The sequence below is a fragment of the Bos grunniens genome, chromosome 11 (assembly GCF_055505025.1).
Source record: "Bos grunniens cultivar Pamir isolate PY7600 chromosome 11, Bosgru_T2T1.0, whole genome shotgun sequence".
In the NCBI taxonomy this organism is placed as follows: domain Eukaryota; kingdom Metazoa; phylum Chordata; class Mammalia; order Artiodactyla; family Bovidae; genus Bos; species Bos grunniens.
This window is the reverse complement of record NC_141175.1, coordinates 106,416,883-106,705,240: the sequence shown is the minus strand read 5'-3', so window position 1 is coordinate 106,705,240 and position 288,358 is coordinate 106,416,883. Positions and strand designations below refer to the sequence as shown.

At 47.0% G+C, this 288,358-nt stretch overlaps 6 long non-coding RNA genes and 1 other non-coding gene across 11 annotated transcripts; 5 read left to right on the top strand and 2 right to left on the bottom strand.

The window, feature by feature from the left end:
* Positions 1-64,461: 64,461 nt before the first annotated feature.
* On the bottom strand, positions 64,462-68,948 carry LOC147363807 (uncharacterized). Its single transcript, XR_015137449.1, has 2 exons — positions 68,215-68,948; positions 64,462-67,623 (listed from the first exon to the last, which is right to left on the bottom strand). It is a non-coding gene; the product is annotated as an uncharacterized LOC147363807 (long non-coding RNA).
* LOC147363806 (uncharacterized) lies at positions 65,826-128,419 on the top strand. Of its 5 annotated transcripts, XR_015137444.1 has the most exons (5): positions 66,030-66,222; positions 123,484-123,680; positions 124,331-124,417; positions 127,246-127,372; positions 128,143-128,419. It is a non-coding gene; the product is annotated as an uncharacterized LOC147363806 (long non-coding RNA). The 5 variants fall into 5 exon arrangements; XR_015137442.1 differs by lacking the exon at positions 124,331-124,417 and having other exon boundaries at positions 65,912-66,222; XR_015137443.1 differs by lacking the exon at positions 124,331-124,417 and having other exon boundaries at positions 65,977-66,222; positions 123,484-123,691.
* A 9,717-nt stretch (positions 128,420-138,136) lies between these two features.
* Positions 138,137-260,810, top strand: LOC147363802 (uncharacterized). The gene is made up of 5 exons (XR_015137446.1): positions 138,137-138,256; positions 154,142-154,203; positions 191,860-191,967; positions 259,650-259,770; positions 260,484-260,810. It is a non-coding gene; the product is annotated as an uncharacterized LOC147363802 (long non-coding RNA).
* LOC147363805 (uncharacterized) lies at positions 161,989-200,270 on the bottom strand. Its single transcript, XR_015137450.1, has 2 exons — positions 199,969-200,270; positions 161,989-164,740 (listed from the first exon to the last, which is right to left on the bottom strand). It is a non-coding gene; the product is annotated as an uncharacterized LOC147363805 (long non-coding RNA).
* Positions 196,462-200,390, top strand: LOC147363804 (uncharacterized). The gene is made up of 3 exons (XR_015137448.1): positions 196,462-196,538; positions 197,197-197,294; positions 200,268-200,390. It is a non-coding gene; the product is annotated as an uncharacterized LOC147363804 (long non-coding RNA).
* TRNAD-AUC (transfer RNA aspartic acid (anticodon AUC)) lies at positions 231,297-231,369 on the top strand. Its single transcript has one exon. It is a non-coding gene; the product is annotated as a tRNA-Asp (tRNA).
* Positions 260,811-277,807: 16,997 nt separating the features above from the next.
* LOC147363801 (uncharacterized) lies at positions 277,808-287,351 on the top strand. Its single transcript, XR_015137447.1, has 3 exons — positions 277,808-282,865; positions 283,681-286,342; positions 286,629-287,351. It is a non-coding gene; the product is annotated as an uncharacterized LOC147363801 (long non-coding RNA).
* The last annotated feature ends 1,007 nt before the right edge of the window (positions 287,352-288,358 follow it).

Below are 288,358 nucleotides of genomic sequence, written 5' to 3'. Positions count from 1 at the left end.
GACATTCATTTAAGGCTCCAGACTCAGTGTGCGCAAACAGAAAAATTTGAGTTGAGAAAGCTCTCAAGGACCATGGATTAGATACCCTCTCAAACAACAATAACAAGAACCATAACCATTGAGAGCTATACTTACTGAAGAAGTCTAACACTTCCAGAAGAACTGTGGGGAGCAGAGTTGGTGTACAGAAAACAAACTGTAACTCAAAATGTCTTTTGGAAAAGGAGCTGGCGTGGGCCAGCTCTAGAGGCACCTCAGCGCCCACTGAATGAGTGCTTGTGATAAATTCTTCTCTTCTGGTGCTCTGCACTGTTTCTGATCCACATCAACCATGATCCAGATTCCAAAGCAAACTCAGCCTAAACAAAGCATCCGAACAAAGAAGATAAAGATGGTTGTAACCCAATTCAGCTCCATTTCAAAGAAAAAAACAAAAGGAAATGGTCACTATTGCTTGCAGAAACAAGACAATTTTTTAACAACTGGAGTGTAGTTGACTTACAGTGTTGTGTTAATTTTTGCTGTACAGCAAAGGGATTCAGTTAAATATATATATATAATCTTTTTCATATTATTTTCCATTATGGTTTGTCAGAGGATACTGACGATAGTTCCCTACGCTATACAATAGAACTTGTGTGTGCGCTAAGTCTCTTCAGTCGTGTCTGACTTCATGTGACGCTGTGGATTGTAGTCTGCCAGGCTCCTCTTTCCATGGTATTCTTCAGGCAAGAATACTGGAGTGGGTTGCCATTCCCTTCTCCAGGGGATCTTTCCAATGATCCAGGGATCAAACCTAGGTGTCCTGCATTTCCTGCATTGGCAGGTGGGTTCCTTACCACTAGCCTGGGAAGTGCCACCTGGGAAGCTCAAGCCTTTTGAGTCAAGTCATTCCACTTTGTGGAATAAGAAACAAACACACTTAAAAAAAATGAATAAATGTAGCATTAGATATTTCCCACCCATTACTGGAGAACATTAAAAAAAAAATGAACCAAAAGAACAGCTATAATTATGACATGCTTCTCAGAAGGCATTTGGGGAAAATAATGTGGTATGGATGACAGAGCAAGTCTTCAGCATAAAAAAGTCCAGAAATGGAGCAAAAGCCTGTATTTATTTCAGAATCACCCTGTATCCTCCAAATAATGTGTTGCATGTCGAGTCAAGTTGAAATAGATGGGATAACAGAGATGAGCATGCGGCTATCTCCACAAACTGATAAACGGGTCCATTCTTGATTTTTTATTCAATTAATTTTTGTTTTGGGCTGTGCTGGGTCTTGGTCACTGCACATGGACTTTCTCTCGTTGCAGTGGGCAGGGGCTACTCTCTAGCTGTAGTGCTTGGACTGCTCATTGCAGTAGCCACTTGTTGCGGAACGTGGCCCTCGGTGCATAGGCTCCGGTAATTTGGGCTCACAGGCTTAGTTGCCCCATGGCATGTGGGATCTTAGTTCTGTGACCAGGGATTGAACCCATGCCTCCTGCATTGGCAGGCAGATTCTCAACCACCAGACCACCAGGAAAGTCCCATTCTTCATGTGTTTTAGTATGGAACAGTTATAACCAACAGTGACGTTGAAGCACATCAGCCAGTGACGCAAGTTTCTAATTGCAGTTGGGAGAGAGTGCATCTCACCTTAAACGAAAAAGCAGAGACCGTGCTTCCTCCAGAAAGGGAACTGAAGAAAAATGACCGTCATTCCACATTTACTTGTGGTTCTGATATAACAGCAAAACCAGGTCACAGAAGGCCACCTAAAAATTCAGAGACCCTGCTCCATATTCCTCCTGAGCATGCCCTGTGAGAAACTCCCATGAAGTTGCATTCAGAGAGGGAAATGTTAGGAAGAAATAGAAAGGAAAGCCTGAAACCAAATGTGAAATTAGACATGAGCTAGAGAACTCATCATGAAAGACAAGGCATTAGTGGTTCACCAGCGCATTCCTGGATGGAATGATTCCAAGCTGATTATGAGAATTCCAAATTTGGAGATTCCACAAGCTACACTGAAGCTAGTTCTACCTATGACAGAATTTGAGGTGTAAGAAAATTAGTGTGTGGGAAAAATGTCTTCCTCTACAACTTTAATAATTGCTGGGCTTTAGTTTTTTAGGAAAGGGTTGTTTATTTTTATTTACTTATCGGCTGTGGTGGGTCTTCATTGCTGTGCGTGGGCTTTCTCTAGTTGCGGCGAGCAGGCGATGCTCTCAGCGCCAGTGGGAGGGCTTCTCGCTGTGCTGGTTTCTCTTGTGGAAACAGGCTCTGGGGCACACGGGCTCAGAAGTTATGGCACGCAGGCTTAGTTGCTCTGGGGCATGTGGGAATCTTCTCAGACCAAAGACTGAACCTGTGTCCCTTGCGTTGGCAGGCAGATTCTTAACCACAGGACAACCAGGGAAGCCTCCACCCCCAGCTTTCTTTAAGAAGTATATTTGGATTTCTGGTTCTGGTCAAAATGGAGTAGATCCATTCTTTCTAGGTCCCTTCTCTTAACAGTAACAAAAAAACACAACTCCGGACATAACACAGCAAACAGAGGAAGGCTCTGAATGGGGGAATGAAGATGAACTGTCTAGGGATATCAAGACTTGAATAATAACATGGTGGGGAATCCTCTGTTTTATTTTTAATTTTTTTTGCCTCCTACATGGGATGAAGTGTTGGAAAAGCTTGTAACTCAGAACCACGAACAGATATAAACAAACAAAAAAAGCGATAAGTAAAACCTGTCTCTTGTAGCCAAAAGACTGAGAAGGGGGCAGTCCAGTAGAACAGAAAACCTTTCGATTGTACCACCTCTATATCAATCAAACACCAACAGGAAAACTGCCCTCATTTCAGGTAGAGAAGAGAAAGAATCTTCCACACATTCCCATGACCTGTAGATGGAAGCAGGTGATGACGCTATGATTCCCCTGCTGGGTGATTGGTCTTCTACCCAACCCCCCACCCCACCTGGTAGAGGCAGGTAGCAGCCCAACTCCCCCACTGGGAAACCAAAAAGGAGGCAGATTGTCCACTCCCCTCTCAGCAGAAGCAAGTAGTATTCTGATTTTCCCACGAGGTAGTGTCAATGGAGACCAGTGGGACCTGAGCCCCATCCTCACCTAGAAGCAACGAGACTGAATGAGCCTGCGAGAGAACAGGGTCAGGACTGCTCCCTGCTGCCTGGCATCAGTGAGGCACATCAGTGATGCAGAACTGGGCTGTGCCAAATGGTGGGATTGGGCTTTCCACTCCCATTCCCTACTCCAAAGCAGTGGAGCCCAGCAGAGCTCACATCCCACTCAACTAGTCAGGGCTCATAGGAGCAGGGCTGTAAAGCCATTTTGTTGTTGTTTAGTCACTAAGTCCAACTCTTTTTTGACCTCATGAACTGTAGCCCGCCAGGCTCCTCTATCCATGGATTTCCCAGGCAAGAATACTGGAGTGGATTGCCATTTCCTTCTCCAGGGGATCTTTCCCACCCAAGGATCGAACCTGGGTCTCCTGCATTGGCACATGGATTCTTTGCCACTGAGCCACCTAGGCGGACCCCTAAAGCCATTTTAGAGGCTTTAAAAAAAACTTAATTTTACTTCTCCAGATGTTACATCATGAGCACGTGTTCCTTTGATTACACAAGAGTAGAGCAATGTGAAAAACAGTTTTACATCTTTTCTTGATTTGGTCCTTGGACCCCAGTTTTCTTGTCTACATGAGGCACCTGGGGCAGGGGCAGAAACATGCCACAAGTTCACACGGATGGTGGTTGTCCTTGCAACCCGTCCTAAGGCATGAAATGAACTGTGGGCCTAAAGACTGTGGGATACCACACAGCCCATGATGCCCAGCTTCATCTTCCTTTCAGGCGAGAGTGTGGCTAACATGCAGACGGGCCAGGTAACAGGGATGCACTAGACCCATTTCTAGGGCTGTTAGATTTAGCAAAGGACAAACAGGACAGTCAGTGAAAAGTGAATACTGACAAGCAATGACTAACTTGGGGTACAAATATGACCTATGTGGGGACTTCCTTGGCGGTCCAGTGGTTAAGATTCTGTGCTTCCAGTGTGGGGGACGTGGGGTGGGGTGGGCAGGGGAGCATGCCAGTTGGATCCCTGGTTGGGGAACTAAGATCCCTGAAGCCAAAAACAAAAGTGTCCTGTGCAACATTTAGGATATGAGTATACCAAGAATCATTTGTCCTTAATCTGGAATTCAAAGTTAACTAGGCATAGTGTACTTTAGAATCATTTGTCCTTAATCTGGAATTCAAAGTTACCTAGGCATAGTGTGTTTCATCTGGAAGCTCTCCCATTTCTCAACGCCACGAATTTGCTTGTCTCAGCCCCTGCTGTCACCTTCTTTGCTGGCTGCAGCTGTAAGGATGGAGGCTTGCTGATTCTCCGAAAGAATCTAGCCCAGCTCCCTGCTTCTGTGTTCATGGTGGAGCCAGGGCAAGGCCAAGCTAGAATGAGCCCCACTTCCCTCATAACCCTCTTTCCCTGACGCCTGTATGAGTCTCGCCATGGGGCACTGTTTACTGTTATTGGCCTAAGGCAGGGGTGGTGTGGTGGTGAGTGTGAGGGTGTGTGTGTGTGTGTACCTCCCAGTGTCCCTGCTTCACCAAGGTGGGAGGCCTGTGAGGCACAGTTCAGAGCAACAAATGTGGGGAGTCAGGGCTCCCCCTACCCCGCTGCCTTTCCTCTTCCCCTTCTCTTCCAAGGCCCTCTGACCACGACCCAAGATTTTCAGCCCTTAGAAATTCCAAGTAGTCCTTTGCTGAGTGCTTGCATTGGAGAAGGAAATGGCAACCCACTCCAGTGTTCTCGCCTGGAGAATCCCAGGGGCGGGGAAGTCTGGTGGGCTGCCGTCTATGGAGTCGCACAGAGTCGGACATGACTGAAGCGACTAAGCAGCAGCAGCAGCAGCAGCAGAAATCCAGCCGGTGGTTCTGAGGCGTGGGTGGGACCAGCTGCTGCTGCTGCTACTAAGTCGCTTCAGTCGTGTCAGACTCTGTGCGACTCCATAGACGGCAGCCCACCAGACTTCCCCGCCCCTGGGATTCTCCAGGCAAGAACACTGGAGTGGGTTGCCATTTCCTCCTCCAATGCATGAAAGTGAAAAGTGAAAGTGAAGTCACTCAGTCATGTCCAACTCTGTGCGACCCCATAGACGGCAGCCCACCAGACTCCACCATCCATGGGATTTTCCAGGCAAGAGTACTGGAGTGGGGTGGGACCAGAGGCACCGCCCATTTCTGGGTCTTTCCGGTAGGTTCCACTCTCCCGCAGCCCCTATCTTGTGCTCCCACTGCTACCCTAGGACCTTCCCACAGTTGGATTCTTTCATCTCCCCTTGTAGCAACATCCCTGAAACTCCCCAGGGCCCCTGTCTGGCCAGCGAATTTCCATTCTTCTAGTATCCGTGGGAACAGGAGCTGTCTGCTAGGATGCACAGTGCACGTGACTTCCGGGATGCTTAGCGTCTGCTTCCTGTTGGGAGTGCTCGAACTCTGAGCCTCGTGGCTCCCACGTGACAGCATGGGCGTGGCAGCGGCTAGGGCCGGGCCCCTGGGCCCCGCTTCTCCCCTGCTCCTCCGAAGACAGACCGTGGAGCTGCCAGCAGGCTCCCTAGAGTCTACTAGAAGATTTTCAGGAATTTGGTGTTCTGGTTGTTAACCACAGCTGCTGTTAAAAATTCTATACATATTCAGTTAATTAGATTATACCAAAAGCAGAGGTAGTAGATGGTAATGAACCCAGAGCTTACTACTTCTAATCATTTTACTGCAGGTTACTATTCAACATCTCGAGATTATTTATATCTATTGCATCCATATGGTGAAGATGCTCTGCTATGTGATGGTATATGGCGGCCTATCTCTTGCTCATTCTGCTCTTCAGAGTGGGGTTGTCCCTGGAGCCCAGTGTTCTACTCAGGGTGCTTTGAGTGCTGACTCGGGCCCTACTCCCTCTGGGCTGCTGCTAACGGTGTCCTCGATGGAAGAGAAGCAGCTGGGTCCTGAAACCTCAGGGCCCTTGGCATGGCTCTCAGCTCTGCTTTTTGCTTGTGTGTGTGTGTGTGTGTGTGTGTGTGTGTGTGTGCGCGTGCGCGCGCGTGTGTGCGTGTGTGTGTGTGTGTGTGTTTCCTTCTCTGTAGAGTCAGAATGATCACATATACTGGGCCGTTTGCCAGGAGAATTAAATGATGGTGGAGATGGCCATGGTGATGAATAATGGGGTGTTTGAGTGTGTAAAGCTCTATGGCCACAGAACTTAGATTCTAATAGGATGAACAGACAATAGACGAATAATCACAATATAATATATTGAGTTGGCCAAAAAGTTCATTTGGGCTTCCCATAGCATCTTGTGCAAAAAGGGAATGAACCTTTTGGCCAACACAATAATGTTGTTTAGTCACCAAGTCATGTCCGACTCTTTGTGACTGTGACATGCCAACCTTCCCTCTCCCTCACCATCTCCCAGAGTTTGCCCAAGTTTCATGTTCATTGATATCAGATGGCAATAAGGAAAAGTTACACCAAGGCAAGGGGCCAGACAGGCAGAGTGGTCAGGCCAGCATCGCTGAGGGTCCCTCTGGCCTTGAGTCTCCTCCTACTGTGTCCAGAGCCCCAAGAGGAGTTTGCTGACTGCTGTGTTGCCACCCGAGCGCCTCCCCTCCCACAACCCCTGCTGTCTTCCAGCTCTTTCCAACTAGTCTCAGTCCTGTTTGTCCCCCTACCCCAACCCCCTTTCTCTGGAGTGTCTCCTGCAGCACAGTTCACAGCGACTTCCTGGCAGGAAGTTAAATGTCCTGGCAAAGTTTCAGGCCCAGGGCCTAGAGCTTCTGGAGAGACAGTTCTCTTGTAGGCAGCGCCTCCAGCCAGGTGCCAAGTGAGCCAGGGAGTGTTTCATAAGGGAGTCAGCCCTGGGATGCAGAAGACTCTCCCACTCTCCCAGAAGACATCATCATTTGCAATGATTCCTTAGAAGCTCAAAGACAAAATATAAAAAAATTTTTTTTGATGTATAGTTGATTTACAGCATTATGTAGTTTCTTCCCTACAGCAAAGTGGGTCAGTTATGCATACACATATATGCACTCTTGTTTTAGATTCTTTCCCCATGAAGGTCATTAGAGAGTACTGAGCGGAGTTCCCTGCGCCACACAGTAGGCTCTTACTAGTTATCTGTTTCACACATAGCAGTGTGTACCCGTCAATCCCAGTCTCCCAGTTCATCCCCCACACCTTACACTGGTAACGATAGGTTTCAGTAACAAAATTTTTAAAGAAAGTATTGATGGATAGTATTTCTTTTCATTATACATTGGTGTGTAGAGATCATGATCCTATAAAAAAATATGTGGTAACACCGTACCCCCAGATAAAAGGATACATTGTGCAAGTTTAGGGGAGAAAATTGCAGTTCAGTTCAGTCGCTCAGTCGTGTCTGATTCTTTGTGACCCCATGAACTGCAGCCCACCAGGCCTCCCTGTCCATCACCAACTCCCGGAGTCCACCCAAACCCATGTCCATTGAGTCAGTGATGCCATCCAACCATCTCATCCTCTGTCGTCCCCTTCTCCTCCTGCCCTCAGTCTTTCCCAGCATCAGGGTCTTTTCAAATGAGTCAGCTCTTCACATCAGGTGGCCAAAGTATTGGAGTTTCAGCTTCATCATCAGACCTACCAATGAACACTCAGGACAGATTTCCTTTAGGATGGACTCGTTGGATCTCCTTGCAGTCCAAGGGAGTTTCAAGAGTCTTCTCCAACACCACAGTTCAAAAGCATCAATTCTTTGGCACTCAGTTTTCTTTATAATCCAACTCTCATATCCATACATGACTACAGGAAAAACCATAGCCTTAATTAGATGAACCTTTGTTGACAAAGTAATGTCTTTGGTTTTCAATATGCTGCCTAGGTTGATCATAAATTTCCTTCCAAGGAGTAAGCGTCTTTTAATTTCATGGCTGCAGTCACCATCTGCAGTGATGTTGGAGGCCCCCAAAATAAAGTCTGACACTGTTTCCACTGTTTCCCCATCTATTTCCCATGAAGTGATGGGACCGGATGCCATGAGCTTAGTTTTGTGAATGTTGAGCTTTAAGCCAACTTTTTCACTCTCCTCTTTCACTTTCATCAAGAGGCTCTTTAATTCTTCTTCACTTTCTACCATAAGGGTGGTATCATCTGCATATCTGAGGTTATTGATATTTCTCCCAGCAATCTTGATTCCAGCTTGTGCTTCCTCCAGCTCAGCGTTTCTCATGATGTACTCTGCATATAAGTTAAATAAGCAGGGTGACAATATACAGCCTTGACGTACTCCTTTTCCGATTTGGAACCAGTCTGTTATTCCATGTCCAGTTCTAACTGTTGCTTCCTGACCTGCATACAGGTTTCTCAGGAGGCAGGTCAGGTGGTCTGGTATTCTCATCTCTTGAAGAATTTTCCACGGTTTGTTGTGATCCACACAGTCAAAGGCTTTGGCATAGTCAATAAAGCAGAAATAGATGTTTTTCTGGAACTCTCTTGCTTTTTCCATGATCCAGCAGATGTTGGCAATTTGATCTCTGGTTCCTCTGCCTTTTCTAAAACCTGCTTGAACATCTGGAAGTTCACGGTTCACGTATTGCTGAAGCCTGGCTTGGAGAATTTTGAGCATTACTTTACTAGCGTGTGAGATGACTGCAATTGTGCAGTAGTTTGAGCATTCTTTGGCATTGCCTTTCTTTGGGATTGGAATGAAAACTGACCTTTTCCAGTCCCGTGACCACTGCTGAGTTTTCCAAATTTGCTGGCATATTGAGTGCAGCACTTTCACAGCATCATCTTTTAGGATTTGAAATAGTTCAACTGGAATTCCATCACCTCCACTAGCTTTGTTCGTAGTGATGCTTCCTAAGGCCCACTTGACTTCATATTCCAGGATGTCTGGCTCTAGGTGAGTGATCGCACCATCATGATTATCTGGGTCATGAAGATCTCTTTGTATAGTTCTTCTGTGTATTTTCTTAGTATCTTCTGCTTCTGTTAGGTCCATACCATTTCTGTCCTTTATTGAGCCCATCTTTGCATGAAATGTTCCCTTGGTATCTCTAATTTTCTTGTAGAGATCTCTAGTCTTTCCTACTCTGTTGTTTTCCTCTATTTCTTTGCATTGATCACTGAGGAAGGCTTTCTTATCTCTCCTTGCTATTCTTTGGAACTCTGCATTCAGATGTTTATATCTTTCCTTTTCTCCTTTGCTTTTCGCTTCTCTTCTTTTCACAGCTATTTGTAAGGCCTGCCCAGACAGCCATTTTGCTTCTTTGCATTTCTTTTTCTTGGGGAGGGTCTTGATCCCTGTCTCCCGTACAGTGTACTTGCAGTAGGTTTCTTTCATACATCGTATGAGCCATATGGGGCTTCGCAGGCGGCACTGGTGGTAATGAACCCACCTGCCAGTGCACGAGCATAAGAGATGCAGGTTTCATCCCTGGGTTGGGAAGATCCCTTGGAGGAGGGCATGGAAACCCGTTTCAGTATTGTTGCCTGGAGAATCCATATGGACAGAGGAGCCTGGCAGGCTACAATCCATAGGGTTGCAAAGAGTCAGACACGAGTGAAGTGACTTAGCATGCATGCATGCGTGAGCCACGTAACGCTGATGCTATGGTTAGAATAGGTTTCATCAGTACAGTTTTTGTTATTAGAAAGCTATGTTGTTAGGGGCCTAAGCTGCAGTGGTGTGATGAAAAAGGACACTTCTCCTGGTGGCTCCTGGCGGCTCCGCTTTTCTACAGAGGCACAGATCTCCATGCAGGATGGCTGTGATGGACTGCTCACTGCCCAGGCTCAGATGCTGCCAAGGGCCTCCCCCAGACAGCATAAATCACCTCACCTGTGGAGTGGCCCTCGGCCGCCAGGTCTCCCTCTCATCAGCGGTTTCCTGGACACCCTGCTGGCTCTAGCTGTTAAGTGTCTTCTTCAGAAATCCCCACTGCCCCTCTTCTCTGGGGCCCCCTTCCCCTAAGCCTCTCCTCTTTCCTCTGGCCTCTCTCCATGCTCCACCCCAGCATCACCACCTCTACCCCACCCCAGGCTCCTGCTTCCTAAACCAAACTGCCAGCTCCTGCAGGTCTTCTGCTTCCCCTGAGCTGTCAACAGGTCTGTGACGCAGATGCACCCTGGCCTCAGCCTGAACGGTGTCAGTATGCCGTGGCTCCTGGAATTAGACCCGCACGCATTCCACATTTGACTCAGACAATATAAGAATCTGCCTGCAATGCGGGAGACCTGGGTTTGATACCTGAGTTGGGAAGATCCCCTGGAGAAGGGAATGGCTACCCACTCCAGTATTCTATGGACAGAGGAGCCTGGTGGGCTACAGTCCATGGAGTCACAAAGAGTGGGACACGACTGAGTGACTAACATTTTCACTTTCATGTTCCAATTCCATGGTGGGAATTGCCTGCTCCCACCCAACCTGGTGTGGTGGGCCCGGGAAACCTGCCTCTGACATGGTACCATTCACACTGCAGACTTCCCTGTGGACGGCTGATGTCTCTGCAGAAAGTTGTAGTGGAAAAATGCAAATGAAGATGTGAACATTAAACAAAGAGAAAGATTTAAGGGGCTTCCCTGGTTAAGACTCCATGCTTCCAATGCAGGGGGGCATAGGTTTGATCCCACGTTGGAGAAATAAGATCCTACATGCCACTCGGTATGGCAAAAAAATAAAAATAAATAAGAATGACAAAATAATTCTTTAAAACAATACATATATATATATATGTATATATAAAGAGAGAGAAGTGTTTGTGACCCCATGGACTGTAGCCCGCCAGGCTCCTCTGTTTATGGAATTCTCGAGAAGGGGACAACAGAGGATGAGATGGTTGGATGGGATCACTGACTCAATGGACATGAGTTTAAACAAACTCCAGGAGATAGTGAAGGACAGGGAAGCCTGGCATGCTGCAGTGCATGGAGTCAAAAAGAGTCAGATATGACTTAGCAAGGGAACAGCAACAATATATAGAAGAAGAAAGAATTAAACCCTCCATAGCATGTACCGCAGGAACAAAGAGAGAATCAAAAGCAGACTGTTTTTGGAGAGAGATGGGGAAGGTGAAGGGCAAGGGGGGTGGGAGTGGGTGGGCTCTGAACCCAATGCCTGGCATGTCCACAGCTAAACTGGCCAGGTGGCAGGTGCCAAGCTAGCACTGAGCAATGCTTGCTCTGCAGAGTGCCTGGGCTGGGCAGGGCTGGGGGCTGGGGCTCTGGGCCCTGCAGGTCAGGCTCCCTGGGGCCACCTGATTCCAGACAGGAAGGCTTCACAGCTGGGAGCTCTTGGGAGCAGAGCCTCGCCATGAGCCATATTCCTGTTTGAGGGAGCGGTGTGTGGCGCACCATGGGGCACAGCTGTCTCCCCAACACCCTGTCCCATCCAAGGAAGTCCCACCATACTGGCCTGAGTGGGTCAGTCTAGCTTCCCAGGCAGCCTCCTGGGGTGAGCACGCCTTCCTTGCTCATGTTCTGATAAGTGAGGGGCCACACAGCCGGCTGACAGAGGTCTGGGGGTCGCATGTTGTAGAGGTACAGGTGGGGGTGAGTGGATTGCTTCCTGTCTCGGAGGCGGGAAGGCAGGCGGAGGTCCCTCTGGTCTCAGCTTTCTGGGTGCGAGCCACACTGTCCGTGCACTTTGTGATGTTTGTGCCTTCACAGATGTCATTTTAACTTTGGCTGTGTTTCAGTCTCTAAAACAAATGGCATATTCTGAAGTGAGATCACCTAATTAAGGGACAATCTTGGTGTTCGTGTAAAAAAAAGACACCCACAAGTCAACAACTTTGAGATGAAAGATGAGATAAAATGTCATGAAGAAGACCCTGAAACATCAAGAAATGCCAAACTGCTACCTTTACAACAAGGATCCTAAGAGATATTGGAGATGAGAAGGAAGATAAAAGTAGCATTCAGATCAGATCAGATCAGTCGCTCAGTCGTGTCCGACTCTTTGCGACCCCATGAATCACAGCACACCAGGCCTCCCTGTCCATCACCAATTCCCGGAGTTCACTCAGACTCATGTCCATCGAGTCAGTGATGCCATCCAGCCATCTCATCCTCTGTCGTCCCCTTCTCCTCTTGCCCCCAATCCCTCCCAGCATCAGAGTCTTTTCCTATGAGTCAACTCTTCACATGAGGTGGCCAAAGTACTGGAGTTTCAGCTTTAGCATCATTCCTTCCAAAGAAATCCCAGGGCTCATCTCCTTCAGAATGGACTGGTTGGACCTCCTTGCAGTCCAAGGGACTCTCAAGAGTCTTCTCCAACACCACAGTTCAAAAGCATCAATTCTTTGGCGCTCAGCCTTCTTCACAGTCCAACTCTCACATCCATACATGACCACAGGAAAAACCATAGCCTTGACTAGACAGACCTTTGTTGGCAAAATAATGTCTCTGCTTTTGAATATGCTATCTAGGTTGGTCATATCTTTCCTTCCAAGGAGTAAGCGTCTTTTAATTTCCTGGCTGCAGTCACCATCTGCAGTGATTTTGAAGCCCAAAAAAATAAAGTCTGACACTGTTTCCACTGTTGCCCCATCTATTTCCCATGAAGTGGTGGGACCAGATGCCATGATGTTCGTTTTCTGAATGTTGAGCTTTAAGCCAACTTTTTCAAATTATACTTGTTTTTAATTGTCACATTTCAGTTATTTCTATTACACGTACATTAGTTTCTAAAGTTAAAAAGTTTTAAAATTAATGCGAACTTTATTTAAAGACCTTATGTTGAATTAGAAGCTAATAATTACAAGGAAATTCTATAGATAGAAGAGCCTGGCGGTCTACAGTTCATGATGTCCCAGAGAGTCGAACGTGATCAAGCGACTAACATTTTCAATTACAAGAAAGGTTTGTCTTTTTGTTTTTTATCCAGAAAAGACAATGAAAGGGTGTTTAAATTTTGATGTGAATGTTGCCTGTGCTGTGCTCAGTTGCATCTGACTCTCTGCGACCCCATGGACTCTGGTGGCCAAGCTGCTCTGTCCATGGGATTCCCCAGGCAAGAATACTGGAGAGGGTTGCCACTCTCTTCTCCAGCGGACCTTCCCGACTCAGGGATTGAACCTGCATCTCCTGCATCTCCTGCATTGGCAGGCAGGTTCTTTACCACTGAGCCACCTGGTTAAGATATAAACTGGAAAGTCGATAATTTTGTGTTGAACCATGAACTGACAATTTCAATGAATGGGAGTTTAAAAGTACATCCCTTCTGTATTTTAAAAATTATTTTCTTAGGCAAAAGTCACTTGTCCCAAAATCAACTCCTTTCTCTTAAGTTAGAATTGGATGTATTTTATGTCTTACGTAGAGTAACACGCAATTGCTGTTACTGCATCACGGTTTCTAAAGACCCTAGCACCTAACCTTCCCTCAGTGTGAAGGAAAACCTCTGCAGCACGACGACGGGCCTCTGCAGCCCATTTCTGCTGTAGAATTCCCCACCCAGCACCCTTAGGGTGAAGGCTCCCAGAGCTCCTGGGGGGGCGTGTATTTCCTGACAGCTGTAGCTGTATGAATAGCCCAGGGGGCAGCAGCCTCTCATTGTCAGTTCCTTTGAGAGAAGGGTCGAAGGAGCTGTTGATTCCCAGACCCCATTTCCGTGCCTCCAGCCTTGGCTGCACCCACTGAAAGTCACAGAGACGAGGAGGCAGCACCACCGCCTGCTGACTGCTGGCACAGCTGCGGCATGGGGTTTCGAGGAGGAGAAGAGATTCTGACCTTTCACCTATACACCTGGTAGATGTTGAACTTTTGCAATTTTGAAAAAACAGCTAATTTTAAAAAATGAAGGAAGAAGACTTTTCTGGCAGTCCAGTGGTTAAGGCTGCATACTTCCAATGCAGGGGGTGTGGGTTCGATCCTTGCTCAGGGAACTAACATCCTATGTGCTGCATGAGTGGCCAAAAAAATAAAATGAAATATTAAAAAAACAAAAAAAGGAAGAGGGACTTCCCTGACAGTCCAGTAGTTAAAGGCCCCATGCGCCCAATGTAGGGATTGAGGGTTCTATCCCTAGTCAGCGAACTAAGATCCCACATGTGTGGCCAAAAAAATAAGATAAAAATAAAAGATTTAAAAAGAATAAGGAAGAGGAAGTGAGTTCTGCTGTGGACATTAGGCTTTGCTAGAAAGCAAGGAACAGGTCCTTGGGAAGTCGAGATGTGAGATGGTCTGTGTCAGCCCAATGCCGGCCGCTGGTCCTGCTCCGCAGCACACTCACCTGAGCACAGCAGCACAGCCGCCCGCAGTCCGCTCCCCGCCCCTGACAGTTGCCATCCATCCTCCAGGAGCCAGGGGAGTACAGGGCTGCGTTTGACATCTTCGTCTACTCAGGCTGTGCTCACCCGAAACTGTTGACTAGTGTCAACTACAAATCAGCACTTGCCCTGGGTGCTCGCCATCTCCCTCCTCAAGGATTAAGTCATGAGCTGCTGCAGTGCTGACCTTCAGCACCCTGAAAGGAGTTCAGGGTGGAGGGCGGGAACGAGGCACTTTATGTTGTGGGGAAAAACTGGCAGGACAGTTCTTCACAAAATTAGATATTTTTAGGAATTGATTTTATGAGTCCAATTCTTGTTTCTCCCCATATCTAGAAAAGCACTAAAATCCTTCATGCTGATGCAATACTTCAGGAGACTAGTAGAAACTTGGAAAAATAAAATCACATATATATTAACCTCCTCTCCGTACCCCCAGCAATGTCTCAGAAAAAGGAAGCCAGGACCCATTCTCTGAGGCTACAGAGTGCACAGGAAACACTCAGAAGGGGTGATAGGTAGGGAGTTAAGCCCCCTCCAGCAGGACCACTCCCAACCCCGCCTGTGGTGGCTCCACATTGTCCATTCCCCATGCACTCAGGGGCAGCTCTGCTGGGCTCTGCTCTCTAGAGAGGCCACCACCTCAGTGCCTCGGATGGGGGGCTCAGTCTACAAGCTGGGGGCAGAGAGCACATGTTAACAGCATTTCCTGACTCTACCCAGTCCTTCCCTGGCCCATGCTGCCTACAGCCCATCCTAAATCCAATCGCAGCTCAATCTCTTTGAAAATGATTTTGCCTTTGGAGTTGAGCAGCTCAGGGCAATGCAAAGTCATGGTACCTCAATGCAGACCAGCCTATACTTCTCAATTCCACGATGAGCATTTCCATGACACATTTTGGGCAAGAATGGAATCCTGATAAATGTGTTGTCTGTTTAGGAGGTCCACACATTTCCACTCACTGCATCAGCAGACATCATTAAGAAATGAAATGTAAAAAGATTATTCATTGTCTTTTTTTTTTTTTTGCAAAAGATATTACAAAACAGAGCTCAGTCTGAACCTGAAAAGAGTAATTCTGTGTTAGCCTGCTTTTACAGCTTTTAGCTCCTGTCTGTGGGCAGTTTGCAAGAATTGCCTCCCTTCTCCTCATTCATTTGTAAAGCTGCCTCCTACACGGTGCGATTAAAATAAAACCTTACTCAAATGCTTAGTCAATGCTGAGCAGCCCTTCTTTCATATGTATCCTATGAATGAGTTCTGAAGTAACAGGCCTAGAAAACGAAACTTCTCAAAAAGAATATGAAAATGATTTGAAAAGGTGCCAGAAAATACTTTGAGAGTGTGGGTGGATATCTGCTCATGGGAGTCTCCCAAGACCTCCAGATGGTGATGGCGAATGAACAGCCTTGAGAGCTGACGTGGGATAAATGACCCCAGTTTAAACTGAGAGGCCCACCCATTGTGGACACCGTGGGGTGTCTGCTCTCAGTGGACAGGCCACTTCTGAGTGCATGCACTCTTGGCTCCCTGTTGGTTACATCAGTGTCATCAAGACTCTGGCTCTACTGCTTATTAGCTGTGTGGTCTGGGGCAAGTTGCTCAAGCAGTCTGAGTTTCCTTGCCTGTAACATGTAGAGAAAACTAGCACTTACCCCACGGGGTGCCCCCTTCCCCCCATCCATCAGAGCTCACAAGTTAGATTAATCACAACCCTTGGTTATAGCAGTCTCCCCCTGTGATCTGTGTGTGGTTTGGTCATTTATTTAACTGTGTAATGAGTTATTTACCATAGTGTGATGGGCACCCATGTTTCCAACACCCCCAATGAAAACCACGACCAAGACATAACCTACATCTCACTCTGTCCCCTGTGTCTCATTAACCCCTTCTCTTCATCCTGAGGTCACTATCATTTTGAGTCGTATTCCTAACACCCTGTTTCCCTTTATTTAGTTTTCAGCTTCTGTATGTATTTCTAGAAGGTTTCGTATATTCTTAATTGTTTTTAACTTTGAAAAGAAGTGGTATGCTCCATGTAACTTTAGGGGATCTTACTTTCTTCACAATATGGGAGACCAGGCTTGGATCCCTGGGTTGGGAAGATCCCCTGGAGAAGGAAATGGCAACCCACTCCAGTATTCTTGCCTGGAGAATTCCGTGAACAGCGGAGCCTGGGGGGCTACAGTCCATGGGGTCACAAGGAGTCGAACACGACTGAGTGACTAATACTATCACTCACTTTTTTCTCTTAACATACTGCTAAGAACCATCCATACTATTATGTATAACTGTAGTTTCTTTGTTCTTTTTTTAAAGAAAGTATTTATTTATTTGGTCTTAGTTGCAGCATGTGGATTTTAGTTGCGACATACAAACTCTTGGTTACAGCATGTGGGATCTAGTTCCCTGACCTGGGTCCCCTGCACTGAGAGAAGAGTCCTTGCAACTGGACCACCAGGGAAATCCCAGTTTATTTGTTCTTGATCTTGGATGGCCTCGGCTTGTGTGGGCTTGAATCAAGAGTTTTCAGTTCCTGGCCAGAGATTGAGGTTGGGTCATGACAGTGAGAACACTGAATCCGAGCCACTAAATCAGTGGCCAGTGACAAGGGCCCTGGCCCTTCAGCTTTGCAGAAAATAATTCCCACAAATACCGGGATTAGTGAAACAAGTTAAGTCTTTACTGGGAGGAAAGAGAGTATGGTGTGTGCGGATAGACAGAGTTGTGCCCTCGTGGTAGTTTAATCACTTACACGGAGCGTTGCTTCTGAGTTCTCTCTGGCCAGTCTCAGGATCCTCCCGTGTGTGAGTGCACATCTCTCAACCAAGAAGGACTCCACCAAAGAGACCCAGGGGTGGCTTGGTGTCAGTTAGCACCACTCCCCTTTTGACCTCCTAGTTGGGAAGGTCTCCTTGACTTCAAGAATGAGAAATACATGGTCTTGATGGTGAAAAGTTTTCAACCGTAATACTTTTCAACTGCATTGTTTTTTCATCCATAATGCAACCCTTTACAGGTCTCTGGTCTACCCCAATGGCTGTCATAATGATTGATGAAGCTGTTGCTTGAAAAATATTTAGGAGTTTAGGTCCAGAGGTTTCTGGAAAAGGGAGCAATGAAAAGCCCTTTGAACATGGCTATGCGAAATTCCTGGTGGGCCAATAAGATTAGAATTTGTATAAAGTATTTATTGAATAAAATAGTAGTCAAAAGTAAAAAAAAAACAAAACAACAAATATGTGGTCTTTTATCTGGGCAGGGCCCAGCCTCTTCTCTCAATTGTCCTTCTAGTTTGAAGCTTCCATGTTCGCCTGAAACTATCATGACATTGTTCATTGGTTAGACCCCACACGAAATAAAAGTTTTTAAAAAGAAAAGGATAGTTTATTTCATTTAAAAAGTCTGCTAAGGTGATCTCATCACTTCCTGCTGACAGTTGTTGGATGGAGGAGAACTTAAACTTGCCTGCTGAAAGCAACTTGAAGTCTTTGGGTTTAATTCACTTTGGGGTAGATACACAGCTACATCAAATTTATACTTCCATCTGAAAAGGTGACTTTTCACCCACCTCTATCCCAAGTTGGCAGCCGAAGAGGGAGAAACTGGTGGATTCCTGTCGTGTGTGGTGTGGCCACTGAACTTATCCAGCCTTTGGGACATAGTGGCTGTTGGCTATGCTGGAGCTAGCTTGGCCCTGTCTTTGAAGGTCAGCACTGGTCATCACTGGGTCTGGCTGACTTTTCTGTCTTTTGGGACTATCACAGCTCAGATCCCCTTGGCCTCATGGATCATTCTCAATCTCAGCCCTGTCTGTCACCTGTCCCCAGGCTTTGCAATGGTGGCCTTACAGCAGGCCAGCTCCCAGTTGCCCCTGCTTCTCTGCTGTGGGCACTGAGGAACAATGGGTCTTCTCAGGCCATAAGGAAGCATCAGGAGAGGCAGACAGGTTTACCTGGATGTACTTCATCTTCCCTAGTGTGGATGGAAAACAACCCAAAGAACTCAGCCTCTAGCTCAGGGCTTCTTCTCAGGGCCTGTCCCATCTCACTGAGCTGGGGGTTTCTCCTACCTCTCCCAGGAGGGACTGTAAGGAGTTCTTTGCAGGAAACTGCTCTCAACAGGAAGCCCCTGTTCTTGTTACTGTGTGTGTGTGTGCTAAGTCACTTCAGTCATGTCTGAGCCTTTGCGACCCTAAGGACTCTAGCCCAACAGGCTCCTCTGTCCATGGGATTCTCCAGGCAAGAATACTGGAGTGAGCTGCGCTCCTCCAGGGATCTGCCTGGCTCCAGGACTGAGCCCACGTCTCTTGCGTCTCTTGCACTGGGAGGGGGATTCTTTACCACTAGTTCCACTTGGGAAGCCCTGTCCTCGTCACTTTAGCAAAGCTGTACTCTAACTAACTGCTAACTGGGCACCCTTATGCTCTGCATCTCCAGCTGAGCAAACCTTTCGAATCTGTTTTAGATTTTATTCTAGTTTTAATTGGCAGATAATTACTTTACAATGTCGTGTTGTTTTCTGCCATATGTCAACATGAATCAGCCATAGGATACATATGTTCCCTCCCTCTTAAACTGCTCTCCCACCTCCCTCCCCATCTCATCCCTCTAGGTTTTCAGAGTACCAGCTTTGGATTCCCTGCATCGTACATCAAACTCCCACTGGCCGTGTATTTTACAAATGGCAATATATATGTTTCGATGCCAGTCTCTCATTTCTCACCCTCTCCCTCTCCACTGTGACCATATGTCTGTTCTGTATGTCTGCGTTTCCTTTGCTGCCCTACAAATAGGGCATCAGTACCATCTTTCTAGATTTCATATACATGCGTTAATGTGTATTTGCCTTTCAAATCTTTTAATCATACAATATCTTTCCTAACTTGTCAGGTTCTTTATGTAGATCAGAGAAGAAGGGATGAAGGATAAGTAATTAACAGATGACTGAATCTCTTCCCTAGCTTCCCCTTTAGCAATCTCATGAACAAACAGCATGACCAGACTATGTGAACAAGATAACATCTAGAGGAAGATCCCAAGGATGAGCTTGCATGCAGGAGGGGCTGGTGACCCCCTACCTCAATGCTTAACTGAGATTGCTTCTGGTCCTTCCTTAAAAACCTTAATAATCTAGCAAAATCTTGGGAGGTGATTCTTTGGGGACACTGAGTCCACCATCTCCCCAGATTGCTGGCATTCTGATTAAAGACAACTTTCCCCTCTACCAATGCTTATGAGTTTGACTTTGTAAGTGGCAAGCAGCAGGACTCAATTCATTCGGTAGCAGGGCTGGGACACATCCCTCTTCTCCCTGAGTCTCTCCCTCAGTCCTCTCCTCTCTGCCAGAGGGCATCTCCCTGCTTCCCAAAGCTTTGGGAAGCTTCCGAAAGTACCAAAGTCCTCATCTGCTGTTCATTCAGGCTTACAGCCAACTCCACGCCCAAGTTGGCCAGATCTAGCTCTTGATTCACTCAGGGAGCTTTTGGAATCTAAAATAATGTGTGTTGGACTTCTCTGGTGGTCCAGTGGTTAAGAGTCCACCTGCCAATGCAGGGGATATGGGTTCGACCCCTGGTCCAGGAAGACCTCACATGCCTTGGGACAACTAAACCTGTGCGCCGCAACTACTGAGCCCGTGCTCTAGAGCCCGACCTTTGCTGCAAGAGAAGCCATGGCAGCGAGAAGCCTGAGCACCACACCTAGAAAGAAGCTCCCACTCACCACAACTGGAGAAAACCTGCACGCAGCAACAAAGATCCAATGCAGCACACACACAAAAAAGTGTGTCCCTCTCCCCAAAGCCTGACTTTAACAATGTTTCCCCATCACCTCTGAAAAACGTCAGTTTTGACATGCAAATATCTGCCACGCAGTTTCCTAACGACCCACAGTGACGGCCAGCTCTGGGGTCATGACTCAGATGCAGTTGTGCAGAACAAGTCACGTTCCTCTTGCCTGTGTGTGCGCGGAGGTGACTGTCTTTGTGGACGAGGCACTCTGTTCTCCTTCTTGAGACTGTCTCTGTGCTAGTGAAGGCCAGATCAGAGATCAGACCGTCCTCAGCAGCCTTTCTGCCCACCACTGCCCAGAATGCTGTAATTAAACAGGTCCTCCAAGAATGGCCTCCGACTCACCCAGCAAATCCTTGTTCGTTCACCCACAGGGCCACCATGCAGCCTGTGTTGAAGACTCACTGTGGGAGAGGCTGTGAGACCCAGAGATTAAGACACAAGAAGGCCTGCAGGCTGCTTGCAGGGACACAGGAAGTAGCCACTGTACTTAAGGGGCAAAATCCCACATAACTGAGAACAGGTCCCAAGAACCAAGGAAAAGCAATACTTGGGGGGCGGGGGGCGGGGTTCTAGTTTCTTGGCTCCCACATAGAAGGAAGCTGAGCAGTATTTACTCTTGATAAAGGACACAGGCTTTGCGCCCAGTAGGAGTCTGAGATTTTGCCTCTGGGGACCAGGGCTGGGGCCTGAGTGTGCTTCCCACCCCTGGGTGCCTGGCTGTTGTCCAGGAGGTCGGGTTGCTGTCCTAGTCCACCCCCTGACGTGCTCTATGGATAGCAGGTGCCCTGGATGGAACAGCTCAAACCATCAGATGCGGCAGGCCTGCTTTGCAATGCCAACAGTAGCTAAAGAAATTACAGAGGGCCCCAGAGGAGCTCTTTGAGAGCTGGTTTATTGTGAAATGCTAAGTGGGGCTGCCTCCAGGCAAAAGCTAAACGAAACTTGTTTCAATTTTCTTTGGCCTTTGGAAGAGGCAGCCTCAGCATTCACTGCTGCCAAGGTGGGCTTCCATTGAGAGTGAGAGCTGGGTTCCCCAAATCGTGTTGAAAGGTAACAAGGTTTTCCTCGGGCCAGCAGGGCCTTAGCCTGACGCTCTGTGTGTGTGTGTGTGTGTGTGTGAACGTGTGTGTACTGTGTATGCATGCATAAGGTACACATGGAATTCATTTTGCAAACGTCTTAAACATGTTCCTCAACACAGATAGGTGTGAGTTTTTGTGTTTTGTGGTTGTTTTTTTTTTTTGCTGCTGTTGCCCCCGCTGCTTTTAGCCTAATTATTCCATGGTTTTAAAATATGTGTCAAAGATTTCTCAAAACCCTTTCCTACCAATTCTGAGATGTTCATCAGTGGGCAGTTGTGGATGTGGGTAGTGGTAAAGACGCATGGAAGCATTTATTGAGGATGTTAGTTCTGAATATTGGAAAGATTGCACATTCTAAAATATGTCTTACCATTGCTAAAACCACATAGCGTATGCTGTATTTTAAACATTTTATATTATTAAAAATACAAGTAAATATTAATGTTTGTATATTATTAAAATGTTATTAAAATATTCTTAAAAATATTTGCTGGGCTGTGTCAGTAGAATTGACAGTGTCTTACTATTACTTACTTACCATTTTTGCTATTAATTTTTTAAGATAAAACTTAAAGTCTTAATATGGCCAAGGAAAGGATGTCCTAGTGAGATGATTACCTTTTCCTGATGGTCCTGCTTATAGAACTTGATCTTCTTTCCTGAGTTTGGTGAGAATAAGGGAGCCTATCTTTCCTGTAACAAAGGTCCCTGTGTTTCACGGCCACAGGGACCTAGAACAGGAATGGTGTCAATCAGAAAGTGAGATTTGTGAATTTATTCACACTAACCCCAAGAAGCCAGGTGGTTTTGGTCACCATATATGAATCAGAGAGGAAAAAACCATCTCATCTTCTCAGTCAGTTCAGTTCAGTCACTCCAACTCTTTGTGACCCCATGGACTGCAGCACGCCAGGCTTCCCTGTCCATCACCAACTCCCGGAGCTTGCTCAAACTCATGCCCATTGAGTTGGTGATGACATCTCATCTTCTGGCTAAAAGTAAATGAATACATAAATAAAAGAGTGCCTTCAGTCCTTTGGACCAAAAAGGACAGCTAACTTTATTTTTTGATTGCCTTTCTGTGTTCTAAGGGCTACGCACAAAGTCACGCATGCCTTCTCACAAGTCCCTTCTGTGGTCCAGGGTTGTATTTTTGGGTTGGCCAAAAAGTTCGTTTGAGTTTTTCTGTAGTAGCTTACAATCCGAACAAACGTTTTAGCCAACTCAGTTTTTTCAGCCCCATTCTACAGATAAAGCCATGAGTGGAAGACCAAGCTGCCCACAGCTGCACGGCTAAGAGGCAGCTCAGCTGGGACTCTCATCCAGCACCGTGGTCCAGGCCTGGCTCCCTTCTTGGCAACTTCCTTCACAGAGGATGCAAGAGGCTAGTGCGTTTGATGTCACATTTGGTATTGGGTCCATGTGCATCCACTTCCTCTGAGTTTGTTAAGGCTAGAGCTGGAGAAGAATTCTCTAGTTGTCTTTTTAGAGTTCTAAGAGTGGTCATGGCGAGTGGTTCTGGTGACTTCTAGATGGCTACTTACCTGCAGCACCCCCATGGTCCATTCTGCCCCTGGGGTGACTGCATAGAGCTTCTGTACCAGCAGGACTTGGACAGACCACATGTGAGTCAGTGGGGTGGGGTGCTTCATCTTTTATGCTCTGGGGCTCCTGATAGATTTCTTTATTTTTAGTGCTTCTCAAATCTTTTGCATTAGGTTGTATATGAATAACAGTAATAATAATAAAAAAACTTTGTATTATTCTTCTGGTCCACTTTTGGAGACTGGCATGGGTGATCTGGTGACATGTGGACTGACCTGCAGAGTGTGCTGGGGCACCCAGGATGTGGCAACCAGGACACATCTCCTTGCCTCAGGGGTCTCCCTCTTCCCCCCTTCCAGGAACAGGCTGGCTCTGGCCTCAGGACATAATGTTTTCAGAAAAGGGGAAAAAGGATGCTTGATTCAGTGCAGAAACTCCCAGCATGGGGGAACACTTACTTCTTTGATATCTTCTTATGTTTCAAGTAGAGAAATTCGAATCTGCTAGTCAGTCTTCCTCCCAACTCCCACCCCACCCCCAACTCGGCCCACCCCTTCAACACTCCGGAGGGTTTTTCCTGTGCTCCTGAGGCTGAGATGGGGGCCCCAGGCTCTGTGCTGGCACAGCCCACAGAACCGCATGCCACAGCTGCCCTGGTCAGGCCCAGATTTGTCCCTGTTTGCATCCCTCCCCTCGTAGAGAAGAGGTGCAGACACAGACGGTTGTGGCAAATGCTTGTGAACTTGGCCATTGTCCTCTAACTCCAGTAGCCAGGGTGTGTGGGCCACACAGACTCCAGATCCTGGGTCCTACTCCCACAGGTGGTGACCACAAAGCAAGGTGCTGTCCATAGCTGCAGGATGAAGAATGTTTTTATCCACCACCGATGGTGCTAGTGGTAAAGAACCTGCCTGCCAATGCAGGAGATCTAAGAGACATGAGTTCGATCCCTAGGTTGGGAAGATCTCCTAGAGGAGAGCATGGCAACCTACTCCAAGTATGCTTGCCTGAAGAATTCCATGGGCAGAAGAGCTTGGCAGGTTACAGTCCATGGGATCACAGACAGTTAGACATGACTGGAGCTACTGAGCATGCATGCAATGGTTTAAGAAGAGAATTCACTGGCTCTGCTGCTGCTTCTTCATGACGATGCCGTCTCCTGTGCCCCTCTGCTCCCCTATCCCCCAGCCCTCGTGTAAGGAAAGGTGCCCGCAGACACTGCCAGGCCCCCTTTCGGATGTGCATGAAGCAGCTCAGCTGGCCTTTCAGCAGAAGCAGATTTTGTAGAAAAAGAAAAAAATGCAGAGGATTTGAGGGCAGTGCAATTATTCTGTGTGATACTCTAGTGATGAATATATGTCTTTTTACGTTTGTCAAAGCTATGAACTTTTGTTAATAATAATAATGCTGTTATTTACTTGCTAAGTTGTATCGGCTCTTTTGTGATCCCCATGGACTGCAGCCCACCAAACTCCTCTGTCCATGGAATTTTTCAGGCAAGAATACTGGAGTGAGTGGCCATTTTCTACTCTAGGGGGTCTACCAGACCCAGGGATCCAGCACACATCTCCTGCATTGGCAGGTGGATTCTTTACCACTGAGCCACCTGGGAAGCCTAATGATGATAATAATAAGGCTCATCATTGTAACAAATGTCCCACATTCATGCAAGATGTTAATAATAGAAGAGACTGGGGAGCAGGGAGGAGGGTGTTTATAGGAAGTCTTTGTATTTCTGGTCAATTTGTCTGTAAACCTAAAACTATTCAGAAAAGAGTCTATTAATAAAAAGCCACCTAGAGTGAAAAAATCAATTAGTCATAAAGAAAGAAAAAAGAAAGAGGAAAGGCACAGGGCACCATCCATTACCAGAAAACTGCTCAAGTGGTTTGGACACGGCCTGGCCTCCCCAGGGAGCAGGAGCCCTGTGAGTTCAACAACACATGGGATGGGGTGGGGCCTGCTGACAGGCCCCCAGGCCGATGAGAGAGCCTCTCTGGCCCCTGGCAGCCAATGGGATTCCACACGCAGTCCTGATTTGGGTGGAGATGAGACCTGCCAGGCTTCCCAGGTGGTTCAGTGGTAGAGAATCTGTCTGCCAACGTAGGAGATGCAGAAGACTTAGGTTCGATTCCTGGGTTAGGAAGATCCCCTGGGGAATGGAATGGCAACCCACTCCAGTGTTCTTGCCTGGGAAATCCCATGGACAGAGGAGCCTGGTGGGCTACAATTCATGGGGTTGCAAAGAGTTGGACAAAGCTGAGCGACTGAGCATGTATGAGTATGCACGTGAGACCAGCCAAAGGGGAAATATGCTGCCTTCATAAGGAGAGGGCCTTTTCAGGTCAGACTGTCTGTCACACTGTGTGGAAGGGGCCACAGGGTCACACCCAGCCCCTGGTAACCTCATCGCTGATGCACCCTACACCTGTTTGGGGAGGCAGGGACACTGTGTCTCCACTTTGCACAAAAATGATGTCCTATGGCTGGCGTAGTCTGGTCCAGGAGAGCAGCAAATTGAAATGACCAATTCTAGAGTGTTTGCTGGGCCACTCCGAGGTCAGGAGAGAGACTCAGCTCTGGTGAGCTACGTGTTTTTGTTTAGTCGCTCAGTAGCGTCTGACTCTGCGACCCCAAGGACTGTAGCCTGCCAGGCCCCTCTGCCCATGGGATTTTCCAGCAAGAATACTGGAATGGGTTGCCTTTCCCTTCTCCAGGGGACCTTCCCAACCCAGGGATTGAACCCAGGTCTCCTGCATTGCAAGCAGATTCTTTACCATCTGAGCCTTCAGGGAAGCCTTCAACAAGGTTACTGCTTTGAGAGGGTTGTAAATACACGTCTCTCGAGCATCCCATGATATTTTCGTGAGGTTTGCCTTATCCATGCGTTGCTGCAGACTGTTCACTTGGGCATTTCCTGTCTTATGGTTCACTCATTATGCTCAAACAATTGTACTTAGGATGTATACTTTACAGTGCTATCAAAAACGAAAGGCCAGTACCACTTGCCATTGGTGGATGTCAGTCTAAACCATGGGATCAAGTTTAAATTGAAAATGACCGCACTGAGACTTCCACGGTGGCCCAGGGGCTAGCACTTCACACCACCAGTGCAGGGAACCTAAGAGGTGCATGTATCTTTTTGAATTAGTGTCTTTGTTTGTCTGTTTGTTTTGGATAAGTGGAATTGCTGGGTCATATGGTAGTTCTACTTTTACTTTTTTTTTTGAGAAACTGCCATACTGTTTTCCACAGTGGCTGCCCCATTATCTCTTAAAATATTTTAAAATTTTATATCATAGAAAATCTCAATATACAAAAATAAAGAGAATATTATAACGATCTACTTGTTTCCATCACCTGAATTCAATGATCGTCAGCTTGTAGTCAACCTCTTTCCATCTGTAACCCCATCTACCATCCTCTGGAATTTTTTTTTTTAAAGCAAGTCCCAAACATTGTATCATAAACATTTCCTAAGATATAAGGGCTCTTATTTTGCTAAACATGACCATAATGATTATAATTTTAAGAAAAATCAAATCAAATTTGCAAGGTTTAAAAAAGTCCCCGCATTCACACCCTCATTGCTCCTGATTTTGTGATTTATTTATTTGGCCGTGTTGGCTCTTAGCTGTGGCATGTGGGATCTTCATTGCAGAGCACGGACTCTCCAGTGGCATACAGGCTCAGCAGCCACAGTGTGGGGCCTTAGTTGCTCCACATGAAGCTTAGTTGCTCCATGGCATATGGGATCTTAGTTTTCCAACCAGGGATCGAACCTGTGTCCCTTGCATTGCAAGGAGGATTCTTAACCACTGACCACCAGGGAAGTCCCTTATTACCCTTGATTTTAAATGACTTTGTATTTTAAAGTCTGTCCTTTGGTCCCGCTCAGATCCTTCCAGAAGCTACTCCTGGAGAAGGAAGTGGTGCCTTGCGAGGGTGGCTCCCTTAGACACCAAGCTCTGGATTCTGGAAGGAGTTGAGCCCACTCTCTGATTCAGAGTTCTGGGCACAGTTCTGTGAATACACCTGCCCTCTTTCTAGACATCTGTCTGTCTAACCCTCTTACATATGACTCATTTCCATCTGTGGCTATAGAATATCCTCAAGTGTCATGAAGGCAGGACGAAACAGAGCCACTGTCAAATGGTGTCCAACGACACTCTCTTTGAAAGAATGACAAGCTGTCAAAACGCGAGATGCATTTGACATCCAGGCAGTATTAATCTTAGCTGACTGCTTCCCGACCAGGAGTTAGCCATCTAGAGAAATGCCCTCGGCAGGTGATGAGAATCACAAATAGGCTATGGTTCGATTACTTTATACAAGTGGGGATTTAGAAAGTTTGCGTTGTTATGTTCATGCTAGTAAATAGTTTGATTTTGTGTGTGTGGGCAACTGGCTCCAAGATGACAGGCCAGTGTTCTCCAAGGGTCCTAGGGGATGCTGTAGAAACTGTTTCTAAATGTGTGTACACACACACGCACACATGCACACACGCACACACACACACATGTACACAACATTGTAAAGCAACTGTACTCCAATTATAGTTGCTTTACAGGTGCTGTGTTCTGGGGGGTTGGCTTTTAAGCTCATTGAGTCATTTATTACTGAGAAGCTTCTTCACCAAGGTTTACAGTCACTTTCAGAGGTGAATGAACTGTTTCAGATGATCAGAAAGATGTGTTCTTTCAGTATCCTCCAAAAAATAACCTCCCTTCTCTAGTTATGTTAAAGCTAACATCTGCTGATAAAGCAGGAGTCAATCCATGATATTATAATCACTGACATGAATGTTCTGCTCAAGTTCAGGTGTCTAATAAGAGCCATTTTCTTTCCGAGGGCGTGTTACCAGTTTCACGAATATATGCTCTTATTTCATTAGCATTCTTCTAGCAAAACACGATTCTGAGTCATTTCTGAAATATCTGCTCTCGCCTGTACGTTGTTTCTCAGTTTTTACAAAAATTGCCTTTTCTACTTACTGGCAGAAAAATGTAATACCGCACAGCCTAAAATGGATGCGCTGAGAAAAAGACAACACACCTCTGGAGCTGTGACCACCCAGCCCAATGTATTTGGTCCACAACCTTGGTCAAGTTTCATCCACGTCCAGGGAGGAGCCTTGGGTGGAATGCTGAGTGGAAGGGACGGAGGTAAAGTTCTATAATATGGGTGGATGGTCACCATCTGGCTTCCTCTGATTTTAAGCCAGAATAGGTTCAGAGAGCTTGTCAGAGGATGCCAACTGGAGAGAGATGGAGAATTGGAACCAATATGCAAAGAGCTGCTTTATGAATCACAGTGGGAAGTTGTTTGATTAAACACCACTCACTTGCATTCAGTGGAAAGCAGTTTTGGCTCACCCTGGTGCCCTGTTCCAGGGGGATGCTTTCTCTAGGATGAATAAGAAAGATGCTCTCCATTATACTAGTAATTGATGTGTTTCTTTCAACTGGAGACACCTAGGTCCCTCAGTCTATCTCATGATTGTAAAAATGGTCTAGCTCATCCCTTAGACTGATGCTGAAGCTGAAGCTCCAATACTTTGGCCACCTGTTGCAAAGAGCCAACTCATTGGAAAAGACCCTGATGCCGGGAAAGATTGAGTGCAGGAGGAGAAGTACAGGAGGAGGGCAACAGAGCTTCAGCATCAGTCTAAGATGATTGGATGGCATCACTGACTCAATGGACATGAATTTGAGCAAACTCTGGGAGACAGTGCAAGACAGGGAAGCCTGGCAGGCTGTAGTCCATGGGTCACAAGAAGTTGGACTCGACTGAGTGACTAAAAACCAACTCCTTACAAGTCAACCAAAACAGTCTCCTCTGCACTGTGCCCACTGGTCCCTTCCACTGGGTCTCTGTCCCAAGAAATCACATGTGGTTTTACATTTTTGATTTTTGAGTTTTTTTAAGACCATGCTATGTAGCATAGGGGATCTTAGCTTCCCAACCAGGGATCAAACCCAGGACCCCTGCATTGGGAGTACAGTCTTAACCACTGTACCACCAGGGAAGTCCCTGATCACATGTGTTTTCATCACTTGCATTTGAAGGGCCCTGAGTTTCAGGCATTGTTCTATGGCCTCTGGCCCCTTCCATTTCCATGGGGGTATAGACTCTCCATCCCCTTTGAGGTCCATCTGCTTTCCAAAGTGCAGATTTTTGAGATGGAGACCCTGGGAGGGCTTCCTCTCTCTGCCAGTAGAGTTTTCATATCCCATTGTATAGCCACAAAAGATTCCCAAGAGATTCTAGAAACTTCTGATCTTGCAGGCCACCTGAACAGACCCTCCCCAGGCATTCGTGGAGCTGCTTTCAGTGGGTTTGTCCTTGACTACACAAGTCTGCAGTGGGAGGCTTGGTCTCCTCAGGCTCAGACTGAAGACCGGATCTAGAGACTGTGTTACTGGGTCACCACCAGTTTCTCTTGCTCCACAAGAGTGGCTCCTGCTTCTTCTTGGACAGTGGTGAGAAACTGAGTGTGACTGCTTGGAAGTGTCACTGGCAGGCCTGCTGCTCCCCTGACCGGCGCACACCTCTGAGAGCTCAAGGCTGGCAGTACTGAGCACCGAGGACTCATTTCTGCTGGTGAGCGGGACCAAGAATGAACTGGAAGTAGGTGCTGCCTTCAGAAGAGGCACAGGTATCTCAGGGAAGGAGGAGCTCAGATAAGGGGGAAGCAGCCGGGAACCCCTTCACCTCCTCTGTTATCTCCTGCAGTGATGGGGCCCCAAACCTGGGGAGGAAATCCTCGTCAGCCTCGTCATCAGCCACTCACAGACACACTTTCAGGGGAAAGGGCTGGGGTTCCTCTTGAATGCGTGAGTCAGTGCCAGGCTCAAGGCACAACCCAAAATAAACAGGTTTGAGAGAGGAACCAGTGGGCTAAAGGTGTGGGGTGTAGGTAACCGGGGCTGCAGGACTGGGAAGGGAGCCTTGTCCAGGGATGCAGGAGATTGGAACTGCATTCGGCTCCACACGTCTTTTCAGACGCACATCTTGGGCCATTTAGGTGACGGGCTCCTGACTCTCCAGCCCCAGGCCCAGGATGTTCCCTATCTCTCAAAGCACAGCAAGGACTGCTCAGGACTGAGGTCACCAGGCCTGTTGTGGAGCCTGGGACTCACAGCCCAGAAAGGGTAAAGAAACAAAGTCGATGTCAAGTCATTTCAATAACACTTACTTTTGGACATTGACTATAGCAATTATTGTTGTTGTTCATTCTCCAAGTCATCTCTGACTCTTTGCAACCCCGTGGACTGCCGCACGCCAGGCTTCCCTGTCCTTCACAATCTCCCTGAGTTCGCTCAAACTCAAGCCCATTGAGTTGGTGATGCCATCCAACCATCTCATCCTCTGTCACCTCCTTCTCCTCCTGCCCTCAGTCTTTCCCAGCATCAGGGTCTTTTCAAATGAGTCAGCTGTTCACATCAGGTGGCCAAAGTATTGGAGCTTCAGCATCAGTCCTTCCAAAGAGTATTCAGGGTTGACTTCCTTTAAGATTGACGGGTTTGACCTTCTTATATATTTATGTTACTTATAAATATATTATATTACTTCATAGCTATATCTATATTGCTATGCAAAGTCATGTGCAAAATACTATGGAAGGGGACTTCCCTGGTGGTTCAGTGGCTAGGACTCTGCACTCCCAAATTGTGGGGGTGGGGGAGGTGTGTGCTGGGTTCAATCCCTGGTTGAGGAACTAAGATCCTACCCAGCACAACCAAGCCCATGCACCCCAACTAGAGAAGCTGGCTCTGCGACAGACCCAGCACAGCCAAACATAAATCATAATAAATTCATCAACTGTAAGAAAAATACTGTGGTGGAGATGGTGTGACAGATTCTATCTCCCCTCCCCTCAAGGAGATGAAGTTAGAGTGAGCAGCCCAGACTTCCCTGGCAGTCCAGTGTCCATGCTTTCACTACAGTGGGTGAGGATTTGACCCCTAGTCCGGAAAGTTCTGCATGCTAATGGTGCTTTCAAGAAAAAAAAAAAGAGTGACGAGTCAACAGGCCAACTCTGCTGCTGCTGCTGCTAAGTCACTTCAGTCGTGTCCGACTCTGTACGACCCCATAGACAGCAGCCCACCAACCTCCCCTGTCCCTGGGATACTCCAGGCAAGAACACTGGAGTGGGTTGCCATTTCTTTCTCCAATGCATGAAAGTGAAAGTGAAGTCGCTCAGTCATGTCTGACTCTTAGCGACCCCATGGACTGCAGCCCACCAGGCCCCTCCGTCCATGGGATTTTCCAGGCAAGAGTAATGGAGTGGGTTGCCATTGCCTTCTCCAACAGGCCAACTCTAACCAAGGCTTAATCAGATGGAGACCCTCCTGGACTTTTATATACGTCTTTAGAATACACATAACTTTTAAAATGAATAACCATGAACAATCTTGGTCATCAATATAATGGGGCCTATAATAGGGACTTAAATTTGTCCTTTCATGAACTGGCTGAGGAACCCTTCATGACAACGCTACCTCCAGGCCACCAAAGTCAGTTTCAAGAAGGTCCTCCTAGCCATCTTGGTGCAGTTTTAGGAGGGCCCATTGCATTTTGCTTCTGTCATTTTTATCAAAATGAGCAGGAAACAGAATGTAAGCTCTGTATGCTTGTGATAAGAAACTGCCACTGTCAAACGGAGGGAAGGCCAAGTTGAAAAATCACCGGAAATACTAAAGGCTTTCATCCATTCCTTCAGCACACACATGCATTCACCCAGCCAATGTCACCCGAGCACCTACTGTGTACAGGCAGCTCTTCCAGGCACAGACTGAGGTCCCTGCCCTTGAGAACTGCCAGTGAGGGAGCAGGAATCCACAGGATGGATAATACCCCGGTGGCTCAGTGGTAAAGAATCTGTCTGCCAATGTGGGAGATGCAAGAGATGTGGGTTCAATCCCTGGTTTAGGAAGATCCCCTGAAGAAGGAAATGCAACCCACTCCTTTATTTTTGCCTGGAAAATGCCATAGACAGAGGAGCCTGGAGGACTATAGCCCATGAGATTGCAAAGAGTCTAACATGACAGAGCACACACACACACACACACACACGTATAGACAATGAAGACCATGGATGAAAAGTAAAGCAAGAAAGAGGTGAACAAGTCAAATTGGGAGAAAGGCATATTTTGTGAGGGGGTGTCAGGGAAGTCCTCACTGGGAGAAGGTGACTTTGGGATGAAATCCAAAGGAAAAGGGGTGTGACATCCTCAGATTCATGGGAGGAAGCCCACTCTCAGCTGAGAGGGCTACAGATGCACAGGCTCTGGGGCTGGCGCCGACAGTGTGACAGGCCGCTTTGTCCTGGTGCTGTGCCTGAGTCTGTGTTGGTCGATGGCGGGGGGAAGAACACCTGGAGAATGGGCTTATCCTGAAAAGCCTTGGATGAACGTAACTCAAATGAACCTCAGCCCAAATGACCAGTCTGTGAAGGTTGGAAACCAAATGCAATTGATTCTGTTGTGAAACGTTACTGAACATGACTCCTCTTGCTTTGGTGTCTTGGCTAACTTACTCCCTGTGCCTAGAGTGGGGCCAGGTGCATAGTTACAGCTCAGTGAGAATTTGTTAATTTCCAGAAAACACGTGGGAGCCATCAGTATGAATTTATCAGTGGGCTTCCTGAGCCTTAAATAAGTGCTCCATGGGGTCTGCCCTGCCAAAGAGCCATGCATGGGAACCCTTGAGCCAGTCTCCAGAGAGGTTCTAAGGATCCCAGGGGCATGAGGGAGGTGACACTGGCACCTTGCAGTTTCAACCAGTCCAATCTTCAGTAAAAGAGTTTGATAAGGCACCTTAAAAATAATTACTCACCCTAGGTGTGCCACGGAGCCTCTTTTTCCCAGGCAAACTGTTCTTTCTTCCCCTCAGCACATTGGAGGGGAGACTGGATGCCCCTGGTTGCCCAAAGTGCCCTTGCTTCAAATTCAAACCCAAAGCAGCAGTGTGTTTGTTCGTCAAGCTGATCTGTGCAGAGTAACCGCAAATGCCAGCCCGGGTGATGGTTTCTAATTGAATGTGACTTTCTTTGTTAATGCCTGTCCTTGCCCCCAGCAGAGAACTGACAACCAGGACTTGCCTTTGTGAGCTAAAACGAGGTACCTGATAACCAACAGCTTGTATTAATTTTTCCTGATAATCTCACAGTACTTTTAATGAGACCGGTGGCAAACATGTCATTTCTGAGGCAAATTAATCTGTCCTTGCAAAACAGAGTGTCAGCAATTTTTATTTCCTTTGTGTCTGACATAAAACTGGTGGTGTTTTCAACAGCGATTGATACAACCTAGTATTTCAGCTGCACTGTGGGAAGGACAAGATTTTGCCAAGGGCAACAAAATCAGCACAACTGCAATTAAATGTCAGGTGACTGACATTTGGAAAATGGGATGCTGATATTTCTCCCTTCATTCTTTGTGTTGGGACTTAGCAAAGGGTCAGAAAGATAAACAAGGCAGCTCAGGTTGTCTGGCTGCGGAGGAGCAAAGTGGTCGTGAAAGGCAGCCCTCTGTCCTCTCCGTGCCCTCATACTCAGTAGACGGGTACTTGCATTCTCTGTATATGTGCTCTTTGGTGACTTGCACTGATGCTGAAGCCATAAGGGTTGGAATACTGCACCCAACTCTTCTACTCTCTCATTTCTGGCATACTGTTGCCTCCCCTCCAACCAAACAAAAATCAAATCAAATTTTCTACCCTAGTTGGAAGAGTTTTGGCCAGAGTATTAGTCACTACGGCAGTTTCCATCTTATTTGCGATTCACCTTTTTGTTTATCTTTAGCTGCTCTAGGTCTTCGTTGCTGCACATCGGCTTTGTATAGTTGCCGTGAAGCGGGATTGCTCTCTAGTTGTGTGTGGGCTTCTCAGTGCAGTGTCTTCTCTTGTTACAGAGCGTTGGCTCAGGTGCTCGGACTTCAGTAGTTGCAGCACGTGGGCAGAGTAGTCGTGGCGCACAGGCTTAACTGCCCTGTGGCTTGTGGGATCTTCCTGGACTAGGGATCAAACCCGAGTTCCCTGGACTGGCAGGTGGATTCTTAACCACTGGACCACGAGGGAAGTCCCTACTGTACATTTTTTATATCACTTCTTTTCATCCAAGTTAAGATAAAGTTTTGATTTGGGCAGATCATGGAATAATACTGAGAATAAACCAACTCTTTCTTAAGTTAGACAGAAAAGAACTTGCATGGTGAGTCCACCTGTGGCATTTTCTGCTGTTAAGTGATCCATCGCAGAAGAGAAAAGGATGCTCATATCTTCGTTGATGAGCACTGGGGTCCTGAGGGATATTAAAGGCTTGCAGGGCAGAGTGGGGTGTTTACACTGGCACAAGGCAAAGAGCATGCAGGTGTGGTAGAGCTCATTCTACCTTCGATGTAATTTCATTAAAACAAAAAACAAAAAATCCATCAAGAACATGAGAGGCAGTTCCCAGAGCTCCTTTGTCTTGTTAGGGGTTGGCTTCATTGGTGTGGCTCCCTCTGGGCTAGACTATACCTGTAAAAGTCAGCAAAGAAAGGTGATGCTAGAAACCTGAAACGCTATGTGAAAGGGGGCCATGGATCAACTCTTTTTCCTTTCTGACGTTTGATTGACAACTTGGAGCATCCAGTGGTGACAGCTGTGCCCAGAAGGCGAGCATTCTCCCTCGAGCTGAGGTCTCAGTTCCGTTATTCTTAACTTGGAGTTAGAAGAAGCACATCGTACAAGTAAGTGGTTAGGAGGTGGACTGGCTTAGAATCCATTATAACAAACGAAAGCTTGGTGTTTAGTTAACGTTTACAACATTGGCATGAACAGCAGAGCTAAATAGAGCTCTGTAGCCCCCACGTGTTCTTGACTCTTCCTGAGTCATACAACCTGCTTGTCCCCTGCTGACATCCCTGTGTCCTTGATAGAGTTCTCAGTAATCTGTCTTGGAAGAAAGTCTTCCAGCTCAAAAATCATCATGTTCAAGACCCATGAGTGGGACAGCATGCTCAGTCATGAGTCTTACCCAAGAGCTTTGGTTCAAGTGACTTGGGGGTTAACATGGGTCCTTTCAGATATCCACAGGCCATGAGGATAAGTTGGCCATTCATCTAGGCAGTATTAAAGACAAATTATTTAAAAAATTTCAAACCAACCAAACAGCTCTATTCATTTCAAGCAGGCTGGAATTCAGATCCACTGCAAGCAGCACTTGGTCCAGCTACCTACCTGCCTCTTACTCTTTCTCAAATCTTTATAATATGGGAACTCAGATTCCTTTGGCTAGATTCTTCCCTCAGGTAGCATTTTTTTTTCTTTAATGTGAACCTGCCAGGATCACTGATGATCCCACTTGTCGCTTGGAATAAAAAGTGATTTGTGATGCTAAAGTAGGACAGCATAAGACTGTCGATTTTATTTATTTTCATATTCAAGAGAAGGATAAATAAACTACTGCCCTTGCTCAGGGCTTGGCCACCCGGAAAACCAGTATCTGAAGTCAGTTCCCAGTGGGAGGAACTGTTCTTTGCCACATCTCTCTAAATCAGTCTCTGGTGTTCTGGTTCTGACTCAGGATGCTACACTATGAATGCCAGGGTCTTCCACACTAGACAAAGACCATGCTGCTTTTCTCGGCTCAGGGAGTCACATCTGTGACTGAAAAGACACCACTTTGTAACACTGATCATGCTCAGAGGCAAAGAGTGAGGCTTGATATTACACAAGAATGGTATCATTTAAGCTATCCTCCAAGGTATCTTCATCTGGTGGTTAGACTGGGTTCTTTTTGGAATTTCCCCAATTTTACCCAAGCAAATCATATATATTAATGGGCACATCAATATAAATGTATTTTATGTGATAAATATTGATAACTACATAAAAATGTACAAATAAATAAAATGAATATGGCACAAGTAACAAGTACAAATATTTTACATAAATCCATATACTGGGAATATATTGGAATATATTCCAAATAGGAAAAGGAGTATGTCAAGGCTGTATATTGTCAGCCTGCTTATTTAACTTATACGCAGAGTACATCATGAGAAACGCTGGGCTGGAAGAAGCACAAGCTGGAATCAAGATTGCCAGGAGAAATATCAATAACCTCAGATATGCAGATGACACCACCCTTATGGCAGAAAGTGAAGAACTAAAGAGCCTCTTGATGAAAGTGAAAGAGGAGAGTGAAAAAGTTGGCTTAAAGCTCAACATTCAGAAAACGAAGATCATGGCATTCAATCCCATCACTTCATGGCAAATAGATGGGGAAATAGTGGAAACATTGGCTGACTTTACTTTTGGGGGCTCCAAAATCAGTGCAGATGGTGATGGCAGTCATGAAATTAAAAGATGATTACTCCTTGGAAGGAAAGTTATGACCAACCTAGACAGCGTATTAAAAAGCAGAGACATTACTTTGCCAACAAATGTTCGTCTAGTCAAGGCTTTGATTTTTCCAGTAGTCATGTATGGATGTGAAAGTTGGACTACAAAGAAAGCTGAGAGCCAAAGAATTGGTGTTTTTGAACTGTGGTGTTGGAGAAGACTCTTGAGAGTCCCTTGGATAGCAAGGACATCCAACCAGTCCATCCTAAAGGAGATCAGTCCTGACTGTTCATTGGAAGAACTGATGTTGAAGCTGAAACTCCAATACTTTGGCCACCTGATGCAAAGAACTGACACATTTGAAAGGACCCTGATGCTGGCAAAGATTGAAGGTGGAAGGAGAAGGGGACAACAGAGGATGAGATGGTTGGATGGTATCACTGACTCAATGGACATGAGTTTGGGTAAAATCCAGGAGTTGGTGATGGACAGCGTGGCCTGGGGTGCTGTAGTCCATGGGGTCACAAAGAGTTGGACATGACTGAGCAACTGAATTGAACTGAATATATTGTGAATGTGCCCTTCCAAAACAAGTATTAATAAATGTTGTTGAATGAATGAATGAGTCCTTCCCTAAAACAGTCTAAATGTCTTGAGTAGTCACCATAATTCAGTCATCTCTGCGTGTAATCAACACTTATGGAAAATTGATTTTTCTTTTTTTTTAAAGTAACTAATTAATTTTACTGTACAGGGTCTTTGTTGCAGTGTGCAGGCAGGCTTCTCTCTAGCTGTGGTACAGAGACTCCAGAGGGTGTGGGCTCTCAGCCTTAGTTGCCCTGCGACATGTGGGATCTTAATTCCCTAACCAGGGATGGAATCTACCACCCTTGCTCTGGAAGGCAGATACTTAACCATGGGACCACCAGGAAAGTCCTTGATTTTTATTTGTCCTCATAAAATGGTAAATTGTTTTCTGAAATTCTGATTATCCTAAAGTTACAATAGAACAATCCTGTAATCTTAGGGTTTATCATTTTTTCCACCCAAAAAACCAATACTTTCTAAATTCCTGATTTCTCATTAAAAAACATAAACTTATGACAAATACTCCACAATGACTCTTCATATTATATTTAAACACCAAGTTAATAATTAAAGTAATGATGTTAAAAAGTAGTTCCAGACAGAAGAGAGATTTAAATCAGAGGAGATTAATCAGAAGAAATCAGAGGAGACTATCTTCATGGTCTTGGCAAAAGCAAAGATTTCTTAATGCAGACACCAAAAGCACCATAAAGGAAAAAAACAGATAAAATTATGTCATGCATGTAAAGTTGGGTATTGAAATTAATTTCCTCCACCTGGGTGAAAAAGGCTAGGAGAATCAGAAAGAGCTGTGGGGTGGGACATTTTCCTTTTCTTGGAAGGACAGGCTTCAGAGGAGAATGTTAATTGGCAGACAGGTAAACATTCTTGAGGGGCAGAAAGGTTCATTTGCAGCAGCATCATTCACTATCAAGTAGAGGGTGGGGAGCTTGAAATGTGCTGGTTTCATATGCACAATATTTCATTTCATCTTAATGGTGACCCAAGAAAGTAGATGACCTTTCCTGGTGGCTCAGATGGTAAAGAAACTGCCTGCAGTGCTGGGGATGAGGATTTTATTCCTGGATTGGGAAGATGCCCTGGAGAAGGGAATGGCAACCTGCTGAAGTATTCTTGCCTAGAGAATTCCGTGGACGGAGGAGCCTGGCTACAGACCATGGCGTGGCAGAGTTGGACACTACTGAGTGACTAACACAAGGAAGTAGATAAGATGCTAAGCAAGGTCAAGTCACTGGTGCAAGATCAGACAGGTCTTAAGTGGTAACTTGGAAACCTGAGCCCACGTTGGCCCAAGAGGACAGGCACCATGCTGTATACTCGGTAGGCACTGGCTATGAGGCTGTGGCCTCATCCACAGCCTAGTGATGGCTTTCCAGGCTTAGCATGAGTTTACATCAACCCTGTGTTTCTCTGATGAGTGCTCCTGTTCAGCCACGTGTTCTGTTTTGTTTCATTCTGAGTACGGCTGAATTGTTTGATTAAAAAAAAATCACAACATAAATTCTAAACAAAACAGATATTCAAACAAACAGTGCTACTCCCTTTCCTTACTTACAAATCATGTTTTCATGGGAGGTCATTTCAGCCTGAAGATTATGTGCCACAATTGTGTGATGGGGAAACAGTGAGGCCAGCCCCTCCCTGTAAGTTCCAAAGTAATGCAAGGTGGTGGTTAAGCGTGGAATGATTAGAGAAAGACGTGCTGGGACCTGGCCCAGACTTAATGTCCTTGAGTCTCCTTCCTTCTATGGTGTCTCAGACACTTCACATTGCTGGCAGTCAATAGCTGTCTGATTTATGAAGAATGAGATAATCACAGTTATGCGGGGGGATCTCAGTCTATGAACACTTGAGTGCCATGTGGCATGTTAATATCAGTTAAAAACTCCAACACCTATCTGCTGAGGTTAATGATATTAAAAGACTCCACACCAATGCCTGGATATCAGAGTGTATTTTGGACGTTTGCTTTCAGAAGTTCCTCCTGTGATTGAGACTCAAAAAGAAACTTCAAGAATTAATGTTCAAACTTCCAGGTTGAATGTGTGACCCATGTGCTGTAGGGTGTGAATAAAAATTTGTAGCATAGGTTTTGAGTAGAGGCCTTCATGTGTGTGAGCAAGAATGTGTGTGTGTGTCTGTGTCTGTGTGTGTGTGTAACCCTGGACAATTTCAGGACGGGGCAGAGCTCTGCAGGTGCCATAGTTCCTCTGCAAGCCTCAGGTCCCAGATTAGAGACGTGTCACCAACACCTGTACCATCTGATTAGTCTTTGAATTCCTCTAGACCCTAGCTAGGGGAGTACGTTGAGGCTGTATATTGTCACCCTGCTTATTTAACTTATATGCAGAGTACATCATGAGAAACACTGGGCTGGAGGAAGCACAAGCTGGAATCAAGATTGCCGGGAGAAATATCAATAACCTCAGATATGCAGATGACACCACCCTTATGGCAGAAAGCGAAGAAGAACTAAAGAGCCTCTTGATGAAAGTGAAAGAGGAGAGTGAAAAAGTTGGCTTAAAACTCAACATTCAGAAAACTATGATCATTGCATCTGGTCCCATCACTTCATGTCAAATAGATGGGGAGATAGTGGAAACAGTGGCTGACTTTATTTCTTGGGGCTCCAAAATCACTGCAGATGGTGACGGCAGTCATGAAATTAAAAGACGCTTGCTCCTTGAAAGAAAAGTTATGACCAACCTAGACAGCATATTAAAAAGCAGAGATATCACTTTGCCAACAAAGGTCCATCCAGTCAAGGCTATGGTTTTTCCAGTGGTCATGTATGGATGTGGGAGTTGGACTATAAAGAAAGCTGAGAGCCAAATAATTGATGCTTTTGAACTGTGGTATTGGAGAAGACTCTTGAGAGTCCCTTGGACTATAAGGAGATTCAACCAGTTCATCCTAAAGGAAATCAGCCCTGAATATTCATTGGAAGGACTGATGCTGAAGCTGAAATGCAATACTTTGGCTACCTGATGTGAAAAACTGACTCATTTGAAAAGACCCTGATGCTGGGAAAGATTGAAGGCAGGAGGAGAAGGGAAAAACAGAGGATGAGATGGTTGGATGGCGTCATCGACTCGATGGACATGAGTTTGGGTGAATTCTGGGAGTTGCTGATGCACAGGGCGGACTGGGGTGCTGCAGTCCATGGGGTTGCAAAGAGTCGGATATGACTGAGCAACTGAACTGAACTGAGACCCTAGCTACTCAAAGTGTGGTCATTATACCAACAACAATCGCATCCCCTGGGGGCTTTTAAGAAATGCAGCCTCCTGGGCTTCCCTCCAGACCTTCAGAATCCTCAGGAGGTCTGAATGCCTATGGTAGTTTGAGAACTGAGAATCTCTCTCTTTACCAGGCAGGTGGAGGACACTTTCTCCCACTCCGTTCAGAGAATATTTCTAAGAATCTTCAGATCCCTAATTTGGTGATTTTGTAAATACACATGGTTAGGGACTGAGTATTTTAAAGCTTGTATGGCATTCTATGTGTAATTCGGGGGCCCTTGGTCACATCAATTCCTTACCTCTTCCTTCACTAAGCTCTTCTCTGGAGAGGAGGACAATTTGCAGACAAAATGGGAATTTGCTGCCAGGAGCTAGTGAGATCTAACTGGATGTGGGGCTGAGTCCAAAGGCAGAATGAGGGATCTCTCTGAGAAAGGGTATTTTAGCAGAATGTTTGGAACTGCCTTCAGTTCTGTAATTGCCTACACGTCAACTACTTTTCTTGTTTCATAAAAAATAACCAAACAATCCCCCTCCCAGCAAAATCCAGGAAAAAAATTTTTTTAATCCTATACTGCTATTCTGACTTTTTACATCAATGACTCAAGGATATATAGGCCATTAGTTCTGAAGTTCCCTGGTGGTCCAGTGGTTGGGACTCTGTGCTCCCAGTGCAGGGGGCCTGGGTCCATTCCTGGTCAGGGACCTAGGTCCTACATGTTACAACTAAGAGTTTGCATGCCTCGGCTAAAGATCCCACATGATGCAGCTAGCATCTGGTGCAGCCAGATAAATAAATAAATACTAAAAAATAGAATAAGAGCCATTCATTCCAAGGATTCATTCTCCTTCTTGGATTTATCCACACATCCCCAGCTTAATTGTCTTACAAGTGTTAGTCACTCAGTTGTGTCTGACTCTTTGCAACCACAGGGACTGCAGCCTGCCAGGCTCCTCTGTCCAAGGAATTCTCCAGGCAAGAATGCTGGAGTGGGTAGTCATTCCTTTCTCCAGGGGATCTTCCCGACCAAGGGATTGAACCTGAGTGTCCTACAATGCAGGCAGATTCTTAATCATCTGAGCCCGCAGGGAAACCCTTGATTGCCTTAAGTTTTCATAAAATGTGCCGAGTCACATTAGTGTGAATTCAGTGCAACTGTCTTTCTTAGACCCTCTTTCTTCACGTTCCCTGGCACTGGCCTCCGCATCTGGCCACACATAATGGCTTCATTCCCGTTTACTCCCAGCCTCGACTCCCAGGCGTTCACTCTGTGCATCCAGATGCCTTGTGCCCAGATGTTCTTCACTGGGCCCTCAGTCTCGGGTACTGGGAGGAGAAGCCTGAGAACCTTCCTGTTCACCACCGAGAAGTGACTGCACTGCAGCTTAGATCCATGCCTTACTTTGCTGTTTCTATGACATTGCATGGGTGTGTCATCTGTGCTATAGGACCAGGTAAGAAACCGCCTTGTAGGGATCCAGTCAGGATCACGCGGTGCCCAGGGAAGCACACTGCATGGTTGTGGAGGAACTCTGGTCCAGCCTCATCAGGTTGGGGGCAGGGGACAGGGGAAAGTCCTTCGGGGACTCCAGAGTTAGCCAGGGCCCTCCCTGTGTTCTGTGCAAATCAGTGCGCAGCTTTATGACGTGGGCAGCATGTTCTTAAGCTGTAGGGAAATCAACATTTTAGTTGCATGGAAGTGAGGGAGGTGCTATCCTGCTGCAAATCATTTGTACAATGAGGAATCCTCTGTGATGCAAATGCAGATGACTTAATAAAAGCTTGAATTGGTATCTTGGGGTTTCTAAAAACAATGCACATAGCTCACATGTCTATAAATATGTTTATAGACGTATAGATATTTCAGAAAGTCACTATTGTTGCTGTTGTTTAGTCACTAAGTTATGTCTGACTCTTTTGTGACCCCATGGATTCTGTAGCCCTCCAGGCTCCTCTGTCCATGGGATTTCCCAGGCAAGAATACTTGAGTGGGTTGCCATTTCCTCCTCCAGGGCATCTTCCCGACCCAGGGATCCAACTGACATCTTATCTGTCTCATGCATTGGCAGGTGGATTCTTTAGCTCTGAGCCATCTGAGAAGGCCCTAGATAAAAAGCAGCTATAAATAAACTCCCCCATACCAGTGACGTAAGGTGGTTCCTAGTGGTCAGATCCCTCCTTTTCCTAGTGAGCCAGAGACTTGGCTCCTCCCATCTCACAGCTTTCTACTGTCCTGGTTTTGGAGCCCTCTGTATCCAGCCAGCAGTTGGGAGAGTTGTAGAAACCCCCCCTGCTTCTCAAAAGTTTTGGCCTGGATGGGACCCAGTTTACTTCTGGTCACCACCATGGGGAAGAACTAGACACATGGCCCCAGCAGGCTGCAGTGGGGCTGGGCCATGAATTCTGGGCCACAGGTCACAGCGTGAAGAGGGAGTCCCACATTTTGGTTGAGCAACACCTTCTGCTGGTACGCTGGTATATTCAAGGTTTTAAAAACTACATATATTTATTTGTGTGTGTGTTTGGCTGCACAGGGTCTTAGCCCTGGCATGTGGGATCTTCCATTTTGGTTGCAGCACGCAGGATCTCAAGTAGTGGCACGCGAAGTCTTAGTTGAAGTATGCAGGATCTGGCTCCCTGACCAGGGATGGAACTTGAACCCCCTGAGTTGGGAGCTCAGGGTCTTAGCCATCAGGGATGTCCCATATTCAGGAGTTTAACAAGCAAATTTCCTCTAAGATGTCTGATAGTTCTTATGCATGACTGGCATATCTTTCCTTATGGGGAGTGAGTCGAAGCCCTGGAGAAATGTATTTGTATTTTGGCAGATTTGGGAGGAGAAACCAAGACTCGGGGGACTTCTCATGCTTTGCAAAGCCAGCTGTCTTCATCACTATGATATTGATTTTAATTTAAAAGAAAAAGGAAGTGAACAAGCAAGCAGTTAAGTGCACAGAAGCAAACTGATGGTCTGTTGCCCGAGACGAGGCTCGGGGTTGTCGGGGCACCATTGCTCACTCTCCATCTGGTGTATCGCGGCTCTGATGCTCTGGGTTTCAGACGAATCACTGAGCCTTTGAGGAACTGGCCCAGGGCTTGAGCCAGCTTGGTATCATTTCCCTGAATCTCACAACTTGACTGGAATCTGCAAACAGTTTTGTTTGGTTTCCTCCACCCTAAAACAGATGTACCAAGTTCCTGTGAAACTGAAAGTCATCTATTAGCCCAAACCCAGCCCCAATCTCATTTGTTCCCAGTGGCTGACATCTCACTAAGGGCTGGGAAGGATGTAACTTTTGCCTGGAGACGTGGGACCCTAGAGGGAAGGACTCAGCAGTAGAGTCCCACAGACTCAGGTCTTTATGTTTCTGCCACCTGATAGCATCCAACCTTGGGCAAGAATTCTCATTTCTTGAGGCTCAGGTGCCTCAGCTGCAGAATAGGGCAATGTCACCCACTTTTCAGAGTTACCATGTTGGCTGGAGATATTGGGTGGAAGGCTGCTCCCAGGAAGTGGTGGGTGGGAGATGGTTTCCATGGAGCCCACTTCGTCCCCTTGTTCTCCCACATTTCCTGATGAAAGAGTCTTCCGAGGCCCCCTCCTCACTGGCCCACATCTGGCCCTCTAACCCAGCTGACTTGCCCTGCCCACCCCCTTGTTTTCATATCCGTGGAGCATCTTCTCTCCAGGGTCTCGGGCTACAAATGCACATGCCCCACGCCAGCCCCTCCTTCCCAGGTCTCTCCTCCTGCTCCCTCTGCTCCTATTTCTTGCCGCTCTCGTTTCTCAGGCGCCCGGGGGCCACGTCCGTGTGGCTTTCACTCTTCATCTCCTCCGCTCTCTTTTCAGGCTCCTCCGTCAGCTGCTGCTCCACCTCCGGCGTCCTCTGGGGCTCTAGTCTGCTTCCACATCAAGGCCAGGTGTGCTTTTTTTTTTTAATTTTTATTTTACATTGGAGTATAGTTGATTAAGGTTATGTTAGTTTCAGGTGTACAGCAAAGGGATTCAGTTACACATACACATTTATCTATTCTCTTTCAAATTATTCTCCCGTTCAGATATGAGAGTATTGAGCAGAGGTCCCTGTGCTACGCTGCTATATTTAAAACAGATGAACAGGGACTTCCATGGTGGCCCAGTGGCTAAGATTCTATGATCCCAGTGCAGGGAAGGGAACTAGAACCCACATGCCAAAACAAAAAGGTCCTGCATGCTGCAACTATGACCTGGAACAGCTGAAGAAATAAAAATTAATAAATATTAAAACATAAAATAGATAAATAACAGGTGCACTTCCTTATAGCTCTCCTCCGCCTGGACAGCTTGCAGAGGCTGTCTGCTTCTCACCTGGTAAGAGAGTTGCTAATTGGCTACCTGGCCCTAAACATCCTGGGTCTGAAATAAATCTTAATCTGATGGGCAAGGTCCTGTATCCTAATTTCATCTTGTTCCTCTATCTTCCGCTCAGCTCCTCCAGAATTGAAATCAGTCCAGTTCAATCTAACTGAACTAAAGGTTGGTCAGTTGAAGCCACTGACATTCATGAGAGGAATCTCTGTCTTCCCCACTCTGCTTCCTGGACCCACCTTCTTCACTCTTGGACTCCCTTGCCTAGAATACAGTCTTCATTCCTCATTCTTTCATTTTTTATTTCTACCCCCGCTCCAACTTGGCTTATAGACTCTCAGCTATTGGTGGTAACAGTGTGGGTGAGGATGCTGCCTTGAAGGGGGCAAGTATGCCTAGAGAAGTCAGGTATAATGGCATGGGATTTCAAAATGAATTCTAGAATTATTACACATCCCAAATTCTATTACTTACAAATTCCTTACAAACTTTATTATTGTATTTTACTAATATAGCTTCACAACCAATAATTACACCCTTAAATACTTTTTAAAGATTTTTTGAGTCGTTATTGAATTTTTTACAATATTGTTTCTGTTTTATGTTATGGTTTTTGGACTGCAAGGCAAGTAGGATCTTAGCACCTGAGCCTGCTTCCCCTGCATTGGAAGGTGAAGCCTTAACTTCTGGACTGCAGGGAAGTCCACCCCCACCCCCACTGAGTATGTTAGACTGCATTTAGTGAAGTGAAAGTCACTCAGTCGTGTCTGACTGTTTGTGACTCCATGGACTGTAGCCTGCCAGGCTCCTCTGTCCATGGAATTCTCCAGGCAAGAATACTGGAATAGGTAGCCATTCCCTTCTCCAGGGTATCTTCCCAACCCAGGAATCAACCTGGGGTCTCCTGCATTGCAGGCAGATTCTTTACCAGCTGAGCTACCAGTGAAGCCCCGTTTGAAAGTGAAGTCACTCAGCCGTGTCCGACTCTTTGTGACCCCATGGACTGTAGCCTACCAGGCTCCTCTGTCCATGGGGTTCTCCAGGCAAGAATACTGGAGTGGGTTGCCATTTCCTTTTCCAGGGGATCTTCCTGAGCCAGGGATCGAGCCCAGTTCTCCCATATTGCAGGCAGACGCTTTACCCTCTGAGCCACCAGGGAAGCCCCGTTTATTGTCCCCTTAAGAATTCCCACTGTCCATAATAAACAAAACTTTCCAAGCACTTAAAACAATTTCTGTAACTCTGATGAATTCAACTTATCATGTGTATTCAATTCATGTACAATCTAAGACAAATCATTTTCCACCTTTTAACTTATATCTAGATTTTTAAAAAATCAAACAATTATAGCTTCTATGTCCAATCTGTTGGAGTTGTTAAAATTTCTGAAATAGTACAAACTTTTTAAGGCTGAAGAACACACTGCTTAAAATTAGTGTGGTTCACTTAGGAGTTTTATTTATTAATACTTTTTCATTTCTCTGCTTAATTCTGAGCTTTTGTGTTGAAACACACTTGCATCAATTTCCCAGACCGAACAGGTTAGAATTTCCATCTCAAGGACCCACCAGAGGGACTGGAGCTAAGATGCAGGATCTGAGTTCTCCCAGCAATGATTTTATTCACAAAGATGCCACTACTTACCTAGAGAGGCTCCTCTGACTTCTGCCCTTCCATCAGAGGTTCTGCCCTTACATCTGCCCTTACATCAAAGGTTACATCCCCTAGTTCTGGGTCCCTTTGACTCCGCCATTGGCTGAGTTTGCATTTCTGGTTTTCTTCATCCCCCCTCATCTGGCTTTAATGACTCTCCACTGGCCTCTCATCAAAAACTCACCTCCTCCTATAAACTGTCAGAGCCTCTAATTTCACACATGGTTTCTGTGGAAGGGAGTCTGTGTTCTGTCCCTACTTTTCTTGTTGGATAAGCCCCAAACTCTTAGTGATTATTAAAATGACATGGAGAGGATTCTCCATCTCTTGCAGGCTATCTCTGGGTTTACACTCCAAACACCAGCAAGGATGTGGGTCCTGGCAGGATGGGGGTCCGTGTTTCCTCTGGGCTAGTTTAAGACCTATTGCACTTGCCCGTCAGAAATCACATGCCTTTGAAACTACAGTGGATTTTCTGAGATCCACATGCCCTCCCCATTCCCCATGGTACCTACCACATTACAGGCAGGTGATAAATCACTGTCATCTTGCTGAATGTTCATATCCTGTGAGGGAGGGTCAGATGGGGGAGTGACTCACTCAGGACCACACAGACCATGGATGCCAAGAGTGGGATTGGTGTGTCAGCTGTACCATATTGGTTATGCTTGCAGCTCTGGTTTAGCTGCTCACATAAAACAAATGGGTTTGCTCTTATCCCCATATTCTCAGGGTGGCTTTTAACGATAGAAACACTAATTCATAATCCCTGAATGAGAGAGACTCTGAGATCATAAAATGTCATCGTAATGTCGGTCCTTGGGGTTATAGCCTTGGTCTTTCGCTGCAGCCATGGGAAAAGGTTCAGCTTGTGAAGCTGTAAAAATTACATGAAGTGCTGTCATTTGGCATGATGGGTACCTTTGCCTGCAGAAAGATGGGGGGGAGCGGCGCAGTCAGATATTGTTAGGCTTTTTTAGTAGCAAAAAAAAAAATGCAGAAAATTGGTGGTCACATAAGAAAGAGAGAGTGTTCATGGGAAGATTAAAGAGAATCTTGTAACTCAGAGAGAGATTTGAAGGAGGAGGCATAGGAAGGGGTAGGGAGACCATGGGTCCATGTCAGTCCTGGTCCCCTGGGGCAGGGGGACCAAGTAACAGCATAGCAGATGGGGATGCAGCCCTGTGGATGGTGGCCGTGGTGGGTATGTCATTTTCTAGATTTGCAGACACCCTTCATGGTACCCATTCTATCAGTGCAAACTAACTTGGCCTTAGGGAAAGAGGTGCTGGAGTGGAGGTTTGGTTACCACAGAGAGGATTGCTAAGTGACAAAGATTGGGAGAAGGAAATGGGAGAGACAGGAAAGGGTGTGCATGTGGGAATGAAGCTCCTTGGTCTTGAGTAAAGACACCTAGCTCCTGCCCTGGAGGATGGCTTTCCTGCAAACCCTTAGTCCACAGTGCAGGGTATACACTGAAACACTATATATATATATTTATATGTAGCTTTTTCTATTATAAGTTATTACAAGAAATTGAATATAGTCCCTTGTGCTATACAGTAAATCCTTGTTGCTTATCTGTATTTTTTTTAAATCTTTTTTTTTTATGAAAAAATTTAAATTGTGGTAAAAATACATATAAAGGACTTCCCACATGGTGCAGTGGTAAAGAATCAGTCTGCAATACGGGAGACATGGAAGATGTGGGTTTGATCTCTGGGTCGGAAAGATCCTCTGGAGAAGGAAATGGCAACCCACTCCAGTATTCTTGCCTGGAGAATCCCATGGATAGAGGAGCCTGGCAGGCTACAGTCCATGGCATCGCAAAGAGTTGGACATGATTGAGCATACACACACATACACACACAAATACATATAACATAAAATTTATCATCTTAATCATTTCTAAGTGTATTAGCTCAGTGGTATCAAACGCACTCTTAATATCGTGCTACCAGCAGCATTATCTGTCTCTAGCTCTTTGCATCATCCCAAATTGAAACTCTGTACCTACTGAGCAATATCTCCTCATTCCCAGTCATGGTTGTATGTTCTACTTCTATGATTTTGTATGGTTGTATGCTCTACCTCTATGATTTTGATTACTCTACATGCTGTATATAAATGGAATCATACAGGATTTATCCTTTTGTGTCTTGCTTATTTCACTTAGCATAGCATAATGCTATGCTTCTTTCACTTAGCATAATGTCCTCAAGGTTCATCCACATTGTAGCATGGGTCAGAATTTTGTTTCTTTTTTGAGGCCGAATGATATTCCATTGTGTGTATATATAGACCATTTTTTGTTTATCCATTCATCTGTCATGGACATTGGTTGCTTCTGTTTCTTTTTAGCTATTGTGAATTGACTGCAAATATGCGAGTACAAAGATCTCTTTGAACCCTGCTTTCAATTCTTTTGGATATATCTAGAAGTGGAGTGTCTGGATTATGTGATAACTCTATTTTAACTTTTTTTCTCCATAGTCATTGCAGCAGTTTACATCCCTACTAATAGAGCACGAGGGTTCCAATTTCTCCATATCCTTGCCAACACTTACCATTTTCTGGCTTTTGTGTGTGGGTGTTTAAAATAATAGAAAGAGATTTTAATACCCCACTTTCCATGAGAAATGAACAACCAGGATGAATATTAACAAGGACAGAATTGGATCCCATAGACATGTACAGAACAGTCCACCAAAACAGCAGAATATACATTCCTCCCAAGTGCACACATCCTCAAGACAGACCACATGGTAGGCAACAAAACAAGTCTTAACAAATTTTAGAAGATTGCAATTATAGACAGTATCACTTCTGATTACAATGGAATGAAACTACAAATCAATAGAAGGAACATTTTTTAAATATGAGAAAATTAAAAAATATACTCCCAAATAACCAATATGTGTGTGTGTGTGTTTTAGCCATATTTTTTTTTTTTTTCCTGGCTAGTTCTCCCATGGGCTTTCCCCCACCTCCCTCTATTTATGGGGATGGCCATTTTCCCAGGCACACCATCTTGGCCTGGAGGAGCCGTGAGAACGGATGCATGGCTTTTGAAGGAAGAATTTGGCTTTTGCAGTTGAAGAACCCTGGTGTGTGGGGAGCGTGGGAAGATTTCCTTTTGCTGGCTGGGGAATGACACTGTCATGTAAACAGGCTAATAGACCTGAGGAGAGGGACTGTCCTTCTGGCTGGTGGGGCCTTTCTGCTTATGGCTCCAGGAGGATGAGGATGGGAATGTACCATGATAAGAGCTGCCAGAAACTAGGTCACTGTGGGATTGAATGTTCCTTTTGTCTTTTGAGCCTGTAAGGGGATTAGTAGAGTGATGATAGAAAAGCAAGCCTGGCTCTCCCAGTATATTTCTGTCTTCCACCAGAAGGTTAATGTAAGAGATTATCTCTCAGTGTTAACTATTTCCTTGAGTAATTTGGTCAACTGCATTTCTCTTCTGAGGCCAGTAGTAAAATCCAGTTATGTTTCCAGGATGTTACTGCTTAAGATCAAATTCTTTCAAAGAAATTCAGGGGAATGTTGCTGTGCCAGGCATGAGAGCCCTGTGCTACAGACCAATAAGGACCTATTTGCAGAGGTGTGGGGGCAGGGAGGCATAGGCATGGAGAGAATGAGGAGGGCATTGGGGGTGGAGGGACACAAATTGCTGCCAAAAGAAATACCAGTAAAAAGCCTCCAGGATCCTTGCTATATAGAATGTCCTATGAGCTCTCTGCAAGACCCAGAGCAAACTGTTCACTTACATAACGCATTTTAGCAAATCATATTAAAAATTTCCTTGCAGAAGGAAATGGCAACCCACTCTAGTTCTCTGGTCTGGAAATCCCATGGGTAGAGGAAGCTGGAGGGCTGCAGTCCCTGGGGTTGCAAAAGAGTGGGACATGACTGAGGGACCAAACAGCAGCAACAGTGAAAAGCCTGGAGAGACTTTTCTCTGGATTGAAAACTGGATTCCGATTAAGAGCAGATTAAGAAATATTGTCCTTGCCATGCAAATAGCTCTTTAGGGAATGATGTCCCCATGGCAAAGAAATACTGTGGATCCTGATCATAGGTATTCAGTGTGTCTTTCTTGGAGAGGGGGGACTAGAGCCAGCCATGGAGCCAGCACCTACCCCCCTGCCTCTGCTATGCAGCCTCCTTCCTGCTCATCTTCTCCTGTGCCCAGAGCCACCCAGAAACCAACACACCATCTCTATTTTGCAAAATCCTTTCCCCTGACCCCTGAAATATAAAAGAAGAATTTTGCAAAAATCACATGTTGGCACAAAGATTTACAAAAACTTGCTTTATTTAATTTTATTTATTTATCTATTTTGGAGTATAGATGATTTACAGGATCGTGTTAGTTTCAGGAGTACAAGAAAGTGAGTCAGTTATACATCATATACATATATCTACTCTTTCAAACTTTTATTTATTTATTTAAATATTTATTATTTCTATGGCTGCCTGGGTCTTAGTTGCAGTACACGGGGTCTTCGATCTTTATTGTGGCATGATTTTCATGTGACTACATGTAGTTGTGACATGTGGAATCTAGTTCCTTGAAAAGGGATAGAACCCAGGCCCCCTGCATTGGAAATGCAGAGTCTTGGTCACTGGGAAATCTTTATCCATTCTTTTTTAGGTTCTTTTTGCATATAGGTCATTACAGAGTAATAAACAGAATTCCCTGTGCTATATAGTAGGTCCTTATTAGCTATCAGTTTTGTATACAGTAGTGTGTGTCACGCGAGTGTATGGTCCTCGGTTCTTTGTTTTGTCACAACAAAGATTTGGAGCGACGGATATTAAAGCCCTCGGCGCGTCACAGCTCTCGGGTCTTGGACAAACCGTGTTATAGCTCTTAGGCAAATCAGTGTTACAGCTCTATTTTATTTAGAAGACAGCAGGAGAATCCATCCTCGAAGTGTGAGGGCATGCCAACCCAAAGACTCGAAGAGAAGAGAGTGGAGGAGCATGTTGGGGAGGGAGAGAGAGAGTGTGAGAGAGAGAGAGAGAGAGTGCACGCACGCAGGAGAGAAAGAGAGAGAGAAAGTGCTTTGGCTCCTCCTTTTATATGTTTTTTCCCCCACCTGGGTCTGCCCTATGCAATGGGGCTTAGCTAGGAGTGCTGTTTGTTCTACCTGAAGTCTTCACTCTGGTCCTTGGACCTTCCTTTGTTCTATTTTTTCGGGCTTTTTCCTTCCTTGTCTTTTAGCCACTGCCATTTTGGACTCCTTTCCCCTATTCTACCTACCTAATATGTGCATATTTAATCCCAATACACAGACTTGCTCTAGACTAAAGCACACCCCGAGTTTTACAGTTTGCCACAAGCCACCATTTAAACATCTTGGATAATAAAATGAAAAACTGGATGAACTAACCTGAGAGCTTTGTCTGCACTGGATGGCAAGGAATGAGCCCTCAATGCCTCTCACATAGCTGCCAGCTCTGTTTCCGCATTGGCTTCCCTTGTTTTATTTCAGAGAAGTCCAATCAGACAGCAGGGACTCCAGCCGGGGTCTCTCCTGCCGGGGTCAGCGCGTCGTGCCTGCCATCTCCCCTTGTCCAGGCCACAGGCTCTCTGCAACCTCAAGTGTGCTCACCTCATGCTTGTTACGTGGCACAGGCAGGTATGTGGTTGTAGGCCAGGCCTCGCCACACCAGGACTGTGTATTAGGACAGTTTTTCTCTCTTCTGTCTTACCACATGATCAATGGGATAGTTTCCTTTCTCTTGTGGTGTCTGGATTCTATCCCCCTGGGGCTGCTGTGCCTATGAGCCTTCCTGCTTGGTTCAAAACAAGTATGTGTTTCTGCAGGGAAGAACTTCTGGATTAATGGGATTGCTTTGCAGGCCATAAACTGGCCCTGCTGCTGCTGCTAAGTCACTTCAGTCGTGTCCCTGGGAATGGGCGAATGAACAAGTCTGGGCATGTCCTTCCTGCCCAAGACTGTCCTAGTTCTGAGTCCTGTTTAGCAGACCAGGTGTGCTAAGTCGCTTTAGTCATGTCCAACTCTTTGTAACCCGTGGACTATAGCCCATCAGGCTCCTCTGTCCCTGGGATTCTCCAGGCAAGAATACTGGAGAGGGTTGCCATTCCCTTCTCCAGGGGATCTTCCTGACTCAGGGATGGAACGCTGGTCTCTTATGTCTCCCGTATTTGCAGGCGGGTTCTTTAACCAGGAGCAGCCCAAAACTTTGGAGGGAACTTGCCTGTGTGTGGCGAAGACTGGGTGTGATGATCTCTTTGAGTACTGTTGAAGTTTCACCATGAAAAGAGGTCTCCACACTGCACACTAAGGGTTTTAATAATAGAGAAAAATGTTTATGTTGTCACGTTAAGTGAAATAAAGCAGGGTACAAAGTTATGTATACAGTGTGAATACAACTATGTAAACAGATCAGGGGAGAGAGAGAGAATGTGAGCAAGCAGAAGGAAATAGAGCAGAACATTAGTAGTACTTTGGCTTTGGGAGGTGGGATTAATCGTTTCTACTCCTCTGTATTATCTCCAGGCAGAATTTATAATTTCTACAATCATTAAACAATAAATTTTATATTAAAATATACATGATTTCAAGACATTACTTTCCCTCCAACTTAAAGAACGTCTGGTAAAAGAAAGTTCTGTTTCTCAAAGCAGCAGCTGCTATCTTGAATCTTGTATTGCTGAAAAAACAAAAACCCAAAATGGAGTCATTCACTCCCCAACCAAGACTTAATTACAGCTTCAACTCCTCCCAGAAATGACCTTCAAAACAGTCAATCTGAAATTTCTCAATTAACATTAGTGAGGAAATCTGCATAATAAAGACCCTTGCCGTCCCCTTTCTGTCCCCAAAGTAGAAGTACTGGCCTCAAATAACTCTTTCTTTTGTTTTCTAATAACCTTCTTGACCCAACCTCTTTTCTATAAAAACCTTCCATTTTGTGCAACTCCTCCAAGCATCCTTTTAAAAGGCTGCTAGAAGGGATGCTGGGAGAAAGAAATGGCAACCCACTCCAGTTGCCTGAAGAATCCCAGGAACAGGGAAGCCTGGTGGGCTGCAGTCCATGGGGTCGCACAGAGTCGGACACGACTGAAGTGACTTAGCACCAGCAGTAGCAGCAGAAGGGATGCTGCTCAATTTATGAATTGCCTATGAAAGCCAATCAGATCTTCACATTTACTTGGTTGGATTTTGTTTTCTTTGATAGTATTCTCTCACCATTAACAAGATAAATGCTGAACAGAAACTGGTAGGAGCTCTTGTCAATTGGGTAATCAGTAGATAAAATCATCCATGAAATGAAAATAATATGAAAACAAGATCAAAATCCCATGAGCTGTGCTAGAAGTGAATTTCCTCTTAGAGACATGTTAAGAAATGTTCTGAGTAAAATTAACATATTTTTCAATCTTTTCCCAAGCACACATCGAACAGAAAGATGTGGTAACCAATGCTTTTTTCCTTCACTGCTTTGTAAATCTGTCTAGAAACTCCAGGGTCCAGGGAGGTCAGGGATGACCATCTTGCCTTCACTGTTCAAGTTCCTTTTTGCAATTTCTAATATGGAATTATGAGATCGTTTTGCTAAAAACTGATAGTGCCCTGGTCAACTTTTAAAAAACATATTTAATTTTTGTATTGTTTGTTGTAGACAATAGGATCTTCTTTCCTCTCTTTCTTCCTTTTTTGAAATTGTGATAAGAATATTTATCATGAGATCTACTCTCTTAAAATTGAAAAAAAGTACTACCATATGATCCATGACTCCTACTTTTAGACATTTATCCAAAATCATTGAAATCAGGATTTCAAAGAGATATTTGCACTCCTGCATTCATGCAACATTATCCACAATAGCCAAGGTGTGGAAACAACCGAAATGTCCACCCACAGATGAAAGGATAAAGAAAATGTGGTAGGTTCATGCCATGGAGTACCACTGAACTTTAAAAAAGAAGAAAATTCTGCCATTTGTGATAACAAGAATGAACCTGCAGAACCCTATGCTGAATGAAATATGCCAGTCACAGGACAAATAGTGCATGGTTCAACTGATATGAAGTGTTGGTTACTCAAGTCATGTCCAGTTCTTTGGGACCCAGTGGACTGTAGCCCATCAGACTCCTCTGTCCATGGGATTCTCCAGGCAGGAAGACTGGAGTGGTTGCCCTTACCTTCTCCAGGGGATCTTCCCCACCCAAGGATTGAACCTGGGTCATCTGCATTGCTGGCAGTTTCCTTATCATCTGAGCCACCAGGAAAGGTACCTAACAGAGTCAGACTCATAGACGGGAGTAGCGTGGTGCTCGCAGGGGTTGGGAACAGGGTAAAATGGGGAGCTACCATTCATTCAGTGGGCATAAAATTTCACTTGTACAAAATGAATACATTCTAGAGATCTGCTGTGCAGCAGTGTGCTTGGTCACGTCTGAAAATTATAAGAGACTGAAGAGGCTTATAAAATCCCAAATGATGACGGAACTGAGGCTGCGTTGCAGACTCCTACATTTTGGTACCCAGATGACTCATTGGTTGATCAGCATGAAGGCCGACATATCAGTTATGATCAGAGTTGACTGTATATTACAGAACCCTCCAATAATAGAGGCTCAGATACAAGCTTTATTCTCTCATGTAAAAGAAACCCAGAGGCAGGCAGTCTCTAGTTCCGTGGCAGCTGCCCATCTTGACTAACTCAGACGCCTTCCAGCCCATCATCCTGCCCTCCTCAGGTGGTGGCTTACCAGGTGCAAGTGGGGAAACTAACAAGTGCAGGATTGTTTTAGGAAGAATTTTCCTGTGCCCAGTTGAAAATCAAGATCTCCATCACTGGGGGCAGAGGAGACAAGAATTGGGGTTAGGCAGCCAGCAGTTGTTGCCACGGCCATAATTTAAGCTGCATTTGGTAGACTGTCCCTAGATCTTCAGGTGAGGCATAACAGCCTCTTAGCAGTGTCCTCATGGCCTATAAACACAAAATAAAACAACAAGATAAATGAGCTGCTTTGCACAGCCCAGGTTCCCTCAGTGGAATAGGGACAGAATAATGACAACAACACTGCCATGCTAAGACGGGATGATGGGAGGCATCCAGGGGTTTCCAGTCCAGAAACTCTGAAGCCTTCCAGCAGACAGAGTGAGACTTCTCCCCCGGGTTTTGGGGTCCCATCATCTATGGGACCATCTTTGCAGGACCTCTCCATCCACTGTTTCCTGGAGCCCCTGGCAGCATGTCATATGGGTGGGAACCTGCCCTCAGTGGGTGCTACAGAGTATTTTCAGCCCACTTCCTGTTGCTGACAAGTTGGAGATCCATAGTTGAATAGTAAAAGCTTTTTAAAAAATGGAGGTGAAATTTAAATAACGTAAAAGTAGCCACATAAAAATGCATAATTTAGTAGCATTTAGTACAACCACAGCATTGTCCCACCATCACTTCCAGTTCCAAAACACGGTCATCACCCCAAAAGGAAATGTGCTCTCCACCCAGCACTTGTTCCTGTTCCTGCCTCCTTCAGTCCTTGGCGACCACTGATCTGCCTCCCGTCTCTGTGGACCTGCCTATTCTGGATATTCCATATAAATGGAATCATACAGAGTGTGATCTTTTGTGTCTGTGATCTTTCTTTCACTTAGTTCATGTCTCCAAAGCTCATCCACATGACAGCAGAGATCAGTAATCCATTTCTTTTCATGGCTGAATAATATGCCATTTTAACAATTATTTTTTTTTTTAAGTTCATGGCTTCTTTGGCAATCCAGGTTAAAAAAAATACACAGTCAGCTTCTGATCTATTTGCTTCTAGCCTGTTCCACATGGTTACAATCTTTCCCAGAGTTCTTGCCAAGATGTTGGCCTCAGACCTGCTTTATTTCCTTCCTTTCTTGCCTCTAACTTCTCTCTCTTTTGATCAAATGGTGGCTACCTTGAGTTTTTCTGAAAAACAGTGTGGCGAAGACCAGGCCTTTCTCTTCCTCTTTTTTCTAAGCTGTTTCCAGGCTTGGTCACTCAATGACCAACCCAAGCTCAGCTCTCACTGTTTGGCATCTTATAAGTTGCTGACTTTTTTTTTCTCTTTTTTTACCTTGCAAGGCCCTGAATCTCTAAACTCTCTCTTTTCCTTTCCTGATGATAACAATTCCATTGACTCTCAGACAGCATTGATTTTCACTAAGGGGGGAAAAAAAAACCCCTCTCTAATTAATTATGACATGTCATATAGTACAAATGCTGTTATAATGTTAAAGAAAAAGTGCATCTCAGAGTCACTGGCACACACATGAATGACCAACAGCTACTGAGGTCTCTCTAGGTGTCAGGCACGGTGGGTTTTCCCTGGAGGGAACTTTCATTGTTATTGTTCCTTTCACACAATGGAGCGATGGAAGCAGGGGGAGGAGTCAAACCCGGCAGCCTGACTCCACAGCCCTTGATCATATCCTGTTGAGATATATCTTGCATTTGCCAAACCCGGGTACACTTTCTGTGCCTTCAATCACTCAGTGATCGACACCGATGGGCACCTGTAGGAGCAGGCAGATGGGTTGGAGGGGAGTTTCCTTTTAGGACTTTCCATCTTGAGGGAGGGGAAAGGGTTACAGTGAAGCAGGAGAATGCGACGGGGCGAGAGATCTCCATGGGCAGCCTCCCTCGGGCTCATACTCTGTCCCTTCCCTGGCTCGTGTTCTTCTCTGTGCTGCTGCGTGTGGCACTGTAGTCCCTCCAGCCCGTGGTCCACGGGGAATGTGGATTCCCCTTTCTCCCGCTGTCTTAGACCAGATCTCACAGAAGGGCATTGATGGCTCAGACTGGCCATGCCATGGGCATATCAGATGACTGATATCCCTTCTTCCCTTCTTGTTTAATTCAAAATCACATTACACTTCAGATGGCAATGTGTCCAATGAAATGACTACATTTCTAAGACTAGCTTGCAACTAGGAGAGGTCATGTGATTTAGTTCTATATTCAGAACTACTATTTAGAATTTTCAGTAAGATTCCATGAGGATGGGGCTGGGGAAGACTATACGTATATTGCATGAGTTTCGCTGGTGGCTCAGATGTAAAGAATCTGCCTGCAATGCAGGAGACCCAGGTTCAATCCCTGGGTCAGGAAGATCTCCTGGAGAAGGGAATGGCAACCCATTCCAGTCTTCTTGCCTGGAGAATTCCATGCACAGAGGAGCCTGGAGGGCTAGAGTCCATGGGATCGCAGAGTCAGACATGACTGAGAGACTGACACTTTCCCTTGCATGTGTGCTAAGTCTTTTCAGTCATGCCTGACACTTTGAGACCCTGTGAACAGTAACCCTCCAGGCTCCTCTGTCTATAGGATTCTCCAGGCAAGCATAGTGGAGCAGGTTGCCATGCCCTCCTCCAGAGGATCTTCCTGACCCAAGGATCAAACTTGTGTCTCCTACATCTCCTGCATTGGCAAGTGGGTTTTTTTTATCACTGGCACTGCCTGGGAAGCTCTTTGTCTTCCCTTACTTTCTCCTAATGTCAAAACAGAGAATATAGATTTGCTGGCTGGAGTTCCAGCAGCCATCTTAGACCATGAGTTTGCTTTGATGTTGAAAGCCATGCTCCAGGATGGTATATCAGGAAGATAAGAGCCCAAGGTCTGGGTGATACTTTGGGGCTGCCACATCAGCTCCTGATACTTATGCCAGACTGCTTTTACATGAGTGGGAAATAAAATGCTAATTTAAACCCTTGTTTCTTTTTCCTGGAAGTATGCAGCCATATCGAATCTGGGTTGATACACTCAGTGGGAGGTGCGCTAGGCTGATAGAACCATCGGAACCCATAACGTGGGTGGGCGAGGCTGCACCAGGCAAGAGCTCTCTCAGACAGAATGGCAGCACCGCCACAAAGGCCCGCCTGCCACTCGCTGGGCCCTCACTAAGGGCTCAGGTCCTCTGTTGGGTGCAACACGTGCACCGTGATTTAATCCACCCCAAAATGCTGTGGCAAGACTCCCCTGTGACCATGGCTATGCTCAATGTACAAATGAGACAACAAAAGACTCAGGAAGTTCGCTCTACAAGGCCACTTAGTTGGGGGCCAGGTTGCAAACTGGACCTGTCTGACTTGAGGACAAACCCTTAAACCCTAGACAGACTCCAAGAAGCTGTGCAGATGTGACAGTGGGAGACTGGCCCAATCAGATCTGTGGTTTTGTCACATCACAAAAGTGAAAGAAACAGTTCAGAGAAGGGAGTGGTGCCTGGCAGACCAGAGGCAGGAAGACACGCAGCGGAGCCTGCCATGACTCGGGCTGAATGGTGACAGGCCATGCCAGTGAGGTTGGGCTGAGTGGCCCTAGGGTGGGAGTGCTTTCACCGGTTACTCCTTCTCAAGCACTTGGTGGGGCTGGTCCCTCTTAGACATGTGATTTAACTCATAAGTTTCCACTAAGAGCCACTAGAGATGCATGAACTATCTCAAGTTCAGGTTCGACGATACTTAATGATGCAATGGACATGGATTTGAGCAAACTCTGGGAGACAGTGGAGGATGCAGGCCCCTAGCATGCTGCATGGGGTTGCAAAGATCAGACACGACTTAGCAAGTGAAAAACAAACAATTATCCATTACTGGCTATCAGGAAATACGCTGGCTTTTTTTCTTTTTTTCAGTAGAGTTAAGTTTTTGATTATGAGCTGTTCAAGGGGCAAACTCGAATTGTTTGAGGGTGTATGCATCCATGTGAATGAAATGAAAACTAGGAAGCTAATGCTACTCTTGAAGAAAAAAAATCCCTCAGCTCTAAATCAAGATGGTACCTCAAAGGAACAGTCTATCTGATCTTTTGTCAGTGCGCATCAGACTAATGAACTACTTACACATTAAGAGCTTGGTTTTTTGTTTCACCAATGATCAAGTCTAAGAAACCTCCCAGTCACACCAAATCCTGCAAAATGAAGATGACTATCGTGTGCCGCTATTCACAAGGGAAAGGAACCGTTCATAAGCCGAGAATGGAGGATTTTCAGGGCCTTGGCGCTTCATGATAGTTTGCTTTGTGTTTTTCTTGTTAACATTTCAAAAGTATAGTCTGTCTTTAGCAAAGCAGATGCAAACAGTAACCAATAACGTGTTTGCCAGGACCTGCAGATATCATGCCATGCTCACCAGCGTCCACCGAATCCCCTGCTATAACATCGTCTCCATTCGAGCAGTATTTGCTTTGGATTTCCTCCAACCACACTGGCCAGGGCACTGAGCTCCATTCCTGTTTTAACACATCATCTCTCTCTGTCACTAAACTAGATCTTTAATTCCATGTCTAGGGCGTGTGTGATAAGTCACTTCAGTCGTGTCCGACTCTTTACGACCCCATGGGCTGTAGTCCACCAGGCTCCTTTGTCCATGGGTTTCTCCAGGCAAGAACACTGGAGTGGGTTGCCTTTCCCTTCTCCAGGGGATCTTCCTGAACCAGGGATGGAACCCATGTCTCCTGTATGAGCAGGTGTATTCTTTATCATGGTCCACCTATCTCATTATGATTCCTTCTTTATATCTTTAGTTGTAGAAGATCTTTTCTGGCAGGTTCCAGCCTTTTTATTGGAGAAGGAGTTCTATAAATAGTTGTAATATTGGTGTCAGAGATGGTGAGCTCTGGGTCCTTCTACTGCAACATCAAGATTAATCTCTGAACAAGGACTTAGACGTGGGTTCAAATCCTAGCTCAGCCCCTCACTGGTCATGGAAAAGCAGGCAAGTCTCCGAATCTCTGCTTCCTCAACCTAGGCTTGCTGTGAGGTCTTTGGTGCGGGGGGGTGGGGGGGGGCAGTAGTGGGGGGTGGGGAGCTGGGGGTGGGGAGTGGGTTCCTCTGCCAGTCCTGCTCCTGTGAATTCTGAAGTCATTCCATTTCTATTCCTTACAGTGCCTGCAGTTAACTTGAAGTAGTGTAGAGATGTAAATGGCAGGTACTAGTCTAGGCTCTGATGGTGCAGCGGTGAATGAGACAAAATCCTTGTTCTGAGTTTCCAGATCTGAAAGGGAATACAAGATCACAGAGCCACTGGGAGCTGCACTTGGATTCAGAGTTAGCCTCTAGAAAGTCCAAATCAGACCATGTCACTCTCATATTTAAAACCCTCCAGAGCCTCCTCACTGACCTTGGCGTAAAATCTGAGTTCCTTCTTTGCTCTCTTGCCGAGCCCATTGTTCCTCCCCTGCTGCTTATCAGCATCACCCTGCTGGTCCTGAGACAAGCCACACTCCCTTTGCCTTAGGGGCTTTGGCTCTAGCTGGGCCCGGTTCCCAAACGCTGCTGGTTGGGTCCTGGCCATTGTTCAGAACTCAGTTTAAATGGCACCCCAACAGAATGGCCTTTCTAGACGGTCCACTCATCTCAAGTAGCATTCTTGCACCCTTCGTTAGGCTTTTGCACAGTTCCTATCACTAATTTAGATTTTTCTCGTGCACTTGTTTTTTGTCTCCTCTTACCAGAAGGAAAGCTTCATGAGACTCGAGACCTTGTGTCTTTCCTGCTGTGGCCCCAGGACCTGCATCAGTGCTCGGCCTCTGGCAGCCTTCACTGAATATTCACTGAATGTTTGAGTTTCCAGATTACTTGTATTTGGCTCCATATACCCCAGCATCTTCTTTATTACAGTCTGCTTTGTTACATAATAGTTTGTAACTATGCAGCTCATTCATAGGTACTGAGTTTTCAAAGATGATGCATATTTAGTATGTGATTCATTCATTAAAATTCTAGACTTTTGACTGTATCCTGTGACTCAGATACTGTACTGATGGGAAAACTTTCAAGTAGTCAGCCGTTTTACCAAGTCAGTGGCATCTATGACTAACAGACGATACTTAGAGATAGTCTTTATTATTCCATGCACTTCACATATGTTAACTTTCAATTCTCATATACCCTTGTGAGTATGGAGCCTCCATTTTGCAAATGCGCTGGGTTTATTCTGTATAACAAATTACTGTGTACCAATTCTGTGTTACAAATTACTATAAACCCAGTGGCTTAAAACCACCCCTAAGATGCCTGCTCCTTGGAAGAAAAGCTATGAAAAACCTAGACAGCTTATTAAAAAACAGAGACATCACAGGCCACAAAAGTCTGTACAGTCAAAGCTATGGTTTTTCCAGTAGTCATGTACAGATGTGACAGTTGGACCATAAAGAAGGCTGAGCACCAAAGAAATGATGCTTTCAAAGCAAGGAGAAGACTCTTGAGAGTTCCTTGGATTGCAAGGAGATCAAACCAGTTAATCCTAAAGGAAATCAGTCCTGAATATTCATTGGATGGACTGATACTGAAGCTGAAGCTCCAATACTTTGGCCACTCGATGTGAACAGCCAACTCATTGGAAAAGACCCTGATGCTGAGAAAGACTGAAGGCAGGAGAAGAAGGGGATGGCAGAGGATGGGTGGTTGGATGGCGTCATGGACTGAATGGACACGAGTTTGAGCAAATTCAAGGAGATAGTGAAAGACAGGGAAGCCTGGTGTGCTGCAGTCCATGGGTCGCAAAGAGTAAGACACAACTGACTGACTGAACAGCAACAACAACAATTCTTGCCCTTGAGAAGAAGATGGGATAACTAAGAGCTCAAATGGCAGTTAATATTATGGAACACTTACCATATATATGAAAGCTCTAGAATAAGTGTTGAAATGATACTCCTTTGAATCATGCATGGCTCTCCTTCCATCTTACAGATGGGAGGATGGAGGCAGGTGGACCACCACTTGATTTTGATTGTGCAATTAGTGACAGGATGTAAACTTGAGTGAGGTTTCACCCAGGCTCTGGCAGTGCTTTTTGTTTAAACATTTTGGACAGCATGGAATCTCCCCTCCTGCTTCTCTGAGGAATAGACATTGAGATGGGATAAGTTTTTTTTCTTTAGTTCTGTGCAGTCTTCCCTGCCATCCTGGAGGCAATGGCCCTACCCCTGAGCCCATTACCTTGGCCAAAAGAAGCCACATATTAAATGACATAGGCTTGGGGGCCCATCCTAGAACTAGTCACAGTGGCATTCTCTTGTTTTGCTTCACCCAATCAAAATTCTCCCCTGGGTATGGGGGTGGAGTCAATTCCAACCAAATGTCAAGGCTGCTGCCAATGGGGAGGGATGGAATGAATATGGGGGACATCCTTGGGGTCTGTTTCATAGGGTCAAAGACAGGGGGCTTTTTTGCAGATGGAAGAGACTTTGGCCTGTGGTCAGGCCCAAGGACAGGAAAAGTTTAAGGATGGAGGGAGAGGACCTATGTGTGATTAGGAGTAAAATCCTAGAGAAGAAGTGAAGTGGAGAGGGGAGGAGGGGCTATATTTGAAATGCGGGACTGGATCTTCTCCCAGGAAGGAGAGTGGTAATGAGCTCTGTGAGGCAAGTGAAGGGAGGACCACTGAGAATATTCCCTGATGCCCTTGTGTACCATGTGGGGCGAGCACTGTCTTGGCATGTGTAGCTTCATGGGTCTCTTTGGGAAGTACTAGTGAGTAACTTCTCGGAGAAGGAAATGGCAACCCACTCCAGTGTTCTTGCCCGGAGAATCCCAGGGACGGGGGAGCCTGGTGGGCTGTCGTCTATGGGGCCGCATAGAGTTGGACAGGACTGAAGCGACTTAGCAGCAGCAGTGAGTAACTTCTCAGGCGGCACTAGTGGTAAAGAACCTGCTGCCAATGCAGGAAACGTAAGAGTCGCAGGTTCGATCCCTGGGTCAGGAAGATCCCCTGGAGGAGGAAATGGCAACCCACTTCAGGATTCTTGCCTGGAGAATCCCATGGACAGGGGAGCCTGGTGGGCTACAGTCCATAGCGTGTCACAGAGTTGGACATGACTGAAACAACTTAGCATGCCTGCATAGTGTTTAATTCTAATTGAATTTCCCCTTAATGAGAATTGCTGCCATCTTAAGGTGGGGGGCACGCAAGGCTAGGATTTTTATTTACTTCTCAAATGAATAGAAAGTACCTCTACCTTATAAATATCTGCAGAATTAGGTTAGGGGATGTGCATGCCAAGATTTTTTAGCAAGTCCTTCGTGGAAATCCCTTTAGCCTGGTGGTTAGGAACATGAGTTCTGACATCAGATGTCCTGGGTTCACAGCTAGGCTGTGCTGCCCGGGGTAGGCTCCTGGCCCTCTCAGAGTCTCTGCTAGAAAATGAAGATGACGTGTGTCACTACCTTCTTCAGAGGGCTACTTTGAGGATCAGAGGTCACAGTACCTGCGTGTTGAGGAGACTGACTGGCACATATTAAATACTCTTAAAGGTGAGCCATCAGGGCTTGTAAGAATCCTGTGACCAGGTAGTATGCACTGTCTTCAGACTGGGCACTGTCCTTAGGAGTGAATCTTGTTTATTTTCCTAATTCACAGAAACCTAAATTTTTCCAGTGCTATTTTCGTTGGGAAAGGATCGTGTAGATGTTTCACAAGTGTTTCCAGGGCTTTCCCTGGCTGTCCAGTGGTTAGGGCACTGTGCGTCTACTACAGGGGGCACGGGTTCCATGCCTGCTTGGACAACTAGGATCCTGCATGTGGCCTGGCCCAGCCAACAAGTAGAAAAAAAAAAAAAGATAAAAAGTGTTTCCACGTAGCCAGGTTTAAAATGACATCATTGTCTCCTTTCTGATGAACTGTGCAGAGGTAAGCTACCTTAAAGAAAATCCATTCTAGAGCTTTCCATATTAACAGTCATGGAAGGCGGTGCTGATCTGTCTCAATGAGTGATTTATTTATGAATGTATTGATGGCAGTCCCTTCTCGCGCTGATGGCCTTTCCCACTTCCTGGCCCGGATGAGAAGAGCTTTGGCAGTCAGGAATTGACATAGCATTCCTGGGATTATCCGTTGCAACATCACATGGAGGACACAGTTCTACTGACCTCACCCTGTGGTGCCTTAAATGGCTGCTATGGGAGGAGATCTTGCCCTAGAAGTTTCTGGAAGACCTCCCTGAAACAGTGTTGCTAAGGAAGAAACCACTGGTAAAATGATGCACTTCTGGCAGGAGGGTGTGGCTGCCCCTCAGAGCCTACATTTCCCAACTATTTTAGATTTCTTTAATTCATTTCTGGTAGTTTTTTCCAATTAATAATTTCTCAATTCCCCCAGGGATTAATGAGTTGACCTAATACAGTCTTCATAATGGACTTCCCTGGTGGCTCAGATGGTAAAGCGTCTGCCTACAATGTGGGAGATCTGGGTTCAATCCCTGGGTCGGGAAGAGCTCCTGGAGAAGGCAATGGCAACCTACTCCAGTACTCTTGCCTGGAAAAACCCATGGACGGAGGAGCCTGATAGGCTACAGTCCATGGGGTCGCAAAGAGTCAGACAGGACTGAGTGACTTCACTTTCACTTTCAGCTTTCATAATGGAAGGCTGGCTTTCCCTGTACAGACCCCTGCACCACAGCCTGCATCCGGGGCTGCTGGCCTCATGGCCTGAGGTGGGTCCCTTTGGGACAGGCTGCTCATGGGCCCACCACCCCACCCTTGTTTCCACTCCCCTTGAAGAAAACACACTACGATGCATTGCACAACAAAGCTGTTCTGAAATTCTGGAAAACCAACAGGCTTTGCACACTCCTGGAAAAAAACAAAAAACCAACCCCCCCAAAACTGCCAGAAATAAGAATATTTGGTCAATTCAATAATATACTGCAACTTTCACAGGGACTTCAAAGCACTTGGTGTTGTCTGATAGAAAAATTTTAACAGCCCTGATGGTTCTGTTAAAAGAACTGAGATCTAGAATAACAAACAAGTATTACTTAGGTGGTGGTTCAGTGGTAAAGAATCCACCTGCCAATGCAGAAGATGCAGGTTCAATCCCTTAGTTGGGAAGATACCCTGGAGGAGGAAATGGCAGCCCACTCCAGTATTCTTGCCTGGGAAGTCTCATGGACAGAGGAGCCTGGCAGGCTACTGGGGTTGCAAAGGGTCAGACTTGACTTAGCAACTAGAGAATAACAATAACAATTATTGCTCTAAGACGAATCTGACTCTAAATGGAGACTGGGTGTCCTGACCCCTCCAGGGTGAGGAGCAAAACGATGCAGCTTGCTCAAGTCTTCTGTCCCCTTCCAAAACAGTATTTCCTCATTTGCTCTCTATGCTTCAGGGGTATCACAGTGTGGGCTGCACAGCAGCAGGTACTAAGTCAGAAAGGGTGAAGGTTCCCCGTGTTCACCCGTGGCCTTGTGTGGGTCATGCTCCAGAAACCAGGACGGGCCTGATGCAACCACAGCCACCCTTCTTGGTGGCTCAGTCTGCTTAACATCATGTGGATTTTGCTCTTCCGTTGATTCTCATAATTTAAAAATGTGGGAAGCTGTGGAAGGCTGCCCCACCCCTGGGGATCATTCCAAAGAAAACTGGGAGGTAAGGCTCGCCTCAGTCCTTGCATGCAGACGTCCGTCAACGGTTTGTACAGTTTCCAGGCTTCTGCTTTCATTTCATTCCTTGGGACTTGAATATTCAAATCTGGCATATTCTTGAAGCCTGAGAGATGGATTTAGAAGAGATTTTGTTTAAGTCACTTGATCCTAAAAACAGGGCACACCCTTCTTAATAAATAACTTTGAAGAAATTGTGGTTATAGATCCTGTGATTAGTTTGGTAGAGGAAGATGTGCAGGAATAAACACAGTGAAATCATGAGGGCAAAGTAATGTCCTCAAAGAATGAGATATTTCTCATTTTTCTCTACGTCCCTGAAATGTCCTGAAAAAGCAAGCATTCAGGGCAGGAGCTTTGCAATCAGTTACAAAACGTCAGTGTCTATTGAAGAAGGTTCAAATGCATGGAAGCCTCATGCATTTTTCTTTTTTTTTGGCCGTTCCTAGACCTCCTAAATAAGGCATTTTTCCCTAGAGTAGGCTCCCGGGCAGCATGTCAGGGCAGTGGCTGAGTCTGCTTGCCGGGGGTCAGGAAGGCTGTTCTTCCAGGAAGGGCTGCAGAGACCCTGGGAACAGGACTAGGCTGCTCACAAGTATGAAGAGAATGTCGGGAGAGGAAGTGGTGGCTGTGAGTCAGCATGAGTCATCTCGTTCCAATGAGAATGAAGACTGAGGTGTGCGCCTTTTTTTTCTCTCTCTCACTTTTTAAATTTTTTTTATTTTTTTGAGTCTCAATCGTGTGGACATCACTGGGAATGGAGGGAAATAACTGACTGAATGGTCGTTGCTTTTAAGTTTCAAACCGACATTCCAGGCGGGTTGTGTCTGAGCCAGCCTCGGGCTTTCAGACCTTCACAGCCTGGTCCTGAGAAGGTAGAGCTCTCAGCTTCTCCCTGGTGAGTATGTTTCTGTCACTTTCTTGCTCATTTCTGCAGTTTGTCTCAAGAATCTCAGCTCCAGGAGCTTGGCTGAGGGGTCTTGGAGTGGATGCTGTGTTTTGTTCAGATTTTGAAGACCTCTGACTTTAGAAGTTGGCTTCTCAGCGCCCTCACCCCGCTAGCTACTGTTTGTGAGCCTGATGGTTTGCAGAAATTTCTTAGCCTGTTAATTGTGAGCGTGTGTATTACGGAGAAGCCGGTGGTGCTTGGCTGGTTTAAAAAAAGCTGTTTTAAGACTCCTCTCTAGAGCCAAAGGGAAATTCAGAGATGGAGGTGGGTGACCGTGCTAACCCAGGGGTGCTGAGGTTGGGCTGGCTTCCGCTTCTCAGGGGTGGAGGCAAGACGGCTTCTGAGCAATTTCTGGCCTCGTGGTCTGAGCTGCCCACTTTTGGTGCAAGGGTTACAATAAAGAGATAGAATTTTGACTTTTCTCTCTAAAAGCATGTGAATGATTCCAGGAGCTTATTGAATGTCTTTTGCCTTTCCTTAGCACTGAAAGTCACAAACGGTAGTAAAATCAGAAAGAAAATATTCAGGGGGCCGGGGGCAGCGGGGGCGGGGGTGTGAGGATGGGGTTGCTGAGTCGTTGAGGCTTGACTTGACCTTGATATGTTTCTCAAGCTGTTACTATTCTGATAAAGCTTCGCTTTACTGTCAAGTAATATACAGGAAACTTTTTTTTTTCAAATGTCGTCTGGTTACTGTAAATGAAACGGTTAAAATGTCATAAATACCTTATGATAAACATTTTTCAAATTTGCTTAAAAATCTGCACATCAGTAAGCAGGGTATGACAGAGCTTTTTCAGTACAGTCATTTGAGTGCGTGGGCTTCCTGGGTTAATAATGAGTCAGCACCCGATTTCTCAAATTGGAGTGGCTGAGAGAATATTCTGTTTGCCCCCAACACAGCCCGGGGGCTGGCGGGCCCCCTCCTGGAGGGTGTGGCTGTTTGGTCTCCTCTCCTGTTTGGGTGGCCCATCTGGCTCCAGTCCCAGCTCTGTGCTGTGTGGCTGGGAGACCGCTTTGCTGAGGGGTCCTTGTGCAGGTTCATCTCTTCTGGTTGACGCTGAGGGGTTTGAGGGACGGCCATCATGGGATTGGTTGAGTATACAGTTGGTGCGATTAAAAATCCAGAGTTTATGAAGGGTAGTGGTGGCCCAGGGCTGAAGCTGTATCTTGTGTCCTGTGATGTCACACTGGCCGAGGGACCCAGGGGGAGAGGCAGTCACCGCGTGAGTTTCAAAGCCCGTGTCGCGCAGGGGACAAGTAGCACAGGAAGACGGCTACATGTCTTCGCTTAAAAGCCAAGAGCAAGATTCTGAGGAAGAAAACCTCCCTCCAACTTTCCTCTTCTTATCTACAACAGGAGAAAAATATTAAAATTTTAAACAATAATCACTGGGTTGCAGGCTAGCTGCTCAAGGCCCCAGCGCAGGCCCTTTTGACTCCATCCTGCGCTAAGCTCTGTTGGCCGCGCAGGGCTGGTTTCTGATGTACTGATGACTATAGGTGGCGGGTCCATATTCTTTGGATCGCAGGCCCTGTATAACCCTCAAGGCTATAACCCTCAAGCAAGGCTCTCGGGCTTCCAGACCATGTGTGACTCCACTCGTTTCAGTGGGTGGTCGGGAGGACTCAGAGAACCAAGTGTGTACAAGAGGGTCTGGGCTCAGCAGCACACGTGTGCTGAGTCCTTAAGTCACGTCCGACTCTTTGTAACCCCACAGACTAGCCCGCCAGGCTTCTCTATGCATGGGATTCTCCAGGCAAGAATACTGGGGTGGGTTGCCATTTCCTCCTCCAGGGGATCTTCCCAACCCAGGGATCAAACTCGATCTCCTGCCTCTCTCCCATTGGCAGGCAGATTCTTTACCATTGAGCCACCTGGGAAACCCCTGGACTCGGCAGGGACCCCCTCAATGTTAGCTCTACTGCCTTCCCGTCTTACCTGGACTCTGAAGGGATCTGGGCTTACAGCTCCTGAGTTTAGTGCCTCGACCTTTTCAAGCAAGATCCTGCGATTTCCAGCGGAATGAGCCTTGTTCCAAGGCTGAGTCACAGCCATACAAGTGTCAACGCAGGGGCTCAGCCAGGCAGGCGACAGGGGTTTCTAAGGTGGGAGATTTGCCCAGCATCTCTTTCTTGGTGAGTAATCTTTGTAAGTGCTCAGACAAATGCCATCTTTGTGGAGAGAAGAGCCCATAAGAGTAGAAATGCCTTAGGCAGTGCCTCTGTGTCCCGTGGCCACCAGTCCTCTCTGTGGTTCACATTTCAGAGATTGCACCAGGCATCAGACATGTGTTTATCCCTGGGTCCTGTGTCTTTAAATCCTCCTGGCTTTGGGGTGGCTGCTTTTATCCTAGACATTGATTATGTTCTGTCGTGTGGAAGTCAGGCAGTCGTATGGATGCTGGAGGTCCACGGTCTCTCACCCACGAGACAGAAGCCTATGGTGAACTGCTGTCGTCACTTCTGTAATCAGAAGAAAGAGTCATTTAGGAAGATCTGAAATAAAGCCGCGGATAGGTCTGAAAAGAGAGCATTTCTGAATGTGATTTGCTGCTTTATCATCTTTTTCTAGGGCTTCCCTGGAAGCTCAGTGGTAAAGAAACTGCCTGTCAATACAGGAGACCCAGGTTCAATCCCTGGGTCCAGAAAATACCCTGGAGAAGGGAATGGCAACCCACTCCAGTATTCTTGCCTGGGAGATCCCACGGACAGAGGATCCTGGCGGGCTACAGTCCATGGAGTCCCAGAGAGTCAGACATGACTGAGCAACTGAACAATAGCTACATCTTTTTCTAACTACCCAAAGGTGCTGAGTCTAAGTGTGAATGCGGGTAGGGATGAAGAGAGAGAAATATTCTATAATAGAAACTTCAGATGTTTTAAAAGCACATCTTTGGCAAAAAGAAAACGCTGAGAGTTTGATGACATTTGGCAAGTCGCCCTGCGCCCTCTGGTCATGGTGCCCTCAGCCTGAGGACTGGCCTAAGGCTTGCTGCCTAGGTTCCCCCTTCTCTGCTCCTAGTCAACATCCCAACCAGGGTTCTCATTATCCCTTGCAATGAGGTTTCCAAGGCACCTGAGAGGTGGCCCCCCAAACCCTCGATGTTTGGCAATCTGAGCTAGTTTTTTAACTTACTCGTGTCCTATCTTCATCACCATGAAATGCAAATATCATAGCACCAGTCTCATGGGGCCTTGTAAAGATCAGTGGTAATTAGCACACAAGTTACAAGGAGACTCAGTAGCCATCACGTACACATTCACTGATTCAGAAATGTATTCACACACCTTTCCATCTCTCCCTGGGCCCTGAACCCTGTGAATCCATAAAGAACTGGCTCTGATGCCCCTGAAGTGAGATCCTGTCTGTGTCATCCATAATATGACACGTTCTGTATTTGCAGGACATTTCTTGATTGGTGAGTGGGAAAGTCTTTTTGGTTCTCTCCAGGAACACTGAGGTTCTAAATGTCATGACCATCATGACCATCATCATCATCCTTGTCCTTAACATTATCACAGAGACAGCAGCTCTAATTTTATTCTGCCCAACCACGTGGTAATAATAGTAACTGTCTGTATATTACCTTTAACCCCCTTCTCCCAAATCCCACACGTACCCACCCTAGAAGACAGAAAGGAGGGCCGCTTTCCTCTACTCACTGGAGATCCAGGATTCTCAGGCAGGTGTATCAGGCAGAGCAGTTTCCTTCAAGGAGTGCGTTGGTGATGGGAGAGCCCCTCGCCCCCATCAGGAGAGCAGAGTCAGGAAAATAAGGGGACTAGGAGGATTCTGAGCATCATCCAACCAGACTCAGGCCACAAGCCAGAAAACTCATGACCACTGAACCTAGACCTGCCCCCAGGGTGGAAGCAACTGGATTCTGTACCCATGCTTCCTGTCTTAAAGTCGGCTACAGTCAACTTCTGGTTGTTTGAAAATCATCATAGTATATGGAGCTGACTCATATTGAAAATATTAAGTAAGATACACTTAAAACTAAAACACAGGGGAACATAATATGTCCTTGCCTTGTCGATTCTGGAGACATTCAAGATCAGAGAGTGTCTCAAAAGTCAGATCTTTACATTCCTTCTGCAGGGATCCAGAAGTCCCAAGTGTGTCCCTGTGCTGTCTCTGCCCTCCTAGGAATGGCCCCATCAAAGTCAGGTGCCAGGTGCTCTGTGCATCTCCTGTCTGAGTTCAGGCTCTGCATCCTGGGCTCTGGCTCCAGTGTGTCAGTCAGTCTTAAGTGGTGTCACTTTGTGGACAGTTTTCCCCCTGCAGCCGCTTCTGCCATAATCCAGAGGACCTCTACCCAGCGCCTTGGGGTGGGGCAGTGCTGTGCTTGGCTCAACACTGCGGGGCAGAGTTTGGGCTCCTACCAGACTCAAGAGGACAGTTCTGGGGAGACCACAGAGCTCAGGCAAGGTGGAGCCAACAACAGATCAGAAGGAAGTCGAGGCCACAGAAAGGAGGGGTGGGGTGGGGGGAGGCTTGACTGGTCTCAGAGGATTCCTCTGATTTAAAAAAAAAAACCAGACAACTGGTTTTATTGCCCCTTGTGTAATCAGAAAAGCTAATGGTGAGGGCGAATCTCATCCACTGCAGTTTTCTTGCTTATCTTTGGCTTTCGGGATTGGTTATTCTGCAAGGGAAGGCTTCTACTGCAGGCACTTTTAGCCCTTCTAGCCACCCTGTCCTTTCACAAAAGTATCATACTTAAAATTTTAGAATTTTTAATAATGGCTGAAATGTTCTCATTGGACAAATCCTTCATAGAGTGTGAGAGGGAGAGTTTCTATCAGTTCAGCTAGATATAAAGTGAAACTATCAAATAGCAGGGCGTCCAGCAAGTGTTTAGGTTTCCTTTCTCTTTGAAAAAGATAAAGCAGGTTGTCTGTCCAGGGTGAAGGCCAAAAGACAGTTCATTCATCTTTCTTCTCTGCCATCCTCAGCAGCTTTTCCTTGAAATTGCCTCACGGTTTTATGAAGGCTGCTGGATCTCCTGCCATCACCTCTTCATTCCATACAGGAGGAAGAAGGGACAATGAGGGAAAACAGCTAAGAACCCTGGATGTCAAGCTCCTTTAAAGAGCCTTCCTAGAACCCCCAACTAACCCTTTCTGCCTAAATCTTTCACTAGCCTCCTATCTGGAGAGGATCCTAGGAATTTTTTTTTTCTTAAACTGGGCACATTGCTGACCCTGACATTGCTCTCACTGGAGGTATCAGGAGGGGAGTACAAAGAGACTGGTTTCCAGAGCTTTGAACAACTGGAGGAGACATTCAAAGGGACAGAAATCCCTTTGATTTTTGTGTTATATCTAAATGGAACTTCTTTTCATTCATGCATTTAGCAAATATTTCTCTTCTATCCATTAAAGTAATGAAAATCTGAGTACTGTTTTGTTTATGGAGTGTTTACTGGGCAGCAGGCCCAGTTCTGGATGCATTGTATATATGACCTCACTTAGTCCTCACAGAAGTGTGCGCAGAGTCCATCAGGTATCGTCCCCATTGTCCAAATGAGGAACCTGGGATCCAGAGGGGTTTAGGAAGATGAGTAAGACCACACTGAGCTTGGCTTTGAAACCAACCATCTGGTTCTTGGACCCAGAGATGTGAACAGGCAGACAAGCTCTCACCTATCATATCTTTCTGATGAAACAGACATAAATAAATCCAGGAACATCAGGAGGTTGCGGGTGCCCCAGGAGACTGGCCCAGAGAGATGGGGAGCTCTCATCTCCGGCACTGCAGAATCAGGGCTGAGCTGAGCCTTCTGCACCCCGCCTCCCCCAGGGGACACACCAAGAATCTCAGCTATGTCTGGGCTCATGACTCACCCCTTTCCTTGCAGCCAGCTCTTCCCAACTTGGACCGGCTCCCAAGTCAGGACCACGCCCTTCCAATCCCGGAGCTGTAGCAAGGAAACTGCCCAGATCCGGCTTCAAAGGCTGGGCGGGGTTCCAGGGAAGAATAGAATGACTGAAGCAGAAGAGGCGGGGCTCCGAGGGCTTGCAAGTTATTCACACCACTCAATCTGGCCTTCTCGGCTCCACACAGCCGCCTGCTACCTAGTGACACAGTCGGGGCGATGGGATGCCTGGGGGCAGGTGGGGTTTGGGGGAGGGGAAATATTTGCTGTTAGCACACCTTGGACCTGCCCTGGGCCAGGAAAACCCCCTGGACAGGGGAGCCTGGTGGGCTATAGTCCATGGAGTCGTAGAGAGTGGGATACAACTGAAGCAAGTAACACACACCTGGGAGCTCAGGCCCCTCCCGTGCTCTGCTCACTTGGCACCTTCTCGGGGCCTTCCTCTTTCAGCTCCTGACGCAAGGTGGCCAGTGGAAGGCACAGTTTGTAAGCCCATGGCCTTATTTTCTGTGTGTCCAATGAAGAGGAAGGCCTGGGAGGGTCTTGTCATGGAGACTGTAGGCCAGCCCTGATTGGGGGAATGGTTTCTGGACTGGGGTGATCCCCTGGATTGTGAGTGGCCCTCTAAATTGTAGGTGGTCCTTTGGAGTGTGGATGATCCCTGGACTGTGGGCCGTCCCCGGGACTGTGGGAGATCCTCTGGACTGCGGGTGGCCCTCTAGACTGTGGATGGTCTCCTGCATTGTGAGTGGCCCTCTGCACTGTGGGTGGCCCTCTAGACTGTGAGTGGTCCTCTTGACTATGCGTGACCCACAGCAGTGCCCTGAGGGTGGCCAGTGGGTCTGGCCTGTTGTGTGTGGTTGGTGAGGCTCACTTCAGTTCTGGAAGTGACCGTGTGGGTTTTCAGATAAGGATTCTCACAGCAGAGTCATATGCTTGTGCTCATTTTTACTTCCCCATTCCTCATTCTCCCTGTAACTGCACCACTTGTGCAGAGAATTTGTCCAGTGGGTATGGGTTTCAGTCTCTAATGCTAAGGTATCAAAGCTAGTGTGTGTGTGTGTGTGTGTGTGTTGCTCAGTTGTGTCTGACTCTGCCATGCCATGGACTGTAGCCTGCCAGGCTCCTCTGTCAGTGGAATTCTCCAGGCAAGAATACCTAAGTGGGTTGCCATTATCTTCTCCAGGGGATCTTCCTGACCCAAGGATCAAACCTGGTTCTCCTGCATTACAGTTCAGGTCAGTCCCTCAGTCGTGTCTGACTCTTTGCGACCCCGTGGACTGCAGCACCCCAGGCTTCCCTGTCCATCACCAACTCCCAGAGCTTGCTCAAACTCATGTCCGTTGAGTCAGTGATGCCATCCACCCATCTCAGCCTCTGTCTTCCCCTTTTCCTCCTGCCTTCAATCTTTCCCAGCATCAGGGTCTTTTCCAATGAGTCAGCTCTTCAAATCAGGTGGCCAAAGCATTGGAGCTTCAGCATGAGTCTTTCCAGTGAATATTCAGGAATGATTTCCTTTACCATTGAGTGGTTTGATCTTGCAGTCCAAGGGATTCTCAAGAGTCTTCTCCAACACCAGTTCAAAAGCATTAATTCTTGAGCGCTCAGCTTCCTTTATAGTCCAACTCTCACATCCATACATGACTACTGGAAAAACCATACTGGAAAAACTTTGTGTCGGCAAAGTAATGTCTCTGCTTTTTAATATGCTATCTAGGTTGGTCAAAGCTTTTCTTCCAAGGAGCAAGGGTCTTTTAATTTCATGGCTGCAGTCACCATCTGCAGTGATTTTGGAGCCCCCCCAAACAAAGTCTCTCACTGTTTCCATTATTTCTCCATCTCTTGCCATGAAGTGATGGACTGGATACCATGATTTTCGTTTTCTGAATGTTGAGTTTTAAGCCAATTTTTTCACTCTCTTCTTTCACTTTCATCAAGAGGCTCTTTAGTTCTTTGCTTTCTGCCATAAGGGTGGTGTCATCTGCAGTATCTGAGGTTATTGATGTTTCTTCCGGCAGTCTTGATTCCAGCTTGTACATCATCCAGCCTGGCATTTCACATGATGTACTCTGCATATAAGTTAAACAAGCAGGGTGACAGTATACAGCCTTGACGTACTCCTTTTCTGATTTGTAACCAGTCTGTTCTATGCCCAGTTCTAACTGTTGCTTCTTGACCTTCATACAGATTTCTCAGGAGGCAGGTAAGGTGGTCTGGTATTGCCATTTCTTTAAGAATTTTCCAGTTTGTGGTGATCCACACAGTCAAATGCATAGTCAATCAAGCAGAAGTAGATGTTTTTCAGGAACTCTCTTGCTTTTTTGATGATCCCATGTGAAATCTGATCTCTAGCTCCTCAGCCTTTTCTAAATCTAGCTTGATCATCTGGAAGTTCTTGGTTCACGTATTGTTGGAGCCTCACTTGGAGAATTTTGCGCATTATTTTGCTAGCATGTGAGATGAGTGCAATTGTGCAGTAGTTTGAGCATTTTTTGGCATTGCCTTTCTTTGGGATTGGAATGAAAACTGACCTTTTCCAGTCCTGTGGCCACTGATGAGTTTTCCAAATTTGCTAGCATATTGAGTGCAGCACTTTCACAGCATCATCTTTTAGGACTTGAAATCGCTCAACTGGAATTCCATCACCTCCACTAGCTTTGTTCGTAGTGATGCTTCCTAAGGCCCACTTGACTTCACATTCCAGGATGTCTGGCTCTAGGTGAGTGATCGCACCATTGTGGTTATCTGGGTCATGAAGATCTTTTTGTACAGTTCCTCTGTGTATTCTTGCCACCTCTTCTTAATATCTTCTGCTTCTGTTAGGTCCATACCATTTCTGGGTCCTTTATTGTGCCGTTGCATTACGGCGTTTTCTTCAGCGTCTGAGCCACCAGGGAAGCCTATCTAAAGCTAGAACACTCCTTTATTCTCTAAATTACATCACAGTCTCTTGCAAGCTTATACTGCCCCTACTGCACCCCCTCAATCTGGCTGCTTGGGATTCAGATTCTTTCACTGGGGATCCTCGTTAGTCCTGGATCATCAAACAACCTAGGGGTCATGTGGTGCCAGAAGACGGGGCAGGGGCGGTATCTGGTGCGTGTGGTGGCCACCACAGCTGCCGCTTCAGCAGTGAAGGTGTGGAAGGGCTGAGGCCCCAGAGCTCCTCTGCATCCTGCTCCACCGAATAGGAGCCCGCATGACCTGGTGGTCTGTCCCGTGCCCACAGGCCTGCTCGTTGGAGGTGTGCTACTTCTCCCATGGCCTGGCGTGAGCCCCTAAGCCTCCACAGCTGCCCTTGGCCACGTCTGATGGGAGTGCCGTCTGCCTGATCTGTCCTGCCCAGTGCCTGCTGCTGGACCACTCCTGACCTGGGCCTCTGTCTTGGCTTGGAGGGCCAGAAAGAGCAATGTTAACAGTGGAGGCAAAACCGGACACACTTGGGCCGCCCATGGGAGACCGTGGTGTCCTCTGTGGCTTCCCAAACCCTCCAGAGCACACCATCCTGTATGCAACCCCAGCCACACGTGCCTAGTGTGACTGAGGAGCTGAGTTAAATTACTTTTTACCTCATTTCAATTAATTTAAAAGTGAGTGTATGTAGCTGCATGTAGCTAGTAGTTACCTTATTGGGCGGCACAGATGGACAGCTTGTTGTCCTAATCTGGGTTGAGGGTCAGGCCATCACCCCAAGAAAGGGTGTGGCCCTGGGGTGAAGGTTCAGAATGGGGCACCTTGTCTACTGGGGTCCCCAGAAGAGTGTGTGCCTCTCCCAGGTGGAGATACCTTCCGCCAAGAGGGTGGGCCAGGCAGGTGGAGATCCTGGACCTTGGTCCCCCGTGACCGTAAGCCTCAATGTCCCCATCTCTGGGGGATAAACCCCCAAGTGACTCTCAGGGCCTGAAGGTCTCCAGGTGAGGGGTCTGTCCAGGAGGATGCCAGGGCTGGGCGCCTGGCACCCGGAACATTTCTGCCAGTGGTGTTGATGGCTTTTTCAAGGTTTAGGGGCCTCAGCTGAGGAGCACACGGCCTGACCATCTATGTTTGTGGTATCTGATCATGAACTTTGCTTTTAGCAGACAGGCATCCTTAGTTTTGTTTGCGTAGAGCCATTTCAAGGACTAAGCAGATTGGCTTAAGGAAACCTCAAGTGTTCCTGTCACTGGCCTCCTCCACATCCTCCAAATGCATCTTCTGACTCTTTTTTCCCCGCCACACAACTTGTGGGACCTTAGGTCCCTGACCAGGATTGAACTTGAACCCACAGCATTGAAAATACTGAGTCCTAATCACTGGATGGCCAAGGAAATCCCTCTTTTGACTTTTTAAGAGCGAAGCATTAAGCTGTGTCCAATCATCACTGATAAGAAACACAAGCAGTGGGGAGATGAGCTGACCTTGGAAGACGGCAAGCCTTGGCCCTTTGGCCTTGCAGCTCTCAGCGCAGTACATGCTCACTCGGGCACAGATGATGTCATTGCTCATGTGTGGGATTGTGTGCTGAGACAGACTACCGTTCCTCCCCAAAAGCAACCCCAAAGTCCAAGATTTTGCTCCTGGCAGTTCCCCCAAGCCCAGGGCCCTTTGCTTTTGTTTCTTGGACCATGTGTCAGCAGGGAGGCCACTGAGCACTGTGACGAAGCTGCTGCTGGAGCTGAAATTCTGCCTAATCTGTGACTCACTGCCTGGTAAGTCATTCGCACCTCCTGGCCTGTTTCCTAATCCTTGAAATGGGAACATGGGAGCAATGGCCACAGAGGATTGTTTTGAGGATGAAAGATTCTTCATGAAAAATCCTTAGAAACGTGCCACAAATAGTAAGTGTTCTGTAGAATTAGCGGTTACTGTTAGAACTGATACCTTTTTGCCGTTCACTGTTTTTGTTATGTTTTTAAATTGAGGCACAGATGATGAATATGTCATTTACTCCTGACTTTTCTCTGGGGCCCAGATCTCTACCCCTACAGTGGGGGTGGAAACACACTGCTTGTGTGTTTCTTATCAATAATGATAAGATAAGCATCAAGCATCACAGCTTGGTGCTTCTGTTTTAAAAAGTCAAAAGACCTCCACCACTTGGCATCTGAAGAAGTCTGCAGGCTTTTCCTCCAGGCCCAAGGGTCAGTGTGGCTTCCACCAGGAGACAGAGATTCAACTGTCCATCCTATGTTTTTTGTTTTAATTTTTATTTTATATTGGGCCATAGCTGATTAAGCCTGGCGTGCCACAGTTCACGGAGAAGGCAATGGCACCCCACTCCAGTACTCTTGCCTGGAAAATCCCATGGACGGAGGAGCCTGGTAGGCTGCAGTCCATGGGGTCACTAGGAGTCAGACACGACTGAACGACTTCACTTTCACTTTTCACTTTCATGCATTGGAGAGGGAAATGGCAGCCCACTCTGGTGTTCTTGCCTGGAGAATCCCAGGGACAGGGGAGCCTGGTGGGCTGCCGTCTATGGGGTCGCACAGAGTCGGACATGACTGAAGCGACTTAGCAGCAGCAGCAGCAGCTGCCCCTGAAGCCACTGTCATAGCCAGGATAGTAATTATGGTCGTAATTCAACACACGCCTTAGCATCCACTGATGAATTATTTTGTCCCCCAAACTGCTGAATTATAACTCAAGCCCCAGCTTCTTCCACGCCAGAGCCCTTCCAATGGCGTGGACACTGGCACTTGGGTCCAAGCTCTTCCTGCTCCCCGTGGTTCCTGAAATGTGCAGTAGCCTTGACCCCGCGCCCCTTCACGGCACGGCCTGCAGTTCTCGGACGTCCGTCTTCACAGAGGCCCCACACCCTGCCTGCTGGGCTGAAGGTTTAGGCCACACGCTCATCTGTTGGGCCCACAGTCAGCCACCACCCCGCCTCTTTGTGGGGATCTGTTTAAAGCCACATCTCTCTCATTTTGCATTTTTGATGGAAACTTGCTTTTGACTTTTTTAAACAGAAGTAAAATTTTACATTTTCCTTTGTTTGATCTTCTAGATTTGATCTGCATATCCTCTAGTTAAAATGTAAAGCTTCTCCTCACCAGCTATCTCTTACACACGGTAGCGTATATGTCGAGGCTGATTTCTCCGTTCGTCCCACTCTTTCCTTCCCCCGCTGTCCACAAGTTTGTTCTCTATATCTGTGTCTCCATTCCTTCCCTGCAAATAGGTTGATCAATACAATTTTTTTTTTTTTTTAGATTACAGGGAGCCCAGCCTGGTGCTCTATGACGACCTAGAGAGGTAGGGGAGGGAAGCGATATATGTATAATGGCTGATATATGTATTATGGCTGATGTGCCTTGTTATATGGCAGAAACCAACATTTTTTTTCTTCCAATTAAAAAAAAAAACTTTTTTAATGCAAAGCTCTGCATCATTGGCCAGTTGGAGGGGTATCCATTTTATAAATTGACTGGAAGGTCTTTTGACTTAGGGGAGACCTAGAGCAGAGGCCTGTAGCACTCCACTGGTGATTGTCTTCGAGGCTACCAGCATCTAACACTCTGGGGCACCTCACAAAACACAAACAACTCACCTTACAACACAAATTTCAGTGATATGGATGAAAGGATGTGTGGCGTGATACCATCAGATGTGTGATGTGATCTTATAGACAGGTAGGGAGCGTAGCAATAATTTAGACACTCAGCCAGAATTCTGATGGGAGGTGGGTAGCCACCCTCTTTCTCTCCTGTTCTATTCTGTCTTTCCCCCATCCTCAGGCATGAGAAGCTTTTGGGAAGGGTAGCTGTGAATTAGATACTGGGGCTTCCTGGTGGCACTAGTGGTAAAGAATCTGCCTGCCAAAGCAGGAGATGCAAGGGATGCAGGTTCGATCCCTGGGTTGGGAAAATCCCCGGGAGGAGGAAATGGCAACCCACTCCAGTACTCTTGCCTGGGAAAGCCCATGGACAGAGGAGCCTGGCAGGCTACAGTCAACGGGGTCACAAAGAGTTGGACATGACTAAGCACAAAATTAAATACTAGCAGTAAGTTACCTTAAACTCCTAAACATTTGAACTCTTGCTTGTCAATGATCCCAGTTTTAGTTGTTTTACATAGATATCCTCCGAGTTTGTGGGCTGGATGCTTTTGATCCGCTTCAGATTTGACTTTCAAGTTGGAGCCACTGAGCCCAGTCTGACAGACCGGAGACTGTCTGTGTGTGGTCCCTTTGAAGTCCCAGAAGTGCCTGCTCAGGGTGAAGGTCTGTGGAGGGAGAGGTGAGACATAGAGTGAGTGCAGACTGCCACCCAGCAGCACAGAGGGTGACTGCAAACCCCGAGCTTCCCCCGGGGAAAGCGAGTCTCCCGGCTCTGCCTGCTGGCCCTGTGCTCACAGGCTGAGCCCACCACCAGTGAGCAGCTTGGTGGAACAGGGAAGTCACTAGAGAGGGGGTTTTATTTTCCAAGGGCACATCCAGATGAAAGCCTTTCAGGATCATTCAAGTACATTGTTTCCAAGAGAAGACAACTCTTTTGTAACCTCTTCCGGAGCATCTCTCCTGTGCGCAGGGAGTCTTGCTGTGCGCTCTGTGGTTGGTGAGTGGTAGGGGGCATCCTCCAATCACGGGCACCCAGAGGCTGGCTCCTGGAAAGGGGTCCTTAGGGGGCACTGACTTTCAGCCTGTGCTTCTTTCTCAACATCTCTTGAGATTTCCACATGTGTCCAGCTCTTTGCGACCCCATGGACTGGAGCCCGCCAGGCAAGAATACTGGAGTGGGTTGCCATTCCCTTTTCCAGGGGATCTTCCCAACCCAGGGATTGAACCATGTGTCTCCTGCATTGGCAGGCAGATTCTTTACTACTGAGTCACCAAGGAAGCCCCTGAGATGACCATATAGAATGTCGCTTTTAATCTACAAGTGTGGGAAATAGGGAATAGGGTTTCCAGCTTTAATTTATTTGAAGAAGCTTCAAAAATAAAACTGTATTAAAAAGCGTTCAGTGGAAAGCACGTTCCCACCGTGGTCTCTGATCCGGTTCCCTCTGACGCCCGCTCCACCACCCTATTCTTAGTTTCTTATGTATCTGCCAAGACTTTCTTTATGCAAATATAAAGCATGTAGTTGAATGAGTCCTTTCCTTTTCTTTCCTATTTTCCGCAAAAACTATCACAGTCATTTTTGACTGTGAAACCACTTTGTGTGTGGAGAGGATCGGCTTGTGGGTGCCAAGTTCATGGTCCCGAGGTTAGGGCAGTCAAATCTCAGGGTTCAAGGGCGACTGGCCCAGAGTCCCTTTCTCCTGGTGTCCTGGCAGTAGGGCCGTGGGCTTGTCCAGGCGTCCAGGTGACAGATGGACAGGCCTTCACAGTCTAGGAAGTCATGTGTGCATGGGCCCCGGTCCCCAGTGAAGCCCCAAGAGGCAGAGGGGTGAGTTGCCATCGTCAGGAACAGGCGGTTCTAAGACGCATTCCCGGGGCTGCGTCTGCATCCCCCAAGGTGATGGTTCGGAAAGCGGCTGAGGGCCAGGAAGGAGAGACTCGACTCTGACAGGTGGTGCTTCCTGAGGGTCACAGGCCCCCAAAGTCAATTTGACACCAAATTGTATTTCCAAAGCAGGCAGATGAGGAAACGGAGACTGCAGGTTCGAAAGAATTATCTCAGAATTCTTCTGAGCAAGTGTCCCTGCCTATTGAAAGTCACTGAGTTTTCGGTGGTGAAAGGCGTTTCAAGCAGCCTTGTCTGGCTTTCAGTGAGCACCTTCTCTGGGCCAGTGTCACACACGCTGTCATCGCTCCCCAGCTACCTCTTAAGGATGGTCCCCATTCCTTGGAGAGGAAGCAGCAGCTGAGTCACACAGCTGACAAGTCGAGGAGCCAGAGTCCCAGGCCAGCTGATCCCAAGGCCACGCCGGCTTCTCAGTGGACAGCTGAGGTCTCTGAGCTTTCCTAGATTTTACCTTCAGAGCACCCAGGAACATAGGGGGCAGAAGGCACCACAAAGCCCAGGCTGGGTGTCAGCTTTGACAAGAGACGACGGCCCAGCCCTCCTATCTAACCCTGTTCTTTTTAGATGCTGGGCTGGCCAGGAAGGCTGGGCTTCGAAGCCCTTCCTCCTGAGGACCTTAGAAATCAGCAGCAGGATTTTGAGCTGGATGGAATTCTAAGCTTTTTAATTTGACTCCATCTCAGTGCAGACGTTGACTCTGATGGAAGAGGAAGCAAATAACAGGTGCTTCTTAAGAAGGGAACTTCTTTGGGAGGAATGAGTTCGAGGGAGGAGACAGGCAGAGTCGGTGACAATGAAAGTGAGTAGGAGTCCAGCTCTGTGAGTCACCATCGGGGGCCCCGGGTGTGTTCGGGTTGGGTTGTCACCCCCATATTCACCTGTTGAAGTCCCACCCCCGCGTAACTCAGAAGGAGACCTTATTAGGAAATAGTATCAGATGTAGTTGGTGAAGATGAGGTCCTCCTGGAGTCAGGCGGGCCCCTAGTCCATGATGGCTGGTGTCCTTACAGGAAGGGGACCATTGGGACAGGTGCTGAGACAGGGTGTCGCCTGAAGGTGACAAAGGACCACCAGGAGCGAGGAGGGTGGCTCGAAACAGAGCCCTGGAGACTTCAGAGGCAGCCTGGCCCTGGAACACCTTGATCGCGGACTTGTAGCCCTCGGAACTGTGAGATGATAACGTTTCTGTGGCTTGAGTCCCCTGGTTTCCTTTGAGGCATTTGGTGACGGCAGGTCTAGGAAATGAGTACAAAACAGTGAACGTCCTCAAAGATGCTGCAGGAGGTGCCTCTGAGCAGGTCTCCACCCGCGCCCAGCTCTGAGTGGGTTAACCCTCGAGAAGCATCTGCCAGCAGTCTATGAGTGAATGAGTGATTCAGACAATCAGGTTTTATTTAAGCACATAAGATGTTTTCACTTTCCCTGAACTGCCGAAAGGCAATTGCTCAAAAATGGAGTATGGTCTTTACATTTGCTCAAAGAAAAATTTACAAAGGGAAGACAAGGAAAAGCGTGCTTCATCTTTTCAAGTGATGGGTTCCAATGCTCCATCCCGGAAGTAGGCTATGGGGTGTGTCCCTATATGGGGGGCTGTTTGGGTCAGTCACCCCCAAGGGCCCTCGCCTGAGCCACGGGCTCCATGTAAGCAGGGAACCTCACACGAGAACAATCGGAACTTTCACGGTTGTTGTTTTCCAGCTTCTTTCCCTTCCGCCCATGCTCACACTCATCACTCCACATTCGCAGAGTGGCGCAGGGGTTCCCTAAGGGCCGGGAAGTCACATTTTCTGGGGGGACTTTTTCCACATTTCCTAGTTATTGAACACGGGTGCCTGTGAGCCTAACATAAACATGGGTTTGACAAGCAGTTCAGAAAAACAGGAACCATCAATTCATGAGAATTTAAAGAAAAAAATAGTTTAAAGAACCGAGAAGTTGCCACATTATAGTGAAAGAAAGTCAGGTTTGGGAAATGACAAAAGTGAGCAATTTTCACCTCGAAAAGCTGGTGGAATCAGTTACACAAGATGTAACCACACACAAACACGGGCATTTCTTATCATATAAGCGCATTTACAGTCAAGAAGCTTCTTTCAGAGTATTTCATGGAAAGTTATTTTAGTAGCAAGGGGAGCCTTCAGCAATGACTAGTTGTCAAGTGAAACCTTGAGTTCAAAGTCAGTAGACAGAGGAGCCCAGACTCAGAACAGAAGGTGACTGGCAGGGTGGGTGCCCACGTGCCCAGCCCCGCCTCGGGCACTGTGTGCTCCCCTGTGACCAGGCAGTGGGCACACCAGCTGCCAGGGCCCCCTGCTTGCCACTGTTTGCTACAAGGGCCAGATTTTAAATTTTTAAATGCTTCTTTTATTATAAAATTGAGGGCATGATTTAAAACAAAGCAAAAACTGCATGTAAAAAAAAAAAATAATGCCCGTGGGATGTAAATGGCTTATTACCGTAAGGTAATATCTGAAGAAAATATAAAAGCACCAGGTGAAGGCGGCCTGAGGATGGAGGCGCTGTATGAGCGTCCCAGGGCAGAAAAGGAGCTCTGCTGGGACCCACAGCACCTGGACGCCTGTCAGGTCGCCAGGTGCAGGCTTTAGAAATAGACGTTGGGAAGACAGTGAGGCCCGCCTGCATTCTTACTGCTGGAGCTTTCTGCTGTTCCCATCACGTGTGCTTCCTTCTAGTCTTTCCCCCTCGTATGTATTTAGTAATTACATAAGTAATCTGTAAAATAATCTTTAAAATTTAGACTAGTACACTTCATGGAGCACCATTTAAAAAAAACTATTTATTTTTAATTGAAGGATAATTGCTTGACAAGTTCTGTGTTGGTTTCTACCAAACAACAGTGAATCAGCCATGGGTTTGCCTGAGTCCCCTTCTACTTGAGATCCCTCCTCCCTCCCTCCCCATCCCACCCCCCTAGGTTGTCACAGAGCCCTGGTTGGATTTCCCTGACTCATGCCGCATATTCCCATTGGCCGTCTATTTCACATATGGTCGTGCGTGTTTGCATGTTACCCTCTCCAGGCAGAGCACTCTGGCCTGCATTTTCGTGTTTAGCTTACCTTGCAGTCATGCACAACTAGCCCCTCTTCAGAAGAGTCTGCATTTAGGGGTGTCTTTAGAATTTGCCCTCTCTGCTGCAGAGTTTCATGGCGTAAATCTTAAAAGGTGTAGCTATACTCTTAAAAAAATGTGAAGGAGTAAACCCAGCCTCCAGAAATACTGATTTTAAAAAACAAATGTATAAACTACAGATTTTTCTGGGGAGGGTTGGTTTAAAGGCTGTGACATCAATTATTCTTTTAAAAATTGTCTGCTCATATTCTTTCCCTGTTTCCCCTTCCCTTCCTTCCTCCTTCCCTCCTCCCTTTCTCTCCTTCATTTCTCCCCCTCCTTTCCTCCTTCCCTACCTCCCTTCCTTCCTAGTTTTATTTTTTGTTGTTGTTCTGTAAGAGCTCTTCAACTATTCCGAATTTTAAACCTTTGATATATACACCCTGCAGATATTTTTTTCCCGGCCTGTTGCCTGACATTTTATTTTGTTTCTTCTGTCTTATTCCTTTTATAGAAACATTTAATTTTGTATAGTCCAGTCTGTTTTTATTTCCCTGACCCCTAGGTTTTAGCTTGCTTAGAAAATCTGCTCCCACCTTTAGATTACAAAAGTATTCTCACATAATTTTTTTTTCTGATGTTTTATAATTTTATTTTTGAGCTTTAAAATTCCAACTCCATGGGGATTTATTTTTGTTTATGATTTGAAGTTGGGGGGAATGTCCAATGTGTCTTTAAATGGCCAGCATTTTTTTCCCAGTATCATTTTTTTAAGCAGTTCACTCTTTCGTGCTGAAAATATATTGTACATTTATACATTTTAGGTTGGGGGAGATGGAGGGCGTGGCATAAATTATTCTGGGTGGAAGGTGGGGTTGAGGGCTTTGACACAACACCTCTGCCTTTCAAACATCCTGTGACCTCAGGGCTGAGGGACGCTTGGAGCTTTTAGAGAAGGTGAAATAGAAACAGGAAGGGGCCGGGCAGATAAACGGGGATACACAGACAGTGGACACAGTCAGGGAGACAGAAGAGCCTCGGCAGAGGGGAGAAGATGTCAGGAGAGGGCTAAGGGGAAGCTTGGAATAAACAGGTCCTATGGGCAGCCAGTTCATAGAACACAGATACTCAGTGGCTGCAGGCGCGGCTGGGCCAGGTACTGAGGAGACTCGTGGGTGCTAGAAAATTTGGTTTGGATGAATGTCTTCATATGGAGAAAATCTGACCTAAACCCGGAAAAGTAGACATGCTATCCAGGGAGAAAAGAAGCCTGAGTTTTCTGGAGCCAAAAACAAACAGATCAATGAAGATAACCTCAAGATCAGGTATGGACACAATCTTTAAGAAAGAGCCTGACCTCGCCATGTGGAGGTGGAATCAAGCCAGATGATTAGAGGGGCTGCTAAGGGCTCGAGGCGGGTGGAAATCTGTGGCGGGCATCCAGAGGGCCAGTCTGAGAGTCTCCTTTCAAAGAAGGCTTCCTGAGAGGCTGCGAAGACTTAGGGTGAGACCGTTAAGTCCCCAGCATCCGTGGCAGAGATGGCCCAACCTCGGAGGTATGGGCTCTATGCATCACACAGGTCCCTGTGACCGGAAGGTCGGCGCTTGGTTTAATGCCCTGCTGTCATCATCTTGAAATTCTTCACTGTATTTAAACAAGGGACTCTGCAGGTACCCTGGGCCCCCTGTGTTCTGCATCCAGGCCTGAAGGTGGGGAACAGGTCCCCCCGCCATCCCATGTCTTCCTGCACACTGTGCTCCAGGGAGCCACTGCCTGAAGGAAGGTGGGGCCCTCGAGAGGCAAAAAGACTTGGAGTCTCCACGGCTGCTTCATGTAACAGCAGATCCTGATTTATGAAACGTGGCTTGAGAGCAGCTGACAGAAATGAAGGGGAAGAGTGTGTGTGTAGGGGGGATTTTGCGGTGAAATTCTGCCTCCTTGAAAGTACCTCCAGTCCCGTGAGTCCCTGCAGTTGGGCTGTGTTCTCTGCTTTGCAAGGACCCGCAGAAAAGGGAGCCTGCCAGCAGGAGGCCCGGGTGCTCCACTGAATGGAGGGTGCAGCTGTCTGTGCGTCTTCTAAACCGGGTCCCTTCTAGAACTAAGAGGTTGGGGGAGTGGGCAGCTGCTGTCTAGCACAGGGAGCTCAGCGTGGTGCTCTGCGATGACCTAGAGGGTGGGACGAGTGGTGGGTGGGAGGGAGGCTCAGGAGGAAGGGGACAGATGTATACTTATGTCTGATTCATGCTGTTGTACAGCAGAAATCCACACAACATTGTAAAGCAATTATCCTTGAATTAAAAGTAAATAAAAACAACAATGTTTTAAAAAAGTAGCCAGGGGCCTGAGGGATTATGTCTCTGTCCTGATCAAAGCCATCCTCCAGGGGGTGGAGCTGTTGGACTATGTTTCAGTTGACCCATCTCTGGGGAGCCCTGAGGACGGAGAACAGCGTTTCCTGGTGAGGATTCTCAGTGCCCAGCTGTGTCCTGCAGCCGTGTGGCCTCCCTGTGCAGGAGGTGCCACTGTGGCTTCAGCACCCGGGAGTGAGGTGGCACCAGAGGGGTGTTTCTGGGCATGAGGCTCAGGCACCCTCCGATTGGGGGAAACTTGTTGTCAAGCTATAAAGGAAGCACAAGGGCTTCCCTGGTGGCTCAGACAGTAAAGGATCTGCCTACAATGAGAGAGACCTGGGTTCGATCCCTAGGTGAGGAAGATCCCCTGGAGGAGGAAATGGCACCCCACTCCAGTATTCTTGCCTGGAGAATCCCATGGACAGAGGAGCCTGGTGGGCTACAGTCCATGGGGTCGCAAAGAGTCAGACACGACTAAGTGACTAACCTAGGCCAGATGACAGCCTAGGTTCCTGCCCCAGTTCACCTAAACCCAGGACTCTGAGATGAGTTCTCCTTCTGGATTTCACAGATCAGGTTCGGACCACCGAGTGCCCACTGAGCTCAGCTCACTGCGGGGTTCTTGGAAGCTGGTAGCTCAACCAATCTGATCGCTGCTGAAATGAAACACCCAGGGCTTCTGACTGCAGTTGCCAGCCCTAGGAAGCAGAGGCTTAAAAAAAAAAAAAACTTCTCTGCTGCTTTCATGTTCAGGCCAGTTGTAGGTAAAGTTGTTCATTATGTAGCCGTGTAATTGAGGGTGTAGACCATAATAAAGGCTACGCTCCCCAAAGAGCCTACACCCAAGGATAGAGTGGGGAAATTCAAGTTAATTCAAGATTTTGTATAAACTGCAGAACTTCTCAGAGACTTTGGCCATGCTTTGTGAATACCTGAAACAGCATAAAATAAGCAGTTGGTGGTAGATGATGGGGGAACCCTCTTCTCATTTATTTCTTGGAGAATTTTTATAGAACCAGAGTTCCAGTGAATGCAATTTGGGATACACAGTGCAATATTATAGAAGATTAGACGGAATATTTTAGTATGGGCTGAAAGGTGAAGTTTGGACTGAAACTTAAAAATGGGAAAAGATCCTTAAATGGGAGGGGTGGACTTCCCTGGTGGTTCAGACGGTAAAGAATCCACCTGCAATGCAGGATACTCAGGTTCAATCCCTGGTTTGGGAAGATCCCCTGGAGAAGGGAATGGCTACCCACTCCAGTATTCTTGCCTGGAGAATTCCATGGACAGGGGAGCCTGGCAGGCTACAGTCCGTGGGGTCACAAAGGTTTGGACGTGACTTCACTTAATGGGAGGCGTGGCGTGGTCAGGGGAAGCACAGCCTGTAGAGCTGGCTGGTGGGGAGGAGCCCGGGTGTTTTGTTAGAATCTCGATTGCCTGATCACTGTGTAGGGCCTTTAACCTCCAGGATGTGTGTGCATGTGTGCAATACTCAACAGTTTTGTAAAACCTGGGACAGGATGCTGAAGCTTTAGAAAAATGACTTTATGGGAAGCCTAAAGACTTCCTGGTCTTCCCTGGTGGCTCAGACGGTAAAGCATCTGCCTACAGTGTGGGAGACCTGGGTTCAATCTCTGGGTCGGGAAGATCTCCTGGAGAAGGAAATGGCAACCCACTGCAGTACTCTTGCCTGGAAAGTCCCATGGACGGAGGAGCCTGGTGGCCATGGGGTCACAAAGAGTCGGACATGACTGAACGACTTCACTTTCACTTCTCAAAGACCTACGGGAGACTTGGAGCCCACTTGGAAGGCACTCGTCACAGAAGCCTGGTGTGTATAGCCAGGAAGGAGTGACCTGTCCCATGGCAGGGTGGCAGATGGATACATGAGAGCCATAATCAAGACAGAAGCAGCAACTGGGAGAACTGGCTGAGTTGTGAAACTCCAGGTCGCCCACTCCACCCTTCACATTTGAGAACTCAGAGCAGATGGCAACACCTGGGCCAGTCTGTACAGATGGGCAAGGAAGATAGCTGCCACCACGTGAGGGGTGGGCATGGGGTGGAAGTCATTTCTCTCACCCAAGATTACAGAGGGACTCCCCATTTCCCTCGGGTGCAGTGGCTGAGCAGCACCAACGGGAACACCTGTGTGTCAGGTGTGCGGCGTGGCGGCGTGCCCTGCCAGCCCCCGAGGCATGGCCAGCTCCTTCGGCCAACTGTCTGCACAGAAACGGCGCGATGACCGGAGGGAGTTGGAGGCATAGACAGGCCGTTTCAGTGATGGACGGCTAAGCACTGCCAGGCGGTAACTGCGGTCCCAGACATGTATTTCTTTAGTCATATTCCAATTGCATCTGGCTCTTTTAAAGTATAGGAGTTGGACTTCCCTGGTGGTCCAGTGGTTAAGAATTCACCTGCCAATGCAGGGAACAGGGGTTCAATCCTTGGTCCAGGAAGACTCCTCATGCCGCCGGGCCACAACTACTGAGCCCACGCTCCAGAGCCGGGAAGGCACGACCACTGAAGCCAGTGCGCCCTAGAGGCCATGCTCCGTAACAAGAGAAGCCGCTGCGGTGAGAAGCCCGTGCCACACAGCCAGAGAAAGCCCATGTGCAGCAACAAAGAGCCAGTGCAGATAAATAAATAATTATTTAAAAAGGAAAAAGAAGCAACAGCCAGGCCACAGCTGTGGCCACTGCCTTAAAGAAAAAAAAAAAAAAAAGCAGAGGAATTTCTTGTTATTTGGAACCAGCAAAATCCTCTCTCCTCTGAGCTCCCTGCCTGTCTTGGAATCTCACAAATTTGCACGTTGAAGTTTGTAATAAAGGACTAAGTAGATAATTCAAACAAGCCCTGTGGGTTGGAAGTCACAGGTTCTGGGGTTGAGTACTGAGACATTCAGGAGACAGAGGTTGAGCAACAGCATCTCCTAGAACCACACCATGTCTGGATCAAATGCTGCACCTTCAGACAGTCTCCCGGAGAAATTCACCCGGCCTCTGCTCTCGGTTTGTTCCCATCCAGGCACATATATGTGTGAGTGCGCTCTCACGTGTGGTATGCAGACACTGGGACCATGATATTTTAATCCCTCCTTAATTAAGGCATATAACCAGGACAGACTGATGGAAGGTTTTCATTGCTTAGAAGGGCAGATCTGATAGTCATGGCACATTATAAAGAGCACCAAAATATCGTATGTGCAATGAGGAAGTGGGCTTCCCAGGTGGCTCAGTGGTGAAGAACCCACCTACCTATGCAGGAGACATGGATTTGATCCCTGGGTTGGGAAGAAACCCTGGAGAAGGAAATGGCAACCCAATCCAGTATTCTTGTCTGGAAAATTCCATGGACAGAGAAGCCTGGTGAGCTACAGTCCATGGGGTCCCAAAAGAGTTGGACATGACTGAGCGCATGCACACACACACACACACACACACACACACACACACACAAAATGGGGAAGTACTGAGATCTGAATGAAGTAAAAACCCACAGATATTTTATTTAAGCACCATAGGTTCTGATGAAGACTCAACCATCCATTAGAAAAGAATTCTGGTGGAAATGACAGTGAGGGATATAAAGCTACCCTGAAGGGGGATTTGGACCACAGGAGTGAATGACATACGCTGGGACCGTGGTGTCTGCCAAGGAGGTGGGGTCTGGACCAGACCGTGGGAGGCAGGTCTGGGATGGACAGTGGTGAGAACAGAAGGCTGTCCAGGCGCAGGTGCCAGCTGGTGTGAGATCACAGAGGTGGGCGAGTCCAGACTGTGCCTGAGATGAGTGCTGGGTGTCATCTGGCTGGTGAAAGACTGAACAGAGGTAGAGGAGGAACTCAGCAGGAACAGGAGTGTGTCCTGATTAGACCTGCTGCGACATGAATATGCAAATGAGCATGACCCCTCACCCCCAAACCCTCAGGACATCCATTCCGCCAAGGTTAAGACTGCTCAGAACAGGGCTGAAACCCCTTTTGGGGCACTCCTCTCAGAGCCCTGGACAGCCACAGTGGAAAGAGCTCTTGCCATCGAGCTGTGGCTCAGCCAGGCCCCCACCAAGCTCACTCTACCTGGCAGTTTCTGAACTCTCTCCCATGGAATTTGTCACTCTGTTAAGCATCCAGAAAAAGCATGGTGGGGCCCCAAAAGCTTTTCCAGAAGAGCTTGAAAACTGAACCTGAAGCAGCCCAAACCATGACTTGCAAATCGCAAGGTTTATTTGAATTATTCACTTAGTCCTTTATGAACAGCCTCAGTGTGCAAATTTGTGAGATTCTAGGACAAGCAGTTCAGTGAACAGTGGATTTTGCTGGTTCCAAATAGCACAAAAAAGCCCTAATTTTTAAGAACCAGATCCCTTTAAGAATATTCTCTATTAGTCACATGGAGCATGAAGATGACTCCGAATTATGTATTTGGTCTCTCTTTTTCCTACCATCTTAGAGTTGTCACAGTGCTCAACCTGGATTCAACTGCTCCTCCCCACAGCTATCCCTCGCTGACTCCACCAGGGTAGGTTTCATCTGTGTGATTCCGTGTTGTCCCTGTGGCAGTCTTGGCTGCACATCATAGTCCTTAAAATCCCATGGACTGCGGAGCCTGGTGGGCTACAATCCATGGGGTCACAAAGAGTCGGACACGACTAAGCGACTTCTGTGTGTGTCTGTGCGGGAGGACAATACTAAGGTTTATGAAGTCACAGTTCACAAATTGGCTGCGACGATGTGGGCTGAGGGTCCTCTGAGCACTTGAAGGCCGGTATGGCCTCTGTTGTTCCTGGTGGCCCAGGAGATACAAACCCTGGACACCTTACCACTGTTTGTAAGGAAGTAGAAAAACCAAAGTGATTTCGAAATGTGTAATTGATTTGCTGGGGCTGCCATAACAAAATATCTTAGACTGAATGGCTTAAACAATAGAACTGTATCTGCTCTCAGCTCTGGAGGCCAGAGGTCCATGATCCAGCTGTTGGCAGGTTTGGCTTCTTCTGAGGCCTTTCTCCTTGGCCACCTTCTCGCCGTGTCCTCACATGGCCCACCTCTGCTCGTGCATACCTGATGACTCTCTGCGTGTCTCCTCTCCCTCTTCTTTGAAATTGACTTTTGCCTGCCTTTTGCAGTGCCCCTCTTGCACTGGGTCTTTGCTGGGTCTTCTTTGCCAAAGTCTTCTCTAGCTGCCACGAGAAAGGGCTACTCTTCGTTTGCAGTGCACAGGCTTCTCCTTGTGGTGGCCTCTCTTGCACAGGCTCTAGGCTGGAGGGCTTCCGTAGGTGCAGCATGCCGGCTTTATAGCTGCGGCTCGTAGACTCTAGAGTGTGGGCTCAGTAGTTGTGGCATGCGGGCCTAGTTGCTCTGAGGCATGTGGAACCTTCCAGGAGCAGGGACTGAACCCATGTCTCCTGCATTGGCAGGCGGATTCTGACCTACTGTGCCACCAAGGAGATCCCCCTTCTTCTTATAAGGACAGTCATCTTGGATTAGGGCTCACCCATATGACCTCATTTTGCTTAATTCAACTCTTTAAAGACCCTACCTCCAAATGCAGTCTTATTCTACGGGATTGAGTCAGGGTTAGAACCTCAACATGTAGGTTTTAGGGAAACACAATTCAGCCCATTTTTGGTTGATGCATTTAAAAGACTCGAATCCATGCCAATGGATGAATTATGCAGCCAGTGGCTGGATGAAATGTTTGGCCAGTTGACATAATTTCTCTTAACTATAAAGACAAAATACGTTCGCCTTTGCATTCTTCATTCTGGCTTCCATGCTTTAAATAGCAAATTCAGAATTTTGCTAGCTAGAGTGTCAAATCTCTGATCAAACAGTACACTTTTATCTCTACATATTTTGACCCATGTTACTGTTGCGGTTCAGTTACTAGGTTGTGCCTATTTTGCATCCCCATGGACTGTAGCCCGCCAGGCTCCTCTGTCCATGGGATTTCCCAAGCAAGAGCACTGGAGCGGGTTACCATTCCTTTCTCCAGGGGACCCAGGGATCAAACCCATGTCTGTTGCATCTCCTGTGTTGCAGGTGGATTCTTTACCGCTGACCACCAGGGAAGCTATATTTTGATGCATGGACAACTGCAAATAGGTGGGATGTGATTTTCATGCTCAGGAGCACAGGGGCTCCTGACCTTCAGAACAGGACTCTTTATTCCTGTGATAAGGGGTCACACCACCTGCCAAAGGGCTTGACCTACTTGGTCCCCCTGACAGAGAGCAAGTCTAGGGGTCAGGCAGACCGACAATGGGATCAGCTCTACCCGCTGAGACCTGCTGACTCCCCCTCTCAGACTTGAACTTCCTGCCCCAGGCAGGTTTCTCCCGTCACGGAGAGGCTTCCATCTGGTCCGCCTTCCACTATTCTCCTCCATGCATGTTTCAAGTTCAAACTGTATAGACTCGTCCTCCAAAGGAGGAGGTTGGAGGTTGGAGGAGGTTGGCTATCTTTGTTGCCTTTCTGCCCTAGATTTTTGGGTTTTATTTCTTTTACTTGGCAATTTTTTGATATTAATTTCTCCCACATGTTCTAGTCACCTAGGAAGTCACTAAGGTGATGACCAGATGGAGTCAAGGAACGCCTGAGTGAGTAACTTAGGCCTCTCTCAGACTTTGAGTCTGTTTAATGATGGCACTAGTGGTAAAGAATCCACCTGCCAGTGCAGGAGACACAAGAGATGTGGGTTCGATGCCCGGGTTGGGAAGATTCCCTGGAGGAGGAAATGGCAACCCACTCCAGGGTTCTCGCCTGGGAAATCCCATGGACAGAGGAGCCTGGCAGGCTACAGTCCACGGGGTCACAAAGAGTCAAGCATGACGGAACACAGCACAGCGCGCTCTCAAATACAATTCACGGGGGACTTCCCTGGCGGTCTAGAGGTTGACTCTGTGCTTCCACTGCAGGGGGCACAGGTTTGGTACTTTTGGGGGGAACTAAGATCTTGGGAACGGCACAGTGTGGCCAAAAAAATAGGAAAAAAAAATGTGCAATTCACTTGACCTTTTTTGGTAGCTTTGGTTCTTTTCTCACTGGATTCCCACAGACAAAGGCTTGACTTTTGAGCCCAACACATACTAGTATGTTAGTAAGTTAGGTTAACTCAGTTGGTAGTCCCAACTCCCAACATCCTCATCCATAAGATGGAGGTAAATGATAACACTTATTTCTGTTTTAAGGTTTTTTTACCTTTTTATTTTGTATGGGGGGCACAGCCAACTGACAATGTTGTGATAGTTTCAGGTGAACAGGGAAAGGATTCAACCAAACATATATTAAAACATGTGTCCATTCCCCTCCATACGCCCCTCCCGTCCAGGTTGCCATACAATATTGAGCAGAGTTCTATGTGCTATACATGGAACTCTTGGTTATCATGTAGGTCCTTGTTGGTTATCCATTTTAAACATAGCACTGTAATACTTGTTTCTGAGACTGCTGCCAGTGTTAAATGTAAATCTCTTAACACAGAGTTCGATACTCAGTAGGTGCTTGGAAAATGTCAGCTACGTCGTAATATTTACTCTCACTTTGCTGTGACATCTCACCAAGTTATTATTCGTTCCCTACACCCATCTCAAGCTTCAAGAGGACCCAGTGACCATCTCATATCCACCCCGTCTGTACCTCTCTACTCTGTAACACCTCCTCCCATGACCAGATGCCAAGGCCATCTTCTAATGGCTAGTAAAGTGGGGTCTTCATTAAGCCAGGCTGTTTATTGGAAAATCTGCCAACTTCTGATCCACATCCAGCCGCTTGTACAGAGCAGTGCAGCCTGTCTGTTCCCAGGGCTCTCTCATGGCCTTCCAAGATAATGCAAGACCCAACTGAAGACGGATGGATGTGCTTCCCTTCTCCTGCACCTCGTCCCCTGAAGCAGCCAGATCTCCTCCTGCCTCTCCCAGACCATCTCTCCTCAGTTCCTCTTTGATTCACCCTCCATGTCCTCTTTCTCCTTCACCCCATCTCTGGGCCTCGCTCCTCTTCCTAAGTCAGCTGGTAGTGGCATCTTTGGTTTGCTCCAATTTTTATCTCTTCTTCACCCTTGAAACCTTTAAACCTATCAGTGCTCACTGTCCATACCTCCAGAAGTCATCTTCCTTGGAAGGGATGATGATGCAGATTTTACAGAACCTAACTGAAAATTTGATGTCTTCAATGATGAAGGTCTTTCAGGAAATCATTGATGTTCGATTCTGAAACATCTTTCCTGTCTCAAAGAATGAAGTCCCATGTATGTGATGGGGTTCAATCTTCCTCTGTAGGATCAATAGCAACAATGTCCCAAAGGATCTGAGTGATTTCCCAGCTGTATCTGAGCTATTTGGTGGTTTCAAACCTTGGCCCCAGATTACCCTGACCAAGTGAGCTCGTGTGAGTCCCTAAAAAGGTGTTTCCCACCTAGGGTACAGGTTACTGACTGAATCTAGGATGGACTGTTACAGTTTGGACCTCAGACACACTTATTCTAGGAAGGCAGGTCCCAGCGAAGCTCGCTGGGAATCCAGGAGCTTGTTTATCCTCCCTGGGGTGACTCAGAGTAGAGCATCCATTTTTCAGTCGCTAAGTCATCTCTGACTCTCTGCATCCCATGGACTGCAGCATGCCAGGCTTCCCTGTCTTTCATCATCTGCTGGAGTTTGCTCAAACCCATGTCCATTGAGTCGGTGATGCCATCCAACCGTCTCATCCTCTGGTGTCCCCTTCTCCTCCTGGCTTCAATCTTTCCCAGCATCAAGGTCTTTTCCAATGAGTTAGCCCTTAATATCAGGTGGCCAAAGTATTAAGAGTTTCAGCTTTAGCATCCGTCTTTTCAATGAATATTCAGGGGGCATTGGACAGTCCCATAACTGAACACCAGGGTGCTATGTTCCTGTATTTTTTTTTTTTTTGGCCATGGTCAGAAACATGTGGGATCTTATTTCCCTGACTGGGGATCAAACCGGGAGCCTTTCACTGAAGCTCAGAGTCTTAAGCAATGAACCACCAGGGAAGTCCCTACACGCCTTAGTTTATGTAAAGACCCATCTATGGTCCCTGCGGGATGCAGGGCCCCTCATCTCTTCCCCGCATCAGTCTACAGCTGTAGAGTGGCAAACTCAAAGCTCCTCAGGGAAGAAGGCAGGAAAGGAAGATGACAAACGTCTACTGCAGAGTGCAAAGGGAACTCAGATTCTCAGATTCCATCCAGGGGTAAAGAACAGACATGGTTCCCTGCATGCCAGGACACTGGGGAGTGTCCTGAGCCAAGATCAACTTTCCCTCCCAGATACCAGCTATTTTCACTGACAGAACTGGTGGTGAACATGGTCCTCTTACGTGGAAACAATGAGATCCTTGATGTCACATACCAGAACTAACCAGATGTGCCCACACCGACCAGGGAGAGGAAGGCCATTCTTGAGTAAATGGTGTCCAGAAGTTGGACAGAATTCGTACATCTGGTTGTTTTGTCCCCCCTTAGAGGGATAGTGGGTGGTGATTAAACAAAAAAAGAAGCCTTGGGGCTCCCCTGGTGGTCCAGTGGCTAAGACTCCAAGCTCCCAGTACAGGAGGCCTGGGTTCCATCCCTGGTTAGGAAACTAGATCCCACGTGCTGCAACAAAAGCTTCCACGTGTTGAAACTTAGACCCAGTGAGCGTGTGCTGCATTGCTTCAGTTGTGTCTAGTTCTTTGTGACTCTGTGGACTGTAGCCCGCCAGGCTCCTCTCTTCACGAGACTCTCCGGGCAAGAATACCCAGTGCAGCCACATAAATAAACAAAAATAAAATATACAAAATATATGTTTGAAAAATGCTTTGATTTCTAGCTTTTCCAGAATCTTGGGCAAGTTAATCTCTTCTAAGTCTTGTTTTTACCACCTCTAATAGAGACAGTGCTTATCACATGCTTCCCATCCAAGGCAGGGATCACGCTCAACTCAAGTGACTGGTGGGGATTCATGGACAGCCTGGGAGGATTCCACCTGTCCAATTACAGCTCTCCTCAACCTAGCCTTGTGCCCAGCACCTGCCATGGAAGCAGAAACAGCCTCTAAGTTTGCTCAGGATCCCTTGCAAGGCCCGGTGGGCTTGGTTGTGCCTTACATTTGATGGGTCTCACCGTGAGGGCTGAAAGGCATCGCTCTCAACGTGGATCAGCTTTAAACTGAGTCACAAGTCACTAGAGGATTTCTTTACTACTTGGGGCTTTCCGAGAAGTGTCTGTGCTTGGGTAGTTTTTGTCTTATAAAAGTTTCCCACCTGCAGTGGAGTTTATAATTACTTCAGAGCTTTTTATAAATGAACTAGATTTCCTTTGCACTCAGGATAATTTACAGAGTCATCAGTCACTTCAGTGCAGCTGGGAGCTTCACACCAACCCTGCAAACGCACCTTGAAAATGAAACTGCATGTAAGTGGGAGCCAGGAAGCACGCCTTTGAGGGAAGCAGAAATGACTGTCCAGCAAATGCTTGCTCCTGTGTATCTGCTGATAGAAACTCTTAACATTTTTAAGAAAAAAAAAAAATAAAAGTCCTAAATCATTCACCAAGATTTATGTGAATCTCATAAATGAAACAATAAGGACTACAACTTAAAAAAAAATCATTCTGGTCTAAAGCTTGTATTAAAATACCCTTAAATGATTTATTTAGTTGTACAAGTGCTGGAAGGCATGCCTTTCTGCCCTCCCCTGCATATCCCGCCCCACCCCCCATTTTACCAACACTGTTTCTGCTTGGGAATTTTTTTGGTGAGCATGGATGACACCTTAAACTACCTGAGTGAAACTGCAAATAAAATCACACATTATGCAAACAAAAATGACTGCACTTCCCAATTTCGAGTGACTTGAATGTGAACTGGACATTCGCCTTTCTAAACCCCAGGAGACTCCAGGATTCTAGAGGGAGTCAGAACACACCCACATTTGTCTCCTGCCTGGGATTCAGTGTCATTCCTGGCACGTGCCTTTCAATGGGTCCATTTCTGTTAGAAGTTTGCACTTAGCCTCGGGGCTTTTTTCCTGCCGCTGCACCTAATTCATTACTTTATAGTCGACATTGCCCTTCGGAAAGGAGAATCTTGTCTCCAAATTGCATCTGGGCATTTTAAAATAAATAGGATGCAAATACTTAGCTGGCCTTGTATGTACGTGAACTTCAGAGTGAATAATGAATATGTAAGACTGAACGGGGGTGGGGTGAGGTGGGCGGGGAAGTCATTTGCATAATGGTGTTTGCTGCGGGGTGAAACTGAAACCCCGGCTGTGTGGGTGGGGCCCTGTTTCCTTACGTCAGCGCCGTCGCCCACGGCCGCCCCCACCGACACATGATGCCCGGTGGCAGCCCCCAGGCAGAGGGATGGCGGGGCGTGGGACACGGGGGGGAGGGGGGACCACGAAGTGTGAAACCAGAATCAACACCTGGAGTTGGGCGGGCTTTGGGCTTCTTGGTCTCACTCCTGAAGAAACATACATCATCTTTTTCTCCTGATGCTTGTGTGACCCTCTTTCAAATGGGGTCTCATCTTGTGTGATAGGGCAAGTCTTTAAAAACAGGGATAAGTCATTTTTTAAAAGAATTTCTTCTGCTGCTTCTCTTCCTCCTTTTCCTTCTCCTTCTTTTTTTCCCTGCCTTGAGAGTCAGTGTCTGAGTTGACTTGAGTTTTCCAGAGTCCAATAACAGAGGTCAGGGTTGCCTGTGGCCTTCTATTTCCCAGAGAACAGTTCAACCCTTAGGGTGTTATAAAGGTAGCTCCCTAGGTTAAACCAGCCTCTTTCACCCACTTGGTGTATACCCCCGAAGTACCGAAAAGCAGTTTGGGCTCGTAGTAGTTTGAAAACTATATGATCTTGTATTTTCTGTTGTGTTTGGCTAGCTAATGTCTCCAAGCAATGGGGTGAGTTTGGGAGGGGGTTGGGAGGAATAACACCAGGATGTTTTTTCATACAGCTCAGATTTGCGCTCAGTACTAGGTTTTCTGCTGTAAAAGATACACTCCTTATAGGAGTTGTGAAAATAAGAGCCTTTTATAGCGATGTTTCTTTCTGCTCTGTCTTCAGCCAGCAGTTGGCTTGTACCCTTGCTGGTCGACAGTGGAAAATGTTTTTCTGGAGGAGTGGTCCCACCCTGGAGGTCTCATGTCCCCTGGGATGTTCTCAGGGCCTCTGAAATCCACTTGCATGTCAGCCATTGTAAATAACTAAATAATGGCTCTGGCATTTATGTGTTCTATGACACAGAGGCTTTTTTTTTTTTAATGTATTGATATATTATACAAATTCTTTTATATGCCTAGTTAAAATCATATCATTAAAAAAAATTGTTGATGTTCAGTCGCTAAGTTGTATCTGACTCTTTGCAACCCCATGGACTGTATAGCCCACCAGGCTCCTCTGTCCATGGGATTTCTCAGGCAAGAATATTAGAGTGAGTTGCCCTTCTCTTCTCCAGGGGATCTTCCTAGACCAGGGATTGAACCGATGTCTCCTGCATTGGCAGGTGGAGTCTTTACTGCTGAACCACTGTATGACTAGTACCGTAATACGGGTGAGCGGGTAGTGACTGGGGCTCAGGAGACGAGCATCACAGTCCTGACACAAGGTTTGGTTCTGGGCAGAACCCAAGGAGATGGCAGTACAGGACTGGGAATTGTGTTCTCCAGGAATTTTCATTTATAAACTTTGGTCACTGTTCATTTGTTCCTAAGATGAACATCGTGGAACTACTTTTCATCCTTCCGTAGTAGTAGGTATAGCTTCTCACCATCAACTTCTTATTTAAAAGTGTTTATTTTATGGAACATTGAAAAGAAGGTAATTTATATGTGTGTGATTTTATTAGGCCTTTGTAGGGTGTTTGCACTGAAAACCTGTGACTGAGGCTAAAAGACAGGAGGAGTGGGGGCTGTATTTAATTAACCTAGACATTTTAAGGGCACCCCACTCCAGAACTCTTGTCTGGAAAATCCCATGGACGGAGGAGCCTGGTGGGCTGCAGGCCATGGGGTCGCGAAGAGTCGGACACGACTGAGTGATTTCCCTTTTACTTTTCACTTTCATGCATTGGAGGAGGAAATGGCAACCCACTCCAGTGTTCTTGCCTGGAGAATCCCAGGGACAGGGGAGGCTGGTGGGCTGCCATCTATGGGGTCGCACAGAGTCGGACGCGACTGAAGTGACTTAGCAGCAGTAGCAGCAGCAGACATTTTAACTGACCTGTGCTACTTTTCTTGTTTCATTTTGGAAGAAGGAGAAAAAAAAACAATTTTAAAACCAGGATTGGGTTATTAAATGTGTTTATTTTCACACATATTGCATAAATGGTATTATGTCCTAGGCCCCAAGCTACCCTAAGGAATAGTGCTTTGTCCTCAGGACGTTCGTAGCACAGAAGGGCAGACAGTTGGGAAAGGTCCTGTGGTATTAGTACTCTTCCCCAAGGGCCAAATGCATACCAGACTCTGGACCAGGCTCGTCCCATGAACGATCCCATTTCTTCTTCACGCAGTCCAAGAGTCCAAGGACCCTATTACGACCTCTGTTTTGCAGATGAGGCTAAGTAACCTGTGCAGGGTCACACAGCAGGTGAGTCGCAGGGCCTGGATTTGAAGCCAACAGTTGGATCCCAGAGTGCTGTTCTCAACTGCCATGGTACTAAACCAAACTATAAACGAAGCCCTCTGGGAGCACAGAGAAGACCTCTGAGGCTTCTGTCTGTGGGCATCCAGAATGTGTTTAAAGAAAAGTTGATGCTTAGCTCAGCCAGGAAGGGCTGGGACACCCGTGTTGGACAAATACGTGAGGAGGCTTCTCCTGCTGATGACAGTAGACGAAAAGTGTCACAAGGCCACTTGTTCACACTTAGAGACGCGTCACATTTTGTAGGACCCTGGTTACTTTTCATCCTGGTAGATCTCAGTTCAGGGCTACATGGTTAATGTTGGTGAGGATGACATTCCTATCCCCCAGACCAAGATGTCACTTCTCATACACGTCATTCAGGGCATAAAGTGAGTAAAAAATGTAACACTAAAGAGAATGTTTCATCAAGATATGCTGCCTGGGGATTTCACTTATTGGTACTAGAAAGCCTCCCAGTAAGTCATGAGAAAAATAGATTTTGAAATGTTCTGATGCAGGTGATGGCTTTCTTGGTGGCCCAGTGGTAAAAAAAATCTGCCTGCAAGGCAGGAGATGCAGGTTCCATCCCTGGGTTGGGAAGATCTGGAGGAGGAAATGGGAGTATTTCTTGCATGGGAGATGTCATGGACAGAGGAGCCTGTTGGGCTACAGTATGGGATCACATAGAGTCAGACACGACTGAACCACTAAATAACAACGACAACGAATGAAAGTGACATGCACCCGAAAGATGCCAAGCTGGGCCATGGAGAAGCAAGATGCCTCTCCTGCCCTTTGGTGGCTCTTAGTTAGAAAACTAAATACTCGTTTGGTGCTACCATGCCCAGCCTTGCATCAGATCCTTTGAGGGCAGTGCATGGGCCAGTTAAGGCACGAGAGTGATGGTGCATCAGGAGGACCAAAGAGGTCATGAAAGGTGAGGTCCATGGACAGCCTGATGGGCTCCAGGGCTGACTTGGCCACTAGCACTTCAGTGCCCCCACTTTCTTTCTTCAGCATCTCAGCCATTGCCAATGGGAGGCTGACTGGGATGCCTTCTCTGCTTCTTGCTTCGGTGGATCTTGGTTACACGTTAAGCTCAAGTTCAATATCCTGATGCTTTTACTTGTACTCAGGGCTGCACAGTGGTGAATGAATGAAAGATTAGGGCAGAGCAAATGTCAAATCTCAGCAGGTGACCTTAGGATTAGAGTTGTTTCTATGAAGCAAACCAAAAGTTATGATATCAAGATTATTTTTGAAAGGGAACTTTGACCAAAGTTGGATCCATGTTTCTTATTATTTTGAAGTTTGAATGTGTGAACACCTTTTAAAATCCCTTATTATATGGAGCTATTCTGAAACCAATACTGCCAAGAAACCTGTGAGCATTTTTTATCATAAACTGAATGAAAATGAAAAATCTTTATATTTTAAACTCTTTAATAATTATTCTATCCTATTTGGTCAGATTCTAGAGCATACTGCTGCTGCTGCTGCTAAGTCGCTTCAGTCGTATCTGACTTTGTGCGACCCATAGACGGCAGCCCACCAGCCTCCCCTGTCCCTGGGATTCTCCAGGCAAGAACACTGGAGTGGGTTGCCATTTCCTTCTCCAATGCATGAAAGTGAAAAGTGAAAGTGAAGTCACTCAGTCGTGTCCGACTCTTCTCGACCCCACGGACTGCAGCCTACCAGGCTCCTCCGTCCATGGGATTTTCCAGGCAAGAGTACCGGAGTGGGGTGCCATCGCCTTCTCCTCTAGAGCATACTATTGATCCCCAAAGAAAATAAAATTCCTGGGGTAGAGGGGAATTGGGATTTTACAAAATGACTGGATGAGAAATAATGTTGAAAATAGAAGGCAGTCTAATGATCATAGCATGTGACTTAGTCTTCTCTGTTTCAACAGTTTTGTCTGTCTTTCTGTTATTTTCTGTATGTTTTAGCTTAAATTATTTTTAACTTCCTTTATAATTGTGCAATTCTAAAGGAGTCTCAGAGGAACCCACCTGGGAAACCTGGAGTAAGGTCTCTAGGATTTCTCATCATGCTAAGGCTTGAAGGGACTGAGAGAACTGTTTTGTTTAATTTTATCTTTTGATATATGTTCCCATGTTTGTAGTTAAATGGGATGGACTGTTGAGTAACGTTGAATATTTTAGAGAAAAACGAGGAATCTACACTTATAGACCCTTTCCTTTAGGAATGGATAGTATATAATTGCAGATGAGCTTCAGATTTAATTAAGAATCTTTCCAGGTTAAGGATGACAGAAAATTCAACTCAAACTGGCTTAAACAAATTCTAGAACTTACCATCTCATGTCAGTAAGCAGTCTCAGAATAGGATTTTCACAGATACCTCTCAGATAAAGTTAAGACTTTTCAACATTTTTCTCCTCTTGGCTCAGTTTCTACTGCCTTCTCAAACAGACTCAACTTTTATGCCCTCAAGTGGCTGCCATTTGTCCTTCTGTGTCCAAATCCAGCAGCAAAGAGCTTTTGTCCCAGCATTCCTTGCAGAAGTGCTGAAATTCACTCTTATTGGATCAGCTGAGGTCATGTACCTATCCCTGAGCCAATCACAGTGGGTGGAGGACTGTGACGTACTCATTGATTTACCTGATCTATCTTCACTCCTCTCCTGGTGGGGAGGAGGGGGGATGGAGTTATGAAGATTGAGAATGGACAACTAGGGCAGCAAACCATTGATATCCACTAGATTTTACTCAGTGACACAGGTGACTTGCTAAATATATGCTTACTGGTGTGCAAAGGAGCCATTTCTTGACTTCCAAGTAGCCACCTGTCATGTACTTGTCACACTTCCTATGCCTTTTGTTCGGTAGTTGGAAGAGGGACCTCAGTAGCTTACAAGGTTGTTCTTGTTGTTGAGTCACTAAGTCGTGTCCTACTCTTTGTGACTCCATGGACTATAGCCCACCAGGTTCCTCTGTCCATGGGATTCTCCAGGCAAGAATACTGGAGTCAGTTGCCATTTCTTTCTCCAGGGTATCTTCCCAACCCAGGGATCGAACCCATGTCTCCTGCATTGGCAGGCGGGTTCTTTACCACTGAGCCACCAGGGAAGCCCAGCTTGCAAGGTAGCCCCTTACAAATTGAGCATTGTGTCCATTATTCTTAAGCCTGATGTGCAGTTGGTGGCAGAACAATCCCTATTCACAGATGGGCGGTCATTTCTTCCACCTCCCTCGCAGCAACCCCAGCTCCTGGTGCCAAGTGTCTGACTCCTTCCTTATTTGCCCATGGCATTGTCTTTTGTGTTTGAGAAGGATTTTCTCATTTCATGCGTCCACATTTTCTTTCTGTGAAGCAAACCCAGGAGCTTTGTCTCTCTGAGTTTCTCTATGTCGTTTGGCTAGAACCAGTGATTTGCTTCAGAAATGTTCTCTGATTCTGATAAAATGTTTTGTCATCTCTTACGCCCAAGGAGTAAGTCTTTCCTTAGCAGAAAGTACCTTTTAAAGGTTCATCTATTTTGCCAGTCAAATGCCACAGGAATACTGTCTCTAATAAGAATCCCTTTCTCAGTTTTGACCACTGGCAGGGTGACCAAGGCCACTTAGCCATAAAAAAAAAAAAAAAAAACCCAACCTCACATGTCTTTTTTTCTTTTCAAGCCTTTTAGTCTGTAACTGGATCTAGCTGATTAACAAGCAATATTGTGATAGTTTCAGGTGGACAGTGAAGGGACTCGCCCATACATATACATATATCCCGGCCTCGCATTTCTTTGTCTTCCAGGTTTAAGGCATATCTAGTGAATTCTCCATGATTACAACCAGCGAGCAAAGCACGGCTGCTGTATAAATCGGGAACTTCATTGTTCACTGTGGCTGTCCAGTTCACTTTTAGACGCTCACTTCACTTTCATTCGTTCAGAAAGACACATATTTGTTCTGCTTGAGCATTCACAGTCTGTTTCTGATTAGTTAACATGGTCTTGACCAGGGCTAAGTTCACATTTCAGCTTTAATTTATGTCTTCCCTATCTGCTGGGATATGTTGCTTGTTACCCCATACAACAGAAGATCTCTTATTTATTCCTTCTCATTTTCATGTGAACAAAGTAATTTGGTATGAGAACTACCTAAGTGAAGCTAAGTAGGCTAATATTATAAGAGAATAAGACATGGAGATACTATATAAAATTCCAGATCACTGGCGCATAGAAGAAAACTTTAGTAATTTCTTGAGCTGATAATTCCAAATGCTTAGGTATCCTTCTTGAGAAGAGAAGACAAGATATTAGAACTGTTCAAAAAGGGTTCCATGGAACTGGGCCAAGGTTTTTGATGAATGCATGTCCACAAAGATAGACTGTACACTTAAAAAAAATTATTTACTTACTTACTCACCTTTGGCGGTGCTGGGTCTTCTTCGCTTCTAGCGGGCCTCCCCTAGCTGCGGTGTCATGCTTCTCCTTGTCGTGGCTTCTCTGGTTGCATAGCCCCGGCTCTAGGCTCAGTAGCCGCAGCACTCAGGCTCAGTGGTTGTGGTGGGCAGGCTTAGTTTCCCTGCAGTACCTGGAATCTTCCCAGACCAGGGATGGAGCCCATGTCCCCTGCATACGCAGGCAGATTCCTATCCACTGTACCACCAGGGAAGTCCACTCAGGATGTTTCGAAGAGAACAACCAGATCTATGTTTTTAGCTCTGTGGCCATTTGTTCTTTATTCCCTCAATCTTACTGGCCCTGAATCTTGTTCAAAATGTGGGCAGGGTAGGAGCCCAAAGAACGACGTGGTAGCCAAATTAAGGAAGAAAGACTTCACAGAAGTCACTGATAGTTCAGTAATGACCTCATGGCTTAGCTGAAGTGACCTTCTCAGGGCCCCCTGTTACTTTGAGGAGAGACAGGCGTCTCAGCCTTTGGTCCATCTCTGAGCCTGGGAACCAGGACACCCTTCACCTCGATCCCACACCCTCAGGCTTCTCTTACACAAACCACCTTTGCAATAAATGTTGTGGGTGGCATTTGTATTTTCACTGTGTTCGTGGGTATGTCTGCCAAAATACAAAAATCTTGCTGATAACACGTGAATTCTTCCGGTGTAGAAATGAATGCCATCATCCAGAGGTACGGAAAACAAGCCCACTTAAAACTGTTCAATCACGTGTTACTTTTATAACTTTTATAAGATGGTACATTTCCTCTTAATCTCTGCCACCAAAGGCATTTGAAGACCTGAAGTGGGTTCCATGACAAAAATCCACATGAAACAGCCTTGGAAAAGATATTGTGTGTGTGTGTGTGCATTGTAAGATGTTAGACTGAGTGCTTTTGTTTTCTTTTCCCCCATTTATACAGACTTTTGTTCTGCTCTTAGATAAAATACTAATAAACAGGAAGTTCAAAAAAATGTGGTGCAATTGTTCTGAATGTTGTTTTTCTTGTAAGGCTTTAGGGACCATACCACACCGTCCTATTCAAAGCAGGCCCTGTAGGTGGTACTGTTAAAAAAGAAATGAACCCGCTGGGCTGCTGGAACCGGCTCTGTGTCTGCCTGCCTCCCAGAGAGGCCTCAGCCTTCAAGATCTGTGGGGCCCACTCAGACTTTTCAGCAGTTTCCTCTTTATTTGCTCCGAACCTGGTTGTAGAATTTTAAGGATGTGAAAGTAAGGCCATTCCTATGGAAAAAAAAAAATTTTTTTTTCTTTGCTCCTCATCCTGAGTACATGAGGGTTTGCATTTCCCTTGAATATTCGTTTGTGTGTGTCTCTGAGAGAGACAGAGTGTGGTGTGTGTGTGCGTGTGTGTGTGCTTTAAAGAACCAAGAGCAAACAATTTAATAGGAATGTGCAAACTTTGTTTGTCTTTAAGACAGCTCCTTGGTCTGTTGCCATTGAAACAAGTTGTTAAGAAAACCTGAATCTTGTTCTCCTTTTCTCAAAGGGGGACTTGAATAATCATGGCAATAGTTAGTTTCAGGATCTGTGATAAGATGAAGGGCAACAGTGAATTCTCCTGAATGTAACCCTCACCTCCCTAGGTCCTCTGCCCTTAGCAATTCCTGGCACCGTGTGAACTGGGGTCTGGGAGCTCCCTCCCCTGGGCCAAGCAGAAGCCAGACAGGGGAGGTGTTGAGACGTTCTGGTTTGGGGGGGACAGTACAGCCACAGTGTAATGTCACTTTGCTTCTTCTAACCCTGCACTTGTTTTTCTGCCTCTCGGGGCTTCCCCACACTGTGTGAGGGTTTGCAGAACCTGGAGTTTTAGACCCTCTAGCCTTTAGATTTGCCCCCACCGTGGTGTCACCGTAGCTAGGGGTGCCAGCAGGGCACAGAGATGCAGAGCTGCAGGAGGGATGCCAAGGGAATCGAGATGTTAGCAGGGGCCAGGCCAGGCTGTCCTGAGCGTGGTCAGGGCCCCAGCCCCTGCCCAGGGGAGCCCTCCTGCAGAGGAGCCCCACCATCGCTCGGGCTTTTATCCTTCGCTGCCCGGGTCTCGTTCTAAACTCCCCGGTGCCTGCTCTCATCGTCAGGCTTGGACCATGGCTGGTGCTGCACCACTCAGACAGCTGTGTGTCCTAGACCCGCCCCTCTATCTTGTCTGTTTCTGCACTCAGTGTTAAGTGAAACTCAGTGCTAAAAACTAGAGGAAAAGATAGGTATGCCGTCACAGGAACGTGAGCCCGGCCAAGGTAAGAGGGGGAAGTGCCAAGCGCCCAGACCCCACCCCAGGGATCCCAGCAGCTGGAGCTCCGAGGCCGTTTGAATAAGTGCTTGCTGCTGTGAATGACAGAAAGTGGGAGAGAGGAGTGGTAGTGAGTCAGAGGCAGTGAGGCGGGTGAATGTAGAGCATTATACAGAGTGAAGTAAGGCAGAAAGAGAAAAACAAATATTGTGTATCAATGCATAAACATGGAATCTAGGGAGGTGGGCTAGAGACACAGAGGTAGAGAATGGACTTGTAGATACAGCGGGGGAAGGAGAGGGTGGGGCAGATGGAGAGAGTGGCATTGACATATAGACACCGTCACGTGTTACATAAATTGATGTATGTACACCGTCACGTGTTACATAAATAGACATATGTGCACCGTCACGTGTTACATAAATTGATGTATGTACACCGTCACGTGTTACATAGACATATGTACACCGTCACGTGTTACATAAATTGACGTATGTACACCGTCACGTGTTACATAAATTGACGTATGTACACCGTCACGTGTTACATAAATTGACGTATGTACACTGTCACGTGTTACATAAATTGACGTATGTACACCGTCACGTGTTACATAAATAGCTGAGAAGATGCTGTATGGCACAAGGAGCCCAGCCTGGCACTCCGTGATGGCTTAGAGGGGTGGGATGAGGGGGAAGAGGAGAGAGGCTCAAGAGGGAGGTGATATACGTATAACTGGGGTTGATTTGTGTTGTTGTATGGCAGAAACCAGTACAACATTGGAAAGCAAGTTTCCTCCAATTAAAAAATAAATTTAATTTAAAAAATGGGAGAGAGGAAATAAATCCCTTCTCTCACCCTGAACCTGGTAGGATCTCACCAGTTAGTAATCCCATGAGGTCTTTTCTGGGCTTAGCCCTCTTGGGAGAACCAAGGGGTGTGTGTGTGTGTGTGTGAGACATTCCCTTTGGTTCTGGAGAAAGATTCGAGAGGGACAAATGTCTCCTTGTGGAGTTTGGTGTTTGAAGGACGTTTTAGGGCAAAGAAGCCTGATTTTGACAGGATTAACCAGTTTCTTGGAGGGCAGTGATCACTGTTCCTGGATACGGTGGTTAGTGGATTTTCCTAAGACATTGCACATTTTATATTGAGTACATAGGTATTCAGCTCTCTTACGGTTATTTTTTTTTTAACTTTTTATTTTCTATTGGGGTATAGCCAATTAACAGCGCTGTGATAGATTCAGGTGAACAGAGAAGGGACTCAGTCACATATCCATGTCTCTATTCTCCCCCAAACTCCCCTCCCGTCCAGACTGCCAAATAACATTGAGCAGAGTTCCCTGTGCTGTACAGTAGGTTTCATGGCTATTTTTAACATTTTATTTTCTGTTTAGAGTCAAGAACTGTATCCACCTAAGTTAGCCCCTGTCAGCAGATAGAGTGTCTCAACAAGGAAGTGTCTAAATGCTTCCCGGACCAGACCCCTACAGTGTCTGTGAACAGAAGCAATTAGAATTTAGTGCAAAAGCAGTCAGGTGAAGATACCCTGCTGGACCTATCAGGGTGCTTTTGTTTCTTTGGGCTCCTGATTTACTGAATCTTTTCTTAGATGGCTTGGAGGTTAGAGAGCAGATAAGTAATCCGTCTCTGCAGCGCTGAGTATTTTCACTGATCTCAGTCTTACTCACTAGCAAATAATCTATTCACCCACAGATGCCAAGGGTTCTAGAGCAGAACCCCTCTGCCTCCCCCTCTAGCCCGTTTAGACCTCTTCTCCCCCGCTGTGGCTTTCACAGTCAAATGTGAGTTGACTGGCAGTCCTTTGTGAGCCAGAGGTATTTTTGAAGCACTCGTTCCCTCTCTGTCACGATATTTGGTAGTGGAGGGAGGTGTGTGGCGTAAAATATCCACCCCAGAGTCCTGCGAGGGTCAGCGCCCCCTCCAAATTCCGGCATCCAGACATGAAAGTTTGGGTGTGATCACCCCTCAAATACAACCGATGGAACAACCAGTTTGTAAGGGCCCTGTTATGAAATTGCAGGACTTTCCCTGAAGATGCTGTTTGAGTCATTTGCAAACATCGGCACCCTGAGTCTGATCAGCCTATTTATATTTTTGACATTTTATATTTTAGGAGGGATTGAAAACGAATTTGATCAGTTTCACTTTGACGTTTCCTGAAGGTCATTTTACCAGCTTTAGACCAAAGTCGATAAAGCTTTCGTTTTAAATATCGGTATTTTCTTTTTGTGAAGTGTGTGGTCTGGTGACCGATGATTTCAAAACCCTACGGTGTGATAAAGCTTGGTCTTAGGGTCTGGTGGGACCGGGTGGCTCACTTGGCCCACCGATTGGCCAGACTTTGCACCGAACAGTGTACCACCAGCGATTAGATTTTGTCCAAAAGAAGGAAACAGTAGAGGACTTTGATGGTGTAATTCTAGATTTTGGTGTTTGATTGTTGGTCTGAAAGATCCATTCTCTTCTATAAATATATGTAAATATATATACTCTGTAATCTCTCCCTCCAGATAATTCAGACAGCCTTCAGTTAATTGTGCCAAATCAGACATTTGCTTTCCCAGAAAAATTTCCTGTTTTCCTAGGAAACCTATTCATATGTCTGCTTGGTTACTGTATAAATAATATTTCATCTATATTTAAATATTGTGTATTTTATGTAATGTATATATACAAATGAGCTGAATCCTTTTAAAAGAGAAAAATAATAGTTGATTCACCTCCATTTCTTGTCAGTATCAAAAAGGACATTGTGATAATAATCCCAATAGGAGAGGGTTCAGATATTGACACAAGTTGATATTTGCTGAGTTCTGCATCAAAATGGAAACTTTAGCTTTCCTTTTTTTTTTCCCCTCTATTAAGCCTTTTACATACCATCAGGCCTTTTTAGATCTAAGGTAAAATATGATTTAGAATTACATTTCAAATTAGAACTGTCATATGGTCACTCACATATTTTACTGTTGCTATAAAATAGTAAACAGTGGTCTTTAATCAATAATTCACATATGAATTATTCATAGATGAAGATAAGAATTCAGTGATTCTTACCTTCATATTCACCCATATTGCATGGCATCAATATTTCACAGTTGCTTATTTATTAAATTAGTATTTTATAAATACTTGCCTATGAAATTCGTATTTCATATTTGCTTGCCTATGCAATTAAGTTTCCTGTGATACTACAGCTCATCTTTTTAGTACACAAGTCAAGAAAATTAGCAAGATGAGTGTGGTTCCCTATACAAAATGAAGGCTACATGCTGGCCCTACCTACACTTTTTGATGATAACAAATGAATTTGAAAAATAAAAGTTGCCTTTTCTAACCATAAGAAAACCTTTTTCTTTTTCTCTTCTCCCTCCTTTTTTTTTTTTTTTTTGTTGGCTCTTTTTTTTTTTTTAACCACTAAATCGTCCACCTCAGCTATCCCTTCTTCAGGGGAATTACTCACTGTATTTTCTGTTGGGATCCATGATGAATTTCCTGTTGTTTCACAAAAGTTTACTCAGTGGTGAGAGCGAGCTTGCATGCAGAGGACTCGTGATGGATACGAGATAGCAAGCAGCCTGACAAATTTTACCTCTGAAATGACTTCTGAAAGAGCAGGTTTTAAAGTGTGTCTTTCACCAAACCAAAACAGCAAGATTTACCACTGAATCCTCTCCCTGTGTACAGACTTTCTATGCAATTAGATGTCTGGACTTCATTTCCATTTTTCGAATCTGTGAAAAATTTCTCACACCAGTGACCCTAAAGAAGGCCATTTTGTTTTAATATATCTTACATGCTGCAGGACAGAAAAAGAACAGTGTACCAGATAAACCATAATCCTATTTAATCCTTACCATGCTGAGAATATTTGTGAATATAAAAATATGGTATGATTGTACTTCTATAAAATACCTAGGGCTGTCAAATGCAAAGAGAAAGAAAGAATAGGAGGGCTTACCAGGGGCTGGGGACAAAGAGGAATGGAGAATTGTTGTTTAAAATGATTTCTGTTTGGATGATGCCAATTTTGGGAGATGGATAGTGGTGATGGTCATACAACACAATGAATGTGCTTCATGCTACCAAATTGTAAGCTTAAAACTAGTTAAAATAGTGAATTTTATGTTATGTATATTTAGCCACAGTGGGGAAAAAAAAAAAAGCACATGCATGGAAATAAGGCATCTGAATCCCTGTGTATAATAAAGTTAGATGCTAGATGTAATTTGCAAGGAATTATAGAAATTATGGAGGTGGGGAGAGTATCTTAAGAGCCACCATCGAGTCCAGACCTCCAGTTGCACAGATCTGAGAGCTGAGGCCGGGAGGGAGCATGTCTCACTCCTAGGGATCAGCGAAGCCTAGTCCAGAGCTCTGAGATGAGACGTGGCCGCCTCTCCCCAGAACAACCTTTCCTTCTTGTTCAGAGTAGCATGCCATTGGTTAGATTAGCTTTGTGCTAAAGCCATGTTGCTAGGACTTTTTCATCCTGCAGTCTTATATCCAGACAGTCTGTGAGTCAGATGGATACCTCACTAAGGGAAGGCCCCTAGACCTGGGGCCGATTTCTCAGCCCTGTGACGGGCTTTCCTTTCACGGGAAAATTGTGTTTGAAACTGAAGTGGTTCCTGGTGGCAGTTTGCGGCCCCCTGGCTCTCCCAGGGCACAGACAGTGTCCCTTGATGTGAGTTTTGCATTTGATGGGATCTACCATGCTTTTGAACCTTCATTCATATTTAGTTTACATCTCTAAGTCAAGTGTATCATCTTACCAAGGGAAGTATGTATGTGAGAATTAGTCACGTGATGTTTGTAAGTGGTTTAAGTCAGCTTGGGAGGAAAACCCTCATAAAATGAATTTTGATAAACACTCTATGGCCATGGAATAGAATCTCTCAAGAGATTCTATCGCAGAATTCTACCATATCATTATATCATAAAATCTCCTTTTCTATGATATTCTTTTATTTTTTTACTATCATATATATCCTCTATCATCCAACAAGTTCTTGAGCCACGTTTGATTTTTTTAAAAAGTCCACTTCGTTGGAACTAACACATTATATTTAATTTCACACGAGCTGTAGTCCCACTTGTAGACAATTTACCTACTTCCTGAGAGTAAATGCCGCACCCGTGCAAGGTTTAATTGTAACACGTTTGTGCCCAGTGTCAGCATTGATAATTCTGGGTAGAGGCCGCAATGAAATGAAGAAATTGCCTGAGCTAGGGACCACAGAGGCCTAATGTGTGAGACAGGCATCTCAGTGAAGCAAGTGCATGACATACTTTTTCTTTCCAAATGAGGTAGCACTACAACTAAAAAGCCAGCTTGCCTTTCGCTTTCTAAAATATATCTTGCTGGAGACAGCGATTGCCTCATCGCATCCTTCACCCACGGAGATGCCATTCGGAAAAGTCTAGCACGAAGGACAGCACCTCCGAAGGATTTATAAGTGGCCCTCCCACACCGTCCCAGTGTGGAGCCAGAAACATCACCTTCAACATCGAGATTGTTCCAAGCTGTTTCTGTGGTTAGTCTTGTAATTCAGCTCGTTGGGATGCTTGTTGTTGTTTCGTCCCTCAGTAATGTCTGACTCTTTGTGACCCCATGGACTGTAGCTCGCCAGGCTCCTCTGTCCATGGGATTTTCCAGGCGAGAATATTGGAGCAGGTTGCCATTTCCTCCTCCAGGGGATGTTCCTGGACTAGGGATCAAACCTGTGTCTCCTGCATTAACAGGCAATTTCTTTACTGGTAAGCCACCTTGGAAGCCCCACTGGGAATCTTAGGTGAAAGTACATTTCTCTTAATCTGAGGAGTAGGGTGGGAAAAAAAAGAGAAAAAACCTCATGGAGGAGGAGGAAGGCAAAGGACCTGAGTGGCTGGAGGAAAGTCACAGAGGACAGCCTGGTGGTCCAAGGCTCTTGAGAATTAGATGCGTTGATCTTGTCTGAATGGAGCTTGGGCAGGAAAAGGAATAGAACTCGTCTACATGAAAGTGACTGATGCCTAGGAGAAAAAAAAAGCATTTAGTGTGGTAGGAAGGGTGACCAGGGTAATGGGGTGAAACCAAGAAAGGACGTCCTGGAATTTCATATTAGAAATTAACTTTCTAACAGGGATGTGTCTGTCAGAGTGTGAAATGGACTTATCAGAAAAAGAACTAGAGACGGGTTCTGGTGACTTCACCCATAAGGTTAGAAGGAAAAGCTGATGAACAGGATGAACTAGCAAATAAGGGATGTGTTGGTGGAACTTTGGGCCAGGTGCGGACCGAGAAACGATATGGCTTTTTTGCAGACACCCTTCCAAGCCAGAAGATATTAGGGAAGTCAGGTTTGCACCTGCACCTCTGTCTGTGAATCAGGAGCTGTTTCTAAAGCTGAGCTTTTTGTCACCTCAACACCCGTCATCCCAAGCTTGACCACCGACGTTCCTCCGAAAGCCTCTTTATGACTGTTACATCATGTTATGGAGGTCACAACCAGGAGTGACGTGGATGGTCATAATGGTGCACTTTTTCTGTTATTACATCTTTGGACTTTTCAAATAAGTGGCAGAATTGTCATTAATATCTATACATTTTCCATGATAACAGTAGTTCATTAAAAGTGCCTGGAAATGCCCCTGCTGACTCCCGGTGTCTTCTAGCTGGATTTGTTTTTTTTTCCCTAGCAGGCAAGGAGATTTATTCCCACAGCAGGGGTTTCCGGTGTCATGTTGACAGTCTTGAGACCATTCTCCCTGGCTTCGTGTACTGACTGGCTTTTAAAACAGTCCTGTCGCAATGCTAGGTAGGCAAAGTCATGTTTTTATCTCAAGGGAAGATCACCTTTTCCCAGCTTGAAAGGATCCTGTGAATCACTCTTAGTTTCGGCTGTGCTGGGTCTTCGTGCGGGCTTTCTCTGGTTGTGGCTCTCGGGTCCTAGACCGTGGGCTCAGCTGCCCCACAGCAGATGGGATCTTCCCGGACCAGGGATCGAAACTGCATCCCCTGCACTGGCAGGCAGATTCTTAACCACCGGACCACCAGAGAAGCACCTACAATTGCTTTTTAAGAACTGCATCAAATAAGTATCTGAATCAGAGAGGAGGCCCAGGCTTCCTTCAGATTCTCTAGGCAGGAGCCTCAGTGTCTGGGTGGATTTTTCCTCCATCCCTTCGTACCCCCTTCCCAGATATCTCCCCTTCCCCTTCCTCTTTGTCCTCTTACTTTTTTTCCTGAGTCCTCAGCTTCTCTTTCCTCTGAACTTTTTTCTTTTTTGTAGACAATGTACATAACTTGCTTAAAAAATATAAGAAAAATATTTTTGTGTTTTTGCTTAAAAAAAAAAAAAGACACAAATTCAACAGTGAAACCACCCTGGATATATTCACCTACAGGAAGAGAAGGCCAAGGGAAGCAGCAAATAACAGAAACACAATTATTTTATTATTTTTTCCAATGATGGAGTGACTCAGAGAGGATGTCCCTCCCACCGAGTGGGCCATGTGTGGTCTGTGTTAGGTGGTCCCAGGGAAAGAGATGGGTCAGAGCTCAGATGAAGGGGAGGAACAGAAAAGCCGCGGTGCCCTGGGTGGCCCATGACGGTCTGCTTCCCAAAGCAAGACCGTGGGCCAAGCAGGGGAAGACTGGTTAAGGAGAAATGGTCCTCAGGCTCCCCTGGAAGAAATTTTATAAGCTGCCTGCTGGAGGGACAGGCTTGTCTCAAAACCCCACCTTCCCTACTCCCAACTCCCATAGTTTGCTCTGAAAAGAGGCCTGAAATCCTGCTCTGAGAGTTTTATGAACACATAAGCTTCCTCCAGGTGTGTTCAGCACTGGTCTGGGAGGCGAGCACTGGTCTGGGAGGCGAGCACTGGTCTGGGAGGCGAGCCCAGGGTCCTGATGCCCACAGGCCACCTCCCCAGTCTTTCCGGAGAAGGGTCAAGAGTGGGGGCATGGAAGACAGGCAATGCAGTGCAGGTGTTAGGACTCGCAACAGGCCTGGAGGGACTCCCTGGGGGATGCTCAGGGACAGAGGAAAGCTAAAGGAGGGAGACCCAGGCTCCCCAAAGTGCATGCTGGGAGAGAGGAGCCTTCTCCAGGTGGGAGTGATGAACCTGTGGTTCAAATTTCTTCCTCTTAGTGTGAGCCCAAACATCCAATACTGAAGACAGCTCCTCTTAGCTTTGAAAAGCCCCATGGGCAGGAGATGGCAGCTCACTTCTTGAACAAAGATGAGGTGTCCATGATGCTCCAGACAGGGCGCTCAGGGCTGGGAAGGCAGTCAGGCCAGACGCACACGGGTCTGTGGACCAGCAACCTCTGTGGGAGGCGCTGCATGGGCTGTGGATGGGCGCTGCTGATTTAAACAGTGACGAAGGCGGCGGCGTAAGAAGACAGCGATGCGGGTTGGGGCAACAGAGCTCAGCCATCCTTCCCGACTCTTCACTTGCGGTCATCTGCAGCCAGTTAACCACCTCCCACTCTCCACCCCATGGCTTCCTTCTCCCTCGGTGAGGGTAACAAGAGTAGCAGCCTCAGAAGTTTGAGGCAAGTCCGATAACGGACGTGAAGCGCCTAGAACGGGACCTCAGTGAGTGGTAGCTGTCGGTCTTTGTCACCTCGTGGTGCCCATCTGTGCCTCCCCTGGAACTGTGGTGAGGCCCAAGCTCCTGCTACCTGAAAAGCTGCATCCATCTGTCACTTGTGGGGCTATCTATCAGATCCTCACCCAGCGCCAACTTGGACCAAACACCATGCTGCGAGAGGATAAGACACAATCGAGCCGGACCGAGCCTGTCTCAACACTGGTCACCCAACTTCTCGGAGGCCTACGTGTTTCAGGTGACAACATGTCCCAGGGAGCGGTGACAGGAGGTGACTTTCAAACCGCAGAATGACATTTGGACTTCCATTCAAATGAGGGGTGGTGGCATCCAAAGAGAGAAAGGCTCACTCCATCTCCACCAGTTTGCAAGGCCACGGCCACCAGCAGGGCCTGGACGCTGGCCACCCACACAGAAGGCACGCAGGAGAGCTGGGGAAGCCGCGTCCAGGGGACCGAGGTGAGTCTGGGTTTGAGGACAGAGACTGGGCTTTGCTTCCCGTTGGCAAGAGGCAAATACAGATCACTGGTATCACTCCAAACGCTAGGCTTCTCGCTGAATCCGAGTGAAAAATGACAATGGTTTCCAAGCGACTCCTGGAAATAAACTGTGGGTAAACAGCATCTACTTAAAGCCTGGAAACCCAGCTTCCTTTGGTTTGTGTTTTTAAATGCTTTGACGATGTGGTTTGCTTCTCTCCAAGAACAAAAAGAAAAAAAATAGTAAATAAAGGCTGACAGCGGAGTGAGATCTACAGCTGAGCTCTGCGTATCGTCCGCCGTCACCTGGGGGCGGGGCGGTGGGGGACGAGGACAGTTGGTACAGACAGGAGATCTGCCACAAAGGCACCAACCCCAGCGTGAAGGCGAGGACGACGCATCTCAGCAGCGGGGAGTATTGCCACCCTGCGGAGGGAAAATGCCAGTGAGGATGTTTTGAAGGATCGCTTCTGCCCTGTCACCAAATGGAGACGTTTGTGCTCATTCACTGCCAAGTATGGACGGCGGCTGCTCTTGTTCCTTTGAAGTGATTAGGGCTCCTTCCCTAGAAACAGGCGACCGACTGCAGAAAGCAAGCCTGGCGGGAGTGTCACATAATCAACACAGTGGGAACGCGGCAAGGACAAAGGCAGCGCAGGAGGGAGGCACACGCGGCAGGGCCCGTCACCTCCTGGCCTTGTGGTCTGTGACAGAGGCCACAGGCCGCTGGGAAGCGTCCCGCCAATGCGGGAATCCCTCTGATGTGCTGAATGTTTGGAAGATTTCACATCGGATTTTGCAGGCTCGTCTGCCCATTCTAGAATCGTCCCATTAAAAGTGCTTTAGTGCTGTTTCATAACTTCTTTTTTCTTGATCTGTCCTTCTCAAAACCAGTCCGTAAAGGAAATTGGCTGATTAGCTGTCCCTGGGTCACTTGTGCGCTGGCTTTGAACTTCTCTCTGGAGGTCAAAGGAACAGGCAGGACGAGATCTCTCAGGATCTAGAAGCAGAGAGGCCCCTGGGTTTGGGGGACAGGGAAGCCCCTCTCTCCCACCCCTCCCCAGATTCCAGCTTTCCTGGTGCTTCGGCACTGGTTTTGGTAACTTCCCAAAGGAAAGCCACCACACGGGCAAGAAGAGAACTCTTAATAAATGAAGCCCAGTTGTTTTTGAGTTTAGAAAATGAATCAAATGGCTGCTTCTCACTTAGTCACAGAGCAGAAGACAGGACACATTCTTGTCCTCTGCTTGTTCCTCGGGCCCCTGTTATGCTTCCTTTTCTAGCTGCTGTGTCAGACCCTGATGGGGATTTCCTCTGGGCTGGCTCTCCTGGGGTTGAATGACAACCTATATGGACAGACTTTATGCTACATCTTAAAAAAAAACGATTAACAACGAAAGACTTGGGTTTGGGGAGAAGCCCTTTGTAAAACAAACTATGAAAGGTAATTGATGTGTAGTGGCAGTCTTTGAAAACATTTTTTCTGTATCCCTTTACAAATTCTGTTTCTAACTGCATGTAAATTCCTGAATTAATATCCTGACACTGGTATCCTTTGACTTCTACAATGTAAATTTAGGTAGAAAGGTCCTGAGGAACAGACTTCTTACTTAGAATGTACATTTTGGTCCTGTCACATCAACGACCATTTCCCTTTCATTTTGAAAGATGTGTGTGGTCCCAGGCATGAGGTTGTGTGGTTCAAGGGTGCTGTTGGCTGTAAATTTCACTTGGGTCTGCTACAGCTTCTCTCAAGCTGAATTTGTCTTTGAGCTTAATTTTCATTTTCAACAAATTAGACAAGATGAAAAGTGATCTTTGGGAAAGAGTGAATGAGTGACTAACACATTCTTTAAACCCATTTCTTGTGCTAGTGCAATGGTGGTGATTCACTAAACCATCTCAATAAAACGTAAAGCATGAATACATGGCCACTAAATAGACTGACAAAACTATCAAACCATGCTCCTGATGTGAGGAGGTTTAAAGGCTGATGTTTTTCTGGGATATTTTACTGCTCCTTCGAGGGGACTTTTGCTGAGACAGTTTTCATCGTGGTAAAACTTCTGGTCTCACTCTGGGTTTTCCTTGAAGTGGACAATGCTAAGTGTTAAGCGAAGAACAGTTCTTCTTATCAGAATGTTGTTTCCAAGATACGCTGCGTGAAGTAGTGGGTTGGGGTTTGGACCCCTCTCTATTCCAGGAAGCATCATGCTTGTCAATAACTGCTCCTCTGTGCTCAGTCACCACGGTTTGCTTGTTCTCTCACAATCCCTGCAACCCAGTGTGAAAGTGGGCTTCAATTCCACTGTTACCCTTGGCCCCACTCTCTCTTTAGTCAGTCTTAAGTAAGGAAGTGAGAGGACACGGAAAGGATCTGTGTTCAGTAAATAAGAGTTAAATCTTTGCAGATTTCTAGGCTGGAAATCAACAAAACAAGATCTGCTCACAGAAGTGGTTACCTCTAAACTAAGTATAGGCTGGAGATAAATCTGACAACCTCTGACATCTTTAAATGTCAAATCCACCGCACGGCATAGATGACATTGTACCTAATGATCGAACTCCCTTTAAAATATACTTCATGTAAATACATTTTTTGTGAAACCACAAGCTATTTCTCTCAGTTTTGTTTTCAGCTGGCTTTGATAAAGAGATTGGTTGGCATCTTACAGCTAATTAAACAGCTTTCAAGCCAACATCAATGAAGGATTTTTAGACTCAAAAATATACTATGCTATTCATGATCCAGGGTTATTCACGATGCTTTTAATGATGCTAACAGACCCTGTCAGAGGGAGGATCATTTAGCTGAAACCTGAGTTTCCAACACACATCATCCTATTTCTGATGCTATAGACACAGGGTCTGATCTCTGTCAATTCACCAACACAGTAGGTTGAATTCATACTAACAAGAAAAACAAAATTGCAATACCTGTGTTCCTTTAGATTTATTCATATTTAGCATATTGCACATTTCCATTACTTGTTACATATTTCATTTGGGAACTAGAGAGCTATTTGTTTTTTTCCTTGTGAAAAATAGAAAATGCAGTGTGAGAGACCTTTGTTTTCAGGGCAAAGATTCTGAGCTTTTTTTCACCCTGTCTGTCTGGCATTTTTATTTTCTTTTTTCCAGAGGCAGTTATGTCTGGATTCTGGGAAATTATTTCTTGCTTTCAAGAAAAAAATGGTTTGGTTCCTAATTTCAATTTTACAGTAGAACCTGTCCTAACTTTTAAAGCCAGATTGCTCTAACAAAATTGTTGTCATTTCATACACAGCAGATTGACTCCCAGTAAAAATGTGTATCTAAAAAATGGGGGAGAAAACCCTTACTTATACCTAGGAATGCCTACAAATATAACAATGGTATTTCAAAACCTTGGTGTTAACACATGCATTTTGTAAAAAAAAAAAAAAAAAAAAAAGAAGAAGTTAGCTAGTTGTAGGTGAAGTAATTGTGCTGAGAACATGAAATTTTCATATGGTAGAGTCTATCTTTTGATTTTTACACTTGCCAAAAAAGTGGGAGTTTTTTTTTTTAAGTGCCTTGAATCTTTCTTCCATGAAAGCTTTTGTCCTGTGCCACCCTGCTCATGAGAAATTCCCAGGTTACAGATACAACCAAGGGTGAACTTGAATTTGTTCCGTGAGCACGGCCTTTTTTACTTGTGGTAAAAGAGTTTAAATGACAACGGTTCTGAAGAAAGTGCTTAAAGACCAATGTCATGTTTCACTCTTTCCAGATGACTAAAATCACCCTCATTTCCCAAGTCTTATGTCGGGGGAAGGGGAGATATGTGGTTTAAGAGTGGCGAGTATTGGCTAAGGTCAGGGTTTTTCTGAATGTGAGTATTCGATTATGCTGGTTAAGGGTGAGGGAAGATATTCTAGGGTAAGAGACTCATACAGAAAATGTCTGAAAGTAACAAATTCAGGTGATTACCATAGCCTTCTTATTCCCTGTCATCTTTCATCGTAGGGTTCATTCAAGGTTTTTTGGTTTGTTCTAAAATTCTGTTGCCTTACGCAAGTCAGGCTGCTTGCTCTCAAATATCAGAACAGTCCCATAATATTGAAAGAGCTGGATCATAAAATCATAAAGTGTGTAAATTCTGAATCACATGTTTTAGGTCTGATGTCAAACAGCCTAACCAGAAAATGTTATTACACTGATACTGTGTTCGCTTCAAGTTTCCCCAAAGCTATGCTGATCACTCCCTGAGAATGCCTGAAACTCACCACAAATGAGTTCATCCTTAAGGACTGAAAATTCCTCCTGTTAAGTTTTCTGTCCATCAGTCTGTGTTCTGTGGTCTTCCTGAGTTGTGCTATTTGTTTCTAGTTTTTTTCACTGTTTATCTTGCTGCCCTATGTTTTAGGAAGAAAAGACTTCTTACTGTCTGTGGGTGTTTACTTTCTTTATTATCTTAAGAATTTTCATGTAGGAATAGAATAGGAGAATATATATTTGTGCAAAGAACTTGGTGAGGGGAGCATGAACTAATTTTTAAATGGTTTGAAATCAGGGGACTGCTGGACTGGATCTTTTGGGGGTTTTCAAATTGTTCCTCAATTTACTTAGCCAAAGCCCTGAGTAGTATTTCTTTCTGATATAGATGTTGAAAACACATTAGCTTTACTAAATGTAAATAGCAAGGACTCTTAGTATTGCTTGCAAAATCTAGAAATATCTGCAGGCTGTTGTGAACAATTCTGTCTCTTTATGGAGAGTTGTTTGGGCTTTTTAGAAACTCATTAAATTGATTGTGAGTGCCTGAGTGTTATCAGGAAAAGGAGCTTTAGAAAATGGTTTCAGAATGTGTCATTTTCTCCTTGGTTTAATCTGAGATAGTGTGTGGGCATGCTGATATTTTAAAAGGCTAAAAATGTACATAATGCTGTGCCTTCAAATATGAGATAGGATTGCAAACAGAGAAGAGTTTTCTTAAGTCTTCTGTCAGAAATTCTGCTTTTCTTCCAACTAATACTTCTTGGATTTTTAACAAGGAGTCTTTCATCCGTGTTTCATCTTCAATTTGTCGTTGAAATTAAGCACAAACAAATTTTGAGAAGCCAGGTCAGCTTTCTCTCATTTTGATCTGAATACTGAATGTTTCATCAAGTAAAACCCTGTGTTTTCATTTTAACTAGTTCATTATTTTTTTTTTTAATGAAATGATTTGTGGTAGAAGACTGCTCTTTGGTTTCAATATTAATATATAAGATGAACTACGTGGGTGTCATTTATTTTCAGTAGTAAATAAGTGCTTAACCGATTCTCTGCCTTTAGCAGAATTTAATTGAGTCCTTTAGAATTTGGCTGTGCAGGTTCAAACAGTATTTGATGTGTGTGGATGTAAAATAAAAATTACCTCTTGTGTCATTAAAAGCTCTTTTCGTGGTGTCCTGTGGTCAGAATCGGGGAATGTTGTGTAGTTGGTTTCAAAATCCAATCAGTAGGTTAATCATTAATTATTCTTTTTTCCAGGAAATTCTGCTTAGGTTATTTCAGAATTTGAATTTGCTAGAATTCTTGTTTTGAATCTTTTATTGTGTGTGTGTCACTTTAACCTTAAAAAGGGGTTAATGTAGCAAGATTAGGTACCTTTTCTGTTTGTATTGTGGCTTCTTCAATTTCTCATAAACTATTTGGTAGCTAAAATGTTGAAAGCAGTTTGGGAACAAAATGTCTGCTTCAACCATGACAAAATTGGCCACAATTTGCCGATTGGGCTGATAACAAAAGCCAGCAACACAAAATAGGTAGAAAAACAGTTTGTTCGGTGATGTGAGACCACTGCAGGTCTTTTTGCATGTTATTTTTTTCATTCTGCTGTTTATGTTGTGCCGGCAGAACGTGGAGAGAGGTTTTTGCTCACCCATGATTTTGATTAACCATTTCATCCAGAGGATTTCTTTGAAAAACTTCAGAAAACAAGCTGCTTACCTGGCATCTGAGACCCATTTGAGTTAAAATCCAGCTTTGCATCTCCACCCCAGGTTTCATCCCAGCTCAACTGCTTGGAAAGTATCTCAAGGCTCAGAATTGGATGTTTTCAAGAAACTCCTCAATTTCCCTTTTTTCAAGACTTCAACATGGAAATATATGGCTGGGACTGCAGTTTTGCAAGTGTAAAACAAAAACATGAAAGTTTGCAGCTTAAAAAAAATAGTTCTCTACCTGAGCCTACAGTGGACCAGAGTTTTAACGACTCAAAGTACCCGTTGCCTCTCGTGTGGCTGTTACAGATTGTAAACAAATATTAATGTTTGACATGAGACAATACATTTTTTCAAGTGATAGGATGAGATAACAGGACCGTCTCTCTCCCCTCTGTTGTTTTGAATTCTCATGCCTTGAGTGTGTGTCTGATGCTCTTTCTTTTTTCTTTTTTTTTTTTTGTCTGAAAAATCAGATACTCCAGGGCAATAATTAGGATGAGGTTTATGTTTCTACTTATCTAATCTTTGTTTTCACAAATAAATACAAATAACTCAAACTGAAACTTGATGGCTTTGGTGATAATAAAATAGCAGCCACGGGGAAATTTTCTTCATTTTAATGTTCTTTCACAACCCACATTCAGTTTCGGTAGGAAAATTATTAACCTTTTCAAGAGCATGCTAAAACATAGGTTCACAATAGACGCCTGAGTATGATTTGCAGGTTTTGGTTCTATTTTGAGATTTTTGGGTGTGCAGAGTTTTTTTTCTTTTTCTTTCTTTCTTTCTTTCTTTTTTAAATGGCTTTCTTTGACAGCGATAGTCATGACTTGGAGTCATTTCGTTGGTGTCTTTCCAGTGTGGGCACATTGAGAGCGTTTGTATTTTTTTTTTTCATGATGAGGAGGGAAGATTCCTGTTTCCTATCCTCTTACTATTTCGTGCTATGAAAGAGGAAATGTTCTTGAGTCTCATTGTTTTTCCTCATTTGAATTCTTGGGTGGACATTGTGAGTTTCTGGCCCCCATTAAAAAAAAAAAATCCATTTGAGCCACATTCAGGGAGGACAGATGGCCCTGGTTTAGGGGTCCTACTTGACTCCTGTCTGCCTTGGGTGGCCTCCTGTCCATGCCCTTCAAACCAAAACAAGGCTGGCCAGTTTGGGTTTGTGGTCCTGAAGGGGTGCCCAGCCACCGGCTTGGATGGAAGGCCTGGGATGGTGGGGTCTGCCTAGCTGACTGCTGTTGGCTTTGGAAGGCGTGTGGGGTGCGGTGAGCATGATCTGGTCTTGAAACACACAAAGGGCAGAACGTGGGACAGCAGGGGCGGACACGGGGGAGGCTCTCGGAGGGCAGTTTCCATTTTAGGCGTCTCTTCTCCACGTCTGGCTGGGACAGCCGTCCCCGCCTGGAGGGCCCCGGACGGGGCGCCGTCCTCCGCCTGTGTGTGGCGAGGCTGTGCCTCGGGGCTCACGGTCCCTTTCTCTCCTGCAGCCCCCCTCTTTGTAAGTCCCCACCCTTGCCCAGTGCCCTACCCTACCTGTCCCCAGCACCCCTGCAAAGTGGGAATGGGAACGACAGGACCTTCCCTTGGTTTGTATCCAAGGCTGCCACGTTCAGCATTGTAGCCTGGGGCTGTGTTTTTCTTCTTCTTCTTCTCATACTTCCTGTATGAGGTTAGTTTTTTTAAAATGATAAACAAACTATTTTTTTAAAACTTTTTTTTTTTGACCTGGTCATGTGTTGCCAGCTACCTATCCGTCTGTGAGCCTTCAGCTGTCAGCCCCCTACCTGTTCACCACCGGGAGTGAGCGGGGCTCCAAAGCAGAGGGGGTCTGTGCTCCCCTCTCCTCTCAGAGTGGCAGTCAGGTAAAGGCATGCTCTAGTCTCCTATTTGAGAGCAACACCAATAGACATCATGGCTCAAGGATTCTCCCCAGGCAGAGAGCGTGGGGGAGAGGAAGGCTATGTGTGGGAGGAGAGGGCTTGGCCAGGAAAGAGATGTGATGTGGTGGGGGATTCCCGGGTACAGGTGTAGAATCCCACGGTGTCAGTCCCACGCTCTGCAGATGCACAGCGTCTGGGAAAGAGGATTATGGAATGAGCTGTGCCGGCCTTTCTTCCCAGGTCACCCCAGACCGTGCTGCCAGTCTCAGCTGGCTTCGGGGCTGCCGGTTCTCTCCTCCCACTGCGGCGTGTCAGGGCAGAGCCATCCCGTGAGGAGCCTGGGGACAGCTGACCAAACAGAGAGCATCAGTAGACAGCTGAGCTGCCATGGTCATGGTCGTGGTCATGAGCCCACAGCCCAGGATCACTTGCCATTGGTGAGACTCGGGTGTGTGTCACAATCATTTGGGCACTTGTGAAAAGAGACATCCCTGGGTCCCATTGCCAGAGTTTCCGATTTAGAAGGTCTAGGGCACACCCTGAAAATCTGCATTTATGAAAATTCTCAGATGATACTGTTGATCCAGAGGTCCATATTGAGGACCATTAGTTAGGGCCATGGGCCAAGGGTGAAAACCTAAAGGCCTAAAGATTGTCTCTGTTGTCCCCTTTAATGCTGAGATTCCCTTCATACGTTTTAGTCCAACTTTAGAAGTAAAACCAGCCTTTCAGAAAGACCTTTGCATCCCTTCGTAACAGTATAGCAAGGTTACCTGTAACTTTGACCTTTTACAATGTCAACCAGACTATAGATCTGCTAAAATGTTTTTGAGGTTGAATTCTTTGAAAAGAGGATTTTTTCATGGATAGAGAAGGTGACCAAGGGGAGGGGGATTGACTAAACTAGGAAATAACTGAGTGAGGCCCTGTCCTTGGGCTGCCCACCCTTGTCTCCATTTCTGGAAACCTTCAGTATTAACAGAGGGAGGTATTTTGTGGGTCCCTTTTGGTACCAAAAGGTGGACAAATTTCCGAGATCCTCGGGGCTCAGGGTCAATCACCCATGAACTCCTGTTCATCCTAAAAGGTGGAGGAGTGTCACGATCAGGATGCTGGACTGGAGGCTGAGTGCTACCAGGTACCAGCTGGTGGCTGAACTTCCCCTGCCTCCCAGGTGAGAAAGATGCTCCTGTAGCAGCAGTCTGAGAGGGCAGATGCTCACAGAAAGCACACATCCAGACTAGTATCTGGGATGGGATGGGATGAGCTCAACAAACAATGAACTACAGGATGCTGCTTGTGTTTGTGGCAGCCCTGGGACAGGCTCGCACTCTGCTGATGGCTTTGTTAAAGGCTGAGACTTCCTGAACCATGGGTAGGTCTGTAATGATGCATGGAACACTTCGCAAAAACTGCTTCTCGGGGAGGTCCCCTCAGAAAAGGTTCTATGTCTGCTCGGGGTTATGTGGCTTTTGTTCTAAAAACAGGGCCCTCCCCAGAAACAAGGGGAGGGGGCCTCTCAAGGGTGGCTCCTCTTTCCCCTGCCCTGACATCTCTCGTAGCACGAAAGCTGAATCATTGACACAGGGGATCCATATTACTTATCCTTAAAATTAGTCTGCGAGAAACAATGATGTCTGCTGAGCGTGTCCTCTAGCTTTTCATTTTCTGAGAGCATGCACCTTGGCATTGCCAAGCTTGCCACACCCTCCTGGCAACAGTTTCAAAAGCTCAAAAAAGTTGGCTTCCAACCCCATCCGAAGCCGATATGAATCAACACGAACAGGATGTGAGCGCCTGGCCCATCGTTTTCCCAGGAGCTGATGGAGCCCTCGATGGCTCGAGTATGTGTTTTGCACGTGGGTGGCTGGGGGCTCTGGTCTAGGGTTTTGGCACTGGGGTTTCGGCACTGTCAAGGATGTTACAGCGAGTTGAAGTGTGTGCTCTTTGCTTCCCCATTTCCCTGCCCAAGTGTTTGTTGTTGTTTAGTTGCTAAGTCCTGTCCCACTCTCTCCGCTGGCTCAACGGTATTGAATCGGCCTCCAATGAATGAGACTCAGGAGATGCGGGTTTGATCCTTAAGTTGAGAAGATCCCCTGAGGGAGAAAATGGCAACCCACTCCAGTATTCCTGCTCTATTCCTACCACCTGGGAAGTATAAGCTTGGATGGAATCGAGGGGAAATGCCCTGACCTGTGACCCATCCAGTTGGGGTGGATGTCTGAGCTCTGTCTCTCTCCACTTCTCAGTTTCCCAGGCTAAGGACTCTTCTCTGCCATAAGGAGCCGAAAGGGTGTAATCTGAGACCTGGCTTGGGGAGCATCCAGGGAATTGCCTGGGCTGCATCTCAGGTCCCTGACGAGGACTCGTATTCACAGTGTGATGTACAGATTTGAGGAAAAGTGGAGCTGGGTACCCACAGTGGGGCGAGCAATGGGGGTCCCCTGAATGCTAGAGACTTGCAGGAAGAACACAGCTCAGTCAAACTGGGAGGAGTAATGTGTGACCAGGAGTTTCTCTAGAATATCCCAATGCAAAAGAAGTGCTGTGGTCTCTGCTCCATCCCAGTGTATGCTGGCATATGGGAAGCCATCTGTGTGGTCAGCTCTGAATTAAGGGCAAAACTTTTAGAGTCCCTGGATGTAAAATCTTAAGTTTCTTCAATGATAACTGGACAGCCCGGTCAATGTGGCATCACTCAGGATTTGATTTATGCATGCAAAAACTCCCATACCAGCTAGATCAGGTTTTACAGTGAAAAGCTAGAATTCAGAATCTAGGGATGAAGGTAGAAGAGACCCAGGTCTCATTCCCAGCAAAGTCTTTTCCAGAGTGACCCTGAAAAGACTGCCAACTTCCTCACTCTGTATAGCTGTAAAATGTAGGTTGACCAGATGACACCTCCCCCCAACCCCCGCACCCCCCCGTTGTTATTTTGGTTCAAGTCCACATGGTCAAGTGATGCATACCAAATCCTGCCTGGGCTCTTGCACTTTGGTTTTTCCTTCCCACTCAGAACTGGAGAGGAGCATAGGTTCCTTAGCTGCCTCTCTATTTCAAACTAGAGGAACCAGGTCGCCCCTTCCACCCATGTCAGCTACTGATGCGTGCCTTAGTTCCTGTTTCTCTTTGCCCACCCAGGAAGGCACTGCATATAAAATCTTGGGCCCAGATTCAGATATTAAGTTACATTAGAAAATGCTAGCTCATTGAACACACAGTAGGAAACTGGTATTCCCAACAGGCTCAGGTGGGCAGCGTTCTCCCCAGGATGTTAACAAGCACAAGCCAGGTTCATCATCACTCAGAAAGGTCACTAGTGAAGGAGGCTTATGAGAGAGAGAAAAAAAAGGCTGCAGGAGTTTGTGTGATTCAGTGAACTTGTATGTGGGGGACCTTAGAGGGAAAATATTGAGGAAAAGCAATACAGAGTTCCAAGAAATAGACTGTCACAATTGCCCTGTGAGTCAGGACAGCAAGGACTCAGTCTAAGTAAAGCTCTGCTCTCTGTTGCCCAGTGGAACCCTGTTGGCAGAGGTTCCAGTGTAAGAGGGGTTCCACTCCAGATATGTTTGGGAAGCACACAAGAAATTAATTTAAATGGCTTTCTTTATTTCCTAACTTCTCAGGGTCTTCTGCATGTTACTGTGCATTGTGAATGAATCTCTTCCAGAAGGATGGAGCTTTTCCAAAATCATGCAGCGCCCCGTGCTCCCAACCTTTTTTGCAGAAAGTTTTGTGCCATTAACAAAAGTCAGGAAAGGGAGAGGGGCCCAGGCAGCTGGCTTTCCGAGTGAACTCAGGGTCACATCCAGGAAAGATGGCATGTGGAAGTGATGACAGGGTGTGCAAGGAAGTTCTGAGCAGTCCTGGGCAGAGTGCATCCCCTCTCCGACCATCAGTGGTGGCTGCTCAGAGAATGTGATGGGAGGAGTGGGCAGGTGTGGGCATGACTTTGCTCCCATGACAGTGCCGTCTCCATTTCTCTCTTCCTCCTCCAAGGTCTGAGCAGCAGATTGAAGTGCAAAGCCCATTTTTGGGGAGAGGTTGGACCGGTTGTATTCATGAATCAAGCCATCCCTCTGTCTGTCTCTGAACATGTTCTTTCACTTGTTTGGGAGAATTAAGGGTGAGTCTCCACAATGTGCTGCTTGGGAGCCAAACCATACCAGCCTCAAGTGGACAAAGCAGTTTTCAATAGAATCATAGTCTCTGGAGTTGTCTTCAGCCCTGTGCTGTCCTTCAGGGTCTTTGCTTGGACAAGACCCCCCGCCCTTACCATCTCTCCTTCCTCCTACCTTGCTGAGGCTGCTCGGTACAAGCTTGTGTGCTCACAATGCTGTGAGGTCCCTGGGAGACCAGCTCTCTTGAATGGGAAGAGGAGAGGGGACCAGAAGTTCAGACACCATCCTCTGCACCCACCTGCATCCAACTACAATTCCGTGGTGACTTCTTTTAAGTCTCTTTGGACCCCTGAGGAGAGGCTCTCAGAGTATCACCTGGGCCAGCACCAGGGTTGTCCAGGGAGTCCTATCTGACTTCAGCTAGACCGACAAGGGCACATAGGGATAGTGCCATGGTGTGCCCCAGACTTAGACCTGGACCCGGAGGAGGCAGAATTGACTTCAACTTTTCAGTAAACAGGCAGTGGGCTTCTGGGAACATCTGCCTTTACAGCCTCTTTCTGAATTATTTTTGAACAGATGCCCCGCCCACCCCCATCCCCACCGCAGTTTTTGTTGATTATCACCATTTGAATAGATGCTGATAAATTTGATTCCCCATCTTGCTGTGGCATTTACGATCTGTCTTTCCCTTTTCGGTTTCCATGTACTGGAGTGACTGTGTCTCAATGCGGTTGGCAGTGACCTGTGTTTTTCGTGCATGTTTTTGTTTCAGAATAACTGGGAGATGAAACAGGAAACTTTATGACACACTTGCTTGAAAATGACACAGGACTCAGCCCCTCTGCATCACCTCTACCTGCTGCCCACAGCCGAGTGCGGGGGAAGGGCTGGCCCTGGGACCTGATTCCAACCGCCGTGGACTCGACATTCAGTGTGATGTGTCTGCCATACTGTGGTCATGGGCTAGTCTGGTCGGTTTCCTATGTAGCTGGCCACTCTCAGTGTATCTTTGCCCCTTTTCCTTCATTAAAAGCATAACTAAAGAAAAATGGATTGTTTACTTATTGTTGCTGTTCATCCGCTAAGTTGTGTCTGACTCTTTGAAACCCCATGGGCTGTAGCACTCCAGGCTCCTCTGAACTCCATGATCTCAATAGCTCTGTTTAAATCTCAATGTAAAGGAGACCAAATAATGTTTGAGATTCATTTCTCTAGGACCACAGAGAAACCATGTCATAACCACACAGCTCATTATGACAGCTTCTAGAAGAAGTGTGTTGAACTTGAATCACTTATTACTCAGTCTGGTCTGCCCTGCCTTTTCTTCTCTCTCTGGAAGCCCTCTCTTGAATCAGTACTGGCAAGTTGACACTTGAGAAAAATCCTGGGAGATATTTGGAAGTCTCTTCCCACACCCTCTCTGATCATGGCCTACAGACGGTGGCCCTGAATCGTCACCAACCTTGAGCTTGCTACTGCAGACTTCTGTCTTCTCAGCTGCCCCTCTCCTTCCCTCTGCACATCAGCCACTCATTCACTGTTTCATGCCACAAGGGTTTTTGGGCTTCTCTGTGCCAGGTTCTGAAGACAAGGATGAGGATGGGGTCAGTCTGCTTGGCCTTCCCAACATCTCTAGTCTAGTTCTGTGTGAGCCTCTCTAGGCTTCACTCACCAAGTATAGTGGGTGCTAGACAGTTCATTACAGACCATAGATGCCCAGATTTTTTAAATCCACCCTTCACATTGGAGCCCCTAGAAATGGCACCTAAATATTCCTTGAAGTGAGTAAACATCAGCACGCCCGTTCTGCCGGATCGCACCCCCTCCCCGCTCTTGGTAGGACATTTCCATGCTCTTGGGGACCTGGCCAAAGAGGCCATTAGGAGTTGCCTTCCAGAAATTCCTGTCTGTCTTCATGTTTAAGCTTAGCAGATACATAAGAATAATTTAAAATGACCGTGTCCTACTGTTTCACACAGTTCAGAATTAATTTATCAGTAGACCATGATGATCATATCGAAACCCCCCTACTGTCCTGAACAGTATATACAAGATGTATATCTAGGTCTCAGCCCAAATGTCCCCAAGTCAGGGGGCCTCTCTGACCACCTGTCCTGAGAGATCCCATTCCCTCTACAATTATGCTGCTTGTTCACTTATTAGTTAGCTATCACTCTCACCTGCCCCTCCGGATTTTGGTTCTATAAAGGCAGCCTCTGATCTGTCTTACCCCTCAGGTTGTCCCCAGCACCTGACACTCTGCTCAGGGATAAGGTACTGACTGGATCCATCATGACACTGCTTCTCAGAGTGACCCTGTGAGGTTGAGCACCTTGTATTCTAACCACTGTCTGTTGGGTGAGGAAACTGCCAATCCCTTTATTCTGATGAGCTAAGGAGATAAACAGTGTACCCTCAGAGAGGACCCAATCTTCCTGCCAATTCACTGCCCAGCAGGAAAGGTTGATCATGAACCATCTGCCCTCTGGATACTCAGATCCTCATCTGAAACCAATCTTTGCATTTCTTGTGTTGTTGTTTTTCAGTGTCTAAGTCATGCCCAGCACTTTGTGATCCCATGGACTGCAGCATGCCAGGCTTCTCTGTCCTTCACCATCTCCTGGAGCTTGCTCAAACTCATGTCCATTGAGTCAGTGATGCCATCCAACTGTCTCATCCCCTGTCATCCCCTTCTCCTCCTCCATTGCTTATGAATATCCTAAAGTTACATTGTGTTCACTCACGTTCCAGAAGGGGACAGTGACCTCCACATCCCAGTGAAGGGATGTGCGGGGTGTCTGGAGGACACAGCTCCCATCCTTGTTCTGCCAGCCTTTGCCTTGGACGAGTCCTCGAACTCGGGACACCAATTTCCTTAAAGAATACTAGGAGGAGCGGGTGAAAAGATTCCTGAGGCCCCACTCTACCCTGAGGTTCTTTTCTTCCACCTCCCTCATTACGTTTCCCTGGGTTCTAGAAGAGGGAGAGTCTATGCAGAAAAATATCATGGAGCAGCAGAGACAAAGCCCCTGAGAGTGCCAGGAACCCAGGACCATTTATGGGTTTGTGGCTGTGCCCTGTGGGTAGATGTTTGGAGTAATGGTTCTGAACCCAGGCCAGACATTAGAACTACCTAGGAGTTAAAAAAAAAAAACCTCAAAAGCCCAGGCTCCACCAGGACTAATCACACTAGAATTTGGGGTGGGGGAACTGATATCAGTATTTTTAAAGCTCCCCAGGTAAGTCCATAGTGTAGCCAAGGTTCAGAATGATTGGTCTAGGACCGTATGGACAAAAATGGCAACCACTGACCATGAGAATCCATTGAAAACTTAAAATGTGACTGGTGTGACTGACGAGCTAAAATTATAATTTATTTTTATCTTAATTAATTTAAATATAGATAGCCACCTGTGACTTATGGCTGCTATATTGGACATAACAGATAATAGAACCTTCATATTGTCACAGGAAGTTCTACCAGGCAGCTCAGTCTGGGACCACTCTGAGGCCTATAACTACCAAGTAAAATTATACTGACCCTCTTGAAAGAAGTTTAAGGTCATTATCCCTGTCTGTTACCTTGACTAAGACCTGCTCTCCTGTCTTGCATTTAGCAACTAAATACAGTGTATTTTTCACCTAACTTTTGAACAGCAGCAAGAGTGGTGAGACTGAAAAAAATTTAAAATCATTGCAAAAGTCTAAGGCCCCAACTGAAGTCATTTGGCATCCACTCTGGCCATTTACCTGGTTACATCTTTAAAGACCCGGCTCTGGAAAGGGAGATTTCTGAATGATTATTTAATCAGTGGAAAGCTGATCTTCCAGAAAGAACTTTTGGAAAAGCAGATGGCCAGAAGAGGGGTTTGGAGTCTGAGAGGCATTTAGGCTTTTGAAGCTGGGCTCAGCTAATGCTGAAGCTGAAGCTCTGATACTTTGGCCCCCTGATTTGAAGAGTTGACTCATTGGAAAAGACTCTAATGCTGGGAAAGATTGAGGGCAAGAGAAGGGGGCAACAGAGGATGAGATGGTTGGATGGCAATTCAATGGATATGAACTTGGGAGAACTCCGGGAAATGGTAAGAGACAAGGAGGTTTGGTGTGCTGCAGTCTGTGGGGTCACAAAGAGTCGGACTGAGTGACTGAACAAAACAGCGGGGCAGCTTGCAAGCTCTACCAATTTGGGGTTAGAGCTGGAGAAACAGAACTCAGCGCTGAATCATTTTCTGCTTATCACTTGCAGTCTGTCAGATTTTTTCTTTCTTTTTTTGGAGGGAAAGCACCTTACAACAAATAATAACACTATTTTGAATTTCAGAGCTTTCCCTTTTTCAAAGCACTTTACCACCTCTGACTTATTTTGTTCTTACAACAAGGTCACCCCGTAAGTAGGGAAGGGATTTTTAGAACTTGTCTCACACACTGAAGAGCTTTAATATTATGGAAAGAATTTACAAGTAAAGATGAAGCCTTTGGGGTGTCATTTTGTCATTTCTGGCTGCACTCAAGTACGTAGTAGCACGGCTGGAATCAAACGTGCCCTGATTTTGTGCTCCTCCAGTGGATTGTGATTTGAAAGGAAATGTGGGGTTCTGTCTTGTTTCATCCCAGTTTTCCAGCTCATGTGAGTGAGCCATTTTTCCCTCAGAAGTCTTGCAGTCTGTAAATTCAACAAATATGCTTTCAGTGTCTCCTTCCAAGCTATATTTTAATTAATCAGTTGTTTTAATGGAAGCGTGCTTGGTGTTGGAGAAGGAGATGGCCGCCTGCTGCAGTGCTCTTGCCTGGGAAATCCCACAGACAGAGGAGCCTGGGGGGCTACAGTCCATGGGGTCTCAAGAGTCAGACGTGACCGAGCAGCTAAACCACCACCACCACAGTTGATGTACAACGGTGTGTTAATTTCTGTTGTACAGCAAAGTGATTCACTTACACACACACACACACACTCACACACACATTTCTTTTTGCTTTATGGTTTGTCAAGGAAGTTGAGTATCATTCTCTGTGCTTTACAGTAGGACCTTCTCTTAAAGTTGAATGGTGACTGCACAGAGCCCTCTGAGCCTCCATGGGAGCATTTCTGCTGCTTCCAGTAGCTAGAACTGGTGCAAAACCAGCCAGAGACCAGCACTGTCCCCTTGGAGTTTTTAGCCTTCTCTAGTTATAGAACTGTGGAGAACCATTTCAAACCACACTTGCCACAAGGCAGAGAACTCTGAATAGTCCAACTAAGACCTCCGGGGTGGCCATCCTGGCCCTCTCCGGCAGCCGCGGTGGGACTAGAGGCGGCAGGACTGACACCACGCTGTGAGTGGACTCCTTCGGGTGCTCCTCCTATCAAGCGTGGATTCTCCTGGTCACACCATCCTTTGGAGCATTTTTTGTATCTTACGCGCATAGGATCCGATGAGAGGTTTTCAGATGCTTTACTGAAAGCAAGACACACTTTCTGGGGCATTCCCCTAATTGACTGTTCTGGTGAAGCTCGTCAAAACAGGAAACGAGGTTAGCATGGAATGACTTTCTCTTAGAGAACTCGCAGTGCTCCTCTAGAGACCACCACTTTCTTCCCAAATGCCTCACGCCTTTTCTGGGTTTGCCTGGAAACTGGAGCAAGTCTGCTCTTCTGGAGTTTTTAGAACCGCTTCTGTTTTATTTTTTTTGTATTGAGGTATAGCCGATCAGCAGCACTGTGATGGTTTCAGGTGAACAGCAAAGGAACTCAGCCACACATATACGAGTACCCGTTCTCCCTCCAATCCCCCTCCCACCCAGGCTGCCACATAACACTGAGCAGAGTTCCTGTGCTATACAGCAGGTCCTTGTTGGTTGTCTGCATTAAATATTGCCGTGTGTACATGTCCATCCCAAGCTCCTTAACCATCCCTTCACTCCATCTTTCCCTCTGGCAAGTTCTAGAACCCATTCTTTTCGGAAGTGGTGGTGATATTTGCTTGTCCCCAATTTCCAGACCCTTTCCTTTTCACTCCAGTATCTGTAAGATGTTTGCAAGTTGCCCTGCAGTTAGATCTGCACAAACACAATCCTAGCACAAACATGACTGAGCTACGGGCTCCGGGTCCTTGACCAGGATGGATGTGGTCACCCTTGGGATCCTGGGCTTCAGGTGACTCTCCTCCTGCTTGCTGGTCCAGGTGTTCCCTTTCCGACAGAGATGCCAGTAAGAGAGGATGAATCCAGTGCAGATGAAAGCTTGGTGTCGGGAATCGATGTTCCTCCCCTGCTCCCCACGTGAGCACCTGGCTCAGAAAGGCACCGTGATTGAAACAGCAGGGCTCGGCTTCACTCACGTGAATCCCCACATCGGGTTCTGACTCCGTTTATCAAAAGCCGTGAGCGTTTCATAGTTTTAGGCACTCTGCCACAGGTGTATGGAGGCTGAGGCTTTCTGATAAACAACTGTACTTGAAATTTCTAGATTTAAATGTCTTTTTGTTAAGACTGAAGTACTTTCCAATCACGTTTGTTTGCTTTGATCCTGTGGAAGGGAATCTACATGGCGGGGGGAAGGGCTAGACTTGACTCACATGTGTGTGGGGAGCACTGACGTCTCCACATGTGACACTCGGAGTCCCTCGGGAAGGTCTGCCCGTGTGTGATGCTCTCACTACTGTAACCCCGGGACTCCGTCTCTTTTCCCAGGACTTAGCTGGATCTTGAAGCCATCTGAGTCCCCGTGGCTGGGACGGGGCACAGCCACTCCACAGCCCCTCCTGCAGTCAGGGTCCCTCTCTACCCACGTCTCCAGGCACTGTGTTTTCAGTGACAACTGTCCAAATAGACAGATTAATAAAGGGGCACCTTGAGAATAATCCCACTTTTTGGTGATTCACAACATTATTTCCAGTTCTCATAACTGGCCACAGAGGTGAAATTATTATCCTTTTGTTTCAGTTAAGAAAACAGAGTCTCATTTTGCTCCAAAGCACAAAGCTAGGAACGTGATGGTGCATCCTGATGGACATCCAGAGCAGTCTGGCCTCACTTGTCCCTGCTGTTCTGTTCCTGAGTTTTATGAACATGTGTGGCAGATGCCATCTCTCTCCTTGTGAAGGGCTGTGAACCCTAAGCACCAGCTGGAAGATACGAGAGCGCCACTGAGGGTGTCCCTGGTGGCTCCACAATAAAGACCCCACCTGCCAGTGAGGAAGAGTCGGGTTTGATCCCTGGGTCAGGAAGACCCTCTGAAGGACAAAATGGCAACCCACACCAGTATTCTTGCCTGGAAAATCCATGGACAGAGGGGCCTGGCAGGCTACAGTCCAAAGGGTCTCAAAAGACTCGGTCACGACTTAACAACCAAACAACAGCAACAGGGCGTCCTTGAAAATGGGGCGATTGGAAGTCAGATGACCCCTGTGAGATCCTGGTTCCCTTGTGGGTGCAGCAGCATCCCTGCAGGTGGGTGGCAGCACCCAGACATTTTCTAGGGTAACTCAGTGACCCCGGGGTAACTCAGTGATGTTGGTCCTGCCTCCTGGTAGATGCAGCTGAGGATGCTCAATCACTAAAGGGCCAGGATGTGGACAGGTCTGTTCTCTGCAAAGTGCCTAATTCTCAAAGCGTGGTGGGAGGTTGGTCGAAAAGGCAGAGGCCCCACCCGGGCCCCTTGGCACCAGAGTCTGCTTTTCAACAAGATCCCAGGAGACCAGGGAGCACAGCTGTTTGCTCTGCTCTCTGGGCCCCTTGAGGTCAGAGCTCTGTGGTCACACCTTTCACCTCCAAAGCCCAACATATGCCTGCCTGACGTAGGTGCTACAGAACTTCTGGTAAAGAGAATTTGGTCTTTATTCTTCTGAGGAGCTTGTGGGGTGGGCGGAGTGGGGAAATCAGTTAGACAGAAGCTCCCAGGGCCCCAGGCTGACCTCCAGCCCTCAGCTAGTGGCAGCACTGTTAGAGAATCATTGAGACGGGCTAAGGAGCCGTGAAAATAGCTCCACCGGTAGAAGTGGTCCTCCCTTAAAGTCCTCCCTGCCCTTTAAGAAGACAGGCAAAAATGAGGGGAATATATCATCCCAAACTATTAGTGTTCTGAATTTGAGGTTGCCAGAAGGGGAAGGATGGGGGGAAGGGGAGTTTGGGAGGGACATGTACACACTGCTGAATTTAGGATGGATGACCAGTAGGGACCTACTGCATAGAATAGGGAACTCTGCTTAATGTTATGTGGCAGCCTGGATGGGAAGGGAGTTTGGGGGAGAATGGATACATGTACGGATACATACATATCCATACATATATGGCTGAGTCCCTTTGCTGTCCACCTGAAACCATCACAATATTGTTAATTGGCTATGCTCCAGTATAAAATAAAAAGTTTTGCCATACATTGACATGATTCATGTCAATGTATGGCAAAACCACTGCAATATTATAAAGTAATTAGCCTCCAATTAAAATAAAATAAAAAGTTCAAACAAATACCACTGTGTCTCCAGCTCTTACTGATTCTTATTCCATTAATTTTAATCTTTGAAGCCTCTAGAGGCAGCAGAGCACAAGCGTGGAATGACTGTTCCTGGTCCCTTTAGGGGAGGAAGACTTGGGTCTGCCTGGGACACCCCCATCCACGCCTGTCAGCCATCAGTTAGTGCCTGGTAATGCCTCTCCACTCTGCCTTTCACTCTCACGCATGTCCTGGTTTGGACAGCAAAATAGTGGTTACTCTTTCTTTAGGTCACATTAGGGCTGCTTTTTAATTTTTCCAAGAAGTTGCTTTGCCGGTGTGCCCACTTGCTTCAGTTGTGTCTAACTCTTTGCGACCCCACAGACTGTAACCCGACAGGCTCCTCTGTCCATGGGATTCTTCAGGCAAGAATACTGGAGCGGGTTGCCATGCCCTCCTCCAGGGGATCTTCCTGAGCCAGGGATCAGACTCGCGTCTCTTATGTCTCCTGCACTGGCAAACGGCTTCTGGAAAAAGCCCAAGAAGTGTAAAGTTTGCTTTACAAACACTGAACTCCTTCACACACCCATCCTCTCTTCTAGGAGGAAGGTGGTTCGGCAGCTCACCCCCTATTCCTGGTGCCCCAGAATAAGGAGGGTCAAGGATAGGGGAGAAAGCATGTGTGCATGCCCTCGTGTGTGTGTGTGTGCTCGCACACGTGCAGTGTGGTCCTGTGAGCTCTGTGGGGGTGGCACACATGTGGTGTGGGCACAGCTGCCCATGGCTCCTGTGTGTGTTCCGTGTGTTTGTGTGTGGCCCACGTGCTGTGTGTGTAGCTGATCGTGGGTATCTGTGGCACATGAGCACCTGTATGTGTGTATGCATGGATGTCTGCACACTGCATGTGCAAAGTGGGTGTGGGGTGTGGGGCAGACTCTGTGATGTGTGTGTGCCTTCCAGTGTCTGTGATGTGTGCGTACATGTGTATGTTGTTGTGTGTGTGGACTGTGTGTGGGGGGAGGATATCTGTGGAGTGTGTGTCGTGTCCATGGTGTGTGTGAAAAGGGTGTGCTTCCTGACCCCTCAGGGGTTGTTGGCAGCCCCCCTTCAGACTCACAAGATGCCACGGAAGGGGAGACCTCTGCCCCTCCTCTCCCCCTGGGGCACTTCAAGGAAGCCACTCTGAGAGGTACACAGATGGGAGACACAGGGACGCCCTCCGGGCCTGGTGAGCACAGGCCCTGAGCCATCTTCACCCAGGGGCCTGGGGGCTGCCCCTGGCCCCATTGTTCATGCCCGGCTGGTGACTGGCACATAGTAGGGCCACAAGAAGGACGTGCCCACAGCAGACTCACTCTGGACGCCCTTTCTCTCTGCCCTGCACAGGTGGCTGGAGGAGTGTTCCTGGCTCCAAGGTTCATGCCCACTGTCTGTTTGGAGGAGAGCTGAGCAGCCCACTCCAGCTCTGTGTCCCTGGCTGACACCCCAGGACTGCCTCCTCCTGGACAGACTTGCAGAGGCCACACAGCCCAGCCTGGTGGGGCCCTCCTCTCGTTAAGGCCAGATTTCCACCATGATCAGCACAGCAGCGAGGTGCTGACCACAGGCGAGGATGGCTGGCCTGACCCACGGCTGGCATATTCCCCTGCCTGGCCCTTGCCCGCCACACCCTCTGGAAGATCATTGCTCGCGTTAGTAGAGGGACACCTGACTTTCCTTGATCCGTTCCTTCCCGAGGCAAGAAGGACCCAGGAAAGTACTTCTGAAAAGCTGGTCAGTCCTGGGGCTCTTCCTCTAAAGTAGAGAAATGAAGATGCCATAAATTCCAGCACTTGATCTGTTGGGTCCCAAGTCTGGTCTGCATGGTCTTGGTCTGCAAGTTTAATCTCTTTGAGTCTCGATTTCCAAAATCATCAACTATGGAGAGAAATGCTTCCCAGGCTGGGCACACAAGGGTATTTGCCGCAATGTATGAAAGCACTTCTGGACTCAGGCACGGAACCTGCATCTCCTGTGTGTCCTGCAGCGTGAGCATTCTTTGCCAGCTGAGCCATCTGGGAAGCCCCCTTATGAAGGCACTTGGCCCAACATGAGGCACGAAGTACAGAATCAATAAACGGTGACCATCATCTTAACTATTTTAATACATGAAAATGGAGAATTTTTTAAAAGTCACAATTATAAATAATAAAGGAAGTGGTAGAAATAGGCCGTCAGCAAAATTACTGGGATGGGGTCTTAATGACCCCAGCCATAAAATCATATCCAAGGGAAGAAAAGATCTAGAAAGTGAGAGAAGCAAAGACAGCAATACAGGAAAAGAAAAAAGAAAAACCGGTGGTAGATAGAGTGAGCCGGAGCAGTGTGGGGCCGGCCAGCCAGAGCGCGGCTTTCCCGCTGCAGGGGCACGACAAGCGGCCGATCCGAAGCCTACAGCGCCAGACGCAGGAGGAGGACTCTGATTTGCTTTAATGTAAATATTTTGATGTCTTTCTTTTTCCTGAACTTTTAACCTTGCTGGTAAACAGGGTACATACAGTAAATGAATTGTTTTTCTGAGAACTGCCTTTTGAGGAAATAGGAAGGAAAAAAAAAAGGAATTTTTTTATTAGCTGATTGTCAGTCCCGTGTATGATTGAAAGCCTCATTATTCTGCTTCTTAACTCAGCTTCGGGAGACGCTTGGCCAGCAAAAATTAATGAAAAAACACTTTCAAACTGTCTAAACAGAGCAGTTCAAAAAAGCGCAAACCTCACACAATGAAGGGAGACAAGTCATTCTGTGGAAGGTTTTCTGAGACGACAAAAACAGCCAGTCCAAACTCTGGCTTGTTGTTTATAATTAGAAACTCCCTGACCTTCATTTCCCTGTGGATCCAGGCCCCGGTGAGCATCACGGTCCATCTCCAGCCCTGTAACTTCTAGGACGCTTTTGTTGTCCACTCTCTCAGTCCTGTCTGACTCTGTGACCCACGGGCTGCAGCACACCAGGCCTCCCTGTCCTTCACCATCTCACAGAGTTTGCTGAAATTCATTCCCATTGAGTCAGTGATGCCATCCAACCACCTCCTCCTCTGCCTTCTCCTCCTGCCTTCAGTCTTTCCCAGCAGCAGGACCTTTTCCAATGAGTCGGCTCCTTGCATCAAGGTGGCCAAAGGGTTGGAGCACCTGAGAAGTTAGTGGAAGTCAAGAGGGTGTCTCAAGTCTTGGCAACTTAGACTGAGCCTTAAGATACATGTGTAATCGCCTTTATTTCTGCAGGCAGGTGGCTGACAGCCGTCTTTGTTTACTAACACTGTCCCAGAGGGTGGATTGTGCAAGAGCATTTTGTGATAAAGGAGAACCAGGACAAGGAACTAACCAGAACAAGGAAGACCTGGGTTGTAGCATGAGCTTTTCACTTGAAACTGTCATTTAACCTCTACCCCATAATTTCCTTAACTGTTACGTGAAGATAGGACTTTCGGGCTTTCAAGCCCTGGGGAGATGTGTTCAAAACACCAGATCTGGAAGCTGCTTTGAAATAGAGGAAGAGAAGCCCTCTCTGTGTTAGGCTGTACTGTGTCTCTTCAGATGAAGGCTGGTGGAGTCCATCTTTCAAACTGTGCTCCCATTGGAAGAGAAACTGAGGACACTGAGAATATTTCGAGTCCCCTAAGATATAGAGCAGGGTTAAGAGGACCTCTGGGGCTTTCTGGTGGCTCAGAGGTTAAAGTGTCTGCCTGGAATGCGGGAGACCCGGGTTCGATCCCTGGGTCGGGAAGATCCCCTGGAGAAGGAAATGGCACCCCACTCCAGTACTCTTGCCTGGAGGCTCCCATGGAGGGAGGAGCCTGGTGGGCTACAGTCCATGGGGTCCGAGAGTCGGACACAACTGAGCGACTTCACTTTACTAAGAGGACCTCTAAGAAAGTTTCTTTCTGCTCCCTTAGAAAAGGAGGAAGAAACAGAGGAGAAGATGAAACAAATTGCCAAAGCTTTAAAAATATTTGTTTATTTTTATTGACACATAGTTGATGTACAATATTATATAAATTTCAGGTGTACAGCATAGTGATTCACAATTTTTAAAGACTGTATTCCATGTATAGCTATTGTAAAATACTGGCTATAGTCCCTATGTTGTACAACATATCCCTGCAGCTTATTTATTTTATGCTTTGTGGTTTGTACGTAACCCCCTACCCCCATCCTGTCCCCTTTCCCTCTCTCTGCTCATTGCTAACCGCTAGTTTGTTCTCTATACCTGTGAATTGCTTTCTTATTTGTTATGGCTTGCTGTTGTTTAGTCAGTAAGTCATGTCTGACTCTTTGGGACCGCGTGGACTGTAGCACACCAGGCTCCCCTGTCCTTCACTATATCCCAAAGTTTGCTGTTTGCTCAAATGCATGTCCAGTGAGTCAGTGATGCTCTCTAACCACCTCATCCTCTGCTGCCCTCCTTTTGCCTTCAGATTTTCCCGGCATCAGGGTCTTTTCCAAGAAGCTGGCTCTTCCCATCAGGTGGCCAAAGTATGGGAGCTTCAGCTCCAGCATCAGTCTTTCCAGTGAGCATTCAGGGTTGATTTCCTTTAGGATGGACTGGTTTGATCCAGGGGACTCTCAAGTCTTCCCCAACACCACAGTTCAAAGGCATCAACTCTTTGGCACTCAGCCTTTTTTATGGTCCAGCTCTCACGTTCGTACACAGCTACTGGAAAAACCATCAGTTCAGTTCAGTTTATTTCAGTCGTTCAGTCGTGTCTGACTCTTTCCGACCCCGTGGACTGCAGCACGCCATGGCAAAGTGTTGTCTCTGCTTTTTAATATGCTGTCTAGGTTTGTCATAGCTTTTCTTTCAAGGAGCAAATGTCTTTTAATTTCATGGCCAGAGTCACTGTCCACAGTGATTTCAGAACCCAAGGAAATAAAACCTGTCACTGCTTCCATTTCTCCTCCTTGTGTTTCCCATGAAATGAAGGGACTGGATGTCATGATCTTAGTTTTTCAAATACTGAATTTTAAGCCAATTTTTCCACTCCTCTTTTACCCTCATCCAGAGGCTCTTTAGTCCCTCTTCACTTTCTGCCATTAGAGTGGTATCATCTGCATATTTGATGATATATCTGTATTTTTAGATTCCACATATAAGTGATATCACAGTGTCTTTCTCTGCCTGACTTTATTTCACTAAACATAATGCCCTCTAGGTCCGTACATGTTATTGCAATTGGAAGAATTTCATCTTTTTTTAGAAAAAGAGAATGAGTAGTGTTTCATTGTATACAAGTACCGTTTTTCTTTATCTATTCCTCTGTTGATGGGCACTTAGATTGTTTCCGTATCTTGGCTATTGAAATACTGCTGCTATGAATGTTGGGGTCCATGTGCCTTTCTGAATTAGTGTTTGGGTTTCTGTAGGTGTATACCTAGGAGTAGAATCGCTGAGTCATATGGGAGTTCTAATTTTATTAGTTTTTTAAGAAACCTGCATGCTGTTTTCCGCAGTGGCTGCAGCAATCTACATTCCCACCAGTTTAAAGGATGGGGTTGAAACAAACCACAAAATGCGTTAAGAGAGGCAGCCTGTGAAAAATCAATACTTAAGGCTCTGGGTTCCCTTCATCCTCCACTTCTTTTCTTTCAGAATAAAGAATGGGTTAAAGCCCAGGTGTCATATTTTTATCTGATGAATGAGCTCATACGCCTAATCAGAGCTTATCTGTCCTTACAAAGCACCCCTTCCTGTTCCCCAGGCACCTCACTACTGTAAATGTCATGAACACACTCGGATATGAGTCTGCTCTGCAGAAATCATAAAGAGGTTTTGGTCCCCTGGAATTCATCATAGGTTTAGTTCTGGAAGATCTGAGCTGGCATTACCAGCAGACTGTTTCACACACTGCAATAGCTCTGTGAATCACCACTGTCTCAAATCAAACAAAGGCTGCTGCTGCTGCTGCTGCTGCTGCTAAGTCGCCTCAGTCGTGTCCGACTCTATGCGACCCCATAGACGGCAGCCCACCAGGCTCCCCCGTCCCTGGGATTCTCCAGGCAAGAACACTGGAGTGGGTTGCCATTTCCTTCTCCAATGCATGAAAAGTGAAAAGTGAAAGTGAAGTTGCTCAGTCATGTCCGACTCCTAGCGACCCCATGGACTGCAGCCTACCAGGCTCCTCCATCCATGGGATTTGCCAGGCAAGAGTACTAGAGTAGGGTGCCATTGCCTTCTCCGCAAACAAAGGCAGATACCTGTAAATACTACAGAATGGAACCGTCTCCTTCCCTTTCTGATCTTTCTAGTTGACACAGGTATCAATCAGTGCAATGTTTGTTGGGACTAGTAAGTCTGAAGATTCATATGTAAGACTTTATTTGTAAATAAAATATTTTTCAGAAATTCAGTTGCTGTGGTCAATACTGTCTTGCCCCTCCCTTGATTCATTTCAAACAATTTATTTATTTGCTTATTTTCTTTAAAAATTTTTTAAATTTATTAAGCTATAGTTGATTTCTAATACTGTGTTACTTTCAGATGGACAGCTTCAGATTCTTTCCCATCATAGGTTATTACAATATATTGAATATAATTGCATGTGCTATATAGTAAGTCTTTGTGGTTTATCTGTTTTATTCATTTTTGTTGTTTTAGTCACTAAGTCGTGTCCGACTTTTTTGCAGCCCCATGGACTGCAGTCTACCGGGCTCCTCTGTCCATGGGATTTCCCAGTCAAGAACACTGTAGGCGGTTGCCATTTCCTTCTCCGGGGAATTCTCCCGACCCAGGGATCGAACCCCTGTCTCCTGCAATTGGGAGGCGGATTCTTTACCACTGAACCACTGGGGAAGCCTGATCATTTATACATACCAGACTGTATTAATGTATCTATTCATCCCATACTCTTAATTTATCCCTTCTCCTCCCCTTTCCCCCTTGGTAACTGTTAAGTTTGTTGTCTATGTTTGTGAATTGGTTTTGGTTTTGTAAATTAGTTGATTTGCATTGTTTCCATTTCAAACTACTGAAATCGGAAAGAACTGTGTGATGATTTAAGATGTATCACCTCGAAACAGTAATTTAGTTGTGACGGTGTTGCTGTCCACGCTCTGTCTGGTTGGCTGATTCTAGTATTTATAAGGCTTTTTGTCCCTGGGCTCCTAGTAAAGCACAGGCTACTGGCTCTCCAGCCAGATGATGAAACAGGAGTTTTTAAGGCCAAGACTGCATGGGTAGTGTTACTAAATATAGTTCCTGTGTATGTGCACATGTGTGTTTCTATCTCAAAAGTGCTTTGCAGAATTACATAAATACTTGTTGTATGCACCAAGAAAAATAGATTCAAAACTATCCCTTCCCCTGGTAATAAATCTTCCCCAACAATTCATCATTACAACTGCTGCTCACATCTGATTCTCCTGTCCTAAACCTCTGTGAGGAAAAAGGGGTTCCTGGATGTGGCAAATTGGGGGGGCTGTTACTTTGAGTCTAACTCTTTTTATATTGAGTTCAAACAGGAAAATTCTAGAGCTTACTGGGGGGAAAAAGTAGTTCTACTTTATATCTGTTGTGCACACTGGTTTAGATGGCAAAGCAAACAACCATGGGTACTGGGAAGCCAGGCCTCTCTCAAAGCAAAGGTTGTGAAATGACAGGGTTCAAATGAGGCAAAAGTTTCAAATCCTTTAAGAGTCACATTTTGGGGTGTCATTTGGATCCCCCTCAAGTGCTTGTAAAAACAGAAAGACTTTTAGCTGGAGGTAGGCCAGTGTTTATAACTTCAGCATAAAACATAATCTCCTCTGATTCCTCCCTAAATTCAAGGGGAAATACATCTTTCCATCAAATTGAGACATGAATCTAACAGTTATTGAAAACCATGAAATATACTTGTTGTGAAAAGCACATCCCTCCACTCTTTCATAGCCATTTCTCCCCATTTTAAGATAGGGAAAATGAAGACTCAGAGTGGGCGAATGACTTTGTCCCCAGTGACCCAGTTAGCAAGCAGCAAAGCTGATACTCAGAGTGGGTTTTTCTAACCAAACTGTTTAAAAATGTGAACTTCATTTATGAAACAACCTTATGTGGTTGGTATTATTGTCCCCAACTTTTCACCCACCATCAGGCCCAAAGCAAAGTCTTATAACTGAATACCAGCAGGACCAGGGGGCTTCCCAGGTGGTCCTAGTGGTAAAGAACCCACCTGCCAATGCAGGAGATGTAAGAGACACAGGTTCCATCTGTGTTTGGGAAGATCCCCTGGAGGAGGGCATAGCATTGCACTCCAGTATTCTTGCCTGGAGAACCCCATGGACAGAGGAGCCTGGTGGGCTACAGTCCATGAGTTTCCAAAGAGTCAGACACGACTGAAGCGACTTAACATTCACACGTGCACACACAGCAGGACCAGAGCACGGGAGATTAATGCTTCTGAGCACTTTAGGGTTTGCTCACGTCCTTGCCTCTGGGTCCAAGTGTAGGATGGATGCTGCGAGAGCCACGTTGTAAGGAATCCCCTTCAGGAAAGAGGCTCCTCTCTGAGGACAAATGTCTTTCCCTTACTCTGTGGGATCAGCAGTCTTGTTCTGCCTGGACTGACAGAAACCTGTGGCTCTTCTTCTTTCTATGTCTTATCACAGGAGGGAGGAGTGGGAACTTCGGAAATGGGAGGCCTCCCTTTTCTGGAGGCATCAGGAATCAGTTCCAAGAACCTGAAGACAAACTCTTGGTAGGGGCGTGGGGGCCTCTGCTGGGGATTCTCTGAGTCCCTCGTGCAGTGGCACAGCGGCCAGATGCTCCTGATGCAACATCAGGCCCGCGATGTTGTTTCAGGCGCTCAGTCAGGTCTGACTCTTTTGTGACCCCATGGACTCTAGCCCACCAGGCTCCTCTGTCCACAAGATTTCGCAGGCAAGAACACAGGAGTGGGTTTACATTTCCTTCTCCAGGGGATCTTCCCGACCCACGTCTCCTACATGTGTGAGTGGCACTTAATACAGCTTTGCCCAAACTCGGGCAAAGCAATGCGGTCCTTCAGCCCCACTGTAAACCCTAGCCCCACTGACATCTCATCCAATTGCTTCTTAGTTCTTGTTGTTACTCAGTCACTCAGTTGTGTCTACTCTTTGCAATCCCGGGGTCTGTAGCACAAGGACAGGGTCAGGCTTCCCTGTCCTTCACCATCTCCCAGAGCTTGCTCAAACTCATGTCCATTGAGTCACTGATGCCATCCAACCATCTCATCCTCTGTTGCCCCCTTCTGCTTCTGTTCTCAATCTTTCCCAGCATCAGGGTCTTTTCCAGTGAGTTGGCTCTTCACATCAGGTGGCCAAAGTACTGGAGCTTCAGCATCAGTCCTTGCAATGAATATTCAGGGTTGATTTCCTTTCAGATTGAATGGTTTGATCTTGCTGTCCAAGGGACTCTCAAGTGTCTTCTCCAGCACAATTCAAAAGCATCAGTTCTTTGGTGCTCAGCCTTTTTTACGGTCCAACTCTCAGATCCATACATGACTACTGGAAAAGCCATAGCTTTGGCTATATGGACCTTTGTTGGCAAAATGATGTCTCTGCTTTTGAATATCCTGTCTAGGTTTGTCACAGCTTTCCTTCCAAGAAGCAAGCGTCTTTTATTTTCGTGGCTGCAGTCACTATCCACAGTGATTTTGGAGCCCAAGAAAATAAAATCTGTCACTATTTCTACTTTTTTTCCCACCTATTTGAGAGCAAAACTATGAAGGTCAGATACAGAATCTGTTCTTCTTGCCCATGAAGACTTTTAAAAAGGCTCTGCACACTCACCCCCAAATCAGGACCTTGATCACTGTGGACTGACATTGGATTGTGGAAAGACGGAGGGGAAAATCCTTCTTTGCCTGAAAGTTCTCATCCATCATTGAGTAAACATCCTAAATCCATGGCAGTGCGGGCTGCCTGCACTCCAATTAGCTCCTGCTACAATTTTAGCTTCAAGACTCAATGCTCTAAATGCAAATAACGTCGTAACCCAGCACAGCTCTGGTTAAGGAGGCAGCTTTGCCAGCCTCAGGGTCAGAAAGCAGCTCCCTCACGCCTTCCTATTCCCCGTGGCTTGGTAACCACTTCAGCAAATTTCCGCATTAAATATACAAGGCGATTGAGTGCAATAAAACTGAAAGGATGTGGCAGGTAAACACCAGCATGTCTCCAGGCAGACCTCGCTGGGTGACACAGAGCAGCTCTGCTCATTTGCCCTCCAGAATCGGAGATATCCCGTCAAGAATGCCAGCATCAAAGTTGATCACCCTGTGCTTTTGCCCACTGCTCATCTTCAGTTACACTTCTAGGACAATCTACTTCCCAGGTGGTCTTTTGGTTTATACATGGAGAAGCTCATGGGCCCTGTTTACCTGTGACATGACTGATGCCCATATTTGAGAACCAGGCTAAGGATCACCCTCAGGAGGTGACCCGAATTATTAGCACCTAACATCCGACCAGGGGAGAACGGGGCTTTTGTCTTGCCCAGATAACACCAACACCGCACGTATAATAAGTCCCCTGACGGATTCCTGGGTGGAAACCATAGTTGTTGAGCTCTTAATACACACTGGGCACACTTAACAAGAAATGCCGTTTTCTGTGAGGTGGCAGAGGGTCTACGCACACGTGATGTTCTTAAAATTTATTTTGGTCTTCGTTGCTGCACGCGGGCTTTCCATAGTTGCAGCGTGCGGGCTTCTCATTGCGGCGGCTTCTCTCGCTGTGGAGCGTGGGCTCTAGGCTCGAGGACTCAGCGGTTGCAGCTTGCGGGCTTAGAGCTGGGGCTCAGTGGTTGCGGTGCGTGAGCTTAGATGCTCTGTGGCATCTTCCTGGACCAGGGATCACAGGGGCCACAGTTTGAGATCCCATTCTTTTAAACTCAAGCCATCATTAAAACACCTTAGGGTTTCAGACACTGGGTCCGTCTAAACTATCAGAAAAAAGGCTGGGTGTCAGGGCCCTGGCAGTCCGGCAGCACAAATTGTCAACTGTTTAAGAAGCACTGTGACGAACATCATTACTCTTCCCAGATGGCTGGACCAGCAGGTCTCAGTGTGTGTTCTGCTGGGAGACAGCAACAGGCACTTTGCCAGAAATGAGTTTTCTGAGCTAGTAAGTTTGGGAAACCTTGAGTTACAGAATTGAACTATCTCCACTACTGTAAGACTTCTTGGGGTCTTCAATGTGCTAAAAATCACGGAAGGGAAAGCAGTTCCTATAGTCTGGCATTCTGTCCTGACCCTTGTGGACAGCCCTCCATGTGTACAGCATGTCTACACAGTATCCTCTGGGAAGGCTGTGTACCCACCTCAGTGGCTACCACTCACACAATGTATCTCCTCTATTGTCAGAGCAACAGTGGGGTCCAGCCAGGAAATCTGGATGCTGTGTCTCCTCGTGACCCAGTGTGGATGAGCTCAGCTTGGAGGATGTGAGGACAGGGGTGAGAGTTGGTGCATTGCTTTCCTCCATTTCTACAGCCAGCTGCTTGAAGGTCTGGTGTTTATGATCTTCTAGAATGTTCCAGAGCTTTACAAGTCTCCTGTGCTCCTGCATTGAGAGACTAGGTGGAAAATCTCCATAAGAACACAGGCTCAGAGCTTCATGAAGCCTGATACAGGAGCAGCTGGCTTTAGTCAGGAAACCCAAGGACTCTGATGTGAGTCTGCATACGGGACATTCGTGCCCAGGAGGTCATCATTTCCTGAAATCTCAGTGAGAAGATAGGAGCTGAGGTCAGGAGTTGCTGCTATTCTGGAGAAAGCAACAAGGGAGGGTAGTTTGGGGCAAGACTCTTAGCTCTGAGATAATTTTGGTGTATGCATGCATGCTCAGCTGCTTTGGTCGTGTCCAATTCTTTGTGACCCCATGGATTGTAGCCTGCCAGGCTCCTCTGTCCACGAGATGTTCCAAGCATGAATACTAGAGTGGGTTGCCATTTCCTCCTCCAGGGGATCTTATCGACCCAAGGATCTCTGAAATAGATATGAGAAAGGTGTCCAGTCCAGGCTTGGAGAATGGGAGGTGGGGGGTGGGGTATGTGAAACAGCTTCAAAAAGAAGGCTTAGGTACTGTTTGGAGGAAGAGTTTATGGGCAATTCAGACCTTTCTAGGTCCTTCTGAGGAGCGAGGCATTGTGGCAAACTTTGCAATTTGACTTACAGAACATGCTTTTTTTTTCATGTTTAAGTAATTTATTTGATGTTTGCTCCCATTTCAATCCTTGATTCATGTTAACTGCCAGATGTGAAGTATAGTGGTCAGTTTAAGAGTCCTTAATGAATGACAATATTTTTAAAACATGCTTTATGAATACAGATATCTCCAAAGCAAAGAGAGAAAACCACGCTTCTTTAAGCATGTGTGTTAGTCACCAGCTTTGAGCCTACTCCTAAAAACGAAGCAGTAACTAAAGAGAGGACTCCAAGGCCTCACCCAGCCCACAGAGCCCTCCAGCACTCGGGGTGCAGTGGGCAGCTGGGAGGTCCTGTCCACAGGGCAGTGGTCAAGGGGCTCCTGAGCCTCATTTATAGTGCGTATGTGTTACAAGGGTACTGTGAATTATTTCTGTAAGTAAAAGTTGCTTTTTAAAAAAGACAAAGGGAATCAGGAGAAAAAACGTGACTTTAGGCTCAGACTCATTTCCATCTCAAAAAGATGGGCGAGTTCCATGAAAATGTCCTTAGATTTGTTATCTGTTGTTATCACCCAGTTTTGTTTCTTTCTCTCTCTCTCTCTTTTTTTTCATTTGGGTGGCCACCTGACTTTCCTACTGATGATTACTAAGAAAACTCCTAAACTGAATCAAAACAAGGACAAAAGCGAAAACAAACAACCAAATCAGCTGCAGCACAATTCAGACCCTCTTGGCTGGCATGGGTTTTCCACAGGCTGGCTTTGTGTTTCAAATGCACCTGCTTCCTTTTTTCTCTCTTATTTCCCTGAGTACCACTGAGAAGCCCTCCCTCTTTCCCAGAGACCCAAAAGGACCTCTCCCTGGGGCGGGACCTACCAGGCTTGGGGCCCATCCTCCTTCCCTCAGCACTCCCCGCCCCAGGATGAAGGGTTTTCACAGCTGAGGCTCCCCCTCCACCCAGGCAGGTGCCTGGTCCTGAAGACAGGTTTCAGAGAAAGCTTTTGTGGCTGTCTCCCTCAACCATGGAACCTTGGTGTTTCAGGGGAGACCTTTTTTGGTCACACCAGGCAGCTTGTGGGATCTTAGTTCTTCGACCAGGAATCAAACCCAGGCCCCCTGCAGTAGAGGTTCAGAATTCTAACTACTTGACCCATAGGGCATTTCCCCAGAGATTTTATAGGCAAACTGACTCCCTTCTTATGAGAAATCTGTCCACAGGAGATACCACCCCATCAGTGAGGCCCTAGTATTTCCTGCCAAGAAAGTACAGTCCCCTGTTTCCTCCTGGGAAGTGAGAAAAGGGGGTTAAGCCTTCCATTTCCACAGTCTCACCTCCCAAATGTCTCCATTTTACCAATGAGGTTTCCGGACCTCTATCTGACCCAGGCAGGTAAGGTGAACATGGCCTTGGCTCACTGCACTGAGCCAGGCGAAAGAGCTAGCAGGTAAGAGCCAGACAAGCATAAGATCAAATCCCAGCCCTGACCCTGACTAGCTGTGTGATCCCAGGCCGCTCACCCAACCTCTCTGAGCCTCAGTTTCCTCATCTGTAAAATGGGAACCAGGCCAGACTGTGGGTTTGATGTAGGGAAGAAGTGAAGCAGTGCCTGTGCAGAGCCTGGCATTGGTGCCCAGTTGAGGGGTTCCCGAGCGGGGCCTGACAGCTCACCAAGAAAGCCTGTGGCCCGTCCATCCTGGGGAGGCTGTACCAGATCAGAGGGAAGCTCAATAAGCCACTTGAAAGGGACCTTGACTCATTTTGTGGTAACTGAATGTGCAGTTCAGGAAGTGCTTTGCAAGAGTGAACTGGGCTCCAGCTGCCCCCTCATCCCCCTGCCCTCTGCTCCGCATCCTCCGTGCCTTGACGCTGTTCCCGGCAGCGCTCCCAGCTTCAGCCGGTGCGCACGCGCAGCACATGGCCCGCAGGACCGACGCCTGCGCACTGCGAACTCACTGAAAGCAGACGAGGGTGGTCCATGGTCAGACAGGCCGCACGACCACCTGGGTCTATCCGTGAGGCCAGGTGCTCACTTTCTGGGCCTCTTATAAGTAGTGCCCCCGTGTATCAGGCCAGCGGCGGCACTTGACATTTAATAGTCATAAGCAGCTCCCCTGGAAAGTGTTAAACTCACCGTTTAAGGATGGGGAAACTGAGGCACCCAGAGGGTATGAAATGCGCAGGCCCGTGGAGGATGATGAGTCTGGACCTGGGGTTTGAACCCGAGGAGCTGGACTCCAGACGCTGCCTCCAACCTAACCCGTGGCATCTAAAACCTGCCACACGGGAGGTTCCTAACAGGAGTGGAAGTTCGGCCGTGGAGTGCAACGCACGTGATGTTGTGAGTGTGGTGGGAAAGAAGGATGTGGGGTGACCTCAACCCCTGCTTCTGCTTCCTGCTGGGCGGGGGAGGAGCTCTGAGTGTGGGGAGCCTTAGGGCATGTAGCAGGGCCCCCATATGTCCAGTACCAGATGCCCTGGGAGTTGGCGTGGTTATGGCCACTCCACTGCATTTTTTTGGACCCTCCAGCCCCTCAGGGCCTTTGAGCACCCTGTGGACACTGACAGCAGAAGCCCACGGAGCAAGTACTGAGGTCATTGGAGGAGAAGCGTGGGGTGATCTGTTGGGAGGCTGCTGCCACTGGAGACCAGAGACTGCGTGGGGTGGGGGACCTCTGAGAGCAACAGGCTGCCTGGCCATTAGCCCGGCTCCACTCCCGTCTGCCATCCCCAGGCGCTGGCCATGTGGGGTTTCTGGGGAGAGGGAAGTGGGCAAGTGAAGTGATGTGGGAAAGTGGGTGGCGCAGAATTGCAGCACTAGCTCCCAGGTCCTGAGAAAAGCAGATCCTCCTCCAGCCCCTGCCTCCCAAGCCTTGGGGAACCAGATCTTTGTAAACTGAGCTGTACGCCTGCTGGGAAGTCAGGCCAGTCCTAGTTCCTCATTTAAGGTGCACACCCTCATCCCCAAGGCAGTTAAAAGCCCCAAGTTGCCCAACTTGACAGGGGAAGGCTGGCCCGCCGTCCCGCTCACCCTTGGAACCTGAGCCCTGGCCTGCCAGGCCTGGTCTGTCTGGCCTCCAGGGCCAGACAGTGACCCATTCCCTGTATCCCAGAGCCCACGTGTCGAGGAGGAAGCTGCCATTCTGACAGCCCAGAAACATCTGTTCCCCATTCGTCATTGTCCAGCTCTGATGTCTTTGGGGACTATTTTGAAGGACAGTTTTTACTGTTGTAGCCAAAAAAGCAAAAGGAAACAAACAATTGCAGTCCTCCTTTATTTCAGAAGTTTTGTTTTTTTCTGTGTTAGTAGAAAACCATTCCCATAAACAGGAGCGTGGACCAAATTACCCTTCCCCACAGTGTGGCTGGAGCATCTCCCTCCCCCTGCTTCACACCCCATTGTGCTAAGAAATTTCGAGATATAAATCCATTTGGGCTGAGGCTGGGATGAAATGAGCAGCAGAAAACGTTTCGTTCCCACCTGCGCTTGTGTGTGCATCTTTCAGACGCTATCGATGAAAGCCAGCATGCCTGATGCGTGGTGATCAAAATGCCTTGCATAACAGCAGCTGCTCTGAGGACCCTCACCATCCTCTGCCTTCTGAGTCTGCAGCAACTCCTACTCTGATCTGGATGTTTCCAGTATGCACTTGTTCATACGATGGATGTGACAGTTCAGACTCATGGAGACCGTGGAGACACCTGGATCAGCCCCGAGAGCTCTTAGACCGTTTCCATTTGGTGCCCTGGCAGGTGCCTCAGTGGATACAGAACAGTAATGCCCCGTATGCTGAAGGCTGAGGGTTGGTGAGCAGCCCTCTTGGAGCTGAGGAAGGACTACTGCTTTTCCCAGGGCTCTGCTGAGCCCCAAGGCACCCTCCCTCCTAGGGACTTGTCCTGGGTTGGGACTCCAGGAGGATGCTACCCCACAGAAGGCAAGATCTGGAGTCCTAGGATGTGACCAGTGAGCCCCTTGGTCCCTCTCTATCTTCCTGCTTGTCATGTAAGATGTTTTCGTTTCCTCTGGCTGGTGTAAACAGCCTGGGTGACTTAAAACAACACAAATGTATTCTCTGACAGTGTTGGAGGCCAGGCACCCCAAATCCACCTCACTGGGCTCAAGGCAAACCCTCATTCTTTTTTGGAAGCTTTAGAGATACAGGGCTTCCCAGATGGCTCAGCTGGTAAAGAACCTGCCTGTCAGTGCGGGAGATGCAAGCGATATGAGTTCAGTCTCTGTGTCAGGAAGATGCCCTGGAGAAGGAAATGGCAACTTGCTCCAGTGTTCATGCCTGGAGAATCCCATGGACAGAGGAGCCTGGAGGGCTACAGTCCATAGGGTCACAAAGAGTCAGACACGACTGAGTGCGCACGCACACACAGAGATTCAGCTTCCTTGACTGTTCTAGCCTCTAGAGGCTGCCTGTACCCCTGAGCGGTACTTGGAGAAGCCCGGTTACAGAGGCAACGAAGCCTTGTCAAGAGAGCTGCAGTGTATCAGGGCTACCTGTGTCTGCTCCAGCCAGTTTCCTCTGGGGCCGTGCCCCTTCCTTCCACTGTGTGGCATCTTGGGGAGGGAGTGACTCTGAATGCCTCCTCTCTCCGTACAGCCTGGGGGTTTGCTGGGGGGTGGGGGTGGGGGATATGCCACCAAGCTCTGTCGTTGGGATGCTGCTGTCTGAGACTTTGAGGCTTACCTTATTCAACTCAGTAGTGCCCTCCTGGACCACATTACTCCTGCCTCAGGCCTATTTTTGCCATTCCTGTTCTCTCCCCTGCCCATTCCCAAACCCAGTGACTCAGCTTTCCCCATGATTCACGGAACCTCCAATCTCTTAGCATACGGACCCTTTGTGATGGAGCTCACAGATGCAGATTCTGTGACTGGAGCCCAAAACCTGTGAGACAAGGATTGTCTTTGTTGCTAAGTCATGTCTGATTCTTTCCCTCCCCATGGACTGAAGCCTGCCAGGCTCCTCTATCCATGGGATTTCCCAGGCAAGAATACAGGAATGGGTTGCCATTTCCTTCTCCAGGGAATCTTCCTGATCCAGGGATCAAACCCATGTCTCCCGCATTGGCAAATGGATTCTTTACCACTGAGCCACCAGGGAGACCCACAAGGATTGTCGACTGTGTTGAATAAATGGAGGACTTGAAGATTCATTTTAGTGCCATCTTATGGATGTCTTGATGTATCTGGGAAACCTGGTCCTGGTGTCAAGGCTCTGGCTGCTGATCAGTGAAGGGCGTGCTGGAAGTGCATTGGGGGAGGGGTGGTGATGAAGGGTGGCATGGGTTTGACTCATTTTTGCCCCTAGTGCCCTATTGTCCAACAATAGGCTCTTTGATTATATAAGATGACATCATTATTGCCAGAGCCATGATGAGGTTCAGAATATACTACCCAAAAACACATGGTAGCTGGGCGTATCAAGTATTTTAAACTGAAGGGACTTGAGAAAACAGCAGCTGCACTTTCCTATCTCCACTTGCACTTCTTCGCTGAGACAGATCGTAAAATCCTCCTGTGAGAGGCACCCTCCCTTTACCTGGAAGATCATCCTTATCTCTGAAGATAAAGAGAAGAATCCTAACAAACAGGCCTTGCTCAGTTTCCGCCAGTTGATTATACTCACGTCTGTTCCTTCACCTGTCATATACTCCACACCTGGGCATCCTCATCAAACCCAGCACAAAATACTCAGGTCTAACTTTTGCTTTGGGTCTTCATTTCCTTATGTTGGCTTCCAGATCATGTAAAATGTGCATCCTGAATAAATGTGTATGCTTTTCTCCTGTTAAATCTTTGTCAGTTTAATTTTCAGACCAAGGCAGGGTCCCCCATGATGGTCAGAGAAAGACTTTTGCTTCTCCTCCAGCCTTGAATTTGCTCACTGGACTCCCACATACCCTGCTGTGTGAAGGACGCAGAAGATACAGAAGTGGGCACAAGGGTTAGTCACAACAGGCCAGGACCTTAATGAATGCTGGCTGGATTTTTGTTTAGTTTAATCTCTAAAGCACTTTGACATGCAATGCATATTTGTTGAATGAATGAGTAAATGAAGCTTGTTGCAGTCCAAACCAGCCTTCTTGCCAGTGGACTGCCGTGCCACTTAAAGCTACAGGTACAGCTTCAGCAGTGAGCCCCCAAACTCAGCTGGAGATCAGCGAACATTGCTCATGTCCTTTTTGTTCTGTCTCTCTGTTTTACCTCTTTAGGGCTCCCATGGACCGGAAACAAAGCAGAAACGCGAATCCCCGGCTCGGGCTTTTACTGGAAGGTAAGAGGGCCCAGAAGCGGGCAGTGAATGCTGGTGCTGTACAGTTTTAAAGCATTTTGAATGACATTGATCTAAAGACAACAACAGCAACAAGTAAATGTTCTTTGTCATCAGAATGGTTAGCTGTGAAATTTACATATAACTTATAGTTGTTAGTAACTCTTAATTATGGGTCTCCTGGGAAACTAGTCTTGTGTTCTCCGGCTGGAGGTACCCAGAAGGGCCCAGACAGAGTGACTGTAGCTGAGATCCAAGGAGGCATGGGATGGGGTGGATGACTTCGAACAGAACTCAAAGCCAGGAGAAAAGGCCGAAGCAGGCCGGGGGTGGTGGGGGACATCCATACCTAGAGGCCTTTTGAACAGAGGCTCTCGGACAGGAAGCAGCTGCCCTGGGGAGAGGGCACAGCCTCCGACCGACGGCTCTTGACCTGCTGGCGGGATGACTGAGAAACCTCCTGAGATATGGCCTCTGAAAGCTGAAGCAGGGATAGTCACAGGGCAGCCAGGACGGCTGGTCACTCAGGTTCCAACCTATCTCTAGAATTCTCTAGTGATGAAAGAGCCTCGGTCCCCTGGGGCCGCCGGAATGTCCCGGCCGCCCGCTGGTTGTGCTCAGGGTGGGTGGTGAGAATAGGGACAGCAATGACCTTATCATCCCCTCCTGGAGCAGAAGCCAGAGCTTTTCCAGGCTCTGTGGACGGTGAATGCTTCAAAGCCTTTAGGATCCCACGGGACTGATAAGAGTTTCATTTATTACTGACAATTAATTTTAATATTCAAAAAAATGCAGACAAGTTTCTCAGAGTTGGTACTGAGTCAGTGTAGAAAATATCCTTTCTTGGGGAAGGACTGGGAACATGGGATTAGCAGATATAAACGGTTACACATAGGATGGATAAACATACAGGGTATTCAACAGCCTGTGATAAACCTTAATGGAAAAGAACATGAAAAAGTGTCTATGTATTTAACTGTGTCACTCGACTGTACAGGAGAGATTGATATACATTGTAAATCAACTATACTTCAATTAAATACATGTATATATATATAGTTTATATATTAAATATGCATTTATAAATAATTCCTGTATTAAATATATATTTATAAATATAGAATTTACATATTAAAATATATTTATATAATAAATACAATTGTATATTAAATATATGTAATACATATAATTTATTGTATAAAATTTATACTATATGTATAATGACATTGACATTCTATGTATATTCAAGCAACTTAGCATGGACACAATACATAAATTTATACATTAAATACATATAAACTGAAATATGAGGTTTCCCTGATAGCTCAGTTGGTAAAGAATCTACCTGCAATGCAGGAGACCCGATTCAATTCCTGGGTTGGGAAGATCCTCTGGAGAAGGGAAAGGCTACCCACTCCAATATTCTGGCCTGGAGAATTCCAGGGACTGTATAGTCCATAGAGTCAGAGTTGAGCACGACTGAGCGACTTTCACTTTCAAAGTTAAATATAAAATTTATATATATATATATATATATATATAAAAACATACACACACACACACACACGTGTGTGTGTGTGTGTGCTGTGCTTAGTTCGCTCAGTTGGGTTGCCTTGCCTTCCTCCAGGGGATCTTTCCAACCCAGGGATTGAACCCAGGTCTTCCGAATTGCAGGCAGATTCTTTACTGTCTGAGCCAGTAGGAAAGCCATATATATAAGAAAATATCCTTTCTCTAGAGGTAAAACTGCACAGGGCTTCTATTTGAATTCCAAAGGGAGAGCAGCTTGCTTTGAGCCAGGACAGCTCAATGAAGCTTAGTGCGGTACGTCTTATTACCGGGGCTACACTGTAGTGTAAAGGGACCCTAGAATCTAGATTTGGAGTCCTTGAGGTTTCCAGCCACTGTTTCCTCTTCTTTCTTCCCTAAGGCTGCTTCTCCATGGGCCACTCCTCACACTTTAATCTTCTAGAAATGCACAAATAACTCAATTGCATGTCAGAAGGGCAAAAAAAAAATTAACTTTCGTTTTTTTAAATATCTAAGTTCATCTTGAACTCCAAGCCCTTTTCCTACTGGTAGCAACCTAATATTTCATTTGACTACCTGAAGAGTCCTCAGTTAGTAAAAGCGAACTGTAAAACTTAGACAGTGAGATCTAAGGTTTTGACACTGCCCAGGGTTTCTTTTCCACTTTTCCTTTTCCAAGACACAATCCGGGTGCCAGAGTGGACCTGTGTGCCCTGTCACACTCAGAAGTCTTTGTCTGCCCCAAGACTGCAAAGATCTTCCACGGGTTTCATAGCTTCAGGATTTTACTTTTAAGGTATAAATGGTAAAGCCTAAATATGTGTTGCTTAATTTTTATTTGAATATTTTTCTAGATACTTGTTGATAAGGTCTAATTCCAATTGGTCAGAGATTCATGCTGTATGATATCATGGCAAAAGCAGTTACTGGCTGTCTCTAAAATAAATTGCAGAAGGACAAAATGGTAGTCTTTTATTTTGCTCACATATTTACCATTTTTGGTATCTTTTCCTCATGTTGAAGACCCAGGTTTCCTCCTGGTGTCATTTCTCATCAATCTGAATAACTTCCTTTCACATTTCCTGATGAAGAAGTCACTCAGCTTCAGCTAGCTAAAAGTGTCTGTTTCCTGAATTTTTTGAAGAATGTATCTTACTGGATGTAGTACTTTAGTGCCAATCATTTCATTATCTTATCATCCCATGATCTCTTGCTTCTTTGCTTCTGATAAAAACTCAGATGTGATTCCTGTCATTGGTCTTTGTATCTGTGTCATTTTCTTCTCTGGCTGGTTAAGACTTTTTATTTTTCAGCAATGTGACTATGACATACCTTTCTGTGGTGAGTGTGTATGTTTATCTTCCCTGGAGTTTGTTAAGATTCTTGAGTTTAGAAGTTAGTGTTTTCCATCAGGTTTAGGACATTTTCAGCCATATTTTTCAAATGCTTTTCCTGCTCATTTTCCCTCTCTTCCTCTCTGAGATTCCAATTACACTTATATTAGAATGCTTGATATTGTACCAAATGTTACTGAAGCTCTTTCATTTTAAAAACTTTGTTTTGTTTTGTGTTTTTAAGACTGGCTTATTTGAGTAAAGATATCATCAATTAAACCATAAGAGAATGCTTTTTGACCACACACTTCTATTTCATAGCCATGCCGTGCAGCATGTGGGATCTTAGTTCCCCAACCAGGGATTGAACCCGTGACCCCTGTCTTAGGAGTTCAGTGTCTTAAACACGGGACTGCCAGGGGAGTGCTCAATTTCTTTCTAAAAGAGCTCTTTTTGCTTTAGATTTATCATAGATCACATTGCTCGGTTCCTATGCCTTTACACACTGAATGGCATAATCTTTTTGAAGGCAGCTTAAAAAAAGATTGGCTTATTTGTATCGGCCTGTCTTCTAGATTTTTCTGTTAGAGGTATCCACCGAATTTTTCAGTTCTGAGCCTTGTCAGTTCTGGAACTTCCATCTGATTCTTTTTAAAGCATTGTTTCCATGGCTCTGCTGAGATTCTCTACCTGTTTATGGCAGCGTTGTTGTCATTCAGTCACTAAGTTATGTCTGACTCTGTGACCCCACTGACTGTAGCCCGCCAGGCTCCCCTGTCTATGGGATTTCCCAGGCAAGAATACTGAAGTGGGTTGTCATTTCCTTCTTCAGGGGTTCTTCCCAACGCAGGGATCGAACCTGAGTCTCCTGCATTGACAATTTTTTTTTTTTTTTAAGCACTGAGCCACCTGGGAAGCCCATCATGGCAGTGTTTTCCTTTAATTCCTCAAATATATTTAGAATAGCTACTATAAATTTCTTATCTGCTGATTCCAACATCTAGGTTTCCTTAGAGTTCTGTTTCTATTGCTTGATTTTTTTTCTTGAGTATGTGTCACATTTTTCTGTTTCTTTGCATATCCAGAAATTTTTTATTGTATTTTTTTGTGAACGGTGGGTTTAGAGATTCTGTATCTTTTGTCTGTCTTTGACGATAGCAGGCAGGAAATTATGGCATATCAACTTGAAGTTATGGAAGCTTGATTTTGACTTTTTTTTTAATTGAAGGATAACTGCTTTACAGTATTGTGTTGGTTGATTTTTACTCTTTAAAATGGGTCTGTTTTGGATAGTTTGCTTAATATGAGGGAAATGTCTTCTGTCTTGGGACATAATCTTTGATTGTCTCCCCTCCTTTTTCTCTGGATATCAATAAAATGTTCAAGGTGTTTATGAAATCTCTCCTGGAAAAGTTGGCAAGATTCAAACTCCACATTCTTGTCTCTCTCAGCATTTGAAATCTCTGTTCAGTTTTTAAAATTTTTAGCTTCTTTCAGGATCTAGCTCTTTGATTTTCGGCCACTCTGATAGCCCTGAACTCTGTCCTCTGACACTTCAAACAGTTAAGATTGCAGCTTTCTGTCTGGCAGGCTGAGGACTGCCCTCATCAGAAAACTGTCTAAACATAGGTCTCATCCTGTGTGGTTCCTTTTTTCAAAGGTCAAAGTCCCCTTTGGTTTCTGCCTGCTTCTGGTTGCTCTCCAACACATTCACAGCTTTCCTTTCTAAAATCTTTTGTTTCGAGCTGTTACTTGTTATCTTCAGGAGGTTTGGTGTAGTAGGAAGGAGCTACTCCATCCACCATTATGATGGATAATATAACTAGATGGATGGGATAATATAACTAGATGGATGAAATAATAGAACTTCTTCTATACCCATTTAAGGATTTTAACATTTATTGCAAAATTGGACTTCACAAATATTGTACCAAATTATATTCTTACTGGTAGTGGATGAGAGTTCTTAATATCCATCCTCCCCCTTGGCATCCAGAAAATCTGAAACTAAATATCATGGAATGTTAGAATCTTAGAGACCACCAGATACAGTAATTCCAAGTTCAAGGTCCCTGGATTTCAAAAGGATTCCGGAAGATAGTATACAGCTGAAGGACAATTTTTGTAAGTTACAAACACTGTTTCCAAATATGAAATATATAGTTAATCCATTTTGAGTGACATTACTTTTGGTTAACTTTTCCCTGGTGGCTCAGACAGCAAAGAGTCTGCCTGCAGTGCAGGAGACCCAGGCTTGATCCCTGGGTCGGGAAGATCCCCTTGGAGAAGGGAATGGCTACCCAGTATTCTTGCCTGGGAAATCCCATGGACAGAGGAGCCTGGCAGGCTATCGTCCATGGGATCTCAGAGTAGGACACGACTGAGCAACTAACACTTTTTGTTAAAATGACATCCTATTTTTCATGGAAACATTGATTTCTTTTGATAACTTTCTGCAGAAGTAATCAACCAGGACTTCTGCTTGGTAGTTTAGTTATGTTTTTGGCCAACTCAAACAGGCACAATGCATTATTACTGATAAGTGAAGTGTGCCTTTTATGAAATAGGAACCTTGAGGAGAAAGCGAATCAAAGGCATTGCTGGCGGCTCTGGACCCTTTGAGCAGTGATGGGCATTACCTGCCAATGAATTTAGACTTCATCTTTGAGTGTCTCTTTATCTGGATAACTTTGTTGGCTATGGCTTAAGTATCTTTATTTACTTAGGCCCAAAGAGATCAAGGGCTTCCATGGTGGCTCAGCAGTAAAGAATCTGCTTGCCATGCAAGAGATGCAAGTTCGATCCTTGGGTCAGGAAGATCCCCTGGAGAAGGGAATGGCAACCCATTCCAGTGCGCTTGCCTGGGAAATCCCATGGATGGAGGAGCCTGGTGGGCTGCATTTCATGGGGTCACAAAGAGTTGGACACGACTTAGGGACTAAACAACAACAACAACAACACGAAGAGATCAAAGAACTTGCCTGGAGTTCCACAGAATTACTCCCACTGTGGGTGCGGAGATCAAAACCCAACATCAGACTTTGTTCTTATCACTGACATGCATCTTAACTGTGAAGGAGTAATTGTTCTATCTTCTGTGGTTCAGAAAGAAAAACAGAAAACAGTGAACTGGGAGAAGAGCTTGTCCTGGGAGCATTTTCGTGGTAGGATGGGCAGCCGTGTTCTTTGAAGTGCCCATGATTCCCTTGTCACTAACTTTCAGAAGCAAGAAAATGTCTCTGGCGTCCAGGTGAACAGATTTCTGCAGACCCATTGTATCTTACTAAGTTTTCTTTTTTTTTTTTTCTCCCTGCAATGTTCATTTCTTACATTTTTACACTGGATTTGGTTTTGTGTGTGTGGATTCACTTCAGTCTTGTTTCCTAGATTTCTAAAGGCAGACACTTCCCATCTTTCGTAATCACCGGAAATGACTGGAGTCGTGTAAACACTTAGCTTGTTTTTCCTTTTGTCATTCCTCCAACATCCAGGCAACTGGAACATATTCCTTAGTATGTATTTTCTGCAGCTAAACTTAGGTCTATTTCAGCACTTGCTTTTTTCCAGGAAAATCAGTGTCCCTATTGGAAGCAGCAATCATGAAGCCACAGAGACTTTGTCAACGTCTTATGGATTTAAAAGGACTTAGATGAACTTAAAAAAAAAAAAAAGTTCAGTTTGCTCTTTTTAAAATTTTTGTTTGTTTGTTTAACTTGTTTTTGGCCGCACTGGCTGGGTCTTGTCTCTAGTTACGGGAGCAAGGGCTGCCCTCTGGTTGCCTGTGCCGGTTCCCGCTGCGGTGGCTTCTCTAGTGGTGGCGCTCAGGCTCGAGGGCCTGCAGCTTCCGTAGCTGTGGCTCCCAGGCTCTAAGCACAGGCTCAGTAGTGGTGGCGCATGGCCTTAGCTGCTCTGTGGTATCTTCCTGGACCAGAGATCAGAAAACTGGTGTCCCTTGCATTGCAAGGCGGATTTGTAACCACTGGACCACAAGGGAAGCTGGAGTTCAGTCCTCTTTGATGAAAGGTCCAGGACACCAGCAAAGAGAGGCCTGGGAGCCTGTCTCCTCTCCACCTTGAACCTGGTGAACTCAGTCAAATCATTCCCTTTCAGTCTGGGACCTGGCTTGTCTATCCAGAGAACAAGGCTGGAGGCAGACCAGGCCGGTGGCCTCTCCAGTTGTGGGATGCCAGGCCTGATGGTGGGGCATTCACAGGTAAGATGGGAAAGGGGTCTGTTCCCCATCCCTGCAGTCCTCTGAGCCAGGTAGACGATTCCCGCTGGGGCTTCAGATCCACTCGGACCGTCTCTTAAGGAATTATATGTGGGGTGAAAACAGGGCCAGGGGACCTCTTAGACTTCAGGCCAGTCCATTTGGATCTGTGAATTGTGTGTTTTTTCCCCCTACTTTCATCTGAGCTCTTCAAATAAAAGGATTTGAGAAGCTGAATGCTTTGGACTGTTGACAGAAATAATCAATAAACAATCTGTAATCAGAATCAAAAACAGTTTTATTTGAGCCAAAATGAGGACTGTTATAGCCCAGAAGACAACCTCTCAGAGGATCTGCTTGGGAGAAGAATGGTTTTCAGCAGTTTAATATGTTGTCATAACAAAGAACATTAAACGAGTCATGGATACAGTCTGTCAAGGTTTTAAAAAAATAGATCAACATGTATAAAGTGAGTCAATATGGCCTTGGCACCTGGGATGAGAGTCATATCATCCAAGGACGACCAGCATGGGCATTGCAGGAAGAGCATTTGATCTTTATTTTTAACATAGACATCCTTTACTTCTGACCAATGAACCTTTTTCTTTTATAATTAAAGTATATATACAATGTATGTTTGATACGCCACAAACAGGCTATGATAGCATGAAATTCAGGTTAACTCATGTAAAAGGCAGAATGACTTCCCCATACTTCAATATGTGAAAATTTCTTTTATCAGGACACATATAAAAATACGTGTGGGCCCTGAAGCCAGAATACTTGACTTAATCCCAGCTGCAACACATACTGGCTGTGTGATCTTGGGTAATTGCTTGTCTGGTCCTCAGTTTCCCCATCTGTAAAATATGACAATAATAGTACCTATCTCATCATTATTAGGATTGTATTAGCTATTATGTATGACAAATTCTCCCCCCCCACCCCTGGCATAGAGGATCTTAGTTCCTTGACTGGGGAGCAAACCCATGCCCTCTGCAGTGGAAGTGCAAAGTCTTCACCACTGGACCATCAGGGGAGTGCCAGCTGTTATGTAAGAAATTCTTAAACGGGACCTGCCATGTTGAAGGAAATGGCAACCCACTCCAGTATTGTTTCTGGGAAAATCCCATGGATAGAGGAATCTGCTGGGCTACAGCCTGCAGGGTCACAAAGAGTCAGACATGACCGAGCAACTGAGCACATATGCACATTTACAATTGATATAGAAAGTACTCTATAAATGTGAGCCATCATCGTTTTTACAATTATTATTTTGCTTCCTTTCTCTGTGTTTATTATACATTTCTAATTGCTAAAAGGGGTCCCAATTTTCCATTTATTAAGATGAAAGGAAAGCCTAGCTACCCCCTGCCCCCTTGGCCCTGGCCTGTACATGCTGTTCATCCAGGCTTTTCTTGCTGGAGCCAAAGATACACAATTCTTGTCCGCATGCCCAGGTAGGGGTGTTGAGACACAGAGCAGATGGACCTCCTAGACTGTGGTTTGGGTCCCTGTACTGTCTTTCAACGTCTTTTCTTGGTCTCTCAACTGTCTTTTCAACTCTATAATTTTTTTCATCCTCATTAACGAGGGTAGTCTTTTGTCATAATTATTTTTTGAAAGTTAACATATACACATTGTAAAAATCCTCAAGCACCAAAAGCCCCCTAACTCTGATCCGAAGGTTGATTTTCTTCTCCCGTTACCAGTTTCCTACATATCCTTCCAGGCTGGTTCTAGGACGGCATTCATTTGTCGTGTCTTCCCTGCTTACTGATCAGCACCATTGGTGCAGCTCTGTAAATGCGTGTGGGTGTACAGACTCGAGTGAGGTTGGCCTCTGGGCTCACCTGCTCAGCTCCCCACAGCCACAGCCATCTGTTTGCATCTGCAGGTCATCAAGGTTTTGGACCTCAGGGCAGGGCCTGTCTTAGTGCAGAGGAGTTCAAGAGCCAGTTTAGTAAGTTGAATGTCATCTAGGTCATTGGCTGGCCTTGCAGCCAAGTTCTAAAATCCACCCTCTGCCTTTGGTCTGGTTCCTGAACCCCTCTAGCCTCTTCCCTTGAGCTTGGCTCTTTGACATGAGAGTTTGCTCAGGAGCTCACCCTGTCCCCTCCAGTCCTGCCCAGAAGCCCACACAAGAGACCAAGGCTGACCCATTGCAGCCGCAGCCCATTCCTCATGTCTGGTCGCCCTGGTCTGTCTGGGCCACTGGGCTCTCTCTGCCAGGACCCTTGCTGGGACCTACTGACACTCTCCCTGTCCTGCACTGCCTCTGATTCTGTGGTCTCCACACTCTATGGGAAGACTCCCTCTCCCTGGCTTATTCTAATCCCAAGCACCTTAGGATTCAAGACGTACCCATGTGACTGAGAGATTCACTTAACCTCTTATGAGCCTCAGTTTCTTTATCTGTAAAATGGGCCTGATAATCCCTGCATAATCCACAGAGTTGGTTAAGAGCCTAGTATTAAATCCTGCCCTGTAGATAGAAGTCCCTTTGGCTTCCTTCCACCCACCTCAGTGGAGATATCGAATTTCCAGGTCCTATCAGCTTCCTCTCCAAAGAGCCCTGGCTGCTCCCTGGCTGCACCAAGCTCCAAGCTTCCACTTTAACTTAAGGCTTGAAACCAATGAATCTCAATTGACTTAGCTTTCATTCTTCCCAGATTGGTCATCAGAACAGTTCCAGGAGATCATCTCTAAGGTTCTTGAAGGGTGATTAGCAATGACGTCATAATAAAAATGATGGTCAGTATTCATTGAGCAGTAACTGTATGCCAGGTATCCTGCCAGGAGCCATACATGAATGACCTCATGAATCCTTTGTGACCAGCCATGGAGGCAACCTCACTGCCGTTGACTCATGACTGAGATGCCCGGACAGAGGCTCAGAGTCTGGAAGTGATCTGATAAGGTGGGAGAGGGGCATTTAACCTGTGGGAAGACTCGAAGATCAGCCAATTTATTCAGAGCTTGCTAGAGAAAGGGAGTCAGCCACCATCACTTGCATGTAGCAGAGACTCAAAGGCAAGCGGATGGGAAAGCTTTATAGTGAGGGAGGGGTGAGAAGGGATCAGAGGCTGTTGGCACAGTGGGTCTGGAGGCTGTTGGCACAGTGGGTCTGGAGGCTGTTGGCACAGTGGGTCTGGAGGCTGTTGGCACAGTGGGTCTGGAGGCTGTTGGCACAGTGGGTCTGGAGGCTGTTGGCACAGTGGATCTGGAGGCTGTTGGCACAGTGGGTCTGGAGGCTGTTGGCACAGTGGGTCTGGAGGCTGTTGGCACAGTGGGTCTGGAGGCTGTTGGCACAGTGGGTCTGGAGGCTGTTGGCACAGTGGGTCTGGAGGCTGTTGGCACAGTGGATCTGGAGGCTGTTGGCATACTGGATCTGGAGGCAGGCTACATAGGACCGGACATCCTGTGTAATTGATTAGGGCTTTTATCTGGCTTTCTCGTGTTGGTCCTAAGTTGGATGTGGGGACAAAAATTAGAGAAGCTGTCAGTGATTCATCAAGTCCTGGCCATTTTGATGGTTACAGCAATGACTGTTTATCTTCCTGGATTGTCAAGCAAAACAGCAATCTGGGTTCCTGTGAGTCTGACTTAGAGCAGGCTGGTTTCCTGGGCTGTTGGCTGTGAATAAGGGCTTGGTTTCCTGAGCAGGTTGCTATAGGTTATGGGGCAGAATTCTGCTTTTATTTAATTAAAAAAATTTTTTTGGCTATGCCCACAGCATGCAGGATCTTAGTTCCCCAACCAGGGATCGAACCTGTGCCCCCTGGAGTGGAAGCACAGAGTCCTAACCACTGGACCACCAGGGAAACCCCAGAGTTCTCTTTTTATATTTGGCCTGGTCATTGTCCATTTGTATATTCAGTCTCTCAAACCTGAGGAAGTCTAACTCCATATTCTTGGAATCTGGAAAATTCCATGAGGGCTAATTCAAGAGCATCTCAGAAGAGTCCTAGATTCTGAACCTACGAAGGTTTAATCTGCTTCGGGCTGCTGACCTCTGTGGCTCCCAGGTGGGCGTGTTTCTACCGTTTCAGAGGTCTAATGCCTCAGTGGCTCCCAACTGCGGCAGCTGCAGTGTTTCTTGGGGGTCCGAGCCCCTCTCCAGCTAGAGGCCAGGCACACAGCTGCACCCTGAGCAGACCCCAAGCTCCTGCCCCCACGCTAGGGTCTGCAGAGATCAGCACTCCAGACTGGCCGGCTCGACTCAGCTAAGGCTGCCAAGACAAGTTTCTGCCGGGCACATTTTCTGTGTGGTGTGTTTTTCTTTCTTTGGTAGCTCATAAAATTCCCCTGCCTGCCCTGGGCCTCTCGGTCTTTAATCTTCAACCTCTCTTGGAGCTGTCCCTATTTCTTTTTAATTGTGCCTCTTTTTTTTTTTTTTCTAAATGGAAGTTTCCTATTGACTTTTTATGACAATATAGAGACGTGGATGGACTCCAACAAAAATGAAATCTTTATGGAATAGTCATCTGTCTCCTGGAGCCTCCTGACAAATGTTCCTCCTTGGATACCCAGACATCTGTACATATTGGTGGGGAGCAGGGGGCCGTGGGGAGTCGCTCTGGTCTTGGCTGAAGTATCATGACCACGGAGGGAGTGGTGTGCAGCTCAGCCAGCGGGAGAAGGGGAGGGGACATGAGGGTGACATGAGATATGGAGCAGGAAAAATAAATCTTCCCCAGGTACAATCCCTTTGCCTTAGTGGCAGCTGAATTGGCAGCGCTCCCTAATCCCAAACAACCTGGCTACCTGACTGCACATGCGACCCACGCAGGGGTGACGTGTTCAGTGCCCCCTTACTCAGCATCTCTTGCCTTGGGCCCCCCAGCCTGGCCTGAAAAGTCTTTGTCTTTGGGCCCTAACACCAGACATGACTGTCTGGGGTCGTGGGCTCGTTTCCCTTGGGCAAGCTTCCCAGAGTGTGGTCTGGGAATGGCTTGGGATCCACTGATGGTTCTCCAGGGATCAGGAGCCTATGCAGGCATGAGTTACTTGTGCCAGGAGGGGAGGAACAGTTCTCCACTTACAAATCAGTATTAGAAACCACCCACACCACATGCCTGGCCCACATCTGGACACTAGGTCCAAAGGGTCACGGTCCCTCGTCCCACAGAGCTGATGTTCTTGAAGGAGGAAACAGGCAAAAATTAGAAGCCCCCCTCCCCCTGCCAAAAATCAAGTAAATATGTAAATGATGTGACATTTTCAGATTGTGGGGAGTGCGTGGGACAAACAGAGAGGGGAGAGTAGGCTGCTGCGGGGGAGGGAGGGCATCTGTTTTAGACAAAGGTCAGGGAAGCCTGCCTGCTGACACTGGAGATAAGCTCAGGTCAAGGAAAGAGCAGTTCAAGCAGAGAGTCAGCAAGTGCAAAGGCCCTGAGGCACTCGTGGATTTGAAAGCCAGAGAGAAAGTGAGGGTGGCTGGAATGATGTGAGCCCCCAGAGGAGCAGAGGGAGAGGAGGCTGTGTCAGGTCTCGGGCTTTGTGAACAAGCCTTCCTGATGAGCAGCTCTTGTTTCAAGTACAGCATGAGCCACTGTGTGGATTTAGGGAGTGGAAGCCTGACACAACCTGATTTTCATTTTATTTATTAATTTATTTTTTTAAATTGGAGTATAATTGCTTTCTTGGGCAAACGCTGGGAGACGGCGAGGGACGGGGAAGCCTGGCATGCTGCAGTCCATGCGGTTGTGAAGAGTCAGACACAACTTGGTGACTGAACAGCAACATAATTACTTGATAATGTGATAGTGTCTGCTGTACAATGAAGTGCATCCACTATAAATACACATATATCCTCTCCCTCTTGAGCCTTCTACCCCACCACCCCCTTCCCCAGGTCATCACAGAGCCCCAGGCTGAACTCCTTGTGGTACACAGCAGCTTCCCACAGCTAGCTGCTGTACGCACACACGTTACAGGGTCAGTCACTCAGTCATAGCCGGTTCTGCAACTCCGTGGACTGTAGCCCGCCAGGCTCCTCTGTCCAAGGGGTTCTCCAGGCAAGAACACTGGAGAGGGCTGCCATTTCCTTCTCCATCTTACACTTGGTCATGTATATATGTCAGCACTTCTCTCCCAATTCATCCCACCTTCCCTGCCCTCTCTGTGTCCACACGTCTTTTCTCTGTCTGCATCTGTATTCCTGCACTGCAAATGAGTTCATCAGTGCTATTTTTCTGGCCATAAAAAGAAACAAAAGGGGGTCATTTGTAGAGACGTGGATCAGACATGACTTAGCGACAGAGCACGCATGGATGAACCTAGAGCCTGTCATAGAGAGTGAAGTAAGTCAGAAAGAGAAAAACAAATATCGTATATTAACCCATATATATATACATATATACATACATACATACATATATATGGAACCTAGAAAAATTTTCATTTTAGAGATGCTATTCTGACTGCTGGGTCTCTAGAATGGACTGTAGAATTGTATTAAAATCAAGCTGCAAAGGTTTTGGAGCTTTGAGAAGGCAGCACAAGGCTTCTACTCAAGGGGTTTGGGGAGGAGGGAGGTGTCAGGGTGGCTGTTTCTTTAGGTGGTTTGGGTCTAGAACTGCTTCCTTAAACTTCAGGGCCTCCCATGAAGCTAGTCCCCAGCCTGAGTTTTGAGGACAACTGAGAAGTTATGTTGGGGATAACTGATAGTTATGTTTGCCTCCCTGCCAAGGACAGGCTTTCAGGAGAGGACAAAGCACTGTAGCCTCACACGGGAATTTTGTCAAGGAATGGGATCTCCTCCATGAGTGCCAGCTGTGTACCCAGTAGGAGGAACGGTCATATACATCTTAGTAAGGGAGGAACATGTTTTAGTACCTATGTGGCAGGCTCTATCCCATATCTTATAACTGCCACCACTGCCCGGAAAAGTACTGTTAAATATGAGATCTGGGACTTCCTTGGTGGTAGAGTGGATAAGAATCCACCTTCCAGTGCGGGCGACACGAGTTTGGTCCCTGGTCTGGGAAGATTCCACCTGCCGCAGAGCGACTAAGCTTGTACACAGCAACTGCTGAGCCCACGCGCCCTAGAGCTGTGCTCTGCAATGAGAAGTCACCGTAAGGAGAAGCCTGCGCACAGCCAATGGAGAGTAGCTCTGCCTCACCGCAACTGGAGAAAGCCCCTGCAAAGCAGTGAAGGCCCAGCACAACCACCACAGAAACGATGAAACCTGGAACCAGAGAGCTTAAGTGACTTGCCGAAGGTCACACAGCACTAAAAGGCAGAACTGAGGCTGCGAGTGGCCTTGGAGAGCATCCACGTGCTGAGGGCTCAGTGGGCCCCCTCCCATAAATACTGTCATGGTTCCTCAGGGAGAAGGAGGATCATGCCTGGGAGAAGCTGCGGCACGCTTGGGAGACCCTTGTGTCTTCCTGCCATGGGCCTAAGAACACAGAGTCTGCCTGAAGCCTGAAAGCTTTCAGGAAACATGCTTGACACTGGCCCAAAGAATTAGCTTCAAAGTCTAAGAAGAAAGCTGCAAAGTCATAGCTAGGAATTTAGATCAACAGAGAATAAGAAAAGTGAAAGATGTTCTTTTAGCTCCATTTCTTCCTCCTTCTACACTCGTCTCTGCCTTTTGCAGCTCCAAGTGTCTGACCTCCATCACTTTCCTTCTGCCTGAAAAACCCACTTTAGCATCCCCTGCAGGGTACATCTCCTGGCAATGAACGCCCTCTGTTTTTGTTTGCCTGAGAAAAATCTTTCTTTATCCTTCACTTTTTTTTCCCAATTAAAGTTTCACTGTGAGGTAGTTGGAAACTCATATGTGTTGTAGGAAATAAATCAGAGAAATCCTGTGTACCCTTAATGCCGCTTCCCCAAAAGTAACATCTTGCCGACCCATAGTAGGATATCACGGCCAGAATACTGACATCGCTGCACTTTTATGTATATTCATTGGTGTGTGTGTGCACACACAGGTGCACATGCATGCAGTTAGTTCTATTCAGTTATATCCCATGAGTGCGTTTGTGTATCCATCACCACAGTCAAGGTATGTTTTATTTCCTTCACCAGAAGGATCTCTCAGTCTGCCCTTTTATAACTCACTCCCTCCTCTCCCTCAACCCTGGCAACTAGTGGTCTGTTCCCTTTTTATAATTTTACCATTTCAAGAATATTTTATAAATGGGGTCGTGGTCCATATGTCTTTTTTGCTCAGCGTAACTCTCTGGAAATTCATCCACGTTGTTGGGTGTATGGATACCCAACCTCCCTCTGGATTGCTGAGGGCTATTCCATGATAGATGTACCATGATTTGTAGTGTTTAACCACTCATCACCAAAGGACATCAAAGGCTGTTTCTCATTTGGGGGCAGGGAGATCATGGAGAAGTGGTCCAAGAGAGGATGGAGAAAAGAGTCCCCACCAAACCAACCAACCAACCAACCAACCAAATGAGCTAGAGAGAGAATAAGCAAGCCTGTGCAGTGAGTGAGGATGGGGAGTGCAGTGGCTGGGGGGAGGCGGAAGTGGCTGCTCCAGGAGGGCCCATCCGGGATGAAGAGAGAATTACAGAGTGGAAAGTCGTAAAATAAATTCTCATGCCTCTGCAGGTTCCTTATTTTCAGTAAAACCCGTATTCTCATACAAGAATTTGCATAGCAGACGTTTCTCCTCTTGGGAAGAGATAGCCCAAGTCAGTGCAGATCACCTGCAGCTCCCAGCCCTGCATGCACACACTCCCTCATTTGCTAATGTGCACACGCTTTTGCACACATGCACACAAGTCCAGGGCTTTCCTGGACTTCCTTGTTGCTCAGTGGTAAAGAATCCACCTGCCAATGCAGGAGACACAGGAGACTTGGGTTCGATCCCTGGGTTGGGAAGACCCTCTGGAGGTGGAAATGGCAACCCACTCCAGTGTTCTTGCCTGGAAAGTCCCATGGACAGAGGAGCCTTGAGGGCTGCAGTCCATGGAGTTGCAGAGTCGGGACACGGCTGAGCAGCTGAACAGCAGCGAGGCCAGCGCCAGCGCCGCCATGCTGTAAGGGGCTCCGCCGCCTCCTTTCTTGAGGCAGGTGTTCTTGCGACATCAGAGCATGGTCTCTTCATTTATTAATAGCTTCTGATCACCAGCCCCCTTGCCCGCTGATGCCTCTTAGGGTTTGGGGGATGAGGGAGTAAGAGTCGTTTATTCTTGGCATCCTGATTAGAACTTGGAATTTAGTGCCTGCTAGAAATAATCCATGGAGCATGGAGTTTTAGAATTACGTCTTTTGTGGAATGTCATAGGACTCTAGTCACCCCAAAACATTTTTGTCTGTGGGAAAATATACCTTGAGTTCCATCTTGCCAGTGAAGTTTTATGGGTTTGAGTGTTGTGTAAACTCTTCATATTATCCAGCAATATGTGTTTATTGTTAAAAAAAAAAATCAAGGATAAAGAAGAAAATAAATATAACCCATGGTTTTTTATTGCATTTTTTTCTTACAAAAACATAATATTGCACATACTATATCATATCTGGCCTTAGTTGGTAACTATATAATGCAGAATTGTAAAATTGGCCCCCCAAGATTCTATGCCTAAACCCCAGAACTATGAATACCATGAGCTACCATGCCCATGAAAAGATTACCTTACTTGGCACAAAAGAACTTGGTAGGTTTAATTTAAGGTTATTAGTTAGTTGATTTTAATATAGGCAGGTGATCCTGGATTGTCTAGAAGATTCCAGGGGGAATCCCATGTGCCCTTAAAGGCAAAAGGAGAAGTCAGAGAGACTCAAAGCATAGGAGGGATTTGATGTCCATTGGTGTCTTTGAAGGTGAGGCCACAAGCTAAGGCAACAGGGGAGCCATCTGGGAGCTGAGAAAGACCCTAGTTGGCAGCCAGCAGGGAGATGGAGATCTCAGCTCCAGAGTCACAGAGTACTGAATTCTGCCAACTTTAAAGCGTCTGTAAGCAGATCATCCTTCCCTTCAACCTCAGGATAAGTGCATAGGCTAGCTGACACCCTGATTTCAGCTTGTGGGACCCCAAGCAGACACGCCAGTGAGCCTACCTGGACTCCACACCTACAGAACTGTGAGATAATAAATGGGTGTTGCTTTACACTGCCCAGGTTTGTGATAAATGGTTCAGTTCAGTTCAGTTGCTCAGTCGTGTCTGACTCTTTGTGACCCCATGAATCACAGCACGCCAGGCCTCCCTGTCCATCACCAGCTCCCGGAGTTCACTCAAACTCATGTCCGTCGAGTCGCTGATGCCATCCAGCCATCTCATCCTCTGTCGTCCCCTTCTCCTCCTGCCCCCAATCCCATCAGGGTCTTTTCCAATGAGTCAACTCTTCACATGAGGTGGCCAAAGTATTGGAGTTTCAGCTTCAGCATCAGTCCTTCCAATGAACACCCAGGACTGATCTCCTTTAGGATGGAGTAGGTTGGACCTCCTTCTTGCCGTCCAAGGGACTCTCAAGAGTCTTCTCCAACACCACCATTCAAAAGCATCAATTCTTTGGTACTCAGCTTTCTTCACAGTCCAACTCTCACATCCGTACATGACCACTGGAAAAATGAGAGCCTTGACTAGACGGACCTTTATTGGCAAAGTAATATCTCTGCTTTTCAATATGCTATCTAGGTTGGTCATAATTTTCCTTCCAAGGAGTAAGCGTCTTTTAATTTCATGGCTGCAGTCACCATCTGCAGTGATTTATGCAGCATTAAAATCCAATCCTGTCATAGACCACAAGTGTTTTTTCCATGCCAGTGAGCTTATTTGACATGTTTTGGTGGCTGGAGAGTATTCTGTTGCATGGATGTCCCATACTTTGGGAAGTGTCCTTTAATGATGGACACTAAATCATCTTTGATTTAACACATGCATTTGCAGAGGGCACTCCCGAACCGAGACCTCACATATCTTACTCTTACTTACCAGGGCAGAGGTTTCTGAGAAATACCCTCCGCATCCGTGGGCCTCAGCCAGAGCAGACTAGACTCATGATTTCCGATGTGTGCTGGGTCTTGCTGACACTGTACCCTGACTTCAAACAACCTCTCTCCCCATGCCCTGCCTCATCTTAGTAGACACACTTTTCAAAAAGCAGAGCCTCCATACCTCTAATCACAGTGAAATGGAGTAACAGGGACCAGATTTATCCTCTTGCATGAAACAAACAAATATGGCAAAACTATATGAATCTACAAAAACTTACTAGAACTGAGTCCAAAATGGGCAGGATCTAAGATCAATAAGAGAATCACTTGCATTTTTATGTACCAGGAATGGACAATCAGACATTGAAAAATACCACTGATAGTAATCTAAAAAATAGGAAATATTTAAGAATAAATCTGGCAACAGATTTGAAAGTATGCTGAAAACTGGGCTTCCCTGGTAGCTCAGCTGGCAAAGAATCTGCCTGCAATGCAGGAGACCCCAGTTTGATTCCTGGGTCAGAAGTTCCCCTGGAGAATGGATAGGCTACCCATTACAGTGTTATTGGGCTTCCCTGGTGGCTCAGATGATAAAAAATCCGCCTGCAATGCAGGAGACCTGGGCTCAATCCCTGGATTGGGAAGATCCCTGGAGAAAAGAATGGCAACACACACCAGTATTCTTGCCTGGAGAATTCCCATGGACAGAGGAGCCTGGCGGGCTACAGTCCATGATTGCAAAGAGCTGGACTCGACGGAGCAACTGAGCACAGCACATGCTGAAAACTACAAAGTATTGCTGAGAAGAATGAAATAAAACCTAAATACATAGAAAGATATACATGTTCTGGGTCACAACACTCAATATTTTTAAGATGATTTTTCTCTAAGTTGATATATCAATTCAATGCAATCTCGGTCAAAAATCCTCAAAGACTTTGTGTGTGTGTATGTGGGTTTTTTTTTAGAAATTGATAAACTGATCCTCAAATTTAAAAGAAAACATAATAGACCTGGGATAGCTAAAGGATTTTTGAAAAAGAAGAACAAATTTGGAGGACTAACACTATCTGATTTTAGATCTTATTGTAAAGTTATAAGAATGAAACAATGTGGTATTGACATGCAGATGGATCAACAGAACAGAATCTGTGTTTTAGAAGTAGATCAGTTGATTTTCAACTAGGATGCAAAGGCAGTTCAGTAGAAAAAAGATACTCTTTAAACAAGTGAAGTGATGCTGGAACAATCGAATATCTACATGCATGAAAGGTTGAACTTTGATGAATATCTCGCACCGTATACAAAAATGAACTCAAAATGAATCATAGGTCAACTTTTAAAACCTACAGCTGGGTGGGATTTGAGAGAATAGCACTGAAACATGTACATTACCCTATGTAAACTAGACGACCAGAGCAAGTTCAATGCATGAAGCAGGGTACCCAAAGCCAAGGCTCTGGCACAACCCAGAGGGATAGGGTGGGGAGGGAGGTGGGAGGGGGTTCAGGATGGCATGACACATGTATACCCATGGCCAATTCATGTTGGTGTATGGCAAAAACCATCCAATATTGTAAAGTAATTATCCTCCACTTAAATTAAAAAAAAAAACAAAAAACCTACAGCTGTATAAGTTCTACAAGAAAATACAGAAGAAAATTCTAGGCAGAAGAGAAAGTCAGAGAGCCTCTGAAACTGAAACTGAAATTCTGGGTTAGGCAAAAAGGTTTTAGATATCTGACAACAAAAGCATGACATATGAAAAGTTGGATTCATTGGACCTCATAAAATTTAAGGACTTCTACTCTGTGAGAGACACTGTTGAGAAGACGAAGAGATAAGCCATACACTAGAACATATTTGCAAGTCACATATCTAACAACAGATTTGCATCCGGAATATTAAAAAAAGAATTCAAAATCAGTAATAAGAGAACAACCTAATTTTATAAATGTGAAAAAGAATTGAAAACACACTTCATCAAAGAAGATGTATGAAGGCCAAATAAGCGCAATATCATTGGGAATTAGGAAATAAAGTGTAGACTACAATACAAGATAACACTCCACACCGATTAGAATGTCTGAAATTTAAAATACTGATTGAAATGTGGAGGGGCTGCCACCTTATACACTGCCCGTGGGCACAAAATATAACACATCCACTGTGGAAAACAGATGGGCAGTTTCTTAGAAAAATAAGCATACAGTTGCCCTGTGACCCAGCCCCTCTACTCTTCGTATTTGCCCAAGAGAAATGAAAGCACATGTCTGCTCACATGAATGTTAACAGTGGCTTTACTTTTTAAAAATGTTTAATTTTTAATGTGGACCATTTTTAAAGTCTTCATTGTTTCCGTTTCTGTAGAGTCAATGTTGTTTGTTTTATGTTTGGGTTCTTTGGCCAGGAAGCTCGTGGGATCTGAGTTCCCCATCCAGGGGTCGAACCTGCACCCCCTGCATTGCAAGGCCAAGTCCTAAACTTGACTGGACTGCCAGGGAAGCCCTAGCAGCTTTGCTTTGAATAGCTCAAGACTAGAAACAATCCCCAAATATGGTGAAGGTGAAGGTGAAGTCGCTCAGTCGTGTCTGACTCTTTGCGACCCCGTGGACTGTAGCCTACCAGGCTTCTCCGTCCATAGGATTCTCCAGGCAAGAATACTGGAGCGGGTTACCATTTCCTTCTCCAGGGGATATTCCTGACCCAGGGATCGAACCCGGGTCTCCCGCATTGGAGGCAGACTCTTTAACCTCTGAGCCCCCAGGGAAGCCCAGTCCCCAAATATAGCAACAAGTAAACAGATGAACAGTGATGTGTCCCTGTAATGGAATCTGAGATACGAAAGTTGTTACCGTGGGAGTATGGGAAATGAAGCTTCGAGTCAGGAAATCTGAAGCTGAAGAGTTAGATACATGGATGGCGGATCCTGGGAGCCAAGTTTCTCATCAGTGGAGTGGGAGGTTACAGACAGGCCAGGGGGAGAGGCTAAAATGATCTATGCAGCAGTGGATTAGCAATGTAGACCTCCACAGGGACTCATGTTTAGCTTAATATTGATACAGATGGACACATACAACATATTTATAGATATAAAAGTGAAATTGTTAGTTGCTCAGTCATGTCCAACTCTGTGATCCTATGGACTATAGCCTGCTCCTCTGTCTGTGGGATTCTCCAGGCAAGAATACTGGAGTGGGTAGCCATTCCCTTCTCCAGGGGATCTTCCCGACCCAGGGATTGAACCCTCATCTCCTGCATTGCAGGCAGATTCTTTACCATCTGAGCCACTAGGGAAGCCCATTTATAGATATGGGTTAGTATAAATACCCATGCTTACGTTTTTTAAATTTTTTAATTTTTTTACTGTGCTGAGTCTTAGTTGCGGCATGTGGAATCTTTAGTTGTGGCGTGTGGAGCCTAGTTCCCTGACCTGGGATTGAACTTAGGCCCCCTGCATTGGGATCATGGAGTCTTAGCCCCTGAACCACCAGGCAAGTCCCAATTCCCAGATTTACTTGCTCTGTCAGCTAAGAAGTGCTGAAAGAAATGCCATCCCTGTAGCAAGTAGGCGCACCTAGTGCCCAGGTCTTAGGCTTTACGACTACTCTCCAGTAAAAGGGAGTAGGACTTCTTGGAGAAATGGCTGTTTCTGGGATGGGCAGGATGAGCCTGAAGCATCTTCTGGGGTCAGAGAGTAAGGGCTCAGAAAAGCAGACAGCACAATGATGGAACAGGCAATGATGGAAGTGTGTCCAAGGAACACAGCCTTTGCGAGAAAGAGCTCCCATGGGCCAAGGCTGAAACAATGTGAGCAATAAAATAGTCTTGGATTATAAATAATCCAATATAAAATAAATATGGAAAATTTCATACTGATAATATGAATAAACAGATGGAGAATAGGTAAATCTCCCACACAGTGGAATTTCAGATAATTAATGTAGATCCTCTGCCCCCAAGGAGGTGGAGCAGAATTCCTGTACACAGAAACTGCCTTTCAAGAGTACAGTGTGGAAAGAGAGAAAAAGAACCTTGAAGGACTTCTCAGGTGGCCCAGTGGTAAAGAATCCACCTTGCAATGCAGGGGATGCAGGTTCGATCCCTGGTTGGTTAACAAAGATCCCACATACACGGAGCAACTAAGCCCATGCTCCACAGCTACTAAGCCTACATGCCGTAGCTAGAGAGTCCATGAGCTTCAACAAAGATCCCGCGTGCCACAACTAAGACCCAAAGTAGCCAAGTAAATAAGATAAGCTTTAGAGAAACCCAACAAACACTACCTTGGCCAGAAGATCAAGGTCAACATCAAGAGTAATAAGGCGTCTTGAATGCATGTACCCCTGCTGTAATGGGATGAGAATGGTACTTGACTTCTGGGTTTTCCTCCCAGAAATCCATAATCCCAGCCTAATCGTGAGAAAACGCCAGGCGAATCCCGATTGAGGAACACTCTGCAAAATACCTGACCAGTGCTCCTGAAAAATGTCCAGGTCAAAAGCAAGGACAGTCTGAGACAATGTCTCAATGAAGAGAGGGTTAGGAAGACAGGACCACTTCACGTGATATGATGTCCTGGATGGAATCCAAGAACAGAAGATGGAGATGGAGGCAAAACTAAGGAAATCTGAAGTCACTTGGTCATGTCCAACTCTTTGTGACCCCATAGAGCGTGCCGGGCTCCTCTGTCCATGGGATTCTCCAGGCAAGAATACTGGAGTGGGCGGCCATTTCCTCCTCCAGGGGATCTTCCCAACCCAGGGATCAAACCCACATCTCCTGCATTGCAGGCAGATTATTTACCACTGCACCATCTGCGAAGCCCTCAAGGAGTTTATCAAATCCCAAAGAAGAAGTTACGTCCTCTTGGGAAAGTATCTGCAGAGAGGCAACCGCCCGGTTTCCTGTAGCTGTCCTTCTGGACTGCAGCCGATTCCCCACACATGCCCGTGGCACCTGAGCGTGTGGGCAGAAACGCGTCTGCTGAGTGGAATGAAACCCTGCAAGTGCTCTGAGGGTTGAAACTTTGAAGAGGTTGAGATCTTTGAGAGCTGAAGAACCTTTGAATCTCCCTTTGGCTCCCTCTACCCTGACCACAGCCCTTCTCTTGATGTAAAACACGTGCTCAGATTGACAACAATGTGGCTGAGCCGACAGGTCTGTTTTGCTCTTTGCTTCCTCAGTGGTTGGAAACAGACCTTCCTTGGAGATCTGCCAGACGCCGTAAATGCGCGATCCATCCCCCCACCCTCGATCGTATCTGTGGAGTTGCGACAGGGAGCAGGGACTGGCCTCTCTGCAGCTGGGAACAGTCTGTGTGGCTGGCTGTACTGGGGTGGGGTTCTCACAGCTTTGGAGAAGATGGAGTGAAGGTGCCTGGTCTTTCTTGGAGGCATGTAAAGGTTAAACTGAAATGTCTAGGAGCCCATAGAGGGAACCTTCCGGAACAGGGTGTGCATGACCCCCCCTCACCCACCAGTTCTATAGATGACATCCTTCTCCAAGTGATAGACAGCCTGCCTTCAAACCAGAACACCAGGCTTCCACGCTCACTTCTGCCACTGAACCAGCTGTGCCACCCTGGATGAGTCCTATGACCTCCTATCAAAGAAGTGAGTGGACTGAGTATTTACTAAAGAATCTTCCAGTTCTCAGAAGTCTATGAGGTCGTTTGTTTCTGAACGAGTGGAAAATTGGCTACACTTCATCACCCTCTCTGTATGATCCAAGTTGCGTTCATGCATGTGTGCTCAGATGCGTCCAGCTCTTCATGGCCCAATGGACTCTAGCCCTGCCATGCTTCTCTGCCCATGGAATTTTCCAGGCAGGAATACTGGCTGAGTTGCCATTTCCTCCTCCAAGGCATCTTCCTGGCCCAGGAATCAAACCCGAGTCTCCTGCTTGGCAGGTGCATTCTTTACCACTGAGCCACCAGGGAAGCCTTATTGATACTCATTGGGACCTAATTCCTCACCTGGGTATGCTAACACTAGAAGCATCAATCATAATGTCCATCGTGGGAAAGAGTTTTCAGGTCTCCTCCTGGAAACAAATTGGGATAACTGGAAAATACACAAGAGGCCAGGTCTGTAAGTTGTTTTAACAAGAGGGATTGTTCTACACCATGGTTTCCAGAGAGTCCCACCTGTGCCCAGAAGGGGAAGCGGATGCTTTCATTGCTTTGGAAAACTTATGGGAGAAATAAACAATATAATTTCTGTTGAGAACAAGGCAGGGTAAGGATTCCAGAAGGAAGTCTGAGCTGAGAACTCCTGAGCTATGCTTGCCTTGCAAGGTTTTACCCTTTGTTCCAACATAAAGTAGGCTCAGTGCCTGTAGAACAGAGCTCGAGGGGCCTTCACCGTTCATTTTAAAGATAAACCACCCACAACACCTGGGTCCCTCATCTTTGCCTTTTTAGTAGCATCTGTATCAGTTTGCTGGGAGCAGCATAACCAAGTATCAAAGCCGGGGGCTTAGAACGGAAGCTGACTGTGCCAGTTCTGCAGACTGGAAACCCGAGATCAAGGGTCGGCAGGGCTGGCCCCCTCAGAGGCTCGAGGGGGAGCCTGCTGCAGGCCCCTCCCTGCTCCTGGATGTTGGCTGGCTGTCCTGGGTGGTGTCTACCTTGTAGCTGCCTCACCCCCCATCTCTGCCTTCATCTTCGCATGATGTTCTCCTTGGGTTTTTTTTGGCTGTGCCAGGTCTTAGTTATAGCATGTGGGATCTCACTGAAAAAGACCATGATGTTGGGCAAGTCGAAGGCAGGAGGAGAAGGGGAAGATAGAGGATCAGATGGTTGGATGGCATCACTGACTCGATGGACATGAGTTTGAGCAAGCTCCAGGACTTGGTGATAGACAGGGAAGCCTGGCATGCTGCAGTCCATGGGGTCGCAAAGAGCTGGACACGACTGAGCGACTGAACTGAACTGTGGGATCTCGTTCCTGGGCCCCCTGCACTGGGACGGTGGCGGGTAAGCCGCTGGACCACCAGGGAGGTTCCGTGATGTTCTCCTTGTGTGCATATCTCTGTGTCCAGATTTCCCCTTTTCATTTTTATGAGGACATCAGTTATGTTGGCTTAGTGTTCTGGATGCTCTCTGCTTCCCCCTTCCCCTGGGCCCCGTCATTGCTGCATCACAGACATAAACTGAGCTCAGGTCCCTGGTAGAGTCCAGTGTAAGCTGACATCAGCGCCCCTGCTGGGGGCCGGGCCCGGGGCAGGGCTCTCAGACCCACCCAGAGGAGAGCAGGCAGAGGATTCGTGGTGCTGGCTCACACAGCCCCGCTGTGCCTCAACTCCCCCTGTGAAGTGGGGGTGATGCTACGCCCTGCCCTGCCCACCTAGGCTCAAGGTGTTATTCGCACAGTTGTGTCTTGACTCTTTGAGACCCCATGGACTGTAGCCTGCCAAGCTCCTCTGTTCATGGGATTTCCCAGGCAAGAATACTAGAGTGGGTTGCCATTTTCTTCTCCAGGGGATCTTCCCGACCCAGGGTTTGAACCCAGGTCTCCCACATTGCAGGTAGATTCTTTACTGTCTGAGCCAGCATAGGAAAACTAGATGGACCGGCTTTGAGAAGACCCCACACCTGGTGACCCAGGGAGCATACTGACTATGGATGCTCTGTGCCAGCTGGTTGTCTCATCTCCTCAGGGCATTCCCTGTGCCGGCTGGCAGGGACACTGACTAATGACTAAGATATACCTGGCCTTCCCTGGCCCCGCTTCACACACAGCAGAGGCTCAGCCAGTCCCCATTGGCAGCCTGCCTGCCTGTCCGGCTGCTCAAAGCAGAGGCTGAAACCCCCCTGGGTTGCATTTCAGGAGCCCCAGCCTGCTCTCCCGGGCACTGAGCTCTGAGCAGCACAGACTCTGGGGCTGTGCTCTGGCCAGGTGAGCCGGCCACACCTGTGGCTAAGGTTTCTCCCTTGGGGTCCCCCTCTCTCTCCACCAGCCTTTTCCCCCCAAATCGCCTCCATCCTGCAAGATTGACAGCTGACTCTGGGCTGGGAACAGAGGATAGGAAGTGGTCTTTGCCTGAAGCCCGTTGCCTTATTTACCCTGGCCGCCAGGCCTCTCCCAGCAGCCCTAAGAAAACAGAGGACCGTCCAGAGTCAAGTTCTTGCGTGTTTTCTCCCTGGAGGTGGATCAGGTTTTAAAGGAAGGTTTCCTGCGGCCTGCAATACCATTTTGGTTTGTTTTACCTGTCTCCACCTGCGGGGCAGGGAATTAACCTGCTGGCTGGGGGCTGGGCCAGCAAACTCCGTCAGGGTCAGGCGAGCAGAGCTCAGGGGTGTGGGTCTGACAACACGCCGAGGAGGCCTGTTCTCCTCCACAGAGCTTTGCGCACGGGGAGGCCCAGGCCCCGATCTGAGCAGGGCTGCGAGTAACTCGATATGTTTTCTTTCGTTGCTGTGGACAGGGTGTGCCAGATTTAAGTCTGCCGCATCTGTGTCTGTCTGTCGGGTTGTTGCAGGGGGAGGGGGCAAGGGGGAGGGTTATCAGTGGGAGAGAGGAGCATGTCCCTGTGTTTTATCCCTATCCATCTTCCTTTTCCCTTGCCTGCATTGCTCACTCTTTGCTGTATATAACCTGCCACAACTGTTTTCGTGTCTCAACCCCTAACCCTTTGGAGACCGCTGTGCTTTGTGCCTCCTATAAAGCAGCTTTACAGACGCCTTCGGGGCGCCCTATCTGGGAAGCCCTGGCACTGTCAGAGTTAACAGCAGGCCTCTGGAAACTTTAACTTCCCCAGAAGTGCTTGTGCAGCAATTAGCAGAGCCCCACTCAGATACAGAAAAAAAGTCCCCTCGATTATAAATAAACAAGCAGCCAAGGGTATTGGAGCCAAGAGTCACCACTGTGTGCCCCAGGCCTGTGGCGGTTACCCCCGTTGCAGAAAAGCCCGCACCTTCCAGAACTGGGATGGAGAAGCCTGATGCTCTAGCAGGATTCCGAGGAAAGGTGGGAATCTGCTGTTGGGTGAAAACCCATCAGGCTGGGCCTCACGTGTAAGATGCCCAAGGTGCACCAGCCTGAGGATGGTAGAAAGGGCCACTCATCGCAGCCTGGGATGATGGATGGATGGCCTTTTCTGGGTGAATAGGAGCCTTGCTTCGCTTTGCTGGAGGGAGATACCAGGCTGGCAAAATATTTGATATTGCCTAAAGAGCGGTGGCCAGAGATAGCGCCTCACCCAGCGCCGCACTCAAGGGGGGCGGATGTCATTCCTAAGGCCCCAAGGCCCTGTGGGATCAGGGCACAGGAGTGAAGAGCCTATCTCTCTGTTTATTTCTTCCAGCCATCACAGAAGTGCTGCAAAATACAGAACCGTAGGTCTCCTTGCGAGGAGAAGATGTCTTGGGTCATCCTGGGCTATATTTAGAATGGAAAATGTGCTGGCTCAGAGAAAACCGATCATGTGCCCTTCTCCAGGATTCATGCTGAGCTGGGAACCCTGCCCCATCACCCGCCCTTCCCATCCTTCCCACAGCCCTGCCACCCGCTTCCTCCTCCAGGGAGCCCTTCCAGCTTGTCGGGAGACCCTGCAGGGAAAGGCCCAGTTTCTCTTGTGAATAAACTTCACAAGCATCCCCCTCTCGTAAGGACCATGAGGATCTTGTGGAGGGCTGTGTGCAAGGCTGGCTGAGAACTCAGAGCTCAGAAGGGGGTGTTTGACCTGATCGTGGGAATTCCTCGGCTCTCCCCAATGCCCACTTCTGCTTCTCCAGGTGTGAAGGCTGGGGACATTGTGGCAGGGAGTGGACCCGCGGATCCCTGCCCTAAGGACCGTCCTGGGTCCAGCCCCTTGGTTGTGCTTTGGGCAGTATTGCCACTCTAAGACTCCTGAGAGTCCCTTGGACAGCACGGAGGTCAAACCAGTCAATGCTAAAGGAAATCAACCCTATTGGCAGGACTGGTGCTGAAGCTGAAGCTCCAATACTTAGGCTACCTGATGCAAGGGGCCAACTCATTTAGAAAAACCCTGATGCTGAGAAGGATTGAGGGCAAGAGGAGATGGAGATAACAGAGGATGAGATAGTTAGATAGCATCACTGACTCAATGGACATGAGTTTGAGTAAACTCTGGGAGATGGTGAAAGAGAGGGAAGCCTGGCGCGCTGCTGTTTATGGGGCTGCAAAGAGTGGGACACGACCTAGCGACTGAACAACAACAGGAGAGCTTCGTGGTGGTGATTGTTGGGCCAGTCCCTATCAGCGCCCTGTTAACTTTTCGTAACCATCAGAATGTTTTCAAGAACCTGGAAGTTCATTGCATCACTGTTTTGCTTTCGGAGCTGCACATGATTTCTCAGAAGGAGCGGCCCAGACCCGTCCTGTCTCCTATACTGACCCAGCCACGAATTTTCACTTTACTGGGGTCAAGGGGTCAGAAGGGGCACCACTGAAGGCAGCGTCTGCTGCCTGTGCCCATGGAGACAAGGAGGCGGTGGGGACACAGTGACACTCTCAGCTCTTGGGCACATGCTCTGGGCTGGGGCACCACGTCTGTTTCTGATCTCCACAGCCTCTCTGAGAGGTGGGAATTACGGCGTACATTTTCCCATGGAGGAAACCGGGAGTTAGATGCCTTGTCATGGACCGTTCCCCCCCCCTCCTCGCCCAGCTCCCCACCATGGTCTTGCTGGTTCTCCCTGTGACATGCAGCCCTTGTTCTCCTGTGACGTCACCCACTTGGCCCCCAGTCCAGCCTCTCGCCCACTGGACTCATTCTGCACACAAACCAGCTTGATCTTTGGGAAAGACTCTGAGCTGTACCCTTCTCCTCCTTATTACCCAATAGTGGCTTCCTGTTGCCCTTAGAATGGAATTCTGACTCCTCCCTGTGCATGGCTAGCACCTCCCCTAGGTTTTGGCTGCGGCTCATCCCCTCTACTCAGGCCAGTCCAGCCTCAGGGCCTTGGCACCTGCTGTTCTGTGTCCCTGGTGTGGACCCTGGACCCTGAGTACATTGCTGTCTCTTTCCAGCAAGGGCTGAAGCCCTGTTCTAGTTGTGGTTAACTCTACAACCCCCTCTTGCACATCTGTTCTCTCGGGCAGGAAGCAGGCATTCAGGCTCCCACACTGTGAGGCTGATACCTCCATCCCCAAGATGCAGGCCTTCCCCAGAAGCCTGTAGTCTGCTCCTTTGTCCCAGGGTGAGACAGCCTCCCAAGAATCAGGTCACTTGCTTCCTTCTTGCACAGGTTGTGATGGACGTGATTCTTCCACCTTGGGCCTGTTGGCCAGAACTGAGGTTCTGCAATTAGGGTGAAATAGCTCCTCGTTCATGGAGCTTTAGGACATGAACTGACGCATCATATCCTCAAGGTCTATCCAGAGGGGAAGCGGACCACCTCCACCTGCATTAGATGGCCTTTCTTAAACCCAGCACACTGACGTGCTTTCTGCACTTGGATTTTCCTATTTAATTATTGCATCATCTCAGAAGACAACTCTCTTATAACTAGTGAAGCTTGGGCTGGCTTGACCATCCTGCTCCTGCCCACACACCATTTGATCTATTGTTATTGTTTAGTTGCTAAGTTGTGTCCAACTCCAGGCTTCTCTGCACATGGGATTTGCTGGGCAAGAATACTGGAGCGGGTTGCCATTTACTTCTCCAGGGGATCTTCCTGACCCTATTGCTTTCAAATAACTCATTCCTAGTTCTGAGGCTCCTGAGATCCACCAGTCTCCTGGAAGCAGTCCCGTATTTGTTGCTCAGAAAAACTGGCCCTTTCAAAGGGCTACTCTAGGGGGGCCTGGGACAGTAGCCACCTGGAGGAGACTCTTTGAGACAACAGCTGATCCTTTGCACAAGATGATACTTGAGGCCCTCATAGAGGCTTCCCCAGTGGCTCAGCAGGTAAAAGAATCCTCCTGCAATGCAGGAGACACAGGAAACACAGGTTGAATCCCTGGGATGGGAAGATCCTCGGGAGGAGGAAATGGCAACCCATCCCAGTATTCTTGCCTGAAGAATCCCGTGGACAGAGAAACTTGACAGGCTACAGTCCATAGCGTCACAAAGAGCTGGGCATGACTAAGCAGGCATGCATGCAAACAGGCAAATAAGGATCCCTTTCTCTTACCCTCTGCTGGTTTTACCAGCTTCCCCATCTCTGTGCCTTCTAGCTCAAAACCGAAAATTTCAAATGAAAAAAGAGAGAGAAGACAAACATGAAGTAACATTGACTAGTCCATTGAGGCCATCTGTCAACCATCTTTTATGTCCCTGATTTATTTTATAGCCCTAGTGTCAAACCTTCCCTGTCAATTTAACACGTGAACATTTTTTAATTAAAATTCAGTATCATCAAGCAGGTCACAGAGTGTGAGCAATGTTCTCTTTGCTCTAAAAATCCTCATGTAATGAAGCTGCCATTCACAATTGTTTTCCAATGACCTGCTTATTAAAAAAAAATGATTTTCAAGGAACAGAAATGGTGCCTTTTCACAGCAGGGGGTCCAGCAGGAATGAGAAGCTTACCAATTCACAGCCCAGCCCCTGGGGGATGCCGGGGGTGCGGAGTGTTGTCAGATGTCAATTTGGACTGAGTGTTTCTGAATATATGTGACTGCTCTTCTTGGGTTCCCTGTGGTGCATTTTATAGACTGATGTCACTTTTTAAGAGAGAAATTATTAGATGAATGTTGATAAATGAATGTACGTTCAGTGTGCTGGAATCGAGATGAGAACTCCAGTGAAGAAGCAGGAAAAGGCTTTAGAAGAGAGTCGGGGACCAGGGGGCTGGGCTGGGGCACATTGTCCATGTCCAAGGCCTTCTGCACCAGAGACAGACCCCCGGAGTCCTACCTGGTGAGCAAGCCAAGCCAAGGCAGCCTCTGCAAAGCCCCAAGGACCCACAGCAAGGGTTGCAGATCAAGCTGGGCCTGGTTTTGGGGTTTGTTTTCAGTTCCTGAGCCAACATGTAGAAATCTAGTGACTTCTGCTTGCGAAACACTTCAGTCGTGTCCAACTCTTTGTGACTCTATGACCCGTAGCCCACCAGGCTCCTCTGTCCATGGGATTCTCCAGACATCAATACTGGAGTGGGTTGTCATTTCCTACTCTAAGGGATCTTCCCCACCCAGGGATATAACTCCCATCTCCTAAGTCTCTCACACTGGCAGGTGGATTCTTTACCACTAGCGCCACCTGGGAAGCCCTAATGACTTCTGGTTCTTTCCAAAAACCAAAGGATCTGGGGACTTCCCTGGTGATCCAGTGGTTTAGAGTCCATGTATCCATACAAGGGATGTGGGTTCAATCCCTGGTCAGAGAACTAAGATCCTACATGTTGCACATCATAGCCAAAAGATAAAACAAAAAACCCTACGATCTGGGCTCACAGTGTCTGTATCAATCCACTTAAGCCACTTATTAGCTGCCCAGGGCCCCTCACCTCTTAGCTGCTGAGCCCTATAGTTCTCTGAATTGTGGCCTCACCCCAAGGAATATTTAGACAGGAGGAACAGCCTTTCTTCCTTTGGAACACCTCACTCCCTCCTGCCAGGGTGGTCCTGGGCAAATCATCCTATAGCCTCAGTCTTCTCATCTCTATAAGGGGATGACAGTGGGACCTCATAGCTATGTGGTATGTGTTCACTCGCTCAGTCATGTTTGACTCTTTGTATCTCCATGGACTGTAGCCCGCCAAGCCCTTGTGTCCATGGAATTTTCCAGGCAAGAATACTGGAGTGGGTTGCCATTTCCTCCTCCAGGGCATCTTCCCGACCCAGGGATCAAACCCACATCTCTTGTGTCTGCTGCCTCGGCAGGTGGGTTCTTTACCACTTGAGCCACCTGGGAAGCCCAGGCCCCATAGGGTGCCAGTTAAAGCTCCCTCCCCTCTGCCTGCGTGTCTTTAGGGGGCCACAGCATATTTTTAGGGAGGGAAGACAACTGGGTGCTCTGTGTGCCAGCAGCCTCCCTGCTGGCTTCCTCTCGAATGTCTTGTTGGAGGAGTGAAGACAGAATTATTCAGAAACAAGTGATTTCCCAGCTGTAGGCTCCTCTGCGATGACAAAGGACTCACTCAGCCCAGATTGGTGGTGAGGCAAGAATTACATACTGCAGAGAGGCTGCTGGGACCATCTTGAGTTTGTTTGTAACCAATCTCAAATAATTTAGATCTTTTTAATTCGCAGCAAATCCTATTCCCTCGACAACATCTGTGGTAAAATAGCAGGAACGTGTGTGGAGACCAAGTGTTGGGGGGTGGGGAGGTGCTTTTTGTTTTCCCACCACTGAATCCATAGTTACCCTCTCAGTTGAAATCTTATCATATTTAACTGGTTCCACATAAACAGATCTGTGTATATTTTCAGTAGTTTCAGCTGAAACCTGTTAAGAACAGATGTGCAGATGGTTGCCCTGCACCGATCCATTTAAATGTATTTTTCCACGAGCAGTGTTTTTCCTTCAGCCCTTCCTTGAGAGAGGAAGACTTAAGAAAGTGGGACCTTTATTAAGATGTACATTACATGCTTCTGAGTCTCAGCAACCAGTGCTTTGCTGTTGGTTTTCCAACAGCTCTTTGGCACACGGGGCTGTGAGTACTGGGTGTGTGTTGACGTGATGGGCGGTGTCTGCTGTGAGCCTCTGTGGCTGGCAGGATGGGCTCTTAGCTCTTCTGGATGCCACCCATGTGAAGGTGGGCCAGTCCTTCCCAGCTGCTGCGGAATCAAGTAGCCTCTGTCCAAAGGCTGGAGTAAGTTATCCACTTCTTTGACCCTTTAATTTTTTTAAGCAGGGTGGGGGGGGGGGAAGAAGGAGATGGGAATGTAGAAAACTCCTCAAACTCAATAGCAACCAAAACCAACTCATCTGATTTTTAACTGGGCAAAGGACTTGAATAGCTATTTGTCTACAGAAGACAAGCAAATGGCCAATGGGAAAAGATGGTCAGTATCACTGAGAACGCGTGCTCGTGCTCAGTTGCTAAGTCCTGTCTTTGACTGTTTGTGACCCCATGGACTGCAGCTCACCAGGCTTCTCTGTCCGTGGGATTTCCCGGGCAAGAATACAAGACTGGATTGCCATTTCCTTTTCCTGGGCATCTTCCAGACCCAGGGACTGAACTCGAATCTGCTGTGTGGCAGGCAGCTTCTTTACCACTGAGCCACCAGGGAAGCCCCACTGAGAATTAGGGAAATGCAAATCAAAGCTATAAGGGGATATCACCTCATACCCAAGAGGAGGGTTACTGTTAAAATAAAAAATCTAAAAAAAAAAAAAAAACAGAAAATAAGTATTGGCAACGATGTGGAGAAATTGAACCCTTAAACACAGCTGGTGGAAATGTAAGATGGTACAGTTGCTTGTGGAAAATGGTATGGAGGGTCCCCCCAAAATTAAAAATAGGACAACCATGTGATCTGGCAATTCCTCTTCTGGCTATATGGACAAAAACATTGAAAGCGTGAGCTTCCCAGGTGGCTCAGTGATAAAGAATCCACCCGCCAATGTAGGAGATGCAGGAGACGTGAGTTTGATCATTAGGTGGGGAAGAACCTCTGGAGGAGGAATGGCAACCCAGTCCAGTATTCTTTTTTTTTAATTAATTTATTTTTTTATTGGACCAGTCCAGTATTCTTGCCTGAAAATCCCATGGACAGAGGAGTCTGGCAGGCTACAGTCCACGGGGTCGCAAAGAGTCGGACGCTACTGAGCCCACATGCATTGGAAGCAAGACCGCAAAGAGACTTTTTCACACTCCTGTTCACAGCAGCCGTATTCACAATAGCCGAGAGGTGGAAGCACCCCAAGCATCCATTGACAGATGAATGGACAATCACATGTGGTCCATTCATACAGTGGAAAATCATTCAGCCCTTGGAAGGGAACTCAGACACATGCTACCCCATAGATGGACCTTGAGGACATCATGCTAAGTGGTCTAAGCCAATCACAGAAAAGACAAATCCTGTGTGCTTCCACTTAGAGTAGGCAAATTCACAGAAACAGAAAATGGAGTGGTGGCTGCCACGGGCTGAGGGGGTGGGGAGGGGGAAATGACTGTTTAATAGGTACAGAGTTTCAGTTTTGTGAAATGAAAAAGTTGTGCAGACCTGTCACATAACAATATTTATGTACTTACCATTGAATGTACACTGAAAATGATTAAGATGTTAAAAATAAAGCTGGGGGAGGGAGGATCTAATCACGATACTCATCTTATGGATGGCGAGAGGATTCTGTGAGATAAGGCACACTTAGCAGGACTTTGCCTTTTCATACTGTAAAAAAAAAACGCTGAGACAAAACTAGACAGCATATTAAAAAGCAGAGATATTCCTTTGCAGACAAAGGTCTATCTAGTCAAAGTTATGGTTTTTCCAGTAGTCATGTACAGATGTGAGAGTTGGACCATAAAGAAGGCTGAGTGCCAAAGAATTGATACTTTTGAACTGTGGTGCTGGAGAAGATTCTTGAGAGTCCCTTGGACAGCAAAGAGATCAAACCAATCAATCCTAAAGGAAATCAACCCTGAGTATTCATTGGAAGGACTGATGCTGAAGCTGAAGCTCCAATACTTTGGCCACCTGATGTGAAGAGCCGACTCATTGGAAAAGACCCTGATGCTGGAAAAGACTGAGGGCAGGAAAAGGTTGGATGGCATCACCGACTCAATGGACATGAGTTTGAGCAAACTCTGGGAGATGGTGAAGGACAGGGAAGCCTTTGCGTCCGTGGGCTCCTAAAGAGTCGGACAGGAGTGAGCAACCGAACAACAACGAAAAGCAGGACTTTGTCCTGTGGGCCGTGGAGATGATAACTAAGGTGAAATGAGATAAAGTGGATTGTTTCCTGGGCTTTGAATTTCTGTTTTCCAGAAGGTTCCTCTCCCACTTCCTACTGCCCGTGGGACAGATTTCACCTAGCCTCCCAGGTCCCTGTCATAGGCTGAGCCCTCTCGAGGAGTGTCCCCGTGGGGCACTGTGGGCCTCTCAGCCCAGGCCTCTGGGGCGCAGAGTTCTGCCTCTCTGGCCAGTTTCCCTGTGGCTGGCGCTGGCTGTGAGACACTGCCGGGCTCCTTCTAGTGGCCTCTGAACAAACCGCAGAGCCCCCGGCCCCTCCTGTCTGCAGGCGTTCCTGCCACTGAATTTGCCCTGCATTGGGAGGAGGGGGAAGGGGGGCCTGAGTGGGTGGCATGATGACAGGTGAGCCTCGGGGTTCCGTGCCACCTGCTTGCAGCTCCAGTTCTGCTGCTTGTTGAGCCATTGAGCCCCGCTGTGTCGCAGGTGAAATGGTGAGGCAGAGTGGGGCTTCATCCGCTAAAGATTCCAGATCTTTCAGGGGGCTTTGTCCTCCTGACTTCTCTCCAGCCTGCTCCCTTCCGCAGGGCCCAGCATCCAACACGCTGAACGTGCCTGAGTTTGCCTAGTACCTAGCAGGACACTGGGAGCACGTCTGTTTTTTCACGGGAGCTGGGGGTGGTATGTCCTGGGCTCTAAGAGCAGCGTGAGGCCTGAGGCCCCTGGCAGAGCCGTGGAAGAGTGGTCGTTGGCAAGACTGGCATTTCTGTCACCTGACTGGAGGAGACCCTCTGGCAGGGCTTGGACTCAGCTGAGCAGAAAGATGAGCAGTTGACTTGCGATGTGATTTTACATTCCTGGCGAAGTAACACCACATTTGTTTTAAAGAGGAGGAAAGAATAAAATCAAACTGTTAGTTAACATTTCAAAGAGGTTAAAAGAGCCACTTGGGTTCCTCTCCTGGCCAGTTCTATGGTGGGGGGATGCCAAGGGCTTCTCTTGCTGGCGGAGAATTGTGGGGCGTCTCTCTGCTTCCGGGGTCCCAGCCTCTGATCCATTTAGGAGATGGTTCTGGGGATTCACACTTGTCTTTGGAAAGGTTGATCTTCTCCAGGTTTCTCATATCCCTTCTGTATTTCTTTCCCATGCAGATTCTCTTGCTGGCTCTTTTTGCTGTTGTTTTCAGAAGTTAATATTCACAAGCTTTGATTTCTAGACCCAGTTCTGGACTTTACAGAAGCGAGAATCAACAGGCTCAAAACTCGGCTTCGTTACTCATTTGACTCAAACGTGTTCAGGGCAACACCCCTGGGCCACAGCCAGAAACGAACGTCCCCAGAGTGGGGCTCTTGCCTGGAATCTCACCGCTCAACCAGGAGACCTGAGCGCACTTAGCAAAGTGAGAAAGATGCCCCTCTCTTCCCTCTGGAATAGAGACCCCAAGATGACCCTGGTCACTCTCCCACTCTGCCTCCATCTTCTCCAGGCTGCTTCCAGATTCCTTTCCTTTATTCACGTTGCTACCCCCTCATCCACCAGTATTTTCAGAATCCACACACACATTCATCCATCACTCCTGTTTCCAAATATTATCTTTATCAATACAGTGGTATTTCCCTCAAATGAATGACGGCTCCATGACCTTTCCTTTCAGCCACAAATGAAAGGGGACTTAAAAGTGTGTGTGTGTGCGTGCTTGAGTGCATGCCTGCTCCACGCGCACAGTCCTAATGGAAACCAGGGTAAATTACAGAGAATGGTCACATAATGATTACAGAAACCTACACGAGGCATAACCCATTAGTGAGCTACATTTTGTTCAAAGCTGAGATACGCCTTTGTGCCGGAACGCAGTCATCTGTAGCAATGACTAATAATATAGTTGAGGATCTGTTCACATTTTCCCCCTTTTGTGCCTATTTTCATAAGTTAATAACTCAAGCATGAAATTGTTTCAGGCTGAAAACTTGGTGGTGAGAGCACGGCAAACTGTGTGGGAAACAACTTGTGTTGTTGTTGTTACTTAATTTAGCTTGGCTGTTTTTTAAGTTACGGGAGTAGAAATGACCAAACGGGTTTTCTTGAGCCGTGTGTGCTCGTGAAGCCCAAGGAAGTCTGGGATCGTGTTAGACAAGGCACATTTTTAATAGCTACAGATAGAAGCTTTCCTTCATTCATGTGTGTGCTTTAGCTTAGTACAGGTCAATTTTGTTGAGGTGGGTAGGGTTGGATGATATTGAATCAAAACGCCATGAATGACATCATCCTGGATATTCACCTGCCTTCAACTAGAAAACTTCTATCCTAGATCAAAGAGCCTGGTGAGCACACAGCTGCCTTAAATAGATGAGGACAGGAACAGGGATGAAACCTACTGCTGGGTCTTATTAATAGTAAATTCCTAAAACAATGGAAGGAGCAGAAACAAGATGAATGGTCTATCATAATTGTTCATCCCTCCTGGAGCTGGATCTACTGGGCATTTTCCTGGGTCTCCCTAGTGGCTCAGATGGTAAAGCATCTGCCTGCAACGCAGGAGACCCGGGTTCAGTCCCTGGCTCAGGAAGATTCCCTGGAGAAAGGCATGGTTATCCACCCCAGCATTGTTGCTCGGGACAATGACCTCTGTCATGACCCATGGGGTAACAGAGTCAGACACGACTGAGCAACTAACACTTACTGTGTCCTGAACCAGAGAAAGTCCACCTGCAGGAGACCAGAGTTTCTACAAGTCTTAAATTTTTTTTTTCTTTCCTTTTCTTTTATTGGGGCAGGAGACTGAAAAATGCAGAGAATAATACAACAAAGGCCTAAGTGCCCACATTCCAGAATTAGCAAAGGTCAGTATTTTGTAAGGATGACTCTAACGTTGCTCATAAAGTTGTGCCCTTTATTTCACAGATGGGCAAAGTGAGGAGGAGCAGGAGGGGATAGGATGTGACTGAGCCGTACAGCCTCCAGCATCTTGCTCCTGGATGGACTGGATCCTACAGGGAGACTCTGGAGCTGGTAAGACAAGCATTCTCGTCTGACTTTAAAGATGAAGAGCTTGGAGCCCCCAGTGCGTGTGGGTGAGGTCCTCCAGGTTCTGGGCCCTGTGCTGGACTAGGAGGACAAAACAGAACGCAAAGCCCACAGCAAGTGGGACCCCTGCGTGATGAGGGTGCAGAGAGTACCTGCCTGGAGGGGAAAGGCTCCCTGCAGCCAGGGCCAGCTTCCCCAGGCTTCTAATCCAGGAGTAAGCCAGCAAATACTCACGGAGATGTCCCATAGAAAAATCGTGTACTTCATAGGGCATATCTGAGCCAATGACTCAACTTATGGATCATTACCAGAGAAAAACAAAATATCCTGCCATCCAGTGAGATGATGTGATGCTTTTTATTTTTACTAGTAGATTGCTCCATTTATAAATCTTTAATAAAATCCTACCCCCACCAAAGAGCATCTGAATCCATCAATTTAAAAAAAAAAAGAAACTGACGAGGAATGAGAGCTGGCTTTCTATGAGTTCCTAGCTTCTCAGGCTACAGCTCCAGAGCGGCATCAGTGGAGCCCATGCTAGGCTGCATCATATTCTGCTAAGCCACCTGCGCTCTGAGGGCAACAAGAGCCGGCTTGGGGTCCACCAGCTGGAATCTCAGAAAGCCTGCTCTCTAAAAATAGCCAGCTCTGCAGATTCACCTGGGGCCCAGGGGGCTTCTTGACTGATCTCTCCCTTAGGCACCAACCCAAGTTCAAAAAGGAAAAAAACACTGCCTTTTCACCTTGATTGATTTTAGCTCTGGAGAGTTTTCACTGGTCCTTTCAAAGTGATAGAAACTCCCTGGAATTATTTTAGGAAAAGTAAAAGACAGCAAAACGAAGCTAGAAGCCAGGCTCCAGCGCGCATGACGGACGCCCAGCCTCCCTCCCCGCAACCAAGGTCACGGTTAGGCGGCGCCGGCATCTCCGCGCGGTCTGGCACACTCGACAGGACGCGCGCCTGGTGCCCTCTCCACCCCAGCCTGGAGGCTACCTCTTCCGCGCATCCACAGAGCAAGGGGAGGGCACGGAACTTTCCAATTCCATCGTGTAAGGGAGAAAGCCGTGTCCACTTGGCCTGAAATGAAGCACACAGCCCTGGGGCTCAGGGTCTCAGCGTCCTGGTGTGTGCGAATGAGTTGTCCCCCCAGCAATATACGGAGCGCTGTTTGGGAAGAAAGGTACCTCCTCCTAGTCTTGTTGCTTCAAAGACAGAAAAACCACAGGTTCCTGACAAGGGCCATGGGCTTTATCAGCTGTAGCAGGTCTTTCCTGGCCTCAGCCTGATCGCTTCCTCTCACCATAGGCAGAGACACAGACAGAACGCACAGCTCAGGCACTGACAGTCGGAGAGTTGTGTTTAATCCTCAAAAAGCATTCAGAAGAGTTTGCTGAGTCGTGATGCATTCTGCCTTCCTCCCTTCAGTTGGGTTGGGCACCGAGCCGCCTTCAAAGTCACCTCAGTCCAAAGACAAGCAAACCTAAAGAGGGCAGGGCAGTTGAAGACACCATACTAACTTCATAGGCTTCCCTGGTGGCTCAGCGGTAAAGAATCTGCCTGCCAACGCAGAAGATGAAGGTTCAATCCCTGGGTGGGAAAGATTCCTCGGAGAAGGAATGGCAACCCACTCCGGCGTGCTTGCCTGGAAAATTCCATGGATAGAGGAGCCTGGCGGGCTACAGCCCATGGGGTCACAGAGTCCAACACCACTGAGCAGCTAGACAACAGCAACATACTAACTTCATAGTCTGGTGCCTCCCAGAAAACACAGATCTTTGGAAAGATTGTTTCTAAACTAGATCCACTCCAGATTGCTTTAAGGTGAGAAGTTTTCTGCTGCTGGAGGTGGCCTTGTGTGACCCTGGAAAACTGGCTCTATCATGGCCCTGAGAAGAGGCAGGGAAGTAATTAAGACAGTTGCTTGAGTGGATTCCTTGAATGCGGTTTGAAAAGATTTGGTTAACAATTGCCTCATCGTTTGTAAAACTCATCAGCCAAGGGTGAGAATTCCAGTTGCTCCATGTCCTTATTAATGTTTGTTATGGTCAGACTTTTTGTTCTAGTCATCCTAATACATGAATAGTGAGATCTCTTTGTGATTTTAGATTCCCTGAAGTAGATAACAGTAGCCCACTCCAGTCTTCTTGCCTGGAAAATTCCACAGACAGAGGAGCCTGATGGGCTCCAGTCCATGGGGTTGCAAAGAGCTGGACACAACCAGCTCACTGAGCACACACACATGTAGAATTTAAAGACTTTCACTCAATTAAAAAAAAATTTTAAATACTGAATTTTCTAACCCATGAGCACAGTATCTATTTATTTAGGTTGTTTTTAATTTCTCTCAGCAGTGTTTTATAATTTTCAATGCACAGCTATTGTCCATCTTTTGTCAGATTTGCCTTAAGTGTTTTATAATTTTTGATACTAGTGTAAGAGCTATTTTTAAAATTTCAATTTTCAGTTGTTCACTGAAAGTATACATTTTTTGTGCATTAATCTCTTACCCCATATCTTCACTAAAGTCACCTTTTACAGTCCACTAACTTTCTGTTTCTATAGGATTTTTTACACAGATTCTCAGTTCAGCTCAGTTCAGTCACTCAGTCGTGTCCGACTCTTTGCGACCCCATGAACTGCAGCACGCCAGGCCTCCCTGTCCATCACCAACTCCCAGAATTTACCCAAACCCATGTCCATTGAGTCGGTGATGCCATGCAACCATCTCATGCTCTGTCATCCCCTTCTCCCCCTGCCCTCAATCTTTCCCAGCATCAGGGTCTTTTCAAATGAGTCAGCTCTTCGCATCAGGTGGCCAAAGTATTGGAGTTTCAGCATGTCATCTGCAAATGAGGATGGCTTTACTTCTCTAGTTCCAATCTAGAACTTTTTAGTTTTTATTTCTTGCCATATTGTACTGGATCAAATCTTTACTACAATGTGGAGTAGAATATGTGAAAGTTTCTCATCTTAGGAGGAAACTATTCCATCTTTCACCATTAATAATGATGTTATCAGCCATTAGTTTTTAGTAGATGCCCCTTATCAGATAGAGAAAGTTACCATCTATTCTTAACTTGCTGAGAGTTTTTATCAGCAATATTAACTGGATTATATCAAGTGACTTCTTGCATATATTGAGACCATAAATTTCTGGTGTCATCATTTAGCAACTTTGAGTCAAGTCTAGATTTACTTCTTAATATATCCCTTTTCCCTTCCTGTTTATAATTGTCTTAAATATTTCTTCTACATATATTGTGATTCTCATTAGCAGTGTTACAGTTTTTGCCTCAACTGTCAACATAATTTAGAAAATTAAGAAAGAAAAGAAAGTCCATTGTATTTACCAGTATTACCAATATTTTTGCTTATTGTGTTATTTCTTCCTTACTGGTGTTCCAGAAGTCTTTCTTTTATTGTTTCTTTTTTTGTCCAGGAAACTACTTTTAGCCACTCTTATATGGTATATCTGCTAGTGACAAATATTCTTCATTTTTCTTTTTTTGGAAATGTCTTAGTTTCCCTTTCATTTCCTTCCAGTGAAGGATCCTTCACTGGAAAAGACCTTTCAACTGAATACAGGAGTTTATGCAAACAGTTCTTTTCTACATACATTGTAGCAGTTCTTTTCTTTCAGCACTGGAAAGTACTCTGGCCTCTGGTTTCTAATGAAAATGTGCTGTCATTCAAACCTTTTCTGCCGTAGGTAGTGTCATTTCTCTGTTTTATATACATGAATATGTTATATATGTATACATGCTTTATATATACGCTTATATATACGCTTATATATACGCTTATATATATGCTATGCTATGCTATGCTAAGTCACTTCAGTCGTGTCCGACTCTGTGCGACCCCATAGACGGCAGCCCGCCAGGCTCCCCCGTCCCTGGGATTCTCCAGGTAAGAACACTGGAGTGGGTTGCCATTTCCTTCTCCAATGCGTGAAAGTGAAAAGTGAAAGTGAAGTTGCTCAGTCGTGTCCAACTCTTAGCGACCCCATGGACTGCAGCCTACCAGGCTCCTCTGTCCATGGGGATTCTCCAGGCAAGAATACTGGAGTGGGTTACCATTCCCTTCTCCAGGGGATCTTCCTGACCCAGGGATCAAACCTGGGTCTTCTGCATTGCAGGCAGATTTTTTACCCTCTGAGCATTTATCAGTTGCTTTCTTCATTCAGTTTGAGATGACCCTGGTTCTTGGTATGATGAGCAATTTTTTACTGCAGACTTGACATTTGGGGCCCTCTATTTAGAGATTCTGTATCTTATCTCCATCTGTTTTCACTGGCTCCCTCTGACACTGCAGGCGAAGGTGTCGCGGGGGTGGGGGCGGGTGTGGCAGTGAGCTGCCGCATTACTGCCGGTGGGGGTGGAGGTCCAGGCCTCTCACTCGGCCTCTGTTGACACCAGAGGCAGGGGTCTCCTTGTTGCTGGGTGGGAGTAGAAGCTCAGCCCCCTGCCTCGTGCGCGGCCTCCATGACAGCGCCCCATGGGGAGGTGTCAGTGCTTCGTTGCTGTTCCCCGCGTGGCCTTGTCGCCCCTGAGAGGTAAAGAGGGTCCTGACTCACCACTGGGCCTCCCAGATACCACCCTCACGGGGCAGGAAGGAGCTCCTTGTTGCTGTGTGTGGGGATAAAAGTCTAGGCTCGCGATGAGGTCTCCACTGACCCTGGGGAGGAGCTTGTTACCACTGGGAAGGGATCAAAGTTGTAGCTCCCTGCTCAGCCCTCTCAGATACCACCCTGGGATGGGCGGCAGGTAGGGTGGTTTAGGGCACCTGGTTTCAGCCTGGTCTGAGAGTGGATGGACAGCTGAGCTCCCCATGGCCTTTGCAGATTGAACTTGGGTCTCCTGCATTGCAGGCAGATTCTTTACTATCTGAGCCACCAGAGAAGCCTGATAATGTAGTTTCTATGATGTTTGGCAAAAGTGGAACAGTTATTGCCTAAAACTTTTATTTCTTAGTGGGCTTCCCCTTTCCAGGCTCTTTGGCTAGAGAGAGCAGTATTTTGTGGGGACTTCTCCTGTGTCTGCTCTCTTTTGGAATTTGAGTTCCCGGCTTCTTCAGTGCGTCGTCTAGGATACATGAGACAAAAAGAAACCAGAGATCTCACCTCTCTGTTCCACTGGCCCTGAGGTTCCTATTAGTCTGTCTTTTCTCTACTTTCTAGAATCCTCTTAATGTTTGTTTTGTATAATATTCAGGGTATTTAGTCGTTGAGAGCAGGAGAAATGGTTAAGTGTGTCTGTTCCAACTTCCTGGAAGAGAAAGTCCTCATCTCACTTTTGGGATGCATTTACAAGTAAGTTGCAAAGATTCACTCTTAAATACCTCAGCCTATGTATTATTAATTACAGTTCAGTATTCGTAAGAGACACGGGTTCGATTCCTGGGTTGGAAAGATCCACTGGAAAAGAGCATGGCAACCCATTCCAGTATTACTGCCTGGAGAATCCCATGGACAGAGGAGACTGGTGGGCTACAGTCTATAGGGTTACAAAGAGTCAGACACAAATGAAGTGACTTAGCATGCATGCACGCACATTTGCTTATATCTTTCTAAGTTAAGAATTGTACATACATGAAAAAGTACAATCTTAAGTGGACCATTTGATGACCATAGCCCATGCTCTCTCAAGATGTAGAGTGGATCCGTTACCTGAGAAATTCCCTCATGCTCCTTCTCAGTCAATCCTCGCTGTCAGTCACCCCCCACAGGCAAACACTGTTGTGCTTCTTTTAACATCCTAAATTAGGGTTATTTGTTCTAGAATGTCACATGGATAGAAGCGTGAATCAGACACTCTTATGTGTCTGGCTTTCTTCTTTCAACATGATATTTTGAGATTTATCCATGTTTCGTCCTTCATTCTGTTTTACAGCTGAGCTGTATTCCATCACACAAATCTACCAAAGCTTTGATCCATCCTCCTATTGATGGACACCTGAGTTGTTTCTAGGTTTTGGCTGTTATAATCAAGCAAAGGAGAATGCTTTTAACTTGGAGCATATTTTTAAACATTTTTATTTAAAATTTTAATTTATTTAGTTTTGGCTTCTTAGTTGTGGCAAGTCGGGGGTACTCTCTAGTTGCCCCCTGGCACGTGGAATCTTCCCAGACCAGGGATCGAACACTGCATTGCAGGTGGATTCCTAACCACTGGACCACCGAGGAAGTCCTGGAGCGTATGTTTTAATGGTCTGAATCAACCTTTATCTGAGTGCAGGGTCATATTTGAAAATGTCACCTACAGCTCTGACATACCAATTTTTATAGTTTTCTGAAATGGTATAAAGAATCATTCCTTCATTTGTTTGTTGAACCACTATTTAGCGAGCCTGTTCTCATGCCAGGAATGACGGAAGGCCCTGGGATTAGTGAGGAGGAGGACAGACTCAGGCCTCTGCCTGGTGAGCTGGTATTCTAGTGAGGGCAGAGGGCAGGCACAGTGAGCCAAGAAATAGATATGCAACACCCATTAGCAATGTGTGCTCTGAAGGAAAAATAAAGCCAGACCCATGGGTGGGGGAGGCAGACGGGTGGCCCAGGGGTAGGTGGGTGTTATTTTTAGCTCTGGGGGTCAAGGGAGGATCTTAGGAGGAGGCAGGGAGGATAGTTGGAGAGGGTGAGGTTTGAAGACACAGGACCTTTTTAAAAATTTATTTTATTTAAATTATTTCTTAAATCTTTAGCCACACTGCGTGGCATGCAGGATCTCAGTTCCCCGACCAGGGATGGAACCCATGCTCCCTGCAGTGGAAGTGCAGAGGGTTAACCACTGGACCTCCAGGAAAGCCCAGGACTTTTTTTAAAAGTCTGTGTCTTTAAAGCACCGTCACACATTGGAATTCATGCACTTCTGAAAAGACTTCCCTGTCACCATTAAAGGTGGGGAGATCCAAGGCCCTGAGGGGGCAGTGGGCCAATTATGTCTCGGGGACTCTGGATCAGCCAGATTAGAGGTGCTTGCCCACTGCCTGGGTGTTGATGAGCCGAGCTTCTTCTTAGCTTCCTGCAGGGGAGCTTTCAGTCTCCCCAGCCTCTCTGCCCACCCCCTCCCCACTCCTGCAGGTGCTTCCCCAGGAAGTGGAGTGAGAAAGACACCGGCAGGCTGAGGTCTGGGCTCTCTGGTCTGTGTGTCCTTGAGCAAACCCTCTCCTCTTGCTGGGAGGTTCAAGTCACGTCGGTGGTGGGACACCCCCCCCCCCATGTCCTCCTCCCCTTATCACCTCGGTCACAACATACCCTTGCTGCAGCGCTGCAGCTCCTGTGCACACATGGGCCAGGAGCGCTTTCTGTTTTATCTCGTTTAACTCGCACACCCACCCCGTGGGTAGTTGCTCTGTTGTTACCCATGGGAAACAGGAGCGGGGCATTTGCTGAGGCTAAAGCAGAATGCTAAGCTGAGTGTGTCTGATCCTAACCAGAATGCTTTGAGCTACTGCGTTTTATTGTTAACTCAGTTCTGAACAGAGGGAACCCGTGCCCTTTGGGGAAATGAGTTTGCAGAGGTCAGAGGGAAGGATCTGGAAAAAAGCTAAAGGATATTTCCAGGGGAGGGTTGGGGCGGGGTGGACCTGCGTGGGTCTGAGAGAAGCCTTGTGTGGATGTCCACGTGGAAGGTGGGGAAGAATGGGGAGTTCGATAGCAAGGAGCTGGGATTCAGAGTTGGAAAAGCCTGAATTCTAGCCCGACTCCACAGTAATGCCACGGGTGGTGGGATTTGGGGCAAATCTTGTAAGTCCCCCAACTTCCCCTTCCACATCTGTAAAATGGATAATGGTATTTCTCTCTCTCGAACGTTGCTGGGTGGGTCCGATGAGGTGACGCATGTAAAGTGCTCAGAAGGTGCCAGGCTTACAGTAAATGCCCAATAAATGCTGGCTGGCTTGTTGTCTAAAAAGTGACAGCACTACAGACTCGGAAATGTTAGATGCCGGGAAGCAGTGCAGTGAAAGCAGGGCTTGCATCTTACCTGGGAGTGGGGAAACCTAGCAGCACCCAGACGCTCGCAAGAGGGTACCTGCGGGAACCTGGGCTTCCCGAGTCGGGGGAATGAGTGTGCTCTGGGTTGTTTTCCAGCTTGAAGTTGTTGCTGTTGTTGCTTAGTGCTCAATCATGTCCGACTCTTTGCAACCCCGCGGACTGTAACCCACCAGGCTCCTCTGTCCATGGGATTCTCCAGGCAAGAATACTGGAGTGGGGGGTTGCTATTTCCTCCTCCAGGGGATCTTGCCGACCCAGGGATCAAACCTGTGTCTCCTTCCTTGGCAGGCGGATTCTTTCCCACTGAGCCACCAGGGAAGTCCTGTCCAACTTGGAGACGTCCTGTCCTTTCAAGTCTTTCTACTGTAGCGGCGGCAGCTCCAGCAAGGGAGGGTGCAGCAGCTTCTGTTGGCTCCCTGACACCAGCTGTGGTCTCTGGGAACGTGTTTATCCAGCCCAGAGGGAAGTGGACGAGTGAGAAGGGAGCGCCAGGCTTTCCGAACCCCGGCCTGTGAGCTCTGCGCTGGCGGCATGGACACCCGGCCAAAGCAGCGTCACAGCCGGCTAGGGCGCACTGCGCACTCACTGCGTCAAGATGTATTTTGCAAACTTATTATAAACATATTACATTTCTTATCCTAATGTGGCTGTTGGCAGGCTGCCCGTGAGTTTTAGCCTCTGGGAGAAAAACAATTGCCTGAGCCGAGTGTTGGGTACTTTTACTTTCCATATGCTACTCAGGGCTCCTTGGAGTCCCTACTCCAACACACACACACACACACACACACGCTGCCCTTCATATAGACATGCAGTCGTGGGCCATTGGCCCCCATCTGCTGCTGAGATTTTCTGCCACCACGTGTGTATCTGGGGATCTAGGACCTGCTAATATTTTGTATTTTTCAGGAAAAGTCCTGAAAACTGTACATGTTCATATTGAACAAACTCACTGACTTCCGCTTCCAAGCTCTTCTGCGGCCTCAGTTAAATACCTGAATAGTCCACTTTGTTGATTAGTGTTCAGTACGCCTTTTACAAGGAGAAGGTGAGGCCAGGGAAGGGAGATCATTTGTCCAAGGTCCCCAGCCATTTGCCTCAAGGGTTCTCCAGCAGGTCCCCCCATAAACCATGACACTATTGTGAGGAGACCCTTTCAGCCACCACGACTGTCTCCTTGAGGCCGCAGTCCAGAGCCCAGAGCTGTTCACAATGAACTGCTGGGGATCTGAGACCCAGCCGGCCAGACATGAGGCAGGGAGCCCTGGGCAGTGGGGCCCCTGGCTCCTTCCCATCAGCTTGCGCACAAGTGATTTCAAGAGAGAAACGCAGTGTGGGTTTGCACCAAGCTCCCTGCCGCCCTCTCCACGCCCCTGGGGCTCCCCTCTCCTCCCTCCAGGTCTGCAGCCCTTCCTCTTCCCCGCCCCACCCCCTCTCCCTCCTCTCGCTGTCTCCCCCTCCTTCCTTTCTTCCTCCCTTACCTTGTCCTTAACCAGGAATGCCAGCAGCTGTGCTTCCTGCTCAGCATGGCCCTACATTCCTCCTGAGCCAGAAAAGTGGGCACAGAATGGGTGCCCAGGCTGGGCCTCCAAGGGGCCCCACTTCAAAGGCACAGGAAAGAAGCCTCTTTCCCTGTCCACTGACAGGTCGGCTGATGTCTCGCCAGGCAGTGCCTCTGCCCGAGGAAACAGCCCTGCTGGCCACGCCGGGTACCTGGATGTTTTTGTCTTACATGGCGGGCAGCCAGTCTCTCTGGGCCTTTCCTTGTGTAAAACAGCTGATGAACCGGAAGGTGATTCTAGTCCTTCAGACCATGGAGCAGACACGTGCAGCTGCCCGCATCTGCCTGGCGCCTGCGTGGACACGCTGCACGCATATGCACACTCAGCCCGTGTGCAAGGATTCACACACATGCGCATGGTCACAGATGCACACGCACCCACCCATACACTAGGCTCATCCACAGAGGGGTGGCTTCACGCCTCTTACTCAGCACTTCCTTAGTTCATCTAAAAACAGAAAGACAAATATATGATACCGCTCGTATGTGGAATCTAAACCAAAAAAAGATACAAATGAACTTAAGAAACAGAAGTAGACTCACGGACATATGGAAAACACACTTACGGTTACCAAAGCAGAAGGGCAGGGGGTGGGATAAATTGGGAGACTGGATTAACAGATACACACTACCCACCATACAAAAAATAGATAACCAACGAGGACCTCCTGTACAGCACAGGGAGCAACAGTGAATATTTTGTAATAACCTGTACGTGAAAAAATCCTGAAGAAGGTTGTGTGTGTGTGTGTGTGTGTAACGGAATCACTGGGCTGCACATCTGAAGCTAACATGACATTGTAAATCTAAGAAAAGCCATATAATCTACACAAACTATAATATATAATCTAATTATATAATCTATATTTAGTATGTATTATATAATCTAAATATATAATATAATTATATAGTATAATCTATATATGATATATATAATATAATATATAATCTATATAATCTAATTATATAATATATATTTAGTATGTATTATATAATATAATTATATAATATAACCTATATATGATATATATAATATAATATATAATCTATATAATCTAATTATATAATATATAATCTAAAAAGCCATATAATCTATAAAAACTATAATCTAAAAAAAGATATAATAAAAAAATCTTTTCCTGCTGAAAATAGATAAATGAATGAATAACAAACAACAGTCTCTCTCTCAGGCTAGTTATATGTTTTAAGAACTAACCAGTCTCTCCCAGGTTCTCTGCTGGAGCCACCTGAAAGCCAGCCTTGAGTGGGGCCTGAGGGAAGCCCTAAACAGAGGCCAGCGCTTCCAGAGGGCTCCAGACAGCCTTCAGCATCTGCGCGCATCCGTGGGCAATCTGCCAGGCCTGGAGGACACCCGTCCTTTGCGGCATGGCAGCTCCCGCCAGCCTTTCGGTGGGTGGACTCTGGGTCCCGGTCCCAGGAGTCAGGGAGCCGACTGCCAAGCAGGGCCCACTGGGGACTCGGCAGCAAGCCGCCACCCACAGCTGCGGGGATTCAGAACACAGAAGCCGAGCCAGAGAGCCGAGTGTGGTGACACGGTGACAAAGTCCAGAGCTACAGCACAGCCCTGTCCCTGAAAAAGCTGTGGGGCCCTCCGTGGGCTCACCCCCTCTCGGGGTGCAGCATCAGTGAGAGTTTGCTTCTGCTCGGGGTGCAGTGAGAAGAGCAGATTGAAGGGCTTCATTGGAAACCTGCCTCGGGGAGAGGTCAAATACGGGAGCATGGAGCTGTGAATGATGCCTTTGGTCCTGAACTTGTTCCCCATCTGTGGGCCCCCCGTACCTGAGTGTTAGTTGCTCAGTTGACTCTTTGCAACCCCATGGACTGTAACCCGCCAGGCTCCTCTGTCCATGGGATTCTCCAGGCAACAACACTGCAGTGGCTTGCCATGCCCTGCTCCAGGTGATCTTCCTGACCCAGGAATCAAACCCTAGGTCTCCTGCGTTGCAGGCAGATTCTTTACCGTCTCAGCCACCACGGAAGCCCCAGTACCTAAGAGGCACAAGCGACTGTGACATTTTAATTATTTCAGATTTAAAATGTATTCTCCTCTGTCTGCCTCCAAAATAATTTGAAAGGCTACATAATTCACCACTAATGTGTATGAATTAATTCATAATTAGATGAAAACTTGCGAGCAGAGTACCAGCAGGCCCCACGTGGGAGGTGATGGCCACAAGTGAGCGTGGAGCACGCCTCCACATGGCACACAGCTGAGGCCCCCCCTCACCTTCCACACCGTCTTCCTGACAGCTGGGACACCCGGCCAGGCAGTGGTGACCCAGCCAGGACAAGGGGTTGGCATCCACCTAGGCACCCAGCCACTCACCTGCTGATTCTTACTGGAGAGAAAGAAGAACAGAAATATTTTGCCTTTTTTAAATTTTAAAAAGAATTTTAAATCAATAACCACTGCACATGGTCCAAAATGTCAAAGATTCAAACCAACGTGTAGAGAAGACTTCCTCTCAGCCTGACCCCCAGAACCCTCCTAGAGGCAACCATCTTCGTCAGATTCCTAGGGATCCTATTTTTTACATGAACTACAGCTTTATTTTGTTACATAAAGGATAGCATACTGTGGTAGTGGTTTAGGTGCTAAGGCATGTCTGACTCTTTGTGACCCCATGAACTGTAGCACACCAGGCTCCTCTGTCCATGGAATTTCCCAGACAAGAATACTGGAGTGGGTGGCTATATCGTCCTCCAGGGAGTATACTGTACTACTTTTTATGAAACTAACTCTGTGCTGTTGGAGATGACTCTTGAGAGTCCCTTGGACTGCAAGGAGATCCAACCAGTCCATTCTAAAGGAGATCAGCCCTGGGTGTTCTTTGGAAGAAATGATGCTAAAGCTGAAACTCCAGAACTTTGGCCACCTCATGTGAAGAGTTGACTCAATGGAAAAGACTCTGATGCTGGGAGGGATTGGGGGCAGGAGGAGAAGGGGACGAAAGAGGATGAGATGGCTGGATGGTATCACTGACTCGATGGACGTGAGTTTGAGTGAACTCCGGGAGATGGTGATGGACAGGGAGGCCTGGCGTGCTGCGATTCATGGGGTCACAAAGAGTTGGACACGACTGAGCGACTGAACTGAACTGCAGAATATTAGACATTTGGGTTGTGTCCCATCTTTGGCAAATGCAGACGATGTTACCTAAATGTCCTTACAGGTGCACGTGGCTTATACGTGTGTAAGAATTTCTGTAGATGAATTCTCAGATGCCAAGTTCCCAGGTAAAGGGGATAAATGCACTTACAGTTTTGATATATGTTGCAAAATTACTGTCCACCAAAGCTGTACTATTCTACAAATTACTAGAATGAATAAAAGTGCCTGTTTTCAAACATCTTTTTGAATACAGCATGGGATTAAAGTTAGACCATCTGAAGGGTGAAAATGATATCTTGGTGTAAGTGTGAACTGCATTTCTCTTTCCGTGAATGGCGCTGTTTCCTCCAGTGCTCAGGGCCACTGGTATTCCCATTCCTGTGTCTTGTCAGTTCACTTCCTTTGCCCCCCTTTTCTCTATTTTGAACCCATGATTATAGCCCACCAGGGTCCTCTGTCCATGGAATTTTCCAGGCAAGAATACCAGAGTGGGTTGCCAGGGGAAGATCCAGGGGATCTTCCCAAGCCAGGGATTGAACTCCCATCTCTTTATCTTCTGTGTTGCCTGGCAGATTCTTTACCACTGAGCCACCAGGGAAGCCCTTCTCTGTTTGACTGTTGGTCATTTATTGATTTAGAAGAGTATTTGTATATTAGGGATATTTGCACTTTTTCAATAGTGTTTATCAGTTTGACATTTGCATTTTGAGTATGTCTGGTAGGTTTGGCCCTGCAGAGAAAATTTGATTTTTATGTAGTTATTTTCATCAAATTTTCTCCTTTTGGTTTTGTAATTGGTGTTTATGTTCATAGAAGTATTCCTCCCTCTGAAGTGAAAAATTATTTTCTTTCAGTATTTTTATAGTTTCATATTTTTACATGTAACTATTTGATCTATATGAGCTTCCCAGGTAGCTCAGTGATAAAGAATCCACCTGCCAAGGAAGGAGATGCATCTTTGATCCCTGGGTTGAGAAGATCTCCTGGAAAAGGAAATGGCAACCCACTGGAGTATTCTTGTTTGGGAAATCCCATGGACAGAGAAGCCTGGCAGGTTAAAGTTCATGAGGTCCCCAAAAAAGTCAGACATACTTAGCGATTAAACAACAACAGCATTTGATCTGTGTAACTTTTAGTTGGATATGTAATTATTGTATGGATTCACCTTGTACTGAATGCTAGACCATGTGCCCAACACATAGCGAGGTCAAGCCAAAATGTCAGAGTTTCGAGCACAGAAGGCTTCATAGCAGGGCCAGGCAAAGAAAATGGCTGGCTCATGTCCAAAAAACCCAAACTCCCCGAAGGGCTTCAGCAAAGAACTTTTAAAGGCCAGATGAGGGCAGGGCGTGGCAGGCTGTTGCATCTTCTTGGTATAGGAATCCTTTGTTCTTGCAGCTGTCCTTGTAGGTCAGGTCATGATGTTCCTATAAACCTCAACAACTCAAATGTTATTGTCTATTCTGCAACTTTTTATCTCTACGTGAATGGAAAAGTGTTATACCCCTTAAAGGTCAGAGCTTTAAGAAAGGGCTATCCTGTGTATTTCAAGCTGTAGGCAACATTCTTAACAGCAAAGCAAAGGCTATAGAACACAAAGGTTAAAGTAAAAGACACAAATTAAATGAGTCATATTTGTTCTTCCCTCTTACAACCTTTTTCTCCAGATGGCTGCTCTGTAGTCCCAATACTATTCCTGAATTGCCCACTTTCCCCACTGTCTTGGCTTGCCTCTGGCTCTCTCTGGACTTCCCACTCTGAGGAGCAGAGATGCTTGCTTGTAAGTGAGCAACAGGTAACACACAGGCTCAGAAGCCCAGAGCACGACATACCCTCAGAGGCCATCCCTTTTAATCTATGGCTTAAAATACAAAGACACTGCTCCTTGCTTTAGAAGACACAACCTTTTCTGTTTGTTTACCTTCCCATCCTGTCTCATTCTAAGCCTTCCTCCATTGTGCTGCTCTCGCCCTACAGGCCCGCCGCCATGGTTTGCTGGTGAGCATTCATGCCGCTGGCCCTGTGTGAAAAGTTCAGGACTGCTGGATTCCGTGACGTCAGCAGGAATGGGTCTTAGTCACTCCATCTCTCTGCTTTGTCTCACTCTTAGCCTCCCTACCCGCAAAGTTCCCATGAATTGGCTGCCAGCGGTCCAGCCCACAGCCTGATGTGGGCTTAGCAGCCCAGGTAGCAGATGTTGAGGAATGTCGGTGACTGAACCAGCTGCCTACCCTGGACTGATCACTGGGACTGGATCTTGGAATGTACTGATATTGGTTCCAGGTCACATGTTCAAATTTTGAATCAGGCAACCCATCTAAATAATGTGGGACTTTGGGGAAAGTAAATGAAAAGTAGCTGACCCAGTTGAGAGACCCCTTCGTCCTCCTACGACACACGAATGTGAGAGCAGGAGCCCCTGCAGCTGCCTTGTGACCTCGAGGGCAGAAGCCGGTACCATGATGGTGGAGCAGAAGGACAAGAAGAAACAAGCCCTTCTATGGGCATATCTAATTAGGGGCCCAGACATTTTTACTTATTTATTTTAAATTGAGGTATAGTTGATTTACAATGATTCAGATGTACAGCAAAGTGATTCAGCTATCTTTTTCAGATGCTTTTCCATTGCGGGTTATTACAAGGTATTGAATATAGTTCCCTGTCCTAAATAGTAGGCCCTTATTGCTTATCTGGACTGCAAGGAGATCCAACCAGTCCATTCTGAAGGAGATCAGCCCTGGGTGTTCTTTGGAAGAAATGATGCTAAAGCTGAAACTCCAGTACTTTGGCCACCTCATGCGAAGAGTTGACTCAATGGAAAAGACTCTGATGCTGGGAGGGATTGGGGGCAGGAGGAGAAGGGGACGACAGAGGATGAGATGGCTGGATGGCATCACCGACTCGATGGACGTGAGTTTGCGTGAACTCCGGGAGTTGGTGATGGACAGGGAGACCTGGCGTGCTGCGATTCATGGGGTTGCAAAGAGTTGGACACAACTGAGCCACTGAACTGAACTGAACTGATTGCTTATCTATTTTACATATAGTAGTGTATATCTGTTAATCCCAAGTTCCTAATTTATCCCTCCTCCCTTCCCTTTTGGTAACCAAAATTTATTTTCTATGTCTGTAAGTTTATTTCTGTTTTGTAAATAAGTTCATTTGTATTTTTTTTTAGATTCTGCATATGAATGATATCAAATGATATTTGTCTTTGACCTACTTCACTTAGTACGACAATCTCTAGATCCATCTATGTTGCTGCAATTGGCAAAATGTCATTCTCTTTTATGGTGATTAGTATTCCATTGTATGTATGTACCACGTCTTCTTTATCCATTCATCCATTGATGGGCATTTAGGTTGCTTCCATGTCTTGGCTACTGTAAATAGTATTGCTACATACATTGAAGGGCATGTATCTTTTTGAATTAGAGTTTTCTCCGGATATATGGGATTGCTGGGTTACATGGTAACTCTATTTTTAGTTTTCTAAGGAACCTCCAGAGGCTTCCCTGGTGGCTTAGTTGGTAAAGAATCAGCCTACAATGCAAGAGACCTGTGTTTGATCTCTGGGTTGGGAATATCCCCTGGAGAAGGAAATGGCAACCAACTCCAGTATTCTTGCCTGGAAAATCCCATGGACAGAGGAGCCTGGCGGGCTGCAGTCCATGGACTTGTAAGAGTTGGACACAACTTAGCAAGTAAACCAACATACTGTTTTCCATAGTGGCCACCAATTTACATTTCCAACAACAGTGGAGGGGGGTTCCCTTTTCTCCACAACCTCGCCAACATTTATTATTTGTAAACTTTTTAATGATGGCCATTCTGACCCGTGTGAAGTGGTTCGTAATTGTAGGTTTGATTTGCGTTTCTCTAATAATTAGTGATGTTGAACATGTTTTCTTGTGTCTTTTGCCCATCAATATGTTTTCTTTGGAGAAACCTTGGATGGAGAATGGATTCTGGGTGCCATAGTTGCTTGCCTCCAATATTTACCATGACCGTTGTGGTCAGTGGTGTATGTTCCCTGTTGATGACTGATTGACTCCCACTTGGAAACCTAGGACGCAGCCTCCACTCCTGGGGTTAGGCCTGATGGTATCATTGGATTACCTTCTTTTTAACCCAGTTTTTACAGATCTAATCTACTAAGGAACTTTGAATTTTACTCAACCAAGTGACTTCTGGTCTAGTTTTATCTCTGCTACGAGATGCCACAGAGCAGCAGGGTGGAAGAAATGAATCCAACGTTCATCCCTATATGAAATAGACGATTCCTGAGAATGACATTAGTCACTCCCTCTGGCATACTGTTAGTCTGTTGATAATTACACTGATCATCCTCTTTGTTCCATAATAAAAACTTTTATGGGTTTCCATCTTAAAGAGAAAAAAAAAATTATCAAATCAAAATCCTCAGAAAATGTGGGTCCATATCTGCTCTCTTGGGCCAAGATGCGACTCTTGCCCAAGGGCCCAAGTATGGTTTCAAGCCCCTTAGGACTCAGAGTCCTACTCTCCCCGGATGGCCAGTCACTGAGAGGCAAGTGACATGCTGTTGCAGAGGGCAAAATTGGGGCACAGGGCTTCCCTGGTGGCTCAGTGGTAAAGAATCTGCCTGCCAATGCACAAGACCATCCCTGGTCTGGGAAGATCCCACATGCCACGGAGCAGCTCAGCCCATGCTCTAGAGCTGGGGAACCGCAGCTACTGAAGCCCGGGCGCCTAGAGGCCGCGCTCTGCAACAAGAGAGGCCAGCGCAATGGGAAGCCCGAGCACTGCAACGAGAGAGGAGCCCCAGCTCTCAACCGCTGTAGAAAGCCTGCGCGGGAAAGAAGGAAAGATAGCCCAGTGCAGCCAGAAATAGATAAATGTAACAGAAATAAAGAAAAGCAGGGCACACCCTGGTGTGACATCCCTCTAATTGTGCAGGCAGATGTTACAGCCCCACATGACCTTCTGTCTTGCAGACTGCACATCGTCTCCAGCTGTTTCATGTCATTCAAGGTTTCCAGCAATCTATACTCACCAGTTGACATTGTCAGGACACATTATACGACATTTTGTTTCATTTTAACTTCGTTTGGTTTCAATACCATCTTTGTCCCTATAGCTTTTGTCTTTACTTTAAAAAAAGTCACCTATAAAACTCATTACCTAGAGATGACTACATGAAAGAAGAAACAAAACGTTAACTAGTTTTTTCTGTATATAAAAAGTATATATGTATTTTACTTTACAATACTGGGATCATAATATCTCCAGCAGTTTTCATTAGGAAATAGTCTTGTATAATATGCTTAATGTCTGTGCAATAGCTCACCTTACAAATGTATCATGATTTATTTAGCCATACCCTGCTGGCTTGCCGCCAATTCGAAAAAAATTCCTTGAAGTCTCACCTCTGGGTGAGAGTAATCTCAGTCAATCCTCTTGACAACCCTGTCAGACAAGAATTATGATTATTTCAGTTTATAGCTTGGAAGGCTAAGTAAACTACTCAAAGACACTCAGCCAGTGAGTGCTGAGTTCAGTTCAGTTCAGTTGCTCAGTCGTGTCCGACTCTTTACAACCCCATGAGTCGCAGCACGCCAGGCCTCCCTGTCCATCACCAACTCCCGGAGTTCACTCAGACTCACGTCCATCGAGTCAGTGTTGCCATCCAGCCATCTCATCCTCTGTCGTCCCCTTCTCCTCCTGCCCCCAATCCCTCCCAGCATCAGAGTCTTTTCCAAGGAGTCAACTCTTCACATGAGGTGGTCAAAGTACTGGACTTTCAGCTTTAGCATCATTCCTTCCAAAGAAATCCCAGAGCTGATCTCCTTCAGAATGGACTGGTTGGATCTCCTTGCAGTCCAAGGGACTCTCAAGAGTCTTCTCCAACACCACAGTTCAAAAGCATCAATTCTTCGGCGCTCAGCTTTCTTCACAGTCCAACTCTCACATCCATACATGACCACAGGAAAAACCATAGCCTTGACTAGATGGACCTTTGTTGGCAAAGTAATGTCTCTGCTTTTGAATATGCTATCTAGGTTGGTCATAACTTTCCTTCCAAGGAGTAAGCGTCTTTTAATTTCATGGCTGCAGTCACCATCTGCAGTGATTTTGGAGCCCCCAAAAATAGAGTCTGACACTGTTTCCACTGTTTCCCCATCTATTTGCCATGAAGTGATGGGACCAGATGCCATGATCTTCGTGTTCTGAATGTTGAGCTTTAAGCCAACTTTTTCACTCTCCACTTTCACTTTCATCAAGAGGCTTTTGAGTTCCTCTTTACTTTCTGCCATAAGGGTGGTGTCATCTGCGTATCTGAGGTTATTGATATTTCTCCTGGCAGTCTTGATTCCAGCTTGTGCTTCTTCCAGCCCAGTGTTTCTCATGATGTCCTCTGCATAGAAGTTAAATAAGCAGGATGACAATATACAGCCTTGATGTACTCCTTTTCTATTTGGAACCAGTCTGTTGTTCCATGGAAAAGAAATGCAAAAAAGCAAAATGGCTGTCTGGGGAGGCCTTACAAATAGCTATGAAAGAAGAGAAGCGAAAAGCAAAGGAGAAAAGGAAAGATATAAGCATTTGAATGCAGAGTTGCAAAGAATAGCAAGAAGAGATAAGAAAGCCTTCCTCAGCAATCAATGCAAAGAAATAGAGGAAAATGACAGAATGGGAAAGACTAGAGATCTCTTCAAGAAAATTAGAGATACCAATGGAACATTTCATGCAAAGATGGGCTCTATAAAGGACAGAAATGGTATGGACCTAACAGAAACAGAAGATATTAAGAAGAGGTGGCAGGAATACACAGAAGAACTGTACAGAAAAGATCTTCACAACCCAGATAATCCTGATGGTGTGATCACTCACCTAGAGCCAGACATCCTGGAATGTGAACTCAAATGGGCCTTAGAAAGCATCACTATGAACAAAGCTAGTGGAGGTGATGGAATTCCAGTTGAACTATTTCAAATCCTGAAAGATGATGCTGTGAAAGTGTTGCACTCAATATGCCAGCAAATTTGGAAAACTCAGCAGTGGCCACAGGACTGGAAAAGGTCAGTTTTCATTCCAATCCCAAAGAAAGGCAATGCCAAAGAATGCTCAAACTACCGCACAATTGCACTCATCTCACACGCTAGTAAAGTAATGCTCAAAATTCTCCAAGCCAGGCTTCAGTGATGCGTGAACCGTGAATTTCCAGATGTTCAAGCTGGTTTTAGAAAAGGCAGAGGAACCAGAGATCAAATTGCCAACATCTGCTGAATCATGGAAAAAGCAAGAGAGTTCCAGAAAAACATCCATTTCTGCTTTATTGACTATGCCAAAGCTTTGACTGTGTGGATCACAATAAACTGGAAAATTCTGAAAGAGATGGGAATACCAGACCACCTGACCTGCCTCTTGAGAAATTTGTATGCAGGTCAGGAAGCAACAGTTAGAACTGGACCTGGAGTGCTGAAGGGACAATCTAATTAGCACCCCTGCCGATACTGTTGCTTTGTCCCTGGATCTTTGTATATGATGGTCCTGATTTAGTTGCTAAGTCGTTTACCACTCTTCTGACCCCATGGACAGTAATCCTCCGGGCTCCTCTGTCCATTGATTTCCCAAGCAAGAACTGGAGTGAGTTGCCCTTTCCTCCACCAGGAGATCATCCCTACCCAGGGATCAAATCCGAGTTCCCTGCACTGCATAGGGACTCTTCACCACTGAGCCACCAGAAAAGTGGCTTTTATTTTTGCCATCTTGAAAGAGAAATGTTACCTTACTGTTTTTATTTGCATTTATTTGGTTGTTGGCAAGTCTGAGCGTCTTTTGAATTCTCATAGATCATTGGCATTTAGTTTCCTTTAAACTTTTTGCTTGTATTTTTTGGTCTGTTTTTCTGTTAGTCTTATCCTTTGCACACACATGGGCTTCTCAGGTGGCTCCGTGGTAAAGGATACGCCTGCCAACGCAAGAGATGCAGGAGACATGGATTTGATCCCTGGAGAAGGAAATGGCAACCCACTCCAGTGTTCTTGCCTGGGAAACCCCACAGACAGAGGAGCCTGGTGGGCTATAGTCCATGGAGACGCACAGAGCTGGACAACGCTTGGCAGCTGAGCACTCGCACAAGCATGCATGTCCATATACACATACGCACAATTACCCACTATCTGATACATATGTTCCCAGTTATTTTCTTGTCTTTTAATTTTATTATGTGATTTAAGACCCTGAAGTTTTAAAATTTTTATGTCTACCAATATTTCCCTTATGATCATACTGAGGAATTTCATCTTTAGGGTGTTTTCACACCTCCCAAATGCAGATAAATATTTATTCCTATTTTCTTAGTGGTACAGACAGTTCACTTCACATTTCAGGTCTCCATCTGTCTGGAAGGTATTGTTAATTGTCTTCTCACAAGGTGAGTCCAGAAGTATGTGAGTCAAGGTTTGTGCGGGATAACCACGCCTATGACCTGTTCCATCATGCCTGTTACCTAAAAGATGAGCTCTTAGCAGATTGCCACACCTGGGTACCTGCACCGGTCCCTGAGGGCAGCACATTATAGAGACATTATACTTCCATGGATACAACTAAAGCTATATTGGCTTTTAGCACTCCTATCCAGGACTCACTGACATTAACTTCACGGCAACACAGGCTGCCAGACTTTCTTTTCTTCTAAGAGGGTGAGGGTACAACTTTTAAAGAAGCATTTCCACCAATTGCTATAAATTGGCATGTAACACTTCTCCATAACTATATCCATCCAGTAGATAGTATATGATCTTTGATTTCTTATCTTGTAACATAATTTCCATTAATGTATCCAGGTCAGTATATTCTTCAGAGCTGTGCACAACATCCCAGGTCACTTCTGTTCCTTAGCTCTTTCACATGTTGGACTTTGGGATTATTCCTTAGATATTGTCACACAGAGAGCTGAGGAAATAACCAGGCCCTCCCCTGCATGTTCTGTGTTGCATTTTTAATACTCAGTGTTTTTACTGACAAATATTCTGACTCGATTTTTACTCGTCTTGTTAGTTGGCCTCTTACTCCATCCAGCTGAAATGAGTTTGTGTCGTTGGTGATTTGGTTATTTATGATATATATTGTCTTTCTCAGCTTCTGGTTGCCCACATATTTGACACTGGTGCCTGTGACATCTTTGTTCAAGGCTTTGAAAGCCGTGTCCGTAGACGAGGAAACCGGGGCTCAGAGTGGGGGAGTGACTGGACCCAAGTCACATGAGTGTGTGACGTGGAGCCAAGCTGGGGATGCAGGTCCTGTGCCTCCCAGGTCGGGGCACTGGGGGGGGGCCGGCACGAGTTGCCGTTTAGTCACTAAGTCATGCTGGTTTCTTTGTGACCCCATGGACTATAGCCCGCCAGGCTCTTCAGTTCATGGGATTTCCCAGGCAAGGATTCTGGAGTGGGCTGCCATTCCCTTCTCCAGGGGACTTTCCCAGCCCAGGAATTGAACCCATGTCTCCTGCTTGGCAGGAGCATTCTTTACCCCTGAGCCACCAAGGAAGCCTTGAAATCCTTTGCGGTTACAAGTGATAGAAACCCAAAAAGACAGTCTACTGGCTCAGGGAATTTTCCGTCAAGCCAAGTCTGAAGGTCAGCCATTTTCAGGCACAGCTGGATCAGAACCTGTCCGTGTCCCCAGCACTCAGATCTCTCCATCTTTCTCTGCTGCTGCCTCCTTTGGGAGTGAGATAGTGGCACAGTCACCTCCTGTCTGCTCCCCTTACCCTGTGAGACCCTGGCCCCCAACCCAGCAGAGCCATGTAACATCAGACAGTAGAGCTTGGCTCCTTCCCCTAGGAACTGGCACCATGCCCAGAAAAGGGGGAGCTAGGCTCTGAATTTGGGAGCTGTACTTCCCAGAAAGCAGAGTTCAGGAGACTCCCTGAATGTGAGTGATTTCATGGACACTCCGGGGAAGGCACCTCCTCCACTCTGCAAATGCAGCTCTTTTCCAGCGAGACAGACCCCATCAGAGTGGAGAAAGATGACCCTGAGCCCTGAGTACAGGTCTCACTTTTTACTCCCTCCTTCACCCCATCCTTGGCCTTGACGTTCGTCTCTGACACCTGCTAGACTCCTTCCTGTCCTCCCCTCTGCTTGTTCCTGATGGCTGGTAATTAATTGACTTATTCTTTGTCCTTTAACCCCATCCGTGCCTTCCAGATGGCTTTTGCACACCTGGTATCTGACCTTCGAGTCACCCTCAGCTCTGCCCAGTGGGCTTGCTGGACCCAGTATTATATTTGTTTGCTTTTTTGTGGTGTACTCTTGGGCTGTCCTGGTGCAAGTCTGGTCACTCAATGTGCCTATAGTGTAATATCTGTCACCTATGATGCCGGGCATCATTGTTTTGTTTTGTTGCTGGTGTTGTTCAGTCGCCAAGTCGTGTCTGACTATTCATGACCCCATGGACTGCAGCATGCCAGGCTTCCCTGTCCCTCACCATCTCCTGGAGTTTGCCCAAGCTCATGTCCATTGAATCAGTGATGCCAACTAACCATCTCATTCTCTGCCACCCCTTTCTCCTCTTGCCCTCAGTCTTTTCCAGCATCCGAGTCTTTTCCAGTAAGTCAACTCTGTGAATCAGGTGGCCAAAGTATTGGAGCTTCAGCTTGAGAATCAGTCCTTCCAATGAGTATTCAGGGTTGATTTCCTTTAGGATTGACTGGTTTGATCTCCTTGCAGTCCAAGGGACTCTCAGGAGTCTTCCCTAGCACCACAGTTCGTAAGCATGAATTCTTCAGTGTTTATCCTTCTTTATGGTCCAGCTCTCACATCCGGACTCGATTACTGGAAAGACCACAGTCTTGACTATATGGACATTGTTTTTTAATAGCCTGGAATCCCTTCCTTTGTGCAACCCCTTGACCCTTTGCGACCTGACCTTGACCCGTGTGCCATGTCAGTGGCCCAGGGAGTCCAGGTGCAGTCCCTTGCAGCGGAGTAGAAAGGTGGTCACCGTTTGTCTGCAGGGCCCCCTCCTCTGCCCTGGAGCAGCCCCAAGCCCAGCTGAGTTCAGCAGCCTCGGAGTGAGCAACAACAACCCGTTCATTCCCCATGGAGACACCAGCAGTGGGAATGTTTCTGTCCTGGGCTGCACAGGCTCTGAGCTCAGAATCCAGCTTTCCTGTTGCCACTGTGAGCATCTCTGTAGCTTCTAATAACATTTTCCCTTTTTCGCTTGATTCAGCAAGAGCAGTTTCATTTGCTTTCAAGGACCCTAGCTGATATTCTAGGGCCATGCTTCATCTTTTCTGGTTTTGTCAATTTATCGGGGCTTTTTAAAAATGTCTCCCTCCAAAGTTTCTGTTCAAACTCTTTCTGGTCACACTGGCAAGTCTCCTGCAGCGTGTTCTTCTCGGATTTGGTTCATACATCTTGCTTGCTGCCAGGACCCCGCTGTTCTGGGGTGGATCTGGGCTGCAGTCCAGGAGACACAATTCTCCACTCTGACACCATCTACATGCCCAGATGTTCCTTGCATATACTTCCTCTCTCCTCCTTTCACTGCCAAAGTCACGAACTTCCAGTGAAAGAAGGAATGAAAACACCACCTGTAACACCAATTCCTTCAATTTCCTCCCCAGAACTTCAAAGTAAATAGAAATCGATTGGATTTAGACCCATGGGCTCCCAGACCATCCCACTTGAAAGAAAACTTAGAAACCATCACAGTCTTTACTCAAGTGCCATCTTCAATGGATTGGTTGTGCCTGACTGGGTTTTACATCTGGACTCTGAAAGGTGCTGTGAGAGATTGATGATGCCTGTCTGGGTGTGGTAAGGGAAAGTACCAGCCTATAATCTGATGATCTGATGATTCTGTCTCTTCCAGGTACCTGCTCTGTGTTTTATAAACGAGGAAACTGAGTCACACACATAGCATACTAAGTTATCTAAAGCCAGGACATTATAGGAAGCCAGGGCAGATTTGAAGATAGAGTTTAGGTTGTCAGACCTTTCCTATCAATGACAATGATTTCTCTTCTGGTTGGAGTTCAGTCTCCTATGATGTTGTCAAAGTCGGCTTGCTGGTTTATATGCTGTGGATTCTATGCTCAGCCACTTCTGTACATTCCAGCAGGGTCTTGTGGGTGCCTGTGGAGCAATATTCATAGAAGACTTTCACAATCAGAATTCTGATGCCCTCAGGCAGTCTAGGGGGTGCCGGGCCTGAGAGCTCACCCATTAAGAGAGGACCTTTTATCAAACCACAACTGGAAAACTTCAGAAACTGCTGTCCCAAATGAAACATACTCGAGTTCACTTCAAGTGGGCAGAAAACAAACATCCAGGAGACCCTGGCCCAAATGCTTAAAGCTCATCACACTTGAGACGTGAAATTTGGTCCAAATTTAGACCTGGCATGACTCATGGGAGCTTGCTACGGAAAAGGGGAGACAGAAGGTCTTCAGCCTTCCTGTGAACACCAGCTCCTTAATTTTACATTTAAATTCTTTTTTTCTTTTGGCTGAACTACGAGGCATATGGGATCTCAGTTCCCAGACAGATCTCACGTGGCCTTGGCCAGCAACGTCTTGGAGCAGGGCTTGGGTTCCCAGCCAGAGATTGGCCTGGGTTTCAGCAGGGAAAGCACCAGATCCTAGCCACTGGACCAGTGGTCAGTGACAAGTACCTTGGTTCTTCAGTTTTGCAGAAAAGAATTTCCACAAAGATGGAAAGTAGTGAAGCATGTAAAATGTTTATTAAGAGGAAAAAGAGTGCAGTGGGTGTGGATAGACACACGGGCAGACTCAGGGACAGTCCCTGTGTTGCTAAGTTGCACCCCCGTGGCAGGCTGAATTGCTTTTATGGGGCATTTCTTCTGGGTTTCCTTTGGCCAGTCATTCTAATTTGCCTGGTTCACACTCCATATTTGGTATATCTCAGAATCTCTCCATGTGTGTGTACACATCTCTTAGCCAAAATGGGTCTTATGGAAGAGGCGTATGGGTAGAGTATCCCTTGACATGACTTCCCTTTGACCTCCAAGGAGCCTTTTCTATGCATGTGTGGTCGGGAGGTCTCCTGACTTCCAAACGAGAAATATGTGGCCTGGGCAGGGTTCAGTGTCCTCCCTTAATTGTCCAGCTCTTCTCACCTTGGAGTTTCAGTCAAGAGAGAATCAATCTCCAATTGCTTTACCCTAGGGGGTGCCCATCTGCCTCCTGCCTGAAGACCAGGGATGAAACCACCCCCTGCATTGGAAGTGCGGAGTCTTAACCACTGGACCACCAGGGAATTCCTAGTACCTTATTTACTAGCACCCATTCTGTTTAAGAGACCTGGATTCAACTCCTGGGTGGGGAAGAGCCCCTGGAGAAGGCAATGGCAACCTCCTCCAGTATTCTTGCCTCGAGAATCCCATGGACAGAGGAGCCTGGCAGGATACAGCGACTGAACCACCGCCACCGTTCTGTTTAAATGTCCTAACACGCAAAATGCACTCCTAGAATTAGCAGGAGGGGGCGCGCTCAAGGATGGTGAAGACCCTGCAGAAGCACTCAGCTCCAGGATCTGGAGTGGCCGCCTGCAAACACTAGCTCAGCAAGCCCCTGGGACACTGGCCTTCCTCTTGGGCCAGCAGCCCCCAGCGATAAGGATCACAAGACTGATGCTCTGGGGGGGAGGCAGTTCTGGACTGGGGCCCATTCTCAGGACCGTCGTCAGCGGCCTTAGTAATGCGACAGCATCCTGTTTTATTAAAAGCCTGTTGCTGGCCAGGAAAACTGTCTGTCTGCTGTGTGGGCAGGGGCCCAATATTGCTGCGGGCAATTCCAAGTCAGTCCTTTGAGTTGACATCAAACCAGGAAAGAACAGGACTATTTTTCAGTTGATGAAGCAGTACTTTTCTTTCTTTTTTCAAGCGGTTCTCTCGCGTGTTCCACGGTGCACATTTTGTCTGCGCCGGACGCACGCGAATCTTCAAGCCGGCTGCGGTTGGAGTCCACCTCCCCTCCCCCTCCTGCCGCTCTCCCACTCCTCCTTCCTCTCCCCTCCCCCAGAGCCCCACCCTGGCCTCCCTGGCCTTCCCAGCCCCCAGCCCCCTGGTAGACACCCTGAGCGGAGGGAGGCCCAGACGTGGCCTGAGGCTATTTACAGGGTGGGGGTGGGGAGGGGAGGGAAACCGACTGCTTTGTGTATCTTCGGAGTCTGGAAACTCTACAGAATTCCTCCATTTCCAAGGAAGCTCTCATTTGCAGGTTTCCAAAAATAAAAAATAAAAGGAGAAGCACTTCAAAAGGAACCAGAGGAAAAGCTGTTTTCTCTGTGAGCCGATTTGTTTATTATTATTTTATTCTTTAGCATTAGATTTGTTGAAGATAGGCAAGAACTGTCATTTTTTCCCCTATATTTTTATTTTACTTGCCTCTTTTTTTTTGCCTTATCAGTGTAGAGGGCAAATAATATTTGAAGAGATGGCCATGAAATACTCATTTCATACATGTCTGTGGGAAACAGGTTTTGTGTAAACTTTTGTATTCGGATTTTCAGCTGAGGTTATGGATGACTGGAATCTCCCTTCAGGTTGTAAATTAAAATCGCTCAAATGGTGTCACTTTTACAAATGAAAAGAAATTAAATGTGCTTCAACACAGATTTTTAAAATAATTTCAAGAAAGTTGTAAAAGCAGTTTCAATATGCTGGTTAGTTGTGTTTACCTGATTTTGCTGACTCTTTTGAAAATTTGGAGCGGATAGTGCCCATAGCAATAAAGAGGATGTTAATTTACTAGCTGCTTTTTAACCCTGCATTCAAGCACTAATCTTCATGTAGTGCCAGAAAATGGTACATATTTTGAATATTTCTAAAGATAGTGGCATTAAGAGTAATTCAGAAAAGAAGAACTATAAAATGCACTTGAAAATGTGTTACTTCACCCGTGAACATTCAATTTCAACTTAAGGATAAATCATATGCCATTTTTAGAGCTTCTTTTATTTACCGCATTATTTATGAATCACTGTACTGGTGTAAGCCTGAAGTCATGTAAACTCACAGGTTTTGCTACATATTTTAATATTGTATGCATTCATTTTATAGTTTTTTTCAAAATCTTGGGAAGAGATAATATATGGCACCAAAAAAAGAGTGATATAAATCATGCTAAATCTGGTGTACTTTTTCCTAAATTGTGTCTTCAAGATATAAGATAGTCAATAGATTGGATTCTTGCCCCCATACTCTCTGGTTACTTAAGAGAAATGAGATTATCTCTATGGTGAGGGAAAAGGTATAGAAAACAGTAATTTTATTTTTGGAGAAGGGGAAAGGCTTGATCAGCTCACAGTGTACTGGCTACTGTGTCTTTGTGGTAAAATCCAAACATTAACTCCAAGTTTTAATAGTGCACTTTCCTGCAGGTCACTGGGCCGAAAGCCCATCCAATATCGTAGGGCAAAGGCCCAAGATGAGAAACAAGTAAAACACAGATGCAAGGTCTTTCCTCGTGCAGCTAAACATTTGTAATTAAGAAAACTCCAGTAGTTCCATGGTAATCTGTCTCTAGATAAATGTATTCCTAACCTTCGGCTCCCAAGGGGGAAAAAAAAAAAAAAAACCCTTCCTTCTGTTGCAAGAAGGAGGACCCCTTCCAGGGCCTGAAACTGGGCTCTTGCCTAACACTCGGAAATGAATTGTCAGAGGAGACACATGTGCTGACAAAGCAAGAGATTTTATTGGGAAAGGGCACCCGGGAGGAGAGCAGTAGGGTAAGAGAATAGGAGAATAGCTCTTCAGAAGAATAGCTCTGCCACGTGGCTTGCAGTCTTATGGTGATGGGATTAGTTTCCGGGTTGTCTTTAGCCAGTCATCTGACTCAGAGTCCTTCCTGGTGGTGCATGCCTTGTTCAGCCAAGATGGGTGCCAGAGAGAAGGATTCTGGGAGGTGGTCTGACATGTGGTGTCCCCTTTTGACCTTTCCTGAACTCTTCCGGTTGGTTGGTGGTGGCTTATTAGTTCCGTGTCCCTTACCAGGACCTCCTGTCCTAAAACAACTCAGGCAAATGGTTACTATGGTGCCTGGCCAGGGTGGGCGGTTCCAGTCAGTGTGCTTCCCCTGACACTTCAAGACACTGGATGAGGAATGGGAAGAGCTCAAAGAAAAGCCATTTTCTGTGTTACAGACAAGTATTTACATTACGAACCAACTTTTGATCCAGGAAAGAAGTGATAACCTGTTTGGGTTTTCGAAAGCAATTCAATATCCTGGGGGGTTAAATACAAAGCAGGTTCTCAGAGAAACCTTGAATAATGCAATTGATCTCTTCCAAGAAAGCAGAGGGTGGCGTTGTGGTCATAGGAAGCACCATTGATAGTATTTTTTTTTTTTTTTCTGGAAAATAAACTGGGAAAGAAAATAATGTCTGAAACATTTAAAAAATAGGCTGTCTTGGCATCTGGTTCTGGAATGAGATGGTGTCGATTCACTTTCCCTCCTCTGTTTCTCTAAGTACAACTAAAAACCCTGGAAGCTATTCAATGTGTGTGTGTGTTAGTTGCTCAGTCATCTCTAAGTCTGCAACCCCATGGACTACAGCCCATCAGGCTCCTGTATCCATGGGATTCTCCAGGCAAGAGTACTGTAGTGGGTTGCCATTTCCTTCTCCAGGGGATCTTCCGAACCCAAGGACTGAATCCAGGTCTCCTGCATTGTGGACAGATCCTTTACAGTTTGAACTACCCAGGAAGCTACTTAATAGGCAATGATAAAAGGATTCTGAAAGTTGGAAATGTAGAAGGTAAACTGGCAGGAATCCTTAAGAATTGAGAAAACAACTTTTTGAGTTCCCTGAGCTTTTTTATCTTCCATATACCCTGAACAGAGCACCAAAGAGGCACGCCATGTGGGATCACCAACAGGCTCAGACAAAACAAACAAATGAAAACCCCCAAGAGTATCCTGCTATCTCTGGCCAAAGTCCAGGAAAAGGAAAACACAACAGAGACCAATAAGAAGTTCCAGCCTCCTCTTTACAACCCAGGGTTCTTGCAGACAGTCCAATCAACTGGCTGCAGCAAAGCCCTGGACACTCCAGGCTCCTGGTTCAAACTGAGATACCATCAGGTGGTTAGAGCCACCCACAGCTGCAGCTGCAGTGAAGCCCTCAGTCTCCTTGGCCTCTGTGCAGTGGCATACGGAAACCCAGACCCACCAGCTTCTTCCTCATTCCCAAAGGTTTCCCAGCAGCATAGTCTCCAAACAAAATAATAACTAAGAAAACAATATGAAGGGATACACTGAAAATACAGTTATATCAAAAAGAAACTCTTAAAATTGTTCAGGTCACCCAGAGAAAGTCAATTAAAATAAAGAAGACTGATGAATAGAAAGAACAAACAGAAAACAAATAAAATATCAGACTTGGTCCTCATAGGCCAGCGTTTGTGAGTGTGGTAAGTTGTGTCCAACTCTTTGCGACCCCATGGACTAGCCCACCAGGCTCTTCTGTCCATGGGATTCTCCAGGCAAGAATACTGGAGTGGGTTGCCATGCCCTCCTCCAGGGGATCTTCCCAACCCAGGGATCAAACCTATTTCTCATGTCTCCTGCATTGGCAGGTGGATTCTTTACCACTAGTACCACCTGGAAAGCCCCAAGGAAGCCCCATTTAAGGTCAGTAGTTACCTTAAATGTAAATGGTATAAGTATACCAATTAAAGGTAGAGATTGGCACAGTGGGTTTAAAAAACATAACCTGACTGTGTGTTATTTACAAGAAACTTACCTGAAAGTCAATGACATAGGTAGACTGAGAGCAAAGGAAAGCAAACCATGCAAACATTAATCAAAAGGAAGCGGCTATGTTAATATCAAAGTAGACTTTAGAGCAAAGAAATTTACCATGGGCAAAGAGGGAAATTATATGATCACATGTAGGGTTATTCCAGGGGTTCCCTGGTAGTTCAGCTGGTAAAGAATCTGCCTGCTATGCAGGACACCCCAGTTCTATTCCTGGGTTGGGAAGATCCCCTGGAGAAGAGATAGGCTTCCCACTCCAGTACTCTTGGGCTTCCCTGGTCGCTCAGATGGTAAAGAATCTGCCTGCAATGCGGGAGACCTGGGTTCAATCCCTGGGTTGGGAGGATCCCATGGAGGAGGGCATGGCAACCCACTCCAGTATTCTTGCCTGGAGAATCCCCATGGACAGAGGAGCCTGGCAGGCTACATAGTCCATGGAGTAGCCAAGAGTTGGACACGACTGAGCGACTAAGCACAGCACAATCCAGAGAGAAGACATAGCCATCCTGTGAACCGAACAACATATTTCACAATATGTGAAGCAAGAAGTAGGACAACTGCAAAGAAAAACATAAAGCCGCTGTTGTGGTTGGGAGCTTAAATTTCCATTCATGTCCCACTCTGGACATCTAGAATTACTAAAGAGAAAATCAGCAAAAATATAAAAAAGAAAAAATATAGGACTCAACAATACCATCAGCTGAAAGGATCTAATTGACATTTATAGAATGCTCTGTACTGCAACAGCAGAATATACATTCTTTTAAAGGGCCCATGGAACATTTGCCAAGATAGACCATATCCAAACTTTAACAAATTTGAAAGAACTGAAATCGTATGGAGCCTGGCCATAATAAAATTAAACTAGAAGTCAAAACCAAGAAAATCTCCAGACCTCTGAAAACTCAGTAATAAACTTCTAAATAAGTCATGGGTCAAACAGGTGATGTCAAAGGAAAGTTTAACAATACATAGAACTAAAGAAAGTGAAAATAAATATATTGTGAGCTGCAGCTAAAGCAAAGCTGGGAGGGAAATTTATTGCACTAAACGCTTACATTGGAAAAGAGTTATCTCAAGTAACTAAGTTCCTGCTTTGGAAAATCAAAAAGGAACAAAACAAAATAAACTCAAAGCAAACAAAAGGAAGGGAATAAGGAGCAAGAAAGCTGGAAAATAATAGAAAAAAATAACTGGAGTAAAAAAATAGTCTTCAGGGAAAAAAAATCAATAAAGTTAACAACCTCTAGGAAGATAGGCAAAAATAAAAACAGAAGAAGACACAAATAACCAGTATCAGGAATGAAATGAGATACTACAACAAATTCTGGAACCTTTAAAAAGATAATAGGAAAGTACTACAAACAACTTTATGCTTATAGATTCAACATTTTAAAAGAAATGGGCCAGTTCCTCAAAAACTACAAACTAGCAAAACTCAGCCAAGATCAAATAGATAATCTATTCAGTCCTATAACTGTTAAAGACATTGAGTTGTAGTTAAAATAATACCCCCAAATAATCTTCAGTCTCAGATATTTTCCCTGGAAAATTTTACCAAACATTTAAAGAACAACTAGAACTTCACTGATGGTCCCAATGCGGGGTGTCCTGGGTTCGACCTCTGGTCAGGGAACTAGGTCCCATATGCCACGACTAAAGACCCCACTTGCCACAGCTAAGACCCAGAACAGCCAGGTAAATAAAAAAAATATTTTTTAAAAAGAACAATTAATGACATTTGTATACAATCTCTTCCAGAAAATAGATTTTTAAAAATATGATGATCATTTCTGACGTCAAAACCAGCAGAGGCCGTTTAAAAAAAAAAAAAAAGCTAAAGACCAATATTTCTCAAGCACTTAGATGCAAAAATTATCAACCAAATTTAACTATCCAAATACAGCAATTTATAAAAGAATAAGGCCCCATGACCAAGAAGCGTTAATGACAGGTATGCAAGACAGAGTCAATATTTGAGAATCAATCAATATAGTCCTCTATATAAATAGATCAAAGAAGAAAAAGCATATGATCATATTCATTGATTCAGAGAAATCATTTGGCAAAGTTAAATACCCATTAATGACAAAAAGAAATCCTCTCAGTACACTAGGAATAGAGAGGAACTTCTTCAACCTCACGCACCCTATATCAAACTTTGTATTTAGTAGGGAAAGACTGAGTGCGTTCGCTCTAATTCCTGGAATAAAGCAAGGATGTTTGCAGTCACCATTCTTATTCAACACAGTGTTGGAGGTTCTAGCTACTGCGATGAGGCAGGAAAAAGAAAAAAAAGTCATACAAATTGGAAAAGAGGAAATAAAACCATCTTTTGTTACAGGCAACGTGATTTCCCACATCTAGAGATAAGCTGTCTTGCTTTCACTGGCTGCGTTGGCCAGGACAGTGTCCCCACTTGTTCTGAGGGGGCCGCTGCAGCAGGCTGGCACAGGGCCTGAGAGCACAGCTTGGGCATGGCAGACCAGGTGGACCCCAACACCACCATTCCCAGCTGTGCACCTCCGGGCACTTCCCCTGACCTCCCTGGACTTCGGTCCCCTCATCTGAAGTGGAGGTTATGATAGACACGGGGCCTGTCACTGTGAGTATTAAGTGAGAGCAGAGTACACGAGACCGAGGGGTGTGCCTGCTGCAGGCACCGCCGCTATTGCTGCTGTTGTGTGTGATCCTATATTATCTGCTGTGCTGCCCCCAGGACTGTCACTGGAGCAAGAAACCTCATTCTCTTGTTCAGCGGTCCTGTGACTTATCAGCTCACTCAACCATTCTGAGCCTCAGTGCTTTTATTTATAACGTGGGGAGGATAACCCCTTTCTCATAAGATTCTTGTTAAAACCAGATGAAACAACACATTTTTAAAGTCCTTTGAGCACTTTATAATAATATTAATAATGGCAGATAGAATTTATTGAATACTCTCTAGCACCAGCGCCATGGATTGCTTTTCACTTACAATTTTTTACTTAATCCTTATAACCATGAGTCATTAGTCTCATTTATGTAGATTGGGAAACTAAGGTCCCCGAGAAGTAATCTGCTCAAAGACACAGCTTGTAAGCAACAGAATCCAGACTTGGACCCCTCACCCTAGATTCGGTACCACCTCGGCGGTAAAGAATCTGCCAGCCAACACGGAAGACGCAGTTCAGTCCCTGGGTTGGGAAGATCCCCTGGAGAAGGAAATGGAAACCTACTCCAGTATTCCTACCTAGGAAATCCAAGGGACTGAGCCTTGTGGGCTACAGTCCACGGGGCTACACTAGAGTCAGACACGGCTTACTGACTAAACAACAGCAGCAACCACCCCAGGACCTGGCTGTGCTCATGCTCCACAGAGAAAGTAAGCCAGTGAGGGAAAGAACAGCGTGGCGTGGGGGCTCACTTCCGCTAGCAAGGCGAGTTTAATCCAGTGAAGGGGCCTCAGGTGCAGTGTGTGACAGGCCATGGCAGGGCCAAGAGTCCCCCTTGGCAGGGGCAAGGGGCTCCAAACTAACCACCTGTCTGAGAACGAAGGTTCTCTCTAGGCCACTGAAGCGTAGGATGTTACTCAGAGAGTAACACCTCCACTTCCTTGAAGGACCCGGTGATTAGATGGAGGCCGACGCCGTGCCCAGGTTTAAAAATAACTCCCTGACTTCTAATAGGTGCTCAGTTGGGGCTGAAGTCATCCTTCCAGGTGCAGAAAAGGAAAGCTTGATTGTACGTCATGGACTTAAAATAGGAGTGGGGTCAGAGGGCCAGCTGGGGCTCACGGGTGCCCAGTGGGCAGTTTCTCAGCTGGTATTTCCTGATATTTCCTGCTTTGGGCAGCAGGTTTCTGCCTTTGTTTTTGAGTTGAGAAGGGGTGGAAATGTACATTTAAAAGTTAACTTGCTTTTCTTTCTCCTTCTCCACATGTGCCCTTTTCATCCGTAGTCCACATTCCCCTTTACAGGTCGTTCATGCACTGTCCTGAAATATACTAGGTACAGAAATTAAAACAGGTTAAAACAGGCTAGTTTGCTTCTTTCTCCTTAGCTCTATGCAATGGGTACATGAAGTTTTTCTTGAATATCTTTGCCCAGAGCGAAACAAAGAAGCTACTAGCTGAATAAATCCCACCATCCCATGATATGGTGAGGTCCCTAGATGTGGGGGGTGCTCTCTGGAAAAGTCTCCTTTGCGCAGGAGGGTGGGCTAGAGCCTAAGATCCTAACAATTCTAAGAGTCTGGGATTTGTTTCCTTTTTATAGTCTGGCTATATTTAGGTCGATGAATTGTATTGAAGATGGACTCATCAGTGATTCGTTCAATGAATTCTTTCATTCAGAAGTTATTGAAAGGACTTCTGTTCCAGATAGAATAGCATAAAATCGTTCCTCTCTTCTCTTCTCCCACCTTGGGATAATGATAAACTTTGGAAAAAAGTCAAGCCACCATTAAGAATGAAAAGGCAGGCCGCAGTGGGAGAAGATATTTGCAAATCCGAAAACTGAGAAGAGGCTTGTATCCAGAATAATTAAAAATTTCCATACATCCAAATGAGTCAAAGATTTGGACAGGCACGTCACCAAAGAAGTTACACAGTTTGCCAAGAAATATAAGCAGCAGAGTGCAACGTGAAATCCCAAGGATACACGTCTACATATCCACCAAAGTGCCTGAGAATAAACAAACTAAATGATACAAAGTGCTAGAGAGGACACCTGGCATCCACTGGCTAGTCGGGGTATACACTGGCATTTACCATCACTTCGGAAAATGGTTTGACAGCACTGAGTGCTAAGCACTGTATATCCTATGGCTCAGCAATTCTACCCGTCTGTATACACCCAACTGAAGCACACACTCGTGTGCACTCAAGACGTATACAAAACTGCTCATAACCATCCAGTTACTATAACAAAAGACTGAAAACACCCCAAATGTCCAGCAACAGTGGAATGGATAATTATATTGCGGTGTCCTTGGCGATGAAATGGAGTGATTGAATGCAAACACACAATAACAGAGTTGAAATCATGCTCGGTGAAAGAAGACCGAGAAGAGGGCACCACGCGTGATTCGACATATTCCGGTTCAAGAAAGACGGAGTTAGTCAATGAGGACTGGTGTCTAGATGGTAGTTATCTGGAGGGTGTGACAGGAAGGAGGAAAAAGGTGGGGTACTTTTGAGGTGCAGCAGATGTCCTGTTTCTAGATCTGGGCAGTGACTTCATAGGTTTGGACACTGAACATTTGTCTAGTTCTTATGCTTATCATTCATCCACTTTTCTCTATGTATGTTTCACTTCGAAAAACAGTTTACTTAAAAGAATGTACTTCAGTTTGCCAAGTTGAAAACAGCTACAACATCTTCATTGCCTTGAAAAGAGTTTTTGGTCTCCCACCAAGATGCTGGTCTCCCACTCTGAACCAAGAAGCAAACCAATTAATAGTAAAGTAAGTGGGTTCACGGGCTTCCCAGGTGGTGCTAGTGCTGAAGAACTCGCTTGCCAGTGCTGGAGATGTAAGGGACTCGGGTTCGATCCCTGGATTGGGAAGATCCCCTGGAAGAGGGGATGGGATCCCACTCCAGCATCCTTGCCTGGAGAATCCCAAGGACAGAGGAGCCTGGTGGATGACAGTCCACAGGGTCGAAAAGAACTGGACACAGCTGAAGCGACTTAGCACACATGCGAGCGGGTTCACAAGTGACTTACTTGCAGACGGTCTACACCGAGTGTCCTAATACCTCCCATCCACGGACAAGCCAGCCTTCCTTTCAGCAAAGTAGCCTGTTCCCCTCTCAGCCCATCTGCCTCACCGAGTCCGTGGAAGTCGGTTACCCCAACCCCAGCCCTCTCATCCCTGTGCTGGTCCATCCCCCTGCTCACCAGACACCATGACCAGTGACAAGGGAGACCGGGCCACAGCAGCCCTCTTTGTCACTGTACAGCTCCCTGGTGACCCATCTTTTTCATTCCATGCTGGTGCCCCCTGGCTTGTAGAATTGCGGATATAATTTTTTGGGATTTCCTCTCTCTGGAAACCTTTAGAGAGCTTTTGCTGAGATACTCAGGATACTAAGGTGTCTTTCCTGAGATACTTGGTGAAAATCAGCCAGGCTTTTTTTTTTTTTTTTTTTGGCTGTGCTCTTTGTTGGCGAACACTGGCTCTTCATTGCTGTGCACGGGCTTTCTCTAGTGAGCGGGCTCCCGAGCATGAGCTCAGTAGCTGTGGTGTATGGGGTTAGTTGCAGCATGCGGAATCTCCTCAGACCAAGGATCAAACCTGTGTCCCTCACATTGGCCAGTGGATTCTTAACCACTGGACCACCAGGGAAGTCCCAGGCTTTTTTTTTTTAATGAGAAGAGGGGCTCTAATTTGGAAGCTACATCTGCTGAAGGAATGGGCCCTACACAAAAGGGCTGCTTCGTTTCATCATGAGATCTTAGGGCCTTCCAATTAATCCCATGCTCTTATCAACCCACAGGGTGACAGGTGTTGGTATAACCAGCTGGACCTTTTTTACAAGCAATCTTTGTGTGGCCCATCATCATCCCTTCCCAGTAGGTTGCTGAAGTTACAGTAAAGCAAGCGGGCCTTGGAGAACCCCCAGCATTGCCTCCTGGCTTGCAGAGAAGGACCCAGGAGGGAAAGTGGAGCAGTAAGAAGACAGGTCTTTGGGGACACCTGATCAGGGATCCCAGGACAGAGCAACTCTTGTTGTTCCAGAAGTAGCTGTCACCTCCTCTCCTTGATTTGTTTTCTTCCTACCATCAAAGTCAGGTTCCAGAAGCCTCCCTAGGAGGGACCAGGGAGCTGGCTGTGCCTCCTACTAGGAGCAAATGGGCTCAGGCAGCCTCAGCTGAGATGGGCTGGAGGAGAGAGGAAGACATGTGGACAAACAGGCAAGAAACACGCACTCCCAAGCTGCCTTGCAGGGGGCTGTGTGAGGAGTGAGGGTCTTGGCTGCTGCAGGTGGGCCTGTGGGTTGGAACCCCACCCCACCTCCTGTCCTCCGGGCCCCCGTCTCCTACCTGTGAGGTAGGGATGGTGGTGGAATCCACTTTGTTGGGTTGCTGGGAGTGATGAATAGCATGTGAAGCACTTAGAACACCACGAATGATGCTAAAATGAGGGTAGACGGCCACCAGCAAAGGCAAGGGTACGTTCTTTTAACTGATAAGGGGAGACGAAGAGGCAGACACAGTGCCTGGTACTTGCTTCCCAGGTGGCACAGTGGTGACCAATCTGCCTGCCAGTGCGGGAGATCCCTGGTTGGGAAGATCCCCTGGAGAAGGAAAGGGCAGCCCACTCTAGTCCTCTTGCCTGGGAAGTCCCATGGACACAGGAGCCTGCCAGGCTGCAGTCCATGGGGTCACAAAGAGTCGGACAGGACTGAACACACACACACACACACACACACACACACACGTGAAGATAGAGCCTGTCTGTTGCCCAAGCTAACCACTGTACCACCTGGCCTCTCAGTAGGACTACCTAGGTATCCAGTGACCATGTGATGTGGCTCCAGAGTTGAAAAGGGAAGAGTCTGATGAGTGGATCACTGGCCGGGGCTGGCAATGGCACCAAAGGAAAAACCGAGGTCACCTCCTCGACTGGTCAGCTCTAATGGATATTTCTAATCAGCACCCAGCCTGGAGGATGCTGGCAGCTGGGGGTGGACAGGGGGCCAGTGGGGAGTCTCTCTGTGGAGTGACCAGGGGCAGCCTAAGGTGCTCAAAAAGTTGGGGACATCTTTCCCCCGGGAAAATAATTCCCTCCTGGGAACTGTCAGCTGATGGTTGCAATGTCCACTGTTAGAGAGCTATTTCTTTGTTTTTTTTTTTTTTTTCTCATCAAAATTTTATTTTATTTTTTTTTATTTTTTTTTATTCTTCCAATTTTATTTTATTTTTAAACTTTACATAATTGTATTAGTTTTGCCAAATATCAAAATGAATCCGCCACAGGTATACATGTGTTCCCCATCCTGAACCCTCCTCCCTCCCCATACCATCCCTCTGGGCCGTCCCAATTCTTTGGCTTAATATTTGATTTTCTTTTAAAAGCAGAACCCTCACTGGCAGAGGAGAAGACAAGTTCGCCTTGATGCCATAGGTTTTAAAGAAAGTAGGGGAGAAAACTTTAGGGATGCCTCCTATCTGAAAGGAAAGAACCATGACAAAGCAATGTATAGAGACCAGCCGATTTTCTGTGCTGCCCCAGTTTTAGCTGTGCTGGATGCAGTCGCTAAGTCATGTCTGACTCTTACAACCCCATGGACTGTAGCCCACCAGGCTCCTCTGTCCATGGGATTCTCCAGGCAAGGATATTGGAGTGGGTAGTCATTCCCTTCTCCAGGGGATCTTTCTGACCCAGGGATTGAACCTGGGTCTCTCGCACTGCAGGCAAGTTCTTTACAGTCTGAGCCACCAGGGCCTGCAAAATGGGGGCAATGGTGCCTCCCACTCTTGGAAAATCTGTTGTATTCTCTGGCATCTTGGGAGTTTCCCAGCATGCTTTGGCCCAGCTCTGGTTTGGTGTGCTCAGCAAATCAAATGCAAATAAGGCCTGGCTTTCTAGCTCCCATCTCCCTACCTTGGAATGGTCCCTCCCCAGCAGCTCATGGCCACATCTGTCCAGTAAGCTGCCTGCCAGAGGGTTTTCACAAGCTGTTCTGGGTCCTCAGTTAAAGGCACAGTGCCTGACAAGAAAGGCACTTGGTAAACCATAGTTGCCCTGAACTATTTTTCTGTTCCTGATTTACTTCCTAGTCTTGCTTAGGTGGCAAGACTTGCTGTGCCACCATCTAAAGTGACATGCTCCCTCCGAGGAGTGAAAATACAATGAGGTGGGAATTCCCTGATGGTCCAGTGGTTAGGACTCTGCGCTATCACTGCCGAGGGTGTGGGTTCAATCCCCAGTCAAGGAACTAAGATCCCACAAGCTGCATGGTGCAGCCAAAAACAAAAAAAAAAAAGATAAAGGAGGAAGGAATCCTGTGTCCCAGGCAAAGCCAAACACAGTTGTGCCTCCTTGCAGAGGACTCATGGAGAAGGCAATGGCACCCCACTCCAGTACTCTTGCCTGGAAAAGCCCATGGGCGGAGGAGCCTGGTAGGTGGGCTGCAGTCCATGGGGTCGTGAAGAGTCAGACACAACTGAGCGACTTCACTTTCACTTTTCATTTTCATGCATTGGAGAAGGCAGTGACACCCCACTCCAGTGTTCTTGCCTGGAGAATCCCAGGGATGGGGGAGCCCGGTGGTCTGCCGTTTATGGGGTCACACAGAGTCCGACACGACTGAAGCGATGCAGCAGCAGCAGCAGCAGAGGACTCAAGGGCCAGAACGCATCAGGCTCCCTAGAAGTCTACCTGGCAGAAGAGAAACATTTCGGGCTCCTTTCAGCAGTGTGTGGACATGGCCCCACAGGGAAAAGCACACAGGGCAGCTGGATTCTGTTCTCTCTGAAAGTGAAAGTTGTTCGGTCATATCCGACTCTTTGGAACCCATGTGCTGTCCAGGCTCCTCTGTCCATGGGATTTTCCAGGCAAGAATACTGGAGTGGGTTTCTCTGAGATTTCCTCTCTAGCCCTGAGGTTTCCTTCCTAGGTGACTGTTGGAGTCAGTCCTCCCCATGGACTCTGACTCGAGGGAGAGTGGCCGACTAGCTCTAACCTCTAGCATGTTGAAGATTTATTTTCTCCTGACTCGCAGACAGTCATCAGGACAAAGGAGTTCTCACCCTTCTGCTCCTAACTGCTTATATAAGTCACTTAGCCTCTCTGAGACCCAACCTCTCCTGCAGGAGGAGGGTGATGGGCTGGACTTGATTCTAGAACCACAAGACATTGGTCTGCCTTTTAAAAGGGTCGCCTGGGGACATTGCTGTCAATCAGACTCCTCTCCAGACCAATCACAGTCGTCCTTCAGTATCCTTGGGGGGTTGTTTTCAGGACCATGCCTGCCCCCATGGATATAAGAATCCACGGATGCTCAAATCCCTTATGTTAAATGGCACAGTAGAGTCTGCCCTCCGGCTTCGAGGGTCCCACATCCACGAATACGAGGGTGAGCCAGGTGCCCCTGAGAATCTGGTGGAGCAGGACCAGGGGCTCGTATGTGCTGGGGAGGGAGAGGAATTCTGGAATGGATGGCTCCTCCCTCCTGTCCCCTCACTGACCTCAGTAGAGGCCCAAGCGCCCCCCTCCCACTTCCTCTGTGCCCACCTTGTCCTGCTTGCTGGGGATTCTTTTCCAGACTCAGGGATGGATGTGTTTAAGCCCCATGTCCCTGAGAGTGGAGGGCTTCTCTGGTGGCTCAGCGCTAAAGAATCCACCTGCCAATTCAGGAGACCTAGGTTCCATTCGAGGGTCGGGAAGATCCCCTGGAGAAGGAAATGGCTCATACCCAAGAATACCCACTCTAGTGTTCTTGCCTGGGGAATCCCATGGACAGAGAAGCCTGGTGGGCTACAGTCCATGGGGTCACAAGAGTCGGACACGACTGAGCAACTGAAGCACCACCACCACCTCAGGAACATGTCAACTCACTTTCTCCGCCTGCTTCCGTGGGTGTGTAGACGTAGGCTCCTGCAGGACAGGTGTCCAGATTGCTATGGGGATGACTCGGAATCTGTGGGCCTCCAGGGCAGTGTGGGCGGGTCCTCAGGACTCTGGAAGTCTTCCCCAAAGACAGCGACAACAGTTCTTAAGAGTTTTGAAAAGGAGGAATCCCTGCCTGTCATAAAGGATCCTTCCTCTGATGCTGACAATCTCTTGTTGTTGTTAGATGTAACTATTTCCACACAGGACTGAGAAATGGCACCCTGCCCTTTCTCTGCTGGCCGAGAAATAGGGCATACGCCAGCTCCAAGGTCACTGTCGGTGAGAATGGAAAACACCACTTTTCCAGTACATCACATTTCTTCTCTTTCCCGATGCTCTCTCCAGCCTTGTTGTTTTCTCCTTCCTTTTCTTATCATTTCTTTGGCCTTTTCATCTCCTTTCCCGTCCTTCTCTTCAGGCTTCACACTCTAATCTTTACTTAATTTTGAGTGTTCTTTCTGTCTTGGCTTGGTCCAGACTCATTGCAGTTCAGTCGCTCAGTCATATCCGACTCTTTGCGACCCCATGGACTGCAGCACACCAGGCCTCCCTGTCCATCACCAACTCCTGGAGCTTACTTAAACCCATGTCCATCGAGTCGGTGGTGCCATCCAACCATCTCATCCTCTGTTGTCCCCTTCTCCTCCCGCCTTCAACCTTTCCCAGCATCAGGCTCTTTTCACATGAGTCAGTTCTTCGAATCAGGTGGCCAAAGTATTGGAGTTTCAGCTTCAGCATCAGTCCTTTCAATGAATAGTCAGGACTGATTTCCTTTAGGATGGACTGGTTGGATCTCCTTGCATTCCAAGAGACTCTCAAGAGTCTTCTCCAACACCACAGTTCAAAAGCAACAGTTCTTCAGCACTCAGCCCTTTTTATAGTCCAACTCTCACATCCATACATGACCACTAGAAAAACCATAGCTTTGACTAGACGGACCTTTGTTGGCAAAGTAATGTCTCTGCTTTTGAATATGCTGTCTAGATTGGTCATAACTTTTCTTCCAAGGAGGAAGCATCTTTTAATTTCATGGCTGCAGTCACCATCTGCACTGATTTTGGAGCCCCCAAAAATAAAGTCTGTCACTGTTTCCACTGTTTCCCCATCTATTTGCCATAAAGTGATGGGACCAGATGCCATGACCTTCGTTTTTTGAATGTTGAGCTTCAAGCCAGCTTTTTCCCTGTCCTCTTTCACTTTCATCAAGAGGCTTTTTAGTTCATCTTCATCTACCATAAGGGTGGTGTTATCTGCATATCTGAGGTGACTGATATTTCTCCTGGCAATCTTGATTCCAGCTTGTGCTTCCTCCAGCCCAGCACTTCTGGGCTTATGTACTCTGCATAGAAGTTAAATAAGCAGGGTGACAATATACAGCCTTGAAGTACTCCTTTCCCTATTTGGAACAAGTCTGTTGTTCCATAGCCAGTTCTAGCTGTTGCTTCCTGACCTGCATATAGGTTTCTCAAGAGGCAGGTCAGGAGGTCTGGCATTCCCATCCCTTTCAGAATTTTCCACAGTTTGTGGTGATCCACACAAGCAAAGGCTTTGGCATAGTCAATAAAGCAGAAATGGATGTTTTTCTGAAACTCTTTTGCTTTTTCGATAATCCAGCGGATGTTGGCAATTTGATCTCTGGTTCCTCTGCCTCTTCTAAAACCAGCTTGAACATCTGGAAATTCATGTTTCATGTACTATTGAAGTCTGGCTTGGAGAATTTTGAGCATGACTTTACTAGTGTGTGAGATGAGTGCAATTGTGCAGTAGTTTGAGCATTCTTTGGCATTGCCTTTCTTTGGGATTGGAATGAAAACTGACCTTTTCCAGTCCTGTGGCCACTGCTGAGTTTTCCAAATTTGCTGGCATATTGAGTGCAGCACTTTCACAGCATCATCTTTTAGGATTTGAAATAGCTCAACTGGAATTCCATCACCTCTACTTGCTTTGTTTGTAGTGATGCTTCCTAAGGCCCACTTGAGTTCACATTCCAGGATGTCTGGCTCTAGGTGAGTGGTTAAACCTGTGCTTATCTGGGTCATGAAGATCTTTTTTGTATAGTTCTTCTGTGTATTCTTGCCACCTCTTCTTAATATCTTCTGCTTCTGTTAAGTCCATACAATTTCTGTCCTTTATTGAGCCCATCTTCGCATGAGATGTTCCCTTGGTATCTCTAGTCTTTCCCATTCTATTGTTTTCCTCTATTTCTTTGCACTGATCACTGAGGAAGGCTTTCTTATTTTTCCTTGCTATTCTTTGGAACTCTGCATTCAAATGGGTATATCTTTCCTTTTCTCCTTTGCTTTTCCCTTCTCTTCTTTTCACAGCTATTTGTAAGGCCTCCTCAGACAGCCATTTTGCTGTTTTGCATTTCTTTTCCATGGGGATGGTCTTGATTCCTGTCTCCTGTACAATGTCACGAACCTCCATCCATAGTTCATCAGGCACTCTGTCTATCAAATCTAGTCCCTTAAATCTATTTCTCACTTCCACTGTATAATCATAAGGGATTTGATTTAGGTCATACCTGAATGGTCTAGTGGTTTCCCCCACTTTCTTCAATTTAAGTCTGAATTTGGCAATAAGGAGTTCATGATCTGAGCCACAGTCCACTCCTGGTCCTGTTTTTGCTGACTGTATAGAGCTTCTCTATCTTTAGCTGTAAAGAATATAATCAATCTGATTTCGGTGTTGACCATCTGGTGACGTCCATGTATAGAGTCTTGTGTTGTTGGAAGAGGGTGTTTGCTATGACCAGTGCGTTCTCTTGGCAAAACTCTATTAGCCTTTGCCCTGCTTTATTCTGTACTCCAAGGCCAAATTTGCCTGTCACTCCAGGTGTTTCTTGACTTCCTACTTTTGCATTCCAGTATTTCTTGACTTCCTACTTTTGCATTGATGAAAAGGACATCTTTTTTGGGTGTTAGTTCTGAAAGGTCTTGTAGGTCTTCATAGAACCGTTCAACTTGAGCTTCTTCAGCATTACTGGTAGGGGCATAGACTTGGATTACCATGATATTGAATGGTTTGCCTTGGAAACGAACAAAGATCATTTTGTCGTTTTTGAGATGCATCCAAGTACTGCATCAGACTCTTTTTTTGACTATGATGGCTACTCCATTTCTTCTAAGGGATTCCTGCCCACAGTAGTAGATATAATGGTCATCTGAGTTAAATTCACCCATTCCGGTCCATTTTAGTTTGCTGATTCCTAAAATGTCGATGTTTACTCTTGCCGTCTCCTGTTTGACCACTTCCAATTTGCCTTGATTCATGGACCTAACATTCCAGGTTCCTATGCAATATTGCTCTTTAGCGCATCGGACCTTGCTTCCATCACCAGTCACATCTACAACTGGGTGTTGTTTTTGCTTTGGCTCCATCTTTTCATTCTTTCTGGAGTTATTTCTCCATTGATCTCCAGTAGCATATTGGGCATCTACTGACCTGGGGAGTTCATCTTTCAGTATCCTATCATTTTGCCTTTTCATACTGTTCATGGGGTTCTCAAGGCAAGAATACTGAAGTGGTTTGCCATTCCCTTCTCCAGTGGACCACATTCTGTCAGATCTCTCCACCATGACCTGTCTGTCTTGGGTGACCCTACATGGCATGACTTACTTAGTTTCATTGAGTTAGACAAGACTGTGGTCCATGTGATTAGACTGGTTTAGATCTAGATTAGATTAGATTAGTTTTCTGTGATTGTGGTTTCAGTCTGTCTGCTCGCTGATGCCCTCTCAGCACCTACCATCTTACTGGGGTTTCTCTTACCTTGGACATGGGGTATCTCTTCACGTGATATATATGCAGAGTAAATCATGTGAAATCCCAGGCTGGATAAAGCACAAGCTGGAGTCAAGATTTCCCAGAGAAATATCAATCACCTCAGATATGCAGATAACACCACCCTTAAGGCAGAAAGCAAAGAGGAACTAAAGAGCCCCTTGATGAAAGTGAAAGAGGACAGTAAAAAAGCTGGCTTAATACTCAACATTCAAAAAACGAAGGTCATGGCATCTACTCCCATCACTTTATGGCAAATAGATGGGGAAACAATGGAAACAGTGACAGCCTTTATTTTCTTGGGCTCCAAAAATCACTGCAGATGGTGACTGCAGCCAAGAAATTAAAAGACACTTGCTCCTTGGAAGAAAAGCTTTGACAAACCTAGACAGCATATTTAAAAGCAGAGATATCATTTTGCTGCATAGTCAAAGCTATGGTTTTTCCAGTAGTCATGTGAGAGTTGGACCATAAAGAAGGCTGAGCGCTGAAGAATTGAGGCTTTTGAACTGTGGTGTTGGAGAAGACTCTTGAGAGTCCCTTGGACTGCAAGGAGATCCAACCAGTCCATCCTAAAGGAAATCAGTCCTGAGTATTCATTGGAAGGGCTGGTGCTGAAGCTGAAACTCCAATACTTTGGCCACCTGATTCGAGGAACTGACTCATTTGAAAAGACCCTGATGCTGGGAAAGATTGAAGGCAGGAGGAGAAGGAGAAGACAGAGGATGAGATGGTTGGATGGCATCAGCAACTCAATGACATGAGTTTGAGCAAGCTCTGGGAATTGGTGAAGGACAGGGAAACCTGGTGCGCTACAGTCCATGGGGTCTCAAAGAGTCGGACATGACTTACTGACTGAACTGAACTGAACTGAGGTTATTCTGATACATCTTGAAATTTGAAAAACCATTGCTTCAAATGCCTAGATATCTCGATTAGTATCACTAAGTGAAAGATTGTTTGCTGACGTAGAGATGGCCTTGGTGGACGGCATATGTCTGAGGAAGGCTGAGTAGGAGGTGGGGCAGGGGAAGAAGGAGGAGGGAGAGGTGGGTGTTCATAGCAGGGGAGACTGGTCGTGTTCAATTAGGACTTGGTTTGGTTAGGGGGCAGCCTGACTGGTTACGGGGTGGGTGATTTGGGGAATTAGAAAACCGGGAGAATTTAATTCAAAGAAAAAAGTCCTTATTCCCAAAGATGATTTCTGCACTATCTAAATAAAATAACTAAATAACTCTGCTTGCTTCCATAGCAAAAGCTAAGTGAAGTAACCACTTGGTTCTTAAATTATTTCCGATAAATGGAGAAAAGGGGTCCTTCCAGAAATTATGGAACTTTCAAACATACAAAGGAAAAACTTCAGAGAGTAATATAAAATCACTTAATAATGATTTAATAGAGACAACATTTAAAAAATTTTTTTATCATGGTAAAAGTCACATAATATAAAACATAATGTAAAAGCAATTTTGCCACATTTCACTGTACAGTTCAGTGGAATGAAGAGCATTCACACTGTTGTGTACCTCTTACATCCATCTCTTGAAATGTTCACCTTCCTAAGCTGAAATTCTGTCCCTAGTAAACACGAAGTCCCCATTCCTCCTCCCACCCCTCCACCTCCAGCCCCTGGCATCTACCAATGTACTTTCTAACTCTATGAATTTAACTATTCTAGATACCTTGTGTAAGTGGAATCAAGCAGTATTTGAACAGTGACAACATTTAGCATATGGTAGATGATAATATTTTATTATATTGGCTCCAGATCTTTATAAAGAGCATGCAGTTGGACCCCCCCAAAATACCCCCATTGTTTACTAGGTTTTACACATTAATATAAATGGAGGAATTCTGCAATCTGCTTTCTTGTTTCCATGTTGCTGAATTCTACTTTTATTGCTCCCCTGGACATGGCTCATTCTCACCGGTGGTAGGTGGCCCCTTCTCATCCTGATGGGCATTTAAGCGAGGATCCTGGTCAGTGTTTCCATGTGCTCAGGTGGGAGAGTAAACAATGGAAGTAGGCAATTATCTTTAAATATATTTAAGAAGAGGTGTTTTTTTCACCCAGTTTAAACAGAAAGGCCTTCAGATACACAGCTGGGGCTACACTATCAGTTTTCCAAGAAAAAAATGTCTTTGTCCATAAGCCCACATTCTTTTCTTCTGTGACTCATTCAGCCAATCGTGGTTGAGCAGCTTGCCTGGGTCTGGCGCTGTGCTGGGTGCTGGGGAACAGCGTGGGGGGCGGAGGGCAAGTCCTAGAGGCCTGTAGAGACTGCAGAGTCAGGATGCCTTTGTGTAGGTGGCAGAATAGCCATCTGGTTGCCTAGGCAACTCCAACCTAGAAAATGAGTGAGCCCATCACATCCTGTCCCCCTGTTTCTGCTGCTGCTGCTGCTGCTAAGTCGCTTCAGTTGTGTCCGACTCTATGTGACCCCAGAGACGGCAGCCCACCAGGCTCCCCCGTCCCTGGGATTCTCTAGGCAAGAATACTGGAGTGGGTTGCCATTTCCTTCTCTAATGCATGAAAGTGAAAAGTGAAAGTGACGTCGCTCAGTCCTGTCAGACTCTTAGCGACCCCATGGACTGCAGCCTACCAGGCTTCTCCGTCCATGGGATTTTCCAGGCAAGAGTACCGGAGTACTGTTTCTAGTTTTCCTAAAATCCAAGCTGCTCCATGGAAACAGACCCCCCCCTCTACCCCAAATGTCAAAACTGTTAGGACCCACCTGCTCTCCAGGCGTGGAGGACCCACCCTGCCGGGGGCGCTAGACTCTGCCTGCCAGCTACTCCAAGTGAATGACTGACTCCGTCTAGCCGGAGGTCCGTATTCAGTAAATGGAGGGCTTTTCACCCTTTGCTTATTTATTTTTGGCTGTGCTGGGTCTTCGTTGCTGTGCGGGCTTTCCTAGTTGCAGTGAGCATGGGCTACTCTCCAGTTGTAATAAGTGGGCTTCTCGTTTCGGTGGCTTCACGTGTCGCGGAGCATGAGCTCTAGGGCACACTTGGGCTTCCGTAGTCGCAGCTCCTAGGCTCTAGAGCTCCAGTTTGGTAGTTGTGGCACACGGGCTCAGATGCACCATGGTAAGTGGGATCTTCCTGGATCAGGGATCGAACCCGTGTCTCCTGCATTGCAGGCGGATTCTTTACCACTGAGCCACCAGGGAAACCCTCATGCTTTACTTTTGAGAGTCTGCTATTTCCAGCCCTGTAGGGGGCACCAAGGATGAATTAGTAACTCAGACTGACTTGGACCTCCCCAGGGAAGACCCACAAGAGGAGAACCCTATGGCAGTAATGGAGGTGGGAGAGGACAGGAGCCGTGGGAGCCCAGGGGGCTCCTAACCTAACCTTGGGGGTACAAGAGAAGCCCCGCAGGCTGGGATGGGAGGAAGGAAGGAGCAGACAGGCTGCAGTGTTAAATTTTTGTATCAGTTTAATTGGGGTAACAGATACACAGAGAGGCCTTCCTGGTGGCTCAGTCAGTAAAAAATACACCTACAATGCAGGAGACTGCCTTCCAATGCAGGAGACTTAGGTTCGATCCCTGGGTCTGGAATATCCCTGAAGAAAATGGCAACCCAATCCAGTATTCTTGCCTGGAAAATCTCATGGACAGAGGAGCCTGGCGGGCTACAGTCCATGGGGTTGTAAGAGTTGGACACAACTTATTGACTAAGCCACCAATGGATGCCCAGATAGGAGGGGAAACATGTTTGGGGGTGTCTGTCAGGGTTTTTTTAAAAGACCAGCATTTCCATCAGTAGACTGAGAGAAGCAGAGGTCCTCCCCAGCATGGGTGAGCATCACCCCCAACCCCAGGGCACCCAAATGGAACAAAAGAGCAGAGGAAGGGTGGGTTCACTTTCTCTCTGCTTGAGCTGAGACATCTGCCTTCTCCTGCCCTCGGACATCACTCCTGGTTCTGGGCCTTTCAAGCTCAGATCAGGACGTAGTCCATCCATCCCCTCAATTCTCAGGCCTCTGGACTCGGGTGAATCACACCATGCCTTGCGTGGTCCTTCAGCTGGTGAACAACAGTTCATTTCAACCTCTGTAACTACATGAGCCAATCCCTGCAATAAATCTCCTGTTGTATATATCTCTGTATGTCTTAATGGTTCTGTGTCTTTGGAGACCCCTGACTAATTCCCAGGCCGGGAGGGAGGAAATGAGTCCCAGCTTGAGCAAGGGCCAGAGCCTGGCCTCTGCAAGATCTGAAAGGAATTCAGGGCAGGGGTCAAAGCCATAAGGGTGGCAGGGCAGGAGGAGAAGGGGCAACAGAGGATGAGATGGTTGGATGGCATCACCGACTCAATGGACATGAGTTTGAGCAAGCTCCGGGAGTTGGTGATGAGCAGGGAAGCCTAGTGTGCTGCAATCCATGGGGGGTAGAGTTGAACTCAACTGAGTGACTGAACTGAACTGTCCCTGGAAAGACAGAGAAGCAAAGGCAGAGTATGAATCAGTTCTCAACCCATCCCAGGGCCTGGAGCTGTCTCTTGGGTGGGGCAATGGCACACAGGGCCCTCCTGCTTGCTTGCCTTTTGCAGCTTCCCAGTATTTCTAGCCACTGCTGGGGGTGGGGGAGCTGGGGAGGTTGAGGATGCGCTGTCACCTCCTGGAGGAGAGACCCCATGCTTAGCAAACGTGTGCGCATGAGCCTCATGCTCTGTGTTTATTTATCAGGCTGTGTCAGATCCTGGTCCACTTGGTGGCCAGACGCTGGGCCCGTCCTCCTGTGTAGCTGAGAGCAGGCCGATGGGCAGATGCTGTGCTCGAGATTCAGGGCTGTAGACAGTGGCAGCTTTAATCCCATGAGGGGGTTTGAAGCCAAGTCTGGAATTAAAAGACGCCTCTTTACTCAACTCACTCTCTTACCCAACCAGCCAGTGAGACATTGTGATGTCAGGAAACCTCACAGATGTCTGTTCATCTCAGATTTGATGGAGCAGCTGGAGGCCACAGGCTCAGGATGTAAACTTTTCACTTTATTTGAAGCCCTCTTTTGGTTCAGGTAGCTGCTCCAATGCTATACTTCCACCTACTTTAAAATGATGTTTACATCTCTGTTTTTCTTGGGGTATGCAGATGAATAAGCCAAAATAGGGTAGTTTGCTAAAATAAAAAAAAAAAAAACAACTAAGATCATGGCATCCGGTCCCATCAGTTCATGACAAATAGATGTGTAAACAATGGAAACAGTGATAATTTTATTTTGTTGGGCTCCAAGATCACTGCAGATAGTACCTGCAGCCATGAAATGAAAAGATACTTGCTCCTTAGAAGAAAAGCTATGACAAATCTGGACATCATATTAAAAAGCAGAGGCATCACTTTGTCAACAAAAGTCCATCTAGTCAAAGCTATGATTTTTCCAGTAGTCATGTATGGATGTAAGAGTTAGACCCTAAAGAAGGCTGAGCGCTGAAGAATTGATGCTTTCAAATTGTGGTGCTGGAGAAGACTCTTGAGAGTCACTTGGCCAGAAAGAAGATCAAACCAGTAAATCCTGAAGGACATCAACTCTGAATATTCATTGGAAGGACTGATGCTGAAGCTGAAGCTCTGATACTTTGGCCACCTCGTGGGAAGAGCTGACTCATTAGAAAAGACCCTAATGCTGGGAAAGATTGAAGGCAAAAGGAGAAGAGGGTGATGGCATGAGATGGCTGGATGGTATCTTCGACTCAATATACAGGAGTTTGGCAAACTCTGGGGGATAATGAAAGACAGGGAATCCTGGTGTGTGGTAGTCCATGGGGTTGCAAAGAGTCAGACACAATTGTACAACTGAGCATCAACAACAAAGGGTGGTTTTCATGTCCAGACACCAGTTTTCATTCGGGGTGAAGCTTCCACTGTGTAACTGCGTGAAGTCCTGCTGAAGAAAATAATCATAGTTGACACGAAAGCAGCCTTCCTCCCCAAGGGAAAAAGAACCCTTGGTTTGCCGTGGGGCTCAGGGAAAGACTGAGGCTCCTCCGCCATCCCCTGCTTCCCAACTGCCATCCTCCCACCTCTTCCTGTCCAAAGACATCTCTCCCTGCTGACTGCAAGTTTCTGTCCTGTTTATTCTTCTGTTTAGAGGTCTGGGAAGACAGGAGGGAGTTGCAGAAATACCTGCAAACCATTGCTTCTGGGGTCAGCATTCACTGCAAACCCCACTTGGACCCACTGGGATGCAAACTTTCCCAAGGATGGATTGCGAGATGCTCCCAGGGGCGGCTGTGCTCACTGGTGTTGATCAGACAGTCACCAATCTCTTTCCTGCCAGGATCCTCTCCCTCCACCTATGACACCAAAATTCCCTCCTTCCCACCTTATCCCTCGCGTTGCCCCAGATAGGGGTGGTGGGGGGCAAAGTGGGAGCTGACTGAGAAGACGGAGAGAAGCTCGGTCCTCTGGCTAGAAGTCTCTGCAGGCTTTGGAGCATCATCATCGCCGTGTTTTCTCTTTCTTTCTTTAAAGAGTTTATTCGGCTGTGGCAGGTCTTTGTTGTGGAATGCAAGAAGCTGGATCCTTAGTTGTGGTCTGTGGGATCTAGTTCTCTGGCCAGGGATGGAAACCCGGGCCTGCGACACTGGGAGCACCCCGTCTTAGCCATTAGACCCCCAGGGAAGTCCCATGCCTTCTCTTTCTTTGACAAGTTCCCATTCTGTGGGCATGGAGGGCCAAGGGTGGTTCTGGATGGCACTGTGACCCCAAGGCCAGAGTCTGGGGATGTAGGACCCCAAGTCCAATAGGAAGAGGGAACTCGGCAGTGGCTGTGAATGCCTGGAAAGCCTCCAGGACCAGTCAGGGGCAAGGGCAGGACAGGTGTCAAGATCACGAGGGCGGCCTGCACAACCTTCCCGCAGTCCCCGGCTTCCCTTTGACTCCCAGTAAGCACACGGGACACAGGCCCAAGAATAGACTCAGAAGCAGCAGCAGGAAGGAAACTGCCAAGGGGTGACGACTGTGTCAGGAATCAGCTCGGGTGCAGCTCTGAGCTTCCTGGTAAGGAAAGGGGAAAGCAAAAGGCAAACAGAATGGTCTGCAGCCCTCATTGTCTAGTAAAAGAAAACACACCAGTTCTTTGCGGAACTCTTTTTTTCTCCCTGGCAACAAATTCTTGGAAGAATTTATGTTATAGAACACCCCAGGGGAACATCCTTGTGTTGTTAAGGAGGCCACCTAGTCTGAGAGGCTGTGGAAATTCCAGTTGCCTACGAGAGAGGTGGGCCAGGACAGGCCACCGTGACGGCCCAGCGGGCTCCAGGGACGGAGGTGCGGGGGGTGCTCAGAGGATGTTCCCTTGGGATGAAGGAAGGGGCTGGCCTGACGCCCCAGGGACTAAAGGCGGAGAACACAGGACAGGACCAAGTCCCAGGGCCTCTGTGATATCAACGCTCGGGGAGAGAGTCTGTGCCTCTTCTCAGGGGTAACGTAAAGATGGAGCCAGGAAGGCAGGACCTCGCTCCCTGGCCTGGGCTGGCTGGAGCAGGTGAACCACACCGCTCAGGTAAGTGGTCAATAATTCCCCAAAGCCAGGAAAGCAGCTCTGGGCGTCTGGGAGAAAGAAAGAAGCCTGCGGAGCCTATGAGGTGTAAATCCCTGGACTCTTCAGGCTCAGGGTCCTAGGGCGGGTCAAGGCTGAGCAAGTGACGCTTGGAGGAGAGTTGGAAGGGAAAGGGCAGGGAAGGAGCAGGAGAGGCAGGCAGAAACAGGAAGCTGGGAGAACGCAGCGCAGAGCAGAGATGCGGGTCAGGGCAGGAGGCTGTGACGAGGTCTCGCCACTCCGGCTGTCTGGCTTTCAGTGACGGCCCAGGGGCCTTGGGGAATAAAAGCTTAGCGCCATGGGAGAGTGGGGGTGTGAGAAGCTGTCCCCGTGGCAGGCCTTGGGAGTGGGCTTCTAGGGAGGGTTCCTGTTGGCCGAGGGAGGGGCGGTCAGGGCCTTCAGGGGAATTATTGTGCATAAAGGGATCTGGGCAGGGTTTCCTGCAGATGTCCACCCATGGGTGACTCCTGCCCAGGTTCCCCTCATCCCCTAAACGTCACGACACACACACAGGTGATGAAAGTCACACCAGTTTGGGGAAAGGAGGGGAGAGAAATATCTGCCAACAAAAGGGTTAATAAGTGCCTGGGAGACAGAGGAGTGAGAATATCCAGTCTGCAGAGTCGGAGAGGAGCAGCCGTGGCTGAGGTCCCGCCTGAGGCTCCTGCCTGGCTGGCAGGGCTGTGCGCAGAGAGAAAGGGTCTGCCTGCTTCTCTGCCTCCTGGCTTCTCCACCCACTGGTGCGGCTCAGGCTCCCCCAGGGTGCCCCCAAGAGGAGCTGGCTCTGGGGTCTTTGTCCTACCCTGCCTGGACATTGGAGGGGTGTGCAGGGATTTGGCTTGCACAGACTGAATGAAGTAGGCCCAGTATCCACCCCAGTTCACACCTCTGGAGCCCCCTGCAACAGGGCAGAGAGCTAAAGAAATACACTCCAGCTGCCCCCACAGATCCTTCACATCCCCCTGACAGCGTAATCCAGCCACCCAGGGCTCCAGAGGACTCAGCATGGCTGAGAGTACTGTCAGCCCTCTCCACCCTAGAAAAAGCAGAGATGCTTCAGGAAACAGAAAAGTGTCTCAAGAGATGCTCAGTTTAACTCCTTTGAGATTTCAGGAAGAGGGTCTATTCCCAAACTAAACAACCCATCTACCAAACTGCACAGAAAAATACCTTAATCACATTTTGTGTGAGCTGTGAAATCTCTCACCCTGCATATTCCCTGTTCTCTTGTATCCATTTCTTCCTTCCTACCAAACTTAGAGCAAACTGTACTTTGGAAGTAGATTTAGTGGTAAAGATCCCACCTGCCCGTGCAGGTAGCACAGGAGATGTGGGTTTGATCCCGGGCTCGGGAAGATCCCTGGAGGAGAAAATGTAAACCCACTCCAGGATTCTTGCCTGGAAAAATCTCATGGACAGAGGAGCCTGGCAGACTACAGTACATGGGATCATAAAGAGTCAGACACAGCTCAGCAGCTGAGCACACACACACTTCAAATGTTTAAATATATGAACCACCATTTGTTACTTTACCATGAGTGAAAAATAATTTTTTCTGCATTAAACATTTTGAAATTCTTACAGAAAATCACAAATTTTCACCCCCCCCCAAAAAAATCAATTTCTACTAGAAATCACATTTTCTAGAAACTTCCAGACTTTTCCCAGACAGACAGCCTCAGCTTCGAGGTTTGCCGTTGGTGTCAACAGCTGAACCGTGTCCTTGAAGCAGCCGTGACTCAGCTGGTTCGAAATAAACTTGAGTATGAATTCTCCTCTCTGAAGAGTTGGGAGTCACCCTTGGCAGCCGCCCTGTGATCACTGCGTCACCTCAGTCACATCTGCTCAGGAATGTCGCAAGTCTCCCTGACTCACGGGGGAAACACAGGCCGCAAACGGTTGAGGAGATCATGCACGTGGGGTGGGGGCCATGTCACCTGCAGGGTGAGTCAGCAACCTACAGAGGCCTCCATGGAGGATCAAGAAGAAAAACAAAAGGGAGTGGCTGGTCCCCGAGAAAAATACAATGGCAAATTTGTTTTATGATTTGTGGGACATGCTGCTGATCAGGAGTGAATTGTCATGTTCTTCAACCAAGCAGTTCAAAACGGGAACAGCTGTTTCTTTGGGCATGCAGAGGTCAAGGCTGTGTGCCCTTGAGCCCTGGGCTGGGCCCAGGCGCCGTTTGGGGGCTCTTCTGCCCTCCATGGGCTTGGGTCGGCTCCCACCCCTGCAGTTCCTCCTCTCGCATTCACAGGGCCCCTTGTGACTGCAAAAAAGGGAAGTCTCAGGCAGGAAACCAACTGAGTGTTTTGTGCCCCCTTTCAGGGGCACAATGACCCTGACCCTATGACCCTGCTCTACAGACAGTCCCGTCACTTGCTTTTGGAAATGGCTCACAGGGTCAGGGAGTAGGGCCCCACCCTCTCAGGCCCATTGCAACTCAGAGCTGAGAGAGGTGAGAGTTTGAGCTCTGGTGTTTGGAAGGTCAAGGGTGATCCCAGCTCCAGAGAGGTCTTTCGATTTTGTCATCATGGTAAAGTTAGGGGAGGACATTTGGCACAGCTTAGCGCTGGAATACGCACACAGAGGAGGGCAACAGGGCAATAGTCCATGTGACGGACAGCCAGTCCTCTGGAGGGTCACCTTCTGAGGATCAGAGGGTCCTTGGTCCTAGCTAGGGAGCCAGGTCCAGCCACTCAGAGCATCTGTTATGTGTCAGACCCATCCGGCCTCTCTGGGCCCAAAGCTGCTCTGGGGTGGGGATGGACAGGGGGAGCCCAGGAGGGGAGAGGCTGGGCTATCAGGAGACCCTGAAAGAGGCTCTGGGGCTAAGGATCGTCACCCAGGCTGGGCTTCAGCCCAGGCCCATCAGTAGGTAGCTTTTGCCCTGAGCTTTCAAAGTTGAATTCAAAGCTCCCCGATTTGAATTCTGTTTCTTCTGTCCTCCTTTCAGATTCTGGGTTTCTCCACCTTGTCCTTCCACAGGCCAGGGCCTCAGCGTGAGTCTCTGATACCTACAGTCTCCTGCTCCTTGTCCTGCGCAGGCCCTCCCTTTTATCCCATCTCTGCCTTTCATTCTGTAGTCACATCTCTCATGTCTTCTTGCTGGGAGAACCTTCTTTCTAAGAGCCCCGGTGTTGAATTCTTAGGGTCATGACTTCTGATCATTTCCTAACAATGCACACAAATAAAAACATGAAACAAAGCGACTTCCCTGGAGCTCCAGTGGTTATGACTTCTTCTAATGTGGGCAGTTCGAGTTCGATCCCTGATTGGGGATCTAAGATCCCACATGCCAAAAAACCAAAGCATACAACAGAAGCAATGCTGCAACAAATTCAATAAAGTCTTTTTTTAAAAGCTTAAAAAAAAAAACATAAACCAAAGACACAATTTTAGGACATTGAAGGCACCCTGAATCTAGGTTAGGTACCCCTGGATGCATTAACCTCTGATCCATATATACAGGGCTTCCCAAGTGGAACCCACCTGCCAATTCAGGAGACCTAATAAGAGATGTGGGTTTGATCTCTGGTTCGAGAGTATCCCCTGGAGGAGGGAAGGGCTATCCACTTCGGTTTTCTTAGCTGGAGAATCCTATGGAAAGAGGAGCCTGGCGGGCTACAGTCCACAGGGTCATAAAGAGTTGGACACAGCTGAAGTGACTTAGTGCGAGAGCACACACACACACACACACACGCGCACACACACACACACACACACACGCACACATGCTGTATGCATAACTTCCCACATGCATGCTGAGCTTTCTAGTAGCAAGTATGAAATGAGCCCTCATCACAAAGGATCTTTCTTGAGCCTGACATATGTTTTTGAGAACCTACTGAAAGCCTTGGATATTTTTCCTCCGATAAAATGCATATATCCAAATACATCTAAATTTTAGCTTTCCTTTTCAGAAATCTCATACTTCTCCTGCAGCCCATTCATGAGAATTTAGCTCTGTTTTCTGCTGCTGCTGCTGCTGCTAAATTGCTTCAGTTCAATCAATTCTGAGTCTAAGCATCCCCTCCCAGATGCCCCAGTTGGGATGTTTGCTCCTCCGTGGGATCTCCCCTGAATTCCCAGCTGGAAATCCTCTCCCCTTCCTCGGGTTTCCACACTCATTCTGTGGCTCTTCACCCCGTGACCCTCCGGGGGTAAACGCTATGGGTTTCCAGTATCTCTTGCCGTGGCACCTAGATATACAGTCAACATTTCATTTTTTCATCCATTCTGTTTTTGAATGAGGTTCAGGGAATGAGGGATTATGGTTTTCTTCTTTAGTACATTAAACATTTGGAGGCTGAGCAGAACACAACTTGGCTGGATTTAAGTTTGTTTATTGGGTCAGAAATGTATCCAAATTAGGAGAATGGCAGTGGATAAGACTTGGCATGCTGCTGCTGCTGCTAACTCGCTAAAGTCATGTCCGACTCTGTGTGACCCCATAGACGGCAGCCCACCAGGCTCCCCCGTCCCTGGGATTCTCCAGGCAAGAACACTGGAGTGGGTTGCCATTTCCTTCTCCAATGCATGAAAGTGAAAAGTGAAAGTGAAGTCGCTCAGTCGTGTCCGACTCTTCGCGACCCCATGGGATTTTCCAGGCAAGAGTACTGGAGCGGGGTGCCATCGCCTTCTCTGAGACTTGGTATGAAGAGACACCAAAAACACTGAGAATTATTCATCTATGAAGATGATGACTGAAAGGGCATATATGTAATACCAAGGAACTGATGAAAGCTAACAATAATGCATACTGGGATTTGCTTACCGTAATGGAAAATACTGAAATTAAGGTGGTCTGTAAAAAATGGATACAAACAGCATCTTCTATTGGCTTTAACATTAACTTGTGCAGTGGGGAGGGAAACTTGGCTGTCATTATCCTGAGAGATTACGTAAGTTATAGACATAAACAGGCTCAAGAAAGATTGAGCAATTGCTACAAGAAGTTAAAGAAGACCTAAATAAATGGAAAGGCACCCTGCATTCATGAATGGAGGGGCTTAATATGGTTGAGATGTCAACACTACCCAAAGCAATGGGGAAACAATCCAATGTCCATCAACAAATAACTAGATAAGTTATATATGGTGTATACTTACTGTGGACTATTATTCAGTCTTAAAAAAGAATGAAGGGCTGATCCATACTGCAACATGAATGAACCTTAAAACCACTGTGTTAATTAAAGTGAGTCAGACTCAAAAGGACAAAGAGTACATGATTCCACTTACAAGAGGTACCAAGAACAGGAAAATTCATAGAGAAAATAGAATGGTGATTAACAGGATCTGGGAGAAGAGGGACTGAGGGGTTATGGGATAAATGCACAGAGTTTATGTTTGAGTTGATGAAAAATTTTTGCAAATAGATACGGTGATGATTGCATAACACTGTGAATGTCCTTAATGCCACGAGGCATACACTTTTCAAAAAAGACATGTTTAGAGAAATATATGTCACATCATAGGTCATCAAGAGCATGGAGAGACGAACCACTGGCCTTGGCAGTGGCCTTTGCCCCAGAGCTTCATTCCTCACCAGTGATAGGCTCTGTCTCAGCTGCGAAGGCACCCCTGGGATCCACAGGACTAGCTTGAGGGTGAGCTTTCACTTCTGCAGGGACCTGTTCTGGGAGGTCCACAGATAAAGTGATTGCTGGAATCCCTCGGGCAGCATGAAACGGCTTTGTGCATTTCTGGAAGGTTCAGAGCTGCTGGCCAGTGGCATGTTTTGAAGTATTAGATGTTTTGCAGCTAGGGAAGGTCCTCCTGGCATGAAATCTTCACTCCTTTAGGGGAATAACAGCAACAAAGGGAGCGACATTTTATTAATTTGCTGGAAAGAAAGAAACACACACCCACACATATGCAGACTCTCCCCAAAGATAGAGTTATCAATTATGGATATTAGCAATGACGACTGTCTATTAGTGGGGCTTCCCAGGTGGCTCAGTGGTAAGGAACCCACCTGCCAAGGCAGGAGACACAGAAGACGCAGGTTCCATACCTGGATCAGGAAGATTCCCTGGAGGAGGAAATGGCAACCCAGTCCAGCATTCTTGCCTGGAAAATTCCATGGACAGAGGAGCCTGGCGGGCTATAGTCCATGGAGTTGCAAAGAATCAGACGCGACTTAGGGACTGAGCATGCATGCTTGAAAACCTGGTTTTAGGTGTAATTTTACAAACCCAGGCTGCTCCAGAGGGCTGGGAAAGCAACAAGCACTGCCCTTTCCTCATAGAAGAGGCTGTCTGTCCCAAGTCCTAGCTGGACCCTCTCCCGGTTGGTCCCTGCGTCACTGATACCGATGTCACACTCCGGGTGAGGACCTGATTGGGTCACACACCCCTCTGTGAGTGCCCAAGAGCAGAGAGAGAAAGGTTCTGCTTCCCTGACTTCCGTGGTGGATGGTGACACCTACAATATTCTCCACCTGCCCCAAACATGATGGAGGAGGAACTGCCCCCAAAAAGGAGGCTGGGGGCCAACCAGAAGCAGGACTGGACTGGGACAGCCAGAAACCCATTGAAATTTGAAAGTGTCAGTCACTCAGTCGTGTCCAACTCTTTGCAACACCATGGACTGTAGCCTGCCAGGCTCCTCTGTCTGTGGGATTTCCCAGGCAAGAATAGAGGAGTGGGTTGCCATTCCCTTCTCAAGGGGATCCTCCTGACCCAGGGATCGAACTTGGGTCTCCTGCTTTGCAGGAGGATTCTTCACCATCTGAGCCACCAGGAAAGCCCTCAGAAAGCCAATACATACAGTAAATCATCGCCCTCCTGGAAAAACATTCAGCTCCCACTGGACTGAGAATCAAGGGTCAGGACCCATATGAGGCTTTATAAATATTTCCTCTCTCGGAGTCTCAGGGTGTATTTGTGCATCTGCAGGGGCTGGTACCTGATGGAAAATTCGTGGGTTTCTGACTTTGGCAGATGCTCCCTCTGCTTTCCCACAAAAGATGATGCCCTGGTGGCTTTATTCTTCAAGTCTTGGTAGCAGGAGCCCCAAGTCCTCCCCGCCAAGGCCAAGGCCCAGCAGACTGCTCCTGGCATGTCAGTGGTGGGGTGGTGCTTCCCCAGGGCAGAGACTGTGGCAATCTGGTGATATCACCCCCTTTTCTGGAGGCAACTGACCCCTGGGACATAGAAATAACTTAACTGGAGAGAGTGACAAGTGTTACTTGTTCCTGGTTGCTGCAATTTGCACTTCTGTGCAGCTGCCAGGTCAGAGGCGGGGCAGGAAGCCAAGAGAAAAGTTAGGGCCCAGTTGGCAGAGAGGGGCACTCCACACCCATGGGTGGCAGGTGGGGTGTGAGAGCTTGTTCACCCACAGTAGGGCTGCAGCAGCAGGGGCTGATCAGTTACAGGGGGAGGAATCCCAGAGAGTGGTCAGGCCAGGTGGGCGATCAGGAGGCCTGTGCCAGGCCTGTTACCAGAGGAAACGTGCCAACTCTCAGACAGTCCCTGATGGGCAGATGAGAAAGTGGGCAAGGCACCCTGCTTTCCCAGGGCAGAGCACTTGGCCAGACAGCGTCAGAGACAGGGTTCAAATCCCAGTCCCTCTTGGTCAGACAGAAAGGCAAGTAGAATATGAACAGGGATGGATAGGGATGTAGGGACAGTGTGTGTGTGTGTGTGTTGGGGGCCAGTAATGCAGTGCGTACCAGGTCTCAGAGACAGATCCTGGTTCTGGTCGAGTCTATTGTATTGGGTTGACCACAGAGTTCATCAGAGTTTTTCCATAAGATGGTATGGAAAACCCCAAATGAACTTTTCAGCCAGCCCAATAGTTCATGACCCGAGGACCCTAGGAGTTCTGCCACGCGGGGCCCAGAGGACCCAGAATCAATGCCCCCGTGAACGCTGTGAGCTTCCTGGGATGGGCTGGGCATTCATTCCAACGCCACTGCCCTCTGGGGGTGCCCCCAGAGCCGCCCCCCAGCGGGGACTGACAGCGGCTGGGCGGAAGCAGGGGAGGCGCCAGACCCCGCCCACACAGGTTCAGAGGGCCCCCGGAAGGTGTCTTCAGAGTTCCTGTGGGTCCCACCTCACTCCTATTAAACCCCAAACCTGGTTGCTGTCCTTCTCAGCTGCTATAGGCAGAAGTGAAAACCTACAGTCCCAAGGACCCTGGAAAGACCTTCAGGTATCTTCCTCTGACCTCATAAATGTGAGTGAAGCCTCCCCCACCCCTACCCAGAGGGCCTCTCTGTCCCAGAGTGTCCCTGTGCCTGCTCCGTGGCCTTCATCTCACAGTCTCGGGGACCTCAGGCAGAAAGCTTACTTTTCTCCCTGCTTGGGTGCCTTTCAGATCATTCTTACATATTTATTTACTTAAATTTTTTATTGGAGGGTAATCGCTTTACAACGTTCTGTTAGTTAATGTTGTGCAACAAGGTGAGTCAGCTATCTTATTGTTCAGTTGCTAAGTCATGTATGACTTTTTGTGACCCCAAGGACTGCAGCATGCCAGGCTCCTCTGTTCTCCATTATTTCCTGGACTTTGCTCAAATTTATGTTCATTGAGTCGGTGATGCCATCCAATCATCTCTGCCACCTGCTTCTCCTTTTGCTTCAACCTTTCCCAGCATCAGGATCTTTTCCAATAAGTTGGCTCAGGTGGCCAAAATATTGGAACTTTAGCATCAGTCCTTTCAATGAATATTCAGGGTTGATTTCATTTAGGATTGACTGGTTTGATCTCCTTTCTGTCCAAGGGACTCTCAAGAGTCTTCTCTAGCACCACAATTAAAAATAATCAATTTTTCAACACTCAGCCTTCTTTATGTTCCAACTCTCACATCTATACATGACTATTGGAAAAACCATTTGTTGGCAAACTGATGTCTCTGCTTTTGAATACCCTGTCGAGGTTTGTCATAGCTTTCCTTCCAAGGAGCAAGTGTGTTTTAATCTCATGGCTGCAGTCACTGTCCGCAGTGATTTTGGAGCTCAAGAAAATAAAATCTGTCACTGTTTCCACTTTTCCTGCTTTTCTTTGCCATGAAGTGATGGGGCCAGAAGTCATGACCTTAGTTTTTTGAATGCTGAGTTTTAAGCTGACTTTCTCACTCTCTTCTTTCACTCTTATCAAGAGGCTCTTTAGCTCCTCTTTGCTTTCTACCATTAGAGTGGTATCATCTGTTTATCCAAGGTTGTTGATATTTCTTCCAGCAGTCTTGATTCCAGCTTGTGAGTCATCCAGCCTGGCATTGTACATAAAGTACTCTGCATATAAGTTAAATAACCAGGATGGCAATATACAGCTTTGTCATACTCCTTTCCCAGTTTTGAACCAGTCCTCTGTTCATGTCCAGTTCTAACTGTTGCTTTCTGACCTGCATACAGGTTTCTCAGGAGACAGGTAAGGTGGTCTGGTATTCCTATCTCTTTAAGAATTTTCCAGTTTGTTGGGATCCACACAGTTAAAGGCTTTAGTACAGTCAGTGAAGCAGAAGTAGATGTTTTTCTGGAATTCCCTCACTTTCTCCATGATCCAGAGTATGCTGGCAATTTGATCTCTGGTTCCTCTGCCTTTTCTAAATCCAGCTTGAACATCTGGGAGTTCATGGTTCACGTACTATTGAAGTCTGGCTTGGAGAATTTTGAGCATAATCTTGCTAGTGTGTGAGATGTGCCTAATTACTGCACAGTAGTTTGAACATTCTTTGGCATTGCCCTTCTTTGGGATTGGAATGAAAACTGACCTTTTCCAGTCCTGTGGCCACTGCTGAGTTTTCCAAATTTGCTGGCATACTGAACGCAGCACTTTAACAGCCTCATCTTTTAAGATGTGAAATAGCTCAACTGGAATGCCATCACCTCCACTAACTTTGTTCATAGTGATACTTCCTAAGGCCCACTTGACTTCACACTCCAGGATGTCCAGCTCTAGGTGAGTGACCACACCATCGTGGTTATCCAAGTAATTAAGACCTTTTTAGTATAGTTCTGTGTATTCTTGCCACCTCTTCTTAATCTCTTCTACTTCTATTAGGTCCCTGCTCTTTATGTCCTTTATTGTTAAATTCCTTGCATGAAATACTTCCTTGGTATCACCAATATTCTTGAAGAGATCTCGAGTCTTTCCTATTTCATTATTTTCCTCTATTTCTTTGCATTGTTCATTTAAGAAGGCCTTTTATTTCTCCTTGCTATTCTCTGAAACTCTGCATTCAGTTGGATATATCTTTCCGTTTCTCTCTTGCTTTTCACTTCTTTGCTCAGCGATTTGTAAGGCCTCCTCAGACAACCACTTTGCCTTCTTGCTTTTCTTTTCTTTGGGATGGTTTTGATCACTGACTCCTGTACAATGATGCAAACCTCCGTCTATAGTTCTTCAGGCACTCTGTCTATTTGTCACCTCCACTGTATCTATTCGTCACCTCCACTGTATATTCATAAGGGATTTGACTTTGATTTTGAATCAGCTGTACGTATACATCTCTCCCCTCCTTTTTGAGCCTCCCTTTCCCCTCACCTCGCATCCCACCCCTCTGTGTCATCACACAGCACCAAGCTGAGCTCCTGTGCTAGCAGCTTCCCCCTAGTTATCTATTTCACAGATGATGGTGTATATATGTCAGTGCTACCCTCTCGATTCATCCGGAACTTGGCTCATACTTAATACCTTCCTTTTGCTCTTCATCAGCTTCAAATGTATCAAGATGTCCTGAGGGCAAAAGAACTGATTTAGCTCTCTGATTAGAAGGAACACTCTCTGCCTAAGCCTTGCTCATTTTGAAATGCTGACATTCATGGGGAAAATCACTCAAGTTCTCTCTTTACTTCCTGTGCTTAATTAAGTGGCTCTGCAGGTGACTCAAGCCTTTTATTTTGCAGAATGACATCAGACTTATTTTCCATTTTAATAGCCTGGTTACTTCATTGATTTTTTTAAAAATCCAATTTCATTTTCTAGTGCAGTTTTTTCTTATCTGTTTCTTTTACCACCCCCCTCAACCCCAGGACATGTTAACTCCCTCAGTGGCTAAACTCCAACTGTCATAAGTACCTCCATTTTTTTTTGAGTCCAGGGTCCAAAATCAGAATTTGAAGAAGAAATTAGGGCTGTAATTTTTTTTTTTTTTGCTGATTACCTACATAATTTCACCAAGTGATAGAGTTATTAATATAAGTAACGATCTGATGCTATCTCTGAGCGGGCTCCCCAAGTCCTGGGGGTGGCGTGTGGGTCCCTGCAAGAAGCTACACCTTCTCTGAGAGCCCTTCTTGCGCACAGGGGCCTCTCCCCTCTCGTCAGTTGCCCCTATCCATTTTCACAGGATGATCCCGAACTCATACACTTGTTTCCAGCTTCTTCAAATTTTACCAGGCAGCCAAGTGACATTCATTCATCTGGAAATGAATTGTCATGGCTGTTTGGTAGATTCTGTAGTTTTTTAGGGAGACACAAGAATTAGTCACCTTACTGTGACACTGTTTGGACTCAGAAAAAGCAGACGTTTCACTTGGCATGTGGCGTTTATTGTCTGGGTGCCTTCAGTTTGGGCTTTTATTTGTTACGATCCTCGGGAGAACCGGGTGGTTTCATTTTCTGCCCTTGCTGAGGGGTTTCCTCCGTTGCCCCTTCGTGCCCTGCTTCAGTTTCCCGAAACAAGCCGTCCCGATGAGAGCAGGGCCCTCATTCCGGGCCCCTTGGACCCACTGGGCGCCTCTGTCCATGGGATTCTCCAGGCAGGAATACTGGAGTATGTTGTCATGCCCTCCTCCAGGGATCTCCCTGATCCAGGGATCGGAAACCTCCTCTCTCACATCTCCCGCATTGGCAGGCAGGTTCTTTACCACTAACACCACCCGGGAAGCCCCATAAATAGTAATGTGTGTCTGTTAATCCCAAATTCCCAATTTATCCCTCTCCACCTTTCCCCTTTGGTAACCATGAGTTTGTTTTCTAAGTCTGTGAGTCTGTTTGGTAAATAAATGCATTTGTATCATTTTTTAGATTCCACATGTAAGTGATATAACGTGGGTTTTTCTTTCTCCTTCCGACTTACTTCTCTGAGTGTGATAATCTGTGTTCCATCCATGTTGCTGCAAATGGCATTATGCCATTCTTTTTATGGCTGAGTAATATCCCATTGTATATGTGTACCACCTCTTTAACCATTAGTCCGTTGATGGACATATAGATTGCTTTTGTATTTCGACTGTTGTAAATAGTGGTGCAATGAACATCGGGGTGAAAATGCTTTTTTTTTTTTCAACCTTGGGTATGGATCCTGAAGTGTTCATTTTATGAATACGATGATTCTTTAAACTGCTCAGATCCATTTTTTAACACATCATACATTTTATAGCGTATCTGCACGATGTATTTCACAATGAAAGCCATTTATAGGGAGCGCTCCTGCCGTGACTACCTCCTCGCCATCTCTCCAAGGCCGGCAGGCCTGCGGGTCTGAGGGCCACCCCTGGGCCTCTGCTGCCACTGTCCCTGCCCCCACACTGACCCAAGCCACATCAGGTCCTGGCCTCGGGCACACGGGAACTTTCTGGATACCCCACCGTCTTCTCCCTTTCCCAGTTGTGGAGTACAATACTGCAGCTGCTGTTCAGTCACTAAGTCACGTCTGACTATTTGCGACCCCATGGACTGTGGCATGCCAGGCTCCCCTGTTCTTCACTTTCTCCCAGAGTTTGCTCAAACTCATGTCCACTGAGTCGGTGATGCCATCCAACCGTCTCATCCTCTGCTGCCCCCTTCTCCTTTTGCCTTCAATCTTTCCCAGCATCAGGGTCTTGATTTGGAAACTATAAACAAGAATGTATTGCAGAGAACTCTGCTTCCAAACTTGGAATCTCCCTTCATCCCAAGTTTCTGCCCAGTCTGGTGAGGCTGTTTAGGAAGGCGTGGTGACTTTCTAGAACGTGCATGGGGCCAAGTGACCACCCAGAAAGTGCCCGAGGTTGGGAGTCAGGCAGCCTGAGCTGGCCCCTCAGCTCTGCCCCTAGCGGGTGGCACACCTGATTCTTCCTCCGCTTTCCCTGGGCGTCTCTTCCAGGACTGAGCGACACCTTTGCTCTCTTGCTCTTGACCTTCCAGGTCATCCCTCCACCTCCATTCGATGTGCCATCCGTAGATTACCTACTGCACCCTGCTCCCTGCTCAGGGCTCCCACGGCCTCACCTTTGCCCTGACTGTGAACTTGGTGAACATCCCTTGACAGTTGTGGAGTCTTTCTGCAAAACGATCAACGCCGAGGAAAGTCTGGGTGAAAGAACATTTAAACTACCACCTCCATGTTTACACAGTTGATCCCTGGGCTGGCCTCAAGGGCCCTTCATGGCCTTTTGGACCCTGAAGCTGGGTCATTGATCCCACTGACCGGACATACACTTTGCCTTTGAAGTGTCTACAAGGTAGATGTATTGAACCAAAGCTAACTTGTGGATGAGTGGAGGGGGAGGCATTTGAATATTAGTTGGTTACAGCCAATGCTTAGTTTGGCAAACATTTTTTTTTTTTTACTTTAGCATCCAGTAAGAGTTTATTAAGTGAACTATGTTCTCTCTAGTTTCTGTTCCACGTTTCCAAATAAATGGTGACGTGTTGACAACTGATAAAAGTAATGCAGATATGAGAAAGTGGTCCATAGAAAATTGTGATCTAATTGAGACCACATTAAAAAGTTAACATTTCAAGTTCTCAGGACCTTCTACCTGGAATAGCTGTCCTGTGTGTCTGCAGATCCTTGGATCCCAGCTCAGCTCGCAAGGGCAGGGGCCATGGGCTTGGACTTGCTGTCCCATCCATGGGATACAGCCTGGTGTGGATGCCTTCGATGAGCCTGTGTGTACACCCTACCCCTGCCAATGCCTGTGTGCTCTTATGCAAGTTGAGTAGCCTGACTGAGCCTTCATTTCATCAAGCATGGTGTGGGGGTAACAATCTCCACTTCACAAGGTTGACAGGGCTTACACGAGATCATCGAGGTCACCCACCAGCCCAGCACCTCACTGGTCCTCAGGCTGAGTCAGCTTCCACCTGCTTCCCTCTATCTGTCTTTCCCTTATGCTCCAGGAGGCACTCACCCGTGTAAAGGAAACTGTGCACGCGTGTGTGCTCAGTCGTATCCGACTCCTTTCGGCCCCATGGACAGTTGCCCACCAGGCTCCTCTGTTCATGGGATTTTTCCAGGCAAGAATACTAGAGGAAGTTGCCATTTCCTCCTGCAGGGGATCTTTCCAATCCAGGGATCGAACCCACGTCTCCCGCATTGGCAGGGGGGTTCTTTACCACTGTGCCACCTGGGAAGCCGAAGGAACATGAAGCTACCAGGACATCCAGGATTGGCCAGTGTCTCTGATGATCCCAGGAACTAGGTAGTCCCAGGCCCAGAACCCATTCTGTTCTCTCACTTCGTGGCCTCGGTCAGGGGACTACCCCGTCCTCAGAAGCCTGAGCCCAGGCAAGCACTTTACCCAGCACCCTGGCCTCATGCAAAGAGCCCCAATTGAGGTCTGAAACCACAGCAGTTGAGACCCAGGAGCCACTGAGCCTGAACCTAAATTCTGTGGAGGCAGAAATAGACCTCCACTAGCTTTGTTCATAGGAGAAGGCAATGGCAATGCACTCCAGTACTCTTGCCTGGAAAATCCCATGGACGAAGGAGCCTGGTAGGCTGCAGTCCATGGGGTCGCACAGAGTCAGGCATGACTGAGCGACTTCACTTTCACTTTTCACTTTCATGCTTTGGAGAAGGAAATGGCAACCCACTCCAGTGTTCTTGCCTGGAGAACCCCAGGGATGGGGAAGCCTGGTGGGCTGCTGTCTATGGGGTCGCACAGAGTCAGACACGACTGAAGCAACTTAGCAGCATGGTTGGAAAGTTTCATTTCTACATTCAGTTTTAGTCCATCTGGAATTTGGGTCTGACTGTGAAAGCCAGCTTCCCACTGCTTGGCTGTGTGGCACTTAACATCTCAGGATCCCCTGTCCCCACTTGACAGGTAAGACGTTAGGTCAGCACATCTCCGAGGCTTCTTCCTAACGCACAGTTGTGAGAACTCGTTCCTCCTCTCTTCAGCCTGAAACCACAGTGATGTTCCAGCCAGTGTGAAGCTAAAACCAATTCACAGATTTCCAATAACCCTACAAAGATATGGTCACGTTCACACAGGGTCAGCTGCCATCCCGTCTCTCTGCCTTTTTCTCCTCCACAAATAAAAGAAAGCACAACGAGGCAGGTTTCTTAATGCCCACCTCCTGGCTTTTAATCATTCCTCTTTGACATTTCAGTTTTAACCACACTGCACGTACCAAGCCAAGAACGGAGGAGAAGCATCTGTAACTAGAACTGTTATGAAAACCAGATATCGGACTTTACTGGCATTTCTGGAAGCTCCAGTTTGCAGGACTTGTAAGTATAATCGTTAAAATCCTTCAAACTTGCCCTGAAGGGGACTCTGAGAGGTACTATTTCTGTGCAGGTTAGTGATCACCTCAGTAGAACTATGTCTCTGGAAGCAAGTGTCTGATGATAAAAAAAAAAAACCAAACATATACACAAGTAAAAACCCAGTTTCCAGTTTTCACCCTGATTGTTGCCACAAAATGGAAGGTGGAAGACTCTGTGGCAGGCCAGTTTGCTGGGGGTGACCCAGCCCAATGGTAACAGCTCGGGGTGGGGGAAGGTCCATGAAGACCCCATGGTGGAGGAAGGGCCTGATGGGAAGAAGCCAGTGTTTACAGGGCTGTGGGGGTACTGCAAGTAAAGAAACGCACCCCAAGCTCATTTAAGGGAAAAGGTGTGCCCATGATCATAGTACAGGGGCTGAGAAGGACGGTGTCTTGAGGGACTCAAGGGATGGGAAGGAGAGTGGGAGGGTATCTGGAAAGCAAATCTCCAATCCACTGGGACCCAGATCTTGCCCAGGCAGAGACCAGGTGGTCTCCCCGCTCTTAGCGGGAAATTCGTTTGGAGAGGGAATTTGATTGACAGTGGACTGGGCCATGGAGTGCCCAGGTGTTTGATCAAACAGTGTTCTAAGTCAGGTGTTTCTGAGAGGGCTTCTCTGCATGAGTTCAGTGTTTAAGATTAACAGACTGAGTAAAGCAGATTGCTCTTCCTAGAGTAGCTGGGCCTCGTCTCATCAGCTGAAGGTCTGACCCTCTCACACGGAGGACACTCCTCCTGCTCTGCTGCCTCTGAGCTGGGACTTTGATCTTTTCCTGCCTTAGACTCAAGATGAAGCACAGCTCTTCCTGGGTCTTGCCCATGCTGGCTTTCACAGTGGAGCTCACACCGCTGAAGCTCTGGTTCTTAGGTTTTGGCACTTGGACCAGGAGTACATTTGCAGCCCCTTTGTCTCTAATTTACTGAACGCAGTTATTGGAACTTGTCAACTTCTGTAGTCACGTGAGCTGAGTCCTTATAATAAACCACTCTGTGTGCGTGTCCCACAGATTCTGTTTTTCTGGAGAACCAGACAAAAGAAAGAGCCCATGGAGCATGTGCTGCTTAAGACCCACCTCTGTGATGGGGAGGCAGTTCTCCGACCAGACAACATCTGGGCTGAGCCAACACCCAAAGAGGCCTATGTGGCCATTTCACGCCAGAGTGCTCCTCTGTGTTCCAAGAGCATGTTGCCTGGGTATCCATGTAACCTTATGTGTGCGCGTATCCAACCTCTGTGCTCCTCAAGATCAGTGGTTCGGCTCTGGGGCAGTCCTGAAGCCTTTGTATGGCAAGGTTAAGTCCATGGCTGAACAATGCTCAAGTGTGGCTTTTCAGTTAATGGGGTCTGAGGTGGCTGTCAACACACAGGGCCAGAGGACCCCAAGTCCCCTGACCTGTGGTGACGGAAAGGGCCTGCACCCCAGGGTAGGCAGGAAGGCCATGGCCTCTGCCCTCGCTTTAAGTTAAAGCTTCGAGGTGTCCCCTGTCCCCCAGGCACATAGTGCAGGGTCAGGAGGAGCTGCCTAACCCGACTGTGTGACAGCAGGGCAGCCATCCTCCAAGCCTAGCATCGGGACTCACTGCTGCTATTTTCAAATGATTTCAAGACTGGTAGAAACCCAAGGGGCCTCTCTAGGGCTGTGATTCTCTTTCACCTAAGATTGACTTGCAGAGGAATGACTCCAGCCGAACCCCAGGCAGCCGCTGTCAGCCATGGGCGTGCCCCGGAGGGCCGGCGCTTGCCTTGCACTACCCCGGAGCACTCCTTTACTTCCAGAAATCGTTGTTCAGAGCCACAAGAGGACGTCGCCTCTTGCCCTGCCTGCTGCTCCATGGGCAGTGACAGTGGGCCGTGCCCTGGCCCCAGTGAGTCCCCGGGCCTGGCACGCATCCCCTCTGGCCCCTTCCCTTGTGCTGCTTCCTCTTTCTCCATCAGTGTGTGTCCTCCTCCGTGAATAACTTGGTGACATCAGCTGTGGCGTGGATCCCGGCGGCACTGGGTCACGCCTTCCCGTCTCTGTTCTGATGGTCCTGCATGTCCTTGGACACCAGGGCTGCATAGACATAGGACTCTGAAGCCTGAGGACCTTTTGGTGATCTCTGATCTCCTCTCTTGATGCAGGTGAAAAATTCCAGAAGAACCCAGCAGTGAGGGGACCAGAGACACTCTGTGTCCTGTATATCCTCTCCCGGGTACCCTCACGGAGCTGCCTGTCAGTAACAGGCACCTCTCATGCCCCCCTCACCTCCCAGCATGGCTGTGAGTCACATGTTCATGCACGTGCTCACACTGTCCATGTGGGGGTGAACAGTGTCCCCCTAAATCCACGTCCACCCAGAACCAAAGAATGTGACCTAACATATTTAGTAATAGGGTCTTTGCAGATATGATTACTTAAGGTGCGTGCATGCTAAGTCGCTTCAGTTGTGTCTGACTCTTTGTGACCCAATGGACTGTCACATACCAAGCTCCTCTGTCTGTGGGGTTCTCCAGGCAAGAATACTGGGGTGGGTTGCTGTGCCCTCCTCCAGAGGATCTTCTCGACCCTGGGAACAAACCTGCATGTCTCATGTCTAATCTGCATTGGCAGGTGGGTTCTTTACCACTGGCACCACCTGGGCAGATAAGGACTTCCTAAAGTGGCAGGTGGTGTATGCGTGATTTTATTTTGAAGATCATATATATCTGAAATACACTAACAGCTTGTACTGCTCAATACCAAAACAAAAAAAACCACCCAATCAAAAAATGGGCAGAAGACCTAAATAGACATTTCTCCAAAGAGACATACAGATGGCTGACATGCACACGAAAGGATGCTCAATACTGCTAATTATTAGAGAGATGCAAATGAAGACTACAGTGAGGTACCCCCTCATGCCAGTCAGAATGGCCATCATCAAAAAGTCTATAGACAACAAAGGCTAGAGAGGGTGAGGAGAAAAGGGAACCCTTCTAACTCAAAGGGCACCCTGGCATGCTGCCTGGCACATTGGATGCTCAGCAAATGAGGGGACCTCCACAGGCTCTGCTGGGAGCCCTCTTGTGAGGCCTCCTGAAGGGCCCCCTCCTATGGTCCACACCACTTCCATCCTTCCTCGCCAGAACTGTCTGCATCATGGGAAGCAGCAGGCTTGTCCTGGAGGGAAGGCAGAGGCCCTTCCAGGTTGCCTAGGCAACCAGAGGCCGGCTTGTGAGCAGCTGGTGATGATCGCTCGCTCTCTTAGTCCCTAGCTCCGGGGTCACGGTTCACACCTGGAGCCGTCACGCTGTGACCATGCTTCCCCTGTTGCAGCTTTGGAATCAAGGCAAGCTGGGTCACTCTGGGGCTGAGCAGGGCAGAGATACCTGTTGTGCTATGAGACTGTACTGCAGCATGCTCTCTGGAAAAGTCTGGAAAGAAGGCAAGGAGGCCTCTTGCTTTCCTGGTGACTCAGATGGTAAAGAAACACCTGCAGTGCAGGAGACCCCAGTTAGATTGCTGGGTCAGGAAGATCCCCTGGAGAAAGGATAGGTTACCCACTCCAGGATTCTTGGACTTTCCTGGTGGCTCAGTGGTAAAGAATCCACCTGCAGTGCAGGAGACCCAGGTTCTATCCCTGGGTCAGGAAAATCCCCTGAAAGAGGAAATGGCAACGCGCTCCAGTATTCTTGCCCGGAGAATCCTATGGACAGAGGACCCCTGGCAGGGTCCATGGGGTCGCAAAGAGTCATACACGACTGAGCGACTAACACACACAGGCCTCTTGCCTAGACAACCACAGGAAAGATCCTCCTCCAGACTCTGTCTGCAAGGACAGGCTTGTCGAGAGGCCCGAGTGCCTTGTCCCCGGGGTCACCAGCATGTCCCTGGTGCAGCCACATAGACTCTATCCCGGGGCCGCAAGCAGGCCTGGCCTCACTGTCATCTAGTCTGGATACCTCCCAGGTCCCCAGGCCCAGCATGGCCCCACTTCCAAGGTCTCTTCCAAATGTAATCACCGTGCCCCAGACACACGGCTTGAGGATCACTCCTTCAAATAACATTCTCATTAAAATACGGGCTGCATTTGATGGATTCCTGATACTTGTGTAACAAATACCTGGTATTCATTTATGGTGGATTTTTTCTTATTGTGGTAAAATCTACGTAACATAAAATTTACTATTTTAACCAGTTTTAAGTGTACAGTTGAAGGCCCGCTATTTATTTTAATAGTAAACCATTTTTTTAAAGTCTTTATTGAATTTGTTACAATGTTGTTTCTGTTTTCTATGTTTTGATTTTTTGGCCACAAAGCCTGTGGGATGTTATCTCCCCAATCAGGGATTGAACTGGCACCCCCTGCGTTGGAAGGCAAAGTCCTAACCACTGGACCACGAGGGCACTCCCAGACCTATGATTTGTAATGAACCTCAATCTGCGGACATTTAGTAAGGCTTGGATAGGTTGAGGAAGTTCACCTCTGCTCAAAGGCTATTAAAGGGCTAGATGGAGATTGAAACCCAGGCTGCCTGATCTCAAAGCTGTGCTTACCACAACGGCAATGAGAACAAGAGGAAGAACAAAAAGAAAAACAATATTTATGGAGCCTTCACTACGCGCCAGGCATTGTTCTAAGTACTTAAACAATCTTTGTCTTCATTTATTTATTTCTGTGGCTGCGTCGGGCCTCAGCTGCAGCACATGGAGTCTCCCCTTGTGTTGTGTGGGCTCTAGCTATGGTGTGGGCTTGCTTGCTCCATAGCGTGTCAGATCTTAGTTCCCTGCTGCTAAGTCGCTTCAGTCATGTCTGACTCTGTGCGACCCCATAGACGGCAGCCCAGGAGGCTCCCCCATCCCTGGCATTCTCCAGGCAAGAACACTGGAGTGGGTTGCCATTTCCTTCCCTGACCGGGGATCAAACCTGTGATCCCCCCATTGCAAGTCAGATTCTTAACCCCTGGATCACCAGGGAAGTCTCTATTCTAAGTACTTTAAATAGTATATGTATTTATAATGTCATAGATATTTATATCTGAAATATCATATATGTATAAATATATATACAATTATATATATATACACTCTTATATAATTCATTTAAATTTGTATATATAATTTCATATATACACATGAGTATGTATATAGATACATCTGTGTATACACATAAAACCTCATTTAATCCTTAGGTCAACTCTGTGAGGTGGGCCTCGTTTTCATCCTATTTTACAGATGAGGAAGCTGGCCCAGTGAGTTGAGCTGCCCAGGATCACGTGGAGGGTTAGGAGCTGGGAATCTAGCCCAGACTGGCCGGGGGCTGTTGCTATCACCTCGCCCAGACCTCCTTTGTCATGGGCTGAGAAGAGTGCGTTGATGGTCTCTATCTTGGGACCTTGCCATGGCACCCCCTGCAAACAGAGAGACAAAGAGACTGCCCGCATTGGGCCATGTATGGGACTTGGTCCCTCTCACCTAATGGGAAGCATGGAGCAAACCATGTCTGGCTTAGAGCTGAGCCAGGGCAGAGAGGGAGATGCTCCAGGTACCCAGAGGCGCCAGGCCATAGGCATCTGTGTGCCAAGTGCTCTGGGAGGACAGCCCATGGGTGTGAGGCTTCAAGGTGCCTCCCCAGAGATGAAAGTGTTAGTCCCTCAGTCGTGTCTGAGTCTTTGTGACCCTATGGATGGCAGCCCACCAGGCTCTTCTGTCCATGGGATTCTCCAGGCAAGAATACTAGAGTGGGTAGCCACTTTGTTCTCCGGGGGCTCTTCCTGACCCAGAGATCCAACCCGGGTCTCCTGCTCTGCCGGATTCTTTACTGTCTGAGCCACCAGGGATGGGGCCCTCACATAAATCAAAAAACAGCTAAACCTTTGGAGAAAGTGGATCTGTGGGTAGCCTGGGCAAGGCAGTGGTGGGGAGATACCGCCAACAGTCCCAGGTCCTTCGAGACAATTCTCCATCCTCCCGCAGGCCCTGGAGTGAAGAGGAAACGGGGAGCAGGGCCTGGCTGGGTGTGGGCACAGTCTCCCTGCAGCGGCAGACTGGCTCGCCTGCAGCAGCCCCCATGCCGAGCACCGCCAGTGCCAGCACAGTGTCTCTGTGAGCTGCGGGCAGCCTGTGAGCGGGGCCTCTGGGGCGGGAGTAGGGAGAGGCTCCTGGCTGGTGTCTGGAGAACCTGCTGCAGGGCCCGTGTGTTACCTTTCAGCTGCATGGGAACATGAGGTTTCTGGCTCCGTGTATTTATTTTCTGGTTCTGGCTCCTGGCCCGCGTCTCCGTCCGCCGGCAGCACTGGAGCTCGGGCTTCTAGAAACGTGCACCTGGGAGCGCTCAGGAAAATAAAACACGGCCGGGAGCCAGGCCCTCGTGCTCGTGGCTCGCTGCTGCTGCAGGAGCAGCTGGCACAGGGCACCGTTCTGGGTGCCGCCTGCCTCTCTCCCTGGACACGATGTTGTAACCATTTAGGGGGTTTCCTAGGGCCTTTACAGAAACCTTCTATTTTAATGGGACCTTCTAAGAGTCCCATTTGCAGGAGATGTTTTTCTTTGCTCCCTTCAACACATAGCAAGATACAGGAGGAGCGAAGTATCTGCCTTTTCTTCTCTGGTACCCAGGCCCTCACTAGCTTATATCCAGCAAAGCCCTTGACCTTGAAGCTTCCTCTCCTGGCTACATGGCTGAGAAGCAGGAGATGGGCGTGAAGATGGGTCTGGGAGGGGCCCTTCTCTGCTCTGCCCAGCTCCAGGCCCCACTCGCAGAGAGAGAGGGGCCTGAAGACCCTAACCTGCTCAGCCATGTGGGGGGCTGGCTGTGCTTCACTGCCGTGAGGAGGCAGACGGTGCTTAATGCTCCCAGCTTACAGAGGATGAACGACCCCTGCCCCGATGCTGGACACCTTTCTGGAAGCATCACGTACCCATTGGGTGTGTGCAGACTGGCGCGGGTAAGTATGGGGAAGCAAAGGCCCTGTTTGCTCCAAGCCTAGCTCGGATCACAATGGAGCTGCGCATCGTGGGAAACTTTGCTTCATGCCTCTGGGTCCCCACTTCCAGATCTAAAGAAAGGGCTGGTCTGCTATTTACAATAGGCAGGACATGGAAGCAACCTCAATGTCCATTAACAGAGTAGCGAATCAAGATGACGTGGTACATATACACACAATGGAATATTACGTGGCCATAAAAAAGAATGAAAACAATGCCATTTGCAGAACATGGATAGACCTGGAGATTGTCATACTCTGTGAAGTAAGTCACACACAGAAAGACAAATATCATATGACGTCTCTTATACGTGGACTCTAAAAAGTATGGTACAAATTAACTCATTTTAAAAACATAGAGTCACAGATATAGAAAATAATCTTATGGTTAGCAGGGGTCATGGGGTAGATACTGGGAGATTGGGATTGACACACACACTGCTATGAATAAAATAGATAACTAATAAGGACCTACTATATAGCACAGAGAACTTGACTCAAAACTCTGTTGGAAAAGATTCCAAAAAAGAGTGGATATATGCATATGTATAACTGATTTCTTTTGCTGTACACCTGAAACTAACCCAACATTGTAAATCAATTACACTCCAATAAGAATATATATTCTTTATAGAACAGAGTTATATAAACTCCAAGAACTGACTCACTGGAAAGACCCTGATGCTGGGAAAGATTGAGGGCAGGAGGAGAAGGGGATGACAGAGGATGAGACGGTTGGATGGCATCACCGACTCAATGCACATGAGATTGGGTAAGCTCCAGGAGTTGGTGATGGACAGGGAAGCCTGGTGTGCTGCAGTCCATAGGGTTGCAAACAGCTGGACACGACTGAGCGACTGAACTAAACTGATATATATATAAAGGATGGACTAATCATGCAAATCCTGGCAGAATGCTTGGGAGATGAGGAGATGAGGCATCTATGGTGGGATTCTGCACAGACTGGGGGGCCATGTAAGTGCACAGCTCTCTCAGGAAAGAAGCTACATCAGGCTATACTTGTGATGTATGCTCAACCACTAGACCGAATTTCAGGTCTGAAACATGGTCGTTGTCCAACCAACTCAACAGCCCCCCAGAATCCAGAGCAGCCTGGCCTTCTGTGATGTCAGCAGAGAAGCAAGCTGGGCTCTGGCTAGGGGTGTGGATGCCCCAGCCAACAGCAGCCTGAGGTTTCCAGAACTGACTCCAAGAGAGGGGCCCAGTACCGCCCACCTCCCAGCACTGCCACACACAAACGTGTGTACCAACACAGATGTATGTGTCACACTCATTCACACACACACAGACAAATCCATCCATACACAGAAACACACTCACACCCGTGTTCACACACACATGTGCACAGACACACCCATTCACATAGACATTCACACATGTTCACATGCAGATACACACACAGGCATGCAAATTCACACACATACAGTGAAAGTGAAACTGTTAAGTCACTCACTTGTGTCCGACTCTTTGTGACCCCATGGACTGCAGCCCACCAGGCTCCTCTGTCCATGGGATTTTCCAGGCAAGATACTGGAGTGGGTTGCCATGCCCTCCTCCAGGGGATCTTCCCTATCAACCCAGGGATCGAATCCGGGTCTCCTGCATTGCAGGTGGATTCTTTACCATCTGAGCCATACAGAGACACACTCATTCACATACATGTTCACACATGTACACATAGACACAACTGCACACATACATGCACAGATTGACTTTCACACTTTCACACACAGAGGCACATAAACAGACATGCAAATTCACACACACACATATACAGAAACTCACACTCACTCATGTGTATACATGTACACACAGACACACAGTTCACACATAAACATATCTACACATACAAACACTCAGACACATACACATATGCACAGGCACACACAGACGCGTTCACTCAAGTGCACACACATACACACGTAGTCGCTCACACTCACCATCAACAGGACCTGGTTGATACACAGCGTTGGCCTTACTTTTGAAAACTCAGACCTCTGCCATCATGCCCTCCTGTTCCCCTCAGATGCCAAGAGGTGTGACCCAGGGCCACCTTCGAGCAGCGGAGTGCCCATGTGGGGCACTTCCAGGGAGGACTTGAGGGAGAGCACAGTCATGGGGCGCTGTCCAGTTGGACTTCGTGGCATCAGGCCTCTTGCCCTCCGGCCACACACCTGCCTCCGTGTGAGGTGGACCCTGTAGCCACAGGAAGAACTGCAGTGTTAGATCCGCTCACCCACTGGCCAGGCCTAGTATGGCACTCGTTGTAAGTGGTTGCTTCCTGAGCCCCCAGCTTGAGGCGGCCACTAGTCACCCCTGCCTGCTGCAGGCTCCAGAGCGGCTGTCCAGAGGGCCCACTAGCTGCCATGCGAGGCCCCTGAAGCTGGTGCAGTGAGGTCACAGGCGTGATGGATGAGAGACTGGCTAAGGGCTCCTGTAATCTTAGGAGATGAGCCAAAGGGAAGGCAAGGTAAAACCAAGGTGTTTGGGGCCAGGAGCCTCCTTCCCACCTATGTCCCTACAGCTGTGTGATGCTCTTCAGCAGGGCAGACACAGAGCCTGTCCCGCCCTTCTTGACCTGCTTCCATCCCTGCCTCCCGCAGTCTGTCAGGTTGGCAGGGTTCCTTTTATTCAATGGCTGTTTCACTTTTAATCTGATAAAGCCAGTCCATAGAAGTCATTACCTGCCGAGGGAGGGACAGAGCGCAGCAGGACAAATAGACGTGCGCCCAGGCATGTACACATGTGCACACACGTGATCATTAGTGTGCCGGGGGCAGGTCATGGCAATGGAGGAAATGAAATACACTCGTTGGAGAGAAAACCCAGCTGACCGTTGCCATCATACAAGAGAAGAAGCCCATGGTGGGTGCCTTGTGGTCTGTAGGTGGGGGCTTACCAGGTGGCCTAGTGGTAAAGAATCACCTGCCAATGCGGGAGACATAAGAGATGTGGGGTCAATCCCTGGGTTGGGAAGATCTCCTGGAGTAGGAAATGGCAACCCACTGCAGTGTGCTTGCCTGGGAAATGCCATGGACAGAGGAGCCTGGTGGGCTACAGCCCATGGGGCCGCAAAGAGTCAGACACGACTCAAGAGACATAGCAAGCACACACGCACAGTCTGTAGGTGAATCACAGGATCATTTGACTTTACCCCTAAATCATCCTGGGGGGCCACCGGTCCAAGTTTCCGAGCTTTCTTGCAGACTCTACAGAGAAAATAAAACGACCTTTCTCCAACTCAAGACCACAGTGTGGAAAAGTCTTTCCCGGTTGGAAAGGGGGAAGGGGGAGCAAGGGGCAGGAGCCAAGGAAATGTCTTCAAGAGGAAAGAAAAAAAAAAAAAAGGAACCCTCATAACTCTTTCCCCAAACTGACAAATTTGACTTGTCAGATGCAGGTTCAGCTTATGGACAGCCCACTCACAGCTGATAATCTCCATGGTAACTGCTGTGTCACGTGACAACACAGCAGCATGGAGACAGCCCTGCTGGCAGATTCCACGAAGTCAGCCTGATTAAAAGCATGGAATAGAGACCTCAGTTTAAATCATCGGCAGATGTTCTTAAAGAAGAACGAAGATATGCTAGCATCTTCTCTTCCCATTCATGTGCCTAGATCAGGGTGGGTGGGGTTGAGGGGGGCAGAGCTGCAACCTGGTACCCCCTCATCCTTTGTCCTGATCATCTCCCAAATACCAAGCAGCACTCTAAGTGCAGTTCTTTGTGGCACACTGTCCAGAGGAAAACTCTTTAATTCTCCTGAGGCTTTTAAAATGTCAGAAACTGTGAGAGAGAGAGTCAGGAATATACCTCTGAAGGATCCCAATAGCTCTTTTGATTTAAGATGATAAATTCCTACTTCTTTAATTTCCCACTTCTTCTCTCTGAAAAATACAGGTATGATGTATTGAAAGCTCTCTGTCTGTGATGACATTTTGTTCTCATGTAAGAAAATGCTGTCTCCTTCCCAAGAGGTATCTCTTTAATGTCGGTCTGGTGACTTGATGAAAGTGGAAAGAAGTTAATTTTCATAGGCTCAAGGAGTGAGATGCCTTTTGGCTGCTCAGAACCTCTGTGGCTTGTTCCAGTGAGGAGGTGACCGGACAGCTGGTGGCCCAGCCTGTTCACGGTCAATGGCTGCCCCTTCCACTGCCAGCCTCGGCACGCGGGAGTCTGTGCCCAGGCCACTCAGGCAGCTTCGCTTGTCCCAGACTCCAGCATTTCGCTCTGTCTGCCCTGGGACAATTGCCCCATTGTCTCCAGGTTAATCAAGTTTCTGGTCACAACACAATGATTTCAAACATCTCTTGGGCCCCTTTATCATTCATCTGGGACAGACTGGTCCATCAATTGTCCAAACTGCCTCCTCTGAGTGGGTTCTGCGGTCACTGTGAGCCTGGGGGCAGGGGGGCGACCCCAGCTGGAAATGAAACTGTGTGTGAGGGTGCCTGAGCCCTGGAAATGAACGAAAATCTCCTAAATGAGAACAGGCCAAGGCTGTTTGCATGGTTGCGTGCCCAGCCACTCAGTCATACCTGACTCTTTGCGACCCCATAGGCTGTAGCCCACCAGGCTCCTCTGTCCATGGGATTTTCCAGGCAGGAATACTGGAGTAGATTACCATTTCCTCCTCCAGGGGATCTTCCTGACTCAGGGATTGAACACGTGTCTCCTGCATTGGCAGGGGGATTCTTTACCACGGCACCGCCTGGGAAGTCCCAAAAGCTGTTTAAAGGGAGCTCGTCCTAGCAAGTGGGTCAGACACCATCACTTGTGTTTGGCATCACTGAGGCAGGCAGGGCTGGGAAGGAGCTTCATGGAGGAAAAGAGGGAGGGTCCCGTGTGTGCCCTTCTTGGAGGCTGTTTCTGGGGGAAGCTGGAGGTGGCAACTAACTGTAGGAGAGTCATCCTTATGGGATAGATTAGGGCTTTCTCTTAAAGATCCTAAGTCGGAAGCGGGGACAACAGTCAGGGAAACTGTCCGTTATTATCAAGCCCTGACATCTGGGGCCAATGGCTATGGTTTGACTTCCTGGGCTGGTTGCTGCAGATGGTGGGTCCGAGTTCTACCTTACCTATGGTCTGGCCATTATCCATATATATGTTCAGTCTCAGAGAATATGCAAGACTGTCTTCTTCTAGAAACAGCTTGAAACTCTTAAGAAGCTGAACAGGTCAAGGGTGGCAGAAGGAAAGTCATCTTTTTGCAAACAGTGGGAGGTGGAAATTCAGGGTGCTTCTGAGAGAACTGAGTTCGAGAAAGTATACAGCAACCACTTGGCACAGGTCTTGAAGGCCGCCTCATGGTCAGTGACCTTTCTCAGGCATTGTTGGGGATTGAGGATCTATGTTAGAGGCCAACTTTGGGTCCCACCTGGGACCAGAATAGAAACCATGAAATAGATCAAGATAGCCTCCAGACATACCTACCTCTCTCTCTGGGGGCTCCCAGTGGTAAAGAACCTTACTGTCAATGCAAGAGGCGCAGCAGACGTGAGTTCAATTTCTGAGTCTGAAAGATCCCCTGGAGGTGGAAATGGCTATCCACTCCAGTATTCTTGCTAGAAAATCCCATGGACAGAGGAGCCTGGTGAACCACAGTCCATGTGGTGGCAGAGCTGGACACACCCGAGCACACACCCACCCTTTGTCTTTCCTCCCCACTCTGTCCCACCCCAGGGAACCGGCTTACCACAAACCACCATGGCTCCAGCTTCAGTGCCTTATCTTCAGACTTACTGCCTTTCACCAAGGGAGGAGTTATTGAGAAGGTTCCTCTATTTTTAACCAGGAGACAAAGCCCAAAGACAAGACCTCCATCCCTGCTTCTGGACTGTCACATCCCTGGCAACAGTTGGGGGGTTCTGAGCTGTCATGGTGCAGACAGCAGCCAACTGCGCCCACCTCTCAGGCGGGTGACAGTGTTTCCAGAAGTACTCCTTGTTTAGACAAGGAGTTTCTGTCCCCAGTAACACGCCTTCAAGCAGCAAAATGATTCTCGACCTTTCCAGAGGTCACAGACTGGAGGCCTGGGGGACATGTTCAGTCTGGAGATATATTTTGCTTGGCCCGTGTGTGTTTTAAGCTTTTGGATTACTTGTCAAGATTTAAAGATCAGGAGCTTGCGTTGCACATGAAAAGAAGCTGTGTTTACCAACTTCTTTTAGAAAATGGGATGATCTGGCAATGTTCAGTTATTGCTCTGTCCAAGGATGCTTGGCACCTCCAAGGATCCTATTTTCTTCTCCACCACAATCCCCATTTGGCCTACCGATTTTCCCTGTTTGTGAACTAGGTGTGTGTGTGTGTGTGTGTGTGTGTGTGTGTGTGTGAGAGACACATCCCCCCATCCCCCCATCCCCCCACCCCTCTGGCCAAATTCATGTTGAAACGCTAACTCCCAGTGTGATGATATAAGGAGATGGGGCGCCTTAGAAGCAATTTGGTCTTGATGTCAGAACTCTCATCAACAGGATTAGTGCCCTTATAAGAGAGACAATGCCAGAGGTTCTCTCCCCCTCTTTCTACTCTGTGAAGATACAATGAGAGTACAGCAATCCAAACCCACTCCTGGGCATATATCTGGGAAAAAACGATATATAATTTGAAAAGAACATGCAGCTCAATGTTCACTGCAGCACTATTTACAGTAGCCAAGACGTGAAAGCAACCTAAATGTCCATCAGCGGAGGAATGGATAAAGGAGATGTGGTGCAGATGCACAGTGGAATACCCGTGTGTGTGCTAAGTCGCTTCAGTATGTCTGACACTTTGTGATCCTAGGGACTGTAGCCTGGCATCCTCTGTCCATGGGACTCTCCAGGCAAGAATACTGGAGTGGGCTACCATGTCCTTCTCCAGGGGATCTTTCTGACTGTTCACTTCCAAGGAGAACTTCTCAACAGGTTTTCCCTGAGAGACAGAGATCTGCTTCCTTCCTCAAATTTTAGGCCTAAGATCAAAGTAATAAGGACTCGTGTCAAAAAAAAAAGAACCTAGCAACAGATGCCTCCTGAGCTTCAGTGTGTAAGACCAAGGTCTTCATACCCAGTCAAGGCTTCTCTTGGGGTTTCAGTGGGACTGGCATGTGGGCATATTCAGTGTGCTAGCTTAATGCCAACCCCATCAACAGGGCCCTGTCCAGTGGAGGAGGCAGAGACTATTCAACTCAGTGAAAAAAGTAAAAGTGTTAATCAGCCAGTTGTGTCTGACTCTTTGCGACCCCATGGACTATAGCCTAACAGGCTTCTCTGTCCATGGAATTCTCCAGGCAAGAATACTGGAGTGGGTAGCCATTCCATTTGCCAGAGGACCTTCCCAACCCAGGGACTGAACCCAGGTCTCCTGCATGGTAGGCAGATTCTTTATCATCTAAGCCACCAGGTTCCCCCATAAATTAAAGGTAATACTCATGTTGACTTGAGACTGTTAATATACAGGGAATGGTACTAAATATCTCTCCCAAGGTCTGATGAGAATTTGCCTCTTTGGGCCGTGGTGTAAAGGCCTCTTTGGAGGATGGTGTATAGGTTCCTGGGGGGTATTGACTGTGAACTCTGGTAAAATGTAACCTTGGTCTGCTCCCCAGCAGGGAGCAAAAAGTGCTGTCTCCCCACTGCCCCAAGACTGATGAGTGTCCATGGATATGAAAGGCCTCTCTGATACCCATCTTTCAGCCTCATCCTGACGCCTCTCTAAAGAAGACCAGGAAGAGGCAGCTGAGAAGACTGTGCTGCAAACACACAGCCCAGAGACCTTAATCCCAAGGCACTGTGCCTGCTGGTGATCTGGACGTCCTTTGATGAAAAAGAAATGAGGGACTTCCCTGGTGCCTAGTGGTTAAGAATCCACCTGCCAATGGAGGGGACACAGGTTCAATCCCTGGTCTGGGAATATTTCACGTACCATGGGACAACGAAGCCTGTATACCACAACTACTGGAGCCCACACGCAGAGCCCAAGCTCTGCAACAAGAGAAGCCGCCGCAATGAGAAGCCAGAGCATCGCAACTACAGGGCAGCCGCCGCTCGCCTCAACGAGACAAAGTCCGTGTGCAGCGACCAAGGTCTTGCACAACCAAAAATAAATACATTAATGAATTAATCTTAAAAGAAGGAATGAGAAAATAATTTTGGAACTACTCTCCCTGATGGCAAAGAGCCCCTGTGGTGATGCTGAGCCCTCATCCTGTCCCATACCCTCTTCGCAGCACTTTCTGGACTTTGCTTCATTTAATCTCTGCAATAACCTATCAGATAGCTACTATTATGATTTCCGTTTTACAGATAAGGATTATTCTTAGCTCAGAGTGGCCTGAATGTTATGAAACTCCCTCAAACACTGCATCACCTCCAAAACAGCCCCACTTAGGGCTGCATAAGCTGTAGGACAAAGGCACCATGCCTCCCCAGCCCCCTTCTTCTCAGGGGGCATCACCCCACTTCACACTTCCCCCGATAGAAGCTGGGGTCGTCACGGATGCCCTAATCTGTGTCAGGCCCTGATGTGAGGGCTGGACAGCACTCAGCTAAGACACATGGCTCTGTTCCATCCCCCACTCTGCCCCCTCTTCCTCATATAAAGTCATTTAAAATGGGAAAAGCCACACAGAGCTCACAATAGCAAAGCTGAGATGCAAACCATGCAGAGCAAGCTTTGAGCCACTGGCAACTGCGTTGCCTCCTATTATAATATGATTATGCTGCTGCTGCTGCTGCTGCTAAGTCGCTTCCATCGTGTCCGACTCTGTGCGACCCCACAGACAGCAGCCCACCAGGCTCCTCTGTCCCTGGGATTCTCCAGGCAGGAACACTGGAGTGGGTTGCCACTTCCTTCTCCATATACTATAATATGATTATTATTATATCATATTGCTTGCTTTATTGGACCCTTCCACTAAACTGGTCATGCTGGCAGCACAGTTCCTGAAGGAAATCGAAAATGACTATTCTAAACTAAATCTGGAGGATACAGCCAGCCACAACATGGCAGGCGTTTTATACAGACACAACCAGGGCCTTTCTCTCCACCAATCTGTGCTCAGAGCTAAGGATCCCGGACTTAGCCACCAAGGCAGAGGGTAGAGGCTGGGGGAGAGGCAAAAACTGCCAGCTGGCAGCAAGAGGCAAACAGGGCAAAGAATGAAAAGGATTCAAAATACAAATAGAATCTGACAGCGTCGAATGCCCTTGTGAAGGACTCAGGATCAGTGAGCAGGGCTTGTGGGGGCCACGTTGGGTAGGGCTTGTTTGCATAATACTCAACATCAGCTAGGCTAGAAGTGCATCATTGACCAGCCTCTTTCTTTTTTTTCTGTTGAATTAGTCATTTTATTTTTTTTTTTAAGCTTTGTATTTTATACTGGAGTATATAGGCTTAGCGGTAAAGAATCTGCCTGCAATACAGGAGATGCAGATTTGATACTTGGGTCAGGAACATGCCCTGGAGGAGGAAATGGCAACCCATTCCAGTATTCTTACCTGGAAAATCCCATGGACAGAGAAGCCTGACGGGCTACAGTCCATGGGGTCACAAAAGAGCCAGACACGACTTAGTGGCTAAAGAACAGAGACAATTCACAATGCTGTGATGGGTTCAGGCGCACAGCAGAGCAGCTCAGCCACGCATACACAGGCGTCCATTCTCCCCTCCCACCCAGGCTGCCCCATGACACTGAGCAGAGCTCCCTGTGCTGCACAGTGGTCCTTGTTGGTGATCCGTTCCAAATACAGCAGCACGCACATGTCCATCCCAAACTAGCTATACCTTATCCCCATCCTCCCCTACTCTGGCAACCATAAGATCATTCTCTAAGACTGTGTCTCTTTCTGTTTTGTAAGTAAGTTCATTTGTCTCATGTTTTTTCAGATCCCACATATAAGGGATGTCGTGATATTTTGCCTTCTCTGTGTGACTTACTTCATTCAGTGTGACACTCTCTCAATTGGACCTGGATCCCAAAGAAAACACTTAACCTCTGGTCCTTGGGCACTGTTTCTAAAGACAGAAATATGTAGTCACAAAAAGTGCTAGAAGAATAACATGCATTATTTAAGCATTTTAAGCCATCCCTTGATGCTTGACTTCCCTGGAACTTGGCCTCCTGGAAACACCTTGACTTAAACTGTGCCGTTACAGACAGTGACAGGGCAAGGGGGAAAGGGTTATTTTAACATTTTATTCACGATCCCATAGATTCATCTGGAGAGCGCTGTAGGGGTTATTTCAAACCTGTCTTCTTTCTTAAATATAGCAGTGTGTACATGTCAGTCCTAAACGCCCCCCAGCCTTCCCCTCTGGTTCATAAGTTCATTCTTTAAGTCTGTGAGTTTGTTTCTTCTTTCCTAGTGATCAACATCGCCTGAGAGGGGGCATGATTAACCCTTGCATGTGGGGGAACTGAGGGACGTGAACCTCCTGGCCTGGCCGAATGGAGCGGAATTCTCCACCGGGGCCCAGGTCCTCTGTAGCTGCCATTGTGGATTGACCCCACATTCGGGAGGCGTTGCTTAGGTTAGGTAGGGGTGGAGGAGGGAGGAAAAGGATGCGTTGCATGGAAGAGGGGAAATGGAAATGCCAGAGGGGAGACTGAGCGAGAGGAAGTTGGGGTGGAAGATGAAGGAAGTCACTACCGAGGCACTGAGGTCGGGGAAGAGCTGGGCTGGGGCAGGGGAGCGGAGAGCTGGTGGGGGCCTCCGTCAGGACCAAAACCACTGTTAACACCGGCTCAGCAAGAGAAACTGCAACAGCCTCGGGGTTCCAGAAGCCTCCTCCAGACAGCGGGGTGCAGAGCCCTTCCCCACTTCTACACTCCCCCAACCCTGCTCTCTGTAGAGGCTCTCCTGTCTCTGCAGCTCAAGACTCTCCTCTCATCAGCTCCTCTGTATCTGCTGTCCCTCTTGGCTCTAGAAGCTGTACGTGAACCCAGCAGTCACACAGGGTTCTAGGAGTTACTTCTTTCCAGTTTCCTGAACTGGTTTTCCAAATCACCTCAGAAATACCTTTAAAATAAGGCTATAGACTAGGAGAGCATTATGCTAAGTGAAAAAAAGTCAGAGAAAGACAAATACTGTATGACATCGCTTATATGTGGAATCTAAAAGTACAACAAACTAGTGACTGTAACAAAAAAGAAGCAGATTCACGGATACGGAGAATAAACTAGTGGTTACCAGAGAAGAGAAGGGGAGGGGGAGGAGGAGGGGCAAGAGAGAAGAGGGGAAAGGGAGGCGCAGACCCCTGGGTGTGAGACAGGCTGAGGACGCATTGCTCAACACGGGGACCACAGACACAATTTTTAACAACAGTAAATGGAGAGTAACCTTTCAGTTCAGTTCAGTTCAGTCAGGCAGTCGTGTCCGACTCTTTGCGACCTCATGAATCGCAGCACGACAGGCCTCCCTGTCCATCACCAACTCCCGGAGTTCACTCAAGCTCACGTTCATCGAGTCCATGATGCCATCCAGCCATCTCATCCTCTGTCATCCCCTTCTCCTTCTGCCCCCAATCCCTCCCAGCATCAGAGTCTTTTCCAAGGAGTCAACTCTTCTCATGAGGTGGCCAAAGTACTGGAGTTTCAGATTTAGCATCATTCCTTTCAAAGAAACCCCAGGGCTGATCTCCTTCAGAATGGACTGGGTGGATCTCCTTGCAGTCCAAGGGACTCTCAAGAGTCTTCTCCAACACCGCAGTTCAAAAGCATCAATTCTTCGGCGCTCAGCCTTCTTCACAGTCCAACTCTCACATCCATACATGACCACAGGAAAAACCATAGCCTTGACTAGACGAACCTTTGTTGGCAAAGTAATGTCTCTGCTTTTCAATATGCTATCTAGGTTGGTCATAACTTTCCTTCCAAGGAGTAGGCGTCTTTTAATTTCATGGCTGCAATCACCATCTGCAGTGATTTTAGAGCCCCCCAAAATAAAGTCTGACACTGTTTCCACTGTTTCCCCATCTATTTCCCATGAACGGATGGGACCGGATGCCATGATCTTCGTTTCCTGAATGTTGATCTTTAAGCCAACTTTTTCACTCTCCACTTTCACTTTCATCAAGAGGCTTTTGAGTTCCTCTTCACTTTCTGCCATAAGGGTGGTGTCATCTGCATATCTGAGGTTATTGATATTTCTCCCGGCAATCTTGATCCAGCTTGTGCTTCTTCCAGCCCAGCGTTTCTCATGATGTACTCTGCATAGAAGTTAAATAAGCAGGGTGACAATATATAGCCTTGATGTACTCCTTTTCCTATTTGGAACCAGTCTGTTGTTCCATGTCCAGTTCTAACTGTTGCTTCCTGACCTGCATATAGGTTTCTCAAGAGGCAGGTCAGGTGGTCTGGTATTCCCATCTCTTGAAGAATTTTCCACAGTTTCTTATGATCCACACAGTCAAAGGCTTTGGCATAGTCAATAAAACTGTATAAAAATTTAAAATATAAAGGAAAAACCAAGGCTCCACACAATCAGCAGTTCTGCTCACCACAACCCCACAAAAAAAAGGCAGGCTCAGCTCTGGCAGTTCTGACAGTCTTGCTAGACTGCACACCAGGTTAGGTTTGCTGAGGTGAGGAGACCTGCCCTAATAGAGCACCCAGAGCGCAGGCAGCGCGGCTCACAGGCAGGCCTTCCCTGTGTGAGGGGGTGTCGGGCAGTGAACACAGCCGGCGCCTGTCTGCTCCTCCCTCAGCCCTGCCTGTGGACCCTCCGGGACCACGTGCGAGGTACCACTTTCCCCACACACCGTTTTAGAAAACTGGACACCTTGACAGACAATTCTATCCGAAAGTCGGGTTTAATCTTATAAAATGTATCAAACTTCTCCCCCGCCCCTTTTTTTCTGCCAGTTTTGAGGCATAACCGACACGCAGCACTGTGTGTATCAATGGCGTCCGGTATCGTGACTTCCGTAAACTTCTTTTATTTCTGTGTGTGAGTTGGGGCTGTGCTGGATCGTGTCGCTGCTCAGGCTTTCTCCAGCTGCCGCCGGGAGGCCACCCTTTGCTGCAGTGCGTGCGCGTCTCACCGCGGCGGCGTCTCTCACCGCAGAGCACGGGCTCCAGGCGCCCGGGGTTAGTAGTTGCGGCACTCGGGCGGAGTAGCTGCGGCACGCGGGCTTAATTGCTCCACAGCATGCGGGATCTTCTTGGACCAGGGATTGAACCCCTGATGCCTCAGTTGACAGGTGGATTCTTATCCACTGTACCACCATGGAAGTTCCAGCATCATGATTTAACTTATGTACTTCTTGAAATGATGACCATCATAACTCTAGTGAACATCCATCATCTCATACTACAAACTAAAAGAAAAAAATTTTTTCTTATGAGAAGAACCTAGGATTTACCCTCTTTACAACTTATATATAAATATAAGTTGTTCTTATATAGCAAACAGCAGTGTTCATTATATTGTACCTGACATCCCTCGGATTTGTTTTTCTTAGAACTGGAAGTTCCTACCTTTTAACCACCTTCATCCAATTTATAAAAGTTTTACGATTTTAAATCCCTAGACTTGCGTTTTTTAAAAAGCAAAATTTGGGGCTTCTCTGGTGGTCTGGTGGTTACGACTTGGCCTTTCAGGGCAGGGGGTGACGGCTCAAGTCCTGGTTGGGGAGCTAAGACCCCGCGTACTCCTTGGCTGGAAACCAGAGCATATCTAAACCACAAGCAATAGTGCAACAAATTCAATGATTTAGAAATTCACTCATTTTAAAATTCAGGTGTATTCAATTTAAAAATGGTCCACACCCCCTGCCCCCCACCCCCGAAAAAGAAACTTTAAAAAAGGCAAAACTTGGGAGATGTGGTTAGTATTACTGTATATGGGGAAGCTCCTCGAGACCAGAAGGTCATGAGGGAGCCAGATGTGAGTCTGTGTGTACCAGAGAACAAAGGCCCTGAGGTGCCAAACATGAAGCGCACCGACAGCTACCTCTGTTTTGGTTGGCAGTGCTTTTCTAGATGGAGTCCTCTCCACTATGCAGACTGGAAAACTGCAGTCCAGAGAGGAATGGGGTTCGCTCAAGGGGCCCCAAGAATGAGAGGCAGAGCCGGGGGTTCTCATCTCTGGCCTCTGATCCCACCTACCGTTGTTCATTTCACCACATGACTCCTTAGGGGAACACGAGACCTGCTCCTGGAGTTTTACATGAGGAGAATTGGCTCAGATGGTAAAGAATCTGCCTGCAGTGCAGGAGACCTGGATTTGATCCCTGGGTTGGGAAGATCCCCTGGAGAAGGGAATGGCTACCCACTCCAGTATTCTTGATTGGAGAATCCCAGGGACAGAGGAGCTTGCCGGGCTACAGTCCATAAGGTTACAAAGAGTTGGACATAACTGAAGCAACTTAGCGCACACACACACAAAAGATGCAATGGCACGTCATTTCAGAGGGGGCTGGTCTTCACATTCAAGGGAGACATGAACCCTAAGGAGGAGGCAGTGTTTCTTCCACTTCCATATCAAGATCTGTGTCACATCTTAACATTTCCACTTCACATTGCAGACCTATAATTAACTCATCATGATCAGTGAGTGGATTTTCCATTTTGTGTATTTTTCTGAAGCACTTGGGGCTCTTTGCTTTTTGTGGTAAAACCAGGAGGAGAAGGAAAGTTAGTCATAAAAATGGTCAAGATTGGGAGAAAGATGCGCCACTGGCCTATCCGAGCACAGCGCAAGTACCCCTGATGCCGGAAACTCAGCCTCAGTGTACCGGTGCCAGACTGAATCTTGGCGACTTCAGGGGCAGTAGGCTTCCCAGGTGGCACTAGTGGTAAAGAACCTGCCTCCCAATGCCAGAGGCATAAGAGACTCAGGTTCGATGCCTGTGTCGGGAAGATCCCCCTGGAGAAGGCATGACAACCTGCTCCAGTATTCCTGCCTGCAGAATCCCATGGTCAGAGGAACCTGGAGGGCCACAGTCCATAGCGTCACAAAGTGTCAGATACCACTGAAGTGACTTAGCATACACACACAGAAAAGCTTTATTGCTTTGCCAGGCAAAGTCCTGAGAAACTGTTTGTCCCAACCCCGGCTGGGATTTGGTGAGTTTAATTGCAATGGTTCAAGGGTAGGGTGCTGATAAGGAGCAGGGTGTGTGCAGGCCCTGCATTCCTTTAGTCTGGCCTCAGGAGGTCTCCTGACCTCTGGTTCTCCAGGAATGAAGAATGCTTCATCGAGTAGTTAACAACTTGCATTTCTTGGGGTTTTTAGTTCTGTTGTTGTTGTTCAGTCACTCAGTCGTGTCTGACTCTTTGTGACCCCAGGGACTGAAGTAAGCCAGGCTTCCCTTGTCCTTCACTATCCATCTTGCCCTCTGTTGTCCCCTTCTCCTCCTCCCTTCAGTCTTTCCCAGCATCAGGTTTTTTTCCAACGAGTGGGCTCTTTGCCTCAGGTGGCCAAATTGGAGATTCAGCTTCAGCATCAGTCCTTCCGAAGAATATTCAGGGTTGATTTCCTTTAGGATTGACTGGTTTAATCTCCTTGCTGTCCAAGGGACTCTCAAGAGTCTTCTCCAGCACCACAGTTGGAAAGCATCAATTCTTTGGCACTCAGCCTTCTTTATGGTCCAACTCTCACGTACGTACATGACTACTGGAAAACCATAGCTTTAACTACAGGAACCAAAGACATTATTATGTGTATTCCTTGAGGCCGAGCCAGGATCCTGCACCAAGACTGTGCTATTGTTTATTGGCAGCTCCTCCCTTATCTTTGCTTTCCCTACCCTCTCTGACAAGCAACTGTTTGAACCCGCCCTTTGGAACTCAGGGAAGTTCTTGGAGGCTGGAGTCTATTCCCCACAAACAAGAAATGGGGGACACAGAAAGCATTCATACCTAGGAGCCACAGAGAGTCCTGCTTGGTTTCACCCCCAACCAGGAGAGTTGGACGCAGGATCCATGCTGGGAATGCTCAGATGCTCAGTTGTGTCCGACTGCGACACCATGGACTGTAGTCTGCCAGGCTCCTCTGTCCATGGGATTCTCCAGGCAAGAGTACTGGAGTTGGTTGCTATTTGCTTCTCCAGGGGATCTCCCCAACCCAAGGATCGAACTCACACCTCCTGTGCTCCTACACTGGTAGGTAGATTCTTTTTTTTTTTTTAATTAATTTAGTTTTTAAATTGAAAGATAATTGCTTTACAGACTTTTGTTGCTTTCTGTCAAAATCAAGAAGAATCAGCCATAGGTATAAATATGTCCCCTCCCTCTTGAACTTTCCTCCCATCTCCCTCCCCACCCCACTCCTCTAGGTTGTTACAGAGCCACTGTTTGACTTCCCTGAGTCATACAGCAAATGCCCATTTGGTTATCTATTTTACATATGGAATTGTAAGTTTCCATGTTACTCTCTCCATACATCTCTCCCACCTCCTCCTTCCCTCCCTCCGCCCACCCCCCACCCCACCCCCATGTCCGGTAGGTGGATTCTTTACCACTAGTGCCACCTGGGAAGCAGGATCCGTGTTCCCTTCCAAAATAACTGTGAGTCCCACATATATGAAACTTACAAGAGGAGAAATAACATGGCTTGTGAACTTAGTCTTGGGACCATGTTTTCAAGTCACTGTTGAGGCTGAGTTTGTTTTCTGTGGCCTGTCTCCACTGCAAGAAGAGCTGTCACTTTTTCTGCTGGTGGATATTTCCCTTGGGGAAATGAAAACTCATGTGGAAAACAGTCACTCCCATAAATGCTGGATAAACAGAGTGGGCAAATGCCCTCCTCGTTTTCCAAGGAGCAGACTGTGTAAACCAGAAAGGGGTACTTCAGATGTTAATCTTTGGCAAAAACTCTCAAATGAATTAGCAAATAGTGACTGGAGATAAAGTAAAACTTGGTTCAAAGGTCAACCTCTGAAATGATTCAGGTTGCTCTCCACTCTCTACCTTGGCAGGGAAGGGCAGGCCCCAAAGCAAGCAGCAAAGAGTACACTCTTCCAGGAATTTGGGAAGAAGCTCCTGACTCCCCACGGCAAAAACAACCCTGAAGAGAGACATGTGGGATCTGGGGCCAAGGGGGCTTTTCTCATCGCTGGGAGACGTGCTGGGTGAACTGGCTATCCACTGAAGAAAGACCAAAGTAGAAGGAGAAAAGATAGGACAACATGGTTATGACCTTGGAGTTGGAGTGGGCACCGCCTCAAGCAAACACAAATCACAAAGGCAAACAGAAAGAGTGATGTCAGCCTTTATCAAAATGTGGAACTTCTGATTCAGAATCAGGAATCACTAGAAGCTGAGATAAAGACAAACAACAAAGTTGGAGAAGGTATTTGTAATATAGATAGATAGATAGATAGATATGTGTGCATGTGAGTTCAGTTGCTTCAGTCATGTCTGACTCTTTGATACCTCTGAGACTGTAGACTGCCGGGTTCCTCTGTCTACGGGATTCTCCAGGCAAGAATACTGGAGTGGGTTGCCATTGCCTCCTCCAGATCTTTCCAACTCAGAAATCAAATGTACATCTCCTGCGTCTCCTGTACTGCAGGCAGATTCTTTACCACTGAGCCACCAGGGAAGCCCATAATATGTGCGTGTACATGTATTTAGGTGTATGTGTGTATACATATACAGATATATTTATGTATATGCAGAAATGGATACACATACACATAAAAGCTGGATTATTATCCAGACTTTGTTAAAAACTACTATCAATCTGTAGGAAAAAAGACCAAGACCAACAACCCAATGGAAAAATAGATAAAAAGATGAGCAGCCAGTTCATAAGATGGGAGGGTCCAGAGAGACCTTTGTTTTATCTCGACAGTGCAAATTTTTAATACTTCCAGGGAGGGCTTATTCTTATATGAATTTTATAAAGAAAATAAAGAAGAAAATCATCTGAAGATGAAACCCAAGCCATGAGAAGTATTAGTTTGCCAACATGTAGGGAGCACTTAATCTCTAAAGTATGAGCTCCTTGGCAACTACAGAGCAGCAAAGACCAGAGCTGGACCCAAACAGGACTCTTAAGAGGGAGGCCCAGCCCCTCTCAGCTCTGTGCCTGGCAGCCCGCAGGGGTCTTGGCTGTTCCAGGGTGCTGAGAAGGATGGACTCCAAATTTAAGACCCTCTGATCACCATTCTACCATTAATGTTCCGTTACAGATGTTGTTTGGTCACTAAGGCATGTCCGACTCTTTGCAACCCTATGGACTGTAGCCCTCCAGGCTCCTCTGTCCACGGGATTCTCCAGGCAAGAATACTGGAGTGGGGTGCCATTTCCTCCCCTAGTGGATCTTCCCAAGCTAGGAATCCAACCCACATCTTCTGTCTCCTGCATTGGCAGGTGGATTCTTTACCACTGAGCCGCCTGGGAAGCCTTGAAGCGTCTGTGCCCCCTCCATTCCCCTGGCCTTGATTACACTCTGGCCTCTCTGTGAGAACCTGGTTTCTCAGCCCCACCAGTGCTCAGGGGAGCCCAGCCTGCCACCCAGCCATCTAGTCCTGTCTCAACCAAAGCTGGAGTGGGATTGGGGAATGTCTCCACCCTGTGCATTGTAGCCAACTGAACTCAGGACTTTCACATATGATCAGAATCTTCTAGCTCAAGAGATCACGGTTCATGGTGCCAGAGCCTAGCAGGCTGGGGGATCCAGGATCATGAGAGTATCCTGCCTTCCCCTCTGTGGTTGGCTGCCGAGGAGGCACTACAGATTGGCTGAACACTTCAGAATGAACAATAATAACAACATTTTATTTCAAACACAGCTTGATGTTTTTATTTTTTAATTGCAGTATAATTGCTTTACAATGTTGCGTTAGTTTCTGCGTACAACATCATGAATCAGCTGTACGTATACATAGATCCCCTCTCTCTTGAGCCTCCCTACCCGCCCAGGTCATCACAGAGCACCCAGCTGAGCTCCCTGTGCTGCACAGCAGCTTCCCGATAGCTGAAATGCTGTGGATAAACCTAGAGCCTGTCACAGAGAGTGAAGTCAGAAAGAGGAAAGCAATATTTAGAGGAATGCATGTATATGGAATATAGAAAAATGGTACTGATGAGCCTATTTGCTGGGGCAGGAGTAGAGGGGAAGGAGCAGAGAATGGACTTGTGGTCACGGGGTGGGGGGTGGGGGCAGAATTTCATTGACATATATACACAGCTTGAATTTTATCCTATTCTCAGGAGGCCCAAAGGGATAAAGTCCCCTAATCTCACACCTGAGGTTCAGAATTGAGAAATCACCCTGCCTTGGAACAGGAACTTTTATTTTGTAACTCCAGTCTCTGCTCCTCTGTGCCTGGTGTTCTGTTTGGGAGTCTCCCCAGGGTGATGGTGCCTCCAGATAAAGTTGTAATGAGAGAGGCGGGAGGGGGACGGTGAAAAGGCCGGGCAGAGAGTAAACAGACCTTCTCCAATCCAAAGTCTAGGCAGCAGAGCACTCAGTAGGTCTACAGAGTGACTCCTGACTGCCTATGAATGCCCTCTATTCAGGAATCCAGCCTTTTGTTTAAGGGTGAAGAGCGTTCTGAAGAGCGGAGAACTGGCCGAACTGGTCTGGCCACTCAGCAGAAGTGAATACTTCCCCCTGGGGCCAGGACTCAGGTGAATGATGTCATCGATATTTTCAGGGCAATTCTAATCTGTGATTAACTTTTATCTCTGCTGTGAAATAATAGCCTCCTTTTCAGACTGCTAACAAGAAATAAAACTGGCTGCCTGGAGCGGGCTGTTTCCTACTCAGCTCAGACCCTGGAGGGCAGCTCTAAACAGAGGCAGCCTTGAGAAGGCTGATGGGGTACCCCTGGGGAAAGCCTGGGGTGAGGGAGGCTGGGGATGATGGGGGAGATGGGGACAGGAGTCCTCCAAGTCCTGGCCTTTGTTATTCCAGGCTCCTCTGTCCATGGAATTCTCCAAGCAAGAAGACTCAAGTGGGTAGCCATTCCCTTCTCCAGGGGATCTTCCCCATCTAGGGATTGAACCCACGTCTCCTGAATTGCAGGCAGATGCTTTACCATCTAAGCCATTTGTTATTCCAGTGTACCCAGCTTTCCTGACCTGATTTCAAACTCAGCTTCCCCAAAGCAGACAGGCCACTTTCTCCTGTCCTCTCTTCTTGTTTAACCAGGAAGCTTTAATAGAACCACCTAGCAATTCTTGAGTCCTGCCTCATTCGGGCCTGGGTTGAATCCCTCTGTGAGCACAGCAACACCACGGAAGGCCTCCCCATGACCTCACCTTTGCCAGATACTTAATTTTTCAGCCCACATCAGGCCTCAGACAAAAGGAAGCCAGAGTTGTTTTTCTAAAAGACATGTTTGGGATTTCCCTGGTGGAATAGGGGACGGGAATCTGCCTGCCGATGCAGGGGCCATGTGTTCGCTCCCTGGTCCGGGCAGATTCCACATGCTGCAGAGTGACTGGGCCCTCACACCAGAACTGCTGAGGCCTGCATGATGCAACTACTGAAGCCCAGGCACCTAGAGCCCGCGCTCCGCAACAAGAGAAACAACTGCAATGAGAAGCCCTCATAGTGCAACTAGAGGAAGCCCACACACAGCGACAAAGACCCAGCACGGCCAAAAATTAAACTAAATAAATAAAATCAAAGACATGTTTGTGTTTCTGTCTAAAGTTCCCACTATAGGGACACCAGAACTTAGCATTCAAGACCCTTCACAGTCCATAAATGAGAACCTTGGGTTCTGGATCTCAAGACCATTGGGAAAATCATGCATGAATCAGACAGGTGAATCCAGGGCTTTCTTTTAGTCAATATTTTGTTTACTCCATTTTGATGGAGACAAAATACCATATCTATGTGACCCCACATAGATAAGAGGGCAAAGGAGAGGTCTGTTCAGCTCAACAGGGCCAGTGCAGGGGGCCATGCACAAGGCCTTGGGGGCTGTGGAAATTAATGACTATACAGCTTGGTGGTGCTTTTCTCCAGAGAGGGGCCTGGCCCATGTCCCTTCCAGTGGGTTAAGTTCCCCTCCAAGAGACCTATTGACAGGAAAAGAATTGAGTCACTCAAGTGGGTTGACCCTTATGACCTCAGCACTGAAAACCTGAGGGTTTTCAACCTGTTTCTTAAACGGGGCTGAGAAATGAGAAAAGGACCCTGGGGGCAGCAGGAAATAAGACTGAGATTTTCCACTGGGGTTACAGGTCCCAGGGACTATTCTTAGGACCCAGGGGTTCTGGCAGATGGCACCCCAGAGGGTTTCACGCAGATTGGAACAAACTCAGTGCTACGTTCCTCCCCACCCTCTGCATGTAGAGGAGGAGACCTTTTAGAATAATCAGAGGCATTTTCTTTAAGGATGTTGTTTTCTCTCGGTGGTGATATGAAGCCAGCCAGAGCCAGCTGTTTCTCCATCAGGGCTAGGATGGGCTAGAAAAACATCTAACTCAATTGGCCACTTGTTAATATTTTTCCTTGTAAGACACACAAATGCAGTGAATTATATCTGTTTTGTGAGCAGCAGGTCTCCTGGATAAAGATGGAGCCACGTTCAGGTCAGACCTGGGAAGGAGGAAAGGATGGACCATAGACGGAACAGGCACCTTCAGTGAAGCCCAGTCTCTTGGCCCCTGTCGTCGGTCATCATGGCCTTG